The sequence below is a fragment of the Nylanderia fulva genome, unplaced genomic scaffold, assembly GCF_048542155.1.
Source record: "Nylanderia fulva isolate GAGA-0341 unplaced genomic scaffold, ASM4854215v1 Scaffold99, whole genome shotgun sequence".
Lineage (NCBI taxonomy): Eukaryota > Metazoa > Arthropoda > Insecta > Hymenoptera > Formicidae > Nylanderia > Nylanderia fulva.
This window is the reverse complement of record NW_028191123.1, coordinates 6,483-278,508: the sequence shown is the minus strand read 5'-3', so window position 1 is coordinate 278,508 and position 272,026 is coordinate 6,483. Positions and strand designations below refer to the sequence as shown.

At 34.7% G+C, this 272,026-nt stretch overlaps 5 protein-coding genes, 1 long non-coding RNA gene and 2 pseudogenes across 16 annotated transcripts; 5 read left to right on the top strand and 3 right to left on the bottom strand.

Moving 5' to 3' along the window:
- Positions 1–35,368: 35,368 nt before the first annotated feature.
- LOC146719419 (uncharacterized) lies at positions 35,369–36,334 on the top strand. The gene is made up of 4 exons (XR_014926526.1): positions 35,369–35,434; positions 35,529–35,700; positions 35,778–35,941; positions 36,081–36,334. It is a non-coding gene; the product is annotated as an uncharacterized LOC146719419 (long non-coding RNA).
- Positions 36,335–39,480: 3,146 nt separating this feature from the next.
- Positions 39,481–41,115, top strand: LOC114934343 (uncharacterized). Its single transcript, XM_029307037.2, has one exon. The coding sequence runs from the start codon at positions 39,481–39,483 to the stop codon at positions 41,113–41,115; it is 1,635 nt and encodes a 544-aa protein (XP_029162870.2).
- Positions 41,116–41,401: 286 nt separating this feature from the next.
- On the top strand, positions 41,402–42,529 carry LOC146719418 (uncharacterized). Its single transcript, XM_085490170.1, has one exon. It carries the CDS (start codon positions 41,402–41,404, stop codon positions 42,527–42,529), a length of 1,128 nt encoding a protein of 375 aa, XP_085346296.1.
- Positions 42,530–68,106: 25,577 nt separating this feature from the next.
- Positions 68,107–270,388, top strand: magu (SPARC related modular calcium binding-like protein magu). 11 transcript variants are annotated; one of them, XM_085490160.1, is made up of 10 exons: positions 68,107–68,209; positions 68,452–68,602; positions 104,355–104,514; positions 178,283–178,654; positions 187,880–188,104; positions 217,012–217,092; positions 232,263–232,496; positions 241,066–241,235; positions 241,656–241,821; positions 270,203–270,388. In XM_085490160.1, exons 2-10 carry the CDS (start codon positions 68,513–68,515, stop codon positions 270,286–270,288), a joined length of 1,584 nt encoding a protein of 527 aa, XP_085346286.1. In that variant the 5' UTR covers positions 68,107–68,209; positions 68,452–68,512; the 3' UTR covers positions 270,289–270,388. The 11 variants fall into 11 exon arrangements, with proteins under 11 accessions (XP_085346286.1, XP_085346284.1, XP_085346283.1 ...); XM_085490158.1 differs by having other exon boundaries at positions 68,392–68,602; XM_085490157.1 differs by having other exon boundaries at positions 68,372–68,602.
- Positions 81,176–95,459, bottom strand: LOC146719417 (uncharacterized; annotated as a pseudogene).
- LOC114934344 (E3 SUMO-protein ligase ZBED1-like) lies at positions 159,142–162,829 on the bottom strand. Its single transcript, XM_085490168.1, is given in 8 exon segments — positions 159,142–159,240; positions 159,628–160,451; positions 160,453–161,111; positions 161,186–161,237; positions 161,437–161,689; positions 161,786–161,968; positions 162,040–162,160; positions 162,398–162,829. Coding segments are annotated over 8 exon segments (2,112 nt in total). The 5' UTR covers positions 162,414–162,829; the 3' UTR covers positions 159,142–159,236.
- Positions 202,818–203,767, bottom strand: LOC146719416 (uncharacterized; annotated as a pseudogene).
- On the top strand, positions 256,448–257,158 carry LOC146719415 (uncharacterized). The gene has a single exon (XM_085490166.1). The coding sequence runs from the start codon at positions 256,448–256,450 to the stop codon at positions 257,156–257,158; it is 711 nt and encodes a 236-aa protein (XP_085346292.1).
- Positions 270,389–272,026: the final 1,638 nt, after the last annotated feature.

Sequence of the window (272,026 nt, the reverse complement as noted above, 5' to 3'; positions counted from 1 at the left end):
CGCAAACGCGAATTAGCGAAAGCACCAATTACATTTCCAGTTTCAAACGGCGCGGTGAGCGTGACGTCACCGTGACGTCATCTATGTTTGCGCATTGCGAGTATAGGTTAAAAGCTATCTTTCTCTCTCGCACCCAACTTGGACACAGATTTTTACCATGGAGAACAATAGCAATTCCCCTTTCAGGTATATATGTTCTAAGATATGCATGCATATGTTTCAGTGATATCTTTATTTAATTAAATATAGTATAAAGCATTTGGTATTTGTTGAGCATTGACTGTCCAGTTTATATAAAGTAGAAAACACTATAAGAACATTTTAATAAAATAGGAAAGATGAAGGAAAATATTTGAAAAATTAACAACTTGTAAATGTGGTGGAATTGCTGTCTTTCTCTTTTTAATTGGCATAAAAGGTATCAATTCTTCTATTAGCTCCATAGTTGCAGCTTTATTTAACCTGAAATATATAAAAATTACATTAAAGATATATGAAATTATATCATAACAAGTAAAGAGATTATAATTTAAAATATAGATAAATATTCAATGTGTATATATATATATATATATATATATGCAAATTATAATTTAACATATACTGCAAATGAAATTTATAATAAAAATTTATTTATATCTGTATAGTTTGACAAATGTAGTCTCTGGTGTATCAAACGAATCTAAAGTATCTCTTAATTGCCTCCTTATAATATTTTGATATTTTATTTGTTGTCTTTTATTATCATTATCGTCGTTTTATAATATCATAGCAATAAAATAATTCATCTTACATACGTAACTTTCTCGAGGTATGTGTGATATAGAGGATATTAAACAACACTATGCACGATTTTGACGTTATTCGACACAGAATTTCTTGCCGAACAGTTTCATGCGAGTTAGTTCGTATTTTCACTATGATGAAAGTTACCCAATCAAGCGAGAGCTCACGTTTGTCATTTTCACCATACTTTAAAATATACAATCGATTCCCAGGAGATCGATTGTGTATCTTGGGTGAGTTTGCTCACGAGATGAAAATTACAAAAGTGAAAAGATTTACTAGATATCGACAAATGAAACCGTGGATACTCTAGTAAATTTCCTCACTTTTGTAATTTTCACCTCGTGAGCAATTCACCCAAGATACACAATCTACCCTCAGGTCTACAATAGGTGTAGTAAGCTCTAAGCCTTAAGAAATCTACCAATAACAATCGATTATTTCCCTCATTTTTTACTTTGATTGGTGAATTTCTTAAGGCTTAGGCCGGGTCTACAATAGGTGTAGTAAGTTCTAAGTTTTAAGAAATTTACCAATCACAGTCGATTATTTCTCTCATTCTTGACTGTAATTAATCAATTTCTTAAGGCTTAGAGTTTACTACACCTATTGTAGACCCGGCCTTAGAGCTTGCTACACCTATTCTAGACCAGGCTTTAAGACTTATTTCTATAAATCTAAGGCACAGTATAACCATACCCAGTAGCGACAGTGAGCGTCGGCACCTTTGATGTAGTATGTCTCGACTCGGCAACGTCACGTGGTATGCCGCCATATTGCTAAGGGTAACGGGCGCTACGATTCAAATGTATGTACACACGGGGATAGGAATGCTTTTTTGAAGTTACACGCATATTAGGCATAATCCGACATGCTTCGATATTTTGATATTCGTGTTATGACTATAGATATTCGATAACGCTGTCTCAGTAAAATATTAAAATAATATATAAAGATATAATATATAAATAAAATATTATAAACAAATATAAATATATTAAGCTGTGAAGCACGTAATCGAGTTATGTCCGATATATGTGTAACTTTATATGTAGAGGCATTCTTCCATTTCTTGTATATATACATATGTAATAAAAAATAATATTTTTTAATATGTAATTCAAATTTTATAATTCAAGTTATATTCAAAGAATTTATTAAAGAAAAAATATTTCTGCATAGATTCCTTCCTAAAAAAATAATATCAAGCTAATTATCTTATTACGCGATTTCTAGCACTACACAACATATAATAACCCACTTACAGCAGCTGACGGCAGCCATGTTGCTAAGGGTATAAGTTCGCACATGCGCACTCAGATTTGAGACACGTTTAAATGGCCCACTGTCGCTACTGGGTATGGTTATACTGTGTCTAAGGCTTGTGGCGCCTTTCCATCTGGACAAACGTGGACGGACAGTTTACGAACGTACCGGCACCATTATACACTTTGTTTATATATCCCTAAATGTACTACTCACTTCCTCACGTACCGTTGTCTAGAGCAGACGCAGTATTATACCAAAGACTGATACCATTGTTAGTTGTATACCATTGTTATAAAATATATTTTTACTTATTAACTTATTAATTTTTATTTATTTTTTTTTTAATTTTACTGGCAAAAATTTCGCTTTTGTAATTTTTAAATATAAATTGATATACAAACATTGATTGGAGTTAATTATCTTTATTAAAAATGTTTAACAGATCCATTTAATTATACATCTATATATATGTGTACACATACTGACCGGCAGGAATGGTATCCGACGTCAGAAATGTACGACGGAGGGAACGAGACACCGATAGACAAGCGCGACCCGCGGTGTCTGCATGTCCGTATAGCTGTCTCACTCGCACTCCTTTAATTCATAGTCGAGTGAGTGAGACAGCTATTGGACACCACTAAATGACACGTCTTGTATTGCTTTCTCTCTCGATCATACGATGTTTGAGAGAGATGCAATATCGGAATACCCCCTACTACTTTCTTCTTCGCTTTTTGATCTCCGCCGCGCTTCAAGCGACACATACAATGTCGTGCTACGTATGTGTGCATATGATTTTCGGCTGTTATACACGTATATACACATCTGAAATCTGACGCCGGACACCATTCCTGCCGGTCGGTGTACATAATATGTAATATACATAAATAAAAAAACAAATTAACATAACATAAAATTAACATAACAAGAAATTAACATTTTAATAAAATGCTATATATCTCTCTCATTAATAAAAAATATTGTGTGGAAATTATCATATTGTAATGCTGTTATAACATATATATTATAAAATCTATTTTTATTTAATTTAAAAAATTCATTAATATTTTAACATTTATTAATTAATAGACAAAATGACAATGCTATTTATACATCTACAATAGAGTCATAAAGTCGTAAGAAATTAATCACAGTCGATTATTCACCTAAACTGCAACTATGATTGATCAATTTCTTACATTACAACTCTATTGTTGTTGAGTTTATATTTCTTTACTCATCTCGTATAGCTAATAAGTATATCTTCACAATTAATTGTTAATCGCCAGTGATCAATTTTAACAAATAATAAGATGCAATTTAATTCGACCAAAAACTGGCTATTTATTTATTGAAAATAAGTACACACTACGTTTCGACCCACATTGTGGTCCTTCTCAAGTGCTAGAATACAAAAATACATAATTTGGCAAGCGAAATTAACATTATATTAACACTAAATTTGATCTGTAATACATATTGCATGTATATATATATATATATATATATATATATATATATATTATTCTCAAGATTATTAATATATTATTATTATATAGGTCGGCATTCATAGTCGGGTTTTATATTCAAGACCATCTTCAGTTTATCTTCAGATACTTTGTAGCCAATGAAATAATCCATACAGCATCTGAAGATGAACTTAAGACGATCTTAAGACCTGGGAGTCAATTGTGTAATTTTTTCTAAATTGGAAACGTGAAAAGTGAACAATTTTTGCCAATCGCATTGATTTTAAAAGGAAATCGATGTGTGATTGGAAGAAATTTTTCACTTCACATTTTCACTTTAGAAAAAGTTACACAGTCGACGCCTGACTATGAATACCGGTCTTATCTGCCATCAGCGGGTTATAATTGATATTTAAAAACAGAATTGATATTTAAAAATAAAATTGATAATTAAAATAGAACCAGAACAGAACACAAAGGAAAAAATTTTTCAGACGAAATACATCTGAACGCGTCAAAGGAAACTAACGAACTCTGTTATGTACGCACATGTGTGAATCCGTTCCAAAACAATAACAATGGCCAAGTTTTTAATCAGCTTATTCAACGATGCTGCACGTTGGATCCACAGATAATATAGAAATACATTATGTATATTATATAAATAAATATATATTTATATATACAACTAATGCTAGCATTCCATATATGCGATAAGCATGCGATATATGATGCGGTGATCAATCAGGAGCCAGCCGCAAGTTGAACTTCGACAAGCGACTGGTTCCTGATTGGTCATCGCAACATTTGCCGGATGCTTACCGTATATATGGAGTCTTAACATAAGGTTTGTTCTTTATTACTTCACTGATAAACTAATGCAATAAGTTAAAGTGAGACAAATATATTTTGTTTCACTCTAACTTACTGCAACAGTCTGCACTGGTTCACCAGTACAGCAATAAAGAACAAACCCAAAAATATAGGTATACATATACATATGTATATATAATAAGTAATATATACATATATATGGGGCATTATTTATAAAGTGATCCACCGAAATTTTCAAAGTTTTCCAATCACGCTGAAATTTGCAGAAAGTGTAGTTCTATCAAAAGTGAAATTATTCCTCAAGTTGTTTGGCCCACACCATACAGGCTCTGTGTTAACAGGGACTTAAATTTTTATCATTTTGGCCATTACGTCCAACTTCAAACGTTGATAAATTTCAGAAGACTATTCCGATTTTAAAAAATAAGGTGTGATTTTGAAAGGTCTTTTTACGTACTTTAATCTTGTAGAATTAGTTTTTTCTTTTAATAACAATTTATATAAAATTTTCAAAAAATAAAGTAAAAATCAATTTTTTCTCAAATTTAGACATTTTCGATTTTCTTCAAAAAAATCTTTAAAAAATGTAGAAATCTTTTCTTTTAAAACGCTTTCAAGGCCAAGATGAGAAGGCTTTTAGTTTTCAAGATATAGTCCATTTTAGAACCAAGCGTGTCATCTATGATGCAGTTCGGACACTGTTACAAATACAGAAAGATATCTGGCCAGTTCTATTGCTTGTGGCCAAGCGTGGTGACTTCTCATATATTATATATATCCCAGTAAACATATGTTATAGCCCGAAAGGCTATAATTATAAGTTAACGGATATAAAATCCGCGTGGAGACCGCTGATACAGCAGCGGGCCGGAAACCGCGAAGACGCAAGCTAAGAACTTCATCTTTCGAACAGCTCTTAGCTCAAAATCTAGCCGCGTATGCAAAAGCTATGCACCAATCGGGTGCCTGTTGCCAGGCACCCCTTTTAAACGAAATAACGAAAAACCGAGTTCACGTAAGAACTCGAGAGTGAACAGAGAGTGAGTTCAATTAGACCAATCTACCGAGACATATCGAGGATAACTCCCGACTCGTAATCAGACGAGTCGTTAGCTAAAGTCAGGATAAATCTAGAGTCGCGTCAAACAAACGAAAAAGAGAAACGAAGTTACCAGAGGTTTATAAATAACCATACGCTGCATCTTGTTAAGATTATATACCAATATATATATATATATATATATATATATATATATATATATATTGAATAAAGAAGGAATTCTACATTTAACGAGACTAAAATCTACGGAAAAACTCCGACGATTCAGAAGTCCACTTCCTAATCCGGCAACATCCCTTCTGTGTCTTACCCGAGGCACAACACATACATGTAATTAATACTTCGTGTTATATAACCAGAAAGTATCTGAAAAGTATCATTGATATGTAACTAATTTATGTATATCCCAAGTAGAACAAAAAAGTCAAAATAATGTCAATTTGACATGTCATCTTGATCAAATTTAAACTTTAAAATATGTGATATAATAAAAGGCCAACTTAACGAGCTTATATGCTATTAATTGAAAAATTTATTTATTAATTTACGTCATACTATACAAAAGTTAAGATAAACGTTTCGACTGTACGACAGTCTTTTTCAATATCCTAATAATATGTTAAAAAATTAATTTAGTCATATCGACCTTATTATAAATACAACAATTATGAGATTATATGACGAACGCAGTACAAAATTCATGTTTGTTGGCATGAGTTAGAGCGTCAGATGCTGTTATATTATGTAACGACACTGTGAACAAATTAATATATCCGCTCAAATATTACATTTAGATTTTTAATAAATAGTATTAACTTACTTTTTTGTCACGAACATAACACTTTTTTTAAAAAAATTATTTCTTTTTACTTAACATAATCACAATGTGTACTTTTTTAAAAAACAAATCGATATCTGTATCTTACAATGTCGGCGCGTTGTATATATACCCAATTTTTAAGATGACGTAGACAATTTTTTTAGAATATCAAAATAAGAACCGTCAAGACGCTCGGTGTCCTTTTTTAGGTTGATACTGTTGTTTTCTTCTTTAATATATATCATTTCTGATATCAACCTTTTATAATAATTCTTTTCATAATCTAGGATTTTTGTGTTGTTCCAATTGAAATTGTGTGTAAATTTTACAATATGATCAGAAACCACCGAGTGCCTTGCTGAATCTAATCTAATATTATTTTTATGTTTATTTACTCTTGTACCTAATTGTCTTTTCGTCTGTCCTACATATGTAGCATCACAATTATTACACGAAATCTTATATATGACCCCCGAATTATTTTGGAGCTTATCTCTGTCTTTTTGCGTTTTTATGACTCTGTTTAATTTCTTTAGACATCTGTATCCTACTGTTATATTTGATTTCTTTAATTCTGATGCTACTAGTTCCGAGATTTTTTCAATATAAGGTATCGCATTGAATTTTTTATTATTGTCATTATTTATGATTTCGTTATTTATATCTTGAGTCATTTCTTTGTTTAATCTATTAACAATAAGGAACTTCAGTCTATTATTGATTTCTGAGAAAATGAGATCAAGAGGATAACTATTGCTCAATAAAATCTCTATGATTAATGTTAAATTTTTACTATGAAAACGGGGATGTGATAATAATATTGACCGGTCTACTAAATTATATATTACACTTTTTTTGTGGCATATAGGATGATTTGAATGATATGAGAGTGTTCTACCCGAAAATGTTTTTTTCTGAAACCAATCTATGTATATTATGTTATTTATAATTTTGAGTGAGATATCTAAAAAACTTATGCTACGGTTATCCTCTCTTTCTATTGTGAATTTTAATCTATCGTGACAATCATTAAATTTTTCTACTAGATATGTGACTTGATCTTCCGGCAAGCAAAGCAAGATATCATCGACGTAGCGATAGTAAAACCTTATATTAACCTTTATAGTTTCAAGAATCCTAGTTTCTATATCTTGCATGACAATATCCGCAATAATTGGAGATAAAGGCGATCCCATAGGAGTTCCATGTATTTGTTTATAAATCGTTTCGTTGAATGTGAAGTACGTTGAAGTCAAAATGAATTTAATTACATTAACAAACTCATTTTTGTCTATTGATGTGTGGTTTTCAATGTAATGCCATCTATTATTTATGCTGTCTATTGCAAGGTCCACAGGAACATTTGTGAACAACGATATCACATCCAAAGATACGATTGTTTCATTATTATTTAATGTAAGATCAGACAATGCGTTGCACAATTCAAAACTATTGTTAACATGAGTTTTCCCTTTGGGTAAACTTGTCACTAAAATGTTGTGTAAATATGCAGCTAAATGATGTAGTGCTGTATTGACCGACGATACTATTACTCTGAATGGAACATTTTCCTTGTGAATTTTGGGCAAGCCATATGCTTTAGGAAGCACTGAATCACTGGAACTTAAACAATAATAGTCTTTTTTTGTGATCCATTCATTTTTTAACCATTGTTTTAAATTTTTGTTAAGGTCTTTTTCTATTTTTATTATTGGATTGTTTTTGATTGTCATATAATTATCTTTGTCATTTAATAATTCTTCAACTTTGTCTATATAAAATTCTTTGGTCATTGCTACGGTCGTGTTTCCCTTGTCTGCTCTTGTGAAAATGATGCTGGGATTTTGTTTACAAAATGTCATGGTTTTTTTGTACATAAAAGTAAGTTTGTCATTAATTATGTCTTTCCTAGTATTGTTGTTTAAAAAAACAAAGAACTGTGGAATAGCTATGTTTCTTATTGTCGTGAGATTAGTTATGTTATTCGAATTGCTTTCTATGTCTTTAATAAATTCATGGACAGCTGTTTTTTTATCAGTATTAATAAGAAGGCTAAAATCACTACCTAATTGCAATAAATTTGTGACATCAGTTGGAATATCTACATCAGTCAAATTAATAAACCATTTATCATTGGTTTGTTCTAATGGATTAATAGTTCTGTTTATAAAATTTGTTGCGTTAATGTGGTTATTAATATATTTATTATTTTGAGAGTTTACACTATTTTTCTCTGAACAAGAAAAAACTATGGGTTTAATATTATTATAGTAATCCGATTCTTTTTTTTGCAATAACCAACAGAATTTTTTCTTATGTAAGTAATGTAAGTTTAAAATTTGTTTTTTGAATAATCTACTATGGTGGTTATAAATCTCTTGCCATACCTGGGATGGGATGTTGTTATTTAATCTTTGTGTAAAGTATCTTATGTTTTTGTTACAATACCCTATTTGTCTGTGCAAGTCAAATATCTCTAAGTTTAATATTTCCATTCTAAATTTATGCAACACACTGTCTAACCTTTTTTTTTATTTATAATGACATACGTTAATATTACTATTGTCTGATAGATGCTTAGGTAAAACTCTGAATGTCCTACATTGTTTTAAAAATATTAATTTAGACACAGTTCTTATTTTGCCATAATTCGCCCCTAGCCAAGATTTTAAATCTTCAAAACTTTGTTGTCCATAATTATGTTGTACAAACTTAAAATTAAAATGGTGGAACTTAAAAAGTGTATAATTATTACGCATTGTAAGGCCAGCGTGAATTAAATATATATATTTTATAAATTAAACTTCGGCTCGTATACAATTAAAATATGTGATATAATAAAAGGCCAACTTAACGAGCTTATATGCTATTAATTGAAAAATTTATTTAATAATTTACGTCATACTATACAAAAGTTAAGATAAACGTTTCGACTGTACGACAGTCTTTTTCAATATCCTAATAATATGTTAAAAAATTAATTTAGTCATATCGACCTTATTATAAATACAACAATTATGAGATTATATGACGAACGCAGTACAAAATTCATGTTTGTTGGCATGAGTTAGAGCGTCAGATGCTGTTATATTATGTAACGACACTGTGAACAAATTAATATATCCGCTCAAATATTACATTTAGATTTTTAATAAATAGTATTAACTTACTTTTTTGTCACGAACATAACACTTTTTTTAAAAAAATTATTTCTTTTTACTTAACATAATCACAATGTGTACTTTTTTAAAAAACAAATCGATATCTGTATCTTACAATGTCGGCGCGTTGTATATATACCCAATTTTTAAGATGACGTAGACAATTTTTTTAGAATATCAAAATAAGAACCGTCAAGACGCTCGGTGTCCTTTTTTAGGTTGATACTGTTGTTTTCTTCTTTAATATATATCATTTCTGATATCAACCTTTTATAATAATTCTTTTCATAATCTAGGAGCGACTTTTCGCGCGTCGGTTGCACAAAAAATACATATAATTATACTACTATCCGATATTATTATCTATGAAATAATATGTATCGTATTTGTAGCTGATATATATAAAAGTGCAATTTCATGAAGCAAAAAAAAGCTGGCGTTTCATCCCCTCTCCTCAATTTTTGTAAAAATGGCTGTATTCAGCAAAGACACGCTCAAAGTTGGACACAAACCAACTTTTAGCGAAGCAACGTGCAACGTCGAATTTGAAATCAATGTTAATGCCAATTGTTCAGATGTTGAGATAGATTGTCGAATGACGTCCTGCTTTTGCAATTTTACTCCGATCATACTCAATAATTCTACCAACTGTGTTGCAGTCATCCGAAAGTATAATTATGAAATCGTATGTCCTCCAATATTAACTTCAGGACCGACGCAAAGAAGAAACTGTGTTTCTCTTTTCAAAAATAGGTACTACCCAATATTTTTTCTTCTTATATGTTGTTGTATCTTTACTTTATATTAGATATATTTAACAAGAAGTAAAAGTACACAGAATATTATTACAGTTTATAAGAGTCGCGAATCAGCATTACTCCAAACGGGTCTAGCGTACAAATTCGACTTCTCTGTTGTGTGCCTCGGGTAAGGCACAAGGGGTCACGCCAAATTAGAATGAGGATCCGGGGCGTCAGGGCTTTATCGGGTTGATTAAATGAATGCACTTCACTTTTTCACTATTAAAGAACTTTTATTCCAATTAATCACTTGATGTTTTCTTTATTTCAACAATGTTACACTTGTACGTTATGTATATCAGTTTAGCAGCACTAGTTAACTATGACTTCGTGAATTGCGCGCGCGACTGCGATAGGATGTTATAGATCGCACGCGGTTAGCGCGGTTACTCTTAATTAACGACTCGAGAGCGACTGCCGGGCGCGTCTCCTGCTCCGTTTTTATAGTATCGCTTTTAGGAAGTTTCTTGATCGGAAGGGGTGCCTGGCAACGGGCCCCCTCGGTCAAGGACCTAGGTGCAAGCGAAGTAAATTCCAAGTCCTTCCGCTTTGCTTGCACATTGGGCAATTTCGATTCCGCGTGTATCTCGCAGCGTATGCATTTTTACGCGGTCAGTGCCCGTCATCAAGCGGATGTAATATAAGTAGTTATTTCTTAATAGTTATATCTTTTAGGGATATAACATCCCTCCCCCGTTAAAGAAGAAAAACGAAGGTACGTAGTTCTTCGCTTACAACTAAAGTTTACAAATGTTTTATACTCGTTTACATATAATTATAATCGTTTCTTATTTTTTAAAAACGTGTGCTATTGCTTCTTTTCAGTATGGATCTAGGTAAATTCCAGTCATCGTCAAGTATCGTTACTCTCGGTCTTCTTTTTGTGTCTTTTTTGTTTTTTATTTTCCAAACTACAATGGCAATAATAGATATTATGAAAGTTATTATTATTATTATTATTATTATTATTATTATTATTATTATTCCGCTAAATACCATTGGATATATAAACTGTTTTTTGCGTGTCATGATCTAGCTGCCTCGGGGTATGTATTTTTCTTAGTTGTCTATAAATTGTTTTATTTTATTTACATGTACTCGTATCAACTACCTGGGAGTAGAAACGGCAAGCGACAGAAACATAGTAGAAAAAGTGCGAACACAAGCCGTTAAAGCTGCAAGAATATCTGGATGTCTCAAGGATGTTATATAGCGAAATCGCCACATGAGCGCACGAGGTAAGATCAGAATATACAAAACCTGCGTAAGGCCAATCCTCACTTACGCAGCCGAAACGAGGGCAGAAACGTCAACAACCAAAAGAATAATGAGAACAACAGAGATGAATACATTGAGAACCATCAAAGGCGTAACCCTAAGGGAGCAGATAAGAAGCGAGGCGATAAGGAAGGAATTTGAGATCTAGGACATAGTGAGGCAAACGAGAGCGCGGCGACGCCATTGGAAGGACACGTGGATAGAATGAGTCCGGAGAGAATAGCAAAGTGGGCAAAGACACACAGACCGAGCAGCACCAGACTACCAGGTAGACCACCTAAGCGCTGGCACGAGTGCTGGACGTCAGGCTCACAGGAGGGGTAGCGGAGACAGGAAAGACAGGACAACAGTCCTAACTCAAGAAGAAGAAGAAGAAGAAGTACTCGTATCATCCGTCTTCCCTTTTTTATGGTGTAATTGACGTCAGAATTTTTTTCGGTTATTAATGTATGGTCCAAAGAGCGTCGAGTTTCTTGGATCGTCCGCGTCGTAGCGTATCGTCATATATAAGCACTTTATCACCGACTTTAAATTTTATTTCTTTCGCGTCTTTATCATAATATTTTTTTGATTTGATTTTTTCTCTCGTTTCGAAAATTTTTTTGGTTTGACTAGGCATCGCCCGATAAAAATTCCTGGCGCGGTTTGTTCGGCTTTTATCACGCCTATCTTGTTACAATTTGTTGTAGCTTGTACAATAGTTTTACTACGCGGTTTTAATAGGATCTTATTATACGGGCGCAATTTTATTATAGCGTTTCCTATTTGCAGCTCCTGTTTTCTATAATCGCAAGAAACTTTTTGTTTCTGCAGAAAATCTATTCCTATAATCCCATCATATTCCATCGGGAAATCGTCTTTGACGACGTAGATCGCGTGTTTGATTTTTCGGTCGTCCAGATCGATGGTCGCGAAAAATTTTTTTATTGTTCGCGCCTTGTGCCCGGTTATGCTGATCAAAATGATTTTATCTTTATGGATTTCGGTTTCGCCTTTTAAATGTTTGACCTTTATTAGACAGTAGCACCGGTATCATAAAGCATATTAATCTTGCCGGTTTTTACTTCTCGTATCGGTAAGGTTATCAAATTCAAGCTTGCCTTCTCGCGAAACGTCGAGCGCACGTGCGTCACCTGATATGCCAGCGCGCGTGTCGTCTTATTCTTTTCCTCGTGTCGCTCGTCCTCGTCACTGCTTTGCTCGGAATCCGTATCATTTTTTCTCGTTTTCGGCTTCTTACGACTTTCGGTTACATTAATGTTACGCGATTTTTTATCACCGTTTGTTTTATCGTGACTTGATGTCGTTTTTGGCCATCCATTTAACGTTCAGCACTCGTCGCGGTTATGTCCATGCTTTTTGCAATAGTTACAAAATTTTTCGACGGTATTCGCACGAGAGGGTCCTTCTGGTTTCGGGAGCAAGTATTTGCTGCTGCGACATTCTCGTTCGTAGTGTCTCGATTTTCCGCATTTGTAGCACTGCACGACGTTTTTTAATGGTTGCGACGGCGCTTGATCATATCGATTTCGACTTGAATAGTAACTTGATCGCGATGTGATTGTGCCCTTTACCTTTTCTTCGGCGGTTGCGGCAGTTATTGCTTCCTGTAGCGTTTGGTAATTTCGAGAACGAATAAGCAGTTGTATCTCATCGCGTAGTCCTATTTGGAAATTTTGCAAGGCTTGTTTTTGTATGGTACTTAGAATAATCCGCTTTTCGATGGTAGAGTGATCTTCTCCCTCCGTCATGGATTCGTATACCTTCATAGCTAAGGTGTCGACGCGCGTTCCGAAAGCTTGCGCGCCTTCATTTGCCTTTTGTTTTAGAGAATTAAGCGGGGAGCACACACTCTTGCATAAGCGCATAAGCATATGTATAAGAAATTCAATTGGTTGAATTTTTTATGCATACGTTCATAGACCAATCAAAATTCTTATGCTTACGCTTATGCGTCTATGCAAACGTGTGTGCTCTCCGCTTTAAACTCTATCTGCAAATGCGTAGTGCTTCGCTTACTCTGATACGAAAGTTCTAATTGTCGCTTGAGTTCGTCATACGTCTGTATATCTTGCGTTTGGAAATCTAACATTGCCTTGTCCTTTAATTTTGTACACAGAATAGCTCCCACCAAATCTTTCTCGTTAGCAGGGTGTATATTTTGCATAGCATAAGTGCATGCGCTTAAAAATTTTTGCAGTTTATATTGTGTCGTCCCATTAAATTCCGGAATCATTTGTCGTGCTTCTTTTAATGAGATAAAATACTCATGAGAGTCTTGTCGGTGTTCAACGTCATTCTCCGTCCGTCCGTACATAAGGTCATATCTTTCGTTGTCATACTCTGGGTGTCGCGTTTCTCTCTCGAGTGTACGTGAGTGTGTGGCGACCAGCTAGGGGAAAAACTGTCACACTCAACAGTTGGCGCAATTGTAGCAGCGCCACACGTAATAAAGAGAACTCCTTCTTCTTTCTCATTGTCCGTTCTATGATGAACACGTGTAATACGTAGCGAATTTAAAATATATTTTGTGTTTGAGATATTAATATTAGTCGTCATTTTGAAACCTGATCATTTATTATCCCCACAAGTGTGTATCCTGGCGGATCTGACACCAGTCGTCGGCGTATGCGTTAGAATCACGAATCTGTTCGCGCAATATATTTATTTTAGTGAGCATTTCCCTACGTAACTCTCGCATGTCTCGCATTATTTCGCGTAGCATAGGATTTTCTATTCCTGCCTCCTTATAATTAAGTGTTTCGCGCACCTCGGCTTCTGCAACGCGTCCATCCGTGTATCGCCTAATATCGCGGAGATTATCAGGTCCCATATCGCGATTAGTGGGGGGGTGTATGTACATTGACTTCCACGAGTCGATTATTGTCGCGAGCTTATGGTATCGTGAAGACGGTCAATCTCGCGGTCGATGGCACCCTCGGACACATCCATGACACCGTTCGGCGGTGTTCGCAACATGTTTTGATATTCGCTCGGATCAAAAATACTGCTGTCGTAGGACGTAAGCGAGAACTCTCCGCATTGCGACACGTTACTAGGAGTTCGACTTACGCGTACCTCAATTTCGTTTCTTAATTTTTTATCGGCGTCGATTTCTCCTTTTTCAAATAAGCTTTTGTCGAAAATATCAAACGAAAATTCGCGTTCGGCTTTCCCGTGAGTAAATGATTCTGAGTCGCTCTCACCCGAATAATGTGCTTCTAATTTTATTCGCACTTTTTCGAGATTTTCTAAAGTTAACGGTCATGCTCTGATTGATCGTTTGGCTGAGTCACTATGTAACCACGATTTATTCGCTAAAGCTTGTCGGAGTGTTTCGCTTTCCTCCGACATTCACGCAAGTGTATATATATAAAGGTTCTGTTCGGACTTACATTAATACTGCTATGCATAATTATCGCTCGCTTGCTGACGCTGCAGGTCATCGCTCGGCGGTGTTGATACGGCTGGCGGTCCGGCGTTGTAAGGTGATCCTGCGGGTCACTGTACGGTGCGATGCGTTGTCCGTGTTGTCGTAGGTCGCGTCCTTAGGTGGTGGCCTACTTCACGTCTGCTGATGCGTTGTCCGTGTGTGTGTGTAGTCTTACACGTACGGCACGCTGCTGCTTATACGTCGGCTGATTTATCTAGCTGACGTGCCTGTTTCCTTATATGCGCGTATATGTTATAGGTCTTATTTGATGCCTTTTGTATTGTCCGCTTCCCCTCGATTATTATTTTCGACGTGCCTGATTATTAATACTGCTGTATTTTTCAGGTCTTCCTCCGAGTAGTTCCTGACGGTCCTTCGGTGCAATCCCACCGCTGCCACCAATTTTGTTGTGTGCCTCGGGTAAGGCACAAGGGGTCGCGCCAAATTAGAATGAGGATCCGGGGCGTCAGAGCTTGTATCAGGTTGATTAAATAAATGCACTTAACTTTTTCACTATTAAAGAACTTTTATTCCAAATAACCACTTGACGTTTTCTTTATTTCAACAATGTTACACTTGTACGTTACGTATATCAGTTTAGCGGCACTAGTTTATAACAATACAGCCCGCGCCGTAAAGCCCGACGATACAAATTATCGAGAAACCAGATAAGTCGCACGGGGAAGTACGTTCGGATAATACTTTCCCCCACGATCCGTACAAATTAAAAAGTTACCGAAGAATTACGACGGCATACGGAAAATCCCGAACGGGCCGTATAAAAAGCCCGGGGAAAACCGAAACGAGACATTCCGCACCGTACCGTCTTAGGACGCATACCGCTCCGGAAAATGCCACGAAAAGCTAAGAAAGAAGAGATCGAGGGTACCCTGTCTCGTGTGGCTGCATTCCCACTTCCTAAGCTGCTCCGTTTTCTCTCCGAACCCGCTTCTCGCATTATCCACCTATACGATCGGCCAAGATAAACCAGAGGTTGGACGTTCTCCGCCTCTGTCGGAAGCTTTCGCGGCCGATCGTCTACTCCAAAAAATAATAACAGAATCCCCGCGACGCGGATACTCCGAATTTACCACCAATTTCATCGAAGGGAAAGAGAGCGTCAACTCTCACACGTCTGCGCGCGAGAGAAAGAGCGAATACGCGCGTACACGATCATAACAACACGGGACCGCACCGCGCCCCGGACCGCGCCGCGCCAGGCAACCGAATATAAATACGACTGTGAAACTTTAAAGGGCCGTTTCTTTAAAGTCCCGAATTACGATCGCCGACGCGAAATAAAGTTATTATTTCCGCATTGCATTACATGTCACGGAAACAATAATCGGCGCATTTGTTACAGCACCGATACACGATTCCGACGCCGACACACGTACCGCCAACAGGACCCGCGCCGACCCATCTGACACGCATTCACATTTGCACACAACTACACACGTTCAGCCAAACACGCACGTTATCATACACGCGACATAAATTGTTATCGACGCCCGCGTTCACGTGCATCTTTACTTATGTTCACACGCACTCACCGTCATCCACACGTCACACCTTTATAAACTCATCAACGCCTTTGCGCACACAGCGATATACATATATTACGCAAACACACACATACACACAAATACACACTTGTATATATCACACAGAATAAACATTTGTTGAATTTATACCCCGTGTCGCACGCTTCTTGAATCTAACCCTTTCCCGAACCTTGTGATTCCGATTGAGCGATCCGGTCGCACCGGGAAAGCGGTCCGTTATAAGTTAACTATGACTTCGTGAATCGCGCGCGCGACTGCAATAGGATGTTATAGATCGCACGCGGTTAGCGCGGTCATTCTTAATTAACGACTCGAGAGCGACTGCCGGGCGCGTCTCCTGCTCCGTTTTTATAGTATCACTTTTTGGAAGTTCCTTGATCGGAAGAGGTGCCTGACAACCGGCTCCCTCGGTCAAGGACCTAGGTGCAAGCGAAGTAAATTCCAAGTCCTTCCGCTTTGCTTGCACATTGGGCAATTTCGGTTCCGCGTGTATCTCGCAGCGTATGCGTTTTTACGCGGTCAGTGCCCATCGTCAAGCGGATGTAATATGAGTAGTTATTTCTTAATAGTTATATCTTTTAGGGATATAACACCTCGTTTTCCCAACGCACCGATCCTCGACTTCTCACATTGACTCCAATTACACGGCACCCTTAATCGGGTTTAATAACACCCGTAGTTGTAAGAGTGGTCAATCACAGCCGTTCCATTCTTCAGGGGAACGGCTGTGATTGGCCAGTCTTACAACTACGGATGTTATTACACCCGATTAAGGGTGCCGTATAATTGAGATCATAAACGCGATTTTTCTGTCGGCGAAATTCGGGTTTAACGTAGATAAGCCGCGTCCGCGAATATCCATGAAAACGCGCGCTATACGAATCGCCGTTCATACATAACACATGTCTTCTTTTTCTTTTTTAAGCGCAGTTTTCATTGGCACTAGAAACCAGCATCAAACGGAGATCACGTGACAAAATTTGTCGCTTGTCTAATGGAGGGAGAAGTAGTGGCAAAATATGCGCGTCGTAAATCGCCGATAAAATTGAGAATATAATGGCTTACAGACAGAAATATCGTGCATGGATGACAGAACGTGCGAGGCAGGTGAATAATGTTTAAAAAGAACAACTCTTTCTTTTTGTTCGTTTATTATTAATTACAATTATTGTTGAATTTGCGGCAAGCTGAAAAAGCTGAAACAGTCTGAACTTTATTCCCCACTATATTTTCTTGACGCCGAATCTAGAGAAAGTTTAGTGATTTTAATTTGATGCTGGTTTCTAGCGTCCATGAAATTGCACCTTTAAAAGAAGCATTATAGTAGCTGCAACCGCTATACGTCGTCTCCTAATTTCTGATGCAACTGCAATTGCCACTATATGTCTATATTGTTCTATATTGTATTGATTATTATAATCCATTTTTATACGTGAAAAGAGAACGGAGCAGAACGGAACAGTCAAAAAACAAATTTTTGCTTTTCAACGCTGCTTTGCATTGCGGTGGAGTGGGAATAATACACCAGCTTTTTTTAGCTCCATAAAATTGCACTTTAAAGGTGTTAGTGTCCTTGAAGGATTTTTATCTTCGGGCGAGGTTGCGTGGGGGAAATCACGAAGAACTTTTGTTGCAGTGAACAAACAAATATATATATATATATATATATATATATATATATATATATGTATTTAACTAACAGTGTACAGCGTTTCTGCGCTCTCTTTGCGGTTCGACCAACACTTTCGCTGAGACAATCTTTTCTTGTAGAAACGTTCGCCAGGACCGTTGCCACGAGTTTGCTTCGCACGTACGGTCGCCGCTTCCGCGTTGCCGGATAACGCGCACGCTGCGCCGTCGGTCCTCGACACCGCGAGCGCTCTCTCCTTCTAATCGGGCGCTTCGCGCCAAGTTCGAATCGGGATTATTTCGTTTCCAACAGTCCTTTGACGCGTTCAGATGTGTTTCGTCTGAAAAATTTTTTCTTTTGTGTTCCGTTCTGGTTCTGTTTTAATTATCAATTTTGTTTTTAAATATCAATTCTGTTTTCAAATATCAATTATAACCCGCTGATGGCCGAAAGTCGCACCTGCGACTGGGTCAAAAAGAATTAAGAAGAAGAAGATATACGCACGTGAATATATGTATGTACCGTGAAGAAAGAAATTGAACTAGAAAAAGTATTTTATATAACCTGAAGAGTATAAAGCAAATAAAAAGATTATTAATAAGATTATTAATAAAATTTTGAAAGACAGGTAAATATATAATATTATATATATTACTTTCTTAATCATAACGTAGTTATTTTGAGATTATGTAGTGATATTAACCCTGTGCATGAAATATATATATATATATATATATATATATATACATACACACGTGTTTTTATTACAATTTTTAATTATGACATTTATTTTTTTTAATTTGGCTCATTATATTTTTGTTAAAAATATCCAATATAAAGATATTGCATGTGCGTAACTGTGAAAAAGGAAATCATAAAAATAGTCTGTAAGAAGTATCCAAATAAAACAATTTTGGAAGATATCAGGTAAACACAATTATTACTTTCCTAATTAAACATACTTATTTTAAGATTATGACCGGTATTTATAGTCAGGTCTTAAGATCGTCTTAAGTTCATCTTCAGATGCTGTATGGATCATTTCATTGGCTACGAAGTATCTGAAGATAAACTTAAGATGGTCATGAATATAAAACCCGACTATGAATACCGACCTATATAATAGTGATATATTAATAATCTTGAGAATAATATATATATATATATATATATATATATATATTGTATATATACTAATGTATGACTAAAATATTAAAAAGATATAATATACTTATTAGCTATACGAGATGAATAAAGAAATATCAACAACAATAGAGTTGTAATGTAAGTCGTAAGAAATTGATCAATTATAGTTGCAGTTCAGATGAATAATCGACTGTGATTAATTTCTTACGACTTTATGATTCTATTGTAGATGTATAAATAGCATTGTCATTTTGTCTATTAATTAATGAATGTTAAAATATTAATGAATTTTTTAAATTAAATAAAAATAAATTTTATAATATATGTTATAACAGCATTACAATATGATAATTTCCACACAATATTTTTTATTAATGAGAGATATATAGCACTTTATTAAAATGTTAATTTCTTGTTATGTTAATTTTGTTATGTTAATTTGTTTTTTTATTTATGTATATTACATATTATGTACACATATATATAGATGTATAATTAAATGGATCTGTTAAAAATTTTTAATAAAGATAATTAATAATAATATAAATATGATATTTTTTTAAATTGTCCAATGGAGTCAAAGCGCGAAAAATTAATTCTTCGGAACTGTATCTCTTGGTTTGAGATAACTAAGTTCCATATATAAATTAATCTCGAATTTACATATGGAGAAAATAGGTGAGAAAAATATAGGTCCGAAAAAAATATATCATATTTATATTATTATTAATATTGAGAGCCGATAAAAATATTTCTTATCCCCATACAGCACAGATTATTGCAATTATATTGCAGCAACATTGCAATGTTGCAAGTTGCAATGCAACATTATAAAGACATTGCAGAGATATAGGTGCACAAAATTCCAGCACACTTGTAGCAACATGACATTAATATTTCGGAAATATTGCATGTAATCCAAATTCTATAATTTATATATTGTAATATATATACATATACCCAGCAAACACCAAGTTACAGCTATATAATTGTTAGTTGTAATTTTCCACTCAAAAATATAATACGTGTATTATAACAATTATATTGTTGAGTGGAAAATTACAACTAACAATTATATAACTGTAACTTGGTATTTGCTGGGTATAATACTATAATAAAATAATTTTTTGCAATATTGTACAATAAAAGATGTTAACGATAATCAATAATTTTATTATCTTCCAAAAAGCGGACATTTTAACATTGCTGCAATTCAACAGCAATGATGTAGCAACATTTTGCAGTGAATTTGCAATATTGCAATATTGCGGTGAAAGATTGTTGTAATGTTTTTGCAATCTAACGGTGCTGTATGGGTCTGATTTTATTCACGCCTGGGCCTAATCACGGCGTTATTTATTAACATTTACTAAAAGGCAAATGAAAAATATAGGATCGAAAGGGTCTGAATAGCTTAGTTGGTAAGAGCAGTCGCCCGGAAAGTGAAAAACGCGGGTTCGATTCCCGCTTCAGCGACTTTTTGGAACTATTTTTTTCTCGCCTATTTTCTCCATGTGTAAGTTCGAGATTAATCTATATGTGGAACTTACAATTAGTAATCTCAAACCAAGAGATACAGTTTTGAAGAATTAATTTTTCGCGCTTTGGCTCTATTGGTCAATTTAAAAAAAATCATATTTATATTATTATTAATATTGAGTGTCGATAAAAATACTTTTTATCTGAAAGATAATTAACTCCACTCAATGTTTGTATATCAATTTATATTAAATATATTTTTGAAAAATTACTGAGGCGAAATTTTTGCCAGTAAATTAAAAAAGTAATATTACTATATGATTGCAATAACGTTGCATTTTTTTAAATACATTACATTGCAATGTTGCTATAATATTTCATTGCAATATTACAAAAAGCGGCCATCTAACCATTGCCACAATCTTGCAGTAACATTGCAGAAATAATTCGCAACTCCCATGCAATATTACAATGTTTAATCGGTAGATCTATGCAATGTTTCTGCTATCTTTCGGTGCTGTATGGGAAGGGAGGATTCACACCTTGACAGAAAAGCTGAAAAAAGAAAAGCAGAAGCCAATCAGAGCTCGCGTTAGCAGTAAGTTTACTAGATAGTAAACTCAGTGATAGTAAACTTACTGCCAACGCAAGTTCTGATTAGCTTCTGCTTTTCTGTTTTTCTGCCAAGGTGTGAATCCTCCCTAACTCTACGGCGGTCTCCAAATTGATGTTGGAGGCCTCACAAGGTGACAACGCAAAACTCCGGTTTCAGTGTTGCCAACGCTGAAAAACCAATTCTCGGATTTATGTAGTGCATGTCTGTACTATCGACACAGTATAACCATACCCAGTAGCGACAGTGGGCCATTTAAACGTGTCTCAAATCTGAGTGCGCATGTGCGAACTTATACCCTTAGCAACATGGCTGCCGTCAGCTGCTGTAAGCGGGTTATTATATGTTGTGTAGTGCTAGAAATCGCGTAATAAGATAATTAGCTCGATAAATCTCGCTTGAAATTTAATTGTTTCCTCTTTACTCATTCGTGATGTCATCTGTGAAGAAAGATGGATACAGTTGCGCTATGAAAAATTGTAAAAATATTTCTAAGCGTAAACCTGGTCTCAGTTTTTTTCCCCAAAAGATCCAGATAGGTATATAAAACTAATTGTTATTAATAAATTTGTAATTTACAAATATAAATATATATAAATGTTAATTATATATCAAATATTTTCTTCCTAATATTTTGTGTATAAAACGTTTTTCAGAGCAAAATTGTGGTTGGAAAAATGTGACCGTAAAATTAACGTGTCACACATATATTGGACATAACTCGATTACGTGCTTTACAGCTTAATATATTTATATTTGTTTATAATATTTTATTTATATATTATATCTTTATATATTATTTTAATATTTTATTGAGACAGCGTTATCGAATATCTATAGTCATAACACGAATATCAAAATATCAAAGCATGTCGGATTATGCCCAATATGCGTGTAACTTCAATAAAGCATTTCTATCCCCGTGTGTACATACATTTGAATCGTAGCGCCCGTTATCCTTAGCAATATGGCGGCATACCACGTGATGTTGCCGAGTTCCCATACAGCACCGATAGATTGCAAAAACATTACAACAATCTTTCACCGCAATATTGCAATATTGCAAATTCACTGCAAAATGTTGCTACATCATTGCTGTTGAATTGCAGCAATGTTAAAATGTCCGCTTTTTGGAAGATTGCAACAAAATATTACAACAATATTGCAATGTTATGAATTTGCAATAATGCATTGTTATTGCAACCATAATCTAATGTTGCATATACAGGTATATACATGTAAATAAATCATTAATAAAAATACGTTGTAGTTAATTTATATATATTACAATATATAAATTATAGAATTTGGATTACATGCAATATTTCCGAAATATTAATGTCATGTTGCTACAAGTGTGCTGGAACTTTGTGCACCTATATTTCTGCAATGTCTTTATAATGTTGCATTGCAACTTGCAACATTACAACGTTGCTGCAATATAATTGCAATAATCTGTGCTGTATGGGTTGAGACATACTACATCAAAAGTGCCGACGCTCACTTTCGTTACTGGGTATGGTTATACTGTGCTATCGATATATATAATGGATAGAGCATTGCCACAGATTAATTAGATTAATAGACAGATCGCCAAATGTCTGGATGAAGGAGAGACCGGCATTTCTCACTGACTTCAGCGCCATATCGTAGTAGTGGTCAATGCAGTAACTATTAATATGTTCCCAAGATAAGAGCGTCTCATGCTCATGAACTCGTCCGGCGGCATGTACGAGTTTTATCTTTTCGTAGCGTTCGCGTATTTCGGAAAGGACAGAATTTTATGATGTTATAAATAAATAAATAAATAAATAATTAACCTGACCTATTATAGTTATTAAATCTTTTTTTAATAAATGTTTTATTATTATTATCATTTAAGTCTAAGTTGTTTAATTAATTTTTAATTTTTTAATAATTAATTCAATTTATTCTAATCATTTTAATATGAGGAAAATACTATTACGTATACGTTTTGTAATGAATTAATATACTTCGAGAGTCAAATTATATATTTTTAATAATATAAGTGTTTAAAAATTATATTTGACTTTTAATTTTAATTATTTTAGCAAAGAGTTCCGAAATCTCTTACATACATAATGGGGATTTTTTTCATCCATATAATTCGCAATTAAGTATATATGTTAATTATTAATTTTAATAAAATAAAAATTATAATTAAAGATCCAAATATAATTTTTGAACATAAATATATTAATTTATTATAAAACGTATACACGTGATAGTATTTTTCTCGTACAAAAATAACTAGAATAAATTAAATTAATCATAAAAAAATAAAAAATTAATTAAATAATTTTTATTTTATATGATAATAATAAAACATTTTATAAAAAAAAACAGATTCAATAAATATAATAAGTACAGGGTTTGTCCGGAAAGTAATGCGTCGCATTTTTTTGTGACGCGACTATACATCGCAGAGCGATGGGACCGGTTGGGGAGGAAGGGGGGTACCCTTAGCTTTCCAACGGTAGGTCGCTCAATTGTTTCCATGCGCTTGGAGGGTTAGGACGGCTTATTCTGTGAACCTCTGCTTAGTGGTCGCGTCGAACTTGTGATGGAGAGAACGATAGAGCAACGCTATGCGATAAAGTTTTGCGTGAAGCTGGACAAGACGCCGCTGGAAACTTTTGAAATGCTCAAGAAAGTTTGGCCCCGGCGGACTTTTTTTTATTTCCTCGGCTGAAAAGGGAGCTCAAAGGACAACAGCTCGAGTCGGTTGACAACGTACAAGCTACTTCGACGGCCTCCCTGAACAGCATCCCAGTCAAGGAGTTCCAGAAATCTTATGACGCATGGAAATCGCGTTGGCAAAAATGTATTGACGCAGAAGGGTCATACTTCGAACAATTTTAAGTTGTTTTACCTATGCGATCAATAAATTCTTTTTTAAAAAAATGCGACGCATTACTTTCCGGATAAACTCTGTATATATATAACATGTACTTATATTTATATATTGAATCTGTTTTTTAATAAAATGTTTTATTATTATCATATAAAATATAAGACAAATAATAATCCTTAAGGTTTGCCAGTAATAATTAATAAAAATCTCTCCTCAAAGTTAAAAGTCGACCAGACTGGCAATCATTTATTATAAATAATTAGTTGAAATACAACGTTTCGGCTGTCATTGCAGCCCTTTTCAAGTAAATCTATAAAAAGTTACATAAAAATAATTATAATTTTAATACACTTTATCGCTACAAATAATTATACATTCAAATACAAAAATGTGCTACATACCAAATTAATACAGTAAATCAAATTCACTGCAAACCACCGACAATATTCACCATTGTTTTGATGAACAATGTAGAACTGACAGAAGTAAGCAAGAAATAAATAGATTTTAACTGTTAGCAAGAATCTTAGTCACTACGCGTTAAGAAAATAGAAACAAAACTAATGTGTCTTTCGCAATCTAAAACGTCATAACAAAGTCAAATAAATAAATAAATAGGTAAATAAATGCGAGAGAAAAATATAGATCCGAAAGTCGCTGAATCGGGAATTAAAGGAGGAACAGGGGATATATGGAATTAAATCTCTCGTAGAGATTATTCCAATTTTAAATCTTGGCCGTGTCTAAGTAAAATTTAGTGCTTTGTGCACAAGTTTTTAATCCTAACAAAAAAATTTAGTTTTGTTGGGATAAAGCACTGTCATCCGCGATTTGGCTCTTATTGCCTGTTTGACACTCAATTTATATTTATATTTATATTACAGAGCGTTGTTAAATTCTTATTTTTATAAATTTTCTAAATTATAGTATTTTTTATAAAATCTAATTAACACATTTATTACAATTGAGATTTGATGATAAGTAACATGAGTCTTTTGTTTATAGAAAATTAATAGAGATAAAACGCGTCGTTCATATTAAATGACTGAAGTGAACCAGCCAGAATTTAAAATGACATACAAATCATTGAATTTGACAATTTGGCGATGAGTTTCATTTCATATATAAAGACTAAAATTCTTACAAGTAACACTACCCAAATGTAAATTGCCGATTTTGATAATTTTTGAATATGTTAATAGTAGACGTAAAAATAAGACATACGTATTTGTTTTTATCGGCAATGAAACATATTTAGGGTGTGAAATACCCTTTTCAATTAAGAGATATCTGGGGTCGAATTAATTGTTTCGTATATAAAAATTTAGTATTTTCGGCCCGAACCAAATGAAATAGTTGCATCACCAAAAGATGTAAAAAAAGAAAACTTTTCCTTTCAATTCGATTATTTTTAAAGGGTAAACCACCTTTGTATTTAAAACAGAAATGTAAAAAATGTTCGGAAAATTGCAAATTTTATCCAAAAAATATATGTTACACTTACATCCAAAACAAAATTGACCTGTTTGAGGATTTTTTTAGAAAATTAGTTTTAAAGGGTAACTACCCTTTCATCGAATTTTTTACGTAACATTTAAATTTATCCCGAAGTAATGGTAAATAGTTTCATTTATTGGCAAATTAATTAATATTTACAAGTTAGTCTGATCAACCCTTCAATTCTATAAGAGAAAACCTACCCTTAAGAAGAGCAAGAAACCAGAACCGCGGCCCTTAGCATTATCCAGGATCACGACAGGGACGTGGCCGCGTGGATCCCATTTTTTTTTGTTTTTGTGGTGTTTTTTTATTGTTTTTTTTAATATTTTTGTGTTTTAAAAAAATTTTTTTGTTTATATTTGTTTTTTGTTTATATTTTAATAATTTAAAAAAAATTTTAATTAATAAAATATTACAATATGACCGACTTTAATAATGTTAATTATTGACTATTCTTTATAGTCTTTACAATAATGAGGCCCGTGGTTCTGGTTTCTTGCTCTTTTTAAGGGTAGATTTTCCCTTATAGAATTGAAGGGTTGATCAGACTAACTTGTAAATATTAATTAGTTTGCCGATAAATGAAACTGTTTACCATTACTTCGGGATAAATTTAAATGTTATGTAAGAAATTCGATGAAAGGGTAGTTTACACTTTAAAACTAATTTTCTAAAAAAATCCTTAAACAGGTCAATTTTGTTTTGGATGTAAGTGTAACATAAATTTTTTGGATATTTGCAATTTTACGAACATTTTTTACATTTCTGTTTTAAATACAAGGGTGGTTTACCCTTTAAAAATAATCGAATCAAATAAAATATTTTTTTTTACATCTTTTGGTGATGCAACTATTTCATTTGGTTCGGGCCGAAAATACTAAATTTTTATATACGAAACAATTAATTCGACCCCAGATATCTCTAAATTTGTGAACCCTAAATATGTTTCATTGCCGATAAAAAAATACGTATGTCTTATTTTTACGTCTACTATAACATATTCAAAAATTATCAAAATCGGCAATTTACATTTGGGTAGTGTTACTTGTTAGCCAGATTATAAAATATTTCATTATTAATCATAATCTAAGAATGTATGTGGCTGCACTTAATAAAATGGCTAAACGTTTTATAAAACGACAAATTTTGTAATCTGGCTACAACATTTATATATACATATATATATATATATATATATATATATATATATATATTATATATTTCAGGAAATATTATACAAAGAATTACATCTGTTCGAAAATCGAACGGCTAAACGCAAACTGAAAAGGCTTAAAAACATTATTGCGTTAAAACTCATGCAATCGTTTCATTCCCATGCAACATGCATCATACATCATTGTATATTAATATTATTTCAAATAGCGCTCGGCCGCACAGGTATACGTATACCCCGCGCCTGCGAAAAGGAAGCGCTTACGTCAAATCACCGATAATGGTAAACACCGCGGTCGCGCGAGAGGAGATACAATTTAGTCCCGATAATAACAAAACGACTATTTTTCTGAAAGTAAATAATTACACTAAACGCTCTTTCGACCTCAGCCGAACGATAGAATAAAGAGAATTATTCTCGACTATTCTAGAAACACGGGCCTATAAAAACCTCCTCTCTCGTGATCGCGGGGCTCTTTTCCGATTGCTTGTCGCGTCAAGAGTGTGCTTCTACTGTACGAAAAAGATCGCTTGTCTTTTTCGGTTTTCACGTTTAATTACCGTTGCTTGCGGAACATTTAGTTATTAATTATCGACTCGGCTATTTCTTTTGGTTTATTCTTGTCAGTTAATTCTCGGGCAATTTCTGTGCGATTTAAAGAATTGTAATTTATGTTGTTCTTAGAGTAAATATATTTTTTGTTCACGTTTACGCGTGTGTCGAGTGAAGTGCTTCGCTGTCCTTTCGCTTCCGACCTTCCTATTCTGCTTTCCGTCGCGCACAACATCAATATATATTATAATTCATCAATATCTATTATATGTATATTATATATAATCAATATATATTATAACTCAATCAACAATTTAATTGCAATGTACGTGCAAATGCAACATGCCTTATACAGGGTAGGCCATTTTAATCTTTGGGCTAAAATTTCTCAAAATCCAAAAGTTTAAGACAAAAATGTATCAGATAAAAGTTATATGATTTCAAGGGGGACATGAGATGGTGTCATTGATTTGATCTTGAATAGCCATTTGAAGGTTACGTGAAGGTCAACTTAAATTTCTTAAATGGAACACTATATTTTTTCTTGCATACTTTTGTAGCTGACTTCGAGATCTTTCCAAAACATTATAATCAAATGTTTTTTCATGAAGTACTTTTCGAGTTATAAAGCTTCAAAGCAGTATTTTGAAATACAATATCTTGTATGTCGTAATGTTATGTGGTCAAGTTGACTCTTAGGGATCATTCTGAAGTCAAATCAACTTTTCACCCAAATCTTTGTGGTTATGCATGTTATGCATCAAAAAATTCGAATCAGCCTACTTTTAGCGCTATCCAGGAACAACGACGTGGACGTAGTAGCATTAGGAGCAATAGGAGATAATCAAGCACCCCAAAGGGAACAAAATTCTACTACGTCCAAGTCGTTGTTCCTGGATAGCGCTAAAAGTAGGATGATTCGAATTTTTTTATGCATAACATGCATAACTACAAAGATTTGAGTGAAAAGTTGATTTGATTTCGGAATGATCCCTAAGAGTCAACTTGACCACATAACATTACAACATACAAGATATCGTATTTCAAAATACTGCTTTGAAGCTTTATAACTCGAAAAGTACTTCATGAAAAAACATTTGATTATAATGTTTTGGAAAGATCTCGAAGTCAGCTACAAAAGTATGCAAGAAAAAATATAGTGTTCCATTTAGGAAATTGAAGTTGACCTTCACGTAACCTTCAAATGGCTATTCAAGGTCAAATCAATGACACCATCTCATGTCCCCCTTGAAACCATACAACTTTTGTCTGAAACTTTTGGATTTTGAAAAATTTCAGCCCGAAGATTAAATTGGCCTACCCTGTATATACGTAGAACATTGTATTGATGTTATATATATATATATATATATATATATATTACTTTTATTTTGTGTTTGCTGGGATATATATATATATATATATATATATATATATGAAACATAAAATATTTGCACAAACGTAATAATGTTTTTTTTATTATAGAATGGATAAAAAAGAAGCTAAGAGAAAGTTGGAGGAATTAATAGAGAAAGAAAAAAAAATTAAAAAAAGGAAGAAAGAGTTGGAAGAATTTTTAAAAGATAGTGATGAAGCAGATGATGAAGCAGATGAAGAAAGGTATATATATTGTTCTATACATATGTTTAAATATGCTATATACAATATTAAAATATTATATTTGTATATAATTACACGTACACGCGCGCACGCGCGCGCACACACACACACACAACACACGCACGCACGCATTTATATATATATATATATATGTATGTATGTATGTATATATATATATAATATTTTTGATATCTTTTAAAATATGTGATACAAAAAAAGGCCAACTTAACGAGCTTATAAGATATTAATTAAAAAAATTTTTTATTATTTTACGTCATAATATAATGTTACAAAAGATAAACGTTTCGACTGTACGACAGTCTTTTTCAATATCATTATCTCTATGCTAATATGTCAAAGAATTAAATCATTTAGTCATATCGAACTTATTATAAATACAACATTTATGGAATTATAATGTGAAAAACGCAGTACAAAATTCATGTTTTGTTGGCTTGAGTTAAAGCGTCAGATTTCTGTATTTCATGCTGTTATATTATGTAGCAACGCTGTGAACCAATTAATATATCAGCTCAAATATTACATATTAGATTTTTAATAAATAGTGTTAACTTACTTCTATGTCACGACCATAACACTTTTTTTAAAAAATTATTTCTTTTTAAATGACATAATCACAATGTGTACTTTTTAAGAAACAAATCGATATCTGTATCTCGCAATGTCGGCGCGCTGTATATATACCCAATTCCTAAGATGACGTAGACAATTTTTCTAAAATATCAAAATAAGAACCGTCAAGACGCTCGGTGTCCTTTTTTAGGTTGATACTGTTTTTTTTTCTTTAATGTGTATCATTTCTGATATCAACGTTTTGTAATAATTCTTTTCGTAATCTAGGATTTTTGTGTCGTTCCAATTGAAATTCCTTATTTTCGTGATATATATTCCTTATTTTCGTGAGATTAATTATGTTATTAGAAATAAATTGATACAAAGTTTCGCTCGTATATTGAAAAACAAAAAGTGCTAAATGCAAGGCCAACTTATCGAGCTGAATATTCCAGTTGTTCAATCAAATGACATTTATTTCATATATAAATTATAAAGTTACAATCATTGAATATTAAAACGAACGCAAAAATACAGTCATTCTAAAATAAACGTTTCAACCGCACGCGGTCTTCTTCAGTACATTGTTAAAATATAAAATCATAAAAAATTCATATAATGTCAAAAATTAATTCTAGTTCTTCAGAGTCGAGAGTTTATGAGCAGTTAACGCGTGTTTCAATCCATCGTGTGTAGGAAAAATGTCGAACCAATGTTCGCCTCGATATGATCTTTGATTTTATTCAGATCTCGAAAAGTATCGTCGTTAATAAGCGAGAAATTAGAACGTTCCGTAGGCGCTGCGATTAATAAAAATTAACGATTAACGTATGTCGAAATTACAATATATATCTTCAACAATTAGCAATGTGCTTACCTAACATCGTCCTTCTTGACAATTTTCACCATGTCTTAAAAAAGTTATTGAAGATAACACACAACAAAACCAACAATATAAAAAGACAGCTCATTTTAAACTCTGCTTGATCGGAGAGTGTGAGTGTTTATATATGCTCTAATACCTATGTTTAAACCGTAATGTCCTATTTGTCTTATTATTATTTATTGTTCACTAATTTATCCAAAATATCAAAATATGACTCGCTAAGTAACTCAGTATCCTTGTTTATGTTATTAGAATTACCTTCTATGTCCTTAATAAATTCATGGACAGCTATTTTTTTATCCGTGTTAATTGGAAGACTAAAATCACTGCCTAATTGTAATAAATTTGTGACGTCAGTTGGAATGTCTAAGTCTGTCAAGTTAATGAACCATTTACAGGGTTTGTCCGGAAAGTAATGCGTCGCATTTTTTTGTGACGCGACTATACATCGCAGAGCGATGGGACCAGTTGGGGAGGAAGGGGGGTACCCTTAGCTTTCCAACGGTAGGTCGCTCAATTGTTTCCATGCGCTTGGAGGGTTAGGACGGCTTATTCTGTGAACCTCTGCTTAGTGGTCGCGTCGAACTTGTGATGGAGAGAACGATAGAGCAACGCTATGCGATAAAGTTTTGCGTGAAGCTGGACAAGACGCCGCTGGAAACTTTTGAAATGCTCAAGAAAGTTTTCGGGGACGATTGCCTTTCCAAATCGCAGTCAAACAGATGGCACAAGATGTTTAGAGAAGGTCGGAAGGAGGTCGCCGACGAGGCCCGCGCAGGACGCCCGTCAACATCGCGAACGGACGACAATGTGACTCGTGTGCGCCAATTATTGAATTCAGACCGTCGAATGAATGTTCGCTTAATGTCGGAATTATTGAACTTGCCGAAAACGATTGTTCACGAGATTGTATCGGAAGACTTGGCCATGCGGAAGATTTGCGCAAAACTTGTGCCCAGAGTGTTGACCGATGCGCAAAAGCAACACCGAGTGGAAGTTTGTGAAGAACTCAAGCAACTCTGTGCAGATAATCCCAATTTCCGGCGGACTTTTTTTTATTTCCTCGGCTGAAAAGGGAGCTCAAAGGACAACAGCTCGAGTCGGTTGACAACGTACAAGCTACTTCGACGGCCTCCCTGAACAGCATCCCAGTCAAGGAGTTCCAGAAATCTTATGACGCATGGAAATCGCGTTGGCAAAAATGTATTGACGCAGAAGGGTCATACTTCGAACAATTTTAAGTTGTTTTACCTATGCGATCAATAAATTCTTTTTTAAAAAAATGCGACGCATTACTTTCCGGACAAACCCTGTATCATTAGTTTGTTCTAGTGAATTGATAGTTCTATTGGTAAATTTTGTTGCGCTAATGTGGTTATTAATATATTTATTGCTTTGCGGGTTTACCATATTATTCAAAGAGCAAGAGAAATCAATGAATTTGATATTTTTATAATATTCGGATTCTTTTAAATGTAATAACTAGCAGAATTTTTTCTTGTGTGTGTAATGTAAGCTGTGAATTTGTTTTTTAAACAATCTGCTGTGGTAGTTGTAAATTTCTTGCCATACATGGGGTGGGATATTATTATTTAGTCTTTGTGAATATTTCATTATGTTTTTGTTAAAATACTCTATTTGTCTGTACAAGTCAAATATCTCATGTTTAATATTTTAAATGTAACACACTGTCAAACCTTTTTTTTTATTTATAATGATATACATTAATATTGTCTTTGTCCGATAGATATTTAGGTAAAATTCTGAATATCTTATATTGTTTTAAAAATATTAATTTTGAAACAGTTCTATATAATAATATAAATAAATCTTTAAAAATTTTAACAAAAATGTTTTTATTAATTCTGTAATATATCTGTAGCGACTTATAAATAAATTCACCAGATCTTTGAAAAAGTAATGTTTATTCATTGAAAGTATAAAGCGAAAGAACAAAAAGAATTAATATGTAACAAATAAATGAATGAATGTGTTGTTATGGAAATATTGATTTTTCTTAAAAACATTATGTATATTAATGAATTGAAGTTATTACAAATGTATAAAGATGTAAAAAGTGTAAAAGTGCAGTGAAAAGTGTAAGGTGTAATAAAAGTGTAGAGTGTAAATAAAAGGTGTGGATGATGAATGCTACAGTACTCCCCCCCAAGTGACGATATTCGTTGCGAAATGGACTTTCTTCTTCTTTGATGGGTAGGTGCGTAAAGCTTTTCCAACAGTAGAAGAAGAAGAAGGATTTGAAGTAGCAGAAACAGGAGCTGAAGTAACAGGAACAGGAGCTGAAGTAGCAGGAACAGGAGTTGAAATAGCAGGAACAGGAGTTGAAATAGCAGGAACAGGAGCTGAAGATCTGGTAGAAAGTTCAGTAGAATCTGAAGTTTTAGGAATGAAGGCTGGCTTGAGACGTTCTGTCGAAATATTGACAACTCTTCCTGAAACATTAACTGCAAATAAATGATCAGAGATACGTTTCTCAATAGGAAAAGGGCCAGAATAGGTTGTAGTGACTTCCTAACAGCATCTTCTTGAATCCAAACATGAGTACAATCAAAAAGATTCTTGTGAACAAAAGGTGATCTTTTGCAATGATGACTTGTAGGAGATGATCTAATATTCCTCATATGAATCCTGTGTTTTTCAAGAAAGATTTCAGGATCTGCAGGAAAATCTTTTTCAATGAAAAATTCTCCAGGAATACGAAGAGTGGATCCATAAAGAAGTTCTGCTGGTGAAGCTTTTAAATCTTCTTTGAAACACGAACGTAATCCCAAAAGAACTGAAGGTAAAGATTCTACCCAGTTGGTTGTTTCGTGGCACATAATCGCTGCTTTCAAAGTCCTATGCCATCTTTCCAGAATTCCATTTGAAGCAGGATGATAAGCAGAAGTTCTAATCCTTTGACATCCAATTAGGTTTGTTAAAGCTTTGAATAAAGCTGCTTCAAACTGAGGACCTTGATCTGTTGTAATGCTGATAGGAGAACCAAAACGCGCTACCCAATGTGAATAAAATGTTGTAGAAATAGTTTCAGCAGAAATCTCAGAAATAGGAACAGCTTCAGGCCATCTGGAAAAACGATCAATCATAGTAAGACAATAACGGTAATTTTGACAAATAGGAAGTGGTCCAACAATGTCTAAATGCACATGCTGAAAGCGTTGATCAGGAATTGCAATCTTAATTGGAGAATTCTTGGTGTGTCTTGAAATCTTCGCACGTTGACATGGAAGACAAGTTCGAGTCCATTCCTTCACATCTTTCTTCAAAGAAGGCCAAATGAATTTCAGTAGTAATTGTTTAGATGTCAATCTGCCGCTGGGGTGAGCGAGTCCATGAACAACATCAAAAATTCTCTTGCGTAAGAGTTTAGGAACATATGGACGAATTAATTCCGAAGAGCAATCACAATAAATAGGTATGGTTGATCCTGAAAGAATAAGTTTCTTCAACAAAAGTAAAGAATTTGAAGAAAGTAAAACTTGAAGTTCTTCATCTTCTTTCTGATAATTAGCAAGTTCTTCTAAAGAAACTATAATAGGCATTGAAATAGATTCAATTCTTGACAGAGCATCAGCAACTGAATTCATTTTTCCAGAAATATAGGTAATATTTGTAGAGAATTGAGCAATAAAGTCTAATTGTCTGATCTGTCTTGGTGACGCTTTATCCAATTTCTGACGGAAAGCAAAAATCAAAGGTTTATGATCAGTTCTGATAATCAGTTGTCTTCCTTCAACAAAATGCCTGAAATGTTTAATAGCCAAATAAATGCTAAGAAGTTCTCTATCATAAGTGCTATAATTTCTTTGAGCTTTGTCTAGTTTCTTTGAGAAAAATGCTATTGGTTTGATATCGTCGTCAATAGACTGTTCAAGTGATGCACCAACAGCAAAGTCAGAAGCATCACAAGTTAAAATAAGAGGAGCATGAGGAGCAGGATGAGAAAGGGTAGTAACTTGTAAAAGTTCTTCTTTACATGACTCGAAAGCTAATTCCGCTTCTTTAGTCCAAGAAATAATTCTTCTATCCCTCTTGCGACTGTCCTTTAAATATTCTGTTAACAGAGCTTGATGATTTGCAGCATCCTTGAGACAGCGACGATAATAATTGATAATTCCTAAGAATCTGCGTAATTCATGAAGTGTCTTAGGTTTAGGATAATCAATAATTGATTTCACTTTTTCGGATGTAGGTTTAACTCCTTGGTTAGAAACTAAGTAACCAAGAAAAGAAATCTCGCTTTGACCGAAAAGACATTTAGCGACATTGATTGTCATTCCAGCTTGTTGAAGACGATCAAAAATAATGCGTAAGTGAGCAATATGTTCTTTCTCGTCTTTAGAAGCGATAAGAATGTCATCAAGATAACAAAAGGCAAAACTCAAATCATTAAGTAAAGAGTTCATGAGCCGTTGAAAAGTTTGGGCTGCGTTTCGTAAACCGAAAGGCATTACGACAAATTCAAAAAGCCCAAATGGAGTAGTGACAGCTGTTTTGTGAATATCTTCTTTAGCGACGGGTACTTGATAGTACGCTTTAACTAAGTCGATATTAGAAAAGATATTCTTACCAAAAAGTGAAGAAGAAAAATCTTGAATATGAGGTAAGGGATAACGATCCGGGATAGTCACTGAATTGAGTGCACGATAATCACCACACAGTCTCCAAGAATTTTGTTCCTTTTTAGGTACCATATGTAGAGGGGCTGCCCAGGAGCTGCTTGAAGGCCTGCAAATTCCTTGCTCCATCATAGACTTGAATTCTTCCTTGGCACATTTAAGTTTCTCAGGAATAAGTCTTCTGGAAGTCGAAAATTTAGGAGAACCTTCCGTAAAGATATGATGCTCAACACCATGCGTTTTTACCGAGGAAATTGGAGAAAAACGGGTGAGTCCTGGAAATTCGGTTAAAAATTTGTGGTACACAGAATCAGAAGATGTGGTAAAAATTGACAAATGCGCAATTTCTTGAATTTTTCCAGTATTCATAAGACCGGTAACGTTATCAATCAATTTCTTGTTTTTAATGTCAATTAGGAGATTAAAATGACAGAGGAAATCGGCGCCTAAAATAGGACGTTGAATATCCGCGACACAAAATTTCCATTTGAATTCTCTCCTTAAACCGAGGTTCAAAATTAAAGTTTTAGAACCGTAAGTATTAATTTGAGTACCATTTGCGGCAAAAAGTTTTAAATTAGTATGCCACGGTTTCAATAAAACCTTTTTAGGTAACAACGATATATCAGCGCCCGTATCGACAAGAAAATTCAAATTTGAATGTCTGTCGAAAATAATGAGGCGATTGTTAGAAACACCGTCGTAAGCAGCCTCAGTCTTAAGCGGCGTTTTTAGTTTTCCTGTGAAGCCAAGAATGTTTTGGACATAGAACAAGGTAAAGTACATCGTTTAGCCTTATCACCAAACTTCTTATGGTAAAAACAAATTGATGTATCTTTAATATCTTTATATCTTTAATATCTTTGATTTGTCTTTGTTACGCGATAACGATCTAAATCTTCTATTCTCTCTAGACCGGCTTTTGGAACGATCTCGACGACGAGAAACTTCAAGAGCTTCGATTCTTCGTAGCAAATCCGCGAAATCCGAAGATTTATTATTTGCATTATTGGAAACTTCCGCGACTTGCAAACTGCCGTCCCGATCAGCAATTTTATCGGCTAATTCCGCAAGTTTAACAAGAGGAACATCCTCTACTACGGCTAAAGTCGTTTGAATTCTATGTGGTAAGCGTTGAAGCCAAATCATTTGCAAAACACTATCTGCTAAAGATCCTCCAGACAAATGACGAATTTCTCGAAGTAATTCCGAAGGCTTTTTATCATTAAGTTCAATTCCAGCTAATATTTGTCTCAAACGTTTTTCCTCTGAATCCGTAAAGCGATTTATTAATATTTTCTTTAAATAATTATATTTATCTGTTTCAGGTGGATTTTCAATGACTTCAGATATGTTTACTAAGGCTTGTTCATCAAGATGACGAATGACAGAACTATATTTAATATCATCTGATCGAATTCGATAAACCGTAAACTCACTTTCAATAGAAGAAAACCAGAGTTTAGGTTGTTTATGCCAGAAAGTCGGTAGTTTTAATAAACGAAACTCATTTGAGTGAATTTGTAACATAGGATCACTCACCTGATGTCCAGTTTGAGAAGGTAAAATATTAATATTATCTGATCCAACCTGATTTGATCCGCTTGCCAAATCCATATCAATCTGTGTATCCGAACAGGGTCTAACTGGTGATCTATCGATTGGCATTTTCTTCTTGTTCCAGGAATCCGATAAAATGATTTGAGAATTTCCGTGAAGGACTAATCCGCCTCTGATGTTTCAAAGATCCGGAGAATGAATCTCTTAAAATCAGAATATCCAGCAATTCTTCCAAGCGATGATAATATTTCGCAGACTTCAAATACGACGATCACTTGGCACTTATTCCGCATCAGCTTTTAAAATGCGTCGGCTTTAATATCACGTCGGCTTTAATATCACTTCGGCTTTAATATCACGTCGGGGTCACCAAAAATGTAGCGACTTATAAATAAATTCACCAGATCTTTGAAAAAGTAATGTTTATTCATTGAAAGTATAAAGCGAAAGAACAAAAAGAATTAATATGTAACAAATAAATGAATGAATGTGTTGTTATGGAAATATTGATTTTTCTTAAAAACATTATGTATATTAATGAATTGAAGTTATTACAAATGTATAAAGATGTAAAAAGTGTAAAAGTGCAGTGAAAAGTGTAAGGTGTAATAAAAGTGTAGAGTGTAAATGAAAGGTGTGGATGATGAATGCTACATATCTAATATATTAAAATATAAAAAGTTTTAAAATATAAATATAAAATGTACTAGAAGTTTAATTTTTATTTTATATTATAATATTGTAATATTTAAAAGACTGATTATTTTAGTTATTTTATTTTATTATTTTATTGTACTTATTATTTTATTTTAATAGGTATTGTAAAATGTTGGTTTTACAAATATATAAAAATGTGATTTTTTAAATTAAACAATTTGTTTTATAAATACATAAAACAAATCGCTTATTTTCGAAAATCACAATTTTATATATTTATAAAAATAACATTTTACTATAAATATCAAAATATAATAATATTAAGTGCAATAAAATAAAAAGAAAAATAACTAAAATATAATAATGTGCCCAGATAGCCACAGTAATTATTATGACATCAAAATGCATCATTTTGATGGCAAATGATGCATTTTGACATCAAAATGATGTCATAATAATTACTGTGGCTATCTGGGTGTGTGTGCGTGTGTGTCAATTGTTAGCTACTCATACAGCATTTCCAGGAGACGCCATGTGGAGGCCAATTGACACAATTCGGAATTCTTTAAAATATAAACATATTTGCTAATATATAAAATATATAAAAAAGTAAAAAAATATGTTTAAATTTTAAAAAATTCCAATCTGTCTCCCTTATTCGATCCGCCATAAGGCCGCGAATTTTTACATATTTTTTACTCGTTCCGCATTAAATGCCGCGAGTAAATGTAAGAGAAGTGAGATCGTACCGCTCGAAGAACCGCGATCGTTTTACTCGTTCCGCATTAAATGCCGCGAGTAAATGTAAGAGAAGTGAGATCGTACCGCTCGAAGAACCGCGATCGTTTTACTCGTTCCGCATTAAATGCCGCGAGTAAATGTAAGAGAAGTGAGATCGTACCGCTCGAAGAGCCGCGATCGTTTTACTCGTTCCGCATTAAATGCCGCGAGTAAATGTAAGAGAAGTGAGATCGTACCGCTCGAAGAGCCGCGATCGTTTCACTCGTTCCGCATTAAATGCCGCGAGTAAATGTAAAATAAGTCAGATCGTACCGCTCAAAGAGCCGCGATCGTTTTATACATGTAATATGGCAATTTTATATGTTTTATGTTTTTTAGTTTTTGACATTTTGTCTTTATTTCTTTTGATCTTTTAGATGCTATATTTATTTTTTCTCTTCTTCCATTGTTATTTTTTTTTGTAATTGCATATATCTTGACTCTTAACATAAAGTCTAACATTTCAATTCTATGTGGATAACATTCGTTGTTCTCGTTAAACCAATCTTCATTAGCATGTTGGACGTATTTTACACAAATCTCAAGGAGCTTTTTCTTCACATCTTTTAAGTGCCAATACGTCTTGTAATATGAATTTATTGATAGCCATTGTATTTCAGGATCATTTTCATCTTGATGTTCATATTTGCGTAGCTGGATATAGATTTCATTATCGTTTGATTTTTTCATCGGTGTTTTCAAATTTTTTTCACGACAGCTGTCGCACTTTGTATTCTTGTAACCGTAGCGAGCAATATAACCTGCAAAATATGAAATTGCATTTACTTCATATGCCTCTGTTGAGGTGTTGAGGCCTTCGAGAATCGAGAATAATATTTACGAAGTAAGTCGAGAAAATATTTACGAAGTAAGTCGAGCAGATCGACGTATCACGCAGTTGACCCATGAATTACATGAGTTCATCACGAGCTTCGTTCCTTCCTTCCTAATTTGCCAAGCAGAGCCCGCTTGGATTTTCGATCAGAATTCGCCGAGCTCCGAAATATTACGAACATATATGGTAATTTTCGCCGTCTCTTGGTCCTTACAATTTATCGCTCGCCTCGTTTTTGTGACCACTTATTTACTCTCGTTAATAAAGTGAGTGCTAAATACGATCTCGAGTACTTTTTTTCGTGCTGTGAGCTTTCTGATAAGGCTGCTCCAGCCTCCGCTCGAGTGAGAGCGCAATTCACGCAGAATCGCGGAACTCGAGTCTCAACAAATTTGGTCCTTCGAACCGGATCACAGCCGAAGAGAACACCTTGCACCGGAGAACCAGGCGAAAGGAACGGTCGTCAGTAAAACGCCCGGACCATGACTTCCACGGACGTTGACGATTTCGAGGAGCTTATCGCTAAGCAGACTCAGCTCATGAATTCCGTCAATCAAGCTCTAATCAATTTTAAGAAGATGGGTCAAAGTAACATGACTCATGCCGTCACCGTAAGTCGCCTCGCGCGACTCAAGGAGCAATTCGACAAGATCCGGGTACTGGACGCCAAGCTGCAAGCAACCGCCAGCGGCAAAACAAAGGCCACAGATCCCTACTTCATAGAAGCTCAGTTCGTCGCATGTGAGGACAACTACGACGAGTGTAGCGACTACATGGCGGAGGTAGCAGCAAGGACGAACCCTAGACTAGCCGCTGGACCTGCCCCCGAATCGGCCGCTGAACCGGCCGCTGCATACGCAAGTATCGACACCTCTGTGGGAGCTCGTCCGATCTCGCGATTTCCGCGCATCGAATTGCCGGCCTTCGACGGGTCCATCCATCGGTGGGAGACCTTTCGTGACCGTTTCAAGTCAATGATCATCGACGACCCTTGCTTATCTAACGTCGAACGCATGCATTATTTATGTTCGGTACTCACCGGTGACGCGAGCAACGCTCTGAATCATTTAGCCGTCACCGACGACAATTTTGCGGTAGCGTGGAACATTATCACATCTCGCTTCGAAAACAAACGCCGATTGATCACCGCGCACTTACAAACTCTCTGTCAGCTTCTGCAAGTCGCGACCAAAACCACACGAGAAATACAGACCCTACACGATCAAACCAATATGTCAATACAAGCATTAAAAAATCTTGGTTATCCTGTCCTTGTGTTTTTGGTTTCGCAAAAATTAGACAAAGCGTCCCGAAAGACATGGAAACTTAAACTCAGTGATATCGTAGAGTTTCCGTCGTATTCCAAACTTGATAAATTCCTCGAAAATCACATACGCGCACTCGAGGCTATCCTTCCGATGAAAACAAACAACGCGGCCAAGTCAACGACGGTAAAAACGGAAGCCCGAAGCGTCGCCGCGCACGCAACCACCACCACGAAATTTGAATGCTCAGTGTGTAAAAAATCGCATCCTCTATTCCAATGCATGCAATTCTTATCATGGTCCCCTGCGCGTCAGCACGAACTCATCAAATCGCAAAAACGATGCTTTAATTGCCTCGCCGCCAATCACTCAATTAAAGATTGTAAAAACGAACATCGGTGCCGAGAGTGTCACAGCAAACATCATACGCTGCTTCACCTCTCGGACACTTCAAGGTCATCACCTGAGGATTCAACAACAACAAGCAATTCGGCCAAAACCAAAGCGAGCGGAGACATTGTATCGCTCACGATTTCGCGCTCTACGCAATCCGCACCAGTGGTGCTTCTCGCCACTGCACGAGTCCGCGTGTTCTCAACCGACGGAACAGTCGTTCCCGCTCGGGCTCTCGTAGATCAAGGCTCCGCTGCGACTCTTATATCGGAAAGATTAGCGCAATTGTTAAAGGTACGACGAATTAAGCATCCAATGCGCGTAACAAGCATTGATCAATTATCCTCAACGGCGCGTTATATCGCGGAAATTAAAATTAGTCCCGAAGCAAGCGATAATCCGACGTTTTCCGCCAGCGCTATTATTCTGAAATCATTGACGACCTACGTTCCACCTTGAGTTCCCTCTCTCGCGCATTGCCAGCATCTTAACGAGATCTCTCTCGCTGACCGAGATCCGAACAACTCCGACCCGATTGACATAATAATCGGTGCCGATTTACATAGCTTAATTATTCCCGAAGGTTTACGAAAAGGACGGAGCTCCGAACCGATCCCGCAGAATACAGCATTAAGCTGGATTCTATCCGGGCCTGCTTCCGAGCCTACTTCCGCAACCACCCGTGCACACGCATCACAGTGCGATCTCTAACAACCTTGACCTCACTCTTCGTCAGTTTTGGGAGATGGAGGATCTCCCGCAAAGTACTTTTCCGAGCCAGGAAAAAAAACAGTGCAAAGAACATTTTCTCGCTACGCACTCTCGCCTACCCGACGGGCGATATCGTGTCCGCCTTCCTTTCCGTAACGGTCCGCCGACGGACCTCGGCGATTCCAAAGTCGCCGCTCTCGCTAATCTCGCGCGAGTGGAGAGTCGCCTCCATCGCGACCCTCCAAAGGCAAAGGCCTACGCCGCGTTTCTCCAAAAATATAGCGATCTTGGTCACATGCTAAAAGTATCCGAAACGAAGCCTTCCGAACAGTCGTCCGCGTATTACATCCCGCATCACGCCGTTACTCGCGATAGTAGTACGACGACACGACTACGCATCGTATTTAACGCTTCCAGCCGTACCAGCACGGGCAAATTCTTAAACGATTACTTATTAACCGGAGCCAAATTACAGAACGATTTTTGTACCGTCATCCTACAATGGCGTCAATATCGCTACGTTCTGTCCGCCGATATAGCAAATATGTATCGCCAAATCCTGGTGGATTCGCGCGATACTACCTACCTGCGAATTCTGTGGCGAAACGCATCAACCGCTCACGTCGAGGAATATCGACTCCTCACCGTAACTTACGGCACCGCGTCCGCCCCTTTCTTAGCGCTCCGTGTTCTTCAACAACTGACAACGGATGACGGTTCTGAGTTCCCATTAGCGATCTCGGTGATGCAGCGTCACATCTACGTCGACGACTGCTCGTTCGGCGCGGATGATCTCGACATCGCGCGACAGACTCGCGACCAACTCATCGTCCTCCTTGCGCGCGGCGGTTTTCGCCTCCGCAAATGGGCAAGTAATTGCCCTTTTCTCATTAGCGATATCGATCCCACCGACCACGGCCATGCGGGAGACAAGGATATCCATGAAGATCATTCGTTAAACATTCTGGGCGTCTCCTGGCATCCGCAGCAAGACGTTTTTCACTTCAAAATCAAAATGCCGGCGGAGTCCTCCGTTCACACTAAACGCGCAATCCTTGCTACGATTTCGCGATTTTTTGATCCCTTGGGATGTCGCTCCTGTAATTGTCACCGCGAAAATTCTAATTCAACGATTGTGGTCTCTCAAATATGGATGGGATGAAAAAGTCCCACCCGACGTGCGTAACGAATGAATCGCGTTTCAATCGCAGCTCCCACTACTCGAACGGATCACAATTCCGCGCTGGACGCAATTCTCACCCGACGCATCCAAGGTCGAGTTACATGGATTCGCGGACGCGTCCACGAAAGCCTACGCCGCCGTAGCATATTTGCGAGTCGTCTCTTCTAACGATAAGATTGAGGTGTCTCTGTTGGCAGCGAAATCCAAGGTCGCACCAATTAAAACTATTGGTGTGCCGCGCCTAAAACTTTGTGCGGCGTTGCTTTTGGCGCGACTCATTCATTTCATTCGTTCCGCGTTACAATTCCCTAATTTCGAGTGTATTTGTTGGACAGATTCTACGATTACATTAGCGTGGTTAAGACAATCGCTAGCGCGTTGGAAAACATTCGTTGCCAACAGAGTCGCTCAAGTGCAACAGCTGCTGTCGAATGAAACTTGGAGACACGTTCCGACGAAAGACAACCCAGCCGATCAAGCATCGCGCGGACTCTTTCCCTCCATGATCCGCGACAACCTCCAGTGGTGGCAAGGCCCGTCGTAGCTGAACTGCGCCCCGGAAAATTGGCCCTCGACCGACTTAGTCGAAGATCCGGACACGTCCTTCGAGGAGCGCCCCTTCATCGCGGTAAATACGGCCTGTCCCGCGGACGCATGGAATTTAGCATCCCGGTTTTCGTCGTGGTCCAAACTTTTAAGAGTCACGGCGTATATCCTGCGCTATGTTAATCGGTTGCTGAAAGGAAAACTCAAGATCAATCAAAATCCAGACTCTTACTTTCCAATTTCCCTTTTGCTCTCCACAACCGAAATTCAAACCGCTAAGCGCTATTGGTACTCTACGATCTAAAAAGAGTTGTTTTCCGAAGAATTATCTATTCTATGCAAAGGAAAATCTCTTCCAAAGTCGAGTCCGCTTGCTTCCTTAACTCCCTATTTGGATGAGCACGGACTCATGCGAGTGCGCGGACATTTGCGGAATTCGACGTTGTCAAACGAGATGCGACATCCAATTATTCTAAAGTCGCATATAATTTTAGATTTAATTATACGAGCCACTCATGTCCAGGCGTGTCACGCCGGACCAAAGCTGACTCTCGCGTTACTCCGTCAACAGGTTTGAATCCTTTGCGCACGATCGGTCGTGCGCTCCGTTCTACATCAATGCCTGGCTTGCGCGCGTGAGAGAGCTCTAGTTTCGGAACAATTCATGGGTGACCTACCGGCTTGCCGAGTCACTCCGCCGCGAGCTTTCGTGCATACCGGCGTAGATTACGCTGGTCCACTCGTGGTACGCAGCGCGTCCGGTCGCGGCTACAAATCGCATAAAGCATACATCTCCTTGTTCGTGTGCATGACGACCAAGGCGGGTCACTTAGACCTAGTCTCCGATTACTCCTCCGATGCGTTCGTTGCTGCGTATCACCGGTTCGTCGCTCGCCGCGGTATACCCTCCGCGTTTTACTCCGATAACGGCACCAATTTTTGAGACTCTGAAAAGGAAATCGCCGCTTCCGTTAACGCAGCGACTAACAACGGCGCTTTTCGAAACGAGCTTTCCGGAGAAGGCACCGCTTGAGACTTCATACCTCCCGCTGCTCCCCATTTCGGAGGACTCTGGAAAGCCGCGGTCCGAAGTGTGAAACATCATTTAAAGCAAACGATCGGTCTACACACCCTCACTTTTGAGGAGCTCACGACGTTGTTGTATCGTATCGAATCATATCTCAATTCGAGACCAATTGCCGCGGTTTCCGATCACATCGACGACTATAGTGCCTTGACCCCGGGCATTTCTTAATCGGTGATTCTCTCCGAGCTTTACCGCAAGCTAGCCTTTTTTTTGTGACGCTGGGGAAACCGTCATGGTACCGCGCACCTCCGGGTAGAGGTACGGGTTATGTGGGACTCCTTGTTCCCCTTTATCGAGCCACGAATGGTTCGACCAGGAGGCCCAAGACTTACCTACCGCACTAAAATCCCAGCGAGTGTCCTACTCGTGGCGTTGGATGGGGGGTGCCGAGGATGCTGGGAATCCCTTGCCGTCTTGGAAACCACCCCCCCTCCCAATTGTTCCGGGGAGCCGCCTCGACCTTGCGGCCGAGACACCTCCCCGACCGCACAGTCAATGACTGTGCGATTCCGAGGCGGTTGCGGCACGGGGCGACACCGACCCCATGCCGCGCTCTCCCAAAAAGTTTGAGGGGCGGAGCCATGGCTCGAGAATTCCCGCTCGATCCATCGCTCCTCGCCCCCTCAGCGGATGCAGCCCCCGGATCCCCTAGAGAGTGATCCAGTTCGGCTTTCCGCAGGGGGAGCCCTCATCAGGGGGTTCCTCTCAAAAGGAGAGAAACCCCCTTTCGTGGACGGTGTTGCTCTCCCACCGGTGCCTTATGGCTCCCGGTGAGAGGGCCCCACACGTCACGTCTCCGTCCTTGAGGAGGGCCCAGGCGCCCCAGGCGGGAGGGCGATGCCCGCCCGTCAGAGACACGTGGCCCCCCCTCGGCCCCCCGGTTGCGGCTTCCTCCGCTCCCTTGGGAGTTGGGATTCGGCCGCACCCGGAAGGTCTCCCTCAGGGAGGACGAGCGCCCACCCCGCGCCTAAGCGCGGGGAGCGCGATCGCCTCCACCCTTCGAGAAGCTGCCGGGGAGAAGAGTGCGGGCTTACGCCCTCACCCCCCCCCCCCCCCGACACCCTCATCCGGCGTCTATAGTCGACGCCGGTATGTTGTGGGGCCCCCCTCCCCCGATCCCCGCCATCGCGAACAGCCGCGCCCATGGGCGCAACTGCCGACGACGGGGAAAGGGGAGGCACGCCCCCCCCCTTCGACCTCGCCGGAGGTGCCGTTAGGCACCCCGGACCTCCGAGTCGGTGCCTGGCCGGCCGTCGGAAGTCTACACAAAGTGGACATCTTAGGCCGGACAGGCACCCTATCGCCTTGTGGCCAGGGAAGCCGCAGCGGTAGCAGCGGCTGCCCCTGTCAACCGCCGAGGTGCACCGGCGCCATGTATGACCAGCATACAGGCACCGGTAGCACCTCGCCTCCTTCATCACGCTGGCAACAGTCGCCCTGTTGCCAACACCGCAAGCTAGCCTGCTCGACGTTAATGAGCAACGGTTGTCTCGCTGGCAGTTGGTTCAACGATTGAGCGAACGCATTTGGAAGGCGTGGAACACGGACTACCTCCATACGTTACAACAACGTCCAAAATGGCGAGCAATCTAGAACCTCGCCAAAATCGGCATAATTGTATTACTACGAGATTCGTGCCTCCCCCCGAGCCGATGGAAGCTAGGTCGAATAGTGGAGTGCTATCCTGGAGCCGACGGCCTTGTACGCGTCGTCAAAATTAAGACTGCCGACTCCGAATATCAACGACCGATTACAAAAATCAGCTTCCTGCCGGTCGATATTAATTTCGAGCACGAACAAACCTCTGTTACGGCGGGAGGAATCGCATCCGATCAATCGGCGTAAACTAACAGCTCTTCGACGCGCCCTTTCTGTACGGGCGTGACACACGTTGTAAACCCTTCTAGTGTTAAGAATCTCTGTAACTTAAGCGTCTTCAATCATGTAATCAAATGTAATCAACATTCGAGGCGGGCGGTATGTTGTGTTGAGGCCTTCGAGAATCGAGAATAATATTTACAAAGTCAAGAAAATATTTACGAAGTAAGTCGAGCAGATCGACGTATCACGCGGTTGACTCATGAATTACATGAGTTCATCACGAGCTTCGTCCCTTCCTTCCTAATTTGCCAAGCAGAGCCCGCTTGGATTTTCGATCAGAATTCGCCGAGCTCCGAAATAGTACGGACATACAATTTTCGCCGTCTCTTGGTCCTTACAATTTATCGCTCGCCTCGTTTTTGTGACCACTTATTTACTCTTGTTAATAAAGTGAGTGCTAAATACGATCTCGAGTACTTTTTTTCGTGCTGTGAGCTTTCTGATAAGGCTGCTCCAGCCTCCGCTCGAGTGAGAGCGCAATTCACGCAGAATCGCGGAACTCGAGTCTCAACAGCCTCTGTTTCTAAATTTACATCTTCCTTGTTGGTCTTTATTATTTCTAAATTGTCAGAATAATTTTGTTCTAAATATTTTGTAATTTCTTCAAAGGCTGTCGCAATGAGATTATCAGAGTCGTCATCCATTTCAGTTAAATAAGTAAATTCTTCTTGTAATGAAATACTGTTATTTTCCGTTTTATCACGAACTTTCTATGTACCATTCGTTAATGAAAACGTTTCTTGACAAGTTACATTTCCTCTGTCGCTTCCATAAATATATCCACTAGATAAAATGTGCCGCAACGTTAACCGTACCATTCTGGCAGTTGGATTACGGTTGAATCCTCCGCGTCCTCTAATTTTTCCAAATGTATGTTCTACAGAATCTTGGTTGCATAGTGCAGTGGCAAGCTTGAAATCCGGATAGTGTTGTTTAATGGAATGATATATTGATAAAATTGCTTCCACAGTCGTAATCATTCCATCAAAGCACGGAGATCTCGACATCTTATTGGGGGAAGTACTCCACTTCGAACACCATTCAATGAAAGACGTAATAATTCTTCAACCATTGAATTATCATCTTATAACGGACTTTACTCCTATCCAATTATTATATTTAAATGATATACGTTCATAGCATCTATTACTTTATTCATTTTGTAAACAAATTCTGCAGATGCTTTCCATGAAGAACTTTTTAACGTATTGCTTTGGCCTGCTGTTGATATTGCTGCAGCAAATCTTGCACTTAACATTTGAAATGCTCTTTTCACATTTATGACTTCAAAATTGTTTGGGTAAAAGTGCGCGTAGGTAATGTGATTTAATAAATTTGAAGTATTTAATTTTCTGTCAATTTGCCATGTTGCAAATAAGTCATGAAAAGACATAATAATTTCGCCATTCACATAAATATACTTATGAGATCTTAACTAGCTAATCAACCGCTTGATAAGATGAAGCCAATCAAAAGAACCAAAATAAATATAATTGTTTAATGAAAAAGACGGTTTATGTGGAGAAATTTGCCAAATATTAAAAGCTTTTCTATTTGCTCCACCTTGGTCACATGTGATTATCTGTACATTTGCTCCTACATCTTTTAATTTCTTTAAACATATCTCAGTGAATTCAATAATCTCCTTATGTGTTGAACTTTTTCCAGTCAAAAAGTATGCTACTATTTGCCGCCAAGGATTTTCCGCATTAATACTATCAAGGCAAAATAGTAGAATATGTCCTGCTGGTTCATCGTGTCGTCCTAGGGGTCCGAGATCTATTAATCCCTCGATGATATCATATTTTCGGCTGAATTCTTCAAATTTTTTTATTGGCATCTCATAAAATTTTAAACAGCCAACTCTTTGAGAAGGTGGTAGTTTGGACAAATTTTCTTGAATTTTATTAAATATTTCTTCGCAAAATCCTGGTCGAATTTCTGTTTCAGATGTCCAATTTCTAACAGAAGATTCCGATGGAAGATTTAGTCCAGCTTTTCTCATCCGTGAATATCCATTTGCTGAATAATAAAACATTGTTTTTGCTAAATCTTTTTCTTCTTTTGTGTATTCTTTTCGACCCTTATGTAGTTGAAGTTTTATTATAGTTCTCGCAACTGGTTTTTGACATTTCTTTCCATTTAAAAATTCATCAACTGTGTTTGCAAACGTTCTTGTTTTTCCGAATTGCAATATTACGTTTTTGCAACATAGCAGTTATATTTTTTTGTTTTCTCTTCTTCTGCATAAGAAATTTTTTTAATCTCAAATTTTCTTGTTTTAATTTTTCAATTTCAGACAATTCATCTTCATTATATATTTTTTTAGAAGCAGACTTTTTTGCGGTTTTTTTATTCGCTTTTTTATCGTGTTCGCTTTTACTTCTTTTTGCGAATAATTATCCAAAAATAGTGGAAGATTTTCATTATTAAACCATTCATCGTCTGCGAAGTCATCTCCGAAATTGCAGAAAAGTTCTTTTCCGGAAGGATAACATCTCTTAGGGGTCATTTTTATTGTGGCTACTTGATTTGTATTATGTTCTGCTTCTTCTACGTTTAGTTCAAAATCGGTATGCGTTTCGACTTCCATTAGAATGCAGTCTTCATTTTTTGAATTAACATTTTCTAGCATATTTTCATTTGTTCTGCTTTCTTCTGTAATCTTTTCAGTTTTATCTTCGACAAGCTCTGGAATCTCAATATCCTTTGAAGCCCATAATAAGGGGTTTTTTCTAATATGTAATTTCGTACAGCTAAAATCTTTATTAAAGTGGGCTGCACATAATCCCGCCTTTTTTATTGATACCGGGGACAAATTATGTAACTTTTCATTACCTGTGTAAATAGTAATGCTACAGTTTACATAATGCGTAATTAAATTTGTTCGATGAATTGATTCGTGATCGAGCTTTTCATCTAATACGCTTGTAAGTAATATCTTTTTATACTTGATATTAAAAAAAATTTCATGTTTGTTATAAGACCTAAAGAAAGACACATGTTCAATCAGTGCCATTAGCGCAGCGGCAGAGAACAAGAATAGTAATTTAGGGATCCTAGGTTCAAGACTGAGCTGTCATGATTTTTTTTAATTAAAAAAAAATTTAATTATTTTATGTCATGTAATATGTATTATTTGTTGGCTTCCGGTTCCGGTGAGAGTGTGAGTGACAGGTGTGTGAAAGCGTGGCAGGTATTTGTGAGGAAAGAGTGAGAAAAGGGGTGAGGAGAATAGGAGATAGGAGGTGAGAGGGCGTAGGAAAAAGAGGAGGATAGATTGAAAGGATAGGAGAAGGAAAAGGGGTAAGGAGTTAGTAAATAGAAAGCAGGAAAAGGTGAGACACGTGGACACGTAGACACGTGGAAGAAAGAGAGTAGGTGTAGAGAGCAGGTGCAGATAGAAAGATAGGGAATTCAATAGGGAATTCACTAGGGAATTCACTAGCGAGTTGGAGCGAATTAGAACATAGAGTAAGTGAATCAAAGAAAGAAAGCGATAAGAGAAAAATGAATAAAGAGGAAAAGAATGTTAGTGAAGAGAATAGTAGAGATAGGAGGATAGAGACTACTAGAGATAGGATGGTTGAGGAAGGGGGAAAGAGGGGAGATGAGGAGGAAGTAAAAAAGAAGGCAGGGAGGCCGAGAAGAGTAGATGAGTTAGCGAAAGAGAGGAGGAGCAGTATGGGATGTATAGAGGATTTCTTGAAAAGGAAAAGGGAAGAAGGGGGAGAGGAGGATAAGGATGAAGAGGAAAGAAGTCTGAGAAGGAGCAAAAAAACAGAAAGGCTGAACAGAGAAGTAGGGGGGATAGAAAAGGAGGAGTTAAAGAGGATGATGGAGGAGATAGGAGAGAAGATTACAGAGAAGTTGGGTGAGGAAATAAGAAAATTGAAGATTGAAATATGGAAAAAGGAGGGGGAATGGAGAGAAGAAAGAAAAGAAATGGAAAAAAAGATAGAAAGACTGGAGGAAAGGGTGATAGAGTTGGAGGCAAGAATAGAGAAGAGAAGTAAAAAGGAAGAAAGAGAAAGAGAGGGGGGAGAAGGAGGGAGTAAGGGGTTAGGTGAGTCAATAATGGGGAAAATGAGAGACATAGGAAAGAAGTTAGAGTGGAAAGAGAGAAAAGAAAGAAGGAATAACATCGTGATAAGAAGAATAGAAGAAGGGAAGGAAGATGTAAAAGAAAGAGTGGAGAAAATAATGAAAGAAATAGGAGCGAAAACGGAAATAGAATGGATAAGAAGGTTGAAAGGAAAGGAGGGAAAGGAAGGAGAAATGGTGGTTGTAAGACTAGGCAGCAGAGAACAAAAGAGACAGGTAATGGAAAAAAAGAGTCTGTTAAGAGGAAAGAGGGTGAGGATAGAGGACGACCTAACATGGGAGGAAAGAAAGATGAAATGGAGAATAATGGAAATTGCGGAGGAAGAAAAGAGGAAAGGGAACAAGGTGTGGACAAACTACGGTAGGATAAAAATCAATGATGTTTGGTGGAAATGGGAAGAGGAAGAAAGAGTGCTCAAGAACTGGAAAGGAGAAATTAGAGAAGGAATGGAGAAAATGGAGGTGGAAGAGGGGGGCATAAAGACAAGAATGGAGGAAAAAAAGGGATAGAAGAGGGGAGAAGAGAAGAAGGAAGGAAAGGAGAAGGGAAGAAGAGTAGTAAGAAGAGAAAGGAGGAGGGAGAAAGGGAGACGGAGATAGAAAGAAGAAAGGAGCAAGAGAGAAAGGAAAAAGGAGAAGTAAGAGAGGAATGGAAGATAGGTTTTTGGAATGTGGCAGGGTTGAAAAACAAGGAAAAAAAATTCTGGAAGGAAATAGAGGATTGGGAGGTAGTGGTGATGATGGAAACATGGATAGAGGAAAAGGGGTGGGAGGCGATTAAAAAGAGGTTACCGAAAGGATATAGATGGGAGAAGCAAGCAGCAAAAAAGAGAAAGAAGAAAGGAAGACCGATGGGGGGAATGATTATGGGGGTAAAGGAGGAGAGGGGAAGGATAAAAGTATCAGGAATGGGAGAAAAGGCGGAGGGAATAATGATGGCGGATTTAGAGGTAGGAAGAGAGAAGTGGAGGGTAATAGGTATATACATTAACGGGGACATGGAAAGGAAAATGGAGGAAATGAAGGAATGGATGGAAGAGAAAGAAGAAGACAAATGGACGATTTTAGGAGGAGATTTCAACGCAAGGACAGGTAGAAGGGGGGGAGTGATAGGAGGAGAGGAGGAAGAGGAAAGAAGATCGAAGGACAAGAAGGTAAATGAGGATGGGAGGAAGTTGATAAAAGAGCTAGAAGAAGTGGGATGGGGAATTTTTAACGGAGGGATTAGAGGGGATAGGGAGGGGGAGTACACATATACAGGAGGAAGAGGGGAATCGGTGATAGACTATGTGGTGGGAGAGGATAGAGTAAAGGAAAAGATAAAGAGAATGGAGGTGGGAGATAACATAGAGTCGGACCATCACCCTTTGATTGTAACGTTAGAAAGAAGAGGAGGTGCTGAAAAGGGGAAAAGGAAGGAAGGAAAAGGAATAAGAAAAAAGGGGAGATGGACGAAGAGGGGAGGAGAAAGAATAAGAGAGGAAATAGAATGGGGAGAGGGATGGAAAGAGGGAATAGAAGAGGAGCTAGAGGAAAAAATAGGAAGGATAAAAGAAGAATTGAGAGAAGGAGAAAAAGAGAGTGGAGAAGGAAAAAAGAAAGGGTGGTGGGATGAGGAATGTGAGGAGAAGAGGAAAGAAGTGAGGAGAAAGCTAAGGGAATGGAGGAAGAAAGGAGGAGGAGGAGAAGGATACAGAAAAGAAAGGGCAGAATATAAGCTAATGTGTAAAGGAAAAAGGGAGGAGGAGAGGATAAGATGGTACAAGGAAGCGATAGAGGCAAGAACGGAAGGAGAGGTATGGAAAATTATAAACAGGGAAAGGAAGAAGAGAGAAGGAGTGAATGAGGAGATAAAAGCGGAAGAGTGGAAGGAATATTTCATGGACTTATTGGGAGGGGTAGAGGTTAAAGTTGTAAGAGGAGGAAAAGAGAAAAGGGAGAGGGATGAGGAGCAGGAGATAAGCAGGGGGGAAGTAAAGAGGATATTGGGAAAATTGAAGAAAGGAAAAGCAGCGGGGGAGGATGGGATACCGAGTGAGGTATGGAAATATGGAGGAGAGAGGGTAGAAGAGTGGGTATGGGAAATGTGCAACAGAGTCTGGAGAGGGGAAGGATGGCCGGAGAGGTGGAAAGAGGGGATAATAGTACCACTGTTAAAAAAGGGAACGGGGAATAGGGTGGAAAACTACAGAGGGGTGACTTTAATGCCAACGTTATATAAGGTGTATGTGGGGATTCTAACAGAAAGGTTAAAGGAGGAAATAGAGAGGGGGAATATGTTGCCGGAGAGTCAAACAGGCTTTAGGAAGGGAATGGGGGTGATTGACAGTATATATGTGCTAAACTACCTGATCAATAAAAAAGTGAAGAAGAAGGGAGGTAAGGTAGTAGCGGCCTTCATAGATCTGAAGGCGGCGTTTGACTCAGTGGATAGGGAGGTGTTAATGGAGGCGATAAGGAAGAGGGGGGTAAGAGAAGGGTTAAGTAGTAGGATAGAAGAGGTATACAAGGAGACGAGGAGTAAAGTAAGAGCGGGGAAGGAGGAAGGAGAAAACTTCTGGACGGCAAGGGGTGTGAGGCAAGATTGTCCAATGAGCCCACACTTGTTCAATTTGTTGATAGCGGATATAGAGGAAGTGCTGAAAAAAGGAGGCTGGGGAGGAGTAAAGTTGGGAGGGGAAAAAGTGCACTGCTTGGCATATGCTGATGACATGGTGTTGTTGGCGGAGGAGGAGGAGGGGATGATTCATATGTTGGGGAAAATGGAAAATTACATGGATAAAAAAAGGCTAGAGGTAAATGTGGATAAGACAAAAATAATGAGGTTTAGAAAGGGGGGAGGAAGAATGAGGAAAATGGAGTGGAGATGGAAAGGGAAAAAATTAGAGGAAGTGAAAGAGTTCAAGTATCTAGGATATAAGTTACAAAGGAATGGAGGACAGGAGGCGCAGGTGTGGGACAGAGTGAGGAAAGCAGGAGCGGTGATGAGACAAGTATGGGGTATGGGAAAGAGAAGATTTGCAGGAGACTGGATGAAAAGAGTATGGTTAATGGAAAGGTTGGTGGGAACGGTGATGGAGTATGGGGCGGAAATATGGGGGTGGAAGGAGAGGAGAGAAGTAGAGGCAATGCAGGAAAGATGGATTAGGTGGACGCTAGGAGTAGATTGGTGTACGCCGGGGTATATGGTAAGAGAAGAGATAGGAAAGGATAAATTCAGGATAAGAGCAGGAAGAAGAGCGATAGGGTATGAGAAAAAATTAGAGGAAGGAATGGGAGGAAGTTTAGCGAGGAAATGCTATGAGGAGATGAAGGAGAGGGTAAAGGAAGGAAAGGAGAAAACGGTGTGGGAGGAGGAGAGGGCAAAATTTTTTGAAGGAAGGGGGATAGAAGAGAGGGAAATGGAGGAAAAAAGAGAAAGGGGGGAGGAAGTATATGAGGGATGGGAGCAGAAGGACAGAGAAAGGCAAAAGGAGGAAAGATGGGAGAAGATAAGAAAGTCGAGATACAATAGATGGTATGGAGAATGGAAGGAGGAGGGTTTACCGGAATACTTGAGAAAGGGATGGGGGGAAAGCAGATGGAGAAGGATAGTGAGGTTATAGAATGAACAATGAAATGAGGGGGGCGAGATACTGGGAAGAGGAGGGGAAAAGAAGATGCAGACTATGTGGGATGGAAGACGAAACTTGGGAACATGTAATAGGAGAATGTGGGGGAGAGGGGAATAAGGGAAACTGGTGGGAAAAAATGAGGGAAATACTGCAAGAAGGAGGAGAGGGAGAAGGATGGATGAGGGAATTAGAGAAAAAGAGGATGGAGGGGAGGGTGGAAGGGGAAGAGGAGGAAGGAGGTATGAGGAGAATGTGTGAAAGTATGAATGAGGTGTTGGGGAATGTATGGAGAACTGGAAGCCGAGGCGAAGCGAGAAATAGGTTAGGGACAGCTCTTTCTCTCTCTTAATTAGTAAATAGGTAGATTAAGTTAGAGATAAGATAATTGTAAGATAGATGTAAGAGTAGAATGTAAGAGTAGTCTATAAGTTAAGATTGTAAGAAATTTGTAAGGTTTGGGTACGCTCCTTAAAATCGCCTTTAATCCCTGAGGGGGCAAATAAAGTATTGATTGATTGAATTGAATGAAAACATAAAAAATTTTTTTCTAAAAATATTTTATTTATGTTACGATTATTGTATGTATTTTAAATATATGAGGAGATTATGCGTATATATCTAACAATAAATATATGTTGAATATTTATTTCTACGTAACAAATAATGCATATAACATGATATACAAAATAATAAAAAATTTTTTAACTTAAAAAACAATAATAATTATAACAGCTCAAATTTTGCATCTAAGGGATCTCTGAATTATTATTTTTGTGCTATCCCGCTGTGCTAGTAGCACTGATTAAACATGCATCTTTCTTTAAGTCTTATAACAAACAAAAATTTCTCTAAATTATTTACAAAAATAAAAAATATTACAAGACGCATTAGACGAGAGAGAGAGAAAATTTCGAACACAGATCAACTTAATTTTAATACAAATTTATCACAAAAAGAGATCGGTAAAGAGTCAACCACGACCTCTCCTTGATAATATACTTAAAAAAATTGTAATTAAATTTCATTAAATAAAGTTACTTGAAATTTTTAAGATACTCGTTTTTTTATATTTCACAAAATTAAGTTTCTTTTTGGTTGTCAAATATTTTATATATTTTCAAGAATTTTATTAATTGAAGATCAATAATCGACAAGATAAGACTTCTAATTTCAGGTCAGCAAAGGCCAATAAAACATAAAAGAAGAAAAGAAAAATTTTGTATTTTTACTTACCACAGTTTTTTATCCAAATGTAAAATCTTTTATTAGTCTTCCGTGGAAAACGAAACAATTTACAGTTGTCTGATTTAATATTATTAGTCTTTGTATGCACATCTGTCGAATATCGTCATTTTCTTCACATTATTGTTATCCATTTTGATCCACGAAAAATGCCTGCAAGAATCGAAAACAAATCGCCGGCCGCGAACAGAAAATGCCGACAAAGCACACTATATCCGCGAATTTCTACGAATCTCGTGATTTTATCGAAACTACAATTTCGTTAAAACTGTAGATTTGTAAAATCGGATCACTGCACACACACACGTCACAATATTTTTCAATAATAACAAAAAAAATCGTAAGATATTGAAAATCGCAAACGAAAGCACAATGAGAATTCGTTCTGTGACACGGTCGCGACGTGGTCACTCGAGAACGTCAGAAACTTGTGAGCTTACAGCGATGAGTAAAAACAATTGCGTATCTATTTCATTGCGTTTATCTGTTTAAACGCGCGCTTTAATTTTTCCAACGTTTTTGCCTCTTTATATTTTAAAGGTCCTCTCTTCTGAAAATCTTGTTTTAAAGATCCTCTCCGCGAGCAAAATTCGAAAACATGGATTATTTAATATTTTTACTTTATTATTTGTAAATCCTCGGTAATTTCAAAATTTTTCTATTTGAAAATTATTAATTTTCTATTGCCAATTAATTTTATCACAGACTTTACTTTTACTTCCATTGCACTTTTATTTGCGGTTTTCAGTATACGATTTTTTTATCATAGTTAGTGAAAATTATTATTGTAAATTATACTTGTGCAATGATTTGAAGAATTTACAATTTCGTTGAAATTTTTGATTCTTCAAAAAAATTACGAGATTCGCGGAAATTGCGTGCTTTCTTGGCATTTTCCGTTTGCGGCAGGCGGTTTATTTTTGATTGTTGCAAGTGTTTTTTTTTTATTAAAATAGATAATAATAATGTGAAATAAATCACGATATTTGACAGATGTGCATATATATAGAAATTATAATAATAATAATATCATATCATAAAATTGTAAATTGTTTCAATTTTTTATAAACTACGATAAAAGATTTTACATTTGGATAAGAAACTGCGGTAAGTAAAAATATAAAATTCTTGAAAACATGTACCAAAAATATTTGATAACGTAAAAAGGTGAACTTTGTGAAAAATAAACAACTTAAAAATTGCACTAAGAAATAATTAGGTTATATGTGAGCCGTGCGCGGATGTAAGGCGAAATTTAATTAATAGAATTGAGAATTAATCCCAATTTTAAGTCTTACAAATGTCCAAGCAAATTTTTTGTACCTTGTGTACATTTTTGAAAGTTATATCAAAAAATTAAATTTCAATATAATGCGTCTTACATCTCACATTTCGCATACGGCTCACATATAGCCCATTTATCTCTTATACTTTATTTTAACCCTTATATAAATTTATCACTAGTAACGCCAATTTATCACTTATTTCGAGTACTTAATCACTTTTATTTTGAATACTTAAATTACTGTATATTATAATATTTTAAATACTCGAAATAAGTGATTAATTGGCGTAGTGACAAATTTCTACAAGAGAATAAGGAGCCTTTAAATTCTTAATATAAAAAATTTCAAGTAATTTTCTTTAATAAAATTTAATTAAAAATTTTTGAACACCGTGTTATATCACATTTAAAATCGTGATTATTTAAATAAAAAAACATTTCATGTGTAAAAAATATATTTTTAATATTTAATAAATTTTATATATAAATTTTAATTAATTTTATATATATATATATATATATATATATATATGCATATGTAAAATTTTCTCTCTCTCTCTCTCTCTCTTACACACACCCACACACACACACACACACACACAACGGGGGCCAAATCTCTCAAATTGGTCTCATGATCAATTAGCCTGGATTCGCATCAGGGGCAAAGTCTGTTGGTAATATCAAACGAATTTAGCACGGACTCGAACCAGGGGCAAAGTGTGTCGGTAAGGGGCAAAGTCTATTGCACGAAGATGGCGGTCTCTTCTTTAGGCAGGTCTTTGGCGATCTGTCTATTAATCTGTGGCATTGCGACAGCCAAGCAGGCGCCCGCTATCGAGAGAGAAAGACTACATCTGAGGCCTATGTTTGTCTCTTTTGCTAGCATCTCATTGGTTATATTGTCTCCTTCCAGAATTCTTGCAGTAATGCAGCATTAAATTCAGCACCCACTCAATAACTCGTTAGAACTTGTTCTGAATTACGCATTGTAAGAGTGCTTCCATTTAATGTCTTGTTTTTGAAGTTATATATTTAAAGACAATAGTTTTGAGATGTTTTTGTGTAAAATAAAACACAAAAAAAAATATGTTAACTATTTCACAGAAAAGTTTTGCGCAGGGCCCGCAACTTTACTTCGACAGCCCTGCAAAGAGAGAGACAGATACAGGCCTCATTGTCAGATGTAGTCTCTTCCTCTCGATAGCGGGCGCCCGCTTGGCTGTCGCAATGCTCTATCCATTATTATATACAGGGTGTCCCATAATTCGCGAACCACCGCGAATGAGCAGATAGAGCGTGTTAAACTGAATAGAAAAGTCCTGTATCATTTTGTGTGTGCGATATTCGCAATAATTATTGAGTTATTAACTAAAATATCTAAACGAATGAGCGGGTAGAAAGCGGTAGGCCGGACTCGGTGTGCATGTCGGATGACTTATTTGTTATATGCCGCTTAGTATCAAAAGTATCATTTTACTTTTCGGCGCCACTACATTGGTCGCAGCTCGCTGCATGACGCCGCCTCTCGATCAAATAATGCTTTCTACCTGCTTATTCGTTTAGATATTTTAATAAATAACTCAATAATTATTGCGAATATCGCACAAAATGATACAGAACTTTTCTATTCAGTTTAACACGCTCTATCTGCCCATTCGCGGTGGTTCGCGAATTATGGGATACCCTGTATATCGATGATCTGTACACGTACATACACCATTGCATTGCTCACGTGGACGCACCGTAGAAAGACAAGGACCAATAATCACGTGTTATCCTTGTTCCTCTACCGTACCGGTATACGCGAAATACGGCCTGAAAATGCTTTCTGGTCTTCCGTAGCAGAAGGCAATAACGTAGCAAGGCTAATAAGTATTCACTTTTTGTAAATTTTATATATGCTTATGCACATCCCAAACAGCACACAATATTTATAATAAAGATTTATAAATATTTATGAATATATTTTTTTAAATATTATATAAATATTTTTAAAATCTTTTATAAGAACCTTAATTTATTTAACATATTATTAAAACATAGATTAAATATTTCATATAATATTTATGGTATGTAAAGATAAATATTTATAGTAATTATTTTGTAAATATTTTTTAACTAAATTGTTAGTTTTTTCATTTACCGCTATGTAACTTTATCTTTCTCGTATTTGATTTTCGTCGTGAGAATTATATAAGGCTAGCAAAAACGGAAATTAATAAAATTAAAAATGTCATAAAATTATTTCTATTTTTGACAACATTTTTACATTTTGCAACAGAATGTCTTTCCCTTGTAGAAATTTATCTAGTAATGCCAATTAGTCACTTATTATTTCGAGTACTTAAAATACTGATATACAGTAATATAAGTACTCGAAATAAGTGATAAATTGGCGTTACTAGTGATAAATTTCTATAAGGCTTTAAAAAATACGTATATATCGATTTGTACGTAAATTTATTTGTTTAACTATACTCTGTTGCCTAAGTGTATTCACAGTGTATAGTATATTTTATATTCTATTTTAAAATATAAATGTCTAATAAGTTACTTATAAACATTTTTTACACATTTTTAATTTTTTATAAATGGCTAATAGAGTTTGAAAAACACAAATACATCTAATCGATCAAATTTTAGATTAGTATATATCAACCGATCATTTTTATTACAAAATCGTTGATTATGTCTTTTTAAACTCATGATTTCTTACTGAGTATTTATTAAAGAAAATATAAATTTAAAAAAATTTGTACCATAATGATTTAATAAATATATTTATAATATTTACCATAATATTTGTCGTAAATATTTTCTAATATTTATGATAAATATTTATGATCTATTGAATCTAAGACTCTAAAAATATTTATAAAATATTTATGATAAATATTTATAAAATAGTAAAATAATTATTATATAAATATTTTATAAATATTCTGTGCTGTCTGGAATCGATCTAATTATCGTAAATATTTTCTAATATTTATAATAAATACTTATAATCTATTGAATCTAAGACTCCAAAAATATTTATGATAAAAGATTTTTGATAAATATTGCATTTATAAAATAGTAAAATAATTATTATATAAGTATTTTATAAATATTCTGTACTGTCTAGAATATGTGTGTATATAACATATGCAAACAATATCAAAAATTACATATATGTTTCTAAATTGTACAGTGATTCATAATAATAATAAAATAATAATTCGAAAAGTGAACTAATGTATAAAATGTAAGACACGGGCGCTTATTAGGCTTGGCAATTGATTACTTTTTTTATTTTGTATTTTTTCATCGACTTTATATATTGTCAGCACGATAACGAGACAAGGAGAGAACAACTAGCAATTCTAGTCTGTTATAGAACATGTCGTAAAATAAACTAATAAATATGTATTACTTAATTACTTTTCAATTACATATTGATATTAATAATATCTACTATATAAATAAGTATGAAGAAAAGTACATAATCGATTAGTGCAAAGGTGTTTAGTCTGTTACCGTGAAAACTCGGATTTAAATTTATCGGTTTCGACATTTTTTTTCTTTTTTAATAATATATTGAAATATATAAAAATGATTAAAAATATATTTTTTTGTAAAAATAACTAAGAAGAAAAATATATAAGGCTCTGATAAAATAAACACAATAAAAATCCAATAATAGGCCAGTAAGAACCGCAATCTGGGTGGTAAAGGCGTAAGTAAAAACAATAAAAAGGTATAAATCAAAAATAAACTAAGACAAAAAAATTTAATTAAACGTTTCGATCCTTCCTTGGGATCATCTTCAGTAAATAGGAAAACTTAGCAATTATATAACTCATAAAGTCATAGCAAAATCAGACATAATGGCGTGCGTCGCAAGACAAGCCTCTCATCGATTCCAGTCGTTGAAAAACGGAAGTAATGCGTGGAAATGCTACCCATAGCAAAGCAATCCAACACACGCCAAAAGTCGAAGAACAACGCACGACCGTCACGTTCGAGAGTCTAAGTTAAACTAAATGTCAAAGAATAAGCAGACATACACGAATATCCCAAAAACAAAAATAATACAGAATTAAGCAAACACATCGATATGAGTAAAAAATTAAACGGTCGGCATATTCTTCAAAATCGACATATAAGTAGAATGCAGATTTTCGGTACCCTCCTGCCTATTAAGGCCATTTTTTTGTCTCTTAATGAATAACATTTCCGACACAAGTCTTTTATGCAAAAAAGGTTCCTCATCCAAGATTTCCTTATTATCCCAATCAAAATTATGTCCCTGCAACCGATGCTCAGTAATAACAGAAGTCTGGTTAGTATTTCTGTTAATATGATTTTTATGCTCTTTAACACGAGTGGATAATAGTCTATATATAATATTTATATATAATATTTATATATAATATATATAATATTTTTTTGTAAAGATAATTAACTCAAGAATTCTTAAAATATAGAAAATACTGGATTAATTTATTTACGGAATTATTTTACATTTATATATATATATATATATATATATATATATATATATATTATATATACAATGTGGTGTTGTAGTTGTAAAATTATTTTTAATATTAAAAAATTCTTAAGAATCGCCTTTAAAAATATATATATTTAAAATAATTTTTATATATTATAAACAAATATTTCAATATATTATAAAAAAAATTATTATACCAGATAGAACTCGAGTTTTCAGATGCAAGAGAGATAAAGACAGAATGACACTCTCTCCTTGTCAAGCTGTCAGTTTTTCCTATGAGTTGTTCTTTATATAGATCTAGTGAGATTTGTTCATCCCAGATTTTACGTAAAAAGAAGTTACATAGCTTCGTGAAATATTTTTTAATACATTCCTTATATAATAGAGCAAGGCAGTTAAGGCCAGGTTTACAATAGGTGTAGCAAGCTCTAAGCCTTAAGAAATTCACCAATCACAGTTAAAAATGAGGGGAATAATCGACTGTTATTGGTGAATTTCTTAAGGCTTAGAGCTTACTACACTTATTGTGTAGACCCGGTCTAAGAGTCGGATTTTGCATTTTTGCTCTTAAAAATTAATAACAAATTAAATACGATCTCGCGGCTAATTCAATCTTTTCCGCTGTTAACTGCGCATCCTCTTAAGTTATATTATGAATTTTATTTTCTTCTTTTTTTCAAAAAATTAATCTTTGCCGCCCTGCGGACAATCCTACTAATTAAGAATATCGTAAATTTAATAAGATTCATGAAGTATTTTAGCTAATATCTAGGTTAAACAAATCTGTAATTCCCGGTCGACCGATAAGCGTCTTCACCGGGCCTCTTGTTGACCCTGAAGTTTAGTCACGAGAATTATATAAAGCATGCAAAAAGTATAGTTATTACAATCAATTATTTTTATTTGTTTTTTGCCTTTTCAACACAAAAAAGACATACAATTACATCATATACCGCATAAAACAAAAGTTTTTCGAAATCAAATCTGCCAACTGAACCAAATGGATAGATACCGGCTCACACTGGAATCCTAGGCAACGAAACGGCTAATCATTTAGCCAAGAGCTAACCAGGCATGTAAGCGCAAATGTAAGCAACAACTTTTGTTTTGTAAAATGGCCACGGATAAGAAACATATTTTGTCATTACAAACACTGTGAGCATAAATTCAATAAATATTTCCCAACATCTGTTAGCAGACTATATTGACAAGTGGCAATGAGTAGCAAACAGATCTGTCGAAAGTATTGACAACAGATTGATGCCAAAAATGCAGCAGATCCTCCAGATCTAGGATTTTTCTTCGATTTGCTGAGCATTTGGCGTAAATCTGTCCTCAATTTACGATTGATAAATCTGTTCCTAGTCTGTTGCCAATCTGTCGTCGCACTGTTAGTGACAGATCTGCTCTGGCGTTGCACCCAACTTGATGTTAGGATATACTTTCAACTTTTGATTGCAATTGGAGCGCACTCGAGGACACAGTAGGCCCTGGATTTACAGCCATATTTGGTCGTATTTTGTTTCCCGATTGTTAATAATTTCCAAGCAAATGGTTAGCTGGGTAATTAAGAAAGAGATAGTTGAGACTAATATAACATTATGTCTTACAGAATCTTTCCGAGATGAATTAGTCTTTTTCCGAACTGGATTGCGAGACGGAATCATTAAAAGAAATTTTGTTACGAGAAGAATCAAATCTGTCATTAGGATAAATCAAATTTTCCGGTAGTGAACATGGTCATGTTAGGATAATTTGACGATTCTTATTACTGACAATGAGATCAACATCAGTTTCATCAGAGGACATACATCCGATTTATTCCTTGATCTAACAAGTACTTTTGACGATGTCCTTCCACATATACTTTTAACAAATTTAGAGATGAATTGGGTCTGCTACCTTACTTGTATCAATTTATTTACAATCTTTTATACATTAGAAAAAACTCCAAATAGTTTTTAATGATATAACATACCATAGATGAACGACACTTTTGATATTCTGTAACTCGATAAAAAGTTTCTTTCGAAAAATTCTATTCTTACGTTTCATAAAATATAATATTTTGCCTACAAAATCCTATTTTTTAAATTTCTACGATGATTTTTTACTGTTTTATTTGTTTAAGTATAAATATAACAATAAAGAAACATGTTGAAATTCGTAAAATTGTACACAGTAGAAAGAAATTTATAAGATTAAGTATGTTGTAATAGCGTGAAAGATCAGAAATTGAGTCGTAGATAGGGTCAGAAAGTGCAACATTGGTGTTTACGGAGGGTTAAAAACTCCGGTAATGAATAACTGATAATTTTAAATAAATAACTTAATTAATAATTTTTAAACCAATCTACTTGCAAAATAAGTGTATATCATACATAAAACTCTGATTTACACGATAGAAGTATTTGTTATCAATTTCTTCTTATGTTGATTCCACAAATAAATAATAACTGTTCTTGCTACGCTTAAAAGGCCAGAAAGTGGGACATTTATTTTACAGGAAGATAGCGTTATTGATCCCATCTTTCTTTCATCTGCTTTATCAATAAAGCTAATTTGATGAAATTTCCAATCTCTGGGTTCCACTATCAAAGCAATAATTAAATAATTTTAATAATTTCTCAATAAAATTAATATTTTATTAATCATTTTATATTCAAATTGTCTCATTTTGGTAATAAACTTTTTTCCTGATGATAAATTTTTATTTCACGTTTTTACATGTTCGCAATAATTCTTTTCTACAAATACTTTAAGAGTCTTTTTTTCAGTTTCTTTATTTGATGTTACTTTTCTTATATTCCATATCCTATTGTCAACACATGGAAATACTATTTATCTCTACTAAGTATTTATTTCTTTAACATTCCTCGTTACATATTCCATTTTATAATGTTATTGAATCTATTGAATTTATAATTACTCTAATTTTAATCCAAACATATATTTCATATTAATATTTTTATTGATATATTGCTAACAAACTATTAAAAGCTGTCTGTTTTTCTGTTTATTGTTTGAGCTATCATTTTTGCTCTGTTGTATCCCTTTCTAAAAAAGGCATGTTATTAATATTGTTGTCGCTTTTATGCGATGTTGATTAACTGTCTCGATTCGCGATTGATATGCGTTATATTCATAGCATAGAGCAGTTATTGAGAGGGTTAACAGTTTGACAGTTGTCAAAATAAAATTAAATAAAATTACAAATATTAAAAAGTTAAGTCACACACACGCACGCGCACACACACGCACACGCACACACACGCACACGCACACACACACACACACACACATTACATAAAATCGGATTATGGCTTATTGTGTTGTCTAGTTTTTTTTATAAAAGAAATTATGTAAATTGTTTTTTAAGATAGGCATGTAATTTATTTTTTCTTTTTTCTGTAACAGAAGTTCTGTTTGCATTCTTTATGCCACCATTTTACATGATTTCTTGATTTTATTTTAGGGTGCATTCAGGAAGACGCTATTAGCTGACAGCATCGTTCTCTGTTACTTACTGAAAGTTAAACAAAGACAGAACACGCTCAAACACTAAAAACGCGCTCCTCGGGAACCCTGTCTTATTTTATTTTAATATTATTATATTTCTTCTCTTCTCTATTTTTTCTTTTTTTTATTTTTATCTCGAACTTTATTTCCGTAATTAAGTAGCTATTTTAATAGCTTATATTCATAATGTTTACTATTTTCGAGTACCTCTCTTGTTCTACTATATTTGAATATTTTTAAGATTTAAACATTTCTTTGCTGTTTAATTACTTATATACAATATATGTATATATGAGTCTTATTAATGTTTATTTCAAATATTATTATTATAGAAATATAAAAAATACTCTGCAATCTAAAAAATACAAATGTAAATATTTCAAGATCAAGTAATTAAAATGCACAAACGTAGATATCTGAAATAATAAAAATAAATATCCAAAAATCTATTAGTTTATAAATATAAAAATAAAAATCACAATTCGAGAAATTTAAAAATAAAAATATTCAAAAATCTAAAAATCCAGAAAATAGTTTTTTATACTTAAAATTAGTTTTTTATACTTTTAACTTAGAAAAAGTATAAAAAAGTTTTTTGTCAAACTATTATTCAAAAGTTTAAATATTTAGGAATATGAAATCATTGACCAAAACTAGCAATTATCCATTTATTCAAAATCACAATGTTTCGATTATGTGATTGTGGTCCTTATCAAATGAAATAAAATTGAATTAAGATGACATTGTACTTATGTTACATTAAAAAAAGAGTCAAATAATTAAAGAAAAGAGACAAAGCCGACATCTCACACAAAAGCATCGTTAAGTTCAGAACTTGATCAATTTTATTTCACTTGATAAGAACCACATCCACATGGTCGAAACGTGATTTTGAATAAATAAATAATATTGCTAGTTTTGGTCAATGATTTCACATTCCTAATTTTACACTAGCGACTATATTTGAAAGGATTTATTACATCTTTAAATATTTATTTGAAAATTTAAATAAATCTAAAAACAATATATTAAAAATAAATAATTATAATTGAATAATTAAATTGTTCACACATTTAAAAACTATTAATAATTTTATTATAGATTTTTTAAAAAATGTGTAATAATGAAAATATTTATATAGATTAATCAAACGTTTTTTTATTTTATTATAATTATTATGCTTTATAAAATCGAAAGAAGAAAAGGTAAAGAGAAATAAGGATTGAAAATTTCAAATCAAGGATTATAACAATTCAAGAATTATAAAATTCTGTATTATTATAAGTAAAAAAGTACAAACATTTTTTTAAGATTTATTATTTAAAAGTTTTATTATTATTTGTGTGTGTGTGTTTAAAATAATTCAAAAATTAGTATACTAAAATTAAATCATTATATAATTAAATAATTAATTGTTTGCATTTAAAAGCTAATACTTTTGTTATAGATTTCTCTTAAAATAATAATATTCTTTAAATAATAATAACATAAATATGATATTTTAAATTGGCCAATAGAGCCCAAAGCGCAAAAATTAATATTTTTATCTTTTTTTATTTTTTTTATTAAATATTTTTTTAAATTATTTTTTATGGAATAATTTTATTAAATATTCTTTAAAATTATTTTTTATGCAATAATAACTAAAACTATTTATATATTTTAATCAAACATTTTTATATTTTGTTATAAATATTATACTTTATAAAATCAAAAGAAGAGAAAAAATATGAAAATTTCAATTCAAGGATTATAACAATTCAAAAATTATAAAATTCTAAACTGTATTATTGTAAGTAAAAAAGTGCAGTTTTTTTTAAGATTTGCTACTTAAAAGTTTTGTTATTATTTGTTTGAAATTTAAATAATTCTAAAAATATACTAAAAATAAATAATTATATAATTAAATATAATTAAATTGTTTATAATTCAAAAACAACTAGTAATTTTATTATAGATTTTTTGAAATAAAATTCTTTAAGAATATGTAATAATAACTAAAAAGATTTATATAGAATTGTTCAAATTAACACTTTTTTATTTTATTATAATTATTATAGTCTATAAAATCGACAAAAGAAAAAAATAAGGATCGAAAATTTTATTTCAAAAATTATAATTCAAAAATTATAAAATTCTAAACTGTATTATTGTAAGTAAAAAAGTGCAGTTTTTTTTAAGATTTGCTACTTAAAAGTTTTGTTATTATTTGTTTGAAATTTAAATAATTCTAAAAATATACTAAAAATAAATAATTATATAATTAAATAATTAATTGTCCACATTCAAAAATTAATAATTTTATTATAGATTTCTTAAAATTAAATTCTTTAAGATATGTAATAATAACTAAAAAGATTTATATAAATTTAAGCAAACACTTTTTTATTTTATTATAATTATTACTTATAAAATACTTTATAAAATAAAAAAAATAAGTTTTGAAAATTTCAATTCAAAATTATAATTTAAGAATGATAAAATTCTAAATTATTATTGTAAATAATTATATATATATATTTTTTTTAAATCTACATATTAATATATTATAAAAAATTCTTTATTTTGAATACTTAAGAAATAAAGCGTAGATTTCTACTCTTGATGAAGGAATGGAGTGTATATCGTTAGAGGAAAAAATATAGCGGCGAAGTATTGGAATACCATAAATATCTATCGTAATTTAGAAGTTTAGAATGAAGTTTAGAATAGAAAAAATACTCTGCAGTTTAAAGAACAAAAATGTGTTTCAAGATTAAATAATTAAAATACAAACGTCTATCTCGTATCTAAAAATCAAATCTACCTATCTAAAAATAAATATCAAAAAATCTATTCATTTATAAAAATCGCAACTTGAGAAATTTGAAAATAAAAATATTTAAAAATATAAAAATCCAGAACGTTAAAAGTATAAAACTACTAAAAATTTTTTTAAAGCTATTACTTGAAAATTTTGATACTTGTTTAAATTTAAATAATTCTGAAAACATATTAAATATAAATAATTATATAATTAAATAAAATATTCACACGTTCACAAAACTAATATAATTTTACTATAGATTTCTTAAAATAAAATTCTTTAAATATATATGTAACTAAATAAGTACTAATAACTAAAAAGATTTATATATAAATTAAGCAAACACTTTTATTTTAATTATTATACTTTAGAAAATCGAAAGAAAAAAAATAAAAGAAATAAGGATCGAAAATTTCAATTAAAGATAATAATTTAAGAATTATAAAATTTTAAACTGAAGAAAACTAGAAATTTGAAAATTTAAATAATTCTAAAAACAATATATTAAAAATAAATAATTATATAATTAAATATAATTAAATTGTTTATAATTCAAAAACAACTAGTAATTTTATTATAGATTTTTTGAAATAAAATTCTTTAAGAATATGTAATAATAACTAAAAAGATTTATATAGAATTGTTCAAATTAACACTTTTTTATTTTATTATAATTATTATAGTCTATAAAATCGACAAAAGAAAAAAATAAGGATCGAAAATTTTATTTCAAAAATTATAATTCAAAAATTATAAAATTCTAAACTATTATTGTAAGTAAATATATATATATATTTTTTTTAAACTTACATATTAAAATATAATTTTCACATATTTTTAAATACTTAAGAAATAAAGCGTAGGATTTCTATTTGTGATAAAGGAATGGAGTGTATTTCGTTAGAGGAAAAATCTAGTGGCTCGGAATATCATAAATATCAGACGGTTGCTCCAGAGGTCTGAAGCAAGTGGCAAGTGCCAGTTGCTCCGCGGCACTCGTTACGGTTGGTCACTCAGAACGCTTGGTTGCTGTCTCTTAAAAGGATCCTTCTTTCGGCCGTCTCTAACCTTTTGGTCAGTCGGCGATTATCCGGAGAACTCGCGTGGAAGATTATTAATTGGAATTAATTGGACTTAACTGAGTGAAGTTGCAGTGTATGCACGTCGAATATAGAAGCATATATATATATATATATATATATATATATATATATATATACACATATATATAAACAGGGAACGTGCTGTATGTTAAGAACGCAGGAATGTAGCGACTGTAGCGAGTGAATAGTGTCGTGTATGGGCGTGTTTTTCAGACAAGTACCTTTGATCTTCGATTGTTCTCTCTAAAAACATATTGAAAAGATTCCGGGGAACATGACGTTACCGACGATACGCGTTGCTATATTCATCTTGTTGCTCGTCGTTGATCTTTATCATGCAACTAACACCGTGACATCAGCTAAGGTATTTAAAATTTTGTTTATTTATAAGTTGATTCGATTGTCTTTTAATATCTTATTGTATGTGAAACATATAAGATTTTTATATTTCTTTTATACATATATGTAAGAGGTATTGTAAACTTTTTGTAATAATAACAAATCCAGTTTACAGTTGATTACATTTAATATTAAACATGCATTTTATAGGTTGGCTATTAGATCGACATACATTTGAATATTGCATCTATAATGTTGTTTAATATTTCGAATTATTACTCTTTCTCTATTCTTCTTTCGATTTTATAAAGTGTAGTAATTATAATAAAATAAAAAAACTGTGTTAATTTGAACGATTCTATATAAATCTTTTTAGTTATTATTATATATTCTTAAGGAATTTTATTTTCAAAATATCTATAATAAAATTACTAGTTTTTGAATTGTGAACTAATTATATTTAATTATATAATTATTTATTTTTAACATACTGTTTTTAAAATTATTTAAATTTTCAAACAAAACACTAATTTTTTCAGTTTAGAATTTTATAATTCTTAAATTGTTATAATCTGTACTGGAAATTTTCGATCTTTATTTCTCTTTTACTTTTCTTCTTTCGATTTTATAAAGTATAATAATTAAAATAAAAGTATTTGATTAATCTATATACAAATCTTTTTAGTTATTACTACTTATTTAGTTACATACATTTAAAGAATTTTATTTTAAGAAATGTATAGAAAAATTATTAGTTTTTAAATGTGAATATTTGAATTATTTAATTATATAATTATTTATATTTACTATAATATTTTCAGAATTATTTAAATTTAAACAAATATCAAAATTTTCAAGTAATAGCTTTAAAAACTTTAGTAGTTTTATACTTTTAACGTTCTGGATTTTTATATTTTTATTTTCAAATTTCTCAAGTTGTGGTTTTTATATTCATAAATGAATAGATTTTCGGATATTTATTTTTAGATACAAGATAGACGTTTGTATTTCAATTATTTAATATTGAAACACTTACATTTTTGTTCTTTAAATTGTAGAGTATTTTTTTATATTTAAACTTCAAAATCACAAGAGATATTTTTAATTAGTTAATTAATTAGTTAATTAATATATATCCTTGTATTTCCAATAAAAATATTGTTGATAAAATAACTGAGAAAATATTTATATCTTCATAACAATATACTAATATTTTGAGTTGTAAAATTATATAAATTCATTTAAATCAATAAATATTGATACATAACGTATTGATATGTTTCTCAAGTTATCAGAAAAATAATTGCAATAAGACTTTGTATTAAAAAACCGTCAAAAGAGAAAAATGATCAAAAAATATTTATTTAAATTCGAATATTTATTTTAATTTACAAAGCCAATGAAACAAGTTTTTTAGGCTTAGCAGCTATTTTTAAATTGTGGAAGCATTTCAAGGAAGGAATTATGTAGATAAATGACAACTCGGGAAAAGAATGCTTAAGCATATCAGTCAATAACGCGTACAACATAAAAGCAGAGAAATATATTTGAAAGAGAAGATAGGTGGCCATCTTTCCAGGAATTAGCTCATAATCTCGATGTTTCTTTGTCTGATGAGAAACGTTACTTTCAGCCGACATTGTATATGTAGCACTTAACTGACACTTAAAAGACTATTGATAACACAACAAATATATGAGACACACACTGTGTTACAAAGTTATAATAGTATTGGAAAAATGTAACAATGATTCAAATTTTTATCATATCTGACTGAATTGATACTGAATAGTGATATTTTTGATAATTGATATATCTTTGCAACAGCCCTCAAATATGTAAAATTTTTAGAATTATAAAATAAAAATGTAACTATACAGAGCATAAAAAAGTTTTTAAGTTATTTTTTTTGTTAAGATTGATAAAAATACAATATCTATAATAAAATATATATCTATAATAAAATATATATATATATATATATATATATACCTATGTAAAATAATGAATATTATTTAATTTAAACACTAAAAAATTTATAAAAAACGAAAAAGTATGTTTTTAACATTAAAAAAACGACCAATAATAAATTATTTATTAAATTAAATATCTCATTACGTTTCGACCTCTGGTTTAGGTCTTTTTCAAATGAAAATTCTCTTTAAGATGACATTATAGATAAAGAAGTAACACCCTTATAACATATCAAACAATATATAAAAAAGAAACCTTGTGTCTTAAAAGACGTCTCGTCAGTAACAATGCGTGTTCGACTGATACAACAAAATTTTAACTATTTGAATAGTTTAAATTAACAAAATTTATCTATAATTTCATCTTAAAGAGAATTTTCATTTGAAAAAGACCTAAACTAGAGGTCGAAACGTAATAAGATATTTAATTTAATAAAGAATTTATTGCCCAGTATTGGTCGTTTTTTATGTTAAATACATTACTTTTTCGTTTTTTATTTCTTACTGGCGAATTGATTACACACACACTTAATCAACTAATTGTAAGACATACATCCAATCAAAAAATTTATACTATATAAAAAAATATATAGGCATTAATAAATATTATTGAGATAACATTTTATTACCGATATGCATGTAACATTAATTACATGATATGCAAGCAAATTATTGTAAATAATTGTATTGTAATTAAATATATATAATTCACAAAATAATAATTTTTTTCTATAACTTTTAATTGAATATTTGAAACATAAAATTTAAAACATAAATATAATATAACTTAAATAAATATTCAAAATTAATATACTATATGATAAAAGAATAAAAAGATAATATATTATAAAATATATATATTAATACACACATAAACCAAAAAACTTTAAAAAATAAAACTGTAATTATTCTGAAACTTACTTTTGATTGACACGATAACTTTGGTGTTGGCGAAATAAAAAAGAAAAAACTTAGGATTTAGTTAGATAATTTGCTTTAAATGATAATAATTATCATACGTATTCATTATATAATTAAAATAAATATATAATTAAAATTATTATATTAATTTTTGTATTTTTAGAATATGTAAAAGTTGATGAATTAAATAAAAATATGTTTATGATTTCGAATATAATTACACTGGTTATATATATTTGCATTGCACAAATATAGAAATTACTTACAAAAAATATTTTTTCTAATATACAGTGTTTCAGGAGGAGTAGTCAGCATTTTATATGATTGTACGTATCATTTTAAGCAAAAAAAGTTTATATAAACATGAGTCTTATTCTGAACAGTTATTATTACATATTCAATCTTAAAAATCAATAATTTTGTAGAATTAATTAATTTAATAGAATTAATTTAGTAGACCCAAATGCTATAAAATAATTACATTACATTTTCGTCATTTTCTGTTACCACGCCACAGTTACAAATGTAAACATTAGGTCATTTTTGATAAGTCATGTGTTAATTTAAAACTTTGGATTTCTGGTGTAATTGAAATGCCTTATTTATTCATGCCAAAATTATTATCAATTAATGCGAATTATTATTTATTAATTATTATTAATTATTTAAATTTATTGTAAGCTTAAAATTTAATGTAATTGTTTAATAGAATTTGGTTGTATTTTATTAACAAGTTAATAAATAACATATTTGTCCTTAAAACTGAACACACTGTATCTTTATAACCGTCCAGAATAAGGCACATATATAAATATATAAACTTTTTTGCCCAAAATGATGTACAATTATGTTCTAGAATGCTGACTATTCCTCTGGAAATATTCTGTATATCCCTTTTCTTTTATTATCTTAAAATCGAATTTTTTGTAGTCCTTGATATTTCAGAAAGGCTAACATCAGTTTTGTCAATATTTTGATACTTGATCTTTTGATTGCGATTAGTTTGAATAAAATTGATAAACTTAGTCCTGAGATTTCATATAAAGCGCCAAAAATATTAAAATATTTAATTATTACGGTCGAACGAGAGAGGAATCGTTGCTTAAATTTTCTTGATCTATCTATTATAGTTTTAAATAATACTATTTACATAGACTAGTATCAAAAAAAGACTTTTTCTGGCAGGGTGTTGTCATATTTTTCCAATCATCCCCTTTACCACAAAATTGCAATAATTTATAATTTAACAGATAGGTGTTTATTATTATCATCACATCCACAATTTTATAATAAAAATATTATATTAGTGGTTAGGATACTTTTGAGCAATGGTTATCCTCTCGACTTAGTTTTCAATAAAATTAATTACCGTATCAAACATCTTGTTTCCAATGGTATTATTTTAAACAGACACATCAATAACGATAATAATAGTATTAAGATTGAGTTAGCAGAAGAAGAAAAAACAATAAAATTTGTAGTTATTCCGTATATTAACCGAATTTCAGATATGGTTGTCTCTTCGATTAAAAAGTCGAATAATGTTAATATTGGTTATAGGTGTTTGAATAAACTCAACAATATTAGAAAAACTCATAAAGACCAAAATGTGCATTCACAGAATTCTAGCGTTGTTTATAAGATCAATTGTAATGATTGTGATGCATCTCATACGTGGGTCAGACGAAGAGACAATTAAAAACTAGAATAAAAGAATACAAAAATAATATCAAAGGAAACATTAATAGCTTCTTGGTAATATCAGAACACATTAACAAAGAAAAACACGATTTTAAATGGGATAATGTCAAAATTTTAGATCATGAAATTAATTATTATAAGAGGATTATTTCTGAAACGTTACACATAAAAGAACAGAAAAACGGAATAAATTTAAATAAAGACACTGAGTTGTTATGTGATTCGTATTTTGATATACTTGAGAAGTTAACAGACATAGATAAAAAACAAACAACACATGTATAAGTTACAATAATATAGATATAACGTGCTCTCATCACAATATATAAAGGGACAATGACACTATTTTATCATAATTGTGTTGAGAACAAAAAGGAAAATTCAAATGGCAGTGGGAGACATCCTTATTCACATAAGTAAGCTGATTAATATATTAATTATAAAATCAAATAGTTTTCGTAATTCACATAGTCACAACGTTAAGATTTTTTAATTTTTATTGTTTATTTTAAAATAATGTAATATAAATTGTTTTTTTTAATTTTTTGTGCATCATTATGTTGATTATATTATTATATTTAGTGGCAGAACTAAGGACAACGATTTCCACGTCGTCAAACGTTGGAATTAGAAGATGATCCCTTCAATTCAGGACTCACATAGTTTTAACAGTTGTAACAGCAAATTTGCAATAATCTATATAAGATAAGGCGATGACACACGAAAAAACAGGAAATTTTATATCCTTTGGTTTGCATTTTTTAGCCTAATGACTCAGTTCCGAAGACTTGTTTTTTAAATTTTTATTGTTTATTTTAAAATAATGTAATATAAATTGTTTTTTTTAATTTTTTGTGCATCATTATGTTGATTATATTTATAAGTTTAACACTGATGAAGACTGTAGTACAGTGGAAACGTTTGTAAAATTTTAAAATATGTGAATTTTTAACATTAAAATCATTTATATATTAATTTAGTTTGTTTTTAATGTTGTTCATTAGTTGGCCTTAATTCACCAATTTAATAATTTGTTATTTTAAATACAGAGCGGGACTGTTTATTATTTTTATTTACATTTTATTATTAAAATTTAAAATATTTATATTTATATGTAAAAAAATAAAAACCAAAAATTGAAAAATTGAAAATTGAAGCCTTAAAATGTATACGTAACAAATAAAAATTTAAAAAATAAGTAATTATTCACTGTTTCGATACAATAACATCGACTATAATTGACAGTCGCAAATTGTTCACTTATATTTAAACTTCGACTATATAAAAATCGACAATATAAAAAGAATTGTCTAATTGCCTAATTTAATTTGCAATTAATTATAAAAATTATAAAGAAAAGATCATCAAAATGATATAGAATTATGATTATCAGAAAAATATATTTGCGATTGTTAACTGCCAAGTAGTTTCCATGTTACATCCACTGTATGAAAAAATTATATATCAATAATTATATTATGTCAAAAAATAAAATATAGATATATTAATGCAACTAATGAAGTAATCGATTGTGTCATTTATCAGTTTATAAATGTTAGGCAATGTGTAAGAATTTTAAATTTATAAAGCATTTCAAGATATATGTATGAAAGAAAACTTCTTCTTATGTAAAATCTCTGAATAAAATGAAAATAAAACAAAAATGTAGTCTATTGAAATATAAAATTAATAAGATACAACATTGTCATAAATCATATATCTCTACGTATTTTATTCTATTTATATTATTTACATCAGAGTTGGGAATTAATTGCAACTTTCGGCCCAATTTTCGTGATTGACGCCCACTACCCCTGTTAGCAACAAGTAGCCGGACGCGCGTAACTAAGGTCTCATACTTATAGCCACAAGAACGTTCGTATGAGAAAGTACTATGGCATCATATGCTTCTAAATTAATTATACTGGTTTACAAAAATATATTTTTTTCATTATTTTAAAGCAGACAAGATCTGTATCTTTTAGATTTTTGGTTGCTGAAAACACGATGTCGCAAGCTAATTTTCATCAGCATGTCATATTCTGATTATGTTTCCGAAATAATAATTAAGGTTTAATATGTAAAAAATGACATTTTTTTGCAATATTTGAAATTTTTTGTAAAAAAGATTAACATTATCTGAAAATTCTAATTAAAATCTTCATAAATGTATTGTTCATCCTTTATAAAATGCATTATTTTTATTTTAATTTATTTCAATATATTTTTTTCAGTCATATTAGGAAGGATTTAAATACAAAGTTTTGCTGAGATAGCAAATATTCCGTCTATAATGACAAAGTCATATAATTATATTCATTTTGTAGTTAGGGCTATATACACTAAAAACACACATACGCAGTTTAACTTATCGTGATAAATTCCATTAAATGTATATATATACATATATATAGGATGTCTCACATATTTTAATTACTTTGAATTTTTCAAAAAACATTTTCGAAAAAATGTTCCAGACAAAAGTTGTATAATCTAAAAGGGAATAAATAAATTGGTAAAATAATTTTTTCTAAAAAATCTTTTCTTCAGGCGCATCTTCATGAAAAGTAATTCTCAGCTTTAATTTTTCATAACCACGACTAAAAAGTAAAATATTGAAATAAAAAAATGTATTTTATAGGGGATAAATAATACATTCATGATACTTAATCAGACTTTCTAGATAACATTAACCTTTTTTACAACAAAATCTCAAAAATCTCAAAATCGCCATTTTTTACATAAAATCTCAATCATTTAGGAAATCTAGCTGACATGTTTAATGTTAGTAAAATTTGGTTTGCAGCATCTAAAAATCTATAAGAAATACTTTATCTGATTTAATATAATTTTTGGCTAAAAACTAAAGTTATTATTAACTGATTAACTGATTTACTGTATATATTCTAGCATCTAACAATTGAAAGATTCTTGTAACACTTTATTTCAAATTTTTGATTTGTCCATTATATATTATAATTGTTTCAAATTATGATATTAATTTAAAATAAAAACTTTTGTACTCGGCTTGAATTATTGTGTTACAATAAAAACAAAATATCGACGGCAATCGGAGCCAGTGCGGATGTCATGCACAAAATTAATAAATTAAAATGAGATCTCAAATAAAACTCATTTATTAAATTCTAAACGTTTCAACCCACTTCGGGTCTTCTTCAGTAGAATCCGCAAACAAAATAAATGTTATTCTCCTCCCTATTCAAACCGTCCGGCCGTCGGAGTGTCTCCCTAACGTGACCATCGTCAGGAAGGAAGCAGAGCACATAAGTGACTCCCTTACCAACACCCGACAGTAAAAACAGAGAGAAGACGATGCTACACGTGACACATCACTATAACGGCAGCGCAGTCGTTAAAGTGATGTGTCACGTGTAGCATCGTCTTCTCTCTATTTTTACTGTCGGGTGTTGGTAAGGGAGTCACTTATGTGCTCTGCTTCCTTTCTGACGATGGTCACCGTTAGGGAGACACTCCGACGGCCGGACGGTTTGAATAGGGAGGAGAATAACATTTATTTTGTTTGCGGATTCTACTGAAGAAGACCCGAAGTGGGTTGAAACGTTCAGAATTTAATAAATGAGTTTTATTTGAGATCTCATTTTAATTTATTAATTTTGTGACATCCGCACAGGCTCCGATTGCCATCGATATTTTGATATTAATTTATATATAATTTACTTTCGCAATGTACAATAGTATTAAAGTAATACAGTCCATTGATACAGTATAATATAGAAAATGTGATTTTTATTATTAATATAAAAATATTAAAACAGATTTTTTTAACGTTTTACTTGTGATATGAACTTTTTACTTATACGCTCTTAAGGCTAAATAAGACGCGTGTCTTATTGTTAGTTGCGCACATCCGGTGACTATTTGTTGTTATGTTCGAGCAACAAGAAGAGGGAGAAGTAAAAGGGGATAGAGAAGAGGGACAATAGGCATTACCACGAAAATCAGGCCAAAAGTTATAACTAATTCTCATCTTCGCAGATTCAGTAGGATTTAAAAAAATCAAAAATATTTGCCATTGTGCTTTTGAAGCAGAGAATTGAGATGAAGAATAACCAAGAATGTTTATAGTCAACGGAAAATATTTCTTATGTAAAAAATCAGTAAGATCTGAGTAAATAAAAATAGCATTCAGAGATAAACATCTTATAACAGAATTTAAATGTCAAAACTAGCCTATATGATTTCTTATAAGGCATTATAAAACATATATTTATTGCAGTACAAAAAGCATCAAAAATATTTTCATATCGTGTTTAAACATTTTCGAATTAAATGCATGTGTAGATATTCATACATGATAATTATTAATTTTAAAGATAAATTAGTTAATTCCAAAGATAAATAATAAATTTATTTAATAAGCACTTTTTGTTGGAAATGGATTAATGAAAGTGGTCGTGATACGAGTGAAGAGGAGGCTGTATTGATTACACTATACTTTATTTAATAAACGTACAGAAAAAGCGCGTAACTCACTACTGTAAAGTGGCACAAAGAATACTAGTAAAAAAGGAGGGAGAATGGCAACGGTCCTGTGTGATTATATGTGTGTTCAATAGATGGAGCCGTAAGTCCAGGACGATTTGTAGACACTCGCGTGTTGCCCGAATAATCATAGTTCTAACATTTTTCCTCGAGACGCGAATGTTCTTCAAATCCGAAGTTAACACGTCCGAATCCCAGTAGCTTCAGACATGTGAGATGCTTGATCCTCGGTAGTCCCTTAGTAAAAACGTCAGCGGCCATGTCGTCGGTTGCTACATGACTGATCTTCACTTGTCCGTTGTTCAATACTTCTCGGACGAAATGATGACGTACGTCGATATGTTTCGTTCTGTTGTGAAAGACCGGGTTTTCCGACAACTTGAGAGCTAATTATCGCAGAATAGTTTTACTTCAGCCAAATCTACAAATCCAAGCTCGGTGAGAAATCTTTGCAAGTATATGGTCTCTTTAGCAGCTTTGGCCAGAGCCGATATATTCGGCCTCCGTGCAACCGTTTTTTGCATTTTTGACTCCCAGGAAATTGGACTTCCAGCGAGTATAAATGAGTGTCCAGTATACGATCTTCTGTCATCCGCGCAATTTGCCCAATCGGCGTCGACGTAGCCCTTCATGGGTTCCAGAGATTTTCCAAAATGTAGTCCTAGATAAACTGTACCTTTTAGATACCTTAACACTCTTTTTGCAGCCATCCAATGACTTTTATCATAACACGAATTGTAATGACTCAAATGACTAACTGTGTAAGCGATGTCTGGCCTTGTACATACCGCTAAGTACATTAAAGCCCCAATCAGTTCTCTGTACGGTAAGTTTTCGTATTCAGATTTGGACAGACTTTCTCCTTTCTTGAGTTTCAACCCCGGATTTAATGGAGTGGATACTGGTTTAGAATTTGACATTCCAAAACGTTCGAGAATGTCTTTGACGTATCTTCGTTGATTCATTGAAATTCTACCGTTGTCTCTTGAAAATTCTATTCCGAGACAGTACTTGATTTCACCAAGATCTTTAACTTTGAACTTGTTAGACAAATGCTTGGAGAATTCTTCGATAAGTCTGTGGTTTCTGAAGGCAACCAATATGTCGTCGACATAAACAGCAATTAGCAGTAAGTCCCTCCCTCGTTTCGTATAGTACATGCAAGGGTCAGCCGTTGATCGAGTGGCTCCGAACTTATTCAATTCTTCGCTCAATTTGGCGTGCCAGCGACGTCCAGCCTGACGCAGGCCGTATAGTGATTTAAATAGACAACACACCTTGTTGCCTTTCTTCAGGTCGGTGAGCATCTTCTTTCCCTTCTTGCTGTCTTCCTTTTGTTGCAAATTATTAAGTCCAGAATTTCTTCCATGTGTTGCGGTATTTCCATAAATACTTTCTCTTCCAATACTCCGTTCAAATATGCTGAAGTGATGTCGAGTTGATTTATTTTTATCCCGTGTTGAGCAGCTAATGCGATCATCATACAAATGGATCCGAGACGTGCGACCGTGAGAATGTTTCGTTAAAGTCGATTCCAGGTCGTTGTGCGAATCCTCTCGCAACAACTCTGGCCTTTCTTTGTTCTAGATTTCCATCTTGACCGTAATTGTTTCGTAATATTACTCTGCTTCCAATTATCTTGCAATCTTTCGGGCGCTCTACGATCTTCCATGTATTATTCTTGATAATTGACTTCAACTCCGTAGCCATTGCTTGAAGCCATTCGTCAGAATCTGCTTCGTTCACTGCTTCTTTGAGTGGTATTTTCGTCATGCACGCAAATTCTGCATCATGGTATGTGTCGTCTTCCTCGTCACTTTCTTCGTTGTTGTATACGACGTATTGTTTCGCGGGTCTGCCTCTAAGTCCGGTTCTTATCTTCCTAGGCCTGCCCGGTCCGCGCTTCTAAATGTCCCTCGGCTCGTCTTCTAAGAAATTATCTACTTTCTCTTCTGCTTCGTCTACGTCGGATTCGTTAACTGCGTCATCGACTTCCGGAATCATTTCATCCTCTTTGGGATCGATAAATAGTTCGAAATAATTAGGATCCGACTTTAGCTTTCTCGAGCACTTCATCATCGACTCTTATTTTCGTCTCACTTTTGAATCGTTCGATAAATTTTACATCTCGTGCGATGTCGATCCTTTGTTCGTCGGAAAGCCATATTCTGTACGCCTTAGAGTGATCTGAGTATCCGACGAATATTTCTCTTTTCGATTGTGCTTCGAATTTGTCTTTGTTGGGCTGCCTGTTTAATGTGAAAACTTCGCAACCGAATTCTTTGAAATATTTTACGGTTGGTGTTGATCCTTTTAATATTTTGTGCGGTGTTTTGCCACCCAAACTTTTAGATGGACATCTATTTCTAATATAATTTGGTGTTTATGGCTTCTGCCCAAAATGATTTCGATAGTCCGGATTGGATTAGAAGGCATCTTGCCGGCTCGACGAGCGTTCGGTTTTTCCGCTCAGCCGTACTATTTTGTTCAGGGGTGTGCGTGACCGTTACTCTTCGCCCGATACCGTTGTCTTGGAGAAAATCATCGAATGCCTGGTTGCAAAATGCATTACCATTATACTGTAAGTATTTGATTCTTTTTCCTGTCTGATTCTCTATAAACGACTTGAAATTCTTGAAGGCCTCTAAAATTTCGTCTTTTGTTTTGAACATACAAACTTTATACGTACGTGAGTGATCGTTTATAAACGTCGCGAAATATTTAGCCTTTCCGTTTGACTGTTGAGTCAAGACTGTTGAGATCGAACGAAGAATATGACTGCGATATTACTGCGCGCGGAAAGATGACCAGGGCACCATTTTCTAACAAGAGCAATAGAAAAACAGAATTGTTGGAAATAAGTCAGCGTGAATTATTTCCAACAATTCTGTTTTCCTATTGCTCTTGTTAGAAAATGGTGCCCTGGTCATCTTTCCACGCGCAGTAATATCGCAGTCATATTCTTCGTTCGATGTCTGAAGATTAATTCCTTGTATATTTCTGGTACGGTGGCCTTCTAAGAGATCTTTGATATTTAAATGTCTCATTCTTTGGTGCCAGGTTTCAATAGAATTAAGTCCTGATTTGCCTCGAATCGATTTTTCTTCCGTAGTAGTATTGCATTCGTGTCTTTCGCGTAGATAGTATAAACCGTTCGTTCGAAAAGCTTCTAGCACAGAATTACCGCTATTATCGACGATGACAGCCGACTTTTTATCGAAGATTACCTTAAATATTTTATCAGTAATTTTATCGACCAATAATAAATTTATTCGTAAATCGGGTACGTGTAACGCGCCGTCGATCTTCACTCTTTTTGACTGTCCGTTTATTTTCGCGGTGATAGACACAATCCCTTTTGCTTTCACTACCGTGGATGCACTGCTGACGAGATTTAATTTATCAATGTCTGTCTCCACGTATTCAGTAAAATTACTCGAGCTACTACATAAGTGGGTAGTACAACCACTGTCGAGACACTAGTTTCCGGCATGCGTCGCTTCTTTCGCGCCGAACGTTACTAGCTTGGTCGGGTCATTCGCGCATGCGTACAAGGTCACTTTGCCGGTAGGACTTTCCTTTTTGCTATTTCCCTTCGATTCGGGACAATTCACGGCTTTGTGTCCCACCTTTCGACAGCGATGACATTTATACTTGAATTTTTTAGTGTTCTTCTGTCCATCCTTGCCTTCTTTAATCTTCTTTCGATTTTCATTTCGTTTTTTCACGTACATTGTGTTCGATTCAGTGACGAAAACCGCATGCTTTCGCAAGTCCCCTTCTTCCGTGATCTTCACGCGTAGATCTTCCGGCGTAGGTAATTTGTCACGAGTCTCGATCGCGCAACAAAAACTCTTGAAACTAGGAGGCAAGCTGCATAGAAGCAATACGCATAATAAATTCGGATCAATGTTTACATCCATCGAATTCAATCTGTCAATTGTGTCAAAGAAATCGCGAAAGTGTTCGTGCATATCTTCGTTGTTACTTGTTCTATATAATACTAACCGTTTTAATAGGGCCGCCTGGCTGGTTCTCGCGATTGATATATAGATTCCAACTTCTTTCAGACGTCATTCGATGTATCGCGTCCTTTTATCTGTTTAAGTTCGGACGGGCTGATCGATAGAATTATGCCTTACTTTTCCTGAGTATCGCTTTCATTTGTATCTTCCAAGTGTTGTAATTACTTTTGTTCAACGGCTCTATTCTCACTGAATTTGACGAGGCCATCTTGCTTCACAGAAACACAAGACTTGTGTGATTAACCTCACTCTCACTGGCATATTTCTTTCTAGTTCTCTCTTTTCGACATTTCCCGTATTTCTGGTCCCATAACCTGTTGGAAATGGATTAGTGGAAGTGGTCGTGATACGAGTGAAGAGGAGGCTGTATTGATTACACTATACTTTATTTAGTAAACGTACAGAAAAAGCGCGTAGCTCACTACTGTAAAGTGACACAAAGGATATTAGTAAAAAAGGAGGAAGAGTGGCGACGGTCTCGTGTGATTACATGTATGTCCAATAGATGGAGCCGTAAGTCCAGGGAGAGACAATTTGTAGACACTCGCGTGTCGCCCGAATAATCATAGTTCTAACAGTTTTACAGTTGTTAATAATAAAAAAATAAAGCATACTCTAAATTGGTTAAAACATTGCATGATAAATGTAGAAAGAAAAAAAGAGATGTAACGTGACTTTAAGATTTGTTGATTTTTTTTAATTTGTACAATGACGTAAAAATAATGATTTATTTTTTAGCGATTTATTAAAGTCTTGCTTATCATCTAATTATTGAAAAATTAATAAATATAAATTATAGAGAAGATTTTATAAAATGAGGTTCTTTTTTTAAAAACATTAATTTCATAATCTAACCCCCATATGCGGATAAGATGACTCTTAACCTCTTCGCAAAAATGAGATTTTCGTGTCATCAGTATATAAAAAAAAGTTTTTTAGATTTTCGTAATAATTGTCGTATCAAAAGGTATTTAAGGTATTTGAAGTCGCTGAATCCGAATATGTGACATCAAATTCAAAATAGCGGATCTAAAATATTGATATATAATATTAAATAAATGATAATCCTTAAGAGTCGCCAGTAATAAATAATGAAAATCTCTCCTCCAATTTTAAAGTCGACCAGACTGGCAATAATTTATTTTAAATAATTAGTTTAATTTACAACGTTTCGGCTGTCATTGCAGCCCTTTTCAAGTAATCTATAAACAATTATATACATATAAATATACTCTTAATGCGCTTAATCATACAAATAATTATAAATTTACAAAAATATATATGTTTACATACCAGATTAATACAATAAATCATATTTACAGCAAACCCCGACAAAATTAACCATTGTTTTGATGAACAATGTATAACTGACAGAAGTAAGCCCGAAATAAATAGATGTTGACTGTTAGCAGAAAACTTAGTCACTACGCGTGATCAATTTGTGGTAATTTTGGTGCGTCTAATCGAGATAAATTTGATACACGAAATGTTATAGTGTTGCCGTATATTAGAGATTTGAGCGAAATTATTACTCGTTGCATAAACAAAAATGGAATCGGTGTATTATATACCGTTCCAAAAAAATTAGACACTTTGATAAAAAGAGGAAAAGATAGTATTGATAACCTAAAAAGAACCGATGTCGTCTATAAGATCGAATGCGCGAATTGTGACTCTACATATATTGGACAAACAAAGCGACATTTAGAAACACGTATTAAGGAACATAAAAATAACATCAAAAAAGACACATCACACTCAGTTGTTAGTTTGCATCGGACTTGCAACGATCATGAGTTCCGTTGAGATTCTCCTGTGATTCTGCATCAAGAAAAACAAACAAGAAAAAGAGAAATAGCAGAAATGTTCTATATAAAAAACCAAAGAAAAAGCATTAATTTACAAAAAGATACGGAGAATTTCAGTGGGATTTATGATCGCGTTCTTGAAGCTATTTAATATATTATATTGTCACATGTTACATATTTATTTATTTATTTATTTATTTATTTATGTATTTGACTTTGTATTGACGGTTTAAAAATTGCGAAAGACACAGTACTTTGGTTTTCTATTTCCTCAACGCGTAGTGACTAAGTTTTCTGCTAACAGTCAACATCTATTTATTTCGGGCTTACTTCTGTCAGTTATACATTGTTCATCAAAACAATGGTTAATTTTGTCGGGGGTTTGCTGTAAATATGATTTATTGTATTAATCTGGTATGTAAACATATATATTTTTGTAAATTTATAATTATTTGTATGATTAAGCGCATTAAGAGTATATTTATATGTATATAATTGTTTATAGATTACTTGAAAAGGGCTACAATGACAGCCGAAACGTTGTAAATTAAACTAATTATTTAAAATAAATTATTGCCAGTCTGGTCGACTTTAAAATTGGAGGAGAGATTTTTATAATATTAAAGTTTAAATAAATTATTTTTATATAATTTTTTTTTAACAAAGTTTGATCTGCTATTTATAATAACCACATTCAGATATATTTTGATTTAGTGACCTCAATAATTTTTGATGTACTCATTTTTGTAATAAAATATAATCTAACTATTTTTTCAAATTTTGATCTGCTATATTGGAGCCGCTATTTTCAAATTCTAATATGATATTTAGATTCAGCGACCTAAAAAACCATAATATATTATACCAATTTTTATACAAATCGCAAAAGAATAAATCGGTTTTCTTTTAAATGCGCGCACACTGGTGACACATCTTTTTTGTGCACATATGATACTCTCGTTGTTATGGGGCCAATATAATAAATAAGATAAAACCCTTATAACAATTTATCACTAGTAAGTTCAAAAATTTACTTATTTTGAGTATTTAAATTACTGATATACAGTAATTTAAATATTCGAAATAAGTGATTTATCACTAGTAAGTTACCAAATAATCACTTACTTAAGTACTCAAAATAAGTGATTATTTAGACTTACTAGTAACAAATTTCTATAAGGGAAGAAAAGTTACGTAAGAAATAGATTGCTTTTTCTAATTAAAAAAATTTACTGCAATATACATATGTTTCATATTATTTTGATATTATATATGAGGCATTCCATACCAGATCAACGACTTTTTTCCCCGACCATTTTTTATTTACTTCATTGTTTTAACTTTTTGTATCTATTGAAAGTAACTTCCATAAATTTTTTTAGATTTTTTCTGTATTAATTTCCGAGTTATATATTTCTAAACATTGATTTTCTTGAATTTAAAAAATTTCAAATATTTATAACTTAAAGAAAAATAAATATATTGTCATTAATAAGGTAGTCATTTTTTGTTTTTGAATGTATTTTTCAAATAAAATATTGAAATAATTAAAAAAAGAAAATTTAATGGTGTTTCAGTCAATTTTGACCAAAATTATTTAGTTTTTTTTAATGAGATCCCTTCGATTTTTTTCATAAAAATGTATAACATTTTAAACTTCAAAAAAAATTTTTGAGCTATTGGCGAAAAGGGGATACAAATATTTTCGATTTTTTAAGGCCATTTTTCGAATTTAAAAAAAAAAAAAAATTTTTGGTTGTTTACACATTATTTCGATTTAAAAAAAATTAATATTTACAAAATTAATAAGCACTTATTTCGAAAAGTCAGGAAAAAAATTCCAATATTTGTAATTTTTAAAGATTTTTGCTATTTTTTCGAAAATAATGTTTATCAGCTGTTTAGGCAACTTTGATTAAGGAGAACACTCTTAAAATAAAAGATATTAATGCAATCAAACGTATTTTATTAGAAATTAGTACATAAAAACACATATATAATAATAATCCGCCGAACATTGACGTGCCATACGTACTTATATTAATAATAAAATCATATATTAATAATTAAATTTATTAATTATTTAAACTATGTAAATTAACAACAAAAATTGTTTTCATGTACTACTTTCCAATAAAATACATTTGATTGCATTAATATCTTTTATTTTAAGTATATTAATGGGAGTTGCCTGACACACTATTTTCGAAAAAATAGCAAAAATCGTTAAAAATTACAAATATTTAAATTTTTCCTGACTTTTCAAAATGACTGCTTATTAATTTTTTTAAATCAAAATAATGTGTAAACAACCAAAAAATGCGATTTTTGAAAAAAAATTCGAAAAAGACCTTAAAAATAAAAAATATTTGATTCCTCTGTTCGCCAATAGCTCAAAAATTTTTTTTAAAGTTTAAAATGTTATACATTTTTATGAAAGAAATCGAAGGAATTTCATTGAGGAAAAAAAATTTCGGTTAAAATTGACTAAAACACCATTACATTTTCTTATTTAATTATTTAAATATTTTATTTAAAAAATACATTCAAAGATAAACAAAATGACTACCTTCTTAATGACAAGATATTTATTTTTCTTTAAGTAATAAATATTTAAAATTTTTTAAATTCAAAAAATCAATGTTTTTAAAAATAAATATATGTTGAATAATTGCACAAAGAAATAATATTTTTGCTGAGAAATATTATATTGATTGATTGGTATTATACATAATCTTATCTATCTTAAAGACTCAACTGTCTTTTTCTCGCTTCACACAATACCCTTTGCAGACGATATCACACTGTATCGAGCAGACGATACAGCCGCCAAAATACATATTTAGTTTTTAAATGGAATTAATTACATTATCAATAACATTATTACATTATCAATAACAATATAACTCGGAAATTAATAAAGAAAAAAATCTAAAAAAATTCATGGAAGCTACTTTTAATAGATACAAAAAGATAAAAAAATGAAGAAAATAAAAAATGGTCGGGCGAAAAAGTTGTTGATTTGATATGGAATGTCGCATATATAATATATATATTTGAATACTTACAAATAAAAAGAAAACAAACTTTTTTTATTTAAAAAAGAACAATAACTTGCATATATAATAAGATTTACTTACATAAATGATCAATATATATTATGCACTAATCATGAAATCATGAGCAATCCACGTATAAAGATTAATGAATAATGTAACTTATGTAGATTAACCAAGTAGAATATAACCAAAGTAGATTAACGAATATAAATTATACTTTGTGTGTACAAAATATATTTTGCCCACACATGCCATTTATCATCTTATTACAAAGTCATATTTATTTGTCAACTGCATATTTATTTATTCATCTTATCGAAGCAAAGCGGTAGCAACCAAGTATTAAAAAATGATGAACGTCAAGTATTAAAAAATGATCTAACGTCAGAGATTAGGTTAGGTTAGGTTAGTAGTGCCGCTACTATAAAGGCCCTTGCACAATGCCAGGTAACAGGCATTAAAAAATAGAAAATACCCACTAATAGGAAAAAACACGCCAAGTTCTATTTGAAAAAAGGCACGTGACGCTTTAATTGTTGCCCTTTTTCCGTGATGCTGACTGGTTCTTTCAATGCGCTCAGTTCATGCCTTGAGCAGCTGTCATTTGTGTTAATTTACGGTTATTTGCAAATTGACAGTTCGCATAAAAAAAAGTCTAAAAATTATTTAAGATTTAATTTATTTAAGAAGTCTAAAAATCAGTTGCACAGAAAGTCTCGCGATATATGTGTGATAAAAAAATTAAAATAATATTAATGGCGCGCGCAAAGCACGTGCTTGTGTTGCTAGTATATATAAAATTCGACATTGTATGTAAATGCCTCATTTCAAATTCATTGTAAAAAATGCACCTTTGTAAAAATTTTTGTAGCAAAAGTATGTTTTAAAAAGACACAAAATAAAGTTAAAAATATATTTATAAAGTTAAGAAATACATATAATAAAGTTAAGAAATACATATGCAGTTCAAAAATAAATATAAAATCAAGTCATACTGACTCATACTGTTACTTGATGTCAGTCATCAATATATGTATATAATGTATTAATTTTTTGCAGATTGGTATAATCTGACAATGAATAAAATTTATTACTGAATCACCTTTGTATTCTTAAGAATAATGTTATCATTTGTAGTATAGTATAAATCAAAATAATTTAGAACCGGTATTGAAAGAATTAAAGTAACAAACAAAAACTTGGCGTGCTCGAGTCTGAACATTAAAATGACCTCTGTGAAATTGGCACTTCATCTTTTAAAAAACTAATTTTTTTAAAGTTCTAAATGCAAAGAGTTCTAAAGATCCTTTTATTAATTTTAAAAATAGTGTTGACGAATTAAGCCTAGAAAACGATTGTTGAATTTTACGGATGCTATATACTTCATAAAATGAAATTAAATCAGCGATAACATTATATATATACAGTGTGCGTGCGTGCGTGCGCACGCGCGCGCACAGGAGAAATAAGGATCCCACAATTCGTCACTTCCGTAGTATTTTTTGATTTGCATTTCAACTTTCTTTTTTTATTCATATATAATATAGCATTTTGTATTTCGAAAAATCCGTTTTGTAATAATATATGTTTACATTAATAGGAAATACTGAAATGTTTCGTACATTTTCATTATTACAAGTATTATATTTCCTATATATATTATAAATTAAACTTCGGCTCGTATACAATTAAAATATGTGATACAATAAAAGGCCAACTTAACGAGCTTATAAGATATTAATTAAAAAAAATTTTTTATTATTTTACGTCATAATATAATGTTACAAAAAATAAAGGTTTCGACTGTACGACAGTCTTTTTCAATATCATTATTTCTATGCTAATATGTCAAAAAATTAAATCATTTAGTTAGATCGAACTTATTATAAATACAACATTTATGGAATTATAATGTGAAGAACGCAGTACAAAATTCATGTTTTGTTGGCTTGAGTTAAAGCGTCAGATTTCTGTATTTCATGCTGTTATATTATGTAGCAACGCTGTGAATCAATTAATATATCAGCTCAAATATTACATATTACATATTAGATTTTTAATAAATAGTGTTGACTTACTTCTGTGTCACGACCATAACACTTATTTAAAAAATTATTTCTTTTTAAATGACATAATTACAATGTGTACTTTTTTTAAAAAACAATTCGATATCTGTATCTCGCAATGTCGGCGCGCTGTATATATACCCAATTCCTAAGATGACGTAGACAATTTTTCTAAAATATCAAAATAAGAATTGTCAAGACTCTCGGTGTCCTTTTTTAGGTTGATACTGTTTTTTTCTTCTTTAATGTGTATCATTTCTGATATCAACCTTTTGTAATCTAGGATTTTTGTGTCGTTCCAATTGAAATTATGTTTAAACTTTACAATATGATCAGAAACCACCGAGTGTCTTGCAGAATCCAATCTAATATAATTTTTATGTTCATTTACTCTTGTGCCTAATTGTCTTTTCGTTTGTCCTACATATGTAGCATCACAATTATTACACGATATCTTGTATATGACCCCCGAATTATGTTGGAGCTTATCTCTGTCTTTTTGTGTTTTTATGACTCTATTTAATTTTTTTAGACATCTGTATCCTACTGTTATATTCGATTTCTTTAATTCTGATGCTACTAATTCTGAGATTCTTTCAATATATGGTATCGCTATGAATTTTTTCTCTTGAATCTTGACGGTTCTTATTTTGATATTTTAGAAAAATTGTCTACGTCATCTTAGGAATTGGGTATATATACAGCGCGCCGACATTGCGAGATACAGATATCGATTTGTTTCTTAAAAAGTACACATTGTGATTATGTCATTTAAAAAGAAATAATTTTTTAAATAAGTGTTATGGTCGTGACACAGAAGTAAGTCAACACTATTTATTAAAAATCTAATATGTAATATGTAATATTTGAGCTGATATATTAATTGATTCACAGCGTTGCTACATAATATAACAGCATGAAATACAGTTTTAAATGCAGTTTGCATTTAAATGCATAACATTTCTTCCATAGAGTTTTATTTCAAATAATGAAACATATATATTACTAAGAATTTTTGATAATTACTATTTGTAATGTTCTTACTTATAAGTAAAATACTTTTCGTAAAATTGCAGAAATTATTATTTTTACTAATTATAATGTTGGCATAAGTGGAATTTGTGACTGTTGCGTTTATTATTACTTGAGCAAGCAAATCTCACGAACCACGATGAAGTGATCTCCGCAACGAAACTCTTTAAGTAAACTGCCATTTTTTAAGAGAGGGATCGTTATTTTTTCTAGAGTTGGCATGTGATCCCAATCTGAGCGGTCATCTAAGTAAGTTGATTTTCTTTTTTTACCTTTCTGATCTTTTTCATCTCTATCGACTTCATTAATTTCGGTACTGGATTCCTTTTTGGTTAATCTTCTCTAATTTTTGCCAACATCCCACATGTTTTCTTCTTTTTTTACTGTAGCATTTTTGCATTCTACATGTTCATTAGCAAGCACTAACAAAGTCTTGCCTTTTAAAGAATCAATATGTTTGATAACGAATTTATCAATTCACATTGGCAGTTCACCTTTAAATGTCCGGTGTTTTAAATCTGCGAATGCTGCTTTGACGACTGAGGATGTTGCTATTATTTTATTGCACTGGGAACGTATGATACCTGTTCACAAGGGTAGATATGTAAATTTTTCAATTTTATCGTAATTTGCGGATTATAAAATGCATTTACAATGGAACCAGATGCAGGTTCCGCTGCAATAATTTTTGTCGACTCCAAAATATCTTTTGTCCATTCCGTCCATCTATTCTCTGGATCATCAAAAGATGCTTCCTCTGCATTCTCTTTCTCGATAAGATCTTTCATGGAATCTTCGATCGACGTTTATTTAATGACATCGTTGATTGATCGCAAATGATGTTTTGAACGAAGCAGATTGAAATTTTTGTCACAACCTATATTTTCGATCAAAGCGACAACTATTATATATTAATAATGATTTTATACTTTGTAAATTGGTCATTTTGTTAAGATGGCCAATACTTCGTATATAAAATTGGTAAATTTTTGTCACTTTACCGCGAAGGCAGTCCCATCTTGCAACCATACTAATAAAATGATTAACGTCTAATCTTACATAATAACTATAGGCAGTTTTTCCTTTTTTCTAAAATAATGTTACATAACATTTGCAAATAAGTATGTGTATCTGCGCAATTTGTAAATGCTTTTATAATTGCCATAATGAGAGCCTTACTAAAATCCACTCGCGATGAAAGTGCACCGTCCGCTAAAATTGAGAAAAAAGTAAGAAATCATTGAAACATCTTGTTCTGTCGATACCATTTAGAAAACAGAATTGCTAGTTGTTTCTGTTACTAAAAGACACATTAATATAAATAAATATGAGGACTTTTTTCATTGTTAATGAGTTTTAATCAAAACTGCCCGTCGCGCCGTTAAATAGCTATTCAAATTTTGATTTATAATTATTTTAAAAACAATTTCTGCTCCTCTGTCTATAACAAAAAAATAGGCCAAGTATATCCCGTATAATGCCCGCAAGAGATTCATATTTAACTAAATTTAAATTAAAGATTGAATCGCAATACTACCATTCTAGACAACGATCTAATTTTTATTGTAGCTTTTCGTAATACTGTGGCGCTACATAATGTAGGTAGAATAAAATCGCCTGTTTATTAAATTTTTAGCTTCATTTGTTCTCCATGTGCTAGCGTCTTCTTCATTATCTAATAATTGCTACTTTCTGTCGTAAATGTCCCTTTAATTGGCGCTTCTTTTTATGTAAAAATTCTGGTTGAACATTTTTTAAGGGGAGGTTCTGGTCCAAAGGCTCGAAAATTAACGTAATTTCAGGAATTTTTTTTTGAGCGAACGTAAATCTTTTTTGAAAAAACTGTTTGTGGCATTTATTAGTACATATTTGACGAATCATACAAAATTTTGTCGAGCAAAAATAATTAAAAATGGTGGCTCCAGCCCTCACTAAAGAAAGCCGTGCGCGGCGATAATGAATGTGCGCCAAGCACTCTACAGCCCTGCCAAGTGATTTGAAACGAAAAATATTCTTAAACTAGATGAAATTCGGGGGGCCTTATAAATTTCCGATTTTTAAAAAAAAATGGCGGCCATTTGAAAAAAAAACCTGTTTTTCTTATTTTTTTTTTGGCTTTAACGTTAAAAAAAATATTAAAAAATTTTTTTTTGAAAAAAACGCTTCCTAAAGGCCCCCTAAATTGAATAAGCTTTAATTTGAGCCGTCAAACATCAAAATCGGTTCAGTCGTTGAAGCGGAATCGTGCTGCGCGCAAAAAAAAGATGTTTCGAGAAAAACGCGTTTAAAGTTTGACGAAGAAAAATAAATAAATAAATAAATTAGATATGAAAATATCCTTTTGCCTACACATTTTCAAGACCCAAAGAATGAAAATAAAGCAACAAAAAAAATTCTTTTTTGATCGATTTTGACCAGAACCTCCCCTTAAATTAAATTCGAATATTATGTCAGCATTTTGTTTAGGTTTCTGCCATAAATAGCCAGAAAGTTTTGTTTTACATTCCATGCATAAAATGAACATAAAGTAAATGTCCCTATTTGTGACCATGTAAAGCGAGGAGCACACAGTTTTGCATAGGCGTATAAGCGTAAACATAAGAATCTTGATTGGGCCATGAACGTATGCATAAGAAATTCTACCAATCGATTTTCTTATGCATATGCTTATGCGCTTATGCAAGAGTGTGTGCTCCCCGCTTAAGATTCTCGCATAGGTTAATAAGAAAGTAAAATATTCTAGAGTGATTTAAATAAAAAAACAATTATATCAAATTCAAGATTTATTATTTTAATATTGAAAAACTTGTTTTATTTTAATTTCAAACATAATCTAATAAATATCAGTAGAGAAATTGTATGTTATGTAAATGTACGCATTAGTGACCGCCTGATTTAATTTTGATCCTATTTGTGACCGCCGTTTGTCCCAGTTAGTGATCGGTGCATCAGATCGAATGTACCATTTAGTGACCGATTAATTTTCTCGCTACTTATACTTATACAACTTAGAGATTGAAATTGAGGAAGAATATACTTAACATAAATAAATAAAAAAAGTTATAATATTAAGCTATATTTTCATATAAACGTTTTATTTATAGTATTCATGAATAGAAAATTATTTTTTCGTATTTTAAATCTTAAGTAATCTTAAATAGAGAATCAGAGAAAACAAAATAAACAAAATATTATGCACATTATTTTCCGCGTTCATTTTTCCTATTTGATTTATTATTTTTTGTGGCTTTCTCAGCTTGTTGTAATTTTTGCTTTTTCTTTTTTTTTTCTGCTTCTTGTCTTTTCTTCTCAGTTTCTTGCCTTTTCTTCTCAGCTTTATTTGCTTCGGCATCAATCGAGTCATTTGTAAACTGAAGACTGAGGTGTTCTTGAGAGAGTTCATCTGTCGATTTATCTTCAGGATTCTTTAACAGCGGAATGTTTTCCTCTCCTTTCATGCCTTGATGCTCCGAATTATTTATACAATCGACGAATGCAATATCGAAATTAGATTCTAAAAAACAAGTGTTGTGTTGGGGTCAAGACTTTGATTTGAGTCATTCATGACAAGAACGTCAATAATTTGGTCGGTAGAATTAGAACCTTTAGTATTTGGAATACTGGAAGGGCCTCCTTAAAAATTTAAAATACGAATTGAAAAACAAATTGATTTTAAAAACAAATCAAACAGATAACGCACGATTGAGTCAATTTTTATCCCATCGCAATCGAATCAAATCTGTTTAATTGATACTTTTTTAAGGCTTCTGGATTGTTGCCGCAGCCATATTTAACTGTGACGTCAGAGGCGAGAAATGACACGCTAAGAATTCTTGCGTGGCATTTCTAAATAAAAAAATATTCGACTAAAACTACACTTTAGTTTGCTTTAGTACACACCTAAAAGACTTCGAAAACATTATGCAGGAAAATACACGGTTTAACATTGCCGAAAGGAGTGGAAAAGTTCTTTCCACGATTAGAATTCCTCGCTAATCTTAGTTTTCGAAGTCTTTTACGGATTTGACGTATACACCATACGTCACAAAACTAGCGTGAATAATAACGAAATGCCACGCAAGAATCTTTCGGGCTGTCATTTCTCGCTTAGAGAAAGAGACAGAACTATAATCCGCCTGATGTCGCTACCGTCGAAATTTAGAGTTCCACGGCGAGTATCCAGAAGCCTTAAAGCTTAATTTAAGTAATTAAACTTTGAAAAAAAAGTTATCTAACAAACTCAATCAGATTGGATGAACATTGACCAATCATTTGTCATCAATGACAATTTTATTTCATGAATAATAATCTTTGGAAGATATACATGTATATAAAAAATAATATATAAAAATATATAAAAAAAAGTTAAGAAAATTAAAAAAAATAAAAATTGTTGAAATTGTTAAAATTACTTGATAATTTCAAAATCTTTTGCCAAAAAAAGAAGAGGCCAAAGTTTTCAACGTTGCTTGCTATCCAGTTTCCAGTTTTATTAGCATGTCTGAATTTGTTCAACAAATCTTCATCGATATTACTCTCAAAAAATAGTAAATGATTTTCAGCATTCTGTTCTGATTCCGAATTTACTGTCACTGAAGTCGTATTATTTTTTTTTCTTCTGCAGCAATTGATTGTATTGGAATACATCGGCTGAAAACGGGAAAAGGCCACATTTTCTGAAACCATTGCTTATCACCCTTGGAAATTCTATGCGTTCAATAGTGATTTTGAGGAGCGGGCTAAAATCTTCTCTTCGTAAATATCTCTGGTTTTGCACTCGCCAGTCATTTACGCAGTCTCTCCAGCTCGATTTGAGTGTCCGAAAGAGAGCAACATCAAGCGGTTGAATTAGGTGTGTTGCGTTCGGGAACAATGCGATAAGTTCTATTTGATGATCCATACAAAACTCGGCAACTGGTAACGTCATGTGTGAAAAATGTCCGTCGACATATAAAATAACCGGCCTCTCAATGTTCTGTGCTGTCAACCATGGCTTAAAAATATTGCTTATATATTCATAGAAAGTTTCGGCCGTCATCTATCCGTTTCCTGATTTTTCAATACTTCAATCATTTGGTACACTTTGCGAGATGCTGTAGGGAATTCTTTCATACGGAAAAATTATCATTAGAGAAACTAATGCACCTGTAGCATTTGTCATGAATAGCACCGTCAAGCATTCCTTCTCGTCATTTTGCGTAAAATTATAAACTGCCTTATCTCCTTTTCTGACCAGCACACGCTCCGCTTTTGGACAAAAATAGAAAGCAGGCTCATCGCAATTAAATATCCGAATTCCATCGATGTCTATTAACTGCTTCTTAGCTAAATGCTGTTCGACCTCTTTGAACCAACCGCATAAAATATCTTCTATCACTGACGCTCGATTTTTAGGCAAGTTTTGAGCTACGCGAGTAGAAATTTCTAGATGCCGATGTAAAAATGGTTCATACCAATGATGCCCTGGTTGTCCATTAGTAAACGGTGTTTCTCGACCGAATTGTTTGATTAAATGAGCAACGTTATAAAACAATTGTGTTTTTGTGACTGAGATGAAGCATCCAACGCACTATTATTACCTCTTCTTCAGTAGATAATACAGTTGGAGGGCCCGATCTCTTTCCAATTGGTCAATAGAGTTCAATTTTGCTATTAGCGTTGATTTAGGTATACCACTTAATTTGCTAATACCATTTACTGACTTTCCAGAACGAACATCAGCGAGTGCTTTTTCGAGTTCTGCGTCTGACCATTTTTTTCGAATTTTACCCATTATGCTAAATTGTATTTTTAATCTATAAATCCAAATTCAAAATCTCATGAATATTATCAAAATTCGGAAATAGGGAAAAAAACATTTTATTATAATTTCCATAAAAAATAATGATAAAACAGATTTTTCATAATTAATCTCGTGATTTTTCGTATTATTCTCGTTTTTGCTCTACAATCGGATCATATGTTGCTTTCTATTTAGCAATAAATAATCAAGTTACCTCATTAGAATAAAATATTTTATTCTATTTGATAAAAAAATCACTCGATAAGTTAATTGAACAAAAATAATTCGAAACTGTGGTCACAAATCGGTACAAAACACACGATGTCCCAGTTAGTGACCTTATCTAAAGTGATAGCGTTGTCACTAGAGTTTTCCTTCGAGCATACACCGAAAATATTTCTGTTTATTTTACAAATGCAACTCACATTCATCTAGTAACGTATGGAGGTAGATGTTAATTATGTTTTTTTTAAAACAGCGAAGTTTACTATTATGACTATTTTCTTAAGCCAGTCACAAATGAGGACATACGTGTTTTCTTGTACCTATTCATAACGTTTGTCTATATACTAAAAACTACTAACCTTTTTCGGAATCCACAAATACCACAACATTCATTAATTATTTACTAAATCATTTTGCATAAAATTATTCTTCGACGATTGTTTATAACGATGTAACCTAGCTGTGACTGTGCCTTGACAAATGCCATCCCTACTAACAAGCCGACTAATATGCACTCGATCTGTCATTGATAACGACACCAGTATCTTATTTTATATTTTCATAAATATTTGTTAATCAAATATCATTGACTTATATATGATATATATCAAATAGTAGCTCATTAATCGCCAACATTATAAATATTCTTTTCGAAATTAAATTACTTAAAACTTCTAAATAATTTAATAAAAATTCGTAAGTGGTGTGACGTGACGCCTTTGGAGCGCCGTCACAAGGGCGAAAAGCCCGACCGGGTAGGACGTGACGGTCTGGAGCGCCCCTCGTATCGGGGAGGGTGCGATCCGTATTTTGTAAAACCTTCCTTACGAGGCTAGGAGTTACGCGCAGCATCGGCCTGTCGATGTGCGTGCCGTGAGATTATTAAGGAGAGCGACGACGACGGTCCGAGAGGACGGCCGGGAGCCATTTTGTACGGCAAGAGGAAGCGAGACAGGATGTGCCAGGATGCCCCAGCAGCATGGAGAGAGAGGGAGCGAGAGTGAGAGAGAGCCCGAGACCTCGCGCACATAAGTATCGAGTGGCCGAAATTTAGTACATATCTCGCGCAATATTAATGCGATTAACATGTTATAGAATAACGAGAGGACTCAGAACAGTATCGACCACGTGGCATATCCTGGAGAGGGACGAACGGAGGGCCGGGCCAGTCTGCCGCCCGTCTCGCGAGAGGAATGTCAGCCTGGGATATCGGAGGGAACATCCTCTTGTTCAGCGTTCAAAACTCTCGGCGAGAAGTTACACCGGCTAGGGGGAGAGTCCGGGAGACCCTAGGACCTCCACCATCGACCCTATCATCGATGGAATGCGCGGGAAATCGGCGCGGCGCTCGAGGTACCAAGGAGCGCGAGGCCCGGCTTTTCACTGTTCGGCGAGCTATACACGTGTGAGGGTGCCTCCAGATCCCGGCCTATATACCGCAAAGACATCGGACTTCATCGCCAAGTATTGTAAGCCGCCTCTTGGGTAGCCGTACGTGAGTGTTGGTTGGTACCGTGGGTGGCGAGAAAGTAGAGTAATTACCGTGAGTACCGTATCGTCTCGTTATCGTGTTGTCTTGTGCTAGAGAGAGCGATCTTTTTCTCTAACAAAGTATCGTTGCCGCGGGGCCAGCCGACTTCGAATTTCGCGAGCCGAGTTCTCTCCGAGAAGTGCTGCCGACAGTCAATCGTTCCGAGAGCGAGAATCTTCCATTCTTGTTCATCGGTATATTCCGAGTACCGTTCTATGTCACGGTCGCCGTGCATGAGATCTTTTTTGTTAATGATTTGGTCATTAAATTTACGGAATTTGCGTGCAGCCGTTCTCCGCGAGTGTGATAATTATTTAGATTTTCGACTCGGGGAGAGAGTCGTGCGAGAGGGTCACGAAATTGCCGTCGCCTTATCGTTAACCGTTTTTTTGTATCGCGCCGTGCCTCGACTCGTGTTTATGTGACCTCTATGTATACCGCGTACACAAGATACTGAGTTTGAACGACCGAACCGTTTACCGAGCATTCCTGTATATTCAATTGTTATAATACTGTCGCGAGATTGTTAGAAGTTGTTAAATATCGTCATAATTACTGAAAATTCGATTAGTCGATCCGGGGGATCGATCCCGTCGTACCGAAATCTTTGCCTCTGTGCATTATAGTTATCCGTATCTCTAGCTAATTTTATTGTAAATTTATATTTATTCCATGTACAGTTGTTAGTCATAATTGTCTGAAATATATCTGTCTGTCCATGTCAATCGGTGTAAGTCTCTCTGTATACCTCTCTCTCAGCCATAGAATAAGAACCATCTAGACCCGCGACTCCCTATCGGATTTCGAAGTGATACCTAAGGTCCCGTTTTTATCGCTACTGCGGCGCATGTAAATGCGCCTGGCGCCCAACTTTATCGTGAGTTACCGAAACTACCGAAATACGAGTAGTTACGCTCTTATGTTACCGATTTTCGACGCTAACGATCAGACTATTCAAATCGAATGCTCCCCTCTCCGAATTTGGCGTTTCGGAGCAGGAAAAGACGTTGCAAAACATATGTCCGGAAACGCCCCCCCCCCCCCCCCCGAACTACACCCCTCCAAAATTTTCCCCAAAAACTCGAATTTTCTATATATTGTCTAAACTTGAACTTAAAATTTATGAAAATTGATACATACACATTTCCTTGTGCGTTTTATTCATTTTTGTTGTCAAAAATTGTCTAACAAAATTTCGAAGGGGGTTTTAAGGGAGGGGGGCTATACATTTCAATATAACAAAACTTATGTATAATAAATTTGAAATACATTAACAGTTTATGGCAAAAAATACAAAAATAAGCATTTTTTGAGTCTTTGATTTTTTTCATACGACAAACCGTTTTTGAGATAATCGACCTAACAATAAAGACGCCTATACCTGTACCCTACGCCTCATCCTACGGGCAAGTTTTACGCAAACTATGTTCGCACGTAGAGCACTATCCGCTCAATTTTTGACAACAAAAATGAATAAAACGTACAAGGAAATGTGTAGGTACTAATTTTCATAAAATTCTAAGTCCAAGTTTAGACGATATACGGAAAATTCGAATTTTTTGGAAAAACTTTGGAGGAGTGTAGCTCAAGGGAAGGGGTGCGTTTTCGGACATATGTTTATAGAACAATTTTACCTTCTTTTGACTTGTAGAATATACCTATTTTTTCTATCAAATCTGGAACACCCTGTATATAGTTCATCACATATATATATATATATATATATATATATATATATATTATAATGCGAATACTTATTTAGTCAGCTCTTTTAATTTTTAAAGCCACAATCTCCACTTGATTCCTCTCGACCAATAGAGCCAAACGCGATGTTATTGCGACAATTATGAAGGAAAGAACATTTTGGAAAGGAATTTGAATCCTATGGTTGGGATCTCAAAAATTCCCCCTGTTCCTTCTCTTAACATCCCCTGTAAAGAAAATAGGCGAGAAAAATATTGGTCCGAAAGTCGGCTGAATATTTCTTTACAGGGGATGTTAAGAGAAGGAACAGGGGGAATTTTTGAGATCCCAACCATAGGATTCAAATTCCTTTCCAAAATGTTCTTTCCTTCATAATTGTCGCAATAACTTCGCGTTTGGCTCTATTGGTCGAGAGGAATCAAGTGGAGATTGTGGCTTTATATATATATTATGTTAAAAAAATTAGTAATTCTTTTTACCTACATTGTGGGATAACATCTTGCTCCTCTTTCTTCTATATAACTTTGCGAAAAATGATTACGGAATATGCGATTCCTATAGAAATTTTTTAGCATTTTAAAGCTTAAAGTCTCAGCTTTCAAATGCTATTAAATTTGTTTGGACAATGATTCTTACGTAGATGGCACAACTTTTAGGTCAACTGATTGTGAGAAAAACTTTAGGTTTTGAAATTACACCGAATAAGAAATTTTTTATTCTATTGCTTTAAGTGACTTAAAATTTCTTTCCTAAAATATTTATTTTAGAAATTAAGTACTGTAACTTTTTTCTTTATCATATTAGTTTAACTAATTATTACATTTTCGGCTTTTTTCAGTAGAATTTTTCCTAATGTGCCACCGGCATTAACATTAATCGAGGTTTTATACCATATGGAAACTATATGATTAGGTACGATTTTGCATTCTTATGTGTATGTATATATTTGTGTACATAAGTGTATGTGCAATGTATACACAATATATCTTACTAAATAACGTTTTTGCAACTTTATGTTAATTTTTTTTCATAAGTCCATATAAAAATTAGAAAAATTATTTATATTTCTAATTATATGTTTATATAATCGAGTAATTTGTCGCAAGCACTGACGAAATATCGGTGACGCAAGCAACTATTGTGCCCGTAGATATTGAATGAATTTTTCGATATTTGTATACCCAAAGAATTAGAATCTACGTATTAAATAGACACATTGTATGCTTTTTAGTAAAGGAATATTGAAAAATCGTAATCACGTGGAATGTAAATGTGTATAATCCTGACTTTAAAAATAGTTCAAGATTTCGATTCGTTCGGTTACATTTATATGCAACATATTTCGTAAAAATGCGTCTTCACTGGAGCAACTTTTTGTTGCTTATTATTGCTAAATGTTTTCAAATAATTCGATATATGTCAACTTGTAACAACATTTTGTCCACACTGAAGCAACATAACTACAGAAACATTTGGTTTTTGTTCCTAGTCCCGTTTTAACTGCGTCTGTGTCACTAAAAATTGAAGATCTATACTGAAAAAACATTTTTTTTTTTTGCGACTTGTAGATGCGTGTTGCTAATTTTTCTTTCATCCTTACCGCCTCGAATAGAAACACACGTAATAAGCGGCAACTTTTATTGCTGGCAATAGAAACAGTAAAGCTGCGTCTTCACTGGAACAACAACGAGCAACTTTTTGTTAGTCTATGTTTCTTTAAAAAGTTTCTAATTGTTGCCGAAAATTTCTTAACGTTTCTTACTGTTTCTGTTACGCAACAAAAGTTGCTACATGTTTTGTGTGTTTCCATTTGAAGCGATAAAGATAAAAGAAAAATTATAAAGATGCGTCAACAAGTCGCAAAGAAACAAATGTTCCTTTAGTGTCCCAAATAACATCACGTTAAAAATGGGACATAAGAGGTCTTAATAGTATATTAGCTAACAAATGCGGGGGATCGTAAATCGGCTGAGAGTGTGGAAGTTTGGCGCACGAAGCGAAGCCGAGTGTGACAATCCGCACAATCGGCCGATTTATGACCCGCACATGTTGGCTATGATATTTTGTGTGACCGGTGCGTGGAAAGAGAGCCCTTTCTAAAATCCCATCATGTATGGAAAGGGCGACTTTTCGCGCGCCGGTTGCACAAAGGTATCTTAAAGACGTCTTAAAAACATTTGTTTAATGTGATGTCTAAAAACATCTTAATAGTGCCTTTAAGACGTCTTACATCCCCATTTTAGACGTTATGTTTTTCGGAATGGATCTTCAATTTTCAGTGAGTCGCGATTAAAACAAGGAATATGAACAGAACCTAAATATGTTTATGGTAATTATGTTACTTCAGTATGGATAAAATGTTGTCACAAGTTGACATATGTCAAATTATTTAGAAACATTAAAGAGCCTTCTACGAAAAAAACTACAAGAATACGATAAAATTACTGGTATAATAATAATATATTATTGTGCAACCGGTGCGCGAAAAGTCGCCCTTTCCGCACATGATGGGATTTTAGAAAGTGCTTCCTTTCCACGCACCGGTCACACAAAATATCGTAACCAACATGTGCGGGTCATAAATTGGCCGATCGTGCGAATGTCACACTCGGCTTCGCCTCGTGCGCCAATCTTACGCACTCTCGGCCGATTTACAATCCCCCGCACTTGTTAGCTAATATACTATTGAAGAACTATTATTATGCCAGTAATTTTTTCGAAATTTTTGTATAGGTTTTTTCGTACGGGATGTGATAAAATATGATTATCAAATGCTTTTTCTAACTTTTATCTCATATTTTTATTCAATATTCAAAAATATTTTGTCATTCGATAACAATTATGAAAACAATGACAGAGTTTACTTATAACACAGACGCTAAATATTTACAAAAAATATTATAATAACACATGAACGCAGCCGAACGAATCAAAACTTGTGCTGCTTTTAAAAAGATTATATTTTACATTCCGCGTTATAATTTTTTATTGTTGCTATATTAGCGCTACATATTTAATCTCATTACTCTTTTGAGATCATGTAGGTGCAATACGCATATTGAAATATAAATATAAATTGAGAGTGTTAAACAGGCAATAAGAGCCATATCGCGGATGACAGTGCGTTATCCCAACGAAACTAAATTTTTTCGTTAGGATTAAAACCTGTGCACAAAGCACTAAATTTTTACTTGGACACAGCCAAGATTTAAAATTGGAATAATCTCTACAAGAGATTTAATTCCATACATCCCCTGTTCCCCCCTTAAGGAAATAAATGCGAGAGAAAAATATAGATCCGAAAGTCGCTGAATCGGGAATCGAACCCGAGACCTTTCGCTTGCCGGGCGACTGCTCTTCTTCCCAACTGAGCTATTCAGATTCCTTCGATTCTATACTTTTCTCTATTATATATATATAATAATGTTGATAAACAAACGCCTTTAAGCCAGCGTGTACAAATTAAGAATTTAACAAGGCTCTGTAATATAAATATAAATATAAATTGAGAGTGTTAAACAGGCAATAAGAGCCATATCGCGGATGACTCAGTTGGAAGAGCAGTCGCCCGGCAAGCGAAAGGTCTCGGGTTCGATTCCCGATTCAGCGACTTTCGGATCTATATTTTTCTCTCGCATTTATTTCCTTAAGGGGGGAACAGGGGATGTATAGAATTAAATCTCTTGTAGGGATTATTCCAATTTTAAATCTTGGCCGTGTCCAAGTAAAAATTTAGTGCCTTGTGCACAGGTTTTAATCCTAACGAAAAAATTTAGTTTCGTTGGGATAACGCACTGTCATCCGCGATATGGCTCTTATTGCCTGTTTAACACTCTCAATTTATATTTATATTTATATTACAGAGCCTTGTTAAATTCTTAATAACGCATATTGAAAGCAATCGATATTCTCATCATCAATTTATACAAGATATAATTAGAGAGAAATAAGTGTATGATAATTCTGACCGGAGTCATATATTGTATTTTGTTTCTAGTTTTTCTGTTTATATTATATGTGTTTTATTTTACATCTTTTTCTTTTGCTGCTTAGTGAGCTTCTGAAAACTTGATTGTGCCTGATCACATTTTGCTTTATTGTATTTTATCTATTCTCCATAAAGAGTAATTAATTAATTACCGGGTTAATTAAAAGCCAAGCGTGGTACGAATATTATTCTTTTTTGTCAAATGTTATATATTGTGTACATTTCGATCTCTATTTTATATTATCATACAAATAAAATTAGATTGACTGTTTGTTGTGCATGACTTGACAAGAAATATGTAACCATGTTTCTTAAGTTTTTTAGATATTTGTATCAGAATAACAATAAGTATGCGTGTGTTTTCCTAATTTGTAAATAGTTTATTTCTTTTAATAACTATATGTGAAGCAAAAAAATATATCCTTTATATGTCTATTGATATGTTATCAATTAATTTTGTGTACTTATTTAATTTGTCATTATAACCCAGACAGCACACAATATTTATGATAAAGATTCATAAATATTTATGAATATGAATTTTTTCAAATATTATATGAATATTTTTAAAATGTTTTATAAAAACTTTTATTTAACATATTATTAAAACATAGATTAAATATTTCATATAATATTTATGATATGTAAAGATAAATATTTATAGTAATTATTTTGAAAATATTTTTTAACTAAATTGTTAGTTCTTTCATTTACCGCTATGTGACATATCGTTTTCGTATTAGATTTGCGTCGTGAGAATTATATGTATAAGGCTGGCAAAAACAGAAATTAATAAAATTAAAAGTGTCATAAAATTATTTCTATTTTTGAGCTGCATTCTGCAACAGAATGTCTTTTAACAAATACGAGTAAATATACGTATATATCAATGTGTGCGTAAATTTATTTGTTAAACTATTCTGTTGCCTAAGTATATTCAGTGTATATTATAATTTTACATTTTATTTTAAAATAAATGTCTAATAAGTTACTTATAAATATTTTTAACTTTTTATAAATGGCTAATAGAGTTTGGAAAACACAAAAATATCTAATCGACCAAATTTTAGGTTAGACTATATCAACTGATTGTTTTGAATAAAAAATTGTTGATTATGTCTTTTAACTCATGATTTCTTACTGAGTATTTATTAAAGAAAATATAAATTTTAAAAAATCTGTATCATAATTTAATAAATATATTTATATTTACCACAACATTTATGGTAAATATTTTCTGATATTTATGATAAATATTGATGATCTATTGAATCTAAGACTCCAAAAACATTTATAAAATATTTATAAAATATTAAAATAATTATTATAAATATTCTATAAATATTTTATAAATATTCTGTGCTATCTGGGAAATATATATGTATAGGAATTTATCAGCAAGTAGCAGTTATAATACAATTAAACTTTTTTATTATAGGAAGAATGTAGAAAAAGGATAGCTGAATGCACGATGAACGGTGGTGGAAGCACACCTGTATGCGGAAGTGACGGAATTACATATTCTAATCAGTGTCAGATTATTTCTAAGCAATGTCAAGGCGTGTCTATTCTTATCAAACATATTGGGCCTTGTCCAGGTTTGTATTTTAACATTATAAGTAGAATATCAATGTTGATAACAAAAAAACATTGAATATTTGTGATTATATGTGAACGACAATTTATAGATATCAACAGATGTATAATAGTTAAAACATTTAAAAAATAATCAAACTTCAAAATTTCGTTGGATTTTTTAGAAGCATGTCCTTAAAATATATTATTGATTAAAATAATTTTTATTTTTAATTTTAATTTTAATTCTTCTGTAAATTTTGATTATTATTCTAATTATATTTAATCTATTAAAATATGCTAATATAAACAGTAAAATATTTTTTCTTTTTATTATAAAATATTTAAAAAATATCTGTATATATTACTCATCAGTTATTTATTATATTTTTGTCATTGTTGACTTTTGATATGTTATATCTTAGTACTTTTTTATTTAATAGGGGTAAACAATATAGTGATTGGCCACTTAAGCAAGATCGCAAAACAAAAATCGAATTATGAACCTGAATTCAATAATTTAGAGAAAAAAACCACTAGTACTAATCTCTGTGAAAAATAATAATAATCCATAATAAAATAAAATCCATCATAAAAATTTAGGAATTAATAAAAATTATGTAAAAAAAACTCTCTTGTCAAAAAAGATAATCATTGGCTATATTAACACAGTTATTGTACAACAGTGCGATAGTGATTGGCCTCTATCCATGCTAGAATGAGTAAATATATATATATATATATAATTAAAGAGTGACAAAAAATTATTTAGCATCAAAAAACCAAAATTATTAAATCAATATATATTTTATTACATATATTTAACATAAGATGAACATATTAATTAAAATATAAACAAGAGAAACAAATTTTGTTTAACAAGTATAATATTATTTTAAACTAAACGAACTTTCTTTGAAAATATTTCATTTTTCAAAATTTTTGGTTTTAAAATTGCCTGATCCTTTTTCCTCGTTTTTTTTTGGTTTTTCATCAATATTTTCTTTATTGTCAACTTTCTCTTTTTTAACTTTCTGTAACATCGTTTTTTTCTCCTGTTGTTTTTGTAGTCTTGCTAATTTTTTTTGTTCTTTTAACTTTTCAGCTATTTTTTTCTTTTCTAACATTTGTTGTTTTTTATCATCCTTTCGTTTCTGTTCCATTTTTATTTGTTCTAATTTTTTCTCTTCATTTAATTGCCATTTAAAGGATGAAATCGCATATGATGTTCGTTCGGTAAACTTTTTTCCTTTGCGCGTAGGTGTTACTGGTCGTGGTAAAAAATCTTTCAGTTTTTTAGAACAATCTTTACGATGACTCAGAGACAAATCAAGTACTTTATTATCTTCAGTCTTATCGGCTGCTAGATTCAATTCTAAATTATTTATATTATTATTATATGAAGTTTTATTATATTCAACAATATTATTTATTTCTAAATTATTAACATTGAATTTAGGCTTACCATTTGCTACAATAATATTATTTACTCCTAAATCATTCGTAACATTACTTTCAATTTTATCAATTATTGCAATATTATTTGATTCTGAGTCATTTATAATATCACCTTCAATTTTATTAGTTGTAATCTTATTATTTAACTCTAAATCACATAGTATAATATCACATCCAGTTTCATCAATTGCAATACTATTTATTTCTAAATTATCTGTAATTTTACTTTCATCCTCATTAATAGTCAATATATTATTTAACTTTAAATTTTCTATAATATTATTAGTATCAGTCTCATCATTTATCGCAATAATACTATCTAACTTTAAATTATTTTTAATATCACTCTCAGTTTTATCAATTTTATCAATATTTGACTCTAAATCACCTACATTTGACTCTAAATCAACTACATTTAACTCAAAATCACCTACATTTGACTCTAAATCAACTACATTTAACTCAAAATCACCTACATTTGACTCTAAATTAACTACATTTAACTCAAAATCACCTACATTTGACTCTAAATCAACTACATTTAACTCAAAATCACCTACATTTAACTCAAAATCACCTACATTTGACTCTAAATTACCTACAATATCTGTAGCTAATTGTGCATCATAATTATTTGTTGAATTTGATACTTTTGTATATTCTTCAAACAATTGATGGAGAATTAAAAACTCTGTTGACTTGCTTTCTGCTGTGACTTGCTGAGAAGGAAATAATTGTAATTCTTTCAATAAGTCATCTCCCACTACTTTGGCATACGTTTCAAATGAAATTGTGGCTGCATTAGATGGACGATCAATAGTGATAATATTTTTGGTCTTAACACCAAGACATTTTGAGTAATCTACTGCATCTGGATTCCAAGGATATAAGCCACATGCTTTGAAACCATTTCTTATGGTATTACCATCAGGTGAAAATTTATCAACAGCATTTTTCAAAAGTGGAGCCATTCTATCTAATGATAACGATAGTGTTGGATTTTGTTGCCTCCATTCTAAAACACTTTTTTTCCACATATTCTTTAAAGGTCTAAATGCTGAGACATCAGCAGGTTGTAACATTCTTGTTGAATTTGGATATAAACAAATAAGAATTATCTCTAATTCTGAACAAAGTTTGCTTACTTCTAAAGTGACATGACTACTATGCCCATCGACAAATAAAATAACAGGAAACACAATCTTTTCTTTTTTGAGATAAGGATAAAATACATTTTCTAAATATTCATAAAATAATTCTGCATTCATCCAACCACTTGGTGTTACACCGATTCCCCAATCATCAGGTACTGATCGTCCAACAGAGGCAGGTAATCTTTTGTAAGGAAACACAACAGTCGGTGGAGTTGTTACTCCACTTGCACTAAATGTAAATAATACAGTCAAATTTAACTTAGAGTTTCCTCTATCAATTTCATAAACATTTCGTGCTCCACGAGGAGCTATCACATTTTTCATCTTTGGACATACCATAAAGTACGTTTCATCACTATTAAATATACGTGTTGGATCTTCCAAAATATGTAAGTAGTTATGTTCTGCCAAATAATTATATATCTCTTTAAACCAATTTTTAATATCATTTTTACTAACACAAGAACTAGCATTAGTAACTCCTTCTGGATGTCTTTCAGTAAGAATTGGGTTTCTTTTTAACAAACTTTTATACCATCCATTCCCTGGCATGTTATTACGAAAAGGATTTTTTTTCTTTGTTTGATCCAAAAATTCTTTGACACTAGTTTGTACGTTAATTTTTCTCATAGGGAATCCTTTCCGTTGGCAATCAATAATCCAATTTACTAAATCGTCTTCTCCACTACGACCTAATACAGGAGCTGGACCTGGAGTTGTTTTTACAAATGCATTACTCATTCTGAACTGGATAGTCGATCTTGGGACACCATATTGTTTTAAAGCTGCATGTTTTGACATTCCATTTTCTATTGCATGAATAGCATCTTCAATTTGTTTTTCACAATATTTTTTTTGGTACTTGTTATCTTTCTTAACTTTTGGCATTTTGTTCAATTTAGAAATTAATTCTAAAAATTAAAAATTTGTAAATTAAGAATTTTATCAATTATTATAATTTGTATTATAAACTGATTTATTTATAATAAATTATTTGTTTCTATTTTATAATGATATAATACTAATACCCTATAGTATTGATTATTTTACTTACAGCTGACTGAAAAGTAGTATATTTTCTAGTAATATCAAATTATTGTTTTAAAGATGTTTTAACAATCCATTTTTACGACTGCATGAATAGTACTAATCTTCAATTTGATTTTCAAAATATTTTTGTTAATTTTTTTAACTTTTGGTGTTTTTTTTGATAGATTAATTTTAAAATATAACCTAAAAATTAAAAATTTTTTTAATAAAAAATTTTATCAATTATTATTTTTACATAAATTTATATATTTTTAATAAATTATTTCTTTCTATTTATTATGATAGAATATTGAATATTTTATTTACAGCTGAAAAATATATCTTTTTAGTAATATAACAAATAAACTTACTGTCTTATCTGTCACTCGATATAAGGGGCCAATAACTGTCACACAGTTTCCATAACCACAAAACAATCATTGGCCGAGTGGCCAATTACTGTTGTAAAACGTCAATCGAGTGTTAGTCGTTGGCATAGTTATAATTTTTAAAATATATATGTATTTTTACCGATACGAATTTTTTTTACACAATTTAAACTTTATTAATGCATGTATATCACGAAAACAAAAATTATATGTCATAAAAACATTAAAAAATTTGCAAATCGTTGGCTCCACTCTTACGGTTTTTTGATTGAATGGCAACAGTTTTCAAAGTATGTTACCAAAGTCATTTTATTCATTATTTATATAAATTGCAATACATAGAAAATAATTAAATATTAATTGTATTTGAAGCAGAAAAATGTATTAAACATTTTTTATTTATAATTGAAAATATTTTAATAGTATTTCCTTATAATCTTTAATTTTTTTAAATGTAGCCAATCATTGTAGAGTGGCTAATAACTGTACTGTTTACCCCTACTAGCTGGCGCTTGTTTCTCTCACGCTTCGCGCGCTCGGTATGTAGTTGCAGATTTATGAAGATAAGCAAATAACAATTCAAATTTAAATTCGAAAGACTCGGATTCAATTTTTGATTCAACAACTTTCGGATTTTTCTCGCCTTTTCTTCTACAGGAGAGTCAGAGAGAAATAAGTGAATTTAGTAATTTTGGGTTGAGATACATTTTTTGAAATAAATCTTAGCTGTATGCTAAAAAAAAATTCGTATTCGCGCACATTATCTAATAATTTAATAATTTAACGTAAAAACTACACGACCGATTTTGATAAAATCTTCACCAGTACATTTGTATGAATATAGTATGAAATATTTACGCCACAACGTTAAATTATAAAAGTAAAACTCTTCTCTCGACCGTACTGGCAAATATTATTTATTAAATCACAACGTTTCGACCCTTCCTTGAGTCCTTATCAAGTGATCTAGATATACATAGAGAAGAAATACAGTACAGAGATTAATACAATAAAAAAATTACTTCACTTAACAATATTACAAAATAATAAAAAGAAGCGAAACATACTTGTGAAAATAAAAATAATATTATAATTTTAAGATGTCAAGAATGAACATAGTGTCAGTTTGCCAACACGTCAAGACTCTTAGACGAGTTATGAGAGACTAAACGACCTTTATTATTTTGTCGTAGATATTACTTAAATTGTCGGTATCCTTTTGTAAGTTAATAGCGTTATTATTTTTCTTAATAAAAAACATCAGCGATTTCTCTTTTTCTTACATGTTTTTTACTGTGCAAAATAACCGGCGAAGTCCAGTTAAAATCGTGATCGAATTCAATTTTATGTTTGCTGATAACTGATAGATCACGATAGATCACGCAAATAGTAAAGATCGAATTAATATCGTCCTGGATAACATAAAGAATCTAGAGATTAATCACAAGAACATTCCGAGTGATTTACTAGAAACTACCAGAATTTCAGTAGCTGATTCTCTCAAAAAGTTTTTATGTGAAAATAAACACATTTCTTCTTCTGACAGACACATCTTATAAGGTTTTTCGCTCTGTAAAAAATTTCTACGTGATAATGAAAATATTTTTGTTACCAAAGCTGATAAGGGTCAGATCACCGTAGTAATGAATAAAAATGATTATTTGGAAAAAACGGAATCGTTATTAAATGACGAATCCACTTACAAAAAAAACTAAAGAAAAATCCTATCAAACAATTAACTATAAAGACTAACGCCTTAATAAAATATTGGCGAAATAACGGTTTGATTGACGACTCCACGTATAAGTCATTAAATATCACTAATGGTAATTTACCACATTGTTATAATCTGCCAAAGGTTCACAAAAAAGAATTTCCTCTACGCATCATTGTATCTTCATTAGGTAGTTCAGTATATAATGTTGCTAAATATATTCATAATATTTTACATAGTTCTAATTTGTTACCGAAATCTTACGTTAAAAATGGCTGGACGTTTTCCGCAAATTTAAAAGATAAAATTATTGACGACAATAATACTTTGATTTCTTTAGATGTGACCGCTCTATACACTAATATTCCAAAAGAATTGGTTTTACGAGCTCCCAGCAAACACAGTATATAAATGTTATATACTTAAGCATGTTACATGTAACGTATATGTTAGTTGTAATTTCCCGCTCATAGATGTAACATTTTTAATATTACATATATTACATTGTAGTTATATTGTCATTATATCCCAAGATAGCACTGACTTATCAATACATCAATGTGCTATTTGGTATATAATTACAATATAACTACAATGTAATATATGTTATATTAAAATGTTACATCTATGAGTGGGAAATTACAACTAACATGGATGTTACATGTAACGTACACGTTATATTACCTGTTATATTCCGTTTTATTACAGTAATGTAACAATTATATATCGGTGTTTGCTGGGCTATTGAGAAACGATGGAGTGACATTTCTCAAAATACGGATTTCAGTCTTACTCAGTTCTTATATGCCGTCGAATTTATTCTAGATTCTACTAGTTATAGCTTTAACAAACAATATTACGAACAAATCTTTGGTAGTCCCATGGGATCTTCTCTCTCACCCATCTTGGCAGACATGGTGATGGATGATCTCGAAACACATTGTTTAAGTCAACTTAGTTTCAATGTTCATACTTATTATAGATATGTTGACGATATTTTCGCTATTATTCCAAAGACCAAAATCCACGAAATAATACCTTTAATAATTATCACCACCGTTTAACCTTTACATATGAGACGAAATCAGACGGATGTATTAATTTTTTGAATACAACGATCTCTCGGTCAAATGGAAAGCTTGTAACAAATTGGTACAGGAAGAACACGTGTTCGAACAGATATATGAATTTCTTTTCCAATCACCCTTTTAAATATAAAATGAACACAATTTTTAATCTTGTAGATCACGCGATTCTCTTATCTAATGACCAGTTTCACGACGAGAATATTAATATTGTGAAACAGATTTTATTTAATAACTGCTTTTTAAACATGTAATTGATCGTTGGATTAATAAAAGGATTAATTTTTTAAAACACAGAAACATGAATGAATCGAGTAATGAGCGAAATATTGTTGATAAATTTCCTTTCATTTCACTACCTTATGTTAATAGCTTAGGCGACATCGATCGAATTTTTAAAAATATCGAATTTAATGTTGTTCATAATATTCCTAAAAAACCGAATCATTTTTTTTTTAATTACATTCGGCAAAGATAGACTACCTACAGATAAAAAGACAGAAGTAGTTTACGAAATTAATCCAATGATTGCAACGTGTCATACATCGGACAAACAAAGAAACATCTATGTACACGTGTAAAGGAACATTTCAGCAACATCAAAATGCTTTCGAGTAATTTATCAGTTATCAGCAAACATAAAATTGAATTCGATCACGATTTTGACTGGACTTCGCCAGTTATTTTGCACAGTGAAAAACACGAGTAGTATAGTGGGCCCGTCTATGGCCCGTCAAAACAAACCCCCACCACCGACCCGTCTGGCGCCGTGTCTTATCTTATCTTATTTTTCCCCCACCACCGGCGTCTGGTTTTTCCGAGTGTGGGTGTTGGGGAAAAAAAAAATGGCGACTGGCTCCGAAAAGTGAGGATAAGAATTTTTTTTTATTTTTTCTGATTTTCTCTGGATTTGAACCCGGGGCCTTCGTGTTTCCGAGCAGGGTCCTAGTATGTTAAGCTAAACGAGATCTTACTAGTCTAAGGATTAGATGAGGTATTTAAGCTAAAGTTGCGTAGAGTACGGCATGGGGGTTCGAGTATACGTATGACAAGGATAGCTCGTCGAATCAAATGGTCGATATTGGACGGGGTGGGGTAAAAACAGTTCGGGTATACGTATGGCAAGGCTAGCTCGTCGAATCAAATGATCGATATTAGACGGAGTGGGGTAAAAACATTTTGGCCAAGAAAAGCGTCATGCGGTCGACCGGGGATCGGTGGCAGGTAGTGATTGACAATGCCGTAGGATAATAAAAAAAAGAACACGCAAATATTTGTACAGGCGAGCATTCCGACTCGTGTCACGATAAAAAAATAATGCAACATCGTAGATTAGAAAGAATGCTTATTGTTGAAAAGATGTCAGATACAATTTTATTTTAAAATAACTCGCGGCTTAATGAAGGTGAACAGGAACATGCATGTTGAGGAAATTTCTGGAAAGAGGAAGTGAAAGAAAATTGAACAATGGTTTTAAAAGTACAAATATGATTTATATTTAAAATATTTTTACAGAACAAAATTTATTTATTGATACTAAAACTCATATTATATATTGTTATGATTCGCTTGTTTTTTTGTGAGTAAAAATTTTACGAAATAAGTGTATGATTAAACGATCGTTATATTCACAATCTTTGGAAAAAAGAGTGAGAAACTGATTAAGATTATAGCCGCTGCACATATAATATAAAAATACACAGCAGTATTGTCCGCAAGTCTTAGAAAAAATTCCTTGTAATTGTTGAATATTCCAACAATGGATGATGGAGTTTCGTCGAAGTCGGATGAGAAATCTTGGATACAAGGGGGGTAATCCGTAGTTGTCGAAGTAAGTGGCTGTGCCGTGTTCATCGAGGTAGAAGGCGATCCAATGTTCTCCAGGTCGATCGTGATTGTCGGTGTTAGCGACGATAGCCGTCGACCTCGTCCACACCCTCGGAACTCTGTCGGCTGCATAGACTCCAACATGTCTGGCATCGAGATGACGCAATGCTTGTAGAATTTCGCGAGAGTTCATTTTTTTGTACCGAATACGTACGAGTGTACGGTATTATTTGAACAATACCGGTTTTTACCTCTTTCGATAATGCGTCTTCTTCTATCTTGAGTTGTTTTGAGAGGTTTTCAATGTCAGTTTGCGTCGAGATGGAAATTGTTTCGTTCTTGTTTCTATCCGTCAACGTCGATGACGATTCAGAAATCACAAATATCTCTTCTTTTTCAATCTGATGTTCGTTGTTTTACTGATTTTTCTCCTGTATTTGTATTTTAGTTATATTCTCATTTACACCGCAAAAAACGGCAGCTTCGTATTTATCGTCGCTATCGTCGAAGGTAATTTCCCAACTTTCGTCAGAACTACAAGTAGCTTCAGTAGAGGTCGAAACGTTCTCGCAATTATTTTGCACACTTAGCCAGCATTTTAATTTATAAGCATTGTATAACGCACAATAAAAGGTTCCGAATTTTCGAATCCCGTGATGACCGCAATATTGTACGATATCTTCCTCATCCGGTAGATTTTTAAATGCTGGTGAGGTACCCTCCAAATTATTTATATCTCTGGAAAGTAAATTCTTCAAGTAGTTTGCTTTTTCGTTACCTCTGACGTAAATACAGCGCGCGTGTCTTGCAATTTTGCGGAGATGTGAGGTAAAATATTTTGGATTAACTAAGCCGTCGAACCACTCGATGCCGTGATAATTTCGTGAGAGCCAATTGTTTTCTCGTCTTGCTTTTGCGGGTAATTTTCCAAACGCGTATGATAGCATCATAATCCAATGCTCGACAATCGGAGCATCGATTGCGACAACGGCGACTTCCTTTGCGATAAATTTATTGGCTTTATCGCGGAAACCTTGTATGTCGACGACTATGTTCATATTGTGAGATTTTCGTTGGTGAGGTACAAGCTCTTAGCGAAACGTGCGCGTTTGTTCATGTCTCGTACAAAACTGAATTCATTCTAGCGCGTTACATAGTTTCCACTTCGTGAAAAGTGTCATCGAAATTTCCAAAGGAAGAGGAGAGGGAAAATTTTCTAATCGCGTATTACATTACGGTGTGATGAATACATGTTGGTGTGATGAATACATGTTGGTGAACGAGCGTTAAAAGCTAACCGGAAAAATCGACGATAACTTGACGCGATGCGTCGATTTTTATGACATTATCGAATTCGGCGTAAACGATACAATTAATTGTTTCGGTGAGTGCCTTCTCAAATCTCACTTCTAACCGAAGACTTCCGTGTCTTACGAGATTCCAATGACCGGCGCAATTAGCGGATAGATCGGGTGTAAGATCAAAAGCGAATAACGTATATCCCTGAGAATAATCATCTCTACTTATAGAATTTCCTTCGTTCAAAAAATGGATACCCGTCCCCGAGAAGAGCGTATGATAAGCTTCGATGTAAAGCGGTTCGCGAGTCGAGAAAACCGGTTGTAACGGTCTACTGGGTATTTGTGTACCGTCGACGTATAGCGAGAAGAAATTTATTCCGTAATTTTGGAAATTAAACGGATTCAATTTTCTGTCACCGTTAAACGCTTTATTATCGACGAAACCTACTATTATTCGTTTCGGTAATTGTCCCAGTATTACATTATCTAACGATTTACCCACAACCCCGCTGTGAATCGTGAATGTTTTCAACTCTCGTGAATTTCAACTCTCGTAAGCGGATACTTGGCGGTAACTTTGCTCAGCATTCTAGCGTGCGCTAGTAATACTCCGGAGCTTATTTTTGCTCTTCTCATCATTAGGCTTGCATCAAGTATACGAATTTTCGACGTGCAATTAGTTTCTATGAAACAAAACGTATCTTTCGAACGCACGAGTCTTAACCGCACCTCAACGCCATTAATTAAGAATTTGTCCTGATTGAAAACGTCGCAATGGAGGTGACCTATAAGATTTAGAGCGCGCCCTTCGCGTATGTAACGAGCTCGTCTCACTATAGCGATATTGCCTTCCGCTCCTACCGTATCGTCCATGTGCCCGGGTGTATCCGCATCCCATAAGCACGAGGTTAGATGGGAAGTTTTTGCGGGTGATGAATAATTTAACAACGCTTCGATGTACGCGCGGTACGCATAAGCGTTGTTTGGAGGCAACACGAGCTTTTGATTGAAATACACGTCGATTTGATTGAAGATGGAATGAAGAAAATGATTTACGGGGCCCATGGCTGCGAGACCGGGTAGCGGCTCGCTTTCTACGCGTACCCGAAGACATAGTAACGTGTGTGTGAGATCTAAATATTCTTCTCCGTGACCCGGGATGACGAATTCTAGCGGGGAGTCGTCCGAAAGCGAGGTCACGGGTTTGTAATAAATCTATTGCGAACTTTCGATGCTAGTTTGCGTGGGCGGTAAAGAGAAGAGATTGAGCTCGCTTTTTAAACACTCGCTCGAGTGTGTGTGAAGAAATGACATTCTTTTCTATCACCGCCTGCTTTACCAACGTTATTGTCACGGACAAGCGTATTTAGAATAATGGCGATTATGAAAATATATCGTATACTATACACTTTTTACCGCTATTAGCTTTACGCCGTTTCGCGGACGACTTGAGTCTTTTTACAGTCGAGCGATTTTTCCTCGTATTATTTTTAGTTTTTTTTTGTATTTGTTCTTTTTTTCCTACGCGACTTGATTTTCGATAAACTTTTTTTCTTATTTGTCTTACTCCGTTTACGCGACGCGGTTACCGAGGATTTAGCGACGTGAGTCTTAAGCCTGCCGAAAGGAAACTGCGCTACATGAATTTTTTTCATCTGATTTATATCCCGTACCTTTTATTAGACTACTTATTTTTTCCCTAGCTTTTCTCTTAAGATTGTCACGCGATTGTTCAAAACGATGCTTGACAGCTACCTTTAACGGCATTTTATTTTCAACATCCTCGATTATATTAACCCCGGTCCGTAAAGCTTCTTTACCCACTGCCCCTAGACCTCTAGTTAAATAAGGCAATACACGTCTGAACATTCATCCGAGAAAACTACCAATTCCATGACCTCGTTGATAGGGTGAACCGACAAAAACTCGTGGAATTCCACCGCCGCGAGTTCTACCGTTTTGTAATTCGTCATAATACTCCGAATAATAATCCATATTAATGAACAAATCCCTTCTTTTTTATCAAAAAAATCTTTACAGAGTATTTTTAAAAATCTAATCGATACGTTTAAAATGTAAAGTCACCGTTAACGTGCCGGATTCAAATTTATTTATTTATTTATTTATTCATGTAAACGGGAAATTCCCTCTAGTACAAACAACAGTTTATAAAGAGAAGTAAAAAAAAATACAATAGCATATAGAAATATATAAAGATTAATAGAAATAAAACAAAACAAAAAAATATAGATTAAACTTATGCGGAAAGATTAAGACTAAGAGCAAGATCAAGCTTAAGGCCAAGATTACGACCAGAAATCAAACGCATACACGCATCCAAATATTTGAAAATTCTATTTGACTGCTACCTCAACCTGTCGGCTGATGCACGCCAATACAGAACGCCTAAACTCATGTTCAGAAGAATGAAAGAGATCGCACCGATTCGCATATGAATTTGCTAACATACACACTCTATTTAGCGGTTTATTTTTACCGTATAAAGTCCGGTGACATTCCTCATGGAAAATCGCGTTATTTCTTAGAGACCTAGCTGGAACATGCAAGTTGATCCTGGCCAGTAACTCCGGACAAATTATTCGCCCATTAATTAATTTATATAGGAACATTAAATCCATAAAAATTCTTCTATCTTCCAATGTAATTAATCTAACTTTATTAAGAATGATATCATATATATGATCAGAGTAAGACATCGGACGGTCTGTATAATAACTGACTCTACGAAGAAATCTGTGTTGGACTCTTTCAATCCGGACACAAAGATTTTGCTGATATGGAGCCCACAGAACCGATGCATATTCCAGCTTCGGCCGAATCAGCGCACAAAACAATAGCCGCGCCGTGTTAATATTTACAAAATATTTACATGCTTTCATTATAAATCCAAGCGTCTTGTAAGCACGACTCGTGCATAAGTTTACGTGTTCCTCGAAAGACAAATCAGCGGAAAAAATAACACCCAGGTCACGGATTGACTCAACCGTCGTCAATTCACTTGCTTCTATTTTGTAATTATTTTTAATGACGGCTCTTTCTACCGAAATTTATCACCTGACACTTGAATAGATTAAAGTACAATTTATTATCTTTGCACCACTGGTTCAAACGCAGCAAATCCTGTTGTAACAGTGCTGCATCCTCACAGTCATCGATTTTTCGAAAAAGTTTTAAGTCATCCGCATAGAGCAAGAACGAACTATGCTCAAAGACTTTAGCAATATCGTTTATAAACAAATTAAACAGTAGTAGTCTTAAATGCGAACCTTGCGGAACCCCTGACGAATGGTATATTTTTTTTTCAATATTGTCTTTTATATTGATTTCAATCCGACGGAAATTTGTTAGGCGCACCAGGATGTAATGCGGAGGTGAGAAATATTTCACTTGATTCGTTCCATATTCGTAATCGCGCCCAACCCCTGTGACAGGCACTATTCGGAGAAGAGGAGTTTGCACATCGCCTGTTATGTAAGGTTCGCAAATATCACAAAAAACGAACAGTTTATCGGGAATATCCCGCGCCAAACTACACGCTTTGTAACTATAGAATCCATCGAGACGTACTCCATTTTTGTCAAGAGAACCGAGTTTAAGAAAAATTGAAGTAGATTTTTCTTTGGAATTAAGCTTAGATGTCGTGAGCATAGAACAATAGTGACTTTTCCCCTTAGGAGCGTTATAAAGAAAATCAGCTAAACCGAGCATTTGCAAAACTCTATCGGAAAAATGCAAATAATGAATCAGATTGCAAACCAGCAGGACACGCGAGGGAGAACAAAATACCGCCTGTAAATTTTTCTTGCTCCAAACGAATATGAGAACTGGCTTCTTTGCATGACGAATTAATCATGGAGACGAGCTCTTCCATGTTATTATAAACGCCACACGGTATTACGGCTTCCTTCGAAATTAACACCTCATCTTTTTTATTTTTCTCTTTAACTTGAGGGTCGATATCGACAAAACTGAGTACATTTTCTCCGCGCCTTACATGAAAAAAGGTATTAGGGACTTGGATTTCACTCAACGCGACTTCCCAATCACCGTGTAAGTGCAGCGATTGAGGTAATTCCGTAATGAACGACGAGGTTTTATTGTCGGGAGAATAGCGCATACTGCTATTGCTTGGAAGAACCAGAAGAAATTGATCCACCCTCATTTCAAAGAATAGTTAAATTGGAAGCGGGTATCCAGGAGTTAAATTTAGAAGGATAACCTTGCCAGCTAACTAATAATTGTTTATTGTTACTGCGTCCTCTGCTTTTTATTACACGATCGACGATAAATTCCTCGTCGCGTAAGTCTTTAATAATCTTTAAAAACTCACCTTTAAAAAAAGGTAAAAAAAGGCGACCAGTTAAGGGCACGCCATTAACAAAAATTATTTATTGCAAACCCATGTAGAATCCTATCCTATTGCAAACCCATATAGAATCCTATGAAAAATTAATCATTGCAAACCCATGTAGAATCCTATGAAAAATTAACCATTGCAAACCCATGTAGAATTGTATTAAAAATTATCCATTGCAAACTTATGTAGAATCCTACATTGCAAACCCATGTACAATAGGATTGTATGAAAAATTATCGATTATAAACCCATGTACAATCGTAACAAAAGTAATGAAATAAAAAAAAAATTGCAACAAGTGAAAGTAGAAACTTGTACCAGTGGAAAATTAAAGTTGCAGACATATATATAGTCGTATAATGAATCAGTAAAAATTTAAATTTGCAAATGTAGAATCGTACCATAAAAAAACTTATCTTTTAAAAAAAAAAGATAAACAAGATGTGCCAAGTCCATTAATATAAAATAAAAAGAAATAAAAAAATTGTAGTTAAAAAAACTGGGCGCGCTGCTAAATAATATTCTAATGAGATTAAAATTAAATTGTTATTTTTAAACTCATTGCAGTTAAAATATGTTTTGTGTTCAAATTAATTAATGTTACTTTAAGGTGCTAAATAATATTCTAATGATTTTAAAATTAAATTGTTATTTTTAAACTCATTGCAGTTAAAATATGTTTTGTGTTTAAATTAATTAATGTTACTTTAAGGTGCATTGTAATTTTGAAACTTAGCAGCGCGCCCAGTTTTTTTAACTACAATTTTTTTATTTCTTTTTATTTTATATTAATGGACTTGGCACATCTTGTTTATCTTTTTTTTTTAAAAGATAAGTTTTTTTATGGTACGATTCTACATTTGCAAATTTAAATTTTTACTGATTCATTATACGACTATATATATGTCTGCAACTTTAATTTTCCACTGGTACAAGTTTCTACTTTCACTTGTCGCAATTTTTTTTTTATTTCATTACTTTTGTTACGATTGTACATGGGTTTATAATCGATAATTTTTCATACAATTCTATTGTACATGGGTTTGCAATGTAGGATTCTACATAAGTTTGCAATGGATAATTTTTAATACAATTCTACATGGGTTTGCAATGGTTAATTTTTCATAGGATTCTACATGGGTTTGCAATGATTAATTTTTCATAGGATTCTATATGGGTTTGCAATAGGATAGGATTCTACATGGGTTTGCAATAAATAATTTTTGTTAATGGCGTGCCCTTAACTGGTCGCCTTTTTTTACCTTTTTTTAAAGGTGAGTTTTTAAAGATTATATCATTCATTTTTGTACAATATATGATATAATAACATTACCGCAATGCCATGACTCTGTGTATGTTTTACTGTTTAGACGTTTTGATGCTTTAATCAAAGATACTTGATTCTATACATATGTTTATTCATAATTTAAGAAGTATTTTCAATATCTTAAATCATTTCTTTCCTTATTTGCAAACATGTTTCAAATAATATTTGATATCATAGCTTTAAAAGATATGTATTAGAACACGTATTATCATATTAGCACAAATGCGTAATATCATATACGATAAATATAAAATATATTTTATTACTGCATATATTACTTTAATGCAGTTTACTTTATAAAGTATCTCGTTCGAGTACTCGTTATTTGGAATCATATTATTGCTTTATATGATAATATAATTGTGTAAATGATATTTTATTGTACCGTATGATCATATATAATTTTAATTGATCAAGTAAAATATAAAAAATATTTTTCTTATTAAATATATATATATAATTAGACTTAAAAGCTTGATTTGATTTACTAATATTTATCACGAACATCTGTTTAAGAGAGTTATGCCGGAATATAATTCTGTGATATGATCTATATTAATTTGATCAATTTTTTTTAAATAATATAGTAATAAATATTAATAAATATAATAAATATTAATTAATAAATATTAATAGATATTAATAAATTTATAATTTTATAGTATATAAAACTGAAGATATAAAGAAAATGGAATACAAATAAATATTTTTTTCCGTTAAGCTATCACTACATTTTGCACATGTCTAGTGGATTTTAGTAATTATCTTAATTATTTTATATCATATTAATATAATCATTTTCGTTATTATATTGACTTTTAATTTAATCATCCCTTTTATGAATCAAAATTTTGCAATGTAAAAAGACGAACATAACGTTGAATAGTAAATCGTAAAAAAATTAAATGTGAACTTGTGTGCATGTATGTGTATTGCTATTTTTCATAAATATTAAAGTGATCACAAATTTTGTTTGTAACAGCTCTTTTCTCAAAACTCGACACATAAGCCTGAATAATACCTTTTTTCAACAATAGAAACTATATTATAGTGAATAAAGGAATACGCAAAAATTTTGTATAATGATATGTATTATGTATTATACATAATTATTCAAAAACGTTTGTTACAACATTTTATACTTTTCCGTCTTAAGAGAATATATATATTTATTAAACAAAGTTGTATATTGTACATCCTGTTTCCCTTAAAATATCATAGAGATTAATTTAATAATCTTGTCACATTCTGTTGTAATTAAATATTCGTTATTATTAAGTCAATTACAATCGTGGTCATTTTAATATAATTAATTTTCAATTCTCACTCCTTTACAATTGATGCTGATTTTCGTTGGCCTACTGAAATTCATTTCTAAGTGCAGCCAAAAATTTGCCACATATATGCTAGCATGGTTCGGTGATAGCAGAGTGTATACATATTTACTAGTAAAACCTGTAAGTTTTCCCGCGTATTTATATTTTGTAGCAATCAAGCAAATATGATCAAATTTCTCAGCAGACAAATTATATTCTTTCAACAATCGTTGATTATTTGCAATGCATGACGTGACCTGATCACGCTGAAAAAATATTAGTTATAAAACAGATGTAGTTCCTATTAGTTAATTATGTATTGCAGAATCATGCAAACGCAGCAAGACTAAAGAATATAATATAATAAATTGAATAATATAATTGTTCAATAAAAAAAAGATACCACTGAATTAATGTCAGCAGAAGGCTCTTGATGTAATTGGACTTGTCTGATGATATTACTTAGTGAATAAAGTTTATTATACATATCTACTGTCGCGAGTTCTAATCTATTTAATATAGAATTAAAATCGAGAGCATTATCGTTTAGCTTTTGCATTTGCTTTATTTGCTTATATACATCTTGGCAAAAATTTGAGTCGATTAGTAGAATATCCATTTCTTCCATATGCGTGGATTCTATATAATTACAACTAATATGTAACATGACATTGTAGGGAATGTAACCTACATACATGTTACATGCAAAGAGGTTACATGTCATCAAATCTGACATCTGATCTGACACATATACCTAACATCATGGATCATGGAACGACATACTATCGCCGTCTGTTGTAAAACGTGCGAGATGGACATTTCCAATACATGCATCTATTCATGTGTTGTGTACGTGTGATATATGTGTGCGCATGTGTTGTATACGTGTGAATACGTGTAGCACGATACTACTATGTTTGCGTGGTCGTTGATGACGGAGACGTTTCTTAAAAGAAATTTTTCATATTTCGACTTTGCAATTATATATCTCTGCTTACAAATCACGTAGAGCAGAAATAAAGACACTTTTATTATATAATTCAAACACAATCTATCGATTAAGTCTAGTATAAACTCGATTGCTTCAGCCGTTATTGAGGATTCGAAATTTATAATAGACTCAAATGTCCGACTCGCGTTAAGATACACGGTGTCTCGGCTACGCCCTTAACTGGTCGCGAGACACTACCGTGTCTCTTGATAACCGGTGCTAATTCTTGTTCGTAAAAAATTCCGTCTATAATTTCACCCGATAAATCGCTTAATTCATATACGCGGGGTTTTCTCCATTCGAGAACTCGATGAATTCGAAATATCTCCTCGCTCCACTTCGCCTCGTATCCTTTCTTGAAGGTTACTTTTGCTCTACTAACGCGTACGAAATCATCCACGCGGTATTTAGCCTTTTGTTTACGCCCACGCTTCTTTTTCTTTTCTTTATTGTTATTCCATCGTCGTTTCATATTTTTACACGCGGTACAAGCATTTTCTCGCGTAACAGCGGGTTGCATTTTGATGGTGGAATGACGAGTATGATTGTAAGCGTGAACAATATCTTGTAAAACATCAAAGTAACGACGTGTATTTTTATGCGTAAAATAACGCCACATCCGCTCCTTGAGTGTTCTATTAAATCGTTCCACTATAGACGCTTTAATATGGGGGTTGCGTGTTACACGAAAACGAATCTTTTTTTTTTTAAGAAATTTTGTACAGAGCGGGCGATAAATTCTTTGCCTTTGTCGGTCTGTAAGTATACAGGTAGTCGACCCTCGTTTCTCGAAAATATTTGTTGAAAGGCCTTTATTACGCAGGTGGCTGTTTTGTCACGTAAAGGTTCTACCCAAACAAATTTACTACACATCGATAACCGTTAGTAGATAAGAATAGCCGTCATTATAGCTCTTGAGATTACGAAGATCGATCAAATCGGCTTCTCATAAATCATCGATATTTGTTACGTTATAATGTAAACGAAGAAATTTTCGTCGTACCGGACGATGCAGCGTGTATGCATCCTGTGATTTAAGCCACTCGACGACTTTGTTACGCGTAAAATTTGATTTAACGCCTCGCGATAAATTGTCCACCGCAGAGTAGCCTGCATAATGCGAGGGGTCGTAATACAATTTTTCGAATTCCATCAATTGAGATTTATCCAATCGAGTAAACGCCTTCTTCTCTTTGACGGAGAAACTACGCTATGTGGTAATGTTCTATCGTCGTCACCGTCGTCGTCACCTTCCTCGTCGGCGGATATAAATTGCGTATTTCCTTCGGTTTCACCCGCTTCGTCTAACCTGCGACTGTACGATTTTGAACGTGTGATCGGAGTGGAGGATCCGCGAGGTAACGCGGAAGTAATATAGCGAGATCGCGCGCCTGCTTTTAATAACTTTTGATTTCCTATGAGACGCGGTGACGTACCTATGTCACGTAGTAATCGAGCAAACTGATTTCTTCCGGTTGCTTCTATCGTTTTTCTCTCGCGTACATCGTTTATAAGTTCCGCAATATTCGAATCCTCCACAATGTCGCCGTCTATAGTTACAAGCCCTTGTCTATTCCAGCTAATCTTAGATGACGGAGTATCGAGCAGATGCTTCATTAGTAAGCGTGCTTTACTACGATAACTTTTCGGAACACTATTAAGTATTTTTTGTATCATTTCCGTTGATTGAGCGCGTTTTTTCTCGAAACTACTACTAACGGCGCTAATGTTACCGTCGCTGCTAATTAAAGTTTGCGTTTCCATAAGTTCATCGTCATCATCGAAGTTATCATCCTCTTGCTCTTTCGTGTCTTCGTCCTGCTCTCCACCGCGTTCACCGCTGGCGTGCATGTCTTTGTGTAAACGTTTTCTCGCAGCACGAACAAACTGAAGATAACGCTGAAGTACCTCCTTATACATTTTCCATCTTTCGTCCTCGCTGACCTGAGGCGTGAGATTCAGAATACGCCACATCTCTGCATCGAGCCGTGACAAAGGAGTTCCCGGGGTCCGTACGGAATTATTAGTATCATTTTCCACATTCGATATCTCGGTAATTTTATTCAATGAATTATCGACCGGCGCGTTAGAGGAAATTTCCGGTTGTCGCTGCAGTCTTTCGAGATTTTCCGACGAAATTAAAACCATTTCTTTTTTGCTCTTTCCATTATTGAATTGTAAATATTTTATCTTTTTCACATTTGACGCAACAAATATACACAGAATAGCGCCCCTTTTTTAATCTCCAATGATCCGGGATAATATAGCTCCGAGTATAGGAGCAATAGGGTAAGAATCCGCCGCGTTGTACAATACTAATAGTTTTCTCTTAACTTTCAAATTACCTTTTTTCGCAGCAATACGCCGTAGGATCGATTTATATCTAGCAAGGCGTTTCTTTTCACTACTCGCAAGCGGTACGTTACCTTTAAGAGTATTGAAAACGCACTCTTGAATACACTTTATGAGATTATTATCGACGATACGTAAAAACGCTGTTCTTTGATTTTTTTTCAGATAACAAAGTTTTCAAAAGATTCGTGTTTCTTTCACCGATAGATCGTCTAGCGATTTTTATCGCACCGTCGGATGAATTCTTCGACGACGACGATGATGCCGGTTGCGATTTTTTTTCTTTTTTTACCATCGCAGTGTAATTGCACGAGTGACAAGTCGTGTGTGAATACGAGTCTTTTATACGCCTCCGCCTCTTTTGATCGATCTACGTGGAATGCACGCGTAATGCAGCTTATCGTTGGGAAAGATACACGTCCGAAATCGATATTTATCTGGAGTCAATTGTTTTAAATCGAGCAATAAATACCCGTGAGGCTTCGAGGTAGCGTCGTAGTACGCTTCTTCCATAAACTTAGGATCGTCCGGATATACTTGACGCGCTAAATGCCGAATTTGCGCGCGATCGCGTGGATTTTTGAAAACTACTATGTAATTCGCATTGAGAGATATGTCGCGTTGTCCGCGTCCCTGATGGAAGAGATTTTGCGAAATGAGAATAACATTAAGATTCTTATGATGGCTTCCTTTAGTAAACAAATCTACGATAACATCGCACGATGACGACTCTCTCATAAGATCGTCGATTATCACTAATTTCGGGGTGAGTGGATCATAAGAATAATCTTTTGGGCGCGGTAAACCCTCGTGAAATTCGATTATATTTTTCTTCGTGTTTATCGGAACGTTATTTGCATATACATTCTTTTTTCTTACACTACTTTTCTCTTCTCTTTCATTTTCATTGCATTGCAGGCGTTGATAGGCATCTTGCCACTCGGCGTAATAAAATAAAATTCTCTCGAATCGAGTATCGGACACGTTGGACAAATAACGAAGAAATGTTTTCACAAAAATTGTTTTTCCACATCCCGTAGGCCCGCAGACGATCGACGTCCAAGAATGTTTCCAGCGCACATCCATTTCCTCAAAATGAACGCGATATTCGCCGTTTACGTACAATCTCGTAAATGAAAGAGAGTCTAATCCGGGACGTTCTTAAAAACAAAAAATTAGCGTAAAGAGCGCCCGCGTATTTAAATTTTAATATTACTCATAGTATGAAATGAGTACGGCGGAAAAAGCTTATTCGCGCACCGGGGGCAGACCCGCGGCGGTCGCATGCTCGTGCTAGCGTACACCGAATAGCGCCGATCAGCTGATGAGCGCCTGGTTAGCTCGCAACTATCGATCAGCTGATGAGCGCCTGGTTAGCGCACCGCTACCGATCAGCTAACGAGCGCTACGTTGCGCTGCCCACAATCAGCTTTTAATCAAATGTTCTTGTTGGTGTGTATGTCTTGTGATAGTGGACGTATGTGAATTTGGCATGAATATATTTGAATATATAAAAATTGTACGTAACAAGAATTTTTTAAAAATTAAATATTTTTATGTTAAAGTTTTTCAGACAAAAAAAATTATATTAAAAATTTTGTTAAAAATTTAATATTTCACTAAATAAAAATGATTTCGCGTTTAAAAGGTTAATTATTATTATTAAAACTAGGATGGGGAAACAATATTTTTTATTAAAAATATAAATTTTTGTATTTATTTTTACAAAGTATTTTTTTCTTATTACTAATATCTACATCTTCTAACTTTAGTTAAACTACTCCTTGTACTTCCTATTATAAAAATAAAATTAAATTATTTTATAATATTTTATGAAATACATTTTACTTTTACAATATTTACACTTTTACATAATATTTGCATTTCTATGCAAGTGGCAGAAAACGCACACGTATCTCCGCAAAGATAGAAGAGTGTGAAGAGGAGAGCAATGTCATTGTTCCGGTAAATAACCGTAAGGAAGAGAATATCGATTTTTGATAAATTTTTGTTTTAATAACACAGGCTTGCATATTTTTGTTTCGTCACGCGTTATTATATCGTGAAATGCGGTTCGCCGAATGGCTTTAAAACGAAGATTTATCGATGTCCCAGGAATCGCCTCTTCAACTTGCTCTCCGTGCGCTCCCTTTTCTCGTTCCTCTTCTTCTTTTTCTTCTTCTTTTCTTTCTTTACGCAGCAATAATTCTCTAATACTATTAAAATTAACTAAACGCAAGTTTTCAAAATTCAAGGTTATATCCTTTACTTTGCAAACTTCGCGTGTGAGTCCTTCGGGTGTACGGACCACATATACTTAAAATTTCGGACCACCAGATACGAACGACTCAATGTAACTACCTTGTCCGTAGCTAGCGAGTTCATCCGTCATGTCGCCTAAAAAATTACCCGTATGCGGTTCGTATTCCTGCGGATCTCCGCGACTTACATAAATACAGGAATCCATGTCGTAATATAAAACGCGCTTGTCTAATTTTTCTAAATAATCATACAATTTTAATCGCGCTTGAGCCGTCGTGTAAGCCGCTATTATAACATTAGTAAGAGGCGAAGGTACGATCGCCTCTTCTCGTAGTCGAAACGACACATATATCACCTCATCGTTTACAGGCAATATATCGGTTATTTCATGTTGAGGGCTAGTGAGCAAACTCATTAATCGTTCTTGTGTTTTGACAATCACGGTATTCAATAAGTTTGCACGTTGACCAAATTTACCCCAAAAAGAATTCAAGCATAATTTAGCCACCGAGCGTAAACCGGAATTGAGTGCAATGTTATCTTTTTCAAGAACGATTCCTTCTACTTCCTCATACTCGCGGATGTAACGCTCTTTAGCAACGTTATCAACACAGTCGCTCGGTCATCCGCTAGCTTCTTGCTTTAATTGTAGAAATATATTGATGTATTCCGTAAATAGACCCCCTTGTTGCGTACCGGATTCGTAACGAGTGATATTATATTGCCAAATCTCACTAACCCCTGTCACGAAATATCCTTTCTCGATTGCTTTCGTAATTCGCATGATATCCATGTACCTTCGAATTCGCGTTCGTGAGCTTCGTGAGTACACGCAATCTGAGAAAATGTTTCGCAGCAACTACGACATAACGCAAATAATAATTTGCCTTGCACGCGATAGGGTAATATAGGATGAAAGAGATCGCGGGGAGGAAGTACTTTACATCGCACGACCCCCTCGACTGAATCGAAATTATATCCCGGTGATAATCCGATTAACTCTTCGCATTCCTCACCTACGTATATTGTCGGGTGACCAATCGGAAAATCACCGGTCTTTAACACAAACAGATACAGAGAACATACATCCACGTAACGTATCTTTTCCGTACCCGTGATCTCGTATCGCGTTACGATATTTCCTGTGCGTCCGCCGTAAAATGAGTCTCGGGGATCGAGCGGTTTGGCGTCTATCATTTGATGTCGATGTAGATATTCGCGCATCTCGACATTTTTATCCATCTCGCTATCAAAGTCACATTCCCATTTCTCAATCACCCTATATCCGCGCTTACGAAGACGAAATGTCGTTGCAACGGTGTGCTCGTAACGTGAATCACACGTATCTGTACGATCCGTCGAAAGCAGTCTATCGTAATTTACCCGAAAACATCTTGGACAACCATGCCAAAAACAACCGTGAAACTGTAATACGTAATATTGCGTTACGTTATTTTCTATCGACTCGTAATATCCATCGACTAGCGTACCTTCGCGTAATCGATATTCTCGAGCGCGACCGCCATGGATAATATGATGACCGAGCTCCCGCTCTTTCTATATCAACCATTGCAGGGCTTTACGTGAGTGAATATTCGCATGTCTGTATCCCCCCGTTGGAATAATACCGAACTCTCTTTCGCGTAAAAAGTTTTTTCTAAATACTCGCATACACGTTGAGGCGATGGTTGTGCATTCCTCGAATGGACACACGTTTCCACGCTCTAAGAATATTTTTCTAAAAGCCATACACGCTCGTCTAAGGATATCTACATCCTTACGACAATAAAGCAATATTTCACGTTAAAAATCAAACACATAGTTCATGCGCGTCATCTCGGAGTGCCACGCGAAAAATTTTTCGCGTTCTTTCAACTGCATAGAATCGGGTGAATAATATTGAACACCGGGTAACGCTCCGACATAAGACTGATTATCGATAGTATTGAATAAATGTGGAAAAATGCCTTTATTCGTACCTTCTGCTAGTCCGAAAGCTTTGGATAATTCGGATAAACGCATCGGCATGTAATTGATACTATCGATAAATTTCGTATGACCTAGCGTTAATACAACTATTTTCGTACCGTTTAAAATGACTCGAGGCTCTAAGACATGGTTTTTCACGATATATTTTAAAATAAATTGCGTGTCGAATGATTTCGCGTTATGCGCGATGCAAATTATTTGTTTAAAATATTTTGTTGGCCGCGTTACGAAATCTACAAATTCCTGCACGGGGTTGCGACGAAATATAAATTCGCGAATGCCGCACCAGCGACATCGCACCGACATTTCATCTATTCCTGCACACTCCTCGCAAATTTGTTGAGCGACGCAGAGCAGAGGTACGTGAAGTTTTACATTTGTGCTACCTTGGAGCGTTTCGTCTTGCCTCGTCTCAAAGTCATAAAACACGAGTGCGACCCGGCTTTCTACGCGTTCGCGAGTCTGATTAATCGAACCTTCGGCGTCATCGTCGTCGTCGTCGTTTCTCCGCTGATGCTGTTGTTGCTCGCTATTTCCATCCGCGTGTTCGGAAGTGCGCGGATCGGGACAATTATCGCCATGCCAACGAAGGAGAAGCATGTAACAAAGGTGATTCAAAGGCTGAAGAGAACGACACGTAGCGCAATAAGCCGTGTCGCATTTGTGTTGTTTATTTCTTTGAATCAAACGTCCGCAATCTTCGCAAAATCGCATAATTTCACAAACACTCCGACGTGATTTACCATCATATGATTTTACCGCGCGATGACGCTCCAAGCAGGCATGATTGAAAAATTCACGTCTACAATTATCGCACCTAATACGATCCCCGAATGATTGCTCACACGGCGGCTCTCCGTTACATCGCGGACATTTATTAGAGCATCGATGCTCTCTCACATCGGAGCGGTAACTTCAATTACACGGGATGCAATATCCCCGCCCACCTGCTGCTGCATTTAAATTTAAAATTACATTGAAATGTTTATTATTTGAACTGTATAATAGATTTAGACGAGTTTTTATTTCCCGCTGCAAAGTGGTTAGAAATAAGTTTCCATCGAATAGCGGATTACCGCTTCGACCAAAAGTATCGTCGTTATATATTATTATCGCGACATTTTCGCTCGCGAGATATTGCTGAAAACGCTCGATTTCATCAATTCCACTCCCTTCCTCCGGAATCGCGACACCGGCATTCCTCGTAAGTTGCAACGCAAACTCGCGCTGTAACACCGAGTTTTGTCTTCTCACCGTATTCCATTTTGCGTGTAACTCTCCCGTGCGTAAATTTCCACGCTCGTTAAAAATTAGAGCCGATACAAGCGCGCGCGGAAGACATAAATTATCGGTATTGGAAATTGTTAAAATCAAGCGTTTAGCAATAACATCGTGCGTAAACCTGTTACGTCCGCGACCAATGGGAGGGGTGACTTTAAAAATCCGAATGTTAAATTCTTGCGCTATATCGTGTCCTCCGCAGCTTTGCGCTAACGAGCTTACGAGTTCCCAAATATTTTCGTAAGTCAAATCTCGCAAAGGTCGGAACGATATACCTGCGGGGCCGGGGGTTAAACTTGCGGAATCGAAAGATATACCGACGTAATCCCTCGGTTCGCACGAATGCAACGCGTGCTCGTGAAGTTCGCGAAACGCATTTTCTAACCACTCATACGCGTTTGCTCCTTCGGGTATCGGCCGAATACGGAAACTAATTTCCTGTCCTTCTCCACCAAAAGTTCTAAAACGACGCACGTTTTCGGCCAACATTATTAAATATCTAAAATTACCATCAGGCTCTTGATTCGCTATTTTCTCCTCCGCTTCTTCTTCTTCTTCCTCTTGTCCACCAGCAGCCGCTAAATGTCGCTCTTCGTCGGAAGTTTCCTCACCGGAGCGGGTTTGAGAAGTTTGTATTCTGACGTTCCTTCCCCCGCCACTCTGTACTGTGAAAAATAAAAATTATATTAACAAAATAAAATATTTAATAAAATATTACTGTCTTATGTTAGAATTATTATTAATAATGTGAAATTGTTGTTATTAATAATAATTATGTTAAGTTCACTTACGTTTTAATATTCTTTTACCGGGGCAATTGTATCACCCTGCGAGGGTTAATACTCCGGTGAATATGAAATTTTGGGCGCGATGTTAGGAGAGAAAGAAATTTCTAATAAAATTTTATTTTAATTAAAATAAACAAAAAATTTAAAATACTTATTTAGTCAGCTCTTTTAATTTTTAAAGCCATAATCTCCACTTGATTCCTCTCGACCAGTAGAGCCAAACGCGATGTTATTGCGACAATTATGAAAGAAAGAACATTTGAAAAGGAATTTGAATCCTGTGGTTGGGATCTCAAAAATTCCCCCTGTTCCTTCTTTTAACATCCCCTGTAAAGAAATAGGCGAGAAAAATATTGGTCCGAAAGTCGGCTGAATCGGGACTCGAACCCGAGACCTTCCGCTTGCCGGGCGACTGCTCTTCCAACTGAGCTATTCAGACACTTACGAATAAATACTTTTCTCAATGTTTATACCCCCCCACCCATCCAAAGCGTCGTAATTAGGTCCAGACGCGACGAACAATAATAAAAATACTTATTTAGTCAGCTCTTTTAATTTTTAAAGCCATAATCTCCACTTGATTCCTCTCGACCAGTAGAGCCAAACGCGATGTTATTGCGACAATTATGAAAGAAAGAACATTTGAAAAGGAATTTGAATCCTGTGGTTGGGATCTCAAAGTTCCCCCTGTTCCTTCTCTTAACATCCCCTGTAAAGAAATAGGCGAGAAAAATATTGGTCCGAAAGTCGGCTGAATCGGGATTTGAACCCGAGACCTTCCGCTTGCCGGGCGACTGCTCTTCCAACTGAGCTATTCAAACACTTACGAATAAATATTTTTCTCAGATGTTCTTTCTTTCATAACTGTCGCAATAACATCGCGTTTGGCTCTATTAATCGAGAGGAATCAAGTGGAGATTGTGAGCTATGTGAACCTGGCACCCGACTTAAAGTAAATGGATATTTCAGGTACGCATTCGATTGTACTTCGTTTGTACCCGTTTGTACCGATTTTTATTTTGTTTGTACCCCTAAGGGTTGCAAGTTATTAAGGGTTGAAAAATCACCAGCACCCCACTTTGAGATATCGTAATTTTCGTGGTGCCATTCGATACAGTATCGTTTGTACCCGTTTGTACCGCTTTCCATTTCGTTTGGACCCCTAAGGGGGTGGAAATACGGGGTATTTAATATTCGCAAAAGGGGCAACTTTGTCAATTTTAAAGATATTCGAATTCTGCAAACGGGTGCTGCTTCCTAATCGTTTGTACCCGCTTGTACTGCTTTCCATTTCGTTTGTACCCCTAAGGGGGTGGAAATACGGGGTATTTAATATTCGCAAAAAGGGTAACTTTTCTATTTTTAAAGATATTTTATTTTAAATCTGTAAACGGGTGCTGCTTCCTAATCGTTTGTACCTGTTTGTACCGCTTTCCATTTCGTTTGTACCCCTAAGGGGGTGAAAGTACCGAATTTTTAAAATAGGGGTAAGAGCTAACTTTGTCAATTTTAAAGATATTCGAATTCCGCAAACGGGTGCTGCTACCTAATTGTTTGTACCCGTTTTGTACCGCTTTCCATTTCGTTTGTACCCCTAAGGGGGTGGAAATACGGAGTATTTAATATTCGCGAAAGGGGTAACTTTGTCAATTTTAAAGATATTCGAATTCTGCAAACGGGTGCTGCTTCCAAATCGTTTGTACCCGTTTGTACCGCTTTCCATTTCGTTTATACCCCCACGGGGGTGGAAATACGGGGTATTTAATATTTGCGAAAGGGGTAACTTTGCTATTTTTAAAGATATTCGAATTCTGCAAACGGGTGCTGCTTAATAATCGTTTGTACCCGTTTGTACCGTACCGCTTTCCATTTCGTTTGTACCCCTAAGGGGGTGGAAATACGGGGTATTTAATATTCGCGAAAGGGGTAACTTTGCTATTTTTAAAGATATTCGAAATCTGTAAACGGGTGTTGCTTCCTAATCGTTTGTACCCGTTTGTACCGCTTTCCATTTCGTTTGTACCCCTAAGGGGGTGGAAATACGGGGTATTTAATATTCGCGAAAGGGGTAACTTTGTCAATTTTAAAGATATTCGAATTCTGCAAACGGGTGCTGCTTCCAAATCGTTTGTACCCGTTTGTACCGCTTTCCATTTCGTTTGTACCCCTAAGGGGGTGGAAATACGGGGTATTTAATATTCGCGAAAGGGGTAACTTTGCTATTTTTAAAGATATTCGAATTCTGCAAACGGGTGCTGCTTAATAATCGTTTGTACCCGTTTGTACCGCTTTCCATTTCGTTTGTACCCCTAAGGGGGTGGAAATACGGGGTATTTAATATTCGCGAAAGGAAAGGGGTAACTTTGCTATTTTTAAAGATATTCGAAATCTGTAAACGGGTGCTGCTTCCTAATCGTTTGTACCCGTTTGTACCGCTTTCCATTTCGTTTGTACCCGTAAGGCGGTGGAAATACGGGGTATTTAATATTCGCGAAAGGGGTAATTTTGCTATTTCTAAAGATATTCGAAATCTGTAAACGGGTGCTGCTTCCTAATTGTTTGTACCCGTTTGTACCGCTTTCCATTTTGTTTGTACCCCCACGGGGGTGAAAGTACCGAATTTTTAAAATAGGGGTAAGAGCTAACTTTGTCAATTTTAAAGATATTCAAAATCTGTAAACGGGTGCTGCTTCCTAATCGTTTGTACCCGTTTGTACCGCTTTCCATTTCGTTTGTCCCCCTAAGGAAGTTTGTTCAGCATTCCATATTTTTAACCCCGTGGGAATACAAACAAAATGGAAAACGGTGCAAACGGGTACAAACGATTAGGAAGCAGCAACCGTTTGCGGAATTCGAATATCTTTAAAATTGACAAAGTTAGCTCTTACCTCTATTTTAAAAATTCGGTACTTTCACCCCCGTGGGGGTACAAACGAAATGAAAAGCGGTACAAACGGGTACAAACGATTAGGAAGCAGCACCCGTTTACAGATTTCGAATGTCTTTAAAAATAGAAAAGTTACTCCTTTTGCGAATATTAAATACCCCGTATTTCCACCCCCTTAGGGGTACAAACGAAATGGAAAGCGGTACAAACGGGTACAAACGATTAGGAAGCAGCACCCATTTACAGATTTCGAATATCTTTAAAAATCGAAAAGTTACCCCTTTTGCAAATATTAAATACCCCGTATTTCCACTCCCTTAGGGGTAAAAACGAAATGGAAAGCGGTACAAACGGGTACAAACGATTAGGAAGCAGCACCCGTTTACAGATTTCGAATATCTTTAAAAATAGCAAAGTTACCCCTTTCGCGAACAATAAATACCATACCCCGTATTTCCACCCCCTTAGGGGTACAAACAAAATGGAAAGCGGTACAAACGGGTACAAACGATTAGGAAGCAGCACCCGTTTGCGGAATTCGAATATCTTTAAAATTGACAAAGTTAGCTTTTACCCCTATTTTAAAAATTCGGTACTTTTACCCCTGTGGAGGTACAAACGAAATGGAAAGCGGTACAAACGGGTACAAACGATTAGGAAGCAGCACCCGTTTGCAGAATTCGAATATCTTTAGAAATAGCAAAGTTACCCCTTTCGCGAATATTAAATACCCCGTATTTCCACCCCCTTAGGGGTACAAACGAAATGGAAAGCGGTACAAACGGGTACAAACGATTAGGAAGCAGCACCCGTTTGCAGAATTCGAATATCTTTAAAATTGACAAAGTTACCCCTTTCGCGAATATTAAGTACCCCGTATTTCCACCCCCGGTACAAATGAAATGGAAAGCGGTACAAACGGGTACAAACGATACTGAATCGAACGGCACCACAAAAATTACGATATCTCAAAGTGGGGTGCTGGTGATTTTTCAACCCTTAATAACTTGCAACCCTTAGGGGTACAAACAAAATAAAAATCGGTACAAACGGGTACAAACGAAGTACAATCGAATGCGTACCTGAAATATCCATTTACTTTAAGTCGGGTGCCAGGTTCACATAGCTGAGATTGTGGCTTTAAAAAATTTAAACGTAGGAGAAGATTAAGTATAAAATATGCAATTATTACCTTCCTCAGCCATCGCCCCGCTATTTTCTTCTTCTTCTTCTACAGAAAACGTGGCGTTGTTATTTTCATCTTCCACTTCTTCTTAATCTCCCGTTTGTTCTTCTCGATCTTCCGGCTCTTCTTCTTCATCTTCCGTTTGCTCTATTTCTTCTTCTTCCAACTCTTCATCTTCATCTTCCTCTTCCTCCTCCTTCTCCTCCTCCTCCACTTCCTCCTCCAGCTCCTCTTCATCTTCCGAAATCGTGTTTATTTTCTCGTCGATTTCCTCCCCCCGTTCTCGCTCCTCTACGACCACGTTTTCATTCGCCGCGTCATCTAATATTCATCAGTCATATATTATTAGTATTTTACATAATTAAAAAATCTTTTGTGTTGATATATACCACTGTAGTATTTTTCTTACTTACTTTCAAGAGGAGTAAATATGGTCGCCTCATCGAACGGACTTACTTCACGAACCCGCACTTCTTCCACGTCGTTATCACTTTCAGCTAAATCAATAACCGGATGCTCCAGCTCCGGCGTTAACACGATGCGTGCACGGCCTGGAACGTATACCATTTTTATTAAAAAATTTCCTGTTGAATATAATGTTTTCTAGCAGCGCGATATAATTTATGATGTTAAAAACTTACGTGAAGGTCCGGGCTCCGGCGAAGAATCCGCTCGTCGTCTTCTATTTAACCTTAATCTAAGTAATACGGGGCGATTCTCCAGTACACGCAACCGGTTTCCTATAACGCGTGCGACAGGGCGTACGAAAGCTAAAGTTTTAGCGATTTAAATAAATAAATAATTGGGGTAGTTTTAATTAATTTTTATTTATAATTAAGTGTAATAAAAATAAAAACTTACTATTATTATCTTCTCTCCGCAGAACTCGATGAAAATGTAGGAGGAGATATTTCTATGTGGCCTGCTGCGTCGTTTTCCTTCTCACCACCAAAATAGTATCGCGACTCGATCACCTCACCCGCGATAATCACTAATTCGCGAAAAACACTAAAATGTCCTAGTCGGAATAATACCGCTAGCACAGCGCTGGGACATTCCCTCGCGAATTTTCTAAAAATATTGAAGCATTTGTCTTCACTCGCGCATGCTAATTCATATATATGCTTGGAAAAATGTTTCCCGCATAAACTCTGCGCTAGTGATAGACAATAGACAAATTTCAATTACTTTTTTCAAACTCATTATTTGAAATTTAATAGTATGCTTGCGTCGAATACGTGAGTACGCGAGAGACGAAATTCAAAAATGTAACTAACTAACTTAACTCCGAAAGCCGTATTTATACGTTTTAATGAAAATCAAGATGAGAAATTTTCAGGTAACTTTTCACGATTTTATTTTATCTTTTTTATCTTTTTTCTCATACCCGAGTATTCTTACCCATGTTTTATATATAAATATATATATATATATATGGTAATATTTACTTAGATATAGAAAATATTTAATCTAGGGCAATATTTACTTAGCTACAAAAAGTTTATGGAAATCAAGATGAGGAATTTTCAGGTATCTTTTCTCGATAGCAATAGGAATTTTATATTTTTTCTGTAGTCAGATTTAAAAATTATATCATTTATATTGTTTAAAAAATTTCTCTTCCACATTAAAAATTATATCGTTTATATTGTTTAAAAAATTCCTCTCCCACATAATTTTTATTATACTACGCATGCATTTTCTCCCTATCGCTTTATTGTTTAAAAAATTCCCCTTCCACATTAAAAATTATATCATTTATATTGTTTAAAAAATCCCTTTCCTCATAATTTTTATTTATCTGCGTATGCATTTTCTCCCTACCACTTTTCTATTTTATCTTCTTATAAATTTTCTTGAAAATCTTCGCTCACTCGTCTTTCATCGTCCGGACTTTCAAGTTCGTTAGTAAAAAGATAGTTAGTAAAAAAGTTTGTTAGTAAAAAGTTCTCGATTTTTCGATTTTACCGCGTCTTTGATTATTAAATCTTTGATTTTATACGCGGTAGCAACTACCATGAACAATCTTAAGAAAATCGAGCAACAACCACGCATGTTGCTGTCAACAACATACGGATTGAATTCATCCTACACGAAGAAAATTCAAGTGGGTCTTATGACGGAAGACAACGTCGAACTGGATTTTCTGCCTGCTGTTAAATTAACATTTCACGGAGCTGCAGGGATTTGCTTCGACATGGAATCGTGGCAAAAATTTCAAGAAAACATGAAAACAATGTCGAGCTACTTAAATGGTGATAAAATTAATTTGAGCTCGATCATCTTTAACAAGATAATTATATATTTCACTACTGCATATGGTGCTAGAGCCATACTAATAACATATCGTGAAAACGAGCAAGAAGTACTTTCTTCCGAAACTGCGGAGAATACGAACGAAAACGGACCGAAGACGAAGAAACGTAAAACTTACAACATTGCGATAGTCATGCAGAGAACGACTTTTCAAGGTGTAGAAAATATAGTTGATTGTGTGAACGCTAATTTAAATCGTCTAAATTTTATTTCAACTAATGTCAACGAATGTGCTCGATATTTAATTAACAAAATACAGTTAAATCTTTCTGTCAACAGTAGCATTAATATCAGTATCGTGAAACTCACGATCAGAGGTAACAGTAAGGAAATAGAACGTAATGTACGCACCCAGCTGAAAGATTTAACATTTCTCGATGTATACTTTGAGATAACATTTTTAGAAATAATTTCACTTTATTTCGAACAAATTGTACATGCAATTATATCAAAACGTAAATTTTAATAATTATTCGACGAATACTTTTTGTTTTTTTTAAATGTTTGTGAATAATTTTGTTCTGTAAAAATATTTTAAATATAAACCATATTTGTACTTTTAAAACTATTGTTCAATTTTCTTTCACTTCCTCTTTCCAGAAATTTCCTCAACATGCATGTTTCTGTTCACCTTCATTAAGCCGCGAGTTATTTTAAAATAAAATTTTATCTGACATCTTTTCAACAATAAGCATTCTTTCTAATCTACGATGTTACATTATTTTTTTATCGTGACACGAGTCGGAATGCTCGCCTGTACAAATATTTGCGTGCTTTTTTTTTATTATCCTACGGCATCGTCAACCACTACCTGCCACCGATCCCCGGTCGACCGCATGACGCTTTTCTTGGCCAAAATGTTTTTACTCCACTCCGTCTAATATCGATCATTTGATTCGACGAGCTAGCCTTGCCATACGTATACCCGAATTGTTTTTACCCCACCCCGTCCAATATCGACCATTTGATTCGACGAGCTATCCTTGTCATACGTATACTCGAACCCCCATGCCGTACTCTACGCAACTTTAGCTTAAATACCTCATCTAATCCTTAGACTAGTAAGATCTCGTTTAGCTCAACATACTAGGACCCTGCTCGGAAACACGAAGGCCCCGGGTTCAAATCCAGAAAAAATCAGAAAAAATAAAAAAAAATTCTTATCCTCACTTTTCGGGGCCAGTCGCCATTTTTTTTTTTTTTTCCCAACACCCACACTCGGAAAAACCAGACGCCGGTGGTGGGGGAAAGATAAGATAAGATAAGACACGGCCGTCAGACGGGTCGGTGGTGGGGGTTTGTTTTGACGGGCCATAGTGCCCACTATACTACTAACACGTAAGAAAAAGAGAAATCACTGAAATGTTTTTCATTAAGAAAAATAATAACGCTATTAACTTACAAAAAGATACTGACAATTTAAGTAATATCTACGACAAAATAATAAAGGTCGTTTAGTCTCTCATAACTCGTCTAAGAGTGATGTGATGGCGAACTGACACTATGTTCGTTCTTGACATCTTAAAATTATAATTTTATTTTTATTTTCACAAATATGTTTCGCTTCTTTTTATTATTTTGTAATATTGTTAAGTGAAGTAATTTTTTATTGTATTAATCTCTGTACTGTATTTCTTCTCTATGTATATCTATTTAGATCACTTGATAAGGACTCAAGGAAGGGTCGAAACTTGTGATTTAATAAATAATATTTGCCAGTACGGTCGAGAGAAGAGTTTTACTTTTTTAAATTCTGTCTGGCGAGTCTCAAATATCTACGTTAAATTATAAAATTATTGGAAAAAATATAAAGTGTAAAAAACGTATTTTTTTGTGGGACGCGCACTTTTTAGAAGTTGCAAGACGATTGTATGTAGCCTATGTTACTCAGGAAGATCTAACAATAAGCTATCTACCAGTGAAAGATTTTTTTTCAAATCGGTTGAGTAGTTTCTGAGATTACCCCGAACAATGGAACAAACTTTATTTCTTTATATATTAGTATAGATTATTAGTATTCTTTTAAATTTCAAAATATATTGAGGTCACTAAGAAAATGTGTGTCGGTCTGCGCATAGACGGGTAAAGTGGAGAGAGCGTATAGGAGTACTATTTCAGTATATCTATATACACGCTGTGAAGCACTCTCTTGGGAAGACAACTCCCGCAATTCCCTTAAAAAAATAATTTCTCGAAATGATTTCGCGGTTTTTCATAATTTTAAGCCGTTTCCGAAATATAAGTAGTGGGACAGACCTTATAAACATTATTATCTTATGTCTAAAAGCTACTGTGTTTAAAATTGTGTCGAAATAAACAGTGTGCAATATATATATATATATATATATATATATATATATATATATATATGTATATACAGGGTTTACCAAAAGTGTGGCAACCCCTAAATATCTCGGAAAATATACGTTTTACAGAAAAGTGTTTCCAACAAAAGTTGTAGGGTTTAAAAAGATCCACATACTGATTTTATCAGATTGACCTTGGATGGCGTCGTCAAGGTCAGGTCAAGGTCACGTTGATTTTTTTAAATGGCATCCTCTACATTTGATTGCATATTCTTATAGCTTAATTCAAGAGCTTTCCAAAGCACTATAATAATGTTCATTTTTATTACGTACTTTGCGAGTTATGAGGGTTTAACGTTAGAGTACCGCCGGTTTTAACATTATTCAAGGTATACCACATGGAGGTTACTCGCTCGGATTTGCATCTGTTGTGTGTGTGATCCAGTCAACTATAAGGCAAGATCGGTCGTGGATCCAGCCAACTAGGACAAGATCGGTCGTGGATCCAGTCAGCAAAAGCAAAGACCCAACCAAATTACAATGGAGCATTTAAAGACCTGGAAAGTAATCGACATAGTAAACATAGTAAACAAATTTGTGGATGCTTATTTATCATAATAATTGTTCGAAATGCGTGTGCGTGCGTGCGGTGCGTGTATACAGAGATTAGGTTAGGTTGCACCAGACAATTGCTAATGTGTTTTAATGTGTTAAAGTAAATGCTGAAAGTGGCTGCCATTGACTTCCTGACAATATGCTAATCTTTGGTAGAATGTAGAAATGGCTTTACGATTCGTTTCAAAAGGTATCAAAGCCATTTCATCCCTTATTCGCTGTATCAATTCGTTAATGGTTTTAGGTTTTGTTCTGTAAACCTTACTCTTCAGGTATCCCCATAGATAATAATCAAGAGGAGTTAGATCTGGTGACCGAGGTGGCCAATCCTCTCCTCCGACAACTCGCGAGCCATTTTTAAAACGTTTAATTTTAATTAATCGTACGTTGTATTTGGACGATAACAATTAATTTCTACTTGCTCAAAGCTGCAGTTAGAAGGTGCTCGTTCTTTGATAGCTTTATACATTCTTAGTTGAATGTTAAATGCGAGTTAGACTGCATGTATCGTGCGTCACATAGCGGTAAATAAAGGAACTAACGAGATGTTTTATACACGTTTTATGGAGCAGTTTTTTTGGTAATTTGACTTCAGCGAAATATGAGGATATGTTGAGGAATCAGATACTTTCGGCAATACAAGCAATAACAGGTGAAAATTTCGATCAGATATGGTTTCAGTTGGGTCTTTGCTTTTGCTGACTGGATCCACGAACGATCTTGTCTTATAGTTGACTGGATCACACACACAACAGATGCAAATCCGAGCGAGTAACCTCCATGTGGTATACCTTGAATAATGTTAAAACCGGCGGTACTCTAACGTTAAACCCTCATAACTCGCAAAGTACGTAATAAAAATGAACATTATTATAGTGCTTTGGAAAGCTCTTGAATTAAGCTATAAGAATATGCAATCAAATGTAGGGGGTGCCATTTAAAAAAATCAACGTGACCTTGACCTGACCTTGACGACGCCATCCAAGGTCAATCTGATAGAATCAGTATGTGGATCTTTTTAAACCCTACAACTTTTGTTCGAAACACTTTTCTGTAAAACGTATATTTTCCGAGATATTTAGGGGTTGCCACACTTTTGGTAAACTCTGTATATATATATTGTGTCCAATTGTGCTATTTCCAATTGCAATGTGTTAATTATAGTGTCCAAATAAAAGCCTATAGACTCTTTGGTTTTCGCTGCGACCATGTTGGATTGTGACGTCAGAAGCAAGAAAATACACTGAAAATTTTTACGTGCCATTTTTAAATAAAAGATGTTTCAATGAAACAACAGTACAAAATTCTTTGGCACACTTGTAAAATTATGCAAAAATTTATCCTTCTCTTGACAGTTAATCGACAGTCCTAAAATAATTAAAATATCCCTTATAGAAATCCCTTGTAGAAATCTATCACTAGTATCGCCAATTAATCACTTATTTTGAGTACTTAAAATACTGATATACAGTAATTTAAGTATTCAAAATGAGTAATTAAGTATTCGAAATAAGTGATAAATTGGCGTTACTAGTGATAAATTTCTATCTAATAATTCTAAGGGATGTATCACTTATTTCGAGTACTTAATATACTGATATACAGTAATTTAAGTACTCGAAATAAGTGATTAAGTGCTTGAAATAAGTGATAAATGGGCGTTACTAGTGATACATTTCTATAAGGGATTAAATTACTATATATCAGTATTTTAAGTACTCGAAATAAATGATTAATTGGCATTAGTAGTAATAAATTTCTACAAGGGACTTTGTCATGCGGAATAATTGCGCATATGCAAAGCCCAAACTGACTAGATTTTATATTACAGTCATTTTACAGCTATTGATTGATTATAAAGGGAAAAGGTTAGTTTTCGGAAAATTTTGCAAGTGTGCCAATAATAAAGAATTTTGTAGTGTTGATTGAAATATCTTATTTTTATATAAAAAAAAGCACGCAAACATTTTCAGTGTATATATTTTTCGCTTTTGACAGATTCTCAGCAAACACCAAATAACAATTAAATAACTGTTAGTTATAATTTCCCACTCAACAATATAATATAACACGTGTGTTATATTACATTTACATTGTTGAGTGGGAAATTATAACTAACAGTTATATAATAGTTACTTGGTGTTTGCTGGGTTCCGACATAATCAGCGAGGACCAAAGAACCTTAATCGTCTTTTACAATGCTTTCTAAAAAAAATCTTTTATAAGGCATATGGCCCGTTCTACAATACGTCATATGTCGTAGTCGGATGTCGGAACGCAAATGATTGTTCAATGAGGAAATTGTATTATCAAATAAGAAATTTTCTTATTGGACTATCGCTTACGTGTTTATAGGTGTTTATAGGGATTGAACCGGATTCAAATTTGTCTTCGCTTAGCAGTCTGAGGGAGGATTCACACCTTGGTAGAAAAGCAGAAAACAGAAAAGCAGAAGCCAATCAGAACTAGCGCAGTAAGTTTACTACCACCGAGTTTACTATCTAGTAAGCTTAATGCCAACGCGAGTTCTGATTGGCTTCTGTTTTCCTGTTTTCTGCTTTTCTACCAAGGTGTGAATCCTCTCTAAGGCCGAATTCACACCTTAACAGAAAAGCAGGAAACAGAAAACCAGAAGCCAATTAGAAATTGCGTTGGTTAATAAGTTTACTACCACCAAGTTTAGTACCTAGTAAGCTTACTATTAGCGCGATTCTGATTGGTTTCCGCTTTTCAGTTTTCTGTTTTTCTGCCAAGGTATGAATTCGGTCTGCAGACCGAAAACCGAAAAACAGAAACCAATCAGAATCGCATTGATAGTAAACTTATTAGGTAAACTTGGTGGTAGTAAACTTACTAACCAACGCGAGTTCTGATTGGCTTCTGCTTTTCTGTTTCCTGCTTTTTTGTTAAAGCCTGCGGGCGGATTCACACCTTGGCAGAAAGCAGAAGCCAATCAGACTCGCGTTGATAGTAAGCTTACTAGGTAGTAAACTTGGTGGTAGCAAACTGATTAACTAACGCGAGTTCTGATTGGCTTCTGCTTTTCTGCCAAGGTGTGAATTCGGCCTGAAACTTTCCACGTGAAACTACATGCAGAGAGAAAGCTGAAAGCAGACATGAGGATTCAGCGGGCGCGCCTTGTCTAACTCAGCTGTTCGGTTCTCAACTTGGTTTTTAGCTGAATAGTTCGGACATAAACCATATCACGGAATCGAACAATTTACCGTGCTTTTTATCAAGCGTCACGACGTAGTTTATGTCCACTTTGTCAGGAGGCGCACTAGTACACGCGCCCGCTGAATCCTCATGTCCGCTCTCAGGTTTCTCTTTGTGTTATACGTATAGATATATATAATAGATTGCACGTTCAAATTATTTTTCCATAAAAATTAACAATGACAATATTCCTATTTCTTAGTCCCCGCGACTTTTAGGCGTATATCTGGACTCTGAGCTAAACTGGAAGAATCATATTAATCAGATAAAACTGAGAGTAAACCCGAGAATCAATATTCTCAAGGCCATATCTGCGATAAAATAGGGAGCTCATCCTTCAACGTTATTGAATATCTATAAAGGATTTATTAGATCGGTTATTGACTGGGGATGTTAATCATTTCATCCCCTCGAAGAAGTCTCTTATATCAAGCCCTGCCGCTTGCAATTTGCATCTCTTCGAGCAATTCTTGGATTAATGCGAACTACTCCTACAAACGTCCTGTTAGACCTGAACGGAGAACAACCTCTGAAAGTCAGATGGAAATTCCTTACTCAAAAGTTCATTTGCAAAATTACATCTCAATTCTCTCATCCACTCAATCTCCTATTTAAAAATATCCTCCTGTTACTACTTCCTGACAGGATTAATCTGAGCCCATTAATAGATACGTTTCTTGGAACAATCAGACTCATTTTGTCAAATTGAAGAATATCCTCTTCCAGGGTATCTTAATTTTGACTATAATATTGCTTATTTCTTTCCCTCTTTAGATACAGATACAGGATTTAACCTCGCCAAGGATCCCAATATAATCACTTTTTAATCACGAACTTTTTAATCAATATTTAGATCAACACTTTCAATGCATCCCCTTGTATACTAACGGGTTTTACTCTGAGAGTGAAAGTAAGGTGGGTTATTCCATTTATTCGCCAGCTATTAATTTGGAGTTGTCTGTTAGAATAAATAACTTTTGCTCTGTTTTCGAGGCGGAAGCGTCAGCCATTTCTCACGCTATTAATATTATTTCAAATAGGGAAATTGCTGATTTTATAATTTTTACTGACTCTCTTAGCGTTTTATCTAATCTTAGTAATCCTATTTTTACAGGAAATACTTATCCATTAATTTTGAATATTAAAAGCTCACTACATAAATGCAAAATTCGTAAATTAACTATTCATCTTTGCTGGATTCCGATTCACAGAGGTATTGCTAGTAATGAGAAGGCGGATGAAATTGCAAAGGAGTCTCTTCACCTCCCTGACCCGCTACTCATGTGCAAATGTCACTACTCTAACTTATATTCTAAGTTTAAAAAATTTGCTAACGATAAAGCCATATAGAAACACTTTATTCTCAAAGCAATTATAAGGGTGCTAGGTACTTCAACCTACTAGAGTCTGTTTTTTCTTCTCCTTGGTAATTTCTGCTGGTCTGTTGTTGCTTAGACAGATTGTTACTCTCATTTCTCGTATTAGATCCTATCATACCGCTACTAATTTCCACTTATGGGATAAAAATATTATATCTAGTTCTAGTTGTAGTTGTGGTCATAATAACCAAGACCTTAATCATATATTCTTTGACTGTCTTAATAATAGTGACTCCTCTGAAGATTTTATTTCCTACATTCGAATGCATAAACCCTATTATTGAGCTAGACATCCACAAGATAGCGTTCTCCAAGGACCCTAGACTTTCTCGAAGATCTATTCATTTGTTCAAAACTTTAAGCTGAATATCTAATGAACTTCATCAACTACTACATCTGAAACGTATAATGGTGTATGGGAGCTCATAGTCCTAGCAGCCATAGAAGAGAAGAAGAAGAAGATTGCGCGTTCTTAGAGGCCAGCTGAAGCACGAACTAAAGGACAGAGATAGTCCGAAAGTCGTGCTCCCTTGCACACCACAGATAGTGGGGAGGAGTACAGAGGGGAGACGCATAGCAGGCGATAGAAGGGGAAGAAAGTGAAAATAATCACTTTACACTTGCTTTATCCAAATGTATGTTTTATATAATTTAAAAGTTGCATTAAAATAATTAATGTTATACTATATACATGTATATATATATATATATATATATATATACAGAGTGTCCCATAATTCGCGAATCATCTTTCATGGGCAGATAGAGCGTGTTAAACTAAATAGAAAATTCATGTATCATTTTGCGATATTCGCAATAATTATTGAGTTATTTATTAAAATATCTAAACAAATAAGCAGGTAGAAAGCATTATTTGATCGAGAGGCGGCGTCATGCAGCGAGCGGCGACCAATGTAGTGGCGCCGAAAAGTAAGATGATACTTTTGATACTAAGCGGTACATGCACATCGAGTCCGGCCTATCGCTTTCTACCCGCTCATTCGTTTAGATACTTTAGTTAATAACTCAATAATTATTGCGAATATCGCAAAACGATACAGGACTTTTCTATTTAGTTTAACACACTCTATCTGCCCATGAAAGGTGATTCGCGAATTATGGGACACCCTGTATATACAATATATAGTATAAATCTAATATAGTAGTAGTAGTAGTAGTAGTAGTAGTAGTAGTAGTAGTAGTAGTAGTAGTAGTAGTAGTAGTAGTAGTAGTAGTAGTAGTAGTAGTAGTAGATCATTTATTGTTCCCCTTGGGATTACGATTCACATACAATTCTTAATGTACAAAAACCAAAAATTTACATAAACAACACATACGCAATATAGAACTTTACAATATATTCTTAACCTAACAATTCTAACTTATTCTAACTTGAGCCTAATTATTCTAGGGCTTGGGCTTCCGCTTTAGGTCGCCCGTTGACCAGGCCATCTCCCCTTGGCTTCTGCCCAACCCCATACACACACACATACGCTTTTGGGACTTCCGTTTTCTCTTGCCTTCATTTTTTTTTAACTTTCTCCCCTTTTGTCCCCCTCGTGTCATTTACTCCTCCAATCATCCTTCTTCCCCTCTTAATCTCCCCGTACTCTCCTCTCTCCTCTCTCTTCTCTTATCTCTCTCTCTTTCTATCTCCCTCTCCCTTTTCTTCTAATATCTCTCTCACAGCTTCCTGCCAACTCTCTTTCCTCTCTCCCTTCAATCCACATCTCTTCCATACATGCTCTCATGACTCTTTCTCTTCTCCACATATCCTGCATTTCCTCTTCTCCACCTCCTCCCAGTACCTGCTTTCTAATATTTTGCTTCCTAATCTAAATCTTGCTACTCTCCTCTATCTACTTTCTCCCCAATCCTTTCTTAAATATTCTGGTACTCTTCCTCTAACCTCCTTGTACCATTTGTTAAATTCTGACCTTACTATTCTCTCCTTTCTCTCCCTCCTCTGCTCTTCCAAATCTCTCCTTATTAACTCCCCAAACCATCCCTCTTCCTCTCCTCTTTTCTCCTCCACCTCTTCTATCCTCCTACCTATTTTCCTAAAATACTCTTCCCTTTCTCTTTCCCAATCCGATCCCATCCTTCCTTCCTTCGCTCTTTCTCTCATTTCTTTCCAACATTTCCTTGCCAATTTGCTTCCTCTTCCTTCCTCCATTCTCTTTTCAAAATTCCACGCCCTCTTCCCGGCTCTTATCCTCAACTTCTCTCTTCTCAGCTTCTCCTTCACCATATATCCTGTTGTCCTCCTTTCTACTCCTAATGTCCATCTCAAGTACCTTTCCTTTATTCTTTCCATTCCCTCTCTCTCCTTCCACCTTCATATTTCCCGTAGCTCATCACTGTCCACACCAATTTGTCAAACAACCATAATCTTCTCCCCCAATCTCTTTTCCAAACCTTCTTTTCCCTATTCCCCATACCTACCCTATAATAGCTGCCGCTCTCCTCATCCTTTCCCTCACCTGCCCCTCTTGTCCTCCATTCCTCTGTAGTCTGTATTCCAGATATGTAAATTCCTTCACTTCCTCCATTTTCTCTCCTTTCCATCTCCACTCCCTTTTCTTCCATCTTCCGCCCTTTCTCCTAAATCTCATTATCTTCGTCTTCTTCGCGTTCAATTCCAATCTCTTTTTATCCAAATACTCTTCTAATCTTTCTATCATACACCTCAATTCTTCTTCCTCCTCTACCAACAACACCATATTATTCGCGTACGCTAATGTATATATCCTTTTCTCTCTTATTCTCACTCCTCCCTTTCTCATCTTCTCCATTTTTTCCTCTAAATCTGCTATTAGAATGTTAAATAGCATTGGGCTTAATGGGCAACCCTGCCTTACACCTTTCTTTATCCAAAATTTCTCTCCAACTTTCTCCCCTATCTTTATCCTGCAAGTTGTCTCCCTCATCATCTCCTCTATCCTTCTTCTTAATCTTTTCCTTATTCCTCTCTCTTCCATTGCCTTCATTAACTTCTCCCTGTCCACTGAATTGAATGCTGTCCTCAAGTCTACGAACATTGCTGTCAACCTTCCATCTTTTTTTTCCAATTGCCTATTAATTAAGTAATTCATAACGTAGATGTTGTCTATCGTACCCATTCCTCTCCTAAACCCCATCTGATTTTCCGGCACTATCCCTTTTTCCTCTACCTCCTTTCTCAATCTTTCCGTTAGTATCATCGTATATACTTTATACAATGATGGCATCAAGGTTACTCCCCTATAATCCTTTACCTCTTTTCCATCCTCTTTCTTCATTATCGGTACTATCACTCCCTCTTTCCATCTCTTCCGCCAGCCTTCTTCTCTCCAAATCCTGTTGCAAAATTCCAGTATCCATTCCTCCACGTTCCCTCCTCCATACTTCCATACCTCATTCGGGATCTCATCTATCCCTGTCGCTTTTCCTACTTTCAGCTTTTTTATTGCCTCTAACATTTCCTCTTTAATACTTATTGAGTCAGCTCTTTTAATTTTTAAAGCCACAATCTCCACTTGATTCCTCTCGACCAATAGAGCCAAACGCGATGTTATTGCGACAGTTATGAAAGAAAGAACATCTGAAAAAGAAATTTGAATCCTATGGTTGGGATCTCAAAAATTCCCCTGGTTCCTTCTCTTAACATCCCCTGTAAAGAAATAGGCGAGAAAAATATTGGTCCAAAAGTCGGCTGAATCGGGACTCGAACCCGAGACCTTCCGCTTGCCGGGCGACTGCTCTTCCAACTGAGCTATTCAGACACTTACGAATAAATATTTTTCTCAATGTTTATACCCCCCCACCCACCCAAAGCGTCGTAATTAGGTCCGGACGCGACGAACAATAATGAGAATACTTATTGAGTCAGCTCTTTTAATTTTTAAAGCCACAATCTCCACTTGATTCCTCTCGACCAATAGAGCCAAACGCGATGTTATTGCGACAGTTATGAAAGAAAGAACATCTGAAAAAGGAATTTGAATCCTATGGTTGGGATCTCAAAAATTCCCCTTGTTCCTTCTCTTAACATCCCCTGTAAAGAAATAGGCGAGAAAAATATTGGTCCGAAAGTCGGCTGAATCGGGACTCGAACTCGAGACCTTCCGCTTGCCGGGCGACTGCTCTTCCAACTGAGCTATTCAGACACTTACGAATAAATATTTTTCTCAGATGTTCTTTCTTTCATAACTGTCGCAATAACATCGCGTTTGGCTCTATTGATCGAGAGGAATCAAGTGGAGATTGTGGCTTTAAAAATTAAAAGAGCTGACTCAATAAGTGTTGTTCGTCGCGTCTGGACCTAATTACGACGCTTTGGGTGGGTAGGGGGGTATAAACATTGAGAAAAATATTTATTTGTAAGTGTCTGAATAGCTCAGTTGGAAGAGCAGTCGCCCGGCAAGCGGAAGGTCTCGGGTTCGAGTCCCGATTCAGCCGACTTTCGGACCAATATTTTTCTCGCCTATTTCTTTACAGGGGATGTTAAGAGAAGGAACCAGGGGAATTTTTGAGATCCCAACCATAGGATTCAAATTCCTTTTTCAGATGTTCTTTCTTTCATAACTGTCGCAATAACATCGCGTTTGGCTCTATTGGTCGAGAGGAATCAAGTGGAGATTTCCTCTTTACTTTATTTTCTCTTCCTCCTCCTTCTCCTCCTCTACCTTGTTCCTCCTCCTTTCTCTCCTTTCTTACTCTTCTCTCCTCCATTTCTCCTAGCAGCTTCATAAAATATTTTCTCCACTCTCTCATCTCAATTTCTTCATTTATTCCCTTCCATATTTTTCTCTCCCTGTTTACTATTTCTCATACCTCTGATTCTCTTTTCACCTCCGCTGCCTCCCTTTCCCATTTCTCGTTTTCATCCTTTTTCTTCCTCTCACACAATCTCTTATAATCTCCTCTTCTCTTCCTATATTCCTCCCCCTCTCCTCCTTCCCTCCTCCATCTCCTTAGCTCCCTCCTTACCTTCCTTTTCTTCTCTCTACGTACACTCCTCATCCCACCATCCTCTCTTCTCCTTCTTCCCTTTCCTCCAATCCTCCTCTGTTACTCTCAATGCTTCCTTCATCCTCTCCTCTATTCTTTCCCATTCTCCATCTATCTCTTTCTCTCTTCCTCCTATTTCCCTCAATTTTCCCTCAAATATCCTACGACCTTCCTCATTCCATACTTCTCTCTTCTCTCCTCGAGTTTTTATTCTCTCTCTTCTCTGCCTTCCTTCTATCTCCACCTCTATTGGATGATGATCCGAATGACCTTATCTCTTATTCTTAACCTTCTCACCTTCTCTCCGTTATCCTCATTTCCTATTACATAATCTATTACTGTGTTCCCTCTTTCTCCTGTAAATGTCCATTCCCCTTCTTCATCTCCCTTTGAGTTACCGTTCAGTATGCTCTATCCTCTTTCTCCTAAAAATTCGAGCAATTTTCTTCTTTCTGCATTGATTAAGTTGTTCTTCGATTTTCTTTTATTTTCCCAAATCCTCTCCTCTCCTGCATTCTCCTTACCTCTAACTCTTCCCCCCTCCTTTCCCGTCCTCGCATTAAAATCTCCTCCTATTATCGTGTAAACCTCTTCCTCCTTCTCCTCTGTCCACCTTTCCATCTCCCTGCACGCCTTCTCTATTCCTTCTGCTACGTATACTCTTATCACTCTCCATTTTTTCACCCCTACCTTTACTCTTCTTACCACAAAACCCTCCTTATCCAACTCCATCTTTCTTCTTTTCTCTGCAATCTCTTTTTTTATCCCCATGATTATGCCTCCTATCGCTCTTCCTCTCTTGTTCTTTCTACTTGCTCTTTGTACTCCCCATACGTATCCTTTCGGCAGATATCTTCTCATCTTCTTCCATCCATGTTTCTGATAACACTATCACATCCCATTCCTCTAATCCTTTCCAAAAATCCGTATCCTTGTTCCCTACTCCCGCTACGTTCCAGAAAACCACCTTCCATCCTTTTCCTCTCTTCTTTCTTTTCCTCTCCCTATCTATCTCTATTTCAGAACATCTTTCTTTCTCCTCTCCTCTTCCCCCATTACCACTTTCTTTACAATTCCCTTCTCATCTTTCAAAACTTCCTTCTCCTCATCCCATCTCCACCATTTTTCTCCTATTTTTATCTTGCCATTACTTATCCATGTCCTTTCTCCTCTTATCTCTTCTCTTCTTGCTATTTTTCCCAACTTTCGTCTTATCTCCCTTTCTTTCCACGTTAAATCCGTGTCTATCTTTTCTTTTCTACCTTTCAGTTTCTTTTTCTTCTCCATCACCTCCCATTTTTGTTCTTCCTTCTCCAGTTTTACCACCACCATCTCCCTCCCCTTCTCTCTATCCTCCCTATCTTCCTATTTTTATTATCTTCATTCTCGTCTTTATCTCCTCTTATCCTCTCTCTCTGCTCCTTTATTTCCTCCCTCAATTTCCCCATCGTCTCCTTCACTTCTTGCCACATATTTTTTAACATTCTTTTAATCTCTCCCTTCTCCCCATCCTCTTTATCTCCTTTCTCCGGTGATCTCGTTATTTTATTGCTTCTCTTAAAAATCTCTACGCCCTCCTCTCCGTTCTTTTCCTTAAACTTCCTTTTTTTCTCTTCAACAAATCCTCTATATTTTCTAGACTGCCACTTTTTTCTTTTCCTTTTTTACCTATCGCTCCTAGTATTCCTACTCCCTCAGCCCCCTTGTTTCCTTCTTTCTTTCCACTCAACATGTTTGCTAAGCCCTTATATTCCAATTCTTATCCACTTTTCTCTCTATATTCTCCTTTTCCTTGTTTTCCTTTCTACCTACTTAGCACCTCTCTACGTTCTCCCTACTCCTTGCTTCTTACTTCCTAAATTCCCTAGCTATTCCCTAGCGCCTGCTCTTTATTTTTCTGCACCACGCTTTCTTTCTATATGTTCTATATTCCCTGCCCACAATCAGCTGTCATCCAGCTTCCTATTTCTCTCTTTCCTACGTTCTCCGTCCAACTATTATTTCTCACACTACATTCTCACCCTCTCACTTTTCTCCCGCTTCCTCCTCAAACTATCCTCTCCACTCTCTCTGCACTCTACACCCTCTAATCACCCTCAACTCTTCGCACTCACACTTCATGTATACACCACGTTTGCATTGGAAACGGAAGTCCAAGCTCATAGTCCTAGCAGCCATAGAAGAGAAGAAGAAGATTGCGCGTTTTTAGAAGCCAGCTGAAGCACAAACTAAAGGACAGAGATAGTCCGAAAGTCGTGCTCCCTAGCACACCACAGAGAGTGGAGAGAAGTACAGAGGGGAGACTAGGATGTTTCCCCAGTTCTCCCTTTCTTCACATCCTCACTAACTCGCCTGTTAGAGAAAGACACAACGACTTCACATATTGCTCTCTCTTTCTAGTTTCGGCTTCAGCTCCTCTCACGGAATGCGCAATTTATTATATATATATCTATGGTTATACGTTGCCTGACAAATTTGTATGTATGCACGAATCATCTAAGGTGCACGTGATATAATATACGATGTGCTCTATATACAGATATATACTTAACACTCCCACTCACTGAGTACATTATTTTACATTCAGCATACCGGTGCATTTTCTTAACAATCTAAATCTATCTTTCGACAACGCTTTTGTAAATAGATTCGCAAGTTGAATATTAGTGTTAATATACTTTATGTCTATTTCTTCGTTATTATATTTTTCTCGTATAAAGTGATATCGAATATCGATATGTTTGGTGCTTTTATAAAATTCAGGGTTTTTAATGAGGCGCATTCTGATTATCAGTATTCAATATAATCGGGCCTTTACGTCGATATTCAATGTTCTTGAGTAACTGTCTCAACCAAATTGCTTCTCTCGCAGTTGTATGTACATGTTGATACATATTCGGCTTCCATTGTACTCAATGAGACTATCTTTTGTCTTTGTAAACCTCAGATCACTGGGCCTCCGTTTAACAAGAAGACATATCCGGAAGTTGATCGTCGCGTGTCAACGTCGCCGGCATAATCCGCATCTGAATACGCAAGTGGGGATAAACTCCTTTGCTCTGATAAATTATTGACAAATTTCTTGTCTCTTTTAGATATCGTATTATGTGCTTTACTGTCTCCTAATGTATTTAATTATAATTACACATATACCGGTTGACAACATTTATCGCGTATAAAATGTTTGAACAACTGACAATCGCCAAACAATTGAGACAAGAGTCGCATCTAATATGGCCGCGAGGTAACATATATGCGAAGTTACGCATTACTTTTTTGGAAATATTACGCATACACTTACAACTCATATTTACACTGACATTTATACACACGCCTACACTTACACGGAGACTACTCAGCTCGGCGGGGCTACCGGTATCGTACTTTATACGCTGTTGAACTTGTGGCCGGCAAGAAGAGACCAAGTTTGGTTCGCTGAGGTCATTAAACATTGAAGAAGAAGAAGAAAAAATTGAGACTTTCGACTGCCTCTTGATAAGGAATTTTTAACTTAAAATCGTTCTCATCTGTAGATTTCAGCATTGGGGGTCTGTTGGTATATTTAAAGGCCACAAATCTGTTATTAAAATGCGTTATGATTCTATTAAAATAACTGTGTTGATGGACATTGACTTATTATATACGATTGCGCTCTATTTCTAAGCTCACGAAAATATTAGTTTTCTCAACAGTTATGTCAAATGACTTACAAAGTGTATCTATAACCTTGTTGATTATATCTATGGTATTTACTAGAATTAAACGTCTACATATAACGCCAAAAATACAGTTGATCCTTTAACTAAGCCTTTATAGATACACTTATCTGCCCTACAGATTTCGAACTGAAATTGTTTTAAAAAGGAAGTGAATTTCAAATTCCAACATCGTGACGCTTGTTTCAATCCATATATATAGCTCTTTTACTAATTACACGCCGCGTTCTCATCACTTATGTTTAAACTGCTTGACACCCTCATATATTTCTTCGCTAAGTTTTCCATAGAGAAATGCCAGTTTCACATCAAACTGACAAATTTCAAAATCCATTTCTGTCGGAACGGCTAACAAGGTACGTAGAGTGTCATAGCGTACCACCGGAAAAAATATTTCCTTGAAGTCCACTCCTGCGTACTGTGAAAAACCTCTGGCACAGAGACGTGCCTTATATCATTGAATATCGCCAAATAGTGACCTCTTGATCTTGAAGACCTAACGTGAATCGATGGTTCTCTTCCCCATGGGTAGCTGGACAATGGGCCAGGTTCCGTTTTTCTTATGTGCATCAAGTTCCTCTCGAATAGCGTTTTGCCACTCCGATGCATTCTTGCCGTTGATGGCTTCTAAGTACATCGCTGATTCATGAAACTTTACAAGGTGAGCTTCGAATCTTTCTGGAGCGAATATCAACTCGCGATTTCTTAATTGACGCACCTCACCTTCTTGCTATCTGGCATTATCGTCTTCGCCTGACGAGTCCTGTGCGTCGGCGAAGACTTCGTCTTCTCCCACTGGAACGGTGTCGTCTTGTAACACTGGATCGTGACTTACCTTAGCCGATATCTCAAACTTGATATTTACTTCCTTCTTCTCGCTTTTTACACAGGTTGACACTTCGTTGAATGTAATATCTCTGCTGACATAGATCTTCTTCGAAGATGAATCATAGAGCCGATAATTTCATGATTCTCATGATAACCAACTAGTAATGCCTTTTTTGCTTTTGCATCGAGCTTTGTTCGCTGTATCTTCGGAATATGCGAATAGGCTTCTGATCCAAATATTCTAATGTGCGACAGGTCAGGCTTCTTCCCATGCCAGATTTCATATGGTGTTGCATTCTCGACTTGAGAAGTCGCTGTCCTGTTGATGACATATACTCGTACAACCGTGTTGACGACCTCTACTTATAGAAAACGTGGTAGACCTTTGGCCTCGAGCATTGTCAGCGCTGATTCAATAATCGTTTGATTGTCGCGCTCCGATCGTTCATTTTACTTCGGTGTATAAGGAGCCGTGGTCTAGAGTTGAATTCCTTGGCCTCCTAAGAATTATCTCATGGGATTATTAATATACTCCTGTCTATTATTGATTATCAGTGCTGATTAAACTTATTTTTGACCAACTGCGCGTATTCTTTGAAACCAATACATCCGACTTATGTTTAATGAAGAATACATATTGGAAACTAGATGCATCATCTTTGAAAGCGATGTAGAATCTTACTCCTCTAAGGGAATTTACCGACATGGGATCACAGACGTCGCTGTGAATAAATTCGCCCGGCTGTCGCTTCACTCGCGTTTCCAATTTTGGGATTGTTGATGAGACTTTCCAAGTTGACACGGCTCACTAAAGAAGTCCTTGATGTCGTCCATTTTCATGCCGGAAACTATCTTCATTGAATTCCTCACCGCTTGCTTATTTATGTGTCCTAAGCGGTCATGCCAAAGTTGCAGGCTGTTCCTCTCTAAAGTCGTGTGTATTTTGTCATGGACTTTGTTCGCTGGTTCGATAAAAAGCTGTTATGTGCCTCGGGTCGGACACAAGGGGTCGCGCCAAATTAGGATGAGGATCCGGGGCGTCAGGGCTTGGATCGGGGTTATTGTATTAATTCACTTCACGTTCTCACTATTAAAGAGCTTTTATTTGAACTAAACACTTGACGTTATCTTTATTTTCACAATATTACACTTTGTATTACTTAACTACTGGACAGGAGTTGAGCGGAAGCGATTACGTATGACTTCATGAATCGCGCGCGCAACTGCGATAAGATGTTATAGATCGCACGCGGTTAGCGAGGTTACTCTTAATTAACGACTCGAGAGCGACTGCCGGGCGTGTCTCCTACTCCGTTTTTATAGTCTCGCTTTTTGGAAGTTCCTTGATCGGAAGGAGTGCCTGGCAACGGGCCCCCTCGATCAAGGACCTAGGTGCAAGCAAAGTAAATTCAAAGTCCTTCTGCTTTGCTTACACGTTGGGCAATTTCGGTTCCGCGTATATCTCGCAGCGTATGCGTTTTTACGCGGTCAGTGCCCGTCGTCAAGCGGATGTAACATGAATAGTTATACCTTAATAGTTATATCTTTTAGGGATATAACAAAGCTTATACAACTGATTGCTTTGTTTAATACCCTCTATGACGACCTTGCCGTCACGCATGATTTGAATATATTTCTTTGTCATCACCGCGCTCAAGCCTTTTTCAGTACATAGGCCAATAGAAAACAAATTCTTTCAAAAAATCGGAACGTACGCGACGTTCTCGATATTAAAATTTAACCATTTTCCGTTAATTAAACTCTTTTTTGGCACTATACCTGAACCTCTTATTTCGCATACAGTATTATGCCGAGAAAGATTGATCCAGAACACTCTTTAAAATTTGAAAACCAATTACAATAAAAAGTTATATATCGCGAGCACGTACTGTCTCCGTACTACGAATCACCGTCGTTGTTGCTCAGAAGTCGTTTTTTTCACGATTTGCAGCACTTAACACGAACGCATCTGTCAATATAAATCCTTCGGTCGTGATAAGAGCACTCATGTTTGCCTTACTATCTTTATCAAAGTAAGAAAGCTGGATGCCAGTAAGATTAAATCAATAGGAAATATTTAAAAACGATCGACTGTGTGTGTGTGTGTGTGTGTGTGGCTATTAATGGTGATGTTCCTTTATTAGTACAACAACGTTTCAACCACAAATTGGCTCTTCAGGCTAATCAATACTAAAAAAATACAAAAAATATAATACAAACTTATAGAGAGACATTGAATCAGTGTAATATGACCAAATTATACGGAAAAACGTTAACAAAAAATATAATAAAAAAATAAAATAAAAAATAAATCTTAAAAATTAATAAATAAAAAGTAACCTGATGCTAATGTAGAAAGTGTTCACTATGAAGCGACCAAACAACGAATAAAACTTTGATCGTCACTTCACATGTGCATCCTAACGAGTTACAACATTAACTGATAGCGATCATAAATGTTAAAACCCGGAAAGATAATAAAAACAATTCCAAAAATTTTTCATAAAATGATACAATAAACTAAAAAGAATAATACAAAAACAGTAAAAGGAAAAAAACAAAACAAGTCAAGGATATTAAAATGCGTTAATAATAGTATTATAACTTGAGTTTATGAACATTTATGATCACTATCAGTTAATGTTGTAACTCGTTGGGGTGCACATGTGAAGTGACGACCAAAGTTTTATTCGCTTCATGGTAGACACTTTCTATATTAGCATCAGGTTACGTTTTATTTATTAATTTTTAAGATTTATTTTTTATTTTATTTGTGCAACCGGCGCGCAAAAAGTCGCTCTTTATACATATAATGGGATTTTAGAAAGGGCTCCCTTTCCACGCACCGGTCACACAAAATATCGTAGCCAACATGTGCGGGTCATAAATCGGCCGATCGTGCGGATTGTCACACTCGGCTTCGCCTCATGCGCCAATCTCCCGCACTCTCGGCCGATTTACGATCCCCCGCACTTGTTAGCTAATATACTATTTTTTTATTTTTTATTATATTTTTTGTTAACGTTTTTCCGTATAATTTGGTCATATTACATTGATTCAATGTCTCTCTATAAGTCTTTATTATATTTTGTATAATTTGGTCATATTACACTGATTAAATGTCTCTCTATAAGTTTGTATTATATTTTATTGTATTGATTAGCCTGAAGAGGACCTAATTTGTGGTCGAAACGTTGCTGTACTAATAAAGGAACATCATCACTAATAGCCAGTCGGTCGGTTTTTAAATATTTCCTATTGATTTATTAGCGATATCTACCACTTCCTACACGATCTGATTATAAATGTCCGATTTTGTCACAATAAAAACACTTGACCTTTTTGTTCGAATTTCTATAGTTCTTTTCGCCAGTTTTTTGCGAGTTGTTCCTTGTACTCGAGATAGGGCGAGTGTCCACTGAGCGCGTCACGCGTCGCGTCATCCGGCGCGTCACGACGCAATGAGACGAAAATTTTGAAACAGTATCGTTCTTATGTACACTGAACGCGTCGCGACAAATCAAGGATAATGCATGTACAAATTCAACAGAACCTAATATAATGATTGTTACAATTGGAATAATGTGTTTGCGTGGGCAGCTATATTGCCTTCTATAACAACATCACAATTATCACAGAACTAAAATAAGAGATATAATGTTTGTAATAATGAATGATCAAACTTTAAATTTTTACTATCAAGACATCTGATGCTTTAACTTGCTCATAATAATTTCAAATAAATCGCTTTAGTTTAATTTACACTTGTTATAAACATTTGTATTATGTTTGTATGTTATACTTTTTAGATTGTAAATAAAAGAATTTAAAAAACAACTATTTTTTATGTCAAGCAATACAGCGAAGCATGACATAACCAATAAAAATAGCATAAAATCTACTAACTAATTCGTTTGGCTACATCGTCAAACGGAGTAATAATTGGAACTAAAAAAAAATATTTAGATAATAATTTTGAAGTTATAAATATCGTTTCATTATCGGCGGGCTGCGTCATGGCAAATGCGCGATTCCATCCAAAAGTTTAAAATAAAACAATCTTACTGATGCCTCACTCAAGAAGACGCGTCATAAATTATGCAATAAAATGGGATGTTTTGATTGGTTAACTTGTGACGCGCCAAATGACGCGACGCGTGACGCGCTCAATGAAAACTCGCCCGTATCCTTTTTTGTCACAATGCTCAGGGCTGTTTTTTGTCGTCATTCGTCAGCCTGTTTTCCTCCTTGATTAAATGCTCACGCAAGCTCTCGATAATCTAATTTGCCAAAGGTACACTATCCCAGGCTGTACGATTAATGCGTTGTATTTTGAGGGAAAACTGCCGAGTATCTTAACCATCAACGCCGTATCAGAGATTCGCTCACCGAGATCTCGAAGTTGTCGCGTCATATTTTCAATCTTTGATATATGTAGGGATGGGCGATATTCAAAATAAAATCGATTTTAATAACATCGATTTTTGAAAAAAGAATCGATTTTGAAAATCGATTTTCTATTTGAAAAAATCGACAAATCGATTAATCGAATAAAAAATTATTGATAATTAGGGTTATTATTTTTTTATTGAATTTTATAATATCTTGTTATTTTTTGTTTTTTATTAATACATTCCAGTTGTGCCTTGTGCCCAAAGTTCTTCTACCTAAAAATTTATATATATATATATACATATAATTCATTTAACTCATTTGTTTTAAATAAATGAATAAAAGGTCACAAGAATAGCAAAACACTCAATTGCATTAAGTTACAACACATTATATACTTAACAGTTATTTTACATTGGAATAAACTTTCGAATAAAAAACTGAAAATTAAATGACAGAAATAGGAAATGTTAGATAGAAAATAGGAACTGTCACCGTTTACTTTAAAAAAATATCATGCCTTATCTAGTAAAAAAACAAAACAGTCACAAAAGAGGAATACAGTAATACAGTTGCAGGAGTATAACAGTTTTGTTGTCACTCTAAACCCCAATCCTTTCGTGCAAGCGAACCGAGAAACAACAGTTTGTTTAAGTGCTCACCGGATAGTCTGTTTCGATTGTCGGTTTTGATGTCGCCAGCTTGAGAAAACAGCCGTTCGGATAGGCACCGACGTGCCAATAATACTGACGTATTTTATTGCCAATTTGTACAATGACGGAAATGCGAGTTTCATTGATGACCAATACTTGAGAGGATTTTCATAGCGCGGGATGACTGGTTGGCTGAAATATTGTCTTATTTCAAAACTAACGTCTTCGCTGTGAGCACCGTAGTCAGCTTTAGTAGTCGCAACCAAGTGGTCATGAAAACTCCAGAGATCGTTTTTTGCTGTCGTTTCAATGGGTACTTTTTCATACATTTTTTGTACAGTATCCCTTTTAATGTAATCATTAATTCGCGATATTGCAGAAGAAGCAGCCAGAGCGCTTTCAAAGTGGAGTTTTTTGAATCTCGGATCCAGTATATTTGAAATGGCTAGTATTTTATGCAACTCAAAATCTTTAAATCGTCTATTAATCGTTGCTTCAAGTTTTTCTTTAAACTCGTGTCCATATTTTGTTGAAGGCTTATATTCTCGAACAGCCACTTTCAGGCAGCGAACTAACGGGATAATAACGCTACATGTTGGATAGGAGTCTCCACTGACTTCAGTGATGACACGTTCGACTGGTTTCATGAGGGATATAACATCTTTCAACATTTGCATTTCTTCTCGTTTTAACATATCTGGTGCAGTCGGACACTTCGACATAACCGGATAAACATATTCCTCGAGAGTAAGAAATCTTTCTAGCATGTAGAGCGTCGAGTTCCAACGTGTAGGAACATCTTGAATAAATTTTAACGTGGTTCCTTCCGTTTTTTCCGTCTCGTATTTGCAGCTTCTTTAATTCATCGCAAGCCACGACGCTTCTTCTTGTAATTGTTACGATAGCCCTCACTTTTGCAATCGTTTCCCGCACAGTGGGCATAGCGACTAGTACGTCTGGTACGAGATGAGATAGAGTATGCGCAAAGCAGGCCAAATGTTTGTCCTGTCCCACGAAGTCGCGTACAGCTTTTTTGATGTTGGCCGCACTATCCGTAACGACTGTCGTAATTCTCGATTGCTCCAAATTGAAGTCCTTTATAACTGAAGTTAAACACTCTCCGAGGTACTGTGATGTGTGGTTTTCACTCATCGGAAAAACTCCAACGCATCCACTCTTCATTTTGATTTGTGGAGTTACATAGTGGATAGTGACGCCTAGATAACTTTGGTTGCCGACATCTGTCCAATTGTCACATGTTATGCAATAAGAATCAAGTTTTTTGAGAGTGGCTATAAAGCGCTCTTTCAATACATCATATCGGACGTCTATCAATCTTGTCATGGTTTTTCTGCTCGGCACAGTGTAGAGAGGTGCTACTGTTTTCATGAGTAATTTAAAGCCTTCGTTGTGCACTGTAGATAATGGCATTTTATCGACCGCGATCATATACAAAATGGCATTTGTAATTTTGTCAGACGTCTTGCCTCCTTCTGTTAAAATAAAATCACAAGTCCTTTGTCAAATAATCAAAAATTAAATAAAGATTTTTTTATGGCATACATACCTAAAAATGATTTCGTACGCTCAAATGCTTCGTCGATTCTAATCAACTTTCCCTGTAATCAAAAGTATTTGTTGTTTTATTAAATTTATGAATCAGTCATTTTTCTATTTACTATAATTGTTTATTTACTTGTTATTATACTTTTTTATTTTTTACTTGTTATTTATATACTTTTTATTACTTTATATACTTGTCATTTATATATTTATATTTATTTTATGTTTTACTTGTTATTTACATATTTTTTTTACCTGTGATTTGAATTTTCCTCGTTTCGACTGTGGAGGATCATCAGTAGAATCGTCACTAGATCCAGAAGTCACATGAACTTTTCGCTTCAGTCTATTAGCTTGGGGGCAAAACAATGCATGGCTTGCACTAAGGTGCTGAAACAAGTTTGTTGTGTTCCCGCCATGTTTATACACCTTATTGCAAATGTTACAACGGGCTGTAACATTAGTTTCTTTTTCAAAATATTGCCACGCTGCACTTGGTTGTTTTGACCTATTAAATATTAAATAATAGTTAAGATTAAGACAATCTTTCAGAATGACCCCTAAAAAAGGTAAAAATTTGCAAAGAATACTAAAAACAACTTACTCAGATTTAATCTTTGTTACGCCTAAACTTTTTGGTGGAGCTTCAGTTGGCGTGATAATCTTTGTTACGCCTGAACCTTTTGATGAGGCTTCAGTTGGCGTGATCTCCTCTTGGAGCTCTTGGGCTATCACTAGTACTACTTGAGAATCTCGAGAATCATCTTCTGTATTCTCGATCAATGTACTATAAAAAAGCAGATATTAAATTAAATAAATTGAACAAGGCCATAAATCGTCAACAATTTTTACACTCACCAATCCAGATCATCAATAGATTGAAACAGTGTTTGTGTATCGATTTCTTCGTCGTCATTACTGATTTCGATTTCACTTCCATACAGATTGTGAAATGCTTCTTCGAATGCCTTATCGTTATCTAAAATTAAAAGAATACATATAGGGTATATGATAAGAATAAAATAATAATCTAATACACATTGATCCCCTCCCGGAGATATGTCTTTCCTTAAATAAATACGAAATATGTATACAATTAAAGAAATTATCATCACGTTATCATCATCGGAAATCAAACAAAATTATAGATTATAGATGTTGGAGGTTATGTGATATACTTAATCGAAAAAATATAAATTTAATAGTTAGTACTTACCGTTTATGACATCCATCGCTGACTCGCATTAAATACGAAAAAAGTTCAGCAATTTTCAATTTTTGAGACAAAATCGAAATATATCTCCCGTCACACACGACACATGACGCATTTTTTTGTTTCCTTCGTGCAGCAAGATTAAGATGTTAAGAAATGTTATGTTATGTTGGAATGTTGGTGTTGGGAAAAAAGATAAAGTTGGCAGTATTGAAAATTACCAGTGCTGCGTTTTGTTTCTCCCAATTAATTTTCAATACTACCAACTTTATCTTTTTTCCCAACACCAACAAAATCAATTTTCGAACGCACTCATGTAGGAAAGATAGGTATAATTATTTCGATATTGCCTCATAAAAATCGAAAATCGATTAATCGACCGACAAAAAAATCGATAAAATATAATCGATTATTTGGATTAAAAAATCGACATCTCCGATTAATCGAAGAACATCGCCCATCCCTAGATATATGTTAGGCAATGCCGTCGCTTGGATTCATGCTGTATGCGTGAAATTTCTAATTCAAATGTGTAAGCTAGAAGTGGTACAAGAAGTAATTACCAAAATTTTGTTTTTAATAAAAAATAACATAAAAAATTTATTTAAACAATAAGAAAAGAAAAGAAAAATAATATAAAATAAACTCGTATATACTATGACTATAATTTTAATTCCCTCTCACAACTATTTGATTAAACGGTTACTCGGCTTCCAATCAGTCCTTCGATCTTTCACCTTTGCTAGTCTCTACTTGACTCTCATCATCCACACGCTATTTTTCTTTTACGCTATCTTTTCTAAACTCTGCTTGTCATCCTTATCACAGCGCTCCTGTCGATTCTCGGGAATTCTTCTTACAATATTGTCAAGACCTTTCGCTTAGAGTATAATCAGAGAAACGCGATCTTGTTCCTACTTTCTGATTGGTCGATTATAGCAGCCATGTTAGGCTCCCAAGGTTCCACGTAATTCATATGTTGTAGAATCCTATCTAATGTGTTGTACATTTTAAAAAATGCACATTTGTAATCACGGTAAGTAGAAATGTTTTTTTCTCTATTAAATAACTGCAGGACACTTCACTGATATGCGCATTATAACTTTACCTAAGGGCCTAAGATGGCGGCGATGGCAAGGTGGGGGTAAAGTCCTCTAGGTGGGAGTAGAGTAGGACTCAAGGTGGGGGTAGAGTTTGCGTCTCTCTGATTATAGGACTCTACTTTTGCTGAATCGATATGGGTACCGCTGTTTTATCGACTTATACGCTGTCTTTTCGGGATATCTTCCGCTTACAAATGTAACAAATTCGATACCGAGCTCAAGGTATCGATTCTGTAACTTTTTCTAAAGTGAAAACGTGAAAAGTAAAAAATTTCCACCAATTGTACATCGATTTCATTTTAAAATCAATGCGTGATTGGCGGAAATTTTTCACTTTTCACATTTTCACTTTAGAAAAAGTTACAAAATCGATACCCTGTTCGTGAATGCTGCAAAGCTTGCTCCACATCTCTTGAGCCGTATTGCACGTCACGAGATACTCCAGCTAGGAATATTCTACTGCTGTTGATATTAAGCACATGGCAGCCGCATCATTCATTGTCCACGTGGCGAACGTGATCTCTGCTACTCCTGGTCTGATCACACTCCCATCTACGTAGCTTTTCAGTTCTTTAGCCACTAATATAGTAGTCATTTAGAACTTCCAGAGCTGAAAATTAGTCCCATCGAATTTCGTGATCTGTTCCACGTTTACGCTTGCCATCTTCAATCAACTAACTAATTGTTCTTTCCGTATGGAGAAATCACTGTCTTTATACCCAAAGGTGCGGCCACGTTGTCTATTAATAAACCGCTCTTTCACGATTTCGCACACACAAAATAACTTTAAGAAACTTAAACATCGACTCTCGACTCAAAGAAAATAAATATACTGGCAGGATCAAAGAAAATAAATATACTGTTGAAGTCAAATTATATATTTTAATGTCTGTGCGATTTGTCGTGAGAAAACACGTCTGTTCACCGTGCGCGAAGAAGTAGAAAAGTAAAGCGGCACGCTGGTTCCTTACGCATATCGCCAAGATAACAGAATGGGAGAGAATACAAAAAACCCTATCAACCACGTGTGTCTGTGTATATGCTATATGTCACCTGACAAATTTATTTACACCGATTATTTGATACAAGAATCAAACGCCGTACTGATGAATCACAGCCATTCTTCTAAAAAATAGAATGACTATGATTGGTCAGTAGTACTTAAAGCCGGGTCTACATTGGTCGTAGAATCGTAGATCGTAAGAAAATTGATCCAATCACAGTCGATTATTCTCCTTACATTCAACTATGATTGAATCAATTTTCTTATGATCTACGATTCTACGACCAATGTAGACCCAGCTTAATATGCGTATCAAAGTATATCGGTGTAAACTAGGCCTGTATGTATACACGAGTCATCTAAGGTGCACGTGATATAATGTACGATGTGTTCTATATACAGACATACCTAACAAAATAATTATTATAAATATTCTATACCCAGATAGGAAACTTTCAGCATAAATGCATAATTATTGCTTCTTTCTATTACGATAGTGTCGCAATAATTATTGCAAGGTGATGCATCAAAACGCATATTTTTTGTTCAAAAAAAATTTTGCAATTATAAGTTGCAAACATTGAGAAGTAAAAGCAAAATATTTTGCGTAACTACTGCATTATACAAAGTAATTTTTCAATTAATGCAGCATTAAATGTTTTAATTAATACAGCATTTGGGGAAAAAATGTTTAATATTTATAAAATAATTTTAAAAATTTATTTTTTTATAAAAAAAGTACATTGGAAATAGTGACGAAGTAATGTCATGACAAAGTAGTGTATTGTGCTTTCAGCTTTCATGTATATAAGTGTTTTTATTAATATTATTTGATAGGTAAGCTGTGTAATATACACATATATTATTATATATTCTTTGTTCTTTACACATAAACTTTTTCATCACGTTAAGCGTATTTTTAAAATTCTGCACAAAACCATTTTCCGAAATGCGTCACCGCCAAGAACAATAAAGGCCTCGTGGCCGACAGACAATATTATTCTTGCATTGCAGTTCCGACGCCCAATCTTTAATTGCCTAAGATCACACACATATATGTGTGGTTATATACATTAAAGCACAATACACTACTTCGTCATGACACTATTTCGTCGCTATTTCCTTCCCGAATGAACTACAAATTTGATATTTCCCTATTATCAGTTATACCAATTGCTTGGGAATCGTTTGGGCACATTTAGGAATAGATTCTCGTAGTTTAGGAAATAATAGTTTATTTATTATTAATTAAAATAGATTGAGCGTATAGTTAGCAGACAATAATTCGAAAAAATCATTTTTTTTTTTTAATTAATGTAAAATTATTTGGGAAACACGTTTGTAATAATTTTAACGTTTGGGAAATAATTATTTAACTTGGAAATCAAGTTTAAAGTACACTTAATGAACATCGATCGGACAAATTTTATATTTTTTATTATTTATTTTTATTTTTTATTTTTTATTATTGCTATTGTTTGGGAATTATTAGGGCAAATTTAGGAATATGTTTGCATAATTTAGAAACTCATAGTTTATTTATAATTAGAGAAAATTAATTGAGAGCGAATAGTTAGCAGACATAAATTTAAAAAAAAAATTTTTTTGCTTTAATTGATGTGAAATTATTTAGCAAATGCGTCTATATAATGTTTTCAACATCTGCGAAATAACAGTTTAATTTTTATTTTGTCGCGAAAACAACCAAGAAATATTTTATAAAGATAAAAGATTCACACAAATTAGTTTTATATAAGATAGTTTCATAGAAGATTATAAAATCAATTAAAATATACTTCTCGTACAAGAATCAATATTACAATATATTGATTAAATGTTAATATTGACGAAAAAGAGCAAGTACAATAAAATCAGCTTTAAAAAATTTTAAAAAATATATATATATACAATATATATATATATATATATATGTATATAATTATACATATATATTAGATATATAAAAGAATTGGAAAAAATGGCGGCGTGCAAGAGGACGTTCGAGTGGTGTGCTCCGAAAAATTGTAGAATTATGAAGTGATAGTGGAGATAAAGTAAAAAGAAAGATGAATGGTGTGGGGCAGGTGGAAGAGAGGAAATAAAAGAAAAAAGTGAGGAAGCGGAAAAGACAGTTATAGGGAAAAAGAGGACAAGAAGTGGAGGATGGACAGAAGAATAGGAGGAAATGTTGTGGGACAGTCGACACGTGGCAAGTGGCATGAGGGAGACACACGGCGAAAGAAAGAGAGGAAGGTAGAAAAGTTGGAGAGAAGAGAAAAGAAGGAGAGGAGAGAAAGAAAAAGGAGAGCATAAGAGAGAAGAGAGATTGTATGAGAGAAGAAAAGAAGAAAAGAGAATTGGAGGCTAAGAAGGGCTGTGGAACAGTAGACATGTAGCAGGCAGTACGAGAAGACACACAGCCAAGAGAAGAAAAGAGAAAGAAAGGAGAGAAAACGGAGAGAGAAGAAAGAGAAGGATAAGGAGGAAAAGAGGAGGAAGTGTATGAGAAGGAAATAAAGAGACATGAATATAAAGAAAAGAAAGAAAAGAAAATGAGATGTCGGTAAGGAAGACAGGTGCAAGGGTAAAGAAGGAAGCGTGATAGTAGCAGCGAGCGTGAGAGGGCATTAGGAATAAAGGGAAGGAATGTGAACAAGTGGAACACGTGCTCAAAAGGATTTATCATGCACGTGGCAGCACAGGGAAGTTCGCACGCTTTTAGATATACGCTAAAGGCGAAGGTACAGAGTAAGACGTAGTGAGAAGGTGAAGGAAGTTAAAGAAGAAAAGCGTGAAGGGAAAAGAAGAAGGTGAAAGGAGAGAAAAAAGATAACGAAAGGAAGCGGCAGGCAGGAAGAGAAGGACAGAAGGACAGGAAGGGTGGAAATGGTGGTGTAAAGAGGTTAAGTACAGGACGGGGGACAAGGGGAAAAGGTGCAGGGAGAGGAGTGAAGAGAGAGTGGTACAGAGAGTGAAAAGGAAAAGAAAATAAAAGAAGTGTATAAAGGTGGAAAATGGCAAAAAGTAAGAGTTGTGGATGTAAAGAGGAAATGAAGGACTTAAGTAGGAAGATGAACAGAGTGGTCACGGTGGTGAAGAAGTTAGCAAAGTGGATGATGGAGGAAAGAGAAAAGAAAAGGAAAGAGAACAAAGTGGTAAAGGTGGTAAAGGAGTTAGCAAGATGGACGAAGGGAGAGAGAGAAGAGAGACGGAAGGAAAACAAAGGAGGAGAGAAGAAGGAAAAGGAAAGAGAAGGTGAAAAAAGGGGAATCGGTCAAAAGGAGGAAAGAAAGAAGAAGGAAGAAAAGGAGAAAGAAAGATGCAAGAAGAGAAAGGAAGGAAAGAGAGGGTGGTAGAAAACAGGGAGGAAGAGGAAGAGTGGGGAAAGGTGAAAGAGGTGAAAGAAACGAGTAGAGGGGTCAGAAAAAGGAAGGAAGAGAAAGATGAAGGTAGGAAGTACGAAGTGCAAGAGCGTCAATGGAAGAAGAGGGTAGATTGGTGGAAATTAGTGAGGGAAGAGAAGGATCTCAAGGAAGAAGCGAGAGGCAGGCTGTCGGAGAGGAAGAGGGAAGAAGAAGCGAGAAAGAAGAAGGGAAAAGAAGAGGAGAAAGGTGCCAGGGAAGAAAAAGAAGGAAGGGGGAGATGGTGAGAAGAAAGAAGATGTGCAGAAAAAGAAAAAGAGGAAAGAAGAAGGGAAAAAAAAGAGGAAGGAGAAGAGAGGTAAAGAGCGAAGAGAATGAAGATAGAATACTAAAAAGGCAAATGAAAAATATAGGATCGAAAGGGTCTGAATAGCTTAGTTGATAAGAGCAGTCGCCCGGAAAGTGAAAGACGCGGATTCGATTCCCGCTTCAGCGACTTTTTGGACCTATATTTTTCGCGCTTATTTCTGCATATGTAAGTTTCGAGATTAATTTATATATGGAACTTTGGGATCTCAAATTGAGATACAGTTCCGAATAATTAATTTTTCGTTCTTTGGCTCTATTGTCCGACTTAGAAAACATCATATTTATATTCTTTATATTGAGAGCCAATAAAAATATTTATTTCTGAGAAGATAGGATAGATGAAAAGAAAAACAAGAGAAGGGAGAGAGAAGAGGAGAAAGGCAGAGGAAAAAGAGGAGAAGAAATATGGAGGAAAATAGAAGAAAAGGAGAAGAGGAGAAGAAGAGAATGGGAAAAGAGAGAGGAAAGAAAAGATGGAGAAGTAGGAGAGAAAAAGGAGGAGGAAGAGAAATGTGATATGAAGAGGACCAAGAGAGAGAGAGAAGAGAGAGAGAGAGAGAGAGAGAGAGAAGAAAGGAGGACGCTGATGAAGAAAATTGTGGAGGCAGTGTTAGTAAGGGAAGTAAGAATAGCAGGGTCGAAAGGAAGCGAAGGCGGATGGCGGGAAAATGATGGTAATAGTGGAGCTGGAGGAAAGGGATAAGAAGGAATTGTTGGAGAAGGGGAGAATGATGTGGAGGAGATGGGAGATAGGGGTAGATGAAGACTTAACAAGGGAGGAAAGTAGAATTAGGTGGCTAATACTGGATAGAGCTAAGATGGAAAGGAGAAGAGAAAGGGATGATGTAGAGGTTACAGGGGAAAGGATGTGGGTAAATGGAGATGAATGGGTATGGAACGAGGAAAGAAAGAGGTTAGAAGAAAAAATGGAAAGATAGAAAGGGAAAAAAAAGGGAAAAAAGGAAAAGGAAGACAGGAGAACAGAGGCATAGAAAAAGAGGTAAAGAAAACAGTAGAGAGAAAGAGAAAAATGGGCAAGAGAAAGATAGGGAGAAAGGAGGAGAGAGATGGAGGGAAAGAGGGAGAGAGAAGGAAAGAAAGGAAAGAAGATGGGGGGAAGGGACTCAGAGAATTGTAAGGTCGCAAAATGGCCAGGTGAGAGAGAAGAGGAAAGAATAATTATGTACATATGTAATGGGGAAAGGCAAGGGGGGAAGGAAAAGGAAGAAAGAGTAAAGGAAAAGGTTAGGAGAGAGGAGATGGAAAAGGTTTGCTTTTATGTTAAAGGTTAATGAGAAAGACAGGACAAAGAGAGCAGAGAACTAAGAAAGAGGCAAAGACAAGAAGCAGAAGAAGAGAGGGAAAGAGGAACAAAAGAGAGGAGAGGACAATAAGAAGAAGGATGAGGAGAGCATAAATGCCGATAGAAGTCAGGAAGCGGAAAGAGGAAGGAAATAGGCAAAAAGGAGGAGAGAGAAAAGGGATATGTGATAAAAAAAAAAATGGGAATAAAATGTAAATTGTAAAGGAATTGTAAATTGTAAAGGAATTGTATGGAGAGAAGAGAGAAGGGAGGATGTAAAGGATTTGGTGCACCCCTAAAAACACTCCGGAATTCCTGAGGGAGCCTGGAATAAACATTCTATTCTATTCTATAAGATGTATAAAAATTATTTATTATAGAACTTCTTTTCGTTAAATTCGTTTTTAATTGAATAATATAATTAAAACAAAAATATCGATAAAATAAAAAGCAAAAAGATTATATATATATATATATATATATATATATATATATACGTGTGTTCAAAAAGTATCGCAAATTTTGAATTTCCGCGGGTTACGTATATTCGATTTTCGATTTTTTTGTGGCGTTATGTTGGTACTCATGTTTCTCATTTATGCCGACAAGTACGGCCATTTTGAATGTTCAGTTAATTTTTGACAGCTGCTTTGCTTGCACGTGTTTTGGCTCGTTTTCGATTTTTGCCTATTCCAAAAAATGGATCAAAGAATTTGTATCAAATTTTGTGTGAAAAACAAAATTAAGTGCGCGGACGCATTCCGAATGTTGACTGTGGCATATGGTGAAGCTACCTTGGACCGAAGCAACGTTTATCGGTGGTACAAAATGTTTTCCGAGGGCCGAGAAGATGTGAACGACGAAGAGCGTGCCGGACGCCCGAGCACGTCAACAACAGACGAAAACATTGATGAAGTGAAGAAAATAGTATTGGTCAATCGTCGAATCACCGTTAGAAAAGTTGCTGAGGACCTAAACATATCGATTGGCTCGTGCCATTCGATTTTTACCAATGATTTGGGCATGACACGGGTCGCCGCGAAATTCGTACCAAAATTGCTCAATTTCGACCAAAAACAGCATCGCATTAACATTGCTCAGGAGATGTTGGACTCTGTCCGCGACTACCCAAATTTGCTCCAGAGGGTCATAACTGGTGACGAATCATGGATTTATGGTTATGACGTGGAAACCAAAGCTCAATCATCCCAATGGAAGCTGCCGCACGAGCCAAGACCGAAAAAAGCGCGCCAAGTTCGGTCAAATGTGAAGGTTTTGCTTACAGTTTTTTTCGATTGCAGGGGCGTGGTGCATCATGAGTTCTTGCCACAGGGTAGAACGGTCAATAAGGAATATTACCTGCAAGTTATGTGCAAATTGCGCGAAGCAATCCGCCAGAAACGCCCGGATTTGTGGAAGAACAAAAATTGGCTTTTGCACCATGATAACGCCCCTGCTCACACATCGTTGCTTGTGCGCGAATTTTTGGCCAAAAACAACACACTAATAATGCCGCAGCCACCGTATTCCCCAGATCTGGCCCCCTGTGACTTTTTCTTGTTCCCGAAACTGAAGAGGCCCATGAAAGGACGACGCTACGCTACGATTGAGGAGATAAAGACGGCATCGAAGGAGGAGCTGAACAAGATCACAAAAAATAATTTTTTGAAGTGCTTCAAGGATTGGAAAAAACGTTGGCACAAGTGTATAATATCTGGTGGGGATTACTTTGAAGGGGACAAAATAGATATTCATGAATAAATAAATAATTTTTGAAAAAACACAAAATTCGTGATACTTTTTGAACAAACCTCGTATATATATATAATCTTTTTGCTTTTTATTTTATCGATATATATATATATATATATATATATGTAAATGTCGCATGGATAACAAATAATGAGAGCTATCTGGTAATGGTATTTTTGATTTTATTTTCATATTTTTATTTATTAGAAAAAAATATTTATTATATTTAATATTAAATATAATTATATGATTTTATTTATTTATTTTATTTATTTAGATCAAATATTTATTATATTTAATATTAAAATACGAATAATAAAACCTAAAGAGTCATACGCGTGTTTCTTGCGTACATCTCCAAGGAAAATTAATTTTTCGTTGGAAAATAAACGAAATGTGCACAAGTCACATATATTATTCTTGGTGTATTACCAAGATTTTTAAATATGAAATATCTCATACTTGAGATTTAATTTCATAAATCCCTAAAGACTTAAAGAAATAAACGCGAAATTTATTATGTTTATTATAAATTAGATATATTTATTTATAAGATAAAAATATCGATAAATAATTATATAATAAATTGTAATTTTTATCAAGATAATTTTAAGCCACAAATTAACAAAAAAAGATTTTGGACAAAAGTTTATAAATATGCGAATGATTGTGCATTTTGTGTATCAAAACGTGTGCGTTATATTAATGTAAATGAAAATAAAATCAAAAATACCATTACCAGATAGCTCTCATTATTTGTTATTCATACGACATTTACATATATAATCTTTATACTTTTTATTTTATCAATATTTTTATCTTTTAATTATATTATTCAATTAAAAACAAATTTAACGAAAAGAAGTTATATAATAAATAATTTTTATATATCTTATATATGTATTTATATATTAAAAACTTTTAAAGCTAATTTTGTTGTATTTGTTCTTTTTCGTCAATACTAACATTTAATCAATATATTGTAATATTGGTTTTTGTACGAGAAGTATATTTTAATTGATTTTATAACTTCTATGAAACTATCTTATATAAAACTAATTTGTGTAAATCTTTTATCCTTATAAAATATTTCTTGGCTGCTTTTGCAACAAAATCAAAATTAAACTATTATTTCCCAAATGTTGAAAACATTATATAGACACATTTCCCAAATAATTTCATATCAATTAAAGTAAAAAAAAAAGATTTTTTAAAAGTTATGTCTGCTATTCGCTCTCAATTAATTTTCTCTAATTATAAATAAACCATTCATTTCTTTATTTGTCCCCTTAGGGATTAAAGGCACTTTTAAGGAGCGTACCCGAACCTTACAAATTCTTACATATTTAACTTATAACTACTCTTAATTCTACTCTTATATCTAATTTACAATTAACTTAATTCTAACTTAATCTATCTTATCTATCTAACTAATTAAGAGAGAGAAAGAGTCGTCCCTATCTATTTCCTCGCTTTGCCTCGACTTCCAGTTCCCCATTCATTCTCCAATAACTCATTCTCCTCCTCATACCTCTTTCCTCTTTTTCCCCTCCTTCCTTTTCTCCTTCTGCTCTTCCCTCCTCCCTTCTTTTTTCTAATTCCCTCAACTATCCTTCCCCTTCTCCTCTTTTTTGCAGTATTTCCTTCATTCTTTCCCACCAATTTCCCTTAGTCCCTTCTCGACCACATTCTCCTATTACATGTTCCCATGTTTCATCTTCCATCCCACATAGCCTACATCTTCTTTTCCCCTCTTCTTCCCAGTATCTCGCCCTTCTCATTTTATTGTTCATTTAAACTTCACTATCCTTCTCCATCTACTTTCCCCCCATCCTTTCCTTAGATATTCCGGTAATCCCTTCTCCTTTCATTCTCCATACCATCTATTATATCTCGATTCCCTTATCCTCTTCCATCTTTCCTCCTTCTGCATTTCTCTGTCTTTCTGCTCCCATCCCTCGTATACTTCCTCTCCTCTTCCTCTCTTTTCCTCCATCTCCTTCCCTTTTTTTCCTCTTCAAAGAATTTTGCCTTCTCTTCCTCCCAAACTGATCTCTCCTTTCCTTTTCTTACTCTCTTTTTCATATCCTCATAGCATTTCCTCGCTAAACTTCCTCCAATTTCTTCTCGTACCCTACTGCTCTCTTTCCTGCTCTTATCCTAAATTTATCTTTCCCTATCTCCTCTCTTACCATGTATCCCGGCGTACACCAGTTCACTCCTAACGTCCACCTAATCCATCTTTCCTGCATTGCCTCTACTTCTCTCCTTTTCTTCCATCCCCATATTTCCGCCCCATATTCCAACACCGTTTTCACCAACCTTTCCATTAGCCATAACCTTTTCATCCAATCTCCTGCAAATCTTCTCTTCCCCATTTCCCACACCTGTCTTATCACCGCTTCTGCCTTCCTTACTTTGTCCTTCACCTGTGCCTCCTGTCCCCCATTCCTTTGCAACTTGTATCCTAGATAAGTTGAACTCCTTCACCTCCTCTATTCTTTTCCCTTTTCATCTCCACTCAGCTTTCTTCTCCACATTCACTTCTAACCTTTTTCTATCCATATAATTCTCCATTTTCCCCAACATGTGTATCATCCCTTCTTCATTCTCTGCCAACGGTACCATGTCATCCGCATATGCTAAACAGTGTACTTTTTCCCCTTTCAGCTTCACCCCTCCCCATCCTCCTTTTTTCAGCACCTCCTCTATATCCGCTATCAATAAGTTAAACAAATGTGGGCTCATTGGGCAACCCTGCCTCATTTCTCTCGCCGTTCAGAAGCTTTTCCCTTCTTCCTTCTCCACTCTTACTTTGCTTCTCGTTTCTCTTTATACCTCCTGTATCCTACTTCTTAGTTCTTCCCTTAACCCCCTATTTCTTATTGCTTCCGTTAATATCTCCCTGTTCACCGAATCAAACGCCGCTTTTAAATTTATGAATGTTGCCACTATCTTACCTCCTTTCTTACTTTTCTATTCACCAAATAATTTAGTACATAAATGTTGTCCATCACCCCTATTCCCTTCCTAAAACCTGTTTGACTCTCCGGTATCATATGCTCCTTCTCCATTTCCTTCTTTAGTCTTTCCGTTAGTATCCCCATGTATATCTTATATAACGTTGGCATCAATGTCACCCGTTTGTAATTTTCCACCCTATCTCCCGTTCCCTTTTTTACCAGTGGCACAATTATCTCTTCTTTCCACTTCTTCGGCCATCCTTCTCTCCAGACTCTGTTGCACATTTCCCATACCCACTCCTCTATCCTTTCCCCTCTATATTTCCATACTTCACTCGGTATTCCATCCTCTCCTACTGCCTTTCCTTTCTTCATTTTTCTCAATATCCTCTTTACTTCCCCCCTGCTTATCTCTTTTTCATCCCTCTCCCTTTTTTCTTTTCCTCCTTTCACTACCTTATTCTCTATCCCTCCCAATAAAGTACTCCTTCCATTCCTCCGCCTTTATCTCTTCATTCACCATTTTCCTCTTTTTCCTTTCCCTGTTTATGATTTTCCATACCTCTCCTTCCGTTCTTGCTTCTATCGCCTCTTTGTACCATCTTATCTTCTCCTCCTCTCTTTTTCTTTTACATATTAGTTTATATTCCGCTCTTGCTTTTCTGTATCCTTCTCCTCCTTCTCCCCTTTTCCTCCATTCCCTTAACTTTTTCCTCATCTCTTTTCTCTTCTCTTCACATTCTTCCGTCCCACCACCTTTTCTTTTTCCCTTCTCCACCTTCGTTTTCTCCTTCTCTCAATTCCTCTTCTATCCTTCCTATTTTTTCCTCCAACTCTTCTATTCCCTCTTTCCATCCTCTTTCCCATTCTATTTCCTCCCTTATTCTTTCTTCTCCCCTCTTCGTCCATCTGCCCCCTTTTCTTTTTCCTTCTCTCTTCCCCTTTTTTTTCTTTTCATTATTTCTTCTTTCTAACGTCACGATTAGTGAATGATAGTCCGATTCTACATTATCTCCCACCTTTATCCTTTTTATCTTATCTTTTACTCTTTCCTCTTCTATCACGTAGTCAATCACCGATTCCCCTCTATAAATAAACTATGAGTTTCTAAATTATGCAAATATATTCCTAAATTTGCCCTAGTAATTCCCAAACGATAGCAGTAATAAAAAATAAAAATAAATAAAAAATATATAATTGGTCCAATCGATGTCTACTAAGCGTACTTTAAACTTGATTTTCAAGTAAAATAATTATTTCCCAAACGTTGAAACTATTACAGACGTGTTTCCCAAATAATTTTACGTTAATTAAAAAAAAGGAAATGTTTTTTCAAATTATTGTCTGCTAACTATACACTCAATCTATTTTAATTAATAATAAATAAACTATTATTTCCTAAACTACGAGAATCTTCCTAAATGTGCCCAAACGATTCCCAAGCGATTGGTATAACTGATAATAAGTAAATATAAAATTTGTCTGCTAAATAGATGGAGGTTAGGTATACTGTGACGCAACGGTAACAGTAGCGAGTAGAGAAAGAGCGACATTAACGCCACGTTCGAGGAGATTATGATACTGTCAATGCTGAAAGAGTCATAATAATTGTACAATTTTATGCTGTAGCAATTTTTGTAATAATTACAACATTAGTTTTTAAAATATATTCAGCAATAATTGTGCTAAATATTTCTTGTAAGTATTACAATTATAGTACCCAGTGAGAAATGATGGTCGAATCGACGTCGATTCGTTATCGAATCGATGTCAAAATCGTCGAATCGATGACGATTTGACCAATCATTTCTCACTGAGTAGCATCTATTTTAGGTATCAATTTCACAAAGATCGCTACATGATACAATAATTAAATTTAAAATCAGTGATTTCAGAATTTTAATTTATAGTTATAGTATAATATACATTACATTTTAAAATTAAAATGATACGAAAATTTTTCTGGACGCTTTCCTATCTGGGTATAGTATATTGTGTTACAAATACGGAAAGTTGGCTATTAGTCACGAGTGCCCGCATGAGTGGACAATAACCAACTTCCGTACGTGCAACACATTATATTTTGTATTACAAGTGCATTCAAAGTGGCACTTTGAGTATCTGATTTCTGTACCAGAGGATCGATTGTATATTTTAAAGTATGGTGAAAATGACAAAAGTGAGCTCTCGCTTGATTGGGTAACTTTCATCATAGTGAAAATACGAACTAACTCGCATGAAACTGTTCGGCAAGAAATTCTGTGTCGAATAACGTCAAAATCGTGCGTAGTGTTGTTTAATATCCTCTTTATCACACATACCTCGAGAAAGTTACGTATGTAAGATGAATTATTTTATTGCTATGATAATAGAAAACGACAATAATGATAATAAAGGACAACAAATAAAACATCAAAATATTATAAAGAGGCAATTAAGAGATACTTTAGATTCGTTTGATACACCAGAGACTACATTTGTCAAACTATACAGGTATAAATAAATTTTTATTATAAATTTCATTTGCAGTATATGTTAAATTATAATTTGCATATATATATATATATATATATATATACACATTGAATATTTATCTATATTTTAAATTATAATCTCTCTTTACTTGTTATGATATAATTTCATATATCTTTAATGTAATTTTTATATATTTCATATTTTATATTTTTTTACATTTTTCGCTTATTTTCATTATTATATCTTATCCGCCCCCGACCGAAATCCGAATGTTTATTCATAAAATTTAACATAATTTCTTTTTGTTTCTCTGTAACATTTATTCTTATTCACACCGTTCAAACTGCAGAGGTTATAAAGATAAAGATATCACTGAAACATATATGCATGCATATACGCTTTACGGAATGTTCACTATGGTTTGTGCTCCCGGGAATCTAGGGATATCGTATTTTCACCTTACTCATAGCCAATCGCGTGTATTTCTTCACGTGAAATAAATGTGCGAAAAGTGAGAAAAAATCGACACAAGTAGACAATCGATCCCCTGATTGTGACTGATATATAAATAGCAGATAGGGTTAAATGAGTGTTGGGAGGGCGCTGAGTGGCGGTAGTTTTGCCAGTTGTTTTGTATGTGCGCTGCGAGATGGTGTTGATATCCATGAACAAGGCTTGATATCCATGGGCAATAAGTTATTGCCCACGGTTTTCCCGTGAGATAAGGCTTTGAATATGACGTGTGGAATATTTTGTAGATGTTGGCAAATCGTTATTTTGCGTACAGAATCACTTACGAAAAGTGCCACTTTGCATGCACGTGTAATACAAAATATTTTATAAATATTCTGTGCTTTCTGGGTATAATTAATGGATAATACATATTATGCATATATTTAGTAAAAAATATTCAATTCTATTACATATTCAAATGACAATAAGAAATTGCAAGTCCTGGGTATCGATTCTGTAACTTTTTCTAAAGTGAAAACGTGAAAAGTAAAAAATGTCTGCCAATTGCACATCGATTTCATTTTAAAATTAATGAGTGATTGGCGAAAATTTTTCACTTTTCACGTTTTTACTTTAAAAAAAGTTACAGAATCGATATCCTGCTCGATTTCTGCTGTCAATCTACTATTAGATTGTGTTTGACAGATCTGCTCGGTTTCTGCCGCTAATCTGCTGTCAGATTTTGCTTATTACTTATGCTAGCAGAATGTCATCAATTGCGGACACAGTAGACAGGAATCTGCTTTAAAGTCATGATTAGATTTGCTGTCATACTGCCGACATTTTGCTAACATTTTGCTGGGTACGTCAAAATTTTGTTGAAAATGTCAGATCTCAATAAATTATATATATATATATATATATATATATATATATATATATAATTTGAATTTATATATATAAATTTCAAAAATTTTATTCTACAATACGTAAAATACACTATTATTTTGATAATTATTTTAAATATTCATTCTTTCTCCCTGTCTCTTTTCTAGAATAATTGAAAGTTTAACGAATAATGTTGCGAATAATAATTTATATTCAGAAACGCCAGCATGCTTCTCAGCAAGACTGACAGCTCGACTGGGCGCACAGCCTATCTGTCGACGCGATGGAACATATGCACCGATTCAATGTCATGTAGAGACTGGATATTGTTGGTGTGTAACGCCACAAGGTCGGCCGTTACCCGATACATCAGTAAGACACCAAAAACCAAGATGTCTGAGATCCGACTCGAAATCTGCTGTTTCTACTAGAAGTGGTCAAACACGACATTCGCTAAGAAAACAGCGCACACAGTATACAAACAACAGACATCGTAACACTTGCGATCGAACAGAGAAGTCCAAATTCAATGAGAACCTTATCGAAAATTTCAGAATCGAATATAGACGGATCAATATATCTGTTGACGGTAAGTAGTACGAAAATGTTCTTTAAAAAATACCTAAAATACTTCAAATATATTTAAAATAGACTTAAGGGTCGGCAGGAGGTCCGGTCAGACTTCGAATTGATGTTGGAGGGCGGGGGGGGCCTCACGAGGTGACAATGCGAAACTCCGGTTTCAGTGTTGCCAAACTAAGAAACTAATTCTCGGGTTTTATGTAGTGGTGTATGTCGTATCAGAGAGAAAGATGAGAGCGGCCAGGCCGGCGTTTTGGCTGTTACCGTTTTTACGGGACTGCTTGAAGCGCCCCTCGCACCCGTTTTTAATATCGGAACTAACTGCACACCCATTTTCTGGCAGGGTCGATAAAGTTTGTATTTGGTGCGAGTCCGTGCTACGCCCATAATTTTCGTGTTAACACAGTATCACGTATTCATTCTGTATATGTGCGATCTTTTTTCTTTATTTATATATATATATATATATATATATATGTATTTATATAATTTGTATAAAAACTAAAATATAATTATTAAAATATATATATATATGTATATGTGTAATGAAATATATAAATCTTATTTTAATTAAAATAAAAAGAACGATTAATTGTTCGACTACCTGGATTTTGGAATGTAATTTTTAATATATATTATATTATATTTAATATTTATCGCCGCTTCTATTAATATGAAGTGCAATGTCAACGTGCAATAATGTACAATTATTTAAAGTTTCCATGCCTAATGTATCATGCCGGTATAAAAGAACGTCAAGTAGCATGCGTAGCCGAGCAACTAAGATGACGAGCTGAAATCGTGGACATTTCAAGTTCAAACCCCTGCCTTTTTCAGATTTTTTTTTCACTTTTTTCAAATAAGTTATTATGTGTATAAATGTGTAATAATCAATCTATCATTATTTGATAATTTTTTTTGTAATGGAACAAAATAAATTATTTTTTAATTCTGCAAGGAATTTAATTATTAATGCAAACGCCCACACACATAATTTAGATATTCAATTTTTTTTAGTTCAAATGTTTCTTGCAATCTGTATACGACAATCAGTCCACTCGCTGTGCCACAGATTGCATCGCATAATACGCTCAGAGTTATAATACGATAGAGATCGCTTTACGCTGTTTTTCCTTGAAATAAATAAATTTTACGTGTTGTGTACGCGTGTTTAGTATATTTGTTTCTTTCATATTAATTTTAACTATAATTAGTTTTTTAATTAAGATTATTTTAGTGTTAGTTGTTTATTTGTTAGTGTCCTGTTTTCTTTAATTTCGCATTTTTTAATTTTCTTTTTTTTTTGGTGTTGGTGCTAATTATTATTTTTATTTTACAATGTCGAGTAAACACCGGTTTTACGATAAATGTGTGTATTTAAATTGCACAAATATTAGTACAAAAGATGGAAAACGTTTATTTCGATTTCCATTACAAACGGGTGCGAGACATGATTTATGGTTACGCAATAGTGGCGAGTTTATAAAATTGATTTACTTATTTATATCAATATATAATATATATTGATATGATATATGAAACAAATATATATATATATTCTTTGTTTTTTTTAATAAAATATGTCAGATATTATGTATGTTTACGTATGGATTACGTTGAAGTGTTTCTTTGCCGCGTTTTTCTGATCTCGCCGAACGGTTCGCGAATCCTGTGCGAATAAAAAACGATGTGCGTGTGTGTGTGCGTGCGATTGTGATGATCAGTTTCAGTTTGTCTTCAACGCTTGACGAGAGAAGAGGTCCCGAACTGCTGTAAGTTTATAAAAACATATTTTTGTATAACACATTAGAACGATTTTATATTATTTTTTTTTGTCTAGAAAACGTTATATTAATAACCGTTATGAAAACGATCTTGACGACGGCGACGATGCCGGTGACGACCGTCGTCGAGATCGTTTTCATAACGGTTATTAATATAACGTTTTCTAGACAAAAAAAATAATATAAAATCGTTCTAATGTGTTATACAAAAATATGTTTTTATAAACTTACAGCAGTTCGGACCTCTTCTCTCGTCAAGCGTTGAAGACGAACTGAAACTGATCATCACAATCGCACGCACACACACACGCGCATCGTTTTTTATTCGCACAGGATTCGCGAACCGTTCGGCGAGATCAGAAAAACGCGGCAAAGAAACACTTCAACGTAATCCATACGTAAACATACATAATATCTGACATATTTTATTAAAAAAAACAAAGAATATATATATATATTTGTTTCATATATCATATCAATATATATTATATATTGATATAAATAAGTAAATCAATTTTATAAACTCGCCACTATTGCGTAACCATAAATCATGTCTCGCACCCGTTTGTAATGGAAATCGAAATAAACGTTTTCCATCTTTTGTCCTAATATTTGTGCAATTTAAATACACACATTTATCGTAAAACCGGTGTTTACTCGACATTGTAAAATAAAAATAATAATTAGCACCAACACCAAAAAAAAAAGAAAATTAAAAAATGCGAAATTAAAGAAAACAGGACACTAACAAATAAACAACTAACACTAAAATAATCTTAATTAAAAAACTAATTATAGTTAAAATTAATATGAAAGAAACAAATATACTAAACACGCGTACACAACACGTAAAATTTATTTATTTCAAGGAAAAACAGCGTAAAGCGATCTCTATCGTATTATAACTCTGAGCGTATTATGCGATGCAATCTGTGGCACAGCGAGTGGACTGATTGTCGTATACAGATTGCAAGAAACATTTGAACTAAAAAAAATTGAATATCTAAATTATGTGTGTGGGCGTTTGCATTAATAATTAAATTCCTTGCAGAATTAAAAAATAATTTATTTTGTTCCATTACAAAAAAAATTATCAAATAATGATAGATTGATTATTACACATTTATACACATAATAACTTATTTGAAAAAAGTGAAAAAAAAATCTGAAAAAGGCAGGGGTTTGAACTTGAAATGTCCACGATTTCAGCTCGTCATCTTAGTTGCTCGGCTACGCATGCTACTTGACGTTCTTTTATACCGGCATGATACATTAGGCATGGAAACTTTAAATAATTGTACATTATTGCACGTTGACATTGCACTTCATATTAATAGAAGCGGCGATAAATATTAAATATAATATAATATATATTAAAAATTACATTCCAAAATCCAGGTGGTCGAACAATTAATCGTTCTTTTTATTTTAATTAAAATAAGATTTATATATTTCATTACACATATACATATATATATATATTTTAATAATTATATTTTAGTTTTTATACAAATTATATAAATACATATATATATATATATATATATATATATATATATAAAGAGAAAAGATCGCACATATACAGAATGAATACGTGATACTGTGTTAACACAAAAATTATGGGCGTAGCACGGACTCGCACCAAATACAAACTTTATCGACCCTGCCAGAAAATGGGTGTGCAGTTAGTTCCGATATTAAAAACGGGTGCGAGGGGCGCTTCAAGCAGTCCCGTAAAAACGGTAACAGCCAAAACGCCGGCCTGGCCGCTCTCATCTTTCTCTCTGGTCGTATGTCTGTACACGTACATACACCATTGCATTGCTCACGCGGACGTACCGTAGAAAGACAAGGACCGATAATCACGTGTTACCCTTGTTCCTCTACTGTGCCGGTACATGCGAGATACGGCCTGAAAATGTCTTTTGTAGCAAAAGGCAGTAACGTAGCAAGGCTAATAAGCACCCACTTTTTGTAATATATGCTTATGCGCATATGTGTGTATATATATATGCAAACAATATAAAAAATTACATATGTTTCCAAATTGTACAGTGATTTATAATAATAATAAAATTTGAAGAGTGAACTAATGTACAGAATGTAAAACACGGGCGCTTATTAGGCTTGGCAATTGATTACTTTTTTTACTTTATATTTTTTCATCGACTTTACATATCATCAGCACAATAGAGAGACAAGGAGGGAACGACTATCAATTCTAGTTTGTTATAGAACATGTAAATTTATAAATTAATAAATATGTATCATTTGATTACTTTTCAATTATATTGATATTAATAATATCTGCTATATAAATAAGTATGAAAGAAAAGTACATAATGATTGAGTGCAAAAGTGTTTAGTCTGTCATCGTGAAAACTCGGGTTCAAATATATATCAATATCAACATTTTTTAAATTTTTTTTTAATAATATATTAAAATATATAAAAATTATTAAAAATATATTTTTTTGTAACTGAAGAATTTCTAAATATAGAAAATACTGAATTAATTTATTTACGGAATTATTTTGCATTTATATATATAATGTCTTGTAATTGTAAAATTATTAAAATATTTTTAATATTTAAAAATTCTTAAGATCGCCTTCAAAAATATATTTTTAATCATTTGTATATATTCCAATGAGATAAAATTAATTATAAAAAAGAAAAAAATTATGGTATATAATATATACCCATAGATTTAAACTCAAATTTTTAAGATGACAGAATGAATATTCTATAATGTATATAATAAGATATAATCATTGGAAAAATGTTAAGAACAAGATCTAAGCTACCCTTGTTTTATATACGCAAAGAAACAAAGATAATACGATAGTTGGTTTTTGTTGATATTATTTCACAATAATTGTATCCGTGTGCTCAACGTATTAGTGATTGTGTCTACATGGACACTACACATATACGATGTAAAAGAGACAAAGACAGAAGATTATCTCATTTTCTTGTCAAGCTGTCAGCTGTCAGTATGTTATTATGAAATATTCCTTAGATTCTGCTGTTAGCTGCACCTTAGATACAAACTTAGCCATTTCGTACTTTTCGTTTTACATTTCCAAAAATTAATATTATTCATGAAATTTGTTTTGGCGTATTCTTTATATTGTTATAATTATACATGCAACGTAATATTTAACAATTTGGCTCTTAAAAATTTAACAATAAATACAATACAAAATCAGATGCAACTACACCTGATCCGTGGTTAGGCCGGTTTTACAATACATCGTATGTCGCAGTCGGATGTCGGAACGTAAGCGATTGTCCAATGAGGAAATTTCTTTTTTGAAAACAAAATTTCCGCATTGAACAATCGCTTACGGCCCGTTCTACAATACGTCGTATGTCGCAGTCAGATGTCGGAACGTAAGCGATTGTCCAATGCGGAAATTTTGTTTTCGAAAAAGGAATTTTCTCATTGAACAATCGCTTACGTTCCGACATCCAACTGCGACATATGACGTATTGTAAAACGGGTCTTAGCTATATCCCAAGGAACACAACGCAGTTAAAATCATCATTTTGACGTCATATTTATGTCACGATAGAAAGTCAATGGCCGGTATTCATAGTCCGATCTTATATTTAAAATCATCTTAAGTTCGAGCTTAAAATGGCACGTAGCCATTTGATTGGTTGAACGCGATCTTAAGTCAACCTCCGACCAGACTTAGGGTGCGATTACATGGACGCGCGGAAACGCGGAAACGCGGAAACGCGGAAGAGAAAGTAACTAAACTTTACTAGAGTCCCGCATTTCCGCGCGTTCCGTTCCGTCTGTTTTGATTGCCTTATATTACATGGAGCACATTTTGAGCGGAAAAGCGGAACGGGGAATTATAAAATATTAATATTTAACTATATTTATTGATTAAAATGCTTGTATTCAATAGATAAGTTGAAAAGATGAACATATTAAAAGGAATTACAATGAATTAAGTAAATATAAATTTAAAAAATTAATACAAATGTCTATTTGTCACTATACCGTTCCGCTTTTCCGCTCAAAATGTGCTCCATGTAATATAAGGCAATCAAAACAGACGGAACGGAACGCGCGGAAATGCGGGACTCTAGTAAAGTTTAGTTACTTTTTCTTCCGCGTTTCCGCGCGTCCATGTAATCGCACCCTCAGGGCCGGTTGTTCCAATTCTTGGTAAGTTTTACCCAACAGGTAGCATATCTTTGCCTCTTTTTTTAGAATTTATCTGAAAAGAGACGAAAATATGCTACTTGTCGGGTAAAACTTACTAAGAAGTTGGAAAAATCGGCCCTTAAGACAATTTTCAATATAAAATCGGACTATGGATACCGGCCAATATAATGATTTTTGGTTTCAAAATTTGACGATTTGTTGACGTCAAGAAAACATCAAAAAGACATCCTATTGTAGTAATATAGGAACCAAAGCGGTCTAAGAGCCGGAGCACAAACTTTTAATATAATGAATAAGAGAATCAACTAATTAGAATCCTTTATTCCTATCTTCAGAATGTAAATCCTGAAGATTTAAAAAATGAAGGATTGATGATTATTTATTTACATTATATAATTGTCTGTGCTCCACGGTCCTATACAAGTTTTCTTTTTTATAATATATAAGAAGATTAAAAATATAATACATTTATCTAGTAAAACATGAAATTTGCAGGGCCAGCATAAAATCGATCATTTTTTTCGTCACTGAGCAGCATATGTGATGATATCATGATAAATCAAATTTTTGTCACATGAAAAAGCAGGACTATTTCAAATCAAAATAAAATCATTTTGACTTTTTCTTGACTTCAGTATGTTCCTTGAAATATTGCTCGCCTATTATTAAATTTATCCATTTTATTTATCCATTTTTTACTTTGTAGGCAAAGAAAAACGATGTTACGGATTATAAATATCATAATGAAAATCCGATTTATTCTTTATTTATTTTTTATACGAAAATTACGAATTTATAATTCACGGCTCTCCGCAAGGTCTCCATTATGTCTCCTGCCGACCCTTAAAAATGGTTTCTTTGATCTGCAATATAGGTTGTTCTTTATTGCTGAACTTTCTGCACTAGTGACACCAAAGCGTTCCTTATTGGTGTATAACGTAGCACTGGTTCGTTCTTTATTGTAGTGCAACAAAATTTAGTACAACAGTTCACTGAGTCTTGAGGAAGAACAAGCAGTGCAGGAACAGATGTAAGTTTAATATAATGGCGGCAAATTTAATTTTATGAATTGTAATAGAAAATAAGATCTGTGTACAATGGAGAAAATATTTGATATAATATTAAAACAGTAAAACATAGAATAATGGGCCCATGAACCGAGCAAAATGTAGGCTGTTGGTATAAAATTAATAAAATTATAATGGTCAACTAATATAATCTTTATTAAAACTAAATGTTTTGATTTATTACTTATTCTGTTATAGTCTTCTTTAATAGTAGGTACATTAAGTTATAAAATTAATTATTGCGAACGATTAGAACGAACAATTTTTAAGGTCATGATAACAAATAAAACTAAAAAACGACTAATAAACAAATTCATAATAAATTGTCATAAATTTTCACTTATAGATTAGAAAAAATTGTTAAACAATGTTCAAGAAGTGTTGTTCAAAAAGAAACAACAAATATTCTTAGAGACGCTAGTGGGAATATTTTAGTAGATAAAAATGAATATATTACTTACGTTTTCGAAGGTAATAAAAATTATTATCTAAGACTTGATTGCATCAATGTTATTTTGCTTTTAAGCAAGATTTAATTAAGTTTATCAACAATTACATTATAATCTAAATAAATCTAAAAAGTTTTAAGTCATACTTAAAGCCTAAATAACTTTGATGTCATGCCTTATTAATAACGAGACTCAAATAACTAAGAAATATAATAAATAAATAAATAAAAACTGGAAATTAATGTATTATTGACTTTTTAGGAGAGACAGAATTTCAAGTTCTTGTCTAGAATCTAATAATTTATTTATTATTATGTTATGCGCCATGTTGATTACTGCACTAAATGGCACTGAAATGTTCGCTTTATACTTGCTTACACTAGCTTGTCTCCGCTTGCACTAGTTCAGTTCAGTGCAGTGCATTGTGAACTCAGTGCAGCAATAAAGAACAAACCTATTGCTGCACTGAGTCGTTATAATTTTATTATAATTTTGCTGGACCATATTATAATTTTATTAATTTTATAGTAACATTTCAGTGTCATTTAGTGCCATAACTACATTTTGTTCGGTTCATTGGCCCATTATTCTATATTTTATTGTTTTAATATTTATATCCAATATTTTCTCTATTGTGCACAGATCTTATTTTCTATTACTATTCATAAAATTAAATTTGCCGCCATTATATTGAACTTACCGTTCCTGCATTGCTTGTTCTTCCTCAAGACCCAATACAACGAGTACAGTGAACTGTTGCACTAAAGTTCGTTGCACTGCAATAAAGAACGGACCAGGCTACGTTACACTCCAATAAAGAACGCTTTAGTGTCACTGGTGTACACTAATGCAGAGAGTTTAGCAATAAAAAACAAACCTTAAGCAGGGTCTACAATGACTACGTTTACACGGTTTCTAACATCGATTTAGTAACGCTGATGGTATAACTCCTACTTAGGCCGATGGCAGAGAGCTAAACGTAAGCGCCGTAGCATAGACGTAAGTAAGACAGAGAAACGACGTAACTACGTAATGCACTACGCGCTTATTCGCGACATGACTTACGTAGTTACGTCTTTTCTCTGTCTTACTTTACGTCTACGCTACGGCACTTACGTTTAACTCTCAGCCATCGACCTTATAAGTCCGGCTTAAATCGGGCCGTGTAAACGTAGTCCATGGCAGCAAGAGTACAGAGTACAAGAGTAAACAGTAAGCAGTATGAAATGGGATTTGTTCATTTTGTTATTCCCGACGAAATAAGCAAATTCCATTTCGTACTGCTTACTACTTATTCTTGTACTCTGTACTCCTGTTGCCATTGTAGACCCCGCTTTATATGTAATGATAGAAACGACAAAAAGAGATGACAAAAAACATAAAAATATAATAAAAATCATCGACTGCTGGATCATATCTAGTTTTTTTTTCACTAAAGAAGATAAAAGGATATTTCATATTGGTCAATTATTATTATAGCACGACTTCCTTGCTACGACTCTTTGCTCTTATTTTTGTAATTTGATTTATCGAACAGAGTCTTTATTTTATTATAAAAGGATATTTCATATTCTTTAAAAAAGTAGTAGAGACATTAGCATTCATAATTTTTTAAAACTATTTTTACGAGGTCTGTCAGAAAAGTATATAATGATATTAAATCTGTAGCGCACAATACATGGCAGCGACAAACACATTAAAGACTGTTAAGATATACAGTTATCTATTAACAGTCTCTATTAATAGGCGAAAAAAATAGTGAACGAGTGCTGTCATGGAAATTTGGAATGCTGGACAAAGACGGGAATGGTTATTTAGATTCGGAAGAGTATAAAGAACTTAGAAGACTCGCTAAAAAGGCGGTGAGGCCAAAAAAGTGTGCCCGAACATTCGCTCGCACGTGCGACCTAAATCGAGACTTTATGCTGTCCAGGCAGGAATGGGGTGCTTGCCTCGCAAATGACTTCACTCGTAAGTTATACGCAAATCGCATGTCTTCTTTCATTTGAATGGTAAACTATACTCCGTTCAACGAGAGAACGTGCATCGGATCGGGTGAAAATTCGTCCGTTTCGGGCAGATTTGTCTCCTTCACTGTTTAATTTGTGCTTACAATAAATGACACCATGCCCCCAAAACATTTGACTGCCCGTATCTCTCCCTATTTTGCCCATCTATGCGCAGACCGATGCACGTTCTCTCTATAAATAATAATTTATTAATGCACGATTTAATGGTTTAAGGCTTCTGCATATTTGATTGCCAAGTCCGCGTTGACAGTGACGATTTAATTCAAAACGGTGGAAATAAGAATCTCTATATTCTTTTATCGATAAAATAAGATATACAATAATGAACGAAAATAATATAATAATGAGAATACTTATTGAATCAGCTCTTTTAATTTTTAAAGCCACAATCTCCACTTGATTCCTCTCGACCAATAGAGCCAAACGCGATGTTATTGCGACAATTATGAAAGAAAGAACATTTGAAAAAGGAATTTTAATCCTATGGTTGGGATCTCAAAAATTCCCCTTGTTCCTTCTCTTAACATCCCTGACTCAATAAGTATTCTCATTATTGTTCGTCGCGTCTGGACCTAATTACGACGCTTTGGGTGGGTGGGGGGGTATAAACATTGAGAAGAATATTTATTCGTGTCTGAATAGCTCAGTTGGAAGAGCAGTCGCCCGGCAAGCGGAAGGTCTCGGGTTCGAGTCCCGATTCAGCCGACTTTCGGACCAATATTTTTCTCGCCTATTTCTTTACAGGGGATGTTAAGAGAAGGAACAAGGGGAATTTTTGAGATCCCAACCATAGGATTCAAATTCCTTTTTCAAATGTTCTTTCTTTCATAATTGTCGCAATAACATCGCGTTTGGCTCTATTGGTCGAGAGGAATCAAGTGGAGATTGTGGCTTTGAAAATAATATAATTAATAAATAATACGCGCTATTTTGTTTATTAATAATAAGCATAAATGACATTTTAACAAGCTAAATTATTTTTGCGACTTACTACCCCAGAATATTTATAAAATATTTATAATAATTATTTTAATTGATAAAAGATAAAAGAAAGAAAGGCCAACTTAAACGAGCTAATATTAATTCAAGATATTAAATAAAAATTTATTATTACAAAAAGAACCGCATAAAATAAGTTATTACAATCGTATACGTTTTGACTGCACAGTCTTTATCAATACCTTAACTTTTACAATATGATACATAATAAATTAATATGATAAACAATAAAACATTTGAAAACGAAAGATTGAAAAACTAAAGATTAGAACATCTGTGTCTAATAACATATATTATCTCGCACATTAATGAGCAGCCTATGTTGTCTAAAATGTTTCGTAATGTTACAATTATAATTAACCGACCCATATTACAAGAAAAGAAAAGAGAAAAGAAAATTGTCACCTCAAGTTTGTCGTTAGTAGGCGAAAAGTGAGGCAGTCAGATCTCTTTAAGCGTTTATTTTTTAAAATTCTTAGTTCAGTCTGTGGTTAAAATATTTTACTATTGATGTGCTGTGAATGTTCATATTAAATTACCTTTTTCAAATTTCTAGAAGAATAGTTATAATAAACTTACATATGTGTCAAATATTCCTTCAGATTTATTATTATATTTAAACTGTTCTTCATACTTACAATTAGTTGATGTGTTTATGAGACAGGTACGACTAATGTCTAATAATCTGATGAAGCACCGACATAAATAACAATATTTTGTAGCATGACTCACCTAATTTTACAAGAATATCAACATAACTGTTATCAAGCAACTCAGTGTCTTTGTTTAAATTGATGCTATTTTTTTGTTTTTTGATATGTATCATTTCTGAAATTAATCTTTTATTATAATTTCTTTCATGATCTACTATTCTTAGTATTCTCCCAATCGAATGCATGTGATTGATTCAAATTATGTTCAGTTATCACTGATCGTGAGTGTCTTGAGTCCAATTTGATATTATTCTTATGCTCTTTGAGCCTAGTGCACAATTGTTTTATATATCACACATGATAAAAAAATGGTACATTATCTAAAACAATGGTTAGATACAAACTGTAGTATTATAAGATCTGTGTCTAAATTGAAGTTTTTAAAGCAATGTAAGTTATTTGGCATCTTTCCTAAACATTTGATGAACCTCTATAACAATAAATTTAAGTTTTAGATCTGTGATAAAATTAGAGAATGTGTTGCACAAATCTAGACTTGAGATTCTCAACATTGAAATTTTTGATTTGTATAGGTTATTAGAGTCTCTTCGTCAGAATCTTTCAAAATATTCTCAATTATTATATAACAACATCTCAACGTACATATGGAATGAGATATCTAACTACCATTTTATCTCTTTCAAGAAATACCATCAAAATTTACATTACACACATGAGAAAAAATTTTTATGCTATATATTTACATAAAAATTTTGATTGCTATATATTTACATAAATTATAATATTTGAATAACATCAAACCTATTGAATTTAAAATTAATTGACAAGCTCGATAGTTAAAAGTATAAGATTTAATTTTTATTAGGCCTTTTTCAAGCACAAAGTTAGAATAAAATAAAATAAAAAAGACAAAATATAAAATGTAACATTTATTAGAAGCGGAACGTTTTGTACTTTTACTTAAGACTTCTTCAGCTGCAATATACAGACGTTATAAACATAATATAAAACTTAAATTTAACAATTTTAAGAATATTAGATATAATATGGGTGTTGTCTACATAATTAAATTAAACTCACCAATTGTTTGTCCAAGTTAGAATAAATAAATTTTACAAAGTGTCAAAAGATAAAAATTATTATGTATGTATACGTCAAAATTATTCGGTGTACAATAATCACGATTACTTAACAATAACTATTGAGTTATGTACAGACAATGACATCAATACTAAAGCGACGGTATTATATATATTAAGCAAAACAGTGGCAAAAGGACGATGACAATCATGTTATATAATTTTGTTTATTAAAAATAGAATCTAATAACGGAAAGTATAAAGATTCTAAATATTCGCTCTCTTCTGTCGCATTTAGAACATTGTGTTGTTGTTTTATGTGGATAGTCTCCGAAATCAATCTTTTACAATAATTTCTTTCGTGATCCAAAATCTTGGGATTATCTCAGTCGAAATTATGATTGGTTTTCATGATATGTTGAGACACTACCGTGTGTTTTGTCTCATGTTGTTTTATATTTGTCCTATGTTCTCTTATCCTAGTATGCAACTGTCGCTTAGTCTGTCCAACATATGATGCTGAGCATTCTTTGCATTCGATCTTGTATATAACGTTATTATTATATTTTTTTTTAGTGTATTCTTATGAACCTTAATCATATTATCAAGCCTATTTAAGTACTTATATCCCGGTGCAAAATCTGTATTTCGAAAGGACTTGCAGATATGTTCAGTTAAATATTTAATATAAGGAACTGCTATAAATTTCACATCGGTTTTTTATTAAGTTGGTTATCAACAGTATTACTTTGACATAATTTTGTAAACGTTAATTTTTTTCCCGACTTCAACATGCTTAAAGATAAAAGACAGAGGATATCCATTTTCCATATTACATATTTTAGGTTTTTATTATGATATTGAGGATGTGACAATAATACGGCTCTGTCTATCAAACTATAAATTGTGCCTATTTTACTTTCCTTTGACACAAAGGATGATTAGAAAAATACGATAAATATCTATCTGAATGTATTTTTTATGGAATCAGTCTGTGACAATTTTCTTATTCTCATTAATCATAATCTTTAAATCTAAAAAGTTTATGGATCTATTCTCCTCTATTTCCATCGTGAACTGAATCCTATCATGATATGAATTTAGTTGCTTTATGAAAAATACGGGTAACTCTCAAATAAATAGGCACATTCATATTAACAATCATATAACCGTTAACAAATTCTCAGATATGACGTTCAATCCTGTAGAACAAACTAACGCGAAATGGTTTATTAATTCATCAGACAAAAACATTCCGGAAGTAGTAACAAATTTGTTACAACTTGGAAGCAATTTTAACCAACCAATTAACACAGACAAAAAAACAGTGATCCATGAATTTATTAAAGACATAGAGAGTAATTCTAAGAATATTAATAACCTTATCACAATACGTAACATTGCTATTCCTCAATTTATCTTTTTTCTGAATTATAAGTCAAAGAAAAATCAGCTACAAGATAAATTGGCCTTCATGTGTAAAAAAACAAAAAAATTTTGCAATCAAAATCCCAACATCCTATTCACACGTGCTGATAAAGGTAATGTTGTGGTGACAATGACCAAAGAATTTTACATTAAAAAAGTAGGTTTATTAAAGGATAATAACATATACTAAATGATTAAAAAATAATCTTGCAGCAAAAATTGAAAAAGAACTAAATAACATATTTAAAAAATGGTTAAAAAATGATATCACAAAAAAAAAAGAATATTGCTTCTTACATTTAAGTGACTCTCTTCTTCTATAAAGGCACATGATTTACCTAAAATCCACAAAAAAAATGTACCATTTAGAATAATATAGTATCCTCGGTTAATACGACGTTACACCATTTTGCTTCTTATTTACAAAGAATTATAACAGAGTATCCCACAAGCCAACAGTTGTGTTAGCAATAGTTTTAATTTGTGCAATACATTGATATAACATTAAAAAACAATGAAATTATAGTATCTGTAAAGTTGTAATTCTCGTAAAGAATGATTAATCAAATTAAATTAAATTTTAATTGAAAATGCGAGTTTAATTTATATGCTGATTTCTTAGATGAATAATAATAAGTGCAGCGATTGGGCGGTAACACAATGCACTAGTCAACGCTTGTGGTCACTATAAATTACAATTAATATTATAATAAGCTTAAACGACTTGACTACGACGTAACTAGCAATTTTATTTGATTATTTCACGACGTTTCGACCATTTGGTTGTGGTCCTTTTCAAGTGAAATTTCATCAATTAAACCGAGGTTAACATAACATCACACCGGTGTTATTTGAAATCAAAAGTTAAACGTTAAAAGAGGAACACGTCCCATCGTTATGATGTTAAAAGTTAAAAATCAAAAGAGGAACACGTCCCATCGTTATGATGTTTCGTCAACGACGAGTGTTCCTCTTTTGATTTTTAACTTTTAACATCATAACGATGGGACGTGTTCCTCTTTTAACGTTTAACTTTCGATTTCAAATAACACCGGTGTGATGTTATGTTAACCTCGGTTTAATTGATGAAATTTCACTTGAAAAGGACCACAACCAAATGGTCGAAACGTCGTGAAATAATCAAATAAAATTGCTAGTTACGTCGTAGTCAAGTCGTTTAAGCTTATTTTCACCACTAGCGACAAATATTAATTTTGATTGATATTAATTTTAATTGATCGTAATATTATAATGTTCTTGAAAATTATTCGCGCCACACTTATTTAAAGAAAAAACGTATAATTAGGTTTGTTTTCTGTTCCTGCACTAATGAACTAATGCACATTGGTGCAATAAGTTAGAATGAGACAAGTATATTTTGTTTCACTCTAACTTATTGCACCAGTTAGTACAGAAACAGAAAACAAGCCCATTATAATTGATTTAACATGATAGTGGCAACGAGTCACGACAGTTGTACTTCTAGAGGCGTCTCGACACATACTCATCATATTTCTGATATAATTCGTTGATCCTAAGGATTTCTCCCACTCTAAATGTCGTGAGTGCGTGATTTATATGTGGTTATCGCGTGCTATCCTTCGAAGGATTTCGATTCCTAATATCTCCAACATCCCGCCCACCATTAATAACAATTAATCCTTATGACTTATAATAACAATTAATCCTTATGACTTATAATTAAATTATACTTTAAAAAGCGGGAGCTTACACAATTTATTTATAACTTTTTTGTATGTTCCATTCATTGTTTGCAGTGTCACAATTCGCACCTTGTCATCCTTTCCCTTATGTATTTCGCTTATTCGTCCTAATTTCCACTTTAATGGCGGCGCGTTATTATCTTGAATCATTACGTCGTCAATACTTAAATTTTGTTTGCGAGTCCACTTAGTTCTGCCTTGCAGAGATGTTAAATATTCTTTACTCCATCTTTTCCAGAATGCCTGTGTAATTTTTTAAACGATCTGCCAGCGATCGAGGCGATTGATAGGTATTTCGGTTGTCTTTATGTCAGGGAGAGCAGTTAGAGGACTTCCAATTAAAAAATGCCCTGGTGTAAGAGGTTGCAAGTCCGCGACTGTTGAGGGTAGTTGACAAATCGGGCGTGAGTTTAAACATGTCTCGATTTGAATCAGGACAGTATTTAATTCCTCAAAAGTTAGTAAACTTTTGCCTATGACATGTTTCAGGTGGAATTTACACGATTTCACGCCTTCTTCCCATAATCCTCCCATATGAGGAGACGCGGGTAGAATAAACTTCCATTCAATTTTGTTAGAGATATAAAATTTATCGTTTAATTCTCGCTTTTCCTTCTTAAGCAACTCATACATCTCGCAAATTTCATTTTTCGATCCGACGAAATTTGTCGCATTGTCGTTGTACATACGTTGAGGATAACCTCGGCGTCCGGTAAAGCGTCTAAGAACGGCTAAAGGATGATGAACTAAGATCGCTAACCGTTTCAAGATGTACCGCCTTAGTAATGAAACATATATACAAACAATGCGATGTATGACTTGCTTGTCTTTCTTCCACGGCCTCGATTAAGTAGTGTTGTAATCGGTCCGGAAAAATCTACTCCGGTAACGAAAAATGGTCGACTTGGTGTCTCAATCCGCAAACAGTTGTCCCATGATTTGTGACATTTTTGGCTTATTAGATTAGATATATTTATTGCTGCCCCAATTGGGGATTACAAGGCGCTTTTTTTTTAAAGGAGCGTTCCCAAACCTTTATTCCTTCCTTCCTTTTTCTTTAGCCTAAACTTATACCTAAAACTTAATCTAATTACATTTTTCGCCACGCCTCTCCTTTTCGCCGCCTTTCTCATCTTTTCTCGCATTCTGCCCTACCTACACACACACACACGTCCGCCTTTCCCTAACCTTTCTTATTCTAAATTATCTTAACCTACGCAATCTTACATTCTACTTAGCCTATGTTGGACCTCCGCTTCCGGTTACCGTTATTCTTCCACTCCTGTCCTCTCCCTCCCTCTCTCTCTCTCACACACTCACTCACACACTCTCCCCGTCTCCCTCTCCCCTTATCTCCTACCCTCTCTCATCTCCCTGTCCTCCTTTTTCCTCCTTCTCCTTCTCCCCCCCTTTCCCTCTTGCTTCCTCTAACCTTTTTAACCATATTTCCCCTTCCCCCTCCTCTCCTAATATCTCCTTTACCATTTCCTGCCAGCTCTCTTCCCTTCCCCAATCCATACATTCCTCCCACACATGCTCCCACGTCTCTAACCCTCTCCCACATATCCTGCACTTCCTATCCTCCTCCTTTTCCCAATACCTATTTCCCTTCATTTCATTTCCCAGTCTGTACCTTGCCATCCTCCTCCATCTACCTTCCGCCCACCCTTTCTTCAAATAGCCCGGAATCCCCTCCCCTTTAATCTGTTTGTACCACTTATTATATTCCGATTTTATCATTTTTCCCACCCTCTCCTCCCTCTGTTCCTTTCCTTCCCATTCCTCAACTTCTTCCCATCTGAACTCCCCCTTTTCCCTTCTTTCCTCTATCTCCCTTAATCCCATCCCCTTACCCTCAAAAAATTCCCTTCTTTCTCTCTCCCACCCTGACAATTCCCCTCCTTTTTTTGCCCTTTCTTTAATCTCCCCCAAACATATTCTCGCCAACCATCCTCCCTTACCCTCCTCTAACCTTCTCTCATATCCCCATGCTCTTCTACCCATCCTTGTCCTTATCTTTTCCCTTTGCAATTCCTCCCTTACCATATATCCAGGCGTTCCCCAGTCCACTCCTAACATCCATCTCAGATACCTTTCTTGTATCCTTTCCAATCCCTCTCTCTCTTCCCATCCCCATATCTCCACCCCGTATCCTAAAACCGTCCATATTAACGCATCGAAGAGCCACAACCTCTTCCCCCAGTTATTCCCAAATCTCCTCTTACCTATTCCCCATACCTGTCCCATAATTGCTGCCCCTCTCTTTATTCTGTCCCTTACCTGTCCCTCTTGCCCCCCATTCCTTTGTATCACATATCCTAAATATTTGTACTCCTTTACCTCCTCTAATTTTTTTCCCTTCCAAAACCAACTAGCCTTTTTTAACCTCCCTCCCCCCCTTCTGCATCTCATCACCTTCGACTTCTTCTCATTCAGTTCCAGTCCCTTCCCCTCCAGATATCTCCCTAACCTCTCCATCATACACCTCATCCCCCCCTCATCTTCTGCCAACAGCACCACGTCATCCGCGTACGCTAATGTATAGACCTTGCCCTCTCCTAATCTCACACCCCCCCATCTCCCTTTCTCCATTTCCTCCTCCAAGTCCGCCATCAACATGTTAAACAGAAGCGGGCTCAGTGGGCATCCCTGTCTCACCCCCCTCCCCGTCCAAAACTTCTCCCCCACCTCCTCCCCTATTCTAACCCTGAACCCTATCTCTCCTAGCACTTCCTCGCACCTCCTCACCGTCTCTTCCTTCACCCCCCTCCCTCTTAACGCCGCCATCAACTTCACTCTGTCCACCGAATCAAACGCTGCTCTCAGGTCCACAAACAGTAGAACCATTTGCTTTCCTTTCCTACTTATTTGTCTGTTTATTAAATAATTTAATACATAAATATTGTCCACTGTTCCCATCCCTTTCCTGAACCCCGTTTGATTCGGTGGCAACATCCCTTTTTCCTCTATCTCTCCCCTCAATCTCTCTGCCAACACCGTCGCATATACTTTGTATAAAGACGGTGTCAGAGTTACCCCCCTGTACTCCGAAACCTCCTTTCCCTCACCCCTCTTCAAGATTGGCACCACCAGCCCCTCACTCCACTCCCTTATCCACCCCTCCCCCTTCCATATCTTATTGCACAACTCCCATACCCACTTCTCTATTCCCTCTCCTCCAAATTTCCACACTTCTCCCGGAATCCCGTCCCATTTTTGGCTTATTTCGACAACAAATTATACACCTATGTGTAACTCTCCTTGCGATACTTTTTCCCTTTAGCGGTCAATAATTCTCTCGGATTGAATACAGTAATGCTTAAGGACCGATATGTAATAATATACTGTGTTCTCTTTCAAATAGTTGCGTAAACCTGCTATCCGATGGTAAAATTATAGGATGTTTGTTTTCAAAAGCTAAATTCGAGTTTTGAATTCTGCCGCCTATCCTAAAGAGTCCCTTTTCATCCATGAAGGGATTAAGTGTTAGTAATTTGCTGCTAACTCGAGTTTGCCAGTTCGTAATTTTGCTATTACTTCTGAAATTCCTGCACCGTCAAAATTAACAACCGATGCGCGTAACTTACTTCTACATTTGACAAGCCTTCGTAATTTCGTTCATCGAAACTTGATTTGACATTGGTTTTGAACCGAATGATCCACGCGATAATTCTCTCGATTCTTGATAGCAAAGAGTGATAATTTAATAATGATTCTATAATGTGGCCTTCCTTGACAAAACTCGCAAAAACTCGTTTTTTTGCCTTCTGTTTGTTTTGAATGATTCTCTTGTCTTCTTCGATGGGAGCCGGTTGCCAACCGCGCTATCTCGCAGTCTCCAAAACGCGACAACCAAGCCAAATCCTCCCACCAACTTTTATTTTGTTTTAAATTTTCCAAAGTAGTGCCCCTCGATATCAAATCCGCCGGGTTTTCACTTCCCCGTCTACGTAATACCAATGCTTCAATGGGAGGATAGACTGTATCTCGGTTACTCGATCCCTCCTAATCTCGTCATACTCACAAGTAACACTACCCAATTGATACTCACCGATTTGAATTAAACTTAACATACTTATTAAACACCGAAGATATTAAATATGTGTTTTTTGTTTCGGCTAAATACGCTTTTTAGGAGTAGAAAACACCCCTCAACTCCTGGAGATGGAAATCGTTATAACTAATTATATTTCTGAAATGATACATTTTCTGAAAAAAGTGCTTAGGACTAAAGTTGTAGAGTTCAAAGTGATGCACTTGATAGCGATCTTGAAGTCGACCTTGAGGTCGAATTTCAAGGTCATTTGAAAATTATTTTATGTTTTTCAAAGAGAGTAGTTTACTTTTCATCCCGAGAATCAATAGAGCGTAACATTTTACATTCAGAACGTTGGTGATGTGAAAATGATGGTTGAAGATATATTCGAACGAAATTCACGAGCAAGATAACTCATAGCAAATAAGTGATCAAGAAGTAATTTTGGAAAATGCTTGCTCAACGACAGTCGGGAAAATAATAATTGATCATATGTCCGAATGAAATCCTAATACAAAATAAAGAGTAAAAGGTATTGTGGAAAACTCCAGAGTAACAATAAAAATTTTAAAAAATTTGAAAATTTCTAATATAGCATGAAGGTAATGTTTAACTTACAATTAGAGTGACAGTTTATGTTTTCTGTTCTTTACTTATATTTTAAAGTTACTTAACAAACTTTTTTCTCCTTATTTTTTCTATAAATTTGCGCCTATTTTCCCATTATGTCAGGTTTTTTCTTTTTTTAGGAAAATAACGCAACAAATCAATTCTGAAGACAGATTTAGAGTTAACGCATAAAATTACTGATTATAGATACAGGATTATAGATACCTTATATTTAAGTCTTATACCAAAAATACTTGTGCTAAATCTTTATATGCTTATCAATTAAGCGGGGTCTACAATGGCAGCAGGAGTACAGAGTACAAGAGTAAGCAGTAAGCAGTACGAAATGGGATTCGCTCATTTTGTCGGGAGTAACAGAATGAACTAATCCCATTTCGTACTGCTCACTGCTTACTCTGTACTCCTGCTGCCATTGTAGATTCCGCTTAATGACTGAGTAGAAAGAAAAATTTAAGGAAATTGAGGAGAAAGTTAATAATATAGAGGGGTATATTGAAGAAAAAGAGGAGAAAGATAGGTTAAGAAAAGAGGAAGAAGAAAAATGGAGGTTAGAAGGGGGAAGGGAAAGTACAGAGGATGAAGATGGGAGGAGCGAAGGAAGTAATAATAGAAGCAGAAATAGAAGTATTATTAGCAAAGGAAGTAATAATAGAAATAGGAGGGTAGAAGTATTATTAGCAAGGGAAGTATAGGAGATTTTTCACTAAGAAGTGGGGCTAGTGAGTTTTTAAATGATAGAGAGATAGATAAGTTGAGAAGGATAATAGCTACTAAAGAAAAAGAGGAAAGAAAGGATAATATAGTAGTAAAGGGAATAACAACAGAAGAATTCAAAGGGATGGATTAAGAAATTCTTGAATGAGAAATTAAGTATTAATGTAAAAGTAAAAGGCTATTGGGAAAAGAAAGGAATTTATGCAGTCAAAATGGATAATTGGGAGGATAAAACAAAGGAAAACATGAGGAACAAATATATATAAGTCCCTAAAGGTCACCTAGATCTAAAAGTTTCTTTGCGACACCCCGCTGTGCTTGAGGATTATCCCTGTAAACCTAATCCGGCGTTTTTCGCCAGATTGCACAGGTTGTTTATCCTTTGATTATATAGCTCATCTGGTTCCATGAATGTGGACCCTAGATGTCTATATCTTTTCCAGACAAGGGCTGGACAGCGGCACAGTAAGTGTATGTTCTCCCTGTCCTTCCTGTCTTCGCCACATAGTCGGCATGTGTTTAGCGCAACTAGTTTTAAGTTGAACATGTAAGCCCGGAGGGCCTGTGAGAAGACCGAGTGCAAGTCTCAGTTTCCCCCCAGTGAGAGTCAATGGCTCTTTTGTTCTGCTAGGTGAGGATTGATTAATCGGGATCTTAGCTTGTCTGCATCCTCGTGCGCCCCCTTCCCTTCTCCCAGGAGGCCCGATGTTTGCTTCGGAGCTGTTCCCTGATAACATTTTTGCCCAAGGCAAAGGGGACTCCAACAATTTGTTCGGTTGGTTCCTCAAGGGTACCCGTCTTCGTCCGTCTGCCATTTCATTGCCTTGTATGCCACTATGACCTGGTACCCACATCAAGGTAACCTTGTTGTTTTCCCCAAATCTGTTCAATGCTTGCATGCAGTCCCAAACCAGGGAAGATTCCGTGGAAAGCTTTGCAAGAGCACCTAGGGCTGCTTGACTACCAGAACATATTATGTTCTTGTTGTCTGCTCTGGCAGTAATTTGTATGTTTGTACATTCCAGGATTGCTAAGACCTTAGCTTGAAAGACCGTGGCCAGCTTACCCATAGAGATGCTGATTTTGTTTTCCAACTCAATTTGGGGTCAATGTAGACACCCAAATATTTTATTGAGGAAGCGAATTGAATCTCTTTATTCCAGAACAATAAAGCGCCAATATGTTCTGGTTTGTATTTCTTGGTGAAAATCATAGCCTAGGTCTTGTCCGGGTTTACCGTCAGACCTTTCGCTTTACACCAGTTTTGAACAATCCTCAGTGCTTTGTTCATTAGCTCCTTGAGGATGAAAAGAAAGCCACCTCTCAGTACAATGGCCACATCATCAGCGTAACCATACACCCAGAGGCTGGTTTTTTGTAGTTTAACTAGGAGATCGTCCACCACAAGGCACCGCAGGAGCGGAGATAGAATTCCACCCTGCGGACAACCCCTTGTGGGAAAACCTCTTATAGTCGAATCTCCCTGCCTGACAGTTAGAAGTCTACCTGCCAGCATACTGAGAGTCTAATCAATGATAGCGACCGGTATGTCATGGTCAGCCATAGCCCCCATGATTGCCAGATATGAGGTGTTATCAAAGGCACCTTCGATATCCAGAAATACACTCAGCGCATATCCTTAGACCGTTAATTGAGATTCAATACTACTATGAAGAAATGTAGGGAAGTATCCGTGGATCTGCCCTCTCTGTAAGCATATTGTCCTGAGGATAGGGGCTTAGAGATTAAAGGTCCTGTTTTTAAGAAATCCTCAACCAGTCTCTCCAGTGTTTTTAACACAAAGGAGATGAGGTTGATGGGTCTGAAATTTTTGGCCGTTATGTGTCCATTTCTGCCTACCTTGAGAATAAAGCACACCTAGTGCCGCTCCAAGCTGGTGGAATATGTCTAAAAGCTATACTTGCTCTGAAGATTTTAGTAAGGGGGCCTAGAGGATCCAACTCTTGTTGAAGTAAGGTAGGAAAGATTCCATCCGGACCTGGTGCCTTATAAGGCTTGAAAGAATGGATGGCCCTCTCAATTCCTTTCGGGTATACTACTTTCGCAATCAACGCCCATTCCTTAGGTTTGTAGCCATCCCGGGGTCTGGACTCTTTGGGAGAGGGGTGTTGAAATGACAGGAGTTGAAATCCTGGAAAGTGAGTTTCCATCAGGAGAGTTAATGATTCGGTTGGGTTCTCTGTATAGAGCCCATTAGGGCGTTTTAGACATCCCATGAAAGAGTGACTATCCGAATGTAATATTCTATTAAATCTGGATATCTCCGGGAGGCTTTCAATACTTTCACAGAAGAGTCTCCAGCTTTGTCATTTAGTTGCTGTTATAGCTTTGCTGTATGGCCGTTGGGAGTTCTGTACGTTTTCCAACAGGATGCAGAGCCAGATTTCTTTGCCTTACTGAAGAGTTTCCTAGTCCTCAGCCTGAGCTTCGAGAGCTCCTTGTTCCACTAGGGAACTTTGGAAGTGGACTGGCTCCTCCTCAATGGGCAGTTTGCTTCATAGGCGTCTAGTATGACTTCCTTCATAAAAAGTGCCGCCATATCCAGATCGCCCTTATTGTTAAAGTTGGTTGGGACTGACTTAAAGTTGGCTAACAAAGCCGCCCTGTATCCGTTCCAATCAGTCTTTCTTGGGTTACGTACCCATGTGTCCGTGATGTGACATAGAGTTAGGCAGATCTGTCTGTGATCAGATCCGGAGGGCTCATTAGAGATCCTCCAGTCCGCAACCAGTTCAGCCATCCTCCTTGTACATAGCATGATGTCGATTACCTGTCTTCTGGAGTCCTGGAAGGTAAATTCTGTACCTCTGTTAAGTAAAATGAGGCCAGTACTCATAATGAAATTGTGTAGACTCTCTCCCCTGGAATTGACATCTGAGCTTCCCCATCCAACATGGTGGGAATTAGCATCGCATCCGAGAAGTAAATTCAGTCCACACCTTTCAGCATAGTCAATCACATTTCTGAATTCCGCTTGCGGTGGTGGATTCTCGGAGTCGTAGGGCATGTATGCTGAACCCAATAGTACATCCAGGGATTCCCCCGTCAGCAGGTTGAGCTTAGTCCGGACAACCGTGAAGTCCTCGCAGCTGAGCTGTGGCATAAAAGTTGCAGTTAGCCCTTTTGTAGGTATGCAAGTTCTAGTTTTACGGTTTGAGTTGGTGTAGCACATCATGCCACACCCGCTCAAACCTTTAATAGCGCCATTCAGGAGCCAAGGCTTCTGACTTAGTGCAATGCCTATCTACATCGCAGCCATGCTTCTGGCTAGTATCGCCGAGGCGCCTTTGCTGTGATGCAAATTAATCTGGGTAACAGAAACCCCTAGCCCGACCATATTGGGTCTAGTCTAGTCGTTGGTTCCTGCGACAGCAGGGTCCTCTTCGTGTCTCTTGGCAAGCAACTTTACAGTTGCTCGAGTAGATCCACAGAAAGACCTGTATCTGCAGGCCTTTAAGGCCTCCAGCGATTCCGCGGCCACAAGGCAGGCAAAGTGGGTACTCGAAGCACCTTCTTTCAGTCCCACCCGAGACCACCCAATCTTCTGGAGCCAGGCCCGCGTTCTGTTTGTCAAGGAGCTCGATTGCTTCTTTGACAGAGAGGTCCGGTTCCTCAACGTGCACCACCACCCGATGTCGCTTAGGCAGCTCATCGGCCGGCAGCACTCGAAGAGGTACGTTTCCTAAACTCAGGTAGGCCGACAGGCTTTTCAGCCAGTCCGATTCCTCGTTTGCGCACGCGAACACAAGTGCTCCGTCCCTAACCCAGGAGTCGGTAAAGGTGGGGGCCCTAGTGCCTTTCTGGACCTCAATTATGCGACCCCTGATCAGCTTTCTAACGCCCGCCACTCCACCGTCCCCCAGTTTCTTGTCAGGGTAGTCATCTGTGACGACGGTTAACCTGATTATTCCTTTTGCAGCCTGGACAAAGGTCCTCTGATCATTGACCCGGGGCCTCTTGTCAGGCTGCCTATTTGAGGGGATGGGAGTGCTCGTGGGCTCCGGCCTAGAACGTTTTTTTGCCCTGACCTGCCCCGGCTCCCCCCCCCCCTTTTACCTCAGTGTCAGAAACAGTCTCAGGGGGAGTTCTATTGGTCACAGTGACCACCCCCTCCGCCTGGATCTGCTTCTGCTTTTTAAAGCGTCGTCTGGCGGCGCTGCTATATCTCACGCGGGTTTTTAGGGGAGCCCCAGAGGAGCTCGCCCCCGCTTCAGAAGATTCCTCCGGTCGTTCGCTTCCTAAGGAAGTCACGTCCTGAAGGACTTTGTTTATGTTAAAATTTGATTCAGTCGTGTCCATTTTGATCTTACGAGTGATGCGGAAAAGCGGTCTCACCCGGTTAGAGCCGCACTACCGGGACTTGGCTGCCTACTCCCAGATTTCGCCCGGTTTCCGGGAGGCACCGTTCAAGACGCAGCGTCCCTTGCGCCATGCAGCTCTCGGCACTGTCGCTTACACCTTAACTTGGGGGGTCCCTCTTCGCCGGTTGCACCCGTTTACGCCCCAAGGAGTGTACCCGGCTGCGACCTTAAGCCCCACCACCACGCCAAGATGGAAACCCATTTGGGGGGATCAGAGTACATAGATATGAAAAAAAAATAATGGAAATGACAGAGGAATAGTGGGTTAAAGTGTTTTGGGAGAAGAAAAAAGAGTTGAATTAGAATGATTTTATAATAGAAATGGTTGGAGCAATGCTATGATGGAAGAAATGTCAGAATCAGCTGAGAATTTTGAAGAGAACATAAGAGAAAGAGAGAAAGATGTGCAAGAACCAATGAAAGATAGTAAAATTAGGGAGGCTAAATATAACAAAAGATATAAAGATATAGAGGTAGTAATTGGTAACCCGAAATACCTTGAAGTAAATTATATGAGCAATATTAAAAATAATTATGGGATAAAAGCGCTGGCAAAATTAAGATGCGGAAATATGGAGAAAGCTAACAAGTATTAGAAGGATGAGGAGAGCAGAAGATGTCAATTTTGTAGGAATGGATGGGATTAGTTTAGAACACTTTATTAAAAATTGTGAAATAGCTAGGGACTGGTTTGTGAAATTAGGAGAGAATGAGGAAAGTAGGTTTAATAATATATGCAATGATGAGATAGATAGCATAAAAGATGATGTAATATATAAGTTGTGGAAAGAAAAAGAAAAGATTATAAAAGAAAGAAAAAAGAAAAATATGATCCTCAGAGAAAATTTTGATGAATTTGGTTAATCTTTATTAATCTTTATTAAAAAAAAAAAAAAAAAAAAAAAAGATAGTATGCGCAAAAATATAAGTAAAAGAATATATAGTTTTATATATGTATGTAAGTTAATTAATTTAAGAGTTTATTTTAATATTCTGATATTGTAATGTTTTAATGTATTTTAATGTGTTAATATTTTAATGTTCTAATGTTGTAATGCGGTAATATAGTAATATAGTAATATTTTTAATGTTTTAATATTTTAATTTTTTTATATTTTGATATTTTAATATTGATATTAATAGGGTTAATAGTGATAGAGGGTAGAATATGAATGTGTATATAGGGTAGAATATGAATGTATAATTGCAAGATCAATTGATATGTTATGTTCAAAACGCATAATAGAATATTATACGCGAATAGAATATTCCAGATTATTCTAGACAGGTCGATATTGAAATTCACAACAAATAGTTTCATCGTTTTTCTATGTTTTGTAAAGAAAAAAACCGCGTCATAAATCAATCTGTCATTAAAAAACCTATCAAAAATATAAACAATTAACAGTATCGTAACCGTTCCGCCGAATTATTATATTACAACGAGCATGCGCGGCTTCTCATGGGCGCCTCAATTCACCAATAATTACCGCGATCGCCCGCTCGCGCATGCTTTCTTCCAGCCTTCGTTTCGTCAATTATAACAGCGGCCAATTACGAGTAATGCGCTCAGGTCACCTCGCGCAATATTCAAAATACTCGAAATTATTGGCGCTTCACGCGAGAGTGGGCTCCGTCCTGAAAACTATAAAGGAGGAGCTCACACCCGGCTTGTCAGCCTTATCGCATTCCGCCGAGAACCGCATAACGCAAATCCGCTAAATAGTTAAACCGCAAAATTCGTTGACGACCGCCGCTTATTCCATACTCTGATTTTCGATTACGTTTTCTGTAAAATAATTAACGTTTGTAATAAGTATTGTTCAAGTGTATTTTGTCATTACGTGTGTGTTGAAAATTAAATTCTTTTATACAAAAAGTGACTTATCCTTTTGTGTCGCGCGATCTTCTCTCACGCAGCGCGTTCGTGAACATGGTATAATACTTTATAAATTTGTAATTTTGTAAATTAGTGCAGTTTTATGGATTATGTTTATTTGAATGGCTGGGAGAGAATGCTTTATAATAATTTAGAAATAAATATAAAGGAAGTAATGCAATATAAAGTAAAGAAACCAAAAACCAATAAGCATTAGATAAAAATATAAAGTAAATGTTTGGATGGAGGATATGTGTGATGTAGAGATTTTATTTGTAAACCAAGTTCCACTTCTTGACATATATGTGTTGAAGTTAATAAACTAATTAACTATTTTTCAGTGTTTAATAAGTATGTTAAGTTTCATTCAAATCGGTGAGTATCGGGTAGTGTTGTCAGCTACACCATTTTCTTTAGATCTTAGAATGTCGAGCACCTGTTCTGCCAAGTAAATCATTTTTGGTTTTTGCTCTACATAAAAACGTGGCAAATGTAAGAGGCTACCGCTACCGCAATGGCCGGCACTTTTCTGATGGTGAATTTGCTTTGTGACTAATTTGTGATGCAACAGAAACTTTCGATCATAGAACAAAGTCTTTGTATCCTCTTTGAGCGTTGCTAAACTAAGCTTACCTTGAGTAACTTTATCATGCGAGCTCTTCCCACTCTTTCTAAGAAGCAATAGTGCATGATTGTCAGTTGCATCGAGATAAATGTTTTTTGACGCGATGGATCGCCGGCGATCGATGCCAGTACTGTTGTCGAATCGCTCCATACATGTACTTCATAAAACACGATCTTGAGTGCTCTCCTTACGTTTTGAACTAATCTGACTAGAACAATGGTGCCGCACAATTCGAGCCTTGGTAACGTGATAATTTTGCTCTTGACTGGCGCCACTCGTGATTTTGCACAGATTAAAGATAAACTCAAATTATTGTCTTTATTGATTGCTTGCAACTAAATGCAAGCTCCGTATGCCTTTAATGAGGCATTACAAAATGCGTGAAGATTGAAACGCACTGCATTGGGGCTCCGAATAATTTTACGCGGGACTCGAATCGCGCCGGCACCCCGTAATACGCATCCCATACTCGACGGAGATTCTCAGTTAACGGTTCGTCCCATCCGAGATTTGATATCCACATTTCTTGCATAATTAATTTAGCTCGAACTATAATAGGACCGATCAATCCAAGTGGGTGAAATAGTTTAGAAATCGTTGACAAAACTTCACGTTTCGTTGAAACCGAATCGACCATAAAATCAATGAAAAATTGAAAAATGTCCCTTTTTGGACACCAATTTAACCCCAGCGTCTTTATCGTACTCGCCATGATTGCTAACGCGAAAGGTTCTTCTGTCTAATTAATCGCTTGCAATTTTTCTCTCACTCGCTTGCCACTCGTACGCCATTTATGCGCTTTGAATCCGCCTCTGTCTAACAATAATTCTAACTGCGAAATTAAATTCGTTGCTTTGTTTTTGCAATTAACCCTAGTAACGATATCATCGACGTACAAGTCATTTAATAACATCTTTGATGCTTCGCCGAATTCGCTAGACCCCTCCTCCGCCAATTGTCGCACGCAATGAATGACTAAGAAAGGAGCGCATGCCTGATCGTATGTCACGGTGTTCAATTTATATTCGGTTATTGGATCGCTTGGAGAAAATTGCCATAATATTCTTTGATAATCGGCTGGATGTATTAATATTTGTCTATACATTTTTTGAAGATCTGCAGTGATAACTATAGCTGGTAGACGAAAACGTATCACAATATCAATTATATTATCTTGTAAATTTGCTCCTATTAACAATATATCATTAAGAGAAAGACCGGAAGTGGTTCTTGCCGACACGTCAAATACGACTCGCAATTTTGTTGTTAAACTTGATTCGCGAATCACGCCGTGATGTGGTAAATATGTCGGATTTGATGCTTCATCGTTCTCCTCAACCGCAGACATATGATTCAAATCAATATACTCGCGCATAAATTCAATGTATTGATTACGAAATTTTGAATGTCCTTGAAGTTTATGTTTGAAATGATTGAATTGTTTCAGGGCGATATCCCTCGATCGACCCAATTGATTCTTATTTTCCCGAAAAAAATCGAACGACAAATCGTCCGGAAACCGTGTCTCGACTAGTAGTATTTACAAACTGATTCTCGCAGCATTGTTCTTTGATAATCGCGTGTTCATCGATAGATAAGTGCTGCGTCAATAGACATGTATGATTGCTAGAAAATTGACGATCAGTCGCTCGACTGACAATTAAGTGTTGCGGTACCGAACCTGCTATAATCCACCCGAATTTCGTATTTTGCAACGCAAGTAAATCGTCGCCTAGTTCAATTTTACCATTATTCAACAATTGAAAAGAGAATTCGCTATCAATGAGTACATCAATATGACCAGGATTAAAATAAAATGAATCTGCTAATTTTAAATTTTCGGAAATTTTGAATTGCAACTCAGATACTTCTACTATAAATAAAGGCAATTTTTTCGTGATTTTCGGAACGACTAAACAATAAGAATTTAATTCAAACCCCGATGTCCGCGATTTTAATGAAACCTTGATTTATGCCGCAACTCATGCCGTTTAATCCGCTTAAAATTTCTCGATTGTTTTCTAATTTTTAATTTAATTGTTTGCATGTTATCGCTGTAATAAAATTAAGTTTGCTAGCACAATCCAATAATACTTGTAATTAAGACTCGCCAATATTTGTTTTTACATTTACGATAGCCGTTGCCATCAAGACTCGCTTACGCTCGCAGTCGACTTGGATATGATGGCTGGATGATTCGATGTCGCTGGTTGCCGCTCCTCTCACGGCGTCCGTCACTGAACAGAGTGTCATGCCAATGGATACTTCCACTGGATTCTCTGTCGGACTCCTTGGCTGCCTTGTAGGCGGATTTCGTGTTTGTCCTTTCATATGACACAGCGTGTTATGTCGCTTACCGCACTTCTTATAAGAGCCATATCTGCAAGATCTCAAAAAATGATCTAATCTAAAACAATTGAGACATAATTTTAATAATTTTATTTCTTTAATTCTGTCCTCGACAGCCAAACCCAAAAAGTTTTTGCAAGAGTAAATCAAGTATTGTCCTTGACATAAGTAACATTTCTTGTCTTGAGTTGTTGTAGCTAGTATCGCCCTGCTTCGTGATTTTGTAGTCGAAACTCGCTGCTTAGTTGACGATTTCTTCTCGCCGACATTGCTCCTCACTCCGTTGCCACTCGTAACCGACCGCTGCAACAGCTGATTCTGTCAATGCAAAAACTCCATCATGGTAGTCATCGTGACGTCTTCCTTACTCTCGATATGTTCCTCCCATCGCCTTCTAGTAGCGCTATCCAAATTCTTCTTGATGATATATATAATTAAATCTCCCCACGATTCCGTGAGGAGCTTCATTGCTTGTAGCACTCTTAAATGCATCTGAGTATTTACGAGTTCCTGAATCGCGCTTGCGGATTCTTATTAAATGTTGTTTAATTTTCGGCAACTCGTCCATTAAGCATTGTATGTGTCGTCTTTTTATTCCTCTTTTATCATCGTACCTTCTTTTTAATAATTCCCAGGCGATGACGTAATTGTCTTCGGAAATGTCAATTGCCTCGATTATTTTTGCCGCTGGACCGCTCAGAAATCCGACTAAATACTAATGTTTCTACACACTAGATAGTTCGCTATCATGAATCAGAGTTTTGAAAGTGTCCGAATATCTTTTCCACTCTTCCACATTTCCATCAAATGTCGGCAGCTTGATCAAGAATGGCAGTTTTATTTGAGCCTCTCGTACGGCCGTGCTCGACCGCGTGCTCAATCTCTTCAATAGTTGACATTGTTGTTCCATTGTTCTAACTAACGTATCATTGTCATTACGCTCAGTTAATTTCTGTATTAAAATTACCTACTGCTCTAGAAATTGCATCATTGATGCATTATTTGTCACACTGCTTGCGCTGCTGCTGGACGTTTCAGCTGGCGGTGGTTTACATTTTTCCAATAATTGTAATAATTCTGTCTTTATGGTGTATTAATGCTCGTCGAACTCAGAGTCCTCTCTTTCGTTGAATCGGGCTGGTCGTCCAGTATAAAAAGTTGCTGTGATATAGTTTGAGATTTAGTATGTATGTTCTCAATTGCTTGAAGCTAGTTGTGACTTCCTCTGGTAACACGTTAACATCCTTCTGGACTTTATTGATGAAATTTTTAATATTATAGTAGACTCCGGATAACTTGCCCCCCCCCCCCCCCGCGAACTTTCCGTTTAAGCTACCTCTCCTCCACACATACGCTCACTAACATTAATATCGTGTCCCTACTATCTGTATGGAAAGTTGCGCCACTCGCGTCGCACCGGCGCAGCGGTGGCGCTTGTACAGTGCGCATGTACATAACGCGCCTGCGCCAGCAGAACAGAAGCCGAGAAGAGGTGGTACTCGATTACTTTCCATTTCTAAGAATTTTTCACTCCTACAGGCCCGAAGTCGGAAAGTTATCCGGAGTCTACTGCAGTTAATTTTCCTTTTAGATGACTCTGCGCAGAATTTCGATACTCATGTTGCTTCTTATTTTGATTGTACTTAATAACTCTCACTTTACTGTGTCTATGTTCTGCCGAAATTTTAGAGTAAACAATGGATACAAACACGACAGTCACGCGTCGCGATCACGTGAGCAAATAATGATACGAAAGGTCGACTGATTATATAAACTAACGTTGATAATTCGAACGTTCTAGAATGTTCTCAAAGTAATGATTGTCTATTGTTTTAAGTTATTATAATTAATTAAATTATTGTCATTAATCATTGTTTATTAGACTAACGCGCGTCTATCATTACACTTATTTATTTGCAACGATCACCTACGCCAATACGCGCACATCCGGCTCGAAGGACCACTTTGTAAAGTTGTAATTCTCGCAAAGGATGGTTAATCAAATTAAATTAAATTTTACTTGAAAATGCGAGTTTAATTTATATGCTGATTTCTTAAATGAACAATAATAAGTGTAGCGATTGGGCGGTAACGCAATGTACTACGAGTAGTCAACGCGCGTGGTCACTAAATTACAATTAATATTATAATGTTCTTGAAAATTATTTGCGTCACACTTATTTAAAGAAAAAACGTATACGAGGGTGATCAAAAAGTAAGGTGACTTTTTGAATTTTGCGCGCTCTGTACACTCTAATGTCAAAATGTTTGTTTGGTTGTGTTGGTACACTCGTCACGATCATATGTTCACAGTGTTGACTATATAGCATGTGTTGTTTTTATGTGAGAGGCATAAAGGTTAGACTCGTGTTTGCGTGCTCGGCGATTTTTTGCTGTTGAAAATAATGGAGCAGAGAGTTTGTATTAATTTTTGTGTAAAAAATGGTATTAAGTGTTCAAAAACTCTTGAAATGTTGACAGTGGCGTACGGTGAGTCAACTTTGAGCAAAAAAATGTTTATAAATGGTATAAGTTATTCCAAGAGGGCCGAGAAAATGTTAACGATGAACCTCGCTCTGGACGCCCCAGCACGTCAAAAACCGACGAAAATGTTCAGGAAGTGAAAGAAATTGTGTTGAAAAATCGTCGAATCACGATTAGAGAAATAGCTGATAATCTTAACATATCGTTTGGCTCATGCCAATCAATTTTAACGGATGTTTTGGGTATGACACGTGTGTCAGCAAAATTCACCTGCGCACACGTCGTTACTAGTGAGTAGTTTTTTGGCCAAAAACAATACTATCATTATGCCTCAGCCACCGTATTTACCAGACTTGGCCCCTTGCGACTTTTTCCTCTTCCCCAAATTGAAAAGGCCTATGAAAGGACGACGATTTGCGACGATTGAGGAGATTAAGGCTGCATCGCTGGAGGAGCTCAAGGCAATACCCAAAAGTGTATTTCAGAAATGTTTTGACGACTGGAAAAAGGGCTGGCACAAGTGCATTGTATCAGAGGAGGATTATTTTGAAGGGGATAACATAATTTTGGATGAATAAATGCATATTTTTTTATAAAAATAAAAAGTCACCTTACTTTTTGATCACACCTCGTATAATTATAATTGATTTAACACGATAGCGGCAACGAATCACGGCAGTTGTACTTCTAGAGGCGTCTCGACACATACTCATCGTCTTTCCGATATAATTCGTTGGCCCTAAAGAATTTCTTCCATTCTATATGCCGTGAGCGCGTGATTTACAGGTGGTTATTGCGTACTATCCTACGAAGGATTTCGATTCCTAATATATAATCCAATAGTATGATTGGACATAATATCGCTATTTACAAACGTTCCACTGAATTTTGCAATAGACAGTATCAACAATAGATGGCATTATATTGAAAATAACACGAAAATATCTAAAGATGGCTTTATTAATGCAATTAAATTTATCCTAACTTCTACGTTTTTTACATTCAACAACATTAATTACAAACAAATTTATGGCACGCCTATGGGATCTCTATTATCTCCAGTTGTTGCTGATTTAGTCATGCAAGATTTAGAAACGTCGATTCTTAACACCTTGAATATTAATGTACTATTTTCTTATCGATACGTTGATGACATTTGATTTGATTTACTTGGACATGGCCAAGATTTAAATTTCTCTCGTATTTATTTCTTTAAGGGGGAACAGGGGATGTATGGAATTAAATCTCTTGTAGAGATTATTCCAATTTTAAATCTTGGCCGTGTCCAAGTAAAAATTTAATGCCTTGTGCACAGGTTTTAATTCTAACAAAAAAATTTAGTTTCGTTGGGATAACGCACTGTCATCCGCGATGTGGCTCTTATTGTCTGTTTAACACTCAATTTATATTTATATTTATATTACAGAGCCTTGTTAAATTCTTAACAGGAGAATAAAATATCTTATTTTTAATAAACTAAATACAATAGACAATAATAAGAATATTAGGTCGGCTCTTTTAATTTAAAACACGATATACACCTTCTTCTCGGCCACATAGCCAAACGCGATGTTATTGCGAAAATTAAATAATCTGAGAATCTGTATCCTATGGTTGGGATCTCAAGAATTCTCCTTATTCCTCTTTTAACTTCCCCTGTAAAGAAATAGGCGAGAAAAATATTGGTCCGAAAGTTGGCTAAAATCGAGAATCGAACCCGAGACCTTCCGCTTGCCGAGCGAATGTTCTTCCAAATGAGCTATTCAGACACTCACGAAACAATACTTTTCTCAATGCTTTCACCCCCCCCCAAAGCGTCGTAATTAGGCCCAGACGCGAAATAAACAATAATAAGAATATTAGGTCGACCTAATTACAACGCTTTGAGGTGGGGGGGGGGGGGGGTAAAAGCATTGAGATTCCCGATTCAGCCGACTTTTTCGGACCGATATATTTTTCTCGTCTATATTAATTTTAGGAAATTTTAGGGAGTTTGTTAGGAGGAAAGAGGAACTTATAAATCTCGATTTGAGATAGTTCCTCATCTTGGCAAATTTGCTATATTGGCTCTTTCAGCAATAGATTCTTTATTCTAGTTAATTGTTATTTATGTCGGCGCTTCATCAGATTAGATATTAGTCGTACCTATCTCATAAACACATCAACATAACTAAGTACGACGAACAGTTTAAATATAATAATAAATCTGAAGGAATAATCGACACATATGTAAGTTTATTATAATTATTCTTCTAGAAATTCAAAAAAGGTAATTTAATATGAACATTTACAGCACATCAATAGTAAAATATTTTAACCACGGACCGAGCTAAAAATTTTAAAAGATAGACGCTTAAGAGATCTGACTGCCTCACTTTTCGCCTACTAACGACAAACTTGAAATGACAATTTTCTTTTCTCTTCTCTTTTCTTGTAACATCCTAACAGCAGAAATGTTCGAAAGATATTCAGAGAATATCCATAGAATGTTGCAATATTCTAGGGATATTCTCTGAATATCTTTCGAACATTTCTGTTGTTAGGAATGGGTCGGTTAATTATAATTTTAACATTACGAAACATTTGACAACATAGGCTACTCATTAATGTGCGAGATAATATGTTTTTAGACATAGATGTTCTAATCTTTAGTTTTTCAATCTTTCGTTTTCAAATGTTTTATTGCTTATAATATTAATTTATTATGTATCATATTGTAAAAGTTGAGGTAATGATAGAGACTGTTGTGTAGTCAAAACATATACGGTTGTAATAACTTGTTTTATGTTATTCTTTTCGTAATAATACATTTTCATTTGACATCCTGAATTAATATTAGCTCATTTAAGTTGACCTTTCTTTCTTTTATCTTTTATCAATTTGATTTATACGAGTCTAAAATTATAATATAAATTTTAATTATTTTAATATTTTATAAATATTTTATAAATGTTATTGAAGTCTTACCAATGAAAACTGCTTAGTCAAAGTGATGTCAAAATGATACATCAAAATGATAGCAAAAAGAGTACAATTTAACTTCGTGAACTTGTCCCCAATTTTGACTTTTTTAATTTATTTTTTTTTTAATCATTTGTAAGTCGTTTGTAGGTGATTGTTAGATTAATAAAAACGTTTGTTAGATCAGTTCTTCTTCAAAAAATAAGAAAAAAGTAGCCGTAAAGAGTTAGGCCCTACAAAATTAATTTTTGTTGAATTTACTTTATTAAGGGTTCATTCGATGGGAAATCATTTGTTGGTCACGAATATGCTAATTAGAACGTTTGTTAAATCGTCGTTTCTTCAATAAATGCTAAAAACCACATTTAGTGATTTTCTAGTGAAATAACCGTGAACTTAGGGCGGTATTTATAGTCCGTTCTTATATTTAAGATTGTCTTGAGACCTCGTTCAACCAATCAAAAGATACTATGCGGCCATTTGATTGGTTGAACAAGGTCTTAGAGAAGACGACCTTAAACATAAGAACCAACTGTGAATACCGGCCTTAGTCCCCCTGCTTATAATTTCAATTATTTTAGTCTTGCAAAGAGTCAATCGACGCGAAATCGTTTGTTAGTCACCAAAATTGACCAACAAACGATTCCACGTCGATTGACTCACCCTCAAGCTACACCCTCAAGCTCCTAGCCAGTAACGTACATAGAAATCAAATTTTCCAGGCACCAAAAAATTCAGCTTAATTTGCTCTTTTATAATATCCAAAGGAGGGTGTTAAAAAAGTGTCGATTTCCGCCCTCAAGTGCAAAGTGAATAGACGTTGAAAAATCATTGTTTGGATCCTCAGGTAAGAGGAAATAACCATTATTTGTCCGAGGGATGGTGGGAACATTGCTAGAATGGCTTAAATGTATTGTAGTAAAAAAATAATATTTACATATAAACGGTTAATAATTGGAAAACCATTATTCTAGTCAGAGTTATGAGTATATTTTGCATGTAAAGATCACGGACTACTTTAGCATTATCCAGGATGCACCACGTGAAGGTATAATGCACCTAGCATCCCTTGGCAAAGATCAGCAGCCCACAGTTCGTCACTTCTGCAGTATTTAGAGACTCAAAACCCTCTCTGCCATGTGTGTGTGTGTGTGTGTGTGTGTGTGTATGATAATGCTAAAATAGTCCGTGATCTTTACATGCAAAATGTACTCACAACTCTGACTAGAATCATGGTTTTCTAATTATTAACCGTTTATATGTAAATATTATTTTTTACTACATTTAAGCCATTCTAGCAATGTTCCCATCATCCCTCGGACAAATAATGGTCATTTCCTCTTACCTGAGAATCCAAACAATGATTTTTCAACGTCTATTTACTTTGCACTTGAGGGCGGAAATCGACACTTTTTTAACATCCTCTTTTCAGAATTTGGTCCATTTTATTTTTTTATAAATAAATAATAAAGTTAATAACAATATAAATGTCAAAACAAACGAAAATTATTAGAATTTATAGGTTTTCAAGGCACAGAAAAAGTGCTCCATTTTTGTTTCAATTTACTTCACTTTTAAATATTAATTATTTATAGTATTTATGAAGAAAAAAATAAAACTGCTTTATGCGTTTAACGGGAGTTGGGAAATTATGCACATGCGCAAAAGTATATAGCACATGCGTAACAGAAATTGTGCGCCATTTTTTAAATTATTTATTTTAAACTTCCAGGAGAAACCTTCACTTGCTCACAGTACAATTGTCCACGTTACAATTGCCCACAGTGCTATTGGACACATAAGATTGCGCATAGTTCTTTTGCGCACACCCCTTCCCCGCTTATAAGAAATTCGATTGGTGTAATTAATTAGAATATAAAATTATAATATACACTGAATATACTTAGACACAGTAGTTTAACAAATAAATTTACGTATGTGTGTATGTACACATCGATATACATATACGTAAATTTATTTATTAAAAGACATTCTGTTGCAGAATGGAGCACAAAAATAAAGAAATAATTTTATGACAGTTTTAATTTTATTAATTTCCGTTTTTGCTAGCTTTATATAATTCTTACGACGAAAATTAAATACGAGGAAGATACGTCACATAACGGTAAATGAAAAAACTAACAATTAAGTTAAAAAATATTTACAAAATAATAATTATAAATATTTATAATTATAAATATTTATCTTTACATATCATAAATATTATATAAAATATTTAATCTGTTTTAATAATACTATATGTTAAATAAAGGTTTTTATAAAACATTTTTAAAATATTTATATAATATTTGAAAAAATATATATTCATAAATATTTATAAATCTTTTAAATATTGTGTGTCTGGAACGTTATTTTTCGTTTTACTGCAGTATTTTTATGTTTAAAATAATTGTCGTGGTGTTAAAGTATACCAAAGACTTCCATTTTGGCATAATTTAATATATGAAAGCATATATTTTTATTTCATTTTGATACCTATCAAACAGATGATTTTTGTCCTTAATTAGGCTCAATTCAATTCGACATATGTATGTATCTTATTTATCTCAACAAAAGGAGAGTTTTCGGTATATTTTACATGTCTGCTCTATTGATTCCAAACGTTATTTTATCGAGAAACATTTTTATTTTAACGTAAGTCGCAAGAATTTTTATAATATATTTTCTCACTTCCGACGTCATCAATTCAAGATGGCTGCAGTGAATATACAAAAGCCTTAAAATATAAAAGTAATGCATACTTTGGCAGATTAATATTCTATTTAATATTTGTAAAATTTTTAAAGAAACAGTGTAAACTCAAGTCCTATTTATTAAATACAAAAAATATGAACATTATAACAAATTAACGTATCTTTCACAGTTTTGAAAAGTAGTCCAACATCTATCCATTCTCTACCAATGTTTAACAGCGATCTACCAGATACTAAGGAAGAAGGCGACGGTAAGTCTTTTATTTGTATTCAATTATAATTGTGGAAACTCGTTTCTCATATTTATACTAAAAAAAGTCTATACATCAATAAAAAGAGTGTTTCTTAAGTTATTCTACTTTTAAGTTTATTAAATTTTTTAATACGAGGGGTAATCAAATCGCAAGTAACAAACTGACGTCATTAAACGTCAAAATAACATTATTTTGTCGCTTAATAATGCCACTCGACGTTTACTATATCTGCGAAATAAACTTTTTTCATAAAAATAAATCAAAATATAAATATAAAATAAAATACATCATTTTTCTACATAATTTCCCGCTATAAAAATACATTTTTGCCAGTAAAGTTTGGCAATCCTGTTTTCGTAGAAAGTAGAGGAACGTGTCTATTGTCATTGCCAAGGTCCGTAGATGAACGACGGGAGGGGAAGGAAGGTCATCGCATTTATATTTCAGCATTTGGGCTCCAAAATGGCACCGCCAATCCAGCCACCGGACAGCTGTTTAACTACAGTTTTTTTCACTACCACTTCGTACGACACACATACAAAACACATAACTTCGTGGTCCCAAAATGGCGGCTCATGCGAGGACCTTCCTTCCCCTCTTGTCGTTCATCTACGGACCTTGGACACTGCCAATTGAACACTGTTTATTTGGACACCGTATACACCGATTTAGATCCTAAAAAAATCATAAAAATGAAAAGGTCAGGCCATGTTCAAAAGAAGGTACTCAAAAATTTAAACGATCTAATAATAAATTATCACGAAAAGTAACTGATATGTTATTCAAGGTGCCAGTTCAAAGTGAACATACGTAAAGTGTATATTATCTAAATTTAGTAATAATATATTACCATGAAAAGTAACTGTGATATTTTATTCAAGGTGCAAGTTCACATTGAATATACATACATATAAGTAAAACTGATTACAATTTGATTCTAGAAAATAAGTGCGATATGTTATTCTTAGTGCACAAAATATAATAGTCGTTTATAGAGATTTGATTTGAAATTCATACTAGCCCGTACAATGAAAAATAATTGCTCGTAATGCCAGAGTACCAATTTGTTAATGACTCAGAAAAATAACATGGCGGCCTGCTCTCAAAAAACTATGATGTTTCTCGATGTCCATTTAGAAATAATGTTAAAGCTCTTACAGAATAATTACTACAACATTTGAAATACGAAAAGTATTACATTAGAAGAAGATTAGATTAGAATAAAGATTCAACGTATTTTTAAAAGCTCTACACACACAACGAAGTGAATATACAAAACTATATACAAATACCTTTTTCTTCTGTGTTTCTGAAGAAAATTGTAAGTCAAATGAAACCTTGCACTTTGAGAACCATGTCACTTACTTTTCAGAGTAAAATTGATAAATTTTTTTGTATATTTTAATGATATTTATTTCTCACTTGTATCTTGAATAATTAATATGTAATTTTTTATTGTATATTACGACAAATAATCAGTAAACTTTTTAAGCGTATAGCTTTATTGTAGTTGACCTGAGAACTGTACATTTATAAATTTTACTTAATATACACCCGTTTCGAGCAACAAGGCAAAGTTTTCTGATCAATAACTGACTCCCTGAAAATACGGTATAACACAAATCGGAAGTTGATACAAAAATTCGAAATTATACTAAAGAAAAATTGGAGGTTTTTAATTTATACAATTTTCACAACTCTTATTTCAATTATTTATTCTACCCATCGAAAGTTTTTTGAGAGCAGGCCGCCATGTTATTTTTCTGAGTCATTAACAAATTGGTACTCTAGCATTACGAGCAATTATTTTTCATTGTACGGGCTAGTATGAATTTCAAATCAAATCTCTATAAACGACTATTATATTTTGTGCACTAAGAATAACATATCGCACTTATTTTCTAGAATCAAATTGTAATCAGTTTTACTTATATGTATGTATATTCAATGTGAACTTGCACCTTGAATAAAATATCACAGTTACTTTTCATGGTAATATATTATTACTAAATTTAGATAATATACACTTTACGTATGTTCACTTTGAACTGGCACCTTGAATAACATATCAGTTACTTTTCGTGATAATTTATTATTAGATCGTTTAAATTTTTGAGTACCTTCTTTTGAACATGGCATGACCTTTTCATTTTTATGATTCTTTTAGGATATCACTTACTTTTTAAAGTACAGATATATAGAGCAGCTTTTTAGTAATTCAAGTATTACAAATATATGTATTTTCGATTCTTATCACATAACTTTGTATAAGTAACAATTTATGCAATACAGTTCAAAATAATTAAAATATATGGTATATATGTACATATATAAAATATATAATTATATTATAGTATACATATATATTTTATTTAATCATATATGTAAATGTTTGTATAATTGTAACAACTTTTAACGATACATTGCACATTTATTTCAATTGCAACAGAATGAATTTATATTCTTGTATGAATATTGAAAATAAAGAATGGGCCCCTCCATCGCCCATTCTCGTGAGAACGCAACCATATATTTTTCTTCGTCTCTCCGATTTTAATACGACATACATATTTCTGTTTGATAATTTTTTTCTTGATGATACTTTTTGAAATGTCATGAAGCCTAGGTCAAATTAGAAACTTATTGCACTCGTTTTAATGCAGCGCTTACAGCAGCTTTTATAAAGCGCCAGAACAGCCGATATTTTATTTTGGCGCTTACGGCAACTTTTATACAGCGCTAGAACAGTTGATGTTTTAATGTAGCGTTTACGGCAGCCTTTATACAGCGCCATTATTTAATCTGTTCTAAGAACAATATTTATGCCCCTTGTGCTCCTTTGGGCCATTTTTTCTTGAACACTTCCATATCATTAGAGTAATACCATTCCGATTTTGTGTCAGCTCTCAACATACACGTGTAGTGACCACGATTCATTTCTTCACTTTCGTGAAATATAGCGCTTATTAGCTTGTACTTTTTTTTATTAATCGTGATATTACTCGTCGGCACGGCGGTCATTCGATTGTTGATAATTTTTTTAGAAGCACCGTTTATAAAAGTATATAAATTGAGCTGTATTACTACGACGGATAAAGTTGATTCGATTACGGTTTTCTTTTTCAACACGATGCCCTTACATTCGTTACAATTGCCGTTTATCGTTTCCCATTTAGAAAATTCTACATTAATCAAACTTTGTAGAGTGACACCTTTTTTCCTTTTTAATGTCGAATGTATAGGTAATATTAACAAACTACTGTTTTCCAGCTTAGTTACATTGTAATTACATTTGACATTCGAGCAACATGTTACGTGCTTTAATTCGAGTTTTAATACATCATTGATGTCGGAATACGTCGACATTAGAGCCGTAAAAAACTCCGAAACATCTTGTTGTGTTCGTTCTTCGAAGCGTTTTCCGACAGATCTTCTAACCGCTTGAATGTTGCAATATTTACGTTCACCATACGCGCAGATAGCATCAGTCAATGCATTCGATGCTTTATTTTTCAGTATTTGTTGCCTAATACGTACGCAATGAAACGCACATTGTAATATTACATTAGCGTAACACGAAACAGCATCGTTATTGCAAAGCCATATATTTTCCACGTAACTATACTTTCTGGTTCCTCACAATCATAATTCTGCATATCATCAATGATATTAGGGATATCCCATCGACGATCGTACATTTTCACAACCTTTTTCTCGGACGGATTGATTTGTGGCAGTTCAGATTTGAATATAGATCTCAGTCGATTATATTCTACAATGGCTCTCGAGTTTGCTTTAACTGATGCTGGATTGAAATTTATCAAATGTAGGCCTTCCAATTTACTTACTCGTGACAAACCTACATAGGCTTGACCATCACTGAATACAGTCGTTCCTAAATCCATCATTGTATTGTTACATGTAATTCCTTCGATTATAAATAATTCGACATTCTTTAATTTGTCTCTCAAAGTTTTCAAGATGTCTGACAATTGCGTATATTTTGGTGTAGATTCATGACTAACCGGTAGTTGAAACATTCTATGGATTGTCAAGCCATCGATATTGAATGCTGCGATACCCGTGGGAGCAGATATGGCAGTCGTTTTTTCCAAATTTATTCTGATCCAATGTTTAATCGTTTCAATTAGAAAACTTTTCCCTGTACCACCCTCGCCACTTACGTACAGTCGCAGAATCTGATTCTTATCTTGTAAAACTTGGCATACTCCATCAAAGACTCTTTTCTGGTCTTTGTTCAATTGCGACATCATTTGCGATAAATCAATCGGGTCGTCAATCTTACCAAAATCTTCCAGATCTTTCATCGCGTCGTCAGCTTCTATCGGATTACAATCCAGTTCATCGTCATCGGATTTGTCTCTGTCTGCTGTTTTCAGATCATTTTCGCGCTTCTCGATTAATTCAGCAACGTTCTCAAAAGCTTTCTGTATTTCTTCGAGCCTTTCGTGATATTTCATTACCTTCGTTAAAACAGACTCTGAATTCTTAAAGGCATCCGTGTAAGTCTCGAATGTACCTTTGAGTTCACTCAAATCTCTCCATGGTTTGAACAGAAGCAGCGAGTAAAAGTATTTTTCGGGCTCAGTTTTTATATTAAATCGATAATGGTTAATTAAATAACCCTTTTTTCGTTTTTTTTTAAAATAAACCCGATGCCAGTTTGTAACACTTGACTTCGTCATTATTTGACATCTGTTTCGTAATTTCCCAGAATCTGGCAAAATCGTACAAATTCAATGATTCTAATTCCTGAGGTCTATTTGGATAGTAATCATTGATGAGTGACGAACAGTAAATATTCGTAGAATTTTCATCGAGAGCTTAAATTTCATTAAATGTTTTAACTTTTCTATTTCTCACCTCATTAACATCGATCCATTTGACCATGGTATCATTATCCGTACCGAACAAGGGATTCCCTAATAGTGTATCCGCAGCTTCTAAAGCACCGCATTCTCTGTTATTTAATGAACGCATTGCAAAATTCCACAGTTTCGATGCCAAGGACTTATTCGAATCTATCACTTCAAAGTCTGTATTGCATTTTTCCGACTTTGTCGTGTATTTTGTTAAATATGAGTTTAAAAACTTTGATTTTTCTCTAATAAATTGTATGTCCATATTTCCCTTCCAGGCTAATTTGATAGACAGATTATAATCATTTATAAACCTTTCCGACTCCTTGCGAAGAAGATCGTACAATCTGCTCTTACTGCGTAAATTTTTTCTCCCGACTATCAAAGTGATAACGTCTCTTAAAACAAAATTCTCAGTAACTGGCCGAGGAAAATCGAACCGACACTTTCTGTATATATTAGTTTCCGTTTTTTTCGTACGCATGCAATACGAGTTATGTTTATGATTCTGATCACTTATTACCGTATCGTACAACGTTGGCGAAACATTTTCATCTGGAATTTCACACGTTACGTATTTTTGAATAAACGTAGACACTTCTTCATCCGGCGATTTTCCTAATACTGGAGCATCTTTTATCCAAATCATACAATGCATGTGCTGCATACTTCTACGTTGATATTCCAGTCGCCAGAAGTAATGAATAACCTTTCCTATAGGATTATCGGACGAACAAATAAAATCAATCATGGCTTTGAATTTTATGCACATGAATCTAGAAGTACTTACAGGATCGTATGCGATTAGTTCGTTGATGCCTAACTTCTCTTTATCAGGATTCATATCTCGTAAATATTCACCCAAATCGGACCATTTCCATTCACTAGGACTCAAAGTCAAAAACTACGTCGCTGGACCGTAATGCAAAGTCATGCATTTTACATTATTGGACGGTTGTCGCCAAAATTGATCCGTATTTCTCAATTTTGCGAAAATACTCATTAAATTCGATTCTAATTGGTAACCTTTCAATTCGTTCAAGTATCTACCAGCAGTGTATCTCTCTCGTGGGTTAGTAACCATCATCGTATAATAGATACCACTTTTCAACTGTCGGTAGTTAGCATCATTGAGAAGGAAGAACAGATACTGCAGATTCAACCTGAATCTACTATGTTTCGACATCAATCGTGTTCTAATAAATAAATATTCCGGCAATGCAAAGTTCCTATCTTCTCGTTGTCCATTGACACCATCAGGATATAAATCAGGGAAACACATGACATCCAGATATTTATAACGATTATCCATTGGAAAATCTTCAATTTTCACCATTTGATAAAGCTTCAATGCAGATTCGTTATCGATTCTTTTCGCGTGTATTGGGTATATTGTATACTGATCGTTAATATCCGAATGTTCAGTGATTTGTGTGAGAAAAGCCGTACGTTTTAAAACGGTTTGATCATTATTATTTTTGTTTTGCTGTACATTATACAAATTCAATGCTGGTAATTCCTCAACCACCTCATTTATTTCGTCATTGTCGCTTTCCTCATCGACAATCCTATATTCTGTTTCCTGCAACTTATCCTTTAATAGATCATCAGATGACGCTGGAAGACGAATTTTTGAGTAATGAGGATTATTTTCTTTCAACCATTGTAAAGCCTTATACATTTTATTAATATCTACCAAATTGTCCCAAACCACTTTAGATTTCTTGGGTATACCTCGAACGAGAATGTGCAACTCGTGATTCAAATTTATAGGATCTTCCGGAGGACATACCTTATCCAATGTTTCTTGTAAAGGCAGAGGCAAATGAAATGTTCTACCTTTTCCTAAACAGAGTTCGATTATATAAGTTTCTTGATTTAAAATGTGCTATATTTAAATCATTTAATTATTTTTTTCGTTCAAGTACAATTAACAGCAAAAACTGCATATACGTAGGTATGTATTTGACTCTACTGCCATTACTTGAAACAAATACATTATTCGATATTAACAAATTGGAACTCTGGAATTACGAGTAATTATTTTTCATTGTACAGACTAGGTTTACATTTTTGAGGACCTTCTTTTGAACATGGCTTGACCTTTTCATTTTTATGATTTTTTGAAGATAGGGTGAGAGAGGACGAATGAGGGTAAGAGAAGACGAGATAGGCGAAAGAGGGTGAAAGAGAACGAAAGAGGGTGAGAAAGGACGTACGAGGGTGAAAGAGGTGAGAGAGGGTGAGAGAGGACGAAAGAGGGTGAAAGAGGACGAAAGAGGTCGAAAGAGGGTGAGAGAGAACGAAAGAGGGTGAAAGAGGACGAAAGAGGGTGAGAGAGGACGAAAGAGTGTGAAAGAAGTCGAAAGAGGATGAGAGAGGGCAAAAGAGGGTGAGAAAGAATGAAAGAGGGTGAGAGAGGACGAAAGAGAGTGAAAAAAAGGTGAAAGAGGACGAAAGAGGGTAAAAGAGGGTGAGAAAGAATGAAAGAGGGTGAGAGAGGACGAAAGAGAGTGAAAGAGGACGAAAGAGGGTGAGAGAAATGAAAGAGGGTGAGAGGGAATGAAAGAGGGTGAGAGGAGAATGAAAGAGGGTGAGGAGAGGGACGAAAGAGGGTGAGAGAGGACGAAAGAGGGTGAAAGAGGACGAAAGGGGGTGAGAGGGAATGAAAGAGAGTGAAAGAGGGTGAGAGAGAATGAAAGAGAGTGAAAGAGGACGAAAGAGGGTGAGAGAGGGCGAAAGAGGTGAAGAGGTGAAAGAGGGTGAGAGAGGACGAAAGAGGGTGAAAGAGGACGAAAGAGGGTAAAAGAGGCGAAAGAGGGGTGGGAGTGGGGGTGGGGGTGGGGATGGGGGTAGGGGTGGGGGCGGGATGTGGGAGGGAAAGGAGTGGGTGGAAGTTGAGGGAGGTGTGAGTGAAAGGTGAGAAGAGATTTATACGCGGACAGAGAAGAAGAAGAAAAAGAAGAAGAAGAAGAAGAAGAAGAAGAAGAAGAAGACGACGTTACTTCATTTTTCATGAAAAACGTCACTTTTTGACCGCTTGTATCTCCAGAACGGCTTGACCGATTTTATTTTTTCTTGGCTCAAATTACTCGTGGCGATGCCGCCTTTCAGGTTATATTACGTGCAATTCAAAATTTTTTATATTTTAGTAGTTCTACACCCCCAAAAAATGGACTTTGATGGTGCAGGATAAGGAGACTTGTAGTGTCTTTTAAGGTCTTTTAGGGTTTGAACATGGCCGGAGACACTACCGCGTCTCCTGATACTGTTGAACACAAAAATACACGATCTGTGCAGTTATATAGACACATACAGTTGTGCTTATTAGATGATTTTAAAATTAGCTAGATAAAGATGAAATAAAAATATGCAAATTCATCTTAGACAAGATAAAGATGATTTCGTTTTAAATATATCTAAATAAAAAATAAAATTATATGGCGACTTATCTAGATAATTTCCTGATAATATTTTATTTTTAAATTTACTTATATATGTATAAAGACAGTTATAAAAAATGTAAATTATAAAAGGGATTGTAAAGAACAAAAATAAGATCACTCAATATTTGTTTAATAAGAATATATTTAATATTATAAGATAAAGAGACAATATTTATTACACAGACATTTATAGCCGTATCTTGCGAGCGATGCTAAGTCAGCACGATAGCCTCTCAATTTTTAGCCCGATTACTGACGGTTAATTTAACAAACCGAGCTATTTTACAAATTATGAAAAGGGTTACTAGAAGAACCTTTCGATTCGACCAGAATAGCTACGGTACAAAAGCACTGGACTTGACACTTGTGCATAGGCGCACAAGCGTAAGTATAATAATCTTGATTGGTCTATAAACGTATGCATAAGAAATTCAACCTATCGAATTTCTTATGCATATGCTTATGCGCTTATGCAAAAGTGTGTACTCCCCACTTTAGTCACTCAACAAATTAATACGCGAACTTCCTCTCAGATTCTCTCCGAGGAAGAATGCAATTAATAGAGTGAGATGCAATTAATATGTCGTCAATATAGACTAAAATTTTGTCCTTTCTTATAAAGAGTTGAAGAATTTGTACTATTTTTTGAAATTCGGCCGGGTGCTTCCGAATAGCCGAATGGAAGTATCAAATATTCAAATTGCTCGTCGGGTGTTGCTCTCGTCGAGAGAGAGAGAGAGAGAGAAAGAGAGAGTGAGAGAGAGACTGATGCGTAACTTCGTCGTGCCGCTCTCGCGTTCTCTCGATCGCTATTCGAAATAAAGATTGGGCGCCAGGTACGGTCAGGCCGCATCACTCATTAATGTCACGATAAGTAATTAGCGCGCACAACGGCTTAGCTTCGGAAGCTCGGTATCGACATGGGGTAGAGGAGCGGGGTTCTTTACGCTAGAAGAATCGGAATCATAGTCTCGGAGAGAAAGAGGAAATTTCAATGTAATCAGTCATCAGGTATATGATAAAATGACAAGAGTATATTTCACGTCAGTGGTGCGCAGAAAACAATGTGTTTGTACAATATAACTATCGAGCTCGAAGGAGATCGCTGGTTTTTCTAATTATCAATATCGCTACACTCCTTCTCTCATTATCAGGTCGGGGTCGTGAACACAATACTCTAATCCAGCGATAATAATTTTTAATGTTCGGGGACAAAAGACTCGATATAACATTACAACAAATTTACGATCTTACAGCGACTGTCGACTCGTTTCGGTGCCCCTCGGAGAGGCGAAGAAGGCGAAGAGATACACAGTTAATTAATTACGCGGATATCGACGCGAGTCCTGTGCGTATCACTCTAAATTTTCGGTAACTTTATACAATAAAATGCAACGAGCCTATACGCTCGGTATCACGAGAAATCTCTGTTGATACACGGGTCCCGGCCGATTCCGCGCTTACCGTGAGATCGAGAAGGTGACCTTACAATTGTTCTACGTCGCCGCAGGATGTGGATCGCTAGTCCTTGATGCGTTCGGGACACCGACTTGTCGAACAGTGATTCCGATTCGGGCCGGCGGAACGTCGGTGGTTACGCCAACAAGGAGTCCCACATAACCCTCACCTCTACCCGGAGGTGAGTGGTACCATGACGGTTTCCCTAGCGTCAAAAAAAAAAAAAAAAAAAGGGGGGGAGGGGGAGATAGCGCGCGCCACCCTGGCCCAATTGCCACGCTTCGCGGCGGCATTGCGCCCCGCGTCAGGCCTGTAATCGATCCTCAAATCGATTTCCCTTTCCGTGGCTGGTCACGGGTTTCCTGTCTCCACTTTTGAATCCTCGCCCTCGGGGGTCGCGATGTCGCAGCTCTGTTCTCGGCGGCTCCGTCCGCCTCTCGTACGGCCGCCAGATGATGTTCGTTACGGCCTTGCTCTTCCATGGAGATCGTCCCGGGATGATCAGTCCCGGACGATCTCCAAGTCCTCACAAAATGCGACCGCGGGCCCCTCAGGGGTAGTCATCCTCGTGGAGGAATGCAGGTGCCTTTCCTTCCCTTATCCGGACTGCTGGTGATTGACTCCCCGAGGCTGTAAAGATCGTTTCGGCAGTATTCTATTCTCCCGCAACTCGGTACCGTGTATAATTTTATTCTTTTGGTTATTCACCAGGCCGGGCGCACAACCTCCGTTCTTCCCGCACCATGGTCTTCCTTCCTTAATTCTTCGGGGTCCTCTTCTCCCTAAAACAATCTAGTTCTCCTGGCTTACCACCTCGACTCTCGTTACCAAGTAAGTAGAGGCAAGCCGGCGAAGAGTTCGCCGCTCGCCTGCAAAATACACGAAATTTTGGAGCGCTCTCCGACTCTTCTCGGTCGGACGCGTCCGCCCTTGTGGCGGGCACAAAAGGCCACGTCACAGGGTGCACCTTTATCTGGTGAAAACCGAACTCTCAAATCTAATAACGAGAAGACAGATTTTTCGCCCAATCTAGTTAAATAATTTTTTATGAGGGGAAAGAGGTATTTTTGTTTCAACATCCTAGCGTTTAATAGATGCAAATCGACGCACAGACGCAAAGTGCCATTCTTCTTCCGTACTGGAACGATTTTCGCGCAGTAAGTAGACGTATAGTACTTCTTTTAATAATTCGCAAGCTTTTAAATCGTCTGTTATTTCTCGTATTTGTTCGCGTTTTTTCAACGCAAATTTTCTCGGCGCGTATGAGTAAATAGATTCGTCTTTAAGATTGACACTGACGCAATAGTCATCCTCGATTACTTTGATTTCGGTTTTTAAAGATTCTAACATGGCAATTTTGAGTTTAGTTTTTTCCGCGGGACCGAAATCCGTTACGCAATTCCAACATTGACTCGGTATCCAAGCTAGTATAGCGCACGTTTATTTGCGAGAGTAATTGTGTAAATAATTTGGAGCACGCATTGGTTGGCCGGAAAATCAACGTCAAATCATTTTTTTTTTTTGCAAAAAATCGCGACGACGATTAAGTCCATATCGAAAAAATCCAGACTAACTACATACAGCCGAATGTGAAAAATTTGCCGCTGAGTTTGGATTGCGCGCCACAAGCTCTACAGCGCAACACTGCCGCGCCATCCGCTGAAGTGGAGGAAAGCTGTGTGTGCGTGTGTGCGCGAGCATAGAAAAGTCAGTCGAGAGGCATACGTCGAGCAAATAGCAAAATATAATCGCAAAATATAACTTATCGTTTTCTGCCACCGCTGCCGCTGTTGACTGAGAGGGCGAGGCCGCCTTGGACGTCGCCGTTGGTGATGTAGTCGACGCTGTCGCGTGTTCTTTCCTCTTCAACGACAGACAGTCCGCCTTCCAGTGTTCTTTCTTCTTGCAATAATTGCAGAAAGTTAGATGAAATAAATTATAAAATAATATAAAAAAACAAATTTTAAATATAAAGATATATATAATTTGATACCACTAAGCTCGTATAAATATAATATATAAAAGGAATAATAAATAAACAAAAGCCAACTTAAACGAGCAACAATGATTAAGATGTTAAATTGTTAAATTGTTAAAATATTTATTGAACCTTAAAATTTAATCAAAAATACTTTACATATACGTTTCAACTGCACGGCAGTCTTTTTCAATACATTAAAATGTTGATTAATAACTACTAAATTTAACATTAAGTCTCAATAATTTGTTTAAAACATGTTTCTTTTGTATCGTTGACTAAAACAATTAACTCGCAAATCTCTATTTATTCAATTATCGCTTATACTATTAACATCTTTGTTGAATTTATAAAATTGTCAGATTAGATGAACAACAAAAGAATAAATTATAACTGCTTCTGTTTTCTGATACCAGTGTAAAATCTAAACTAACAATTTTATAAATTCAACAAAGATGTTGATCTAAGAATTCGTCTACCTCTTTGGTATTTAATGATAAGCGCAATGGCTCGTAACGAATGTGGCGAGATGCCGTTAATTATTAGATTAATGGAGTCAGCTGGAGGTAGGTTTAGCTGATGGATCAGAGCAAGTTTATCAATTACATACCGATCAAAAGATTCTTTGGATGAATTTCATCTTCTTGTTTCAATGCGTTGCATCGCTGCTGTAAACGACACGCATTTATCAAATATTTTAATTAAAGCTTTCTTCAGTTCAGTCCAGAATTTGAGTACGGTCCCTTGCTGCATCTTGTACCACTGCTTAGCTAGTTTAGTCAGCTTACTCGAAGCGGCTAATAATACGACGTCTGAGGGTGTTCGATGTACTTGAGCTACTCTGTCCGCTCTGCATCCAGACTTGGATATTCTCCTCGTCAGTGCCACCAAATTCCGGGATCTGTGGTGCCAGCAACGACACCGCTTGTGCCGGCGACAATATGCTGACCGTCGGCGAACGTAACGGTTCCTCCGATTTTTTTCTTTCTCGCTCCCGGGATGGTTCGCTGGGTATTGAGGTTTCTCTTCGAGAAAACGTGCGAAACTCTTCCATTAGTTGTCTCTGTTGGTCCATGAAGAGATGCAGTGTCTCGACAACTCGGTCCATGGCACCTAAGACGATCGGTTGCGCGTCCCTCTCGATTTGATCAGTTGGCATTTAAGCGCGCCCGCTTATTGTGCGCGAACGTTGTCCCGTCGGTGGATCGGTCATCTCGATTAAATCGGCTGACGCTTGCGTGCGTCCGCCAGCTGTGCGCGAACGCTGTCCCGACAGCGGTAACTCCTGCGTCGAGGCCAGCTGATCCAAATGATCCAGGATGGCGTCGATCATACGGGACGGCTCCAATGTGGTTTGCAGCTGATGACGGGCGGCTTCTTGACACAGCTCCTCAAGCGTCATTGCTCCCAGACGTTTTCTTTCTACCCTCAAATTTTCAATTTTTTGAGATCTTGTCCCGACCATATAACTTATAATCAGCGTGTATATTGGGTATTTTTTACCTGATGCTGATTTTGCACTCACGTTAACGCCTGGATAACACACATACGGTAAAGGCAAGATTCGAACACCCAATTATCACGTGTATATCTATATAGAAAAACTGCAAGTGTAGGAGCTCTGGTATGCGGGAGCGTGCTTGGGTACGACAGAGAGAGAGAGAGAGAGAGAGAGAGAGAGAGAGAAATACTAATACCCGCGACCTTCGTGTACTTTGCGAGGGAAATGGATTACCATCCTACTTCTGATTGTTGTAAGGAACAAAAATAAGATCGCTCGATATTTGTTTAATAGGAATATATTATATATTTAATATTATAAGATAAAGGGACAATATTTATTACACAGACATTAAAGCCGTATCTTGCGAGCGATGCTAAGTCAGCGCGATAAGGATGCAATTTCATGGACGCTAGAAACCAGCGTCAAATTAAAATCATTAGACTTTCTCTAGATTCGGCGTCAAGAAAATATAGTGGGGAACAGAGTTCAGACCGTTTCAGTTTTTTCAGCGTGCCACGAATTCAACAATAATTGTAATTAACAATGAACGGAGAAGAAGAAAGAGTTGTTCTTTTTGAACATTATATAATTCACCTGCCTCGCACATTCTGTCATCCATGCACAATATTTCTGCCTGTAAAGCGGTGAGCACACACTTTTGGCGCATAAGCGTAAACATGAGAATCTTGATTGGTCTATAAACGTACGAGTATGCATAAGAAATTCAATCAATCGAATTTCTTCTGCATATGCTTATGCGCTTATGCAAGAGTGTGTGCTCCCCGCTTAAGCCATTATATTTGCAATTTTATCGGCGGTTCACGACGCGCATATTTTGCCACTACTTCTCCCTCCATTAGACAAGCGACAAATTTAGTCACGTGATCTCCGTTTGACGCTAATTTCTGGCGTCAATGAAAACTGCGCTATAGCCTCTCAATTTTTGGTCCGATTACTAATGGTTATTTTGACAAACCAAGCTATTTTACAAATTATGAAAAAGGCTACAAGAACCTTTTGATTCGACCATAATAGCTACGGTACAAAAGCACTAGACTTGAACAAGAGCGTTAGTCACTCGACAAATTAATACGCAAACTCCCTCTCAAACTCTCTCCGAGCAAATGCCCCGCTTCGTAACGGTAATCGGGCTGCCAAATCGGCCCTCGGAAGGGGCTGAATCCCTAAGTGGGAGCAAAATTCCAGAAATATAAAGGCGCCAATATTCAAATTTTTCTTCCAGGATATAAAAATATTTTTGATTATAAGTTTTTTTTCACTTATTGCTTAAGTTCTATATATGCTAACTCTATAAACCAAATTTTATCTACACTAATATATTTTAATATAATGAAATTATGTTAAAGGTTGCTAATAAAGACAAGGCCGTGGTAAAGATTACGTAGATTTATTGTAATATAATGTGCGTAATACTTGTCGGTCCGACAGACAAAACAGAAGTGAGAGACGGAAACGAACGCGGACGGGAAAAGAACTAAGCAAAAGAACAACTAACACCATCACAGTTATTTCTGCAATCGTCACATATGCTTCGCGCAGGCGCACACATCTCAAATATAGTTCTTCAATGCTTGTAATATAAAAACTATATAAACTATATAAAAACTATTTTTAACAAATTATTCTAGATAATTTAATAAAAATGTCCAATTGCATAAGTCGCACATTTTTGTTTCGAAATAAACAGTGCCTAAATCAATGGTGTCTAAATGAATGGTATCCAATTGATAGTATTCAATTGATCATGTCCAAATGAACGATGTCGAAATGTATCTTGTTCAAATGCAGGTCACTATAAGAGACACATTTGTATTTGTATTTCTAATTTAGATTTATAAATTTTAGTTTATTATTAAGTATTATTTATTAATTTTTTGCAGCAAATGACTGTATGTCAGATAGAAATTCAGCAATAGAAGATCAAAAGCATAATTCGCAAGAAAAATATTACGTACCATTGTGCACGTCTGATGGAAGATATCATCGAGTTCAATGCTATTCCGGTTATTGCTGGTGTGTACTTCAAGATACGGGTAAACCGATACCAGGAACATCTTCGCAGAATCGCACGCCAAATTGCAATCCAGTCCCGACTCCCAGCAGACCTATAAAAGGTAATTAAAGATAATTTTTGACAATTTTTAATTATTTTATAAATAAAATAGAAAACAAACAAAGGATGTTAAACCCGCCCATCAATCATTATATAAATACATATATTTATTTGATATTATTCATACAAGGTGTTTAAATAAAGTAATGAGACTGTTTTGAGATAAACTTTTATTTATAATTTAACTACAATTTAACTCTGTCTCCTTTAAAATAGTTCTCTTGGGAAGTCACACTGCGCCTGACACATTGTTTCCAGTCTTTATACTAGGGTCACTATTTATATTTCGGGAATTGGCAACACTGATGTCATGTGAGTCCATCTGACGGTTCCATCGTAAAGTTTGACATTTTTGACGAAATACGTACTCAGAACATTTTGTCATACGGACGCTATTTGTTTATTTTATATTTAGTTGAAAGTTTCGTCTCGGCAAAAAATGGAACTGAATCGTGAACATTTTCGTGCGATGATTTTTTACGACTTTCGACGTGGATTATCACAACAAGAGTGCGTCAATCAACTTAATTTGACTTTTGGCGATGAAGCTCCATCAAAAACCACTGTGTATCGCTGGTATAGTGAATTCAATCGTGGTCGTAGTTTGCTGTCCGACGAGTTTCGTGAAGGTCGTCCAAAATCGACTGTAGTGCCAGAAAACATCGATGCTGTGCACGAAATGATTAAGCAAGATCGTCATGTAACCTATTGTGAGATTGAGGCATCCCTAAGCATTAGTTCCACCAGCATATATGCGATTTTACATGAACACTTAGCTGTGCGAAAGTTATGTTCACGTTGGATCCCACATAATTTGACAATCGCTCAAAAAAAGGCTCATGTCGATTGGTGCAAAGAAATGCTTAAGAAATACAATCGCGGTGCTTCAAAAGACGTTTATAAAATCGTGACAGGTGACGAATCATGGATATATTCGTATGAGCCCGAAAGTAAGCAGCAGTCGACTGTATGGGTGTTCCAAGAAGAACCAAATCCAACAAAAGTTGTTCGCGCACGAAGCACTTCAAAGAAAATGGTGGCCTGTTTCTTCGGAAAAACTGGTCATATTGCAACAGTGCCTCTAGAAGATCGTAGAACAGTAAATTCTGAGTGGTACACAACCATCTGTTTGCCAGAAATCTTCGGTGAAATAAGGAAAACAAACAAGAGACGTCGGATTGTTCTTCATCATGACAATGCGAGCTCTCACACATCGGCTCAAACAAGAGACTATTTGAGCACTCAAAACATCGAATTGATGGGTCATCCGCCGTACAGCCCTGATTTGGCACCCAATGATTTCTTTTTGTTCCCATCCGTGAAGAATAAACTGCGTGGTCAACGATTTTCATCGCCCGAAGAAGCTATTGAAGCGTTCAAAAATCATGTTTTGGAGATACCTCATTCGGAATGGAATAAATGCTTTGAAAATTGGTTTAAGCGCATGCAAAAGTGTATCGATCATCGTGGCGAGTACTTTGAAAAACAATAAAAATATATTTGCAGCTTAACTATTTGTTTAAACAAATCATATATAGTAGGCCAACTGAACGAGCAAATAAATAAGGTGTAAAAATTTTTATTAATAGTTAAATAATTAAATTAACATTCCGTTACAGAATCGATATAAATTGTAAACGTTTCGACTGCACTACAGTCTTTATCAATACATAAAAGTTAAATATTAAAATACAAAGTTAAATGTTAAAAATACAAAGTTAGTTAAATATTAAAATATAAAATTGAAACGATTCTTCGCTGTTGACCAATAGATATGCAAGGCGATTGGTCTGAGATGCCAAGTTATGCGACATTTGAGCATGCTACGGATATAATACGCGAATTAAATCAATGTCAGAGAAAATTAAAAAATCTTTCAACTTACATTATCGTTTTAACAAGTCCTTTTCCCCGATATTTCAAGTGTGTGTTGCGAAGTCTGAATACCAAATGTCAAAATAGAGAGCGTGATGTATTTATTTATTACCAATGTTTTTTCTAAATTATGATTCAGCAAATTTTTTAAGTATGTCAAAATAACTACTGTCTAACAATTCGGTGTCTGTATTTAAATTAATTCCATTTTTCTGTTCTTTAATGTGGATCATTTCAGATATTAGTCTTTTATGGTAGTTCTTTTCGTGATCCATAATTTTAATATTGTCCCAGTCAAATGTATGTTGTTCGTTTAGAATGTGTTCTGTGACAACCGAATGTCTAGCAGAGTCTAATTTAATATTATTTTTATGCTCTTTAAGTCTCGTTCCTAACTGTCTTTTTGTCTGTCCGACATATGTGGCGTCACAATCGTTGCAATTCAATTTATAAATAACATTAGAATTCGTGGGGCAATTATTTTTGTCCTTTTGAACTTTTATGAAGTCATTCAATTTTTTAATGCAACGATATCCTACCACTACGTCAGGTCTTCTTATTGCTGAAGCAACTTTCTCAGATATTGATTCTATATATGGTATGACAAAATATTTAATGTTAGTATTAGTATTATTGGTATCTGTTATATTGTTATTATTAGGCTTGTTAAATTTCTTAGTTGAGAGATTTTTTAATCTGCGTTTTATTTCTGTGAAAATTAGATCAAGAGGATAACCGTTGGATAGCAAAATGTTAATAGCTTTCTCTATATTTTTTTTATGAAATTGCGGATGTGATAGTAATAAAGCTCTATCTACCAAGTTATAAATTGTTCCTATTTTATGACAAGTCGGATGATTTGAAAAAAATGAAAGTAATCTACCTGAGAATGTCTTTTTGTGATACCAATCTAAATAAATTTTATTATCTATTACTTTGATCATTATGTCTGAAAAGCTTATACAACGATTATCCTCTTTTTCCAATGTAAATTGTAGTCTATCGTTATAATTGTTGAATTCGTTCAAAACATATGTAATATTGTCAGCGGAAGTGCATAAAATAATGTCGTCTACATAACGGAAATAGAAAGTCATTTCGCAATTTAAATTACTAATTACCAATGTTTCCAAGTCCTGCATGACTATATCGGCAATGATCGGAGAAAGTGGGGAACCCATAGGAGTCCCATAAATTTGTTTGTAAGTTATGTTATTAAAAGTGAAAAATGTAGAAGTTAGTATAAATTTTATCATACCTATGAATTCATTTTTGGGAATCTTTGTGTGTGACTCTATAAAATGCCACCTATTATTGATACCGTTTAATGCAAGATCTACGGAAACATTAGTAAATAATGAAACAACGTCCAATGAAACTATTATGTCGGTATCTTGTATTGTTTTCCCTGATAGAATGTTGCATATATCAAAACTGTTATTTACAAAACTGTCCGCTCTAGGAAGGCTATCTTTTAAAATTTTATGAAAGAAAGAAGCAATATTATATAGAGAAGTATTTATTGAGGAAACTATTAATCTAAAAGGAATATTTTCCTTGTGGATCTTGGGGAGCCCATAGGCTTTAGGAAGAAGAGAGTCGCTTGAAAATAAATAATAATATTCTTTTTTGTTGATGAAGTCTTTTTTCAACCATTTTTTTAAACAAATATTGAGTTCTTTTTCTATTTTTGTTGATGGATTGTTTTTAACTATGGTATACGTAGAATCGTCTTCTAGGAGACTCTCAACTTTTTTTATATAAAATTCTTTTTCTAGTGCGACTGTAATGCTGCCTTTATCTGCTCTAGTAAATAAAATATTAGGATTTTGATTGCAGAATTTAATTGTGTCTTTATGCATGTGAAATAATTTTTCTTGTATGTCCGTTTTTTTTGTCGTTATTGTTTAAAAATAATGAAAATTGTGGAATGGCAGCATTACGAATCGAAGTAAGATTTCTGATCCCATTAGAATTGCTTTCTATATCTTTGATGAATTCGTGTATAGCTACTTTTTTATTTAAGTTAACTGGGAGACTAAATTCACCTCCCAATTGTAATAGATTGGTTACATTGGGGGGAATTTTTTATCAGTTAAATTAATAAACCATTTCTGGTTAGTTTGTTGTAAAGGGTTATGTGTAGCACAACGAAAACTGTTGGCAGAAACAGTGTTATCAACAATATTTGTCGATGATATTGTTTTCAATTCGATAGGATCAATATTTTTAATGTACTCTGTTTCATGCGATTTACGTAGCCATAGGAATTTTTTATTGTGTATGAGATATAATTTTTGGTTGAACAAAGAAAAGGAGTTGCAATGGTGATTTAAAATCTCCTGCCAGATATAAGATGGTAAAAGATTTTGGAGAATTTGGAATTGCCTTGACCGTTTTTTATTAAGTGAGTTTAAAGTTCTATATAAATCAAATATCTCTATGTTAAGAATTTCAGTTCTGATATTATGCAACAAACCACGCATCCTATTTTTTTATTTATAGTGGTGGAAAACAAATTTATTGTTACAGAAATTACGCAAATGGTTGGGAAACAAACAATATCTCTTACATTCCCTTAAAAATTTCAACTTCGACATTGCTTTAATTATCGCATAATTAAAATTTAGCCAAGATTAAAATGTTTTAACGTTTCTAGACCAAAATAGTTATAAATAAAACTAGAATTAAAACGATGGTATTTAAACGGGTAATTAGTCCCACGCATTATAAGGCCAGCATTTATTAAAATTAATTAATGAAAGGCTCGTATAATTTAACAAAATTAAACAAATCATATATAGTAGGCCAACTGAACGAGCAAATAAATAAGGTGTAAAAATTTTTATTAATAGTTAAATAATTAAATTAACATTCCGTTACAGAATCGATATAAATTGTAAACGTTTCGACTGCACTACAGTCTTTATCAATACATAAAAGTTAAATATTAAAATACAAAGTTAAATGTTAAAAATACAAAGTTAGTTAAATATTAAAATATAAAATTGAAACGATTCTTCGCTGTTGACCAATAGATATGCAAGGCGATTGGTCTGAGATGCCAAGTTATGCGACATTTGAGCATGCTACGGATATAATACGCGAATTAAATCAATGTCAGAGAAAATTAAAAAATCTTTCAACTTACATTATCGTTTTAACAAGTCCTTTTCCCCGATATTTCAAGTGTGTGTTGCGAAGTCTGAATACCAAATGTCAAAATAGAGAGCGTGATGTATTTATTTATTACCAATGTTTTTTCTAAATTATGATTCAGCAAATTTTTTAAGTATGTCAAAATAACTACTGTCTAACAATTCGGTGTCTGTATTTAAATTAATTCCATTTTTCTGTTCTTTAATGTGGATCATTTCAGATATTAGTCTTTTATGGTAGTTCTTTTCGTGATCCATAATTTTAATATTGTCCCAGTCAAATGTATGTTGTTCGTTTAGAATGTGTTCTGTGACAACCGAATGTCTAGCAGAGTCTAATTTAATATTATTTTTATGTTCTTTAAGTCTCGTTCCTAACTGTCTTTTTGTCTGTCCGACATATGTGGCGTCACAATCGTTGCAATTCAATTTATAAATAACATTAGAATTCGTGGGGCAATTATTTTTGTCCTTTTGAACTTTTATGAAGTCATTCAATTTTTTAATGCAACGATATCCTACCACTACGTCAGGTCTTCTTATTGCTGAAGCAACTTTCTCAGATATTGATTCTATATATGGTATGACAAAATATTTAATGTTAGTATTAGTATTATTGGTATCTGTTATATTGTTATTATTAGGCTTGTTAAATTTCTTAGTTGAGAGATTTTTTAATCTGCGTTTTATTTCTGTGAAAATTAGATCAAGAGGATAACCGTTGGATAGCAAAATGTTAATAGCTTTCTCTATATTTTTTTTGTGAAATTGCGGATGTGATAGTAATAAAGCTCTATCTACCAAGTTATAAATTGTTCCTATTTTATGACAAGTCGGATGATTTGAAAAAAATGAAAGTAATCTACCTGAGAATGTCTTTTTGTGATACCAATCTAATTAAATTTTATTATCTATTACTTTGATCATATGTCTGAAAAGCTTATACAACGATTATCCTCTTTTTCCAATGTAAATTGTAGTCTATCGTTATAATTGTTGAATTCGTTCAAAACATATGTAATATTGTCAGCGGAAGTGCATAAAATAATGTCGTCTACATAACGGAAATAGAAAGTCATTTCGCAATTTAAATTACTAATTACCAATGTTTCCAAGTCCTGCATGACTATATCGGCAATGATCGGAGAAAGTGGGGAACCCATAGGAGTCCCATAAATTTGTTTGTAAGTTATGTTATTAAAAGTGAAAAATGTAGAAGTTAGTATAAATTTTATCATACCTATGAATTCATTTTTGGGAATCTTGTGTGTGACTCTATAAAATGCCACCTATTATTGATACCGTTTAATGCAAGATCTACGGAAACATTAGTAAATAATGAAACAACGTCCAATTGAAACTATTATGTCGGTATCTTGTATTGTTTTCCCTGATAGATTAGATTGGTATCACAAAAGACATTCTCAGGTAGATTACTTTCATTTTTTTTCAAATCATCCGACTTGTCATAAAATAGGAACAATTTATAACTTGGTAGATAGAGCTTTATTACTATCACATCCGCAATTTCACAAAAAAAATATAGAGAAAGCTATTAACATTTTGCTATCCAACGGTTATCCTCTTGATCTAATTTTCACAGAAATAAAACGCAGATTAAAAAATCTCTCAACTAAGAAATTTAACAAGCCTAATAATAACAATATAACAGATACCAATAATACTAATACTAACATTAAATATTTTGTCATACCATATATAGAATCAATATCTGAGAAAGTTGCTTCAGCAATAAAGAAGACCTGACGTAGTGGTAGGATCTCGTTGGCATTAAAAAATTGAATGACTTCATAAAAGTTCAAAAGGACAAAAATAATTGCCCCACGAATTCATAATGTTATTTATAAATTGAATTGCAACGATTGTGACGCCACATATGTCGGACAGACAAAAAGACAGTTAGGAACGAGACTTAAAGAGCATAAAAATAATATTAAATTAGACTCTGCTAGACATTCGGTTGTCACAGAACACATTCTAAACGAACAACATACATTTGACTGGGGACAATATTAAAATTATGGATCACGAAAAGAACTACCATAAAAGACTAATATCTGAAATGATCCACATTAAAGAACAGAAAAATGGATAATTAATTTAAATACAGACACCGAATTGTTAGACAGTAGTTATTTTGACATACTTAAAAATTTGCTGAATTATAATTTAGAAAAAAACATGGTAATAAATAAATACATCACGCTCTCTATTTTGACATTTGGTATTCAGACTTCGCAACACACACTTGAAATATCGGGGAAAAGGACTTGTTAAAACGATAATGTAAGTTGAAAGATTTTTTAATTTTCTCTGACATTGATTTAATTCGCGTATTATATCCGTAGCATGCTCAAATGTCGCATAACTGGCATCTCAGACCAATCGCCTTGCATATCTATTGGTCAACAGCGAAGAATCGTTTCAATTTTATATTTTAATATTTAACTATTATAACTTTGTATTTTTAACATTTAACTTTGTATTTTAATATTTAACTTTTATGTATTGATAAAGACTGTAGTGCAGTCGAAACGTTTACAATTTATATCGATTCCTGTAACGGAATGTAATTTAATTATTTAACTATTAATAAAAATTTTTACACCTTATTTATTTGCTCGTTCAGTTGGCCTACTATATATGATTTGTTTAATTTTGTTTAAATTATACGAGCCTTTCATTAATTTATTTTAACTATTTGTTTTTGTTCCTATTCCCGAAATATAAATAGTGACCCTCGTAGCAGTACTGGAACTCAGAAACCCGAATGGCCTTCAACTAGTCGGTTACAGCCGCTTTTACGTTTTCAGTCGTATCAAAGAATGTCCTTTGAGATGAGTTTTCAATCTCGGGAAGAGAAAGAAGTCACAGGGACTCAGGTCAGGCGAATACAGGGACTGGAGAACGACAGGGATGTTTTTCCGTGCTCAAAATTCCGTAATCGAAAGCGTTGTGGACGGAGTTTTTGGCACGGAAAAACATCCCTGTCGTTTCCCAACTTCTGTATTTGCCTAACCTGAGTCCCTGTGACTTCTTTCTCTTCCCAAGATTAAAAACTCATCTCAAAGGACATCTCAAAGGACATTGATACGACTGAAAACGTAAAAGCGGCTGTAACCGACTAGCTGAAGGCCATTCAGGTTTCTGAGTTCCAGCACTGCTATAAAGACTGGAAACAATGTCTCAGACGCAGTGTGGCTTTCCAAGAAAACTATTTTGAAGGTGACAGAGTTAAATTATAAATAAAAGTTCATCTCAAAACAGTCTCATTACTTTATTTACACAACTTGTATACTATTCACTTAATTAAATTAATATTAGAAGATATAACGAATAATCATGCATAAAAACTCTTCCGTTCGATGAAGTTGAATGTGCACATTTAACTAAACAAACAGATTGTGAATGTAAACACGCTTAAAATGCAGATTACATAAATAAAGAAATATATATATTTATTTTTGTTATAATCAACATGTATTTATTATATATTAGCTTAATTTATTTTAATAGGATGTCCAGAGTTAAAAAAACAACTATTCCTTCGGGATCTAATGAATCTTATGCAAGAACAAATAACAGCATCCACTGATTCTGACGAAACCACCACGAAGTGGCAAGCTTCTAAGGAAGAAAGGATAGCTACATGGCATTTTGTGATGCTTGATAAGAATAAAAATAAGGTATATGAGAATACTCAACAGAAACCAATCATTTTTTTATTAATAGTTACATATTAAGACAGATAGTTACATAAAATATCACTTTTTATTTAAACTTCAATATTTATCATATATTTATACAATCTTTACATTAATTTAAAGTATTTTATAATTTAGATTCTAAAAAAAACATTAAATTATATTAGTGTATATAATATTCTATTTACTGCATAAAATTTTTGCTTTATAATATTTTTTTAACCTTCTTAACCTTTTTAATTTTCTAGAAAAAATTGTGAATATAATAGCTTTAAATTACCCATATAAAAAAAATATAAAAAGAAAAAAATAAATAAATAAACAAATAAATGTTTAATAAGACAATAATTAAATTTAAATAAAGCTAATTAGATTAAAAAAGTTAATTTACAATTGTTATAGGTTTTAGAAAAAAAAGAATGGAAAACTTTCCGCACAATGGTAGCAAATAATAGACAGCTTCGGAGATGCGGCAAAAAATTACCGAGATACTGTGACATCAACAATGATAGAAGAATCAGTATGACAGAATGGCTCAGTTGTCTTAATGCTCAACATCCAATAACAGGTACATTACATCTTTTATTTTTTATTTATATATAATTAAATGTAGTTAATATATTCAATTAAGAAACAAGAAATGTCTTTTATTTTATTTCTTAATGTCAAACTTAATGGAATATAATATACAATGTTTGACATAACTTTGAAATAATTTTGTTGATACAATTGAACTATATTAACATAGAAATTACCACATAAAAGGTTTTCATTCTATGTTTTCTTACTAATAATATAGGAATAAAGAATTAATCAATAATTGAATATTGCTATTTCAGTATGGTAAAATATTTTAATTTGTAATTATTTTCTTAATTATAAACATTTCCTGATATACAATAGTAACTGTCTATTTATTGATTTTTTAATGCTCGCAGTGACTTAAGGCTCAAACACAGACTTTTACATAACGCATAAAAAATTTGATTAGTCCATGAACGTGCATAACGTATATGCATAAGAAATTCAACCAATCGAGTTTCTTATGCATTATGCGTTATGCAAAAGTCTGTGCTCGGGCCCTTAGCCCTTAGGGTCTTTTAAGCGGGGTCTACAATGGCAGCAGGAGTACAGAGTACAAGAGTAAGCAATAAGTAGTACGAAATGGGATTTGTTCATTTCGTTATTCCTGACGAAATGAGCGAATCCCATTTCGTACTGCTTACTCTTGTACTCTGTACTCCTGCTGTCATTGTAGACCCCACTTCAGAAAAAAAGTCAGTAGTGCAATTTGTTGTTCCTCTTCAAATCAAACAACTTTTATTTGAAACATTTTGTTGTACAATAAAAAATAAAAAAATTTTTAGGGATAATCGATTAAAATAAATATCTCGTAGTATCTCGTCAATGAAATGAGGCATTCTGTAAATATATTTATTATATGTATATACGAGAATGGTTTGAAAAGTTTATGCAAAGTCAGAGATGGCACTTCGTACGTAAATTATTTTCAGTTAGTAGCATCTCTTGGAAAAACACCAAGTTTCAGTCAGATCGGTCTATTTCTTTGTGTTTGGCGTTTGTTTGAATCGAGGAAATCGAGTGATTATCAAAAAATGAACGAAAAAGAATTTTGTGTGATGATTAAACATTATTACTTTATATATAAAAAACAAATCGCGTCAGGAGACCAAAGAGAAACTTAATAAATTTATTGTGAATCTGCACCTTTGATTAAAATAGTTTATAAGTGGTTTCACAATTTTCGGAGTGGCCGTATGAGCACAAGTGACGCTGAACATTCTGGACGCCCTGTTGAGGCCACTATTCCAAAAATCATTGATAAAATCCATGATATGGTGATGGATGACAGAAGAGTGAAGGTGCGTAAGATTACTAGTGCTGTGAGCATCTTGAGTAAATGGGTACATAATATTTTGCATCAACATTTGGGAATGAAAAAGCTATCCGCAAGATAGGTGCCGCGATTGCTCACAGTTGATCAAAAACGAAATCGTGTGAGATGTTGCAAGGACGGTTTGTAACTGTTTCAACGGAATCCACAGGACTTTAAGCATCGTTTCGTCACGGTGAACGAAACATGAATACATCACGCCTGAGACCAAAGAACAATCCAAACAATGAGTTGCCAGCGAGGAGTCTGCATCAAAGAAAGCGAAGAACGTTCGTTCAACCGGGACAATTATGACGACTATCTTTTGGGATTCGCAAGGAATAATCTTCATCGACTATATGGAAAACTATTATAGATGCATATTATTTATCGTTATTGGACCGTTTAAAAACCAGTGCAAGAAACCGAGCTACAAGAAAAACGTCCACGATTCCCTAGTGGGCCAACTAGACGAGGTTTCGACATACTTGACAAATACTATAATAGATGTATTCCGAACAAATACTTGATTGAATAGACATATTTTAGACATATAGACGTCTAAATATATTCCAGAACCAACATAAAACAAAACGTCCAGTTCTTGAATAGGCAGCTTAGATTTTGTCCATTTAGATTTTGTCGAAAGACAATGTGTCTAGATTGTGGCCAAATTCGGTCCAAATCATCACTGGATAAAATTCGTCTAAACTTTATCCAAAATTTGTTCTTTTAAGAAACTTATTTTATATCTTAGTGTGGTAGATATTAATATTTTTATTTATTAATAATTAGAGTTCTTATAAAATTCTTTTTATTGTCCTACAATTGCCATCATTTTCAAGGTAAATTCTAAGCAAAAATATTTTCTATTTAATATGTATTCTATTTAAAACACTTAAAGAATCATAATTTTTTAATGTTTTAAAATTATTGAAATTTTAACAAAATTAATGAAACTTATTTTATCTTTTAAATATTAGAATTCTTATAAAATTCTTTCTATTGTCCTACAATTACCATGATTTTCAGGGTAAATTCTAAGCAAAAATATTTTATATGTTGTGCGTGAACCTTCGAAATTATTTTTGGTGCACAGAAGGGAAATATTTATTTTACGCCGAGAACGTAAATCTGCAGTAGGATTCTGTGAAAAGAGAGTGAACGGTTTCGTGAGATGTATTTAAAATGATTTATTTTACAAACTGAACTGAAACAATTGTCTAATAACGCGTTCGCTTCTTAACTATACGCGATTCCCGCCACTCTAATCTCTTTTCAAACTTTCAAGACGGGCTGTCAGGGCAGACTGCTCCGAATTCGTACATCTGTAACGACAACGGCCGATAGATCATATGATCGACGCGTGACACGTGCGTGCCCTATCGTGATTCGCTTGCGATCGACCTATTGAAGAACGAAATTCAGACAAAAACGCTTATTTGTCCATCTGGAACGCGCGGTCGCGAAAATAAGTCGAAAGTGATGACCTTGCCGAAAACATCGAGAAACGGCTTCTCGAATATGCCTTACAATTTTATACATATGTATTCTATTTAAAACACTTAAGGAAGCATAATTTTTTAATGTTTTAAAATATTAAAATTTTAGCAAAATTAATGAAACTTAATTTATCTTATTGGGGTAGAAATTAATATTTTTATTTATTAAATATTAGTCAGAGTTTTTATAAAATTCTTTCAATATTGTTCTATAATTACTAGAGTAAATTCTAAGCAAAATTTCTCTCTGTATATACAGACTGACTATAATTAAATATTTTATAAAAAAATTCATCTAACACTGGATAAAATTCGTCTAAACTTTGTCCAAGACTTGTTCAAAAAATTACTGTGTACAAAACATTTTGTTCAAAACTGTGTGTGTGTGTGTGGTTCAGATTATCCATAATTTTTCCGCAGAAATCTGTCTAAATTTTATCTAAAACTTGTTCAGAAAACTATTGTCCACACTCTGTACAAAACTGGTTCAGATTGTTCATCATTTTTTAGCAGGAATCTGTCTAGATTTTGTCTACGATTTATAAAAAAAACATTGTCTACACTATTAAAAACTACACAAAATTATTCAACACTTCAAGACAGAAATCTGTCTAAATTTTATCTAAAACTTGTTAAGAAAACTATTGTTCACATCCCGTACAGAACTGTTATTATCTTGTAATAGTTCCTTCATTTGCCGCTATGCGACACAAGATGCACTGTCTATCTCGTATTCAAGTTTAGTTACAAGAATTATATAAAGTACATGCAAAAAGCGGCTATTACAATTAAATATGTTATTATTATTTTGATCTATTTAATGTTTCTGATACGATCCCAACACAGGGAAATCAGATATACATATGTTTATATATTATTCATCTTTTTTACACATTTTAGTTCTTCACTGTCTTTCAGCGAGATCTTGACAGTTTGGACGCCTTAAAAAGTCATATAAGTTTTTTAAGAAATAAATTAATTCTATTTTTTTATTTTTTATTTTAGTACCAAAACAGTGCTAAATACATAATCGATATTAAAATAAAAAATTAACACAAAATAGAGTCGATCAGTGTGATTTCTGAAAAGCTCATACCTTTGTCAGAATGTTGTCCAAGTTGTCCAAACTGTGGGCAATGTTTAGAAACCGACTAGACAGATTTTAGACAGATTATTTCATCAATATTTGAGCAATGTAGACAATGTTTAGACAGTATGTAGACAAATATATACTGGTATGTAGACAGTATATAGACTGGTGAATGTGTTCCAAAATCCAGAATGCATCTAATAGCGTTTTCGATTGGGAAAAAGTTAGTGCGCACCAGTGCGCACTCAGTTCACACGAACACTGGACAAGTTCCATGGGTTGCACTGAATAGTGCAGGTGAAAAAGAACACGCCGAAATTTTCAGTGCCACTTGAGTTGACTAGATTCCGGGAAGAACGAAAAAGTAACCTCGACATCTTGTGTTCAGTTAAGTAATGATTTTTATTATATGTAATTAAATATAGAAGATGATCAAGAATATCACGTATGAGAAATATAAAAATTATTATTATTCAGTATAAAAATGTTATTACATTAAGTACATTAATTATATTTTAAAAAAGGGTATAGGTTCGATGTTTATATAAAAAGATATAACACTTACAGTGTCATTATCCATTTTTTTCACACATTCTACATAATTTACAGTTTTTGGAATTATTCTTCTAGTTCGAAGAGTTGTAATTATTTCTTCTTGCTCGCTTAAACTAGAAGAAGATTCCAAAAATGTCTCCAAAATATTAAAGAGAGCCAAATCCGAATTGCTCATTATGTCGAATTTTCGTTCAAAAGAATGCCCTACTGCTTGCATGCATCCAGTGCACTGAACTGGCACCGTCAAAATATCTCGTGCCACTTAGTGCGCACTGAGTGCGCACTATGCGAGTGTTGTACGTTCAAACGAACACGCAACACTAGCCAAGTGCGCATTGGCACTACCAATCGAACACGCGCCTGACATTCAGTGCAGCCAGTGCACCCCAATCGAAAACGCTATAAAACAAGTCTAAGATTATGTCTACTTTTTGTCTATAATCCATCTAGTTGGCGCGCCAAGGTGATTGCAAAAATAGTGAGTCTAAAAATTCTGATCATTATTTTTATTCATTTCCCGATATAAAATAAGAAATTAAACGAAAAAGGAAATGGATTTGGGCTGTCAATCGTTTAGAGTAAGTATTTTTTTAAATCTAATTGTAAGAGATAAACTGGCCGTGAGAGCCGTGCGCAATGTTAGGGATTTTAAATTAAAATCTTAATTTTTCGATATAATTTAAAGTACACTTATAGATATGAAAAATTTGCTTGGAACATTGCCAAGACTTTCTAAAATATTGGAATTAATTCTTATTTTTTGAGAAATCATAATTCCGCTAATATCCTCTGACCTCCCTAGAGAAATATAGGCGAGAAAATTACCTATTTCTAAAAAATAAGAACTAATTTCAATATTTTTTTAATATTAGTTTTGGCAATGTTTCAAGCAAATTTTTCATACCTATAAGTACACTTTATTAAATTATATCGAAAAATTAAGATTTCGATGTAAAGCGCCTATCATCGCTCACGGCTCTAACGACCAGTGAGTTATCTCTTAGTTAGATTTAATTTAATCTGAGCCTTTAAATTGTTTTTTTTTAATTTTACATAATAATTTAAATAAAAGAATTATAGAAATTAATTTACTTATAAAATCAGAAAGAAATATTTTTATCGGCTCTCAATATTAAGAATATAAATATGTTTTTTAAATCGGCCAACAGAGCCAAAGCACAAAAAATTAATTATTCGGAACTGTATCTCTTGGTTTGAGATCACTAAGTTCCATATATAAATTAATCTCGAAATTTTTCGCGCCTATTTCTCCATATGTAAGTTTCGAGATTAATTTATATATGGAACTTAGTGATCTCAAACCAAGAGATACAGTTCCGAATAATTAATTTTTTGTGCTTTGGCTCTGTTGGCCGATTTAAAAAACATCATATTTATTTTCTTAATTATAAAAATTAATTTGATTATAAAAATTAATTAATAAAGACCTGCAATGTTCAGTATTTTTCTTTACTATTTATAGAAAGGATGGCAAGCCATAGACACCAAAAATTCAAGATTATGTAGTATGCATTTTATTGATGGACAGAAGTCCAATAATCCTAATAATCCAGCTTTTTTACCTTCTGTTTTTTCGGACAAAGATAAGAGAATATCTGAAGCTTGTATGAAACGATTTGAACGAGCAAAAAACAAAAGTAATTAAGTAAATAATCCAGCATTAAACAATTTTGACACTTTTGCTATAAATAATGTAGATATTGAACCAAATACTCGAAAAATTGATATTCCAACAGATCCTTCAGAATCTTTACAAACAAAAGAACCGAATATACTATTCTGTTATAGTACGGATACAGAAATATATACACAGACAAATATTACTATTAAAAAAGTTGAAAAAGTGCGATTAATTCTACCTAATGAAGAAATAAAACCAAAAATGCAATGCACAGCTTCTGGTTCAGATTTAGCAATACGTAATGGATTCACAGGATTTGCTCACATCAAAACTGATTTAGTTTTAAAGCAATTCGGGGGTATATCTTTAGCTATATTTTCCGTTCTTTTGGAATTTATTACACCTGGTAATTGTGGACAACCTCGCTATTTTTAAAAAATTGGAATAAAGATAGATTAATATTATTTTTTATGAAAATGAAACTTGATATCTCATTCTAATATATTTTTGAATCCATTTTTGGCATACATTCGACGACCGTATCGAGTTTTTTTTTAAGTATTGCAAACGTTGGCTACATTAACTAAAATCTGGATTTTAGGCTTTCAAAACCAGCCATAAAGGCAACATTACCAGTTGCTTTTCTCTCATAATTATCCAAATTGCAGAGCAATCATTAATTATATAGAATTGAAATGATACTCTTCCTACCGTTGAACAAAGGATTCTTATGTATTTCAGATATAAAAATGGATTTACTGTCAAATTTCTTATTAGAATAACACCAAATGGCCTTATCACATTTTTATCAAAAGGGTACAGCGGTAGAGCTACAGATAGTTTTATCATAAATAATTCTGGTTTTCTAAATCTCGTTAAATCGGGAGACTTAATAATGGCTTTCCGCAAATAACTACAGAACTGCTTAGGAAAAATGCTACTTTTGTGATGCCTCCTTTTGTCATAATCCTCAGTAAACGAAGGATTGTAAGATTATTTATTAAAGCAGTTATAAATAAATGAGACAAATATTTAATTTCAAATTAAACACATGTATATATATTCTGAATAAAAGAAATAAAGTGAAACGTTACAAAAATTCTCAGCCGAAGCTCACGGGCGATGCCGAACCAGTACGACCGTCCTTATTTCAATTTCACCTAATCACGAGAATCTTCCAATTTGAACAAGAATTTATAATTCAAAGACTACTAAGACTCTAGGTCTGAACAAGAGCAATAATTACTCGGAATACAATCAAAACGCGAACTCTTTCTCTTTGGCTTTCTCTGATCGAGTGTCTCGTATCCGTATCGGCGCTCGGTCGGCTGCCGAATTTCTTGCCGGTAAGGATGAGCTTCCAGGTAGGAGCAAATTTTGAAATTTCGATGGTGCGAAAACGGCGCCAATATTTAATTTTTCTTACAGTTCGGCCGTACTGATTTGACATTCGACCCGAATGTTGTACAGAAACATTTGGTATAATTATCACCTATAACAAAAACATATTATATTAGTTACATATTTCGCAGTTTTTTTATTTTTTTAATATCTAAATAAATGCGATATAAATGGACAAGGAGATTAGCCTAATTAATTATAAATTTATAAATGAGGTCTCGCGGATGCGCTACAAAATAATCACAGTAGTGTACAACTTATATAAACCTCGCGAACACATACACGCTTGTACATATAAAATTACATTATAACAATTATTTATTTACACTTTTTTTTATTGTAATATTGTTTTGACTCATGATTTCAACTTATCGGGCGACAAAATAGAATTATACGGTTTCTGAGTTATATTGAATCCTGGAATATCGGTCATGACATATCTGTTTTTATTAAGTACCTTGGCGATCTTATATGGGCCTTTGTAATTCGGTTTAAGTTTCTTATTTACCCCAAGTTTCGCTTGTAAATCTCGTATCAACACAAGGTCTTCGGGACTATATACGGTTGGTTTCTTATCATGAGAATCACAATAACGTTTATTGTATTCTCTCAACTTGTTATTCGCCTCTGTCGCGATAATGTAAGCTATGTCTCTTTGTTCGACCGTATTTTGATCAATTTCAAGCAAATATTCGATGTATTCCCTAAGGTCTTTGTCTTCATGACCCCGCTGGTCATATCCAAGGAGAAGTTTCAAAGGAAACCTTTTGATCGCGCTACTATATGTATTATTTATCGCGTACTGAATAAATTCTAAACGATTTTCCAATTCTCGGGTGACTCTATCGCCTTAATTAAACTACTTTTTAAATATCGATAAACTCATTCGACCATCCCGTTAGCCCACGGAGAGGTCACGGCGACTTTTCGGATTTTTACTTTTATCGTCTCCAAAAATTTTCCAAATTCTGCCGATATAAAAGCAGACCCTCTATCAGACACCATCGCCGCGGGTTTACCGAACACGTTGAACAAATATTTCAAGTGATACTTCCCTCGTATTCGTCGTCTTCGTGGAAAAAAGCCATGTAAATCTAGTAAACGTGTCAATGAGCGCACACACGAATTTACAACCGGTTTCTGTTTCCTGGAGAGGACCAAAATGATCTATATTATGAACTATCTTGAAGGGTGCCTTGGGGGAAGACTCGATTTGAGATTCCCCTTCGAACCGATTTGTTGACGAATTTGCCATCAAACACGTTATACAATTGTCGATATAACTCAACTATGCGAATTCTTTTTCGCATAGTTGGGAACCAATAAACTCCATGTATTCCCTAAAAAGTTTTTTCTACCCCGCCATGTGTCATATCATCGTGGTAGATTCGAATGATATTATTAATCATCGTTTCAGGTACCGCGAAACGACTACGATCTTCACTCTTTCTATATACTAAACCGTCTATTAATTCAAATTTGTCATGATCGTTGTAATCCAGTTCGGTCGCGATTTCTTTTAAACGATGATCCTGAAGTTGACGAAATTCGAGTTCTCTTTCTACAGGCAATGATTCTAAATAACAAACTTGGCGTGAAAGCGCATCTACATGCGCTTTCCTAGGCGATGCTCAACACGAAAAGTGTAATTTTGTAAAGCGAGAGTCCAGCGCGCGATTCTCGGATTTAAATTAGCTTTATTAATAACATATACCAGTGCATTGCAATCCGTAATGACTGTGAAAATTACGCCATACAAATAGATGTGAAATCGTTCGACGGCTCTTACGATCGCGAGCATTTCTAGTTCGAAACTATGATATCGAGATTCTGCCGCATTCGTGTTCTGACTGTAATATGCAATAGGGGCCCATTTCGCATCAGCCTGTTTTTGCAAAAGTATCGCATCGAGGCCTTGAGCACTCGCGTCCGTATGTAACTTGGTAGGCGTGGAGGGATTATACAAGTGAAGTACCGGGTACGCGGTCAATTCTTTCTTGACTGTTTCGAACACCGAAATGCAATCTGAATCGAAAATAAAATCGACGTTTTTTCACAGCAAGTCATGCAACGGTCGCGCTTTGTGAGCATAATTGTGGATAAATTTGCAAAAATGGCTAGGCCTAGAAAACGCTGCAACTGGTAAATATTTTTCGGGACAGGGAAATTTTCCACTGCCTCAGTGTAACGACTGCTCATCGTAATCTGATTATATGAAAAAATATATCCGAGATATTCGATTTGTTTGCGCAAGAAATTACATTTCGCCAGATTGAACTCAAAACCATATTTTCTAAGCGTCAATATGACATCTTTCAATACATCTAAATTTTCATTTACCAAACGAGATGCTATTAGTATGTCATCAATATAAACCAAAATTTTATCCTCCCTTATAAAAGGTTGCAAAATCTGCACTATTCTTTTCTGAAATTTGGCCGGTGCCTCCGAATAGCCGAATAGGAGTTTCAAATATTCGAATTGTCCGTCGGGCGTTACGAAAGAGAAAAATTTTGTATGCGACGGGTGCACCTTTATCTGGTGAAAACCGTCTCTCAAGTCTAGTAATGTGAAAACCGATTTTTCGCTTAATCTAGTTAGACACTCTTCGATGCGCGGAAACGGGTATTTTTGTTTCAATACTCTAGCGTTCAAGGGACGCAAATCCACGCACAGTCGCAAAGTTCCATTTTTTTCGCACTGAGACTATTCTCGCACAGTATGTCGACGTAGGTACTCTTTTTAATAATTTCGCGCGCTTCTATATCGTCCGTTATTTCGCGGATTTGTTCGTGTTCTTTCCACGCGAATTTTCTCAGCGCGTACGCGTAAAAATCATCTTTAAGATTAACGCTGACGCAATAATTATCATCGACTACTTCAACTTCCGCTTTAAGAGATTCTAACACGGTCATTTTTAATTTTGTTTTTTTCCGCTGGACCGAAATCCGTTAATCAATTATTTAATATCGACTCGGAATCTGCACTAGTATAACACACATCTATTTCTGAAAGCAATTGTGCAAATAATTTGAAGCACGCGTTGACTATGGGCAGAAAATCAACGTTAGATCATTTTTCTGTAAAAAATCGCGTCCGACAATTAAATCCATGTCAGAAAAATCTGGACTAACTACATGTAACAAAATATCAAAAACACGATCAGGAAAATCTCTGAAACTAATTTTCGAATTAATTTTACCTAACACATTAATAGGCGTTTTCGTAAAAGCGTTAAAGCGAATTTCCACCCTTTTAGTCCACACCTGAATATCCGCCGTCTCCAACGATTCTACCGGTAATTCAAAATATTTATTGTAATTCTTTACCGATATAAATGTAACCGGGCTACCAGTGTCCATAAGGACATAATTGCAAACGCTATTATTCAAATTTGTAATTTTAATTAATGGAGCCGCTAAATAGAACTTATCGTTTTCTGCTACCGCCGCTGCCATCGACTGAGAGGGGGAGGATGCCTTGGACATCGCCGTCGGTGATGGGGTCGACACCGCCGCTCGCTCCTTGCTCTTTAATGAAAGGCAGTCCGCCTTCCAATGACCCTTCTTCTTGCAGTAATTGCATACTGTGTCGGCCTTGTCACGCTGTGCCTTGTCGTCGCTGCTCTTCTGCGCTGTGTCCTTACTTTTGACGCCCTTCTGATTGGCATGCGGATTTTTCCCTTCCTGTTTCTCAATGTTAAACGTGATCCGTCGCATGGCGTCCAAGAATTCGTCAATCTCCTTCGTATTCAAGGATAGTGCAGTGGCTCTTAGCGAATACTGCGGAATGCCATTAATAATGAGATTAATGGAGTCGACTGGGGGCAGGTCCAGTTAATGGATCGGTGCAAGCTTATCGATCGCGTAGCGATCAAACGATTCTCTGCCTGGATTCCACCTTCTTGCTTCGATGCGTTGCATAGCGACCGTGAACGACATACGTCTGTCGAACATTTTTATGAATGCCTTCTTCAACTCATATCAAGATTCGAATACGGAGCCTTGTTGCATCTCGTATCACTGTTTAGCTAGCTTCGTCAATTTACTTGAAGCAGCTAACAAGACAACGTCTGCGGAAATCCCGTGTACTTAGGCTACTCTATCCACCCTTTTAGTCTACACCTGAATATTCTCTTCGTCAGTGCCACCAAACTCCGGAATCTGCGGCGCAAGCAATGACACCGCTTGGGCCGGCGACGACGTGCTAACCGTCGGGGAACGTATCGGTTCTTCCGACCTTTCCCGTTCTCGGGACGATTCGCTGGGAGACGAAATCTCTCTTCGAGAAAGCGACGAGCAAACTTTTTCTAGCATTTGCCGCTGTTGTTCCATGAAGAGATTCATCGATTCCACCATTCGATCAAGGGCGCCTAGGGCGACCAAATGCTCGATACTGTGGGCGCGCGTCCACTCGTTGCGCGCGAACGTGATCCCGTTGGCGGGAGCTCCTAAGCTGCCTTAGCCTGCTGCAATTGATCCAGCAGTGCATCAATCATGCGGGACGGGTCGGACGAAGATTGTATGTAATGACAGACGACTTCTTGTCGCAGTTCCTCCAACGACATTGCTTCCAAGCGTTCTCGTTCCATTTTCAAATTCTCGATTTTCTGCGATCTTGTCCCAACCATAAATTTTATAACAGTCTGTTGACTCGCATACTGTCGGAAAAGTTTCAACAATTCAAGAACAGACACGTCCATACCGCGTGAACCGTTATATATAAAAACTGCTAATATATACAAGTTTTGGTATGCGAGAGCGTAATCGTATAAGAGCGAAAGAGAGAAATACAAATATACGCGAATATACTCCGTATGTTTTACAAAGAAAGAATGCAGGCACGTATCTCACTTCTGATTAATTGTAAGATAATTTATTAAGGCAGTTATAAATAAATGAGATAAATATTTAATTTCAAATTAAACACATGTATATATATTCTGAATAAAAGAAATAAAGTGAAACGTTACAAAAATTCTCAGCCGAAGCTCACGGGCGATGCCGAACCAATACGACCGTCCTTATTTCAATTTCACCTAATCACGAGAATCTTCCAATTTGAACAAAAATTTATAATTCAAAGACTACTAAGACTCTAGGTCTGAACAAGAGCAATAATTACTCGGAACACAATTAAAACGCAAACTCTTTCTCTTTGGCTTTCTCTGATCGAGTGTTTCGTATCCGTATCGGCGCTCGGTTGGCTGCCGAATTTCTTGCCGGTGGGGATGAGCTTCAAGGTGGAAGCAAATTTCGAAATTCCGATGGTGCGAAAACGGCGCCAACATTTAATTTTTATCGATTATATCATGCATATAAGTTGTATTTTGATTAATGATCAACCACCATTAATTAAGACCAATGAATAAATTGCATGCAAATTAAAAATAAAATATAAATAAACACAATGATAACTTATTAACTATTACGAGGCCATGTGTAACGAGCAAATAAAAAATTATTATAAATCTTGGAAAACTTTAATTAAAAAAAAAAAAAACCAATTACAAACGTTTCGACTGTACTCAGTCTTCTTCAGTGCGCAATAATCATTATAATAAATAAATAAATATAAATAAAAATTTTAATAAAAAGTCGCAATACAATGTCAAAATAAATTAAATAATTATGTCAAAATTAAAAGGCAAAATACGCTAACAATAAATTTAAATTATTAAAAATAGTTCAACCCGAACAGTCCTAATTAGATGCAAAAATCGCATTAAAATAATTTATCCGGCTAATCAATATTATTTTAAAAATTATTATTGAGAACTCGGAGTGGCACTTAGACATTACTCCAAACCAACCGCTCATCGTTAGTCGGCGAAAGGCTATCAGTCCGGCAATGATCGTGTCCATCATCTCCAAGTTTTTTTAAAATATTATAAACTGAATTTAAAAATAGAAATTGACTTATGTATGTGTAAAAAATTAAGAATTAACAATTAAAAATTAATTAATTGTTGTTTACAATTGTCTCCGAATAAATTAAGATGACCATGCCTCTAATTGTTGTTGAACTTAGTACAATACTTGACTGATGTCGAGTCATTTGAAAAGTTGAATATATAGGTGTCAATTCGCAAAAACATAAACATTTTAATAAGTCTAAAAATTTCCTATTTCTTCTAGAATGTCAAAATAAGCGTTGTTGAGCAATTCAGTGTCTGTATTATTATTTATACCATGCTTTTGTTCCTTTATGTGTATCATCTCCGAGATAAGTCTTTTATAATAGTTAGATTCAATATCAAGTATTTTGACGTTATCCCAATCAAAAGCATGTTTTTTATCTACAATATGTTCTGAGACCACAGAATGCTTAGAAGAATCAAATTTAATGTTATTTATATGCTCCTTTAGTCTAGTACGTAATTTTCTTTTGGTTTACCCAACGTATGAAGCTTCACAGTCTTTACAATTAATTTTGTAGACGACAATATTATTGCTATTATGCGCATTTTTGTCCTTATGGACTCTGATGAATTTGTTAAGATTATTAAGACAACGGTACCCTACTCTAAAATCTGATTTTTTAATTGTCATTGTTTCCGAGATGTTATTAATATAAAATCTCTTAAAAAATGGCAGAAAAAAGGTACATTTCCAATAAAGAATATTTTTCACTACGTTCCAGCGACTCCCTTCTTCCAAAACGTTATGGTTTCCCAAAAATACACAAGAAGAATACTCCATTTAGAATTATTGTGTCATCAATTAATACCACGCTATACTCGATTGCCACATTTTTACATAAAATTATATCAAATGGTATTCCCACGGTTAAAAGCAATGTAAATAACAGTTTTGAATTATACGTATAGCAAGCTAGCGGGTAAAAAAATCAGTATGGAAGATATTCTAATATCGTTAGACGTGGTTTCACTTTTCACTAACATTCCGATAGATCTTGCAATTGAAAATGTGAGCAATAGATGGAATGATATTAACACACATACATTAATTCCAAAAAATGAATTTATTTCTATGGTTAAATTTATACTGTCGTCAATACACTTCAATACAACTCAACGTCATACACTTGGACTGGTTTCAAAAAAAGATTTGTTCAGACAGAGTACTATCTTTCTTATCGAATCACCCCATGTGCCACAAAATAGGAGTGATTTATAATTTGATCGATAGAGCATTGTTATTATCTCATCCCATATATCACAAGAAAAATCTAGAGCTGTGTATTGAAACATTGTTGGACAACGGTTACCCTATTCATTTAATTTTTAAAGAAATAAATAGAAGAATAAAAGTAGTAAACAATTTGCAGTTTAACAACAATAGAACAAAAGAAATTATAGAAGGAAATAATAAAAAATTTTTTGTCATCCCCTATATTAATAACATCTCGGAAACAATGGCATCGACAATTAAAAAATCAGATTTTAGAGTAGGGTACCGTTGTCTTAATAATCTTAACAAATTCATCAGAGTCCATAAGGACAAAAATGCGCATAATAGCAATAATAATGTCGTCTACAAAATTAATTGTAAAGACTGTGAAGCTTCATACGTTGGGCAAACCAAAAGAAAATTACGTACTAGACTAAAGGAGCATATAAATAACATTAAATTTGATTCTTCTAAGCATTCTGTGGTCTCAGAACATATTGTAGATAAAAAACATGCTTTTGATTGGGATAACGTCAAAATACTTGATATTGAATCTAACTATTATAAAAGACTTATCTCGGAGATGATACACATAAAGGAACAAAAGCATGGTATAAATAATAATACAGACACTGAATTGCTCAACAACGCTTATTTTGACATTCTAGAAGAAATAGGAAATTTTTAGACTTATTAAAATGTTTATGTTTTTGCGAATTGACACCTATATATTCAACTTTTCAAATGACTCGACATCAGTCAAGTATTGTACTAAGTTCAACAACAATTAGAGGCATGGTCATCTTAATTTATTCGGAGACAATTGTAAACAACAATTAATTAATTTTTAATTGTTAATTCTTAATTTTTTACACATACATAAGTCAATTTCTATTTTTAAATTCAGTTTATAATATTTTAAAAAAACTTGGAGATGATGGACACGATCATTGCCGGACTGATAGCCTTTCGCCGACTAACGATGAGCGGTTGGTTTGGAGTAATGTCTAAGTGCCACTCCGAGTTCTCAATAATAATTTTTAAAATAATATTGATTAGCCGGATAAATTATTTTAATGCGATTTTTGCATCTAATTAGGACTGTTCGGGTTGAACTATTTTTAATAATTTAAATTTATTGTTAGCGTATTTTGCCTTTTAATTTTGACATAATTATTTAATTTATTTTGACATTGTATTGCGACTTTTTATTAGAATTTTTATTTATATTTATTTATTTATTATAATGATTATTGCGCACTGAAGAAGACTGAGTACAGTCGAAACGTTTGTAATTGGTTTTTTTTTTTTAATTAAAGTTTTCCAAGATTTATAATAATTTTTTATTTGCTCGATGCACACGGCCTCGTAATAGTTAATAAGTTATCATTGTGTTTGTTTATATACGAGCTTAAACATTGTTTACAGATTAGGTGATTTTGTATTATATTTTTAAAATATAAATAAATAAATATGTTAAAATATAATTATAAATTTAAAGATATAAGACAGGCAGTAAGAGCCAACTCGCGGATGACAGTGCGTTATCCTAACGAAACTAAATTTTTCGTTAGGATTAAGTGTCTGTGCACAAGGCACCAAATATTTTACTTGGTCACGGCCAAGATTTAAAATATGAAATAATCTCATATTTGAGATTTAATTTCAATAACCCTTTCACCCTCCTACGGAAATAAGTAAATGCAAGAGAAAAATATAGATCCGAAAGTCGCTGAATTTCCGTAGGGGGGTGAAAGGGTTATTGAAATTAAATCTCAAATATGAGATTATTTCATATTTTAAATCTTGGCCGTGACCAAGTAAAATATTTGGTGCCTTGTGCACAGACACTTAATCCTAACGAAAAATTTAGTTTCGTTAGGATAACGCACTGTCATCCGCGAGTTGGTTCTTACTGCCTGTCTTATATCTTTAAATTTATATTTATATTACAGAGCCTTGTTAAAACTCTCAATTTATACACGCTGGCTTAAAAACGCGTTTGTTTATCAACATTATTACATATAGCAGAGAAAAGTATAGAATCGAAAGGATCTGAATAGCTCAGTTGGAAGAGCAGTCGCCCGACAAGCGAAAGGTCTCGGGTTCGATTCCCGATTCAGCGACTTTCGGATCTATATTTTTCTCTTGCATTTACTTATTTCCGTAGGGGGGTGAAAGGGTTATTGAAATTAAATCTCAAATATGAGATTATTTCATATTTTAAATCTTGGCCGTGACCAAGTAAAATATTTGGTGCCTTGTGCACAGACACTTAATCCTAACGAAAAATTTAGTTTCGTTAGGATAACGCACTGTCATCCGCGAGTTGGCTCTTACTGCCTGTCTTATATCTTTAAATTTATATTTATATTACAGAGCCTTGTTAAAAAACTCTCAAATTAAAATATAATATTTTATAAATTATAGATATATTAATAGATAAATGATAAAATATATACATTAACGTAACATAATTATCTTTATTTTCTTTTTTGTTATTCTTCCATTTGTTCATCATCACAATTTTCTTGACTATCATTATTATAACGCTTATTACTAAATATTGGAAGAAAATAACAATAATAAAAACTTTCTATATTTAGAATTAATTGCTGCATAAAATCTTCATCCCTTTATATAGTTATAAGGATCTGATCCTTTGAAGAATAAATGAAGAAATAACATTTTTCCATACTCAGAATATATGTATAATGATATTAGAATTTGAGTGTAATATATATCTTGCTATTTAAGTTTAATTTCATTACTTGAATCAAAGTATAAATATGAAACATTGCATTGCTTTTGTATTCGATCAACTATGTAAATATCTTTACACGAATATGAACATTTTTTTCAAGTAAAGCTTTATCATTTATAATTATACCATCTAAACCATAGACATAGTAAGTATAGACTGCGCGTTTGGTTTAAAAGTTCAAATTTTAGAAAGGGAGAGCCTGCTTTCCTGGTAGCCTCCTCTCTGTCTATCAATAGCTAGAGTGAGGGCATAAGAAAATATGTTTTGCGTCTGCTACCTCGTAGCGTCTCCTGAATCTCCTTCATTCCTTTTCATTCCCACTACTTTTCTATTCTACGAATCAACGAAGACTTCGTTCCCCCACTACGCGTCATTAGACAGAGAGGAGGCTACCAGGAAAGCAGGCTCTCTCTTTCTAAAGTTTCACGACGGCCGAACAAAGGAAATGTAGGGAACGCGCAGTCTATATTTACTATGTCTATAATCTGGACTACATGCCAAAAATGGTTGACGTATTGATATAACCAATCTCCCACTTTATGGGCTTTCTTATTGTATTGAGCTTCAAAACATTTCCATGCGATTGGTTCCATTGTAATCCCGTATTTCATTGCATCGTTTGTGCGACCTGCTCCTTGTTTTTCATTTTTAAATTGTTTTGCTAAGCTCTCAAAATTTGTTTGCCTTGATTTTATTTGATGGGATCGCTCAGGGCCGGATTAAACATGTTTGGGGCCCCCGGCCATCTCTTGTAATGAGGCCCCTTAGTACCATGTCCAATAATACTGGCTATTTAGCTTTATTAAATATTGGGTTTCTCTTGGTCAGAAATCGTATTCCTAAGCTCCATTACCACGTCAAGGTGGAGACCCGTCAATGGAGTTTTTTCTTCTTGTTTTTTTTTGTGTTTTTATAGTTTTTATGTTTTTTTATTGTATAGTTTTTATGATTTTTATGATTTTTTTTATTATTTTTTTGAGATTTTTGTTTTTTTTTTACTTTTTAATGAACAATAAAAAATTTTTATTTGTCTTTCTTTTAATATATATCTTAGTGTTAATATTAGTATATATATATATATATATATATATATATATATATATATATATATAATTTTCAAATAAATCACATTAATGTACCAAACGTCTTCTTAACTTTTTATTCGCGAAATCTTGAATAACATCATTGAAATTTAATGTTTTAAAAAACTCGTTTCCAATGCTAATAATACTCAAATTGTTCAATCTTCCTTCTGTCATTGTATTTCTTAAAACATTCTTAATTAATTTCAATTTTGAAAATGATCTCTCCCCTGTAGCATTACTGATCATCATACAGAGATGAATGCGCAATGCTATTTCTACATTTGGAAAAGCTTCAAAGAGGTGATTTTCATATAAATAGTAATACAAACTTTTTAAATTTAATTTTTGTATTGAGGCATTTTCAGATTTTTCTTCATTAAGATCTGCTTCTTGATCACTGTCACTTTTTCTATCGGTAGTTCTTTCCGATTCACTCATTTCTTCCTCCTGCTTTTTTATTTTTTCTTGACCTATATCTTTTGTCCCATCTTTAAATTCCTCCTTCTCTGTAGAAAATTTTTCTTTTTGCAATAAGTGTGAATTAATTTTTAATTCATTTTTTAAATATGCTCTTCAATGAAAACATTCTGATATCAATTCTGTTTCATTTACGTCCTTATTGTAAATAGAAGCAAAATGTGTACATGAATTTGTCAACGTTTGTTCATTTACATCAGTCAAAATTTCCAAAAATCCAAATATTTCAAAAATGTTTTCATAAGCTTTAGAGCGTTTAGTCAAATTATTTAAAAGTGTGTCAATAACAGGCAAGAAAGTTTCAATTTTAAATTTTTCACTTCCTTCTAGAATCACATCTGGATCTGGTGTATCTGTAATATCGAAATAAGTCAAACGAGTACTACGTTTTTTGATGCGTTTGTTAATATCTTTGTAAACAGAATTTGGCGCAATCTCATTTGCACGCTTTTCGTACCAATCAAATTTATTTCTCTTTTCGTTAATAGATAGATATGTTTATTGTTTCTCCAACTAGAGATTACAAGGCGCTTTTTTCTTGTTTAAAGGAGCGGTCCCAAACCTTTATACCTCCATTTACATTCCACCTTAACCTATATCTTAATCCTATAACTTAAATCTAATTAACTTAATCTATACAATCATATATACATTCATATATATCGTCATAACAAAAAAAGAAAAAGAAAAAATCGCCACGCCGCTCGCTTCGCCGTCTACCGTGCCTTTCCTCGCCTTTCCACCCTACCTACTTCCTGCCTACTCTTACACACACCCGACCCTTTTATCCTAGTCTTTCTTATTCTACGTTTTCTTATATCCTATTTTCGCCATCTTATATACTCCTTAACCTAAGTGGGACCTCCGCTTCCGGTTACTGTTACCCTTCACTTCTTTCACTCCCCCCCCCTCTCTCTCTCTCTCTCTCTCTCTCTCTCTCTCTCTCTCTCTCTCTCTCTCTCTCTCTCTCTCTCTCTCTCTCTCTCTCCTCTCTCTCTCTCTCCCCCTCTCTCTCTCCCCCTCTCTCTCTCTCTCTCTCCCTCTCTCTCCCTTCTCTCACACACACTCTCTCCCTCTCTCTCTTTCCCTCCTCTCTTACCCTCTCTCATCCCCCTCTCCTCCTTTTCCATCCTTCCCATCCTCCTCTTCCCCCTCCCCTCTTGCTTTCTCTAACATTTTTAGCCACGTTTCCCCTTCTCCCTCCTCTCCTAACACCTCCTTCACTATTTCCTGCCAACTCTCTTCCCTTCCCCATTCCATGCAATCCTCCCACACATGCTCCCACGTTTCCAACCCTCTCCCACACATTCTGCACTTCCTCTCCTCCTCTTTTTCCTAGTATCTATTTCCCCTCATCCCATTCCCCAATCTATACCTTGCTATTCTCCTCCACCTGTCTTCCGTCCACCCTTTCTTTAGATAGCCCGGTATTCCCTCCCCTTTGACCTGCTTGTACCATCTATTGTATTCCGACTTTTCTATTTTTTCTATCCTCTCTTCCCTCTGCTCCTTCCTTTCCCAGTCCTCAACTTCTGCCCATCTGAACTCCCCTTTTTCTCTTCTTTCCTCTATCTCCCTTATTTCCATCCCCTTACCCTCAAAGAAATCCCTCCTTCCCCTTTCCCAATCTGACAATACCCCTCCTTTTTTTGCCCTTTCTTTGATCTCCCCCAAACATACTTTCGCCAGCCACCCTCCCTTACCCTCCTCTAGTCTCTTCTCATATCCTCACGCCCTTCTTCCCATCCTTGTCCTTATCTTTTCCCTCTGCATCTCCTCTCTTACCATATAACCAGGCGTTCCCCAATCTACTCCTAACATCCCTCTCAAATACCTTTCTTGTAACCTCTCCATCCCCTCTCTCTCTCTTCCCATCCCCATATCTCCATTCCATATCCTAAAACCGTCCATACTAATGCATCAAATAGCCATATCCTCCTCCCCCAATTACTACCAAATCTCCTTTTACCTATCCCCCATACTTGTCCCATAGCTACTGCCCCTCTCTTTATCCTGTCCTTTACCTGTCCTTCTTGCCTCCCATTCCTTTGTATTATATATCCTAAATATTATACTTATATTCCTTAACCTCCTCTAATTTTTTACCTTTCCAGACCCAGCTAGCCTTTTTTAACCTCCCTCCACCTTTCCTGCACCTCATCACCTTCGACTTCCTCTCATTCAATTCCAGTCCCTTTTCCTCCAGATATCTCCCTAACCTTTCCATCATGCACCTCATCCCCCCCTCATCCTCTGCCATCAATACCACGTCGTCCGCGTACGCTAACGTGTAGACCTTGCCCTCTCCTAGCCTCACTCCTCCCCATCTCCCTTTTCTCATCTTCTCCTCCATGTCCGCCATCAACATATTAAAGAGAAGAGGACTCAGAGGGCATCTTTGTCTCACCCCCCTCCCCGTCCAAAACTTCTCCCCCACCTCTTCCCCTATTCTAACCCTGAATCCTATTTCTCCTAACACTTCCTCACATCTCCTCACCGTCTCTTCCTTCACTCCCCTCCCTCTTAACACTGTCATCAACTTCATCCTGTCCACCGAATCAAACGCTGCTCTCAGGTCCACAAAGAATAACACTATTTGTCTTCCTTTCCTGCTTATTTGCCTGTTTATCAAATAATTCAGAACATAGATATTATCTACCGTTCCCATCCCTTTCCTGAACCCAGTTTGATTCGGTGGTAACATCCCTCCTTCCTCCACCTCCCCCATCAATCTCTCCGCTAACACCGACGCATACACTTTGTATAATGACGGTGTCAACGTTACCCCCCCTATACTCTGAAACCTCCCTTCCCTCTCCCCTCTTCAAAATTGGCACTACCAGCCCCTCACTCTATTCCCCAATCCACCCTTCCCCCTTCCATATCCTATTGCATATCTCCCATACCCACTTCTCAATTCCCTCCCCTCCATATTTCCACACTTCTCCCGGTATCCCATCCACCCCCACCGCCTTTCCTTCCTTTAACCTGCCTATCGCCCTCCTAATTTCTCCCTTTTCTATCTGGTCTTCTTCCCTCCCCTTCTCCATCCTATTTCCTCTCATTACTACTCTCGATTCTACCCCCCCCCCCTAATAACTCCCTAAAATATCTGTTCCACTCTTCTATCTCAATCCCTCCTCCCATTCCTCCTTTGCCTTTCCCCCTTTCCCTCCTAACCACCTCCCATACCTGTCCCTCCGTCCTCGCTTCCATTGCCTTCTTCGTCCACTCCACATTATCCTCCTCTTTCTTCTTCCTACATAATCTCTTGTACTCTTTTTTTTCTGTATTCTTCCCCTTTCCCCCCTATCCTCTTCCACCTTTTCAATTCCTTTGCCACCTCCCCCTTCTCTCTTCTACAGTCCCCGTCAAACCACCCTCTCTTTTTCTCTCTCCTCTCCTTTCCTTCCCCCTCTTTCCCCTTGTCTAACACTTCCTGTATCTTCCTTTTCTTCTCTTCCCACTCCCCCTCCACCCCTTTCTCTTCTTGTTCGTCCCTTTGCTTCTCCCATATTTCCCCTTAACTCCTTTAATTATAACATTCCTTCTCTTTTCTTCCCTTTCTTTTCTTTCCCATTTCCATTCCATCTTATTAATCCTATCTTCCATCCCCTTAATCTCCTCTCCCTTCTCGTCTTTTCCTCTCCCCTTCTTCTTTCCCATCTCTAATTCTTTCATTTTTTCCCCCATCTCCTTAATCCTTTCCATAAACTCCTCTCTTTCCCTCCCCCACCTTTTCTCCCTCTCCTCCATTTCCTTCTTTAACCCTCTTACCTCTTCTCTTATTTCTTCCTGTCCTCTTATTCCCTCCTTGATCTCTTCTCTAATCTCTCTTCTTATCTCCCTCATTTCCTGTATTATCTCTTCCTTCCATTCCCTCCCCATCTCTTTTATCGTCTCCCCTATCCCTCCTGCCTCCTCTCTCCTTTCTACCTCTGGCGATCTTATCACCTTTTTGCTTCTCCTAAACGCCCAATCTAAATCCCCTATCTCTTCTCTCTCCTTTCTTAATCCTATTTCCTCTAATTCCTCTCTTTTCCTTTTCAACACCTCTTCTGCCGTCCCTATGCCCCCTCTTCTCTCCCATTTTTCCGCCTTCTTTATTCTTTCTATCTCCTCCATTTCTTTTCTTTCCATCTCTCTTCTATATCTCCTATACTCTATGCCTGATAATTTCCCCTATACCAACGATTCGTTCCTTTGCTACTAGTAACTTTTTCCGGACCTACACTTGTCCCCTTTCTCTCCACTCTTTCTACACCTGCTCTCCCCCCTTCCTATTTCCTTCCTATCCTCTCGTTCCCCTTACCTATCTTCCTAAACGCTGACTCACTCTTCCTGCCTCACTTCTCTTCCTTCTCACTGCTCTGTTCCCTTCTCACCCCACTTGCTTGCACTCCCCTTGCATTCCCTGTCTCCAGCCTCTCACTCTCTCACTCTCTCTCCCCCTTTCTCTCCCTCACACCTCTAATACTTCACTTAGAATCACACACCGACAATCCTTCAACCTTCTACCACGCAACCGGAAACGGAAGTCTCTTTTCGTTAATATATAACGTCAAAGATTTCAACATTTTGACAGCAACAGACAAGGTCAACGTTGTTTTCTGTAACATCTTATTTGTTTTATTAAGTCTCATTAATACATCGTTCCAAAAAATAGTTAGAAAAACCATTTGCAATCTTTCCATATTTTTCTTCAAACCAGTAGCTCGGGTTTTAGTTTCTTCGGATTCATTTTCAGCAGTAATGAGTGTTTCTAAAGCTGTTTTGATAGGTTTATATCCATTATTTAATGCGAAAACAGCATCAGCACGAGCTGACCAGCGCGTATCAGACAAATTTTTAACTACTTTTTGTCTTGGACCTAAAGTAGCTAATGCTCTTATTAAAACAGCCCATCGGTGCGTTGATGCAGAAAAGAAAGTATATAGGTTTTGAACGAAATCAAAATATATACAAACTTTTTCTGTTGATTCTGCGGCCTGAACGCCAACAAGATTTAGAGAATGTGCACTACAGGGAATAAAAAATGCTAAAGAATTAATGTCATTAATTCTGGCCTGCAATCCATTATATCGTCCAGCCATATTTGCGGCATTATCATACGACTGGCCTCGGCAATTTGAAATGGATATATCATTTTTATTTAGAAACTTGATGACAACTTTACACAGATTCTCTACGTCGTGCCCATAAATCGGTATAAACTTTAAGAATCGTTCAACTGATTTACCGTTTTTACAATATCGGATAATGAAAGTCAACTGATCTACATGACTTACATCAGGCGTTGAATCTATTGAAATAGAATAATATTTCGCTTGTCGTATCTCGGCTATAATTCCCATAAATACTTTTTTCCCCATAATCTTGATTAATTCTTCACATATTGTTGAGGAAAGAAAAGAAGTTTTTCCTCGTCCACTATTTCCAAACTTTTTTACATGTTCGCGCAAAAATGGATCAAATTCGCTTATTAGTTCTAACATTCCTAAGTAATTACCATTTCTGTTAGAACCGAAAATTTCATTGCTACCTCTAAAAGGCAAACCTCTTGATGCTAGAAATTTTATTACAGCAACTATTCTTCGAAATACTTCGATCCAGTAATTACGTTCTTCGTTAAGTTGAAGTTGTAGTTCAGTATCTATTCTTCCGACTACTTTTGTGCGCCTGATATAAGTATATAAATTTTTTCTATGCTCAGAGCTATTTTCATGATCTGAAATGGATTTTAATCCATGTTTCCAATCATTAAAGCCAGTTGTAAATGAAGTATCCGACTCATTGAACAATTTACAAGGAAAGCAAAAAATTTTGCCTTGAGACGGCGAATATAAAACCTACTCGCGTTTAACCTTTTCTCCATTTTGAAGTTCCCGGTAAAAATAGGAATTTTGGCATTTTGTAAATCCATTTTTAATCCAGTATTCCTGTAAAGCGTTTCGACTTCCTCGAGAAAGCTCCCATAAAGCTGGATCTGAACTTGGTTCATTTAATTGACTATCAGAAATATGAGGAATAGCACTTTGTCCATTATCATTTATCCGATCATCAGTATAATTTGATTCAATATAGTTGGGAGTATTAGATGTAGATGGACCGATTTCCAAAACGTGTGGTTCCAATGGTGGATCTGTACTCTATTCTTTAGATCCGTTGTCATTGTCAGAATAAGAAATGACAGTTTCAGTATTATCATTTTGATCGACAGGTAAAATGGAAGAAGAATTAGACACAGAGGAATCTAAATTAACCGACAGAGTAGTGACATCTGTACTATTTTCAGTGCTAGTATTTGTTGTTTGAAAATACGAATTTATATTTTTCATATTTTTAATGAATAATTCTTCTTTTTTAACTTTTTTCCTTTTTTGAGCTCCACTTTCAAAATTTCGTTTCATTTTGCTATAAATGTGCCGTAAAAAATAGCAAAAGACAAGGAAATAGAAAGACACAAAGCAACAAAAAAGACACTAATTAATTTCCTGGCTTCTCTTTTTTTAGTATTTCTTATTACAAGCGTTTGAAATAAATTACTTTATTCTCAATCAAAACTTAAAAGTTTCATTAACCCTGAGCGCTAAAAAACTAAATTATCTCCTAGAAAATATACGAAGCTGTTCCTTGATCTAGAGTTACATTTCTCTAGCGAGCGCAAGAAGTAGTAGCGGACGAATGGAGCCTATTGCCGACTTGTCGAATAGAGTCGAAGCGCCGCGCGCCGCTGCCGCCGCTATCAGCTATCAGTGATTTCGGATTTCGGGACGCTATGCTAGCTGCCTGCTGCCGGAGCGCGTGGTGGGGGCGCATACAAGAAATGAAAATCGTAGCTCGGTGCTCGGCGGCTCGGCGCTCGGCGACTCGGCGGCGCTCGGCGGTTCGACGGCTCGACGCTGTCGGCATCGTCGGCGCATCACTGAGCGTCAAGCACCGAGCGCTACGAGAATTTTCACAAATTAAAAAAAAGTTTTCATTTACTAATTTGCTGTTAAATGGTTTTTTTTTCTTTTTTTTGGAAAATATTTCAACAAACTTGAGGCCCCCCTAATTGCGAGGCCCCCGGCAAAAGCCGGGTTGGCCATTATGTTAATCCGGCCCTGGGATCGCTTACTAGCCCGTGATTCTACGTTTTCTTTCGATAAACCAAATAGCTGACATAGATTGAGATATTGACTTTGTACAAATTTCTTTCCATTTCGTTAAGTCTACTTTAACTTTGTCAAATTCAGTTTTAAGATTCAGAGGGTATGATAACTTGTTTAACTTACTTTTACTAATTTATTATTGTTTAACTTAATTTTAAAATGACTATATATCACATTTTATTACTTTATAGCTATGATAAACTTGTCTAAAATTTTGATATTCGTGTAAAAATTCAACAACTTGAGAAAAAGCTTCACAAGTATAGCCACTTTTTCACGATCTAATATGCAATTATTTTCAATTTGTAGCATTTTTACCTAATTAGATTTTATTTTTAAATGTATTGCAGATATGTTTGACATCATCTACTTCAAATCGTTCGCCAAAGTCAGATATTGTGAATTTGTATGGAAACATCTCTTGCATTTTTATTTCTTTAGAATATGTATTTAATTATGCTGGTTAGAAGGTTTATTCCATATTAAAGGTTCATCAGTTTTTGATGTAGTATTTTCCGTATTTATAAAAATGCAAACTGCGGTAATGTGTTTGCATTTCCCTTTTCCTGCTTTACAAAATTACAAAAAAAACTTTTAATAGACCGATCTTTATTCAGCTATATGAAAGAAAAGAAAAAATTAAGATCTATATTTAAGATTATTAGTTGCTATTTATTGCTATTAGTATTACTATTTTTTATGCAATTAAAAAAGTATATTTAAATTCTAACCCTTGTAGAAATTTATCACTAGTAACGCCAATTAATCATTTATTTCGAATACTTAAAATATTGATATACAATGTAAGTACTCGAAATAAGTGATAAATTGGCGTTACTAGTGATACATTTCTATAAGGGAACCATATTGATATATCTATTTAATTATACATATACATATATCTACCTCTATTTTAATTCGATAAGGTGGTTCATTTATACTAGTTTCACGAATGACAGATCCTTCGATAAATCTATATTCAGGATCAATATTTTCAAAAACATTGAATACATGACGACTCTTTACAAATCGACTACTTTTTGAAATACTTTTTTGATCGAAATCCATCAGATTTTATTGCTCGAAATCCACACTGAATAATAATAATTGTAAATAATTTAATTTATTATTTATAAAAGACCCAAAAAGTGTACAATTGTGCCACTCAAATAGCGCTTTTATCGCACCGCTGCGATGCGCATTTAGCGTATACAAGGTCCGTAGATGAACGACGGGAGGGGAAGAAAGGTCATCGCATTTATATTTGGCTCCAAAATGGCGCCGCCAATCCATTCATCGGACAGCTGTTCAACTAAAGGTTTTTTTACCAGCACTTCGTACGATATACACCGACATACAACACACATAACTTCGTGGCCCAAAAATGGCGGTTTATGCGAGGACCTTTCTTTTCCTCCCGTCGTTCATCCACGGACCTTGAGCGTATAGAAAGTTCGAACGAAAAAATATGTCTTGTCCTATTTTTTCGTAACAGTTACTAGTTCATGTTAGTATAAATTCAGGCACCCAACCTTTAAAAAGCAATTGTAACATCAACAAATGTCAAAATTATTGTAGTTTTGTAATAATATTTACTTAATGATGACGGTAAACTAAAAACAATAATGAACATTTAATATTAAAAAATTTTATAAAATTTTTTTAAAAATGTCTTAAATAAATGTTTAGACATTAAAGGCTAAAAAAAATTTCATACCGTTCAAGTAATTATTACGTTCTACAACAAGAAACAAAAATTCAATAAAATAAAAACTTAATCTTATATACAATAATTCAATATTTTTCATAACCTTTCAAAAATATTAAAAATATGATGTTTTGAGGTTATTTCATATATATATATATATATATATATATATATATACAATGCTTATGTTGGTACTTGGCTAAATTTACAAATGTAGCTAACTGTAACACCATCTGCAGTCATCTGAAAACAAATATCTGGTGATAAAAATAATTCGAGAAATCGGTCCGAGTTTTCGGATCATGGACATAAGTCTTAAAAGGAGACTATGTTAAAAAATGAAAAAGGTTTATCTCAAAAAATGAAGTAATTTTCATTTTTACACGAACTTTTCAAACCACTCTCGTATTTATTATTATAAATTTCTATATATTTATTTATATAATATATTTCTTTCTGTAATAATAGTTAAAATTATTACAATTATAATAATTATTATAAATTAAACATTTATAAATTCAAACGTTACGTATGACTGTTTCAGCCGATAATCCTGAGATAACATCAACAATTCAACCAAAAAGAAAAGGTCCAAATCCATTAGAACAGTATCTCAGCGATGACGATTAGCAATATAATATATAATAATAAATTGTAATTTTGTAAGTTTGTAATTTCATAAAAAACCAATCATCATTTTCGCTATTGAAATATAATTCATTTGCTAGAATTCTTGAAATTTTACTTTTTTATACATGTATTGCTGCTACCTCCTTAATTTTATATATATCCCAGGCAGCACACAATATTTATGATAAAGATTCATAAATATTTATGAATATATTTTTTTCAAATATTATATAAATATTTTTAAAATGTTTTATAAAAATCTTTATTTAATATATTAAAACATAGATTAAATATTTCTTATAATATTTATGGTATGTAAAGATAAATATTTATAGTAATTATTTTGTAAATATCTTTTAACTAAATTGTTAGTTCTTTCAGTTCGGTTTTTACCGCTATGTGACGTATCTTTCTCGTATTTGATTTTTGTCGTGAAAATTATATAAGACTGGCAAAAACGAAAATTAATAAAATTAAAAATGTCAAAATTATTTCTACTTTTGAGCTACATTCTGCAACAGAATGTCTTTTAACAAATAAATTTACGTATATATCGATGTGTACGTTGTTGTGCCTCGGGTGAGACACAAAAGGGATGTTGCCGGATTGGGAAGTGGACTTCCGAATCGTCGGGGTTTCTTCGTAGATTTTAGTCTTGTTAAATGTAGAATTCCCTTTCTTTATTCAATATATATATATATATATATATATATATTGGTATACAAAACTTAACAAGACTCGGCGTATGATTATTTGTAAACCTCTGGTAACTTCGTTTCTCTTTTTCGCTCGTTTGACGCGACTCTAGATTTATCCTGATTTTAGCTAGTTAACGACTCGTCTGATTGCGAGTCGGAAGTTATCCTTGATGTGTCTCGGTAGGTTGGTCTAATTGAACTCGCTCTCTGTTCACTCCCGAGTTCTTACGTGAACTCGGTTTTTCGTTATTTCGTTTTGAAGGGGTGCCTGGCGACAGGCAGCCGATTGGTGCATAGCTTTTGCATACGCGGCTAGATTTTGAGCTAAGAGCTGTTCGAAAAATGAAGCTCTTAGCTTGCGTTTTCGCGGTTTCCGGCCCGCTGCTGTATCAGCGGTCTCCACGCGGATTTTATATCCGTTAAACTTATAATTATAGCCTTTCGGGCTATAACATCCCTCCCCCGTTAAAAAAGAAAAACGGAGGTACGAGGTTTTTCGTTATACCTTGGGTTTTAACAATATTTGCTTATGTTTATATCTTATTCTATATACAATTATAGTTTCCCCGATACATAGTAGGTTTTATAATCGTTTCTTAAAATCTAGTACTTTGACTTCTTTTTAGTATTGATCGCGGTATTTTGAAGTCATTGTTTATTATTACTCTTGGCTGTTTTTTGTTTTTATTTTTTCTTTTTACTATTATCTATGCTATAATGGCTATTGCGGGTACTGTCGTTGCTATTCCGGTAAATGTCATTGGGTAGACAAATTGCTTCTGTGCAAAAAAAAATTTTGTTCGTTGTTTTGTAAGTCGTTGTCTATAGTTTCTGTCTGTTTTATGTAATTGTCAATTTGCTCGAAATATATTCCTGGACTGTGTTTGGATTCTGTTATGTCATACAATTGACCCTTCTCACTTTCCTTCTTGAGTACTGCAGCGTTGCAGGCTAAGAGTGAGAGTGCCTTGTAATGATATACATATAATTCCTCTTACTAATTTATCTTTGGTGGTGAGTATATACTTTCGTTTGCAATT

Bases quoted from the DNA above. Each gene is read 5' to 3' on its own strand.
- LOC114934343 (XM_029307037.2), top strand. From the start codon at position 39,481: ATGACTTCCACGGACGTTGACGATTTCGAGGAGCTTATCGCTAAGCAG.
- LOC146719418 (XM_085490170.1), top strand. From the start codon at position 41,402: ATGGAGGATCTCCCGCAAAGTACTTTTCCGAGCCAGGAAAAAAAACAG.
- magu (XM_085490160.1), top strand. From the start codon at position 68,513: ATGACGTTACCGACGATACGCGTTGCTATATTCATCTTGTTGCTCGTC. The intron at 104,515-178,282 runs GTTTGTATTTTA...ATTTATATTCAG, and splicing joins ACATATTGGGCCTTGTCCAG to AAACGCCAGCATGCTTCTCA. The intron at 178,655-187,879 runs GTAAGTAGTACG...CTCTATTAATAG, and splicing joins GATCAATATATCTGTTGACG to GCGAAAAAAATAGTGAACGA.
- LOC146719415 (XM_085490166.1), top strand. From the start codon at position 256,448: ATGTGCCACAAAATAGGAGTGATTTATAATTTGATCGATAGAGCATTG.